We start from the raw sequence: 288,358 nt of genomic DNA, 5'->3' as shown, positions 1-288,358 counted from the left end.
GAAAAAGGTCTAGTGGACAGATGAGATGAAGATTAACTTATATCAGAGTGATGGCAAGAGCAAAGTATAGAGGAGAGAAGGAACTGCCCAAGATCCAAAGTATACCACCTCATCTGTGAAACACGGTGGTGGGGGTGTTATGGCCTGGGCATATATGGCTGTTGAAGGTACTGGCTCACTTATCTTCATTGATGATACAACTGCTTGTAGCATAATGAATCCTGAAGTGTATAGACATATCCTATCTGCTCGTTCAAACAAATGCCTCAAAACACATTGGCCGGCGGTTCATTCTACAGCAAGCCAATGATCCCAAACATACTGCTAAAGCAACAAAGGAGTTTTTCAAAGTCAAAAAATGGTAAATTCTTCAGTGGCCAAGTCAATTACCCGATCTGAACCCAATTGAGCATGCCTTTTATAAACTGAAGAGGACGAGCTCCCAAAACAAGCATAAGCTAAAGATGGCTGTAATACAGGCCTAGCTGAGACCAGCAAAGACACCCAGTAACTGCTGATGTCCATGAATCGCAGACTTCAAACGGTCATTGCATGCAAAGGATATGCAACAAAATACTAAACATGACTACTTTCATTTACATGACATTGCTGTGTTCCAAACATTATGGTGCCCTGAAATGGGGGGGACTATGTATGAACACTGCTGTAATTTCTACATGGTGAAACCAAAATGTATAAAAATGGCCTTTATTAAAATCTGACAAAGTGCACTTTAACCACATGTGATTTTTTTCTATTAGAAATCTCAAATTGTGGAGTACAGAGGCAAATAAATAAATGATGGGTCTTTGTCCCAAACATTATGTAAGTTGGCAACAATAAAGAGAAACATAGAAAAATAGGTGCAGGAGTAGGCCATTCGCCCCTGCGAGACAGCACCGCCATTCAATATGATCATGGCAGATCATCCAAAATCAATATCCCGTTCTTGCTTTCTCCCCATATCCCTTGATTCCATTAGCCGTTAGAGCTATATCTAACTCTCTTGAAAACATCCAGTGAATTGGCCTCCACTGCCTTCTGTGGCAGAGAATTCCACAGATTCACAACTCTCTCACAACTCATCTCAGTCCTAAATGGCTTACCCCTTATTCTTAAACTAAGACCCCTGCCTCTGGACTCCCCCAACATCGGGAACTTTTCATCGGCGATCGTTTCACTGAACGCCTCCACTCAGCCTGTCTTAACCTACCTGATCTCCTGATGGCTCAGCACTTCAACTCCCCTTCCCATTCCCAATCTGATATTTTGCTTGGGTAGTTTACACCCCAGCGGTATGAACATTGACTTCTCTAACTTCAGATAGCCCTTGCTTTCTCTCTCCATCCCCTTCCCCATGCCAGTTCTCCCACTGCTTACTGTCTCCGACTACATTCTATGTTTGTCCCGACCCCTCCCCTGACATCAGTCTGAAGAAGGGTCTCGACCCGAAACATCGCCCATTCCTTCAGAGATGCTGCCTCGCTCACTGAGTTAGTCCAGCATTTTGTGTCTACCTTCGATTTAAACCAGCATCTGCAGTTCTTTCTTGCACATCGGGAACTTTTTCCTGCAAGCCTGTCCAATCCCTTAAGACTTTTATATGTTTCTATACAATCCCTCTCATCTTTATAAATTCCAGTGAATACAAGCCCAGTCGACCCATTCTTTCATCCATATGTCAATCCCGCCATCCTGGGAATTAACCTGGTGAACCTATGCTGCACTCCCACAATAGCAATAATGTCCTTCCTCAAATTAGGAGACCAAAATTACACACAATATTCCAGGTGCGGTCTCACCAGGGCTCTGTATAACCGCAATAGGACCTCCTTGCTCCTAAACTCAAATCCTCTCGCAGTGAAGGCCAACATGCCATTAGCTTTCTTCACTGCCTGCTGTACCTGCATGCTTACTTTCAGTGACTGATGCACAAGCACACCTAGGTCTCATTGCACCTCCCCTTTTCCTAAACTGACACCATTTGGATAATAATCTGCCTTCCTGTTCTTGCCACCAAAGTGGATAACCTCACATTTATCCACATTATACTGCATCTGCCCACAAACACATCTGCTCATCTCACATAAACTATCCAAGTCACCCTGCAGCCTCATAGCATCCTCATCACAGCTCACACTGCCACCCAGCTTTGTGTCATCCGCAAAATTGGAGATGTCACATTTAATTCCATTGTCTAAATCGTTAATATGGGGTCCCAGCACTGAGCCTTGCGGCACCCCACTATTCACTGACTGCCATTCTGAAAAGGACCTGTTAATTCCTACTCTTTGCTTCCTGTCTGCAAACCAGTTCTCTATCCATGTCAATACTCTACCCCCAATACCATGTGCTCTAATTTTGTACACTGTCTTGCGTGGGACCTTGTCAAAGGCTTTTTGAAAGTCCAGATACGTCACATCCACTGGCTCTCCCTTGTCCATTCTACTTGTTACAACCTCAAAAAATTCCAGAAGACTAGTCAAGCATGATTTCCCCTTCATAAATCCATGCTGACTTTGACCGATCCTGTCACTGCTTTCCATATGCACTGCTATAACATCTTTAATAAACGACTCGAGCATCTTCCCCACTACTGATGTAAGGCTAACTGGTCTATAATTCCCCATTTTCTCTCTCCCTCCTTTTTAAAAAAAATGCTGGAAATGTTCAGCAGGTCACATGGCACCGGTGAAGACTTGGATATTCAGAAGAAAGCTCATCTTGAAATGTCAACTTTGTTTCTATTTCCAATGTCGTCACGTGACCCGAGTATTTCCAGCATCTTTGCCTTTCTGCAACTCTGTGTTTGTTTTTGGCCATGTGCATATTTCCTCATTGTTTCAACTAGGTTAAACTTTTTATTTGCATCATTATCTTTTACTTTTTTTAATCTTTACAATTCATGTTAGATATTCCAATACTGCTTCTTAATATTGTGGCATTATTTATTAATCAGAAGTCTTGTTTAGAATGTCTATAGTGCAAGAATAATTATCATATTTCATGTTGTATTGCACGTTTAGAATGGATGTGAATTCTCAATTGATCATCAAAATTCTTGTGCAGTTTCCACCTTGTCTTGGTATTTAATAAACTACTAAGATTAAATGTATTTTGGAAAAGTCTGCAAGGTTTTTGACAATTTGCAATCTCACTTCATCAGTTTAATTTCAGGCAAGTCTTGAACATGATAAACTACCGTATGCTTGTAGGGGCATTTAGCAAGGTTGGGATTAGTATTTTGCGGCCAGTTAATTAATTTTCAAGTGTTCTCCCACGGAAAATGCTGGAAAATGCAGCAGTCATTTTTGCAAGTAGCAAAATTTGAAGCCACATGGTCGGACAAGGTAAAAGACGGCTGGCACAGTGTACGCTAAGTCTTTTAGAGAGCGCGGAGGGGGGGTGGGGAGGGGGGAGAAGGGGGGGGGGGGGGAAGAGAAGGAGTGGAGACACTTTTAAGAAGTCAGACAACTTTTAATAAAGTTTAGCGGGCATATAACATTACGGGTCGGTTTTCCTTGGTTCTGAAAACTCCAATGAGCCAATTAAAATTCCAGGTCAGCAAAGGAGATTGCCTACGGCTGCCCTCGACTGCCTGTAACTACATAGCAACCCCACTCCACTGCACTACGAGTTCAAAAGAACCATACCGACCAATTTTTACTCGACCAAACCGAGGCCGCGAGTTTGCGGGAACTTCTCTCGAGCATGAAGGAGAGTTACAGTGACCTCCTAGGACCATGTGTCGACCATACTGCGAGTTTGAGTCGAGCGCAAACTCTTCTAAACTCGCATATTAGGTCCCCGCTGTGGGACAGACCCTTAATAAACCAAATATTGCTCCTTTTGACGTGGTTGCTGCTCCTACCTTCATGCAAAGTATTGCTTTCTACAGCGGTGAATTGCTTCTGTTCCTTCATCAGTTCCACTAACCCAAATAATGCCTTTGTTATTCTTGGCAAATTCATTGTCTAAGCTGGCTCCAAACCTCTTTTTGACTCCTCCCCACCTCCAGCCGAAATTCAATCCTTGTAGTTTTTGCAAGATCATACTTGCTCTTTGTGGCTCTGCAGTGGAGTTGTGTAAGATGTAGCTGATGGTTCTCTGATTAAAGCGGCCTTTTCACGGGGCGACTTGACGCAAGAGTTAACCAGAGTTTAACATCGTGGGAACCTCGTGCGATAACAGTGCGGCATTCGTGGACCACCGTGGACCACCGTAGCGCTAACGGCAGGTCATCGTGTAACTTGGTCACTCGGGAGAAAATTCAAGAAAGTTTGAATTTCTCCAAGAGTGACTTGTACACTTGTGGTTGAGTATTGCAACATTATATGAATGTAGTGGCCAGTGCGATATCCGTAATAACTCTTGCGGGTACCGTGGGAACTCCTGCGAACGGTGAACCCGGAAGCTGGACAGAGGGAACAGAAGGTGAGTAAAAATTATCTTATGTGGGATTGAATTTAAAAAATAAATAAAAATAAAGATTTGCATCCGCATATGGACATCAACTTATTCATGAGTTATGTTAATGAGATTCAAGAAAATAACTATAATCTTTAAAAGGGACTTTAAAAGGGACTTTACTGAAAGGTTACGCATTTTTATGGTCCGTGAGAAATTTTTCACATGTACTTCTTTGAGAGATACAGGTCGGAGTCCTCGGGTCCAGGGGTCCGGAACGCTACCAATCAATGTTGTACAGAGACCCGTGTAAGGAGTGAACTGTACATGCTGGTTTAAACCGAAGACAGACACAAAAAGCTGGAGTAACTCAGCGAATCAAGCAGCATCTCTGGAGAAAAAAAGCTGATGTTTCGGGACGAGACACATCTTCAGACTCAATTCCGATTAGGCTGTCTGAAGAAGGGTTCCGGTGTTGGGGGAGTCCAGAACCAGGGTCCCAGTTTTACAGTCTACCGTGGGAACTCTTTAACTCAGTAAAGTAAAGTAGCCTTTATTGTCATATCAGCGCACAGGCAGCAGTTGACTGTTGCTCTATTCAGTTTCCCAGGGGGTCGGGACGGGACTGGAGTTGGGAGAGAAAGGTGGGGGAGTCGAGGGAGAGGAGGGGGAGACAGATGGGGGTGTCTTCATTTACTGACGGCGGGTGTCTGTCACTGAAACAGGCAGGTGAGATTTCACATCCACCTTGTGTGTGCCTCTCTCTCTCTCTCCCTCCCTCTTACACAGGCTGAGAGACTCTGCCTCTGTGAGTGTACGTCTCTTTCTCCCCCTCTCCCACACACAGTAAGACCGAGGTACTGTGCTCAGTCCATCTGTGTCTCCCACATACACAGTAAAATATGTCTCCAAATGAGCCAATTCAACCAAGGGAGGATATATATAGTGTGTGAAAAAAAAAGTTACATCATTTGTGTCACGTGTAGTTCACGATGTTCATTCAAGATTTAACGGGAAAGCTCGGGAAAGGGACAAGTCACTCGCACAAATAGCAGAAATGCCGAGTACCGTGGGAACTCTTTATCTACTGCCGTTATATCGTGCGAGACTCGTGCTGGACCACGACCTCTTCACTCTGGTGACATCTTGCGTCAACTCGCCCCGTGAAAAGGCCGCTTAAATCACTAGCGGTGGTTGGATTCACTTGGATTCTCCTTGTCTGAGCAGTAGATATTTTACAATTTCAGCTTCCTGGTGCCAATTAGTGTAGCCCTCGATAAGACATCAGACAGTAACTGCCAATAACTGTACCCAATTAATATTCTATGCCACACTATTAATCACAATTAGTTCAAATAATTTAATGATTCACTGTGCCATACAAACAATTACTTAACTCCAGTTCCATAACTCCCCAAGCCAACGACTTGTGTTCAGATATTATCCACTCCAGATGAACGTGGCTGGGATATGATGCAGCAAGTTATTTTCTGAGTCTCTAACTCGGAGTTTTCATCAACAATTGTTGGTTATGAGTTATTGCTGCTGGAGATCTCATAAGACATCTTTTTATACCTTTCTTGGCATACTTTGCAGACATTTCGTAGTTCCATGTGGCTTTAAATTCAATCCAAATCCGTACAATTATATGTTTAAGAAGGAACTGCAAATGCTGGAAAATTGAAGGTAGACAATAGTCCTGGAGAAAATTCAGCGGGTGTGGCAGCATCTATGGAGCGAAGGAAATGGGCAACGTTTCGGGCCGAAACCCTTCTTCAGACTAACAGTCTGACATTCTGAAGAAGGGTTTCGGCCCGAAACGTTGCTTATTTCCTTCGCTCCATAAATGCTGCCGCACCCGCTGAGTTTCTTAAACACTTTTGTCTACCATACAATTATATGTTTCTTTAACCCTTTTAAACCACTGCTGGCACCGTTCCACAATTGCCTCAGCCATCAATTGTTTTAATTGTAACAGTTTCACAGTGTGCTTTTGTAATTCATCAGACTGTCCCTTTCACAAAGTGTCTGTCCCCAAAGCATCCTTATCTCTTTTGTATGATAGTTCACGGGGCTGGAAAGCTGTCTCAGCTATTCTCATTCTCAATACTGACTAGTTGCCTATAACGTGACCCACCATCACTGTGCTGCTTTGTTCTGTGGCCTGTCCCACTGCGGCGGCCTAATTAGCGAGTTTAGAAGAGTTTGCCCTCGACTCGTACTCGCAACATGGTCTACTCGAGGCCTCAGCTAGGTCGCGGCGTATTTTACTACATGCTGAAAAATGCTCGCGAGTAAAAAAAGGTCGCCATGGAAAAAAATCTATACTTTTTTACTCGTAGGTTTAGTCGAGGTAAGTTGTAGTAGGTCGTAATGCTATCGTAGGTAATCGAAGGTAGTCTAACGTAAAGCTTGTTGAGAAAAAAAGGTTAGTAAACCGACCGGTAATGTTAAATGCCCGCTAAACTTTATTAAAAGTTGGCTGGCTTCTTAAAAGTGTCTCCTTCTCCCCCCTTCCCTTCTCCTTCGCGGGTGTGAATTTCAGATAGCGCTCCCCCGCTTTCCCTGGCCCCCGCCTTTGCGATGTGTGTGTGTGTGCGGTCGGTCGATCGATCCGGCTCACGGTTTCATCGCTGACCGTCGATCCATCTCAAGGTTTTTCAGGCGAGTGCCCTCGAGCTTGAAGGTCGAAGACAGTCGCTGAAAAGTCGAGTTAGTGGGTCAGGCCCTTTACTCGGTGTCCTCCCATACTCGATATATCTACGGCTGCTACATTTCCTTCTCTTTCCCCTCCTTCCCCCATTTTGATCCTCAATGAGCGTGATAAATGGATTGCGTAAGTTATTTAAGCAGATAAATCCAACTGGAAAGGTGCAATTGGAAGTTGTGCTCTAAGTAAAAGATATGCATACATTTGGCCTCTTCTTCTTCCCCCCCTCCCCCCCAACACCCAAAGCCTTCATTACCCCTGTGTTTGAGTTCATGTTGCAATATTTTTGAGCACTTGAGTAAATTGGCAACTTGGAGAAAATCCAACATTGTCAGAGGTAGTTTTTCTGATAACACATTGAAGCAAGATCTTCCACTTTTCCCAAACAGAGCTGTTTCGAATAACTTCATAGAGTCCCATTTTGTCCTACGATTTTCACTCCTCCAAATCTATTTTCTTTTGCATTCAATCTTTAACAAAATAAAATGCATTGAATAAATGTCTAGTTCCTGTCATCTGAAGGCTGAACCAGACTGTTTGCAACGTGATTGTACTCTTTGAGCTTAAAATTAATTTTGAACCTCATCTGCCCAGTTGCTAAAATCTTCTATTTTAATTTCTGCTAACTCATTATTTTCTGCAGGACCCATGGTTATTTCTCCAGATTTGCTTGCATCACCATACTTCTTTCAACTCCCTGTCTGACAGCTGTTAAGTTGAAATCATCCAAAAATATGTTGCCACTGGTCTAAACTTCCTTCTGCTCCTATTCAAATATCACTAGATGGTCACTATCTTGAATTTAGGAATCATATTATTTCTCAATTCTTTCAGTTGTTCTCTCATGTGGTTAATTATTCTAGCCCTTCAGTGGTCATATATACATATGCTGTTCCATCTCTAACCTCTTATTACAGGGCTCTAAACTGCATTTACATCTGACCTTTTTAAGCTCAATAATTTTGACCAACTCTTCCCTATTGCCCTTATAATTGCTTCATTTGCCTGTAAGCTGAAGTTGATGTTTATTAACTGCATATTTTACTTTTGAGAATGCTAGATTAAAACAATGTTATACATACTTTTATCAGGAAGACCTGATACAAGTATATAACATTGAGACATAGATAGGGTGGACAGAACATTTTTTTCCCAGGATGAAATTATCAAATACTAGAGGGCATAGCTTTAAGGAGAGAGGGGCAAAGTTTAAAGATGATGTGCGGGGCAAGTTTTTTGTGTTTTACCTTGAGGGTGGTAGGTACTGAATCTACTGCCTGCTGCTGTAGGTGCCAGCAGGCCTTCTCCCATCCCCACCTGCCCCCCACCCCACACCCCCTCATTCTGTTCGTTCTCGGTGGTTCTCTACCGAGTCCCCCACTGTTCTCAACATCCTCCTCGCTAACAACATCTGTTTCGCTTTTGATCCGTCCTCGCTCACGGCGGCGATGTTCCCGTTGACGGCGGTGGCTCAGGGCTGATTCGGAGTTTGCAGTGGGCGAGCTGGGCAAAAAGGCGGGTCCACTGTCGTCTGTCTGTGGCGAGCAGGTCCTTTGTCGCCGGTTCGTGGTGGGCGATCCTCGGTGAGCTCGTTCTCCGTCGTCGGTCTGTGCCGGCAGGCAGGGCTTGACTCAGTATTTTGGATTCAGATCTGGCATACCCATAGAAGGCAGAAGTAGCAGTGGAAGGTTGTTATTCTGGCTGGAGGTTTGTGACCAGTAGAGTTCCCCAGGGATCTGTGCTGGCCTCTGTTGTTTGTGATATATGTGATTTGGATGTAACTGTAGATAGGTTGGTTAGTAAGTTGCAGATAACGACAAAATTGGTGGAGTTGTGGATAGTGAAGACGACTGTCAAATAATACAGTGGGTTATAGATCAGCTACACATATGGGTAGATAAATGGCAGTTGGATTTATTTTAATTGAAGTATTAAAGAGGCATAGTCAAAATATACTTCCAATGCTGTCTGTACAGAGTTTGTACGTTCTCCACGTGACTTGCGTGGGTTTTCTCAGAGATCTTCGGTTTCCTCCCACATTTGAAGACGTACAGGTATGTAGGTTAATTGGCTTGGTAAATGTAAAACTAATGTCCCTAGTGTGTGTAGGATAGTGTTAATAACAGTGTTAATATACAGGGATCGCTGGTCAGCGTGGACCCGGTGGGCCGAAGGACCTTGTTTTCGCATTGTATCTCTAAACTAAACTAAACTAAACTAATGATTGGCATATTGATTTGGGCATTGCTTTAAAGTGAGAGGAAGGAATGAAAAAGTAAATTTGGGAGCAAGTTGGGGTTTTTTTTTACACACCGAGTGATATCTGGAACTTGCCCCCAAAGTAAGTAGTGAAATCAGATACAATTTCTATGTGTCAGAGACCTTTAAACCAGCACGTAAATAGACATGGCATAGAAGGATGCAGTCCTAATAAGGGCAGATGGGATGTGTAAATGGGCAAAGGGTTGGCATGGACATAATGGACTGAAGGGATAATTTCATTGTTGCATTACTTTGACTTTAAAAGATTATTAACAATAACGGTACTTTGTGTACTGATTTTAAGTAATTCCTTTCTCATTTGCAGGAAGATCAGTAGATGACAATGTCTACCACCAATATTCCTGGAAGTTCAGGATATGCTTTAATTAGTGATAAATCATTTGAATTCTACAAGGATCCTGTGCATTTTTGCGATTGGCAAATTCAGAACTGTGGAAGCAGAATTTTTCAAGCACGTTTCCTGAACAAGCCAACTATATTTGTATGTTCTGTTAAAGGGATGAAAGAATTGCTATGTGGTAAGTATTAAGTTGTCAAGTATCGATAAAGGTTATTACACTAATGGGGCACTTGGCCCGCATTAGAATGTGATTCTTTTCTTTACCATAGTTTGCATACTGATGTATAAATATCATGCAGTATAGTTGACTTGTTTATGAGGATGACATTTTAGGAACATGCACTTCCAATGTGGAGCATTAGGTTCTAGGAGCACCTGTTAGGAAAAATTGATACCCTCTCCATAGCGCTGCATTCATTCAACAGACATTCAATGGAATAGTTTGCATTGTTAATGTGTATTCCACTTGTGAAGTTTACCAATGTGATGGACAGCATGGTGTACCGTTCCAGGTGCAGGATTTCTTTGTTAATTGTTATGAGTTCCTCAGACATGCTGAAATGCAACCTACCAGTCATAGTGAAGCTTTGAACAATTCTCTGACCCTTAGTCCAACTATTATATGAAGAAACACTTAATTTATTTGTGAATTAGAATGAAATCCAAAACCAAATTGCCACATACTCAGTGACTTATCTATTGTTAAGATTTGAGTGTTTCCATAAAAGTTCCCCCTCAGATTCATATTATTCCCCCCCCCCCCCCCCCATTAAACCTACAAATTACTTTGTCAATTGAATGGTGCACAGCTGTCAATATGGAGAGATGGTGCATGAGCACCTGAGTTTAGTAGGTTATCCTTTGGATATGCTGCCAAAGCAGTTGAAATGTGAGTCTGAGTTATTTTGGAAGGACGATTGGATTCAGAGCAAACCACAAACATCCTGAATTGGAAGGATCTGGGTTGTTCATAAAATGTTGCATAGCAATGTTTACCAAACCTGAATATGCAAAGGAGTGGATCACATTTACCCTGATGATAATCCCTTCCTGGTTGCTTTATTTATTTCAAATTTTGTATGGTAATTTAATTATTGAAATCTGTGTTCATTCAAAGCTGAAGCTACTGATGATATAGTTTATATAGGGATATACAGGTTTGTAAATAATCCTGTGGAAATAAAACTGGGTTGCATAAGGGAAATGTAATTTGGTCTCAATCTTTTCCAAAATGAGAAGCATTTTCTAGCATTAATGCAATTTCTTAAAAAAAGAAACAACCAATGCTTGCATACAGTAAAATAACATTTACACAATGGGAAATGTGTTACATACACTGGAAATCTCTATACAATTCCATAGGTATGGATTGTATCCCCATTGTTTTGGTTTTAAAGCCAAAGCTTTAAAATGCATTTTCCGCTGTTCCTTTTTAGAAAGGGATTCATGAAATGCAAAAAGTTATTTGAAATGCAAATTTATAATTCCACGGAATTGTACACTTGGTGGTGGTTATTTGGCCATTGTACCTCTGTCCACTGTTTGAATGAGTAATTCAGTTAATGCATTCTCTGTTTCTTTTTTAACCTAAGCAAAGGATTTTTTTTATCAAAGGATTTTTTTAAACACCATTTCAAAATTACTAGGTTGGCAACCAGTCATTATCAAAGATGCTGCAGGCTTTTTTTTTCTGTCCTCCTTATAGTGAGATACTTGAGACTAATTGCCAAAATGGGCCAATTGTGCACATACCAAGAATAAATGTAGGAACCTCCTGCTTTGTGTGACTTCATTTCAAACTGGGTTTGGCTGATTCAAGCCAGAATATGACGCACTGCTTCTGAGAACAAACAATTTGCATGTCTGCATGACAAGGCAACTTTTAAATGGGTGGATTTATGTTCCATCTCCAGGTCCTCCTTAATAATTTATCTTATTAGGCAGTCCCTTGAGTCCTAGCTGATTCCATTTCAGTTTTCCTGGGCTCTGAGGTGAAACTTGATTCCAATGTGGGAACCACAGACTCTTTCCCAGATGGAACAGGAAGTGCCTCCTAGCGTGGACAAATGGATAGATTAGGTGGTTATGGCTCCTAATCTAACTTTTTGCATTTCATGAATCCCTTTCTAAAAAGGAACAGCTGGATGTCAGGGATTTGCTCCCAGTGCATAGATTCAAGATTCTTAATGGCATCCTGAATGTTCCTGCTCTACTTTGCATAGCCTTCAGCCAGTGATTCCAAGCATCAGTGAAGATGCTGCAAGGAGGCTTTGAGCATATGCTTGAATCTTTTCCTTTTACACCTGATAGTGTCTGCACAATAGAGCTCAGACAATGTCTGTTTTGGGAGTCTAGTATCAGCCATGTGAATGATGTGACCTTTCAAGTGTACCCAACTGAGTCCAGATAGGACCTCGATGCCGGACGATGATTCCTCGATGAGGAATAGATCGGATGACTAGGGGAATCGAGGACCAGAGGACATAGGTTCAAGGTGAAGGGGAAAAGATTTAATAGGAATCCGAGGGGTAACCTTTTTCACACAGAGGGTGGTGAGTGTATGGTTCAAGCTGCCAGAGGTAGTTGAGGCTGGAACTATGCCATAGTTTAAGAAACAGTTGGACAGGTACATGGATAGGACAGGTTTGGAGGGTTATGGACCAAGCACAGACAAGTGGGACTAGGATAGCTGAGACATTGTTGGCCGGTGTGGGCGAGTTGGGCTGAAGGGCCTGTTTCCACACTGTATCACCCTATGACTCTATGACTGGAGCTGTTGGCCCAGGCAAAGACACCAACAACGTTTAAGATAACTTTCTGGTACATTTGGCAGATTTTGCAGGGACTGCATTGGTTGTAACTTTCCAGTGTCTTGAACGGTCCTCATTATGTAGGCCAGGTCCAAGAAATGTTCAATAGGGCAGGGATCTCTGCTGTCCGGTAGACAATGGATTTTTGTGCTACATGAAAGCTTCTTTTTTCAGTCTTCTCATTAATTGTCCAATGACTTTGTAAGCAGAGGCAAGTTTTTTCATTGATGTCTTTTGTGACTGGGTAATATTTGTGGAAAATTGGCAGACATCCATGATGGTCATGTGATGTGTGCATTAAGCTCACTCTTGGTTAATGTGATGCCCAATCAGGAGGTACTTGAATCATTTTCAGTAATGAAATACTGCAAGTGGATGATTTATTGAACAATTCATGTACCTGAATGAAATATGCCATAACTTGCAACTCTTGCTTTTCCAGCTAAGATATCTATATTTGAAAAGGATCCTTCAACAATTATGCATGAGTTGTATGGTGATAATCTAGTCTCAACGAATGGTAAGCTCATTACAAGGATGTCTCTTTTGCAATATCGAGGTGTATGGAGGATACCGAAGGAGAGGTCCACTGCCGGGTGTTCATAGTTTGATGCAGTTTATATGTCACTCTTTTACAGAAAAGGTCAATAACTTTGATCCATCCTACACTCCCTCTATGTGTAAGCTGTATGGAGATATCATCTGCATCACTCATGGTATGTTCTGATATTTGTGTTCAGGAAAGGAGTTGTGATATTGGCATGGAGTTTTGGCACAGAAATTCTGTTGCTGATCAATCAGCAAAATGTGACCGGAATATGTTGGAGACTTGTTTTACACATCAGTTTCCATAAATCCAAACATAAGTTCTCAAATGCTGGCATAGTCAAGCTATATAATTGCTGGGTTTCAGTTATAAATTGAAAATGATCTTTCTCCTGCATAGCCATGGAGATGGATAAGCATGACAGCCATTTGATTGATATAATGCTCATGGTCTAACTTTTGATTTTAATTGAATTAAATCATTAGCTTTAAGATTTAAATTAAATCTGTTAATTTATTTTAATATCTTCCAGTACAGACACTATTGCCCAACATTCTATTGTGCATGCCAGCATTCTGTAAAGCTAAATTTAAGTTATTTTGTGTGTAATTTAAAATTGTTTCTGAAGTAGCAGTAGGAAAAACACATTAATGCTAAAGTTGCATTCATGCTACTGTAGGTGCAGATGGTTTGATGTTCATATTTCACGGATGGATCCATGCACTAAAAAACATTGAACACACAGTATTTAATATTACAATTATGATAATTTAAAGGTAGGAGGCACAGCCAATTTTGCATGTAGAGTCCACGTGCACTGAAGGCACTTTTCAAACTGGTATAGAATTGCATATGGCACAGAACAGGCCATTCGTCCCAACAGCTCCATGCCAGTGTTTATACTCTCTTCAAACCTCCATCCATCTTTCCTAGTGTAACCCTCTTATCTCTTTACTCATGTTTGTCCTGTCTTCTTTCAATCATACACTTCAACCAATGCCTTCAGTAGCAAGTTCCACATTCTTGCCACTTGTTGTTTAAATAAATTTATTCTACATTGCCTTTGGATTATGTGATGAATAGCTTGTAAAATGGCCTCTGGTTACATTCTTCCTTAAAATTGGAAATATGGATTTTTGCCTGCTGAGAGTTTGCCACTTTGGCGAAAAGGTAGAAAACATTGTTTTGCAGAGAATTTTATGAGCGATCTTGAGTGAACAAAGGCACTGCAGCCATTGCAAGTCCTGCTAGAGATTGAGATCAACAAGGTATGTGGGGGAGCCAATCTAATGGAAGATTAAATATTTAAGAAACATTGTGTTCATTTAAAAACAAAAACTACCCATCAATATACTGGTTAGGACGCAAGAATAGAGCATTTGGTTTCCTGTCTTTTTTCTGCAGTCCTCTTGGGTTGAACTTTTCAAAGATTTGTTTCCCTCTGGGTATTTTAACTTTATCTTGAACAACTGGCCCTTTATTTTGAACCAGAACTACTACTTTCAGACGCATCAGCCAAGGGAAGAATTAACATCATCCTTATCCTGTGGAGCTCTGCATGACTTGTATGTTTCGATGAGATTGTCTCTCATTTGCTAGGTAGACAAAAATGCTGGAGAAACTCAGCGGGTGAGGCAGCATCAATGGAACGAAGGACTAGGTGACGTTTTGGGTCGAGACCCTTCTTCAGACTGATGGAGGGGTGGAGCGGGAAGAAGAAAGGAAGAGGCGGAGACGGGCTGTGGGAGAGCTGGGGAGGGGAAGGAGGGAGAAAGCAAGGACTACCTGAAATTGAAGAAATATGAGGTGCTGCTCCTCCAATTTGCGTTGGGACTCACTCTGGCCATGGAGGAGGCCCAGGACAGAAAGGTCGGATTTGGAATGGGAGCGGCAGTTGAAGTGCTGAACCACCGGGAGATCAGGTTGGTTAATGCGGACTGTGCGGAGGTGTTGGACTAAGCGATCGCCAAGCCTACACTTGGTCTCACCGATGTAGAGCAGCGGATGCAATATATGAGGTTGGAGGGCTGCGTCACCTGGAAAGACTGCTTGGGTCCTTGGATGGAGTCAAAGTAAAGCGACAAGTGTAGCATTTCCTGTGGTTGCAAGGGAAAGTACCAGGGGAGGGGGTGGTTTGGGTGGGAAGGGACGAATTGGCCAGGGAGTTACGGAGGGAGCGGTCTCTGCGGAAAGCCGAAAGGGGAGGAGATGGGAAGATGTGGCCAGTGGTGGGATCCCGTTGGAGGTGGCGAAAATGTCGGAGGATTATCTGTTGTATGTGACGGCTGGTAGGGTGGAAAGTGAGAACAAGGGTGACTCTGCCCTTGTTACGAGTGGGGGAGTAGGGACTGAGAGCGGAGCTACGGGATATAGAAGAGACTCTGGTGAGAGCCTCATCTATAGTCGAAGAGGGGAACCCCCGTTCCCTAAAGAATGAGGACATCTCCGATGCCCTGGTTTGGAACATCTCATCATGGGTGCAGATGCGGCGCAGACCCGAAGAATTTGGAGTAGGAGATATGAGTCCTTACAGGAAGCAGGGTGGGAAGAAGTGTAGTCCACATAGCCATGGGAATCAGTGGGTTTGTAGTAGATGTTGGTCAGTAATAGATGTCTCTCATTTGCTAAACGTGGGAGCCTAGTCTAGTCGTCTTGAGGGCAAACCTGCCATCCTAAAAATCAACCCAGTGAACCACATATTTGTCCTTGAGATAAGGTGACGAGCTCTGTACACAACAATGAAGATTTGGTCTTGGGGAGGGTCTTATATTATAGGAGCAGGGCATGTCTACTTTTGCTCAGATCACCCTCTATGATACCAGGAAGTGGCTATTGGATATTGCAAAGGCTACGGGTCCCAGGTGCTGTTCCAGAGGTCTGCCAAGCTATTTTCAACACATTTATAACATGGGCAGTTTTACACATATTTTGGAGATGCCAAAGTTTATACTGTTAATAACATTCCGACACATCCAATCTGACAAACCAATGCCCAAGTGGTCCACCAGCAATCATTCCATCAGCAAAGTGAGAAAAGGCATCATCAACACTATCAAGCTGAACATACTAGTTAATAACTTGCTCACTGATATCCAGTTTGTGTATTGCCAGGACTACTTGGCTCCAGACTTTATCCAGTTTTGTCCAGGTGTGAATGAGCAAAACTAAATCCAGAGCTGAGAGTGACTGCTCTCAGTCTCTCAATTACTTGATGTTCTGCATCAAGGTGGTTTTTGATTGAATATGGCACCAAGCAACCTCAGCAAAACTCACCTCTATCTTGAGGGACTGCTTTGGGGACCTCCAGGTAAAACACTCCGCTGGTCAGAGTCATACATTGCACAAGGTTATAGTTGTTGATCAGTCATTAGCCCCAGGACATCACAGCAGGTGGATCTTCGGGTCAGTCAATCTTGCTATCGTAAGATCAGTGGTGGAGATGTTTGCTGATTGTTGCACATCGTTTAGTTTTATTCGCAATATTTCAGGAAATGAGGCAGCCGATGTTTGTGTGCAGCAAGGTGTATACCAGATTTGGGCATGGACTGGTATGTGGCAAATAACATTTGAGCCACAAATATTAGTTGGCACAGTAACATGACCAGGCAATGACCATCTCTAGTCAGAGAGAGTTTAATCACCAACCTTTGATAGACAATAGGTGCAGGAGTAGGCCATTCGGCCCTTCGAGCTAGCGCCGCCATTCAATGTGATCATGGCTGATCATCCCCAATCATGATCTATGGTACTGCACCACTGAGTCCTACCATCAACATCTTTATAGGTAGACAAAAATGATGGAGAAATTCAACGGGTGAGGCAGCATCTAAGGAGCGAAGGAAATACGCAATGTTTCGGGTCGAGACCCTTCTCTCGACCCCAAACGTTGCCTATTTCCTTCGCTCCTTAGATGCTGCCTCACCCGCTGAGTTTCTCCAGCATTTTTGTCTATCTTCGATTTTCCAGCATCTGCAGTTCCTTCTTAAACATCAACATCTTTATGATCATCATGACCAAAAACGTATGTGAAGCAACCACATAATTATTTCCTCTTACAGAACAGGCCAGCATTTGGGTATCCAGCAGCTAGTGAGTCTTTATCATTGGAGATCTGTACCATTTGCAAAATGCACTGCAGTTGCAAGTCAAGTTTTTTCTAACAACGCTTCCTTGACTAGCAATCTATCAACCTAGAAGGACGAGAATAGCAGGAACATGGAAGCATCAACACCTGGAGATTTTATTCCAACTTGCACACCGTTATAATTTGGAAATATATCACTGATTCCTTATTGTCACTGGATCCAAATCCTAGAACCTCCTCTCTGCCACCATTGTTAAAATGTATGAAGGACTACATTTGTTCAAGAAGATGGCACATCACCATTACCACATGGGTAATAAATGCTGGCCTTGCCAGTGATGCGTTTATCCCAAAAAATGATTGCATAAATAAATTTAATTGTAATAAGGGATTTTGTGCTACTTGCATGTCTAGTTGTTTGCTGTACCTTTATATTGACTTTGTGATTGCTGCTGAAAGATCTAGATATTATTATACTCTAAACGTCTTTTCAAGCACTTGATATTTTAAAAATACTCTTACATTTTTCTGTATTATCATCTGCCCTTCCTTGTCCAAGTCCCTTTCAAATGTTTCAAAATAAAACTAGCACTGTGGGCTGTGAGAATATCAGTAAACTTAAGTATATTATACTTTTTTTTCCACACATTGATTTAGATTATGAATAGCTTTGTTTTCCCACAATGATTCCTATGGCATGCATAGTCACAACCTCCCAATCCCCCAAAACTTTCTTTGTTTATTGCTATTTCTGTCCATTAATTGATCACATCAGTTCTTTAATGCTAAGGAAATGCAAGATACTGCAGTTGCTGGTATCTGGGGTAACAAACAATCTCCCTCACAGTTGCTGTTTGATCTGCTGAGTACCTCCATCAGATTGTTACTTTAAGGATGTCTGACAGTCTAAAAAACAGTCATAGAGTGAAACAGTGTGGAAAAAGGCCCTTCGGCCCAACTTGCCCACACCGGCCAACAATGTCCCAGCTCCACTAGTCCCACTTGCCCGCGCATGGTCCATATCCCTCCAAACCTGTCCTATCCATGTACCTGTTTCTTAATCGATGGGATAGTCCCAGCCTCAACTACCTCGTCTGGCAGCTTGTTCCATGCACCCACCACCCTTTGTGTGAATAAGTTACCCCTCGGATTCCTATTAAATCTTTCCCCTTCACCTTTAACCTATGTCCTCTGGTCTTCGATTCCCCTACTCTGGACAAGAGACTCTACCTGATCTATTCCTCATGATGTTGTACACCTCTATAAGATCTCCCCTCATCGTCCTGCACTCCTACTCAACCTCTCCCTATAGTTCACACCCTGAGGGGTCCCACTCTCTAGTTACCCATTCCCCCCTTGTGTGTTTACAAAATCTTTTGGGATTGTCCTTAATGCTACCTGTCAGACCTACCCCCTGGCCCCTTTTTGCCATTCTGATTTCCTTTTTTAGCATACTCCTTGATACTCCTTGATTCCCAAAACTCCTCCAGGGATGCACTTGATCCCAGCTACCTATACCTGTCCCATGCATTCTTCTTGTTTTTGACTAACATCTCAATTTCCCTCGCCAGTGAAGCTTCCTTACGTTTGCCTGCTTTGCCCTTAACTCTTAACGGGGACGTACACATCCTGAGCTTTCTTCAGTACACTTTTAAAACCATCCCACTTGGTCCATGTTCCTCTCCCCTCTAATAACCTGCTCCAGTCAACTTGAGCGAGACCTTCTCTCCTACCCTCAAAGTTGGCCTTGCCCCAGTTGAGCATTTTAACACGTGGACCCTCTCCGTCCCTATCCATAACTATCTTAAACCTAATCGAACTGTGGTCACTGGTCCCAAAAGGCTCCTCCACACACACTTCATTAACTTGCCCTTCCCAATTTCCCAATACCAGATCCAGCGTTGCCCTCTCACGTGTGGGGGCCTCCCCATACTGCTTAAGAAAACTCTCCTGAACACTATTTAGGAATTGCACCCCATCTAAACCCTTCACGATATGATTTTCCCTGTCTATATTGGGAAAGTTAAAATCCCCTACTACAACAACCTTATTTGACCTGCAGCTGTCTGCAATCTCCTGGCACATTTGTTCTTCTGATTCCTGTTGACATACGGGGGTCTGTAGTACACCCCCAACAAGGTGATCATCCCTTTCCTGTTCCTCAGCTCCACCAATATAGCCTCACTAGGCGAACCATACATAATGTCACTTCTGAACACAGCTGTGACATCCTGCTTAACCAACAATGCAACCCCCCCCCCTCCTCTTTTTCTCACCCCTGTCTCTCCTGAAGCTCCTGTACTCTGGAACATTGAGTTGCCAGTCCTCCCTTAACGTCCCAGTCGCCCGTACCTATCCACGCCCTAAGCTCATCTGCCTTACCTGTCAGGCCCCTTGCATTAAAATATGTGCAGTTTAAACCAACCCTCCTTCCCTGCTCTCCGCCTTTCTGTCCACTAACCTTTCCCACACCAACCTCCATACCAGCTTCTCACGTGACTCTGTCCTGCACGAGATCCCACTCCCCTGCCAATCTAGTTTAAACCCTCCCGTGTAGCATTAGCAAACCTTCGCGCTAGGATGTTTGTCCCTCTCCAGTTTAGGTTACCCTTTTATACTGGTCACCCCTGCCCCGGAAGAGATCACAACGATTCAGAAATCTGAATCCCTGCCCCCTGCACCAACTCCTCAGCCACACATTCATTTCCCCTATCTTCCTATTCTTACCTTCACTAGCACGGGGTACTGGAAGCAATCCTGAGATCACTAACCCGCAGGTCCAGCTTTTCAGTCTTCTACCCAATTCTGTAAATTCTTGTAGTAGAACCTCCTTCCTCTTCCTATATCATTTGTGCCAACATGCACAACAACCTCCGGCTGCTCCCCCTCACTCTTGAGGATGCCGTGCAGCCGCTCCGAGACGTCCTGGACTCTGGCACCAGGGGGGCAACACACCATCCTGGAGTCTCGCCTGCTGCCGCAGAATCTCCTGCCTGCACCTCTGACGATGGAGTCTGCCATCACTACGGCTCTGCCTGACGTCACTCTTCCCCATTGAGCCTCGGCACTAGGGTTGGAATCACAGCCCTGACTACCACACAATCTTGTCGTGTCGTCCGTTCCCAAGAGGGTGCACCTGTTTTCAATAGGTCTCCTGCCCGCCACGTTTACTACTCTTTATCATAGTCACCCACTTTCATTCTTCCTGTATCCTTGGTGTGACAACCTCAATGAAGGTCTTGTCCAGGAAACTCTTGTTTTCCCGGATGGTCCTGAGGTCATCCAGTTGCTGCTCCAGTTCCATAACACGTTCATTCAGGAGCTGCACCTGGACACAATTTCTGCAGGTGTTGTTGTCAGAAGCACCAGCGGTGTCCCTGAGTTCCCACGTCCTGCAGGAAACACACTGTACCAACTTGCCTGCCATTTCTTCAGTGGACAAAAAAAATCACAAATTTCGAATCAAGTGCAGCCTCCTTGCCTCAGCCTCCTCCACAACCAGGGGGCACAGTTTAAGAATAAGGGGTAAGCCATTTAGAATGGAGATGAGGAAACACTTTTTCTCACAGAGAGTTGTGAGTCTGTGGAATTCTCTGCCTCAGAGGGCAGTGGAGGCCGGTTCTCTGGATACTTTCAAGAGAGAGCTAGATAGGGCTCTTTATATCTTTATAGCAGAGTCAGGAGATATAGGGAGAAGGCGGGAACGGGGTCCAGATTGGGGTCCACATTATTAGTTTTTGCAGATTTAATCCTCTTTTATGTTTTTTTGGTACTTTCATACTTATTATTAATAATACAGGTCCACTACCGATTTTCCAGCACCCTTGGTTCCAGAGCATTTCTGGGTTGTCCATTTTGCTGGACCAACAGAGGTCACAGCCTCTAAAAGGAGTCCAACTGTACTGGAACGGCTTGCCTAGGCCGTCGAAGGACTGAGATACCTTCCTGCAAAGTCGGCCTCAGAAGTCGACTATGGGAACAGATCTGTCTGCTCCGGAGGGGCTGGAGTTCCAGAGCCCTGGCCGCAAGGGGCAAATTTGACTTGCCGATTGGCGAATGTCTGGATCTGCCGCTTTTCCTGGCCTAGACACCCCATCCAGGTGGTAGGAATTTCAAGGATGCTCTTGTGAATTTTGTCCATATTAAAGGAGATGCCAGACCATCAGTTGCCGGAATATTGGTGGTGGACCTGTAATGATGTTTGAGATTTTCTGTGTCTTCCATGAAGCTGCCTGTACAAAATTCTGCTGTTATTTTATTTCCTGATAGAAATTTCTGTTTAAGGGTCCCACAATGTCTATGGAACTAATATGCTACAATGCATGGAACTATATTCTGCATTCTATCTTCTGCTTTGCTCTACCTATTGTACTTGACTTTGAATTGATTGTATCTATGTATGGTATATCTGATCTGTCTGGATATCCTGCAAAATAAAGCTTTTCACTGTACCTTGGTACATGACAATAATCCTAAACTTAAACTATCTAATCTTCCTTTTTACATGTTTGTAGAAGCTCTTGTCTGATTTTTTATTTTTTTATTTCTTAAGAGGCTGCGTCAGTGTTTCATTGACCTTTTTCTTATCAGTACCCTGGTCCAGCCTGGGCTTTATTGCTTTATTACTTTGCTTCAATCTATTTTCTTGATGGCTACAGTTGGACCATTTTTCCTGTAGTTTGTTTTAATCTTAAAGGGATATATATTACTGAAAGCTATTCATGAATGGTAGTGGTTGTTTGTTCACTTTATACCATTTTAATGTAATTTTCCAACTTTAGTAATTTGGATCTAAGAAACTAGTTTCTGATTGATTTTTAACATTCTGTGCTGATAGCAGGCTGCTCTCATCGTGCATTCCTCATTGTTGGAAGGACCCAACACAGAAGGCATGGTTAATACACTTGGGGATTAAAATGAGGCTCCCAAGCAAGGTCATAATGAAACCTGGGAGGAAAATGACAAGATACAAGTGACTACTTGGAGCTCCAGAACATTGAATTTTAATTTCCAGTCCAGTTTAGGGTTGTGGAATCACTTGAGGACATCACTGGATGAGTGGACAAAATCTTAGATAGTTCTGAATACAATGAGTTGAAAGTAGACACAAAAAGCTGGAGTAACTCAGCGGGGACAGACAGCATCTCTGGAGAGAAGGAATGGATGACGTTTCAGGTCAAGACCCTTCAGTCGAGAAGAAGAGTCTCGACCCAAAAAGTCACTCATTCCTTCTCTCCAGAGATGCTGCCTATCCTATTGAGTTACTCCAGCTTTTTGTGTCTATCTTTGGTTTAATGTCCATCTGCAGTTCTGTCTTAGACATTGATGCGACATACGCCGCATCTGTTCCCAGGATGAGACGTTCCACACCAGGGCATCGGAAATGTCCTCGTTCTTCAGGGAACGGGGATTCCCCTCCGCCACCATAGATGAGGCTCGCACGAGGGTCTCATCCATACCCCGCAACACTGCTCTCTCTCCCCATCCCCGCACTCGCAACAAGGGCAGAGTCCCCCTAGTCCTCACCTTTCACCCCACCAGCCGGCAAATACAACAAATAATCCTCCGCCATTTCCGCCACCTCCAACGTGACCCCACCACTCGCCACATCTTCCCATCTCCCCCTATGTCTGCCTTCCGCAAAGACCGCTCCCTCCGCAACTCCCTTGTCAATTCTTCCCTTCCCTCCTGTACCACCCCCTCCCCGGGCACTTTCCGTTGCAACCGCAAGAAATGCAACACCTGTCCCTTCACCTCCCCCCTCAACTCCATTCAAGGACCCAAGCAGTCGTTCCAGGTGCGACAAAGGTTCACCTGTATCTCCTCCAACCTCATCTACTGCATCCGCTGCTCTAGATGTCAGCTGATTTACATCGGGGAGACTAAGCGGAGGTTGGGCGATCGTTTCGCCGAACACCTCCGCTCAGTCCGCAATAACCTACCTGAACTCCCGGTGGCTCAGCACTTCAACTCCCCCTCCCATTCCCAATCCGACCTCTCTGTCCTGGGTCTCCTCCATTGCCAGAGTGAGCAACACCGGAAATTGGAGGAACAGCACCTCATATTTCGCCTGGGTTGCTTGCGTCCGGATGGCATGAACGTTGAATTCTCCCAGTTTTGCTAGCCCTTGCTGTCTCCTCCCCTTCCTTAACCCTCGAGCTGTCTCCTCCCATCCCCCCGCCCTCGGGCTCCTCCTCCTCCATTTTTCCTTCCTTCTCCCCCCCCACCCCCCATCAGTCTGAAGAAGGGCTTTGGCCCGAAACGTCGCCTATTTCCTTCGCTCCATAGATGCTGCTGCACCCGCTGAGTTTCTCCAGCATTTTTGTGTACCAGCAGATGTTACTTCCCTTCTTGACAAAAAGGTTGGTTAAATGTTGGTCCAAAAATTTTTAAATAACATTTTCTCCTTCAACTTGCCATTTTACATTGCTGAAGACCCCAACCAATTGTTTTAAGTATATCCAGGAATTATATACACCTGAAAGTTCATTTCCTGTTTTTATCACTTTGTGTAGAAACCATTAACCCTGAAAGTAAATCTTTTTATTAAACTGATTTAGACGGTATCTCCAATTGTTTGAAATGTTACTTTTCGAACAGTGTTCTTGATTCACTCCTATAATTGATTATTTCACCATTGCTTATGAAGCATATGGTGTCTAATTGCAGTACTTCCACGGAGGTGAAATATCATCGCTCTCCAACATGTTCAATGAGTCATGTTGGCCAGCTTGCTATAATTTCTAATAATTTGTTCTGGTCATAGAGTGATACAAGATTGAAAAAGGCACATCAGTCTATCAAACCAGACATTAAGCACTCATTTTTACACAAATTCTATTTTTGCCCATTTTATTCTTCCAACCCCCACCAACTTAGTACAAATTCTGTTACACATCTAAACACCTGGGGCAATTTACACTAACCAACTAGCCCACCTCCTTGCATGTCTTTTGAGATGTGGGAAGAAATGGCAGCCCTGAAGAAAATCCACATGGTCACAGTTAACATGCAACTTCCACACTGGATTGTGTAAGAAGGAACTGCAGATCCCATAGTCTTGTTTTCTAATTGTGTTTGTTGTACTAATTTTTTTCCGATCTTTTTCTTTTCATAGTCTTGTATAATTTATGCACAATTTATGTTTTTGTGTTTGTTGGAGTCGAAGTGCCTGTGATGCACTGTAAGCCACTGTAAGCAAGATGTTTTATTGTATCTGTACCTCAATGGACTTGTGCTTATGACAATAAACTTGACATGGATGTGGGTGAAGGAGGAAAGATGTTACAAAAAAAGCTATGAATGGTTTTTAAACCCTTGTTTAAGTATTCATTCACAACTATATTTGTGTTTATCTATTTCATTAAATTCTGGAACTGCTTATCTGCTGAAGAGTTTCAGTCTCCTGAAGTGATTTAAATCGCTGCTACTTCACATCTAAATGCTTCGCAGCAAATAAAATTTAGCGCATTTCTCTTCTGCATCTTGATCAGAGGAAATCTTGAGTATAAATGCTCTATAAATGCAAAATTTACAAGCTATTCAGTCGGGTAATACCATGAATAAAAATTGAGTAACATTTATTTATGTTGAATATTATCACTTGGGCACCCAAGTCAAAAATTTGAGGGTTAAAACGTAAATATAAGAACAACATGGTATTGATTATATAATGTAGAAACAAAGAACTGCAGATGCTGGTTAATACACAAAAGGCCATAAAATACTGGAGTAACTCAGCAGGTCAGGCAGCATGGATAGGTGATGTTTCTGGTTGAGACCCTTCTTCAGACTGATTAAATACAATGGTCAAGCGAAAAGGAATGAAACCAGAGGCAGCCACAAGAAGTGAACATTTTGTTGCTTGCATCATGGCATCAAAAGATGGTTGTTTGCTTGGAGAGCATTTACATGGCCGCAGGCAATCTGGCAACAAATCTTAAACACAGTTTTCTATAAAAGGGGTAATGCCATCTTAAGTGCTGTGGATGTGCAGATGGACAACTGAGATCCATTAGCAGCCTTTATAAAGGAACACATAATTCTGTGGCTTCATTGCCCAAAAAATAACATCACCGAAATCCACCAGAAACAGATTAAATGCTTGCTGGCTTGTTGAATTCTTGCTGTGAGTAAAGCGGCTGCGGTGTTGGTTGCTTGACACCAAAAAATGTGTGGGAATGTTTTACATTGAATAAAAATGCAATAACAGGCATTGTTTGGCTGAGTGATCTTTGGGGTTTAATCAAAAGGCATGTTCTTTCTTGTTCTATCTTTCAATTTATTTTCCTGTCTAATTCAGCCTTATATGTCGCTGTCCTCTGCTTCAAACACTATCTGGTAGTGCATTCCACATTATTTGCATGTAAAAGGATTTGGGCTTATTTCTCAAGTTGCATATTGATAATTTGCCTTTTAAAAATAACTGGTATTTTCACTGAATAATCTTAGTATTTATTTGGTATTTGAAGACGTGATCTCTTCGGCTTATACAGGTTTTTTAATAGATTTCCCAATGTGCATGTTTTCACCAGAAGGTTTCTCTTGCTGTATTTAGGAGAAGAGGCACAGTTATTGAGACTGTCACTGATGCAGTTATTTAACAACAAAGCGCTTGAAACTCATAAAGATTGTATTAACAGGTAAGTAACTTTGGAGGTTAATTATTCTAGGCTAATTGTGAATGCTTGAGTTACTATCTTAAACTTAGTAACAATTTCAATAACTTTTCCCAAGTTTGAAGTGTGATCCAGCAATAATGCTCTTTGTATTGGTACTGATTTATAACTTGTCACATGAACCAGGATATAGTGAAAAACATTATTTGCATGCAATCCGTCCATCATAAGGTTTGCTGATGATTACACAATGTTAGATTCCACTCGGCAAATGAAATAGTCGATTTCTGAATTAAGCAAGCCATAGACAACATACAGGGATGGACTGAAAAGTGGCAACTAACATTCACACCGCATTGCTACCAGGCAGTCTCAACCTCCAACAATAGAAAATCTACACGTGACACGAGAGGCTGTAGATAGGGGTTCCCAACCTTTTTCATCCCGTGTACCCCTGGCAATATAGCACATAACAATGTTAGCACATAGCACATAACAATATTATTTCACTTATTTATGAACAACTAATGATGAACAGATACCGGTATACCAGAACCAAACACAGTCAGTCAATGAGAGAAAATATGCACAAATCCAGAAACAACAAATTTACACCCTGGGCAGGCATAATTTACCCCCTAAGGTACGTTTACCCCAGTCTGGGAACCCTTGCTATAGACGCTGGAATCTGGAGCCAAAGATTGAAGTTTGTATGTTCTCCCTGTGACCATGTGCTTTTCCTCCTCCCAATGAGTTGCAGGTTTGTAGGTTAATTGGCTTCTGTAAATTGTCCCTAGAGTGTAGGCAGTAGACTAAAACTACACAAACAAACTGCTGGAGGAAAAATAGGGCACTAAATTCTAGAGAAATGCGGCAGATCAGGCGGCATTTCTGGAGAACACAGGCGATATTTTGAGTTGGGACCTTTCTGAGTGAGTATAGTAAGGGGGAGAAAGCTGGAAGAGAGGTGCAAGCGAGTACAAAGGCAGATACAGGTAAGTGGGGGTTTTAACTAATGGATGTTCTCAAATATTTCATTGCCACTTGTGTACAGTCACGTAAGTGTGTCCTATCTACATAGTGAAGCAGTTAGTTACAGTACTTGCCCAGGCTACTCTAAAAACAACTGAGAAGCTGCTACCTGCTAAATCCGGGAACACCTTGCCCAACAGCACTGGAAGAACTGCAACAGCTCAGCACCACCTCCTTGAGGAACTGCCAATAATTGCAGGCAGTTCCCAGATCCTGAAAGTAAATATAACTTTACTAATAAGTAAGTAAATAATACAAAAACAGTTCTACTTCTCTTAAATATTGTACACTCAAAATTCCACATTGCAAGTTAACTGGAATTAGCTCCAAACTTAACCAGGATCTAAATATAACCAACCTTGGCCTTTAAGGCTCTGTTGGCTAACAATTAAAATAGATGGTGTCTCCCTGAGCTGGGTACTCACTGCTGAGATGTGTTCTTCTTTACCAGTAACAGCACTACATTTGGCTTTGCCATCATACATCACAGAAGTGAGGTGTGCCTGCAGGTTAAGCTTGGCACCTGTCTCTGGATCCTTCTAACTTTAAAATGGAATGCCATGGTCATATCCCCATTCCTATTTTTCTAAGATATCTGGATTGTGGAGCAATGGTGGAAATTTGTCTCTGATGCATCATCACATATCAGTGAGATGCTCATTTTCCTGTTCTTGGCTTAGTGGAATCAATGTCCTGGGATTTCAAAGATGTGGAAATATTTAATTGTGTGTAAGTTTTGAGCTTTGCAAGATATATGTTTTCTCAAAATCTGCTGTGGGCACAGATGGGCAACAGTTCTCATCACCACATGGGGCAGTGCCAGGCTGGGGGAAGGTTATGGTATCTTCCACTGACAGGAAAGTCCCTAACCCTAACTCGCCCCCCTTCCAGAGCTGCCCATGGCTGGAGCTGCAGCCGCTTTGGGACCGGCTGCAGGCTCCATACGTGTGGCCCCGCAGCGCGTCCACCTCGGCCAGCATACCCTTCTCGATCATCGTGGTGATGATGGTGGGGAGCAGCACTGCCCTGCACACCGCCCGGCCCGCCTTCAGCACCACCATACGCCGGCTCCGTCAGACGACCCGCACGCTCGCTGCAACACCGGCCTACCGACAGACCGACCGACCCCTCGCAGCATCCACCGGCTGCCTGGCCACTCTCACCATCCACCGGCGGCCCGGCCACTCTCACCATCCACTGGCCGTCCGACCACTGGCAGCACCCACCGGTGGACCGACCACTCTCACCATCGATCAGCGGCCCGGCCACTCTCATGACCCACCGGCGGCCCGGCCCGGCTGACCACTCTCACGACCCACCGGCAGCCCGGCCACTCTCACCACCCACTGGCGGCCCGACCGATCCTCCACAGCATCCATCGGCCTACCGACAAGCCCGACCGACAGATTGACCGACTGACCCTGACCATGACCCTAACCCTAACCCTAGCTCTACATTTGTTATATATCATTTTTATTTAACAGTTCACATCATAACTTTATAAAGATAAATCAAATGAAAAACAAAATTATCAACAAGGTTTGCATTACCTTTATTCCTTGGAAACCTTGCTATTGTTTTGATGTAATAAGCAAAGATCCTATAGCAAGCCAGATAGACCACTCCTTCTAAATGCAATGGGCTGACGTATAGTACGCAACGGAGCGGAATGTGGGCCTTTTCTTTCCATCCATTTCATTAACCCGACCCGACTCGCAGTGTAATCAGTGTTGCGGGGGAACAGTTTGTGTTATTAAATTATAATTCTGATAATGAGGAGAAGATTTTTCCCAAATAACTTTTATATTTACGAGGATGTTTGCGTTACTGGCTTCCGTCTCCGCACTAGTATCCTATGGGATCTTTGGTGCGGATACGGAAGCCGGTTACGGAAATGGGACCGAAAATTACTTATGAATCTGCCCATGACCGTACTACGTCTTTTTCGTCGAGTGATCTATCTTGTTTGCTATAGGATCTTTGGTAATAAGGAGGCAGCCATGATCCCAGGGTCCTTGCTGCCTAGCGACCATAAAACAAAGCACGGGATTGGTCAATTTGCATCCGACCTCAATGTCAAGCGTACATTGATTGGACAATTACTACTCGGAAAATTGGAAGTTTTTGTCATATTTTTTAAAAATGTGCAGGTTTTGTTCTTGACGAGTTTAAGTTTTGATTTATATAATATTTTTACACAATATGTTAAAAATTCAGGTAGTTCCGTGAGTTGGGTCACAAACTTGAACGAAAAAGCTCCTCGGCCCACAGCCTATATTTCTGAGAATATAAGTATTTTGTTTGGAGACTATGACTAGTGAGATGCCACCAGGATTATTATTTGTTCGCAATGATTTAACTGAGGGGACCAAGTGTAATTTATCTAGGCTTGCAACTGATCCCAACATTAGCCGGCAGTGTGAGCTGCAAGAAGAATGCTTGGAGGTTTTGAGAGTGCAGTAACGGGTTAAGCAATGGGTGAGGAAATGTCAGGTGGAATATAATATGCAAACGTGTGAGGTAGAAACATAGCAAAATAGGTGCAGGAGTAGGCCATTCGGTCCTTCGAGCCAGCACCGCCATTCAATATGATCATGGCTGATCATCTAAAATGAGTACTCCGTTCCTGCTTTTTCCCCATATACCTTGATTCCTTTAGCCCTAAGAGCTAAATCTAAATTTCTCTTGAAAACATCCAGTGAATTGGCCTCCTGCCTTATGTGGATAGAATTCCACAGATTCTCAACTCTCTGCATGAAAATGTTTTTCCTCATCTCAGTCCTAAATGGCGCACCCCTTATTCTTAAATTGTGACCCCTGATTCTAGACTTGCCCAACATCCAGAACATTTTTCCTGCATCCAGCCTGTCCAGTCCTTTAAGAATGTTATATGTTTCTATAAGATCCCTCTCATCCTCCTAAATTTCAGTGAATACAAGCCCAGTCGATCCATTCTTTCATCATATGTCAGTCCCGCCATCCCGGGAATTAACCTGGTGAACCTACACTGCACTCCCTCAATAGCAATCATGTCCTTCCTCAAATTAGACCAAAATTGCATACAATACTCCAGGTGTGGTCTCACGAGGGCCCTGTACAACTGCAGTAGAACCTCCTTGCACCTAAGCTCAAATCCTCTTGCAATGAAGGCCAACATGCCATTAGTTTTCTTAACTGCCTGCTGTACCTGACTGATCTACAAGCACACCCCGGTCTCGTTGCACCTCCCCTTTTCCTAATCTGACACCAGTCAGATAATAATCTGCCTTCCTGTTCTTATGACCAAACATTTACCCACATTATACTGCATCTGCCCACTCGCCCAACATATCCAAGTCGCCCTGCAGCCTCATAGCATCCTGATCGCAGCACACACTGCCACCCAACTTTGTGTCATCCGCAAACTTGGAGATGTCACATTTACTTCCCTTAAATCGTTAATATATATAGTAAATAACTGGTCCCAGCACCGAGCCCTGCAGCACCCCACTAGTCACTGCCTGCCAGTCTGAAAAGGACCCGTTAATTCCGACTCTTTGCTTCCTGTCTCCCTGTGTTGAAAGTCCACTAAACAGTGTGCATGTCATATAAGGGACTATGTATATTAGGTGCATAAAAGCGAAAACTATCAACCAAAACCATCCTTCGTCATTCAATTAACAATCCAATGTGGAATGGTTGATGACGGAGTTCATCAAATTTAACTTGGATATCCTTCATTTTAATTGCATCTTAAACTTTTGGTAGCAAAATTTGATAAGGCGTATTGTAATATTTGTTGGTAACTCTTTCAACTTAGTTTTATTTTAAAATGTATATTTTTTGAAATTGTTTTATTTTAAAATGCATCGTTTTATAATGGCATTTGTTTTGTTTAGAGTATGTACAAGGAATCTGAAGGACCTTGCACAAAGGTAAGAGCATAAATTTATTTTTGAGCCAACAATAATTGATAGAATTTAATACAGCGAAGTGTAAGGTGTTGCATTTTGGGACCTCTAATAAGGGCAGGACCCACACAGTGAATGGTACGCCTCTGTGGAGTGTTGTAGAGCAGAGGGATCTAGGAGTGCAGGTGCATGGTTCCCTGAAGGTCGAGTCACAGGTAGATAAGGTGGTCAAAAAGGCTTTTGGCACATTGGCCTTCATCGGTCAGAGTATAGAGTATAGAAGTTGGGAGGTCATGTTGCAGTTGTATAAGACGTTGCTGAGACCGCATTTAGAATATTGTGTTCAGTTCTGGGCACCATGTTATAGGAAAGATATTGTCAAGCTTGAAAGTGTTCAGAGCCGATTAACGAGGATGTTGCCAGGACTAGAGGGTGTGAACTGTAGGGAGAGGTTGAGTAGGCTGGGTCTCTATTCCTTGGAGCACAGGAGGTGCAGGCTTTAGAGACTAAGTGGCTGCGTCCTGCTATTTGTTTGGGATTTTGTGTTTATCAACTAAGTGCACTGCAGTAACTGCAATGTTTAACAGCACTTCCTAAACCTGTAACCTGTACCATGTGAGAAGATAAGGGAAACAAACTCATCGACAACTTTCCCTCCAAGGCAGAGGCCAACTTTGAGATGACAGTGCATCGCCATTCATTTATTGCTTAATCAGATACTTTTATCTAACATATATTTTGTAACCCTTTTGTACTCTACAAAATGTATTTTCCCCCTGGGCCTATTTACAGGCTGGAGACTGAAGCTGGAGATTGCCACAAAAATGTTCCTTGAGCCTCTCTATACATTCTAACGGAAGCTGGACAAAATTATAATGAAAAAACAAAAAAGCACATAGTTCTGGAGTAACTCAGCAGGCCAGGCAGTACTTCTGGAGAACATACTTCGGGACAGGACCTTTTGTCAGACTCATGGGGTGAGAGAGGAGGGACAGGCGAATGATAGATGGATGCAGGTGAGGCAACTGGCTGGACTAAGGCCCAAGCTGAAACGATAGGTGTGAGATAAGGATAGAAGAGTTGCGAATTGTGAAGCTAGAGGAAGGAATGTAGGGGGAGGGGAGGAATGGGTGCATTCCAGATGGGGAACAAGGAAGAGAGGAGGGGGGGAGCGGTGGGGGTTTAGATAAGTTACCTAGAATTTGAGAATTAAATGTTGGGTTGTAAGCCACCCGTGGAATATGAAGTGCAGTTCCTCCAGTTTGTGTGTGCTTTCAATCAGACAATGGAGGAGGCCCAGGAAAGATAGGTCAGTATGGGAAGGGGGTTAAAATGGTTAGCAACCGGACGATCCAGTAAGCCTTGGTAGAGAGAGTGCACGTGTTTGGCGAAACAGTCGCAGGGTCTATTCTTGATCTCGCCAATGTAAAGGAGACTATCGGGAACACCAGATACAGTAGATGAAGTTAGAGGGGATGCACTTGAATCTATGTCTCATCTACATGGACTGCTGTGATCACTGAATGGATGTGAGAGAAGAGAGATATAGGAACATCTATAGGGACAGATGTAGTGGCGCAGAGGTAGAGTTGCTGCCTTACAGTTCCAGAGACCCGGGTTCAATCCTGACTATGGGCGCTGCCTGTACGGAGTTTGTACATTCTCCCTATGTCCGCCTGGGTTTTTCCAGGAGCTCCAGTTTCCTCCCACATTCCAGAGACTTCCTGGTTTGTAGTTTAATTGGTTTAGGTAAAAATTGTAAATTGTTCCTATTGCGTAGGATAGTGCTAGTGTGCGTGAATCGCTAGTCAGTGCAGACTCGGTGGGCCAAAGGGCCTGTTTCCGCGCTGTATCTCTAAACTAAACTAGACAGGAGAAGGTGTAGTTCAGGTAAGTGTGGGTCCCCTGTGACTGAGACACCTGGAAAGGGGAGAATTATGGTAAATTCAACTACAGTTCGGGGTTAGGTTAATGTAGTAGGCAATGGGGTAGAACTCAGTCAGGTAAGTGGCTTCTGAGGTGGAACGGTGAAAAACTGTGGAGGGATGTTAGGCCTGTTGGCCCATGGGATAGTGGACTACTTGTTTAATTTTTACCTCTGCATCTACACTCATATTCATGCTCAGTTTAGAAATAAAACACACAATCAGTGTTCACAGGCTGACCTGCAAAGATTGGTCATTACCCTGATTTACCTTTCATTTTACCACAGTAATTTTTAAATGCGCTGCTTTAATTGAGTTTTGATTTGTTTTTATAAATTTTATTCCATCAGCAAAGAGCCTGTTGCAATTTATGAAATGTTCAAACGATTGGCTACGGAACTCGTACTGGGAATTTTTCTTAGCATCGATGCAGAGGAATCTGCGGCACTCTACAAACAGATTACAGACCTTTCAACACAGCATTGGCATGGTAAGACTTCAATTCAGATTGTTATAGAGTCATACAGCAGCGTTGCATGCCCTTGAGCCCAACTTGACCAAGATGCTCGTCTAAGGAATGGTCCCGTCCTGAAATGTCGTCTGTCCATTGGAGAAAACTGCTTCTTTTCTAAGATTCATGGTCTCGGATCAGTTTTATCTCTTGAGTTTGATTTGCAGTCCCGTGAAAAACATAGTGGCGATTTCTCTGTGTGCATGGGGCTGTCAGTCTGGATTATGTTCTCAACTGTTGAAATGAGATTTTATCTGATAGCTTTTACCCTTTCATAAAAGTGCTACATCTGTGTATTAGGCATTGTAAAATTATGACCACTCATTACTGTCTTTCAGACTAGTAGAATGACCCCTTGCCATTTCTTCAGAACCTTGGAACAACAATAAGGCTGGCTTAGAATTAGCATTGACTCAAATGTCAAGAAACATGCAAGCATGCCTCAGGATCTAATGTGATTCTTCCAAAATGGAAGATTCACATTCAAATCTGCTGGTTTTCCTATTTTAGACCAGACTTTGAACCAGTTGTCTCTTCTTCATCCGTGACAAATTATATTTCCTTCCACAATTTTGAAGCCCCACTTCTGCCACACCATAATTTCTAGTTTCACTTGAAATTCTTTCTCCAAATTAATTATATGCCCAAACACAGCTTGAATAATTTGAGAGGATACAAAGTGCTGGAATAACTCAGCAGGTCAGGCAGCATCTCTGGAAAACATGGGTAGGTGATGTTTTGGGTTCAGACTGATTGAATCACAATCACATTTCACAATTAAATTCATCTTTCGTAGTGGACTCTCTCCCTTGTCATCAAATTAGATGCTTGCAGGATGATGTAGTAGGTAATTCTGCTGCCTCAGCTCCAGCCCTGAAGAGTCTGGACCCATATTGTCATCTATTTATGCTCTGCAGAGATGCTGCCTGATCTGCTGAGTTACTCCAGCAGTTTGTTCTTTTGTGTATTGATCAGCATCTGCCATTCCTTGTTTCTACAATTTGAATCAAATTTATAGAAACATAGAAAATAGGTGCAGGAGTAGGCCATTCGGCCCTTCGAGCCTGCACCGCCATTCGATATGATCATGGCTGATCATCCAACTCAGTATCCCATCCCTGCCTTCTCTCCATACCCCCTGATCCCTTTAGCCACAAGGGCCACATCTAACTCCTTCTTAAATATAGCCAATGAACTGGCCTCAACTACCTTCTGTGGCAGAGAATTCCACAGATTCACCACTCTCTGTGTAAAAAATGGTTTTCTTATCTCGGTCCTAAAAGACTTCCCTCTTATCCTTAAACTGTGACCCCTAGTTCTGGACTTCCCCAACATCGGGAATAATCTTCCTGCATCTAGCCTGTCCAACCCCTTAAGAATTTTGTAAGTCTCTATAAGATCCCCCCTCAATCTTCTAAATAAATGTGAGGTTATCCACTTTGATTATCTTTTCTAATCACATTGCTTAAATATTGCTCCTCTCTGGTTGTTCTACATTTTAGTTATTACAATAGCTTCTCTGTCACTCTACAAGATTCTCATGACTCCAAATTGTATCTGTTCACTTATAACCAGATAAGCCATGTTCAGAACTAATGGCATAATTTCGCAAGCAACGTGATCTTTAAAGTAAAGTCGATGTTCTCCCTCGTCTTCAAATCAGGAGGTTGCACGGTGCTGCAGTGGGTAACTCTGCTGCCTCATAGCTTCAGCATTGAAGATTTGATTCTGACCTTTGGTGCTGTCTTTCTGAAGAACGAACATTCTCTCTTAATTTTGTTTTTTCCTGGCATGCTCCAGTTTCTTCCCACATCCAGGAGACATGGTGATTTGCGGGTTATTTGGTGGCAGTAAATTACCCCCGGTGTAGCTAGTGCTTGAAGAATCAGGGTAGAATTGAGGGGCATGTGAGAGAGAATAGGCTGCAAGAAAATGGAGGCAGATGGAATTGATGTGGTTGTTCTGAGAGGTGGCGTAGATTCTACGGGCCAAATGGCATCCTTCTAACTCTAGGTAGACAAAAAGTAGTTAACTGTGTTTTAATTCACTTGCTGTTTGAGAGTGTTGCTCTGAGCAAATAAGCCACACAATTTTCCCTATTTCACCAAGAAGTACATTTCAAAAGTAATTCATTAACTGCAAGTTGTGCAAGATAACTGTCCCCACTGTATAGGGAGTGGCTAAGAACGTGGGATAACATAGAACTAGTGTGAATGGCTGATAGGTGGGTCGGTGTGGACATGATGGGCTGAAGGGTCTGTTTCCATGGTGTATCTAAAAACTGAAGAAAGTATTTTAAATTATTTCCGCTACCTGTTCAAATAGCTAATCTACAGTTTTTTGCTTTATTTCTTGAAGATTTCTTTGCTGACTAACTGTTTTACATCATATTTGTCTTTTCTGCTTTGAATTCAAATTACTTATTGCGTTGAATGTCTCCCTAAAGTTCTCTTTTTAAATTGAGCACAATGTTGAATGAGATACCATAGAGTTCATTTGACTGCATGAATTCTTGAATCATGTGATGACCACAAGCACAGAAAATAAAGAGACCTTCTGTGAAGAGCCTCTTAATATCGGGGTGCTGTTGTTTATAACTTGTTCTGTTGATCACTTTAATGGATTTGAAGTACATTGAAGCATTTTGCAGAAGGCTGGTGACTGATGTAGATAGCAAGGAATTTCTCCTGTCATTTCTAGAGTTTGAGCAAAAAATTGGTATGAATGCAAGGCATCATTTAGGGCAGCAAAAATATAATCCAAAAACATAATTTGAATTTTAAAATACAAATCATAAGGAGTATGTGCATTTGTAACACAGGCTTAAAGGAATAAATAGATTTAGTTTAAAATGCATCGAGGTGGAGTTGATTAGTGGAGTACACTGGTGTGAAAAAGGTAGTATGTGCTTTGAAATGTTTTGAACAAGGTCAAAATAAATATGACAATTGCAGGAGGTTAGAACCTGATCATACAATCATAGATGTTTGTAGTAATGCTGTGAGGGGCTGTAGACGAGTCAAACGTTGAGCAGATCACATTAAAGTTCCAATAATCTAGCATCCTTGGGGCTTTTGGTTCTGGACTGGACTGTACCATTGGATGTTGTTCTATTAACACTCCATTATAATATTTTAATTCATTTATGTGAAGATGTTATACATTAGTGTGATAAATATTCCAGTGAATTTAAAGGGAGAGTGGGAAATGGTGACCGAGTCATTTAATACTGATTACAGGAAATGGGGCTGACTGAGTTTAAAGGAGCATGGGAAACAGCATCCAGTGGGCCAGACACTGAACCATCGGGAATTCCAGCCATTGGCAGATTGGATGTTGGAGTTATATTGTAGCAGTTTAAATGTTAATCAAAGTTAATCATGTAAAAGTTGGTTGTCTAGTTGATAATGAGTAAGAAAGCCATTGGTAACACTGATACCTCCGAAGGATAGATCGGAGGTGTCAGTGTTACAGTTGAATAAAGGGAACTATGGGGCCATGAGGGAGGAGCTGGCCAAAGTTGACTGGAAAGATACACTAGCAGGGATGACAGTGGAATAAAAGTGGCAGGTATTTCTACAAATAATGCAGAAGATGCAGGATCGGTTCATTCCTAGGAGGAAGAAAGATTCCAAGGGGAGAAAGGGGCGACCATGGCTTGGCGTCAGGGGCAGTATAAAAATTAAAGGGACGACAGGGACAGCATTAAAATTAAAGCGAAGAAGTACAACGTAGCAAATATGAGCGGGAAGCAAGAGGATTGGGTAATGTTTAAAGAACAACAGAAGATAACCAAAAAGACAATACGAGGAGAAAAGATGAGGTACGAAGGTAAGCTAGCCAAGAATATAAAGCAGGATAGTAAAAGCTTCTTTAGGTATGTGAAGAGGAAAAAATTAGTTAAGACCAAAGTTGGACCCTTGAAAACCGAAAAAGATGAGTTTATTATGGGGAACAAAGAAATGGCAGATGAGTTGAACAGGTACTTTGGATCTGTCTTCACTAAGGAGGACACAAACAATCTTCCTGATATAGTAGTGGCCAGAGGATCTGGGGTGACAGAGGAACTGAAGGAAATCCACATTAGGCAGGAAATTGTGTTGGATAGCCTGATGGGACTGAAGGCTGATAAATCCCCAGTGCCTGATGGTCTGCATCCCAGGGTACTTAAGGAAGTGGCTCTAGAAATCGTGGATGCATTGGTGATAATTTTCCAATGCTCTATAGACTCAGGATCAAATCCTGTGGATTGGAGGGTAGCTAATGTTATCCCACTTTTTAAGAAAGGCAGGAGAGAGAAAACAGGGAATTATAGACCAGTTAGCCTGACATCGGTGGTGGGGAAGTTGCTGGAGTCAATTATAAAAGATGAAATAGCCGAACATTTGGATAGCAGTAACAGGATCGGTCCGAGTCAGCATGGATTTACGAAGGGGAAATCATGCTTGACTAATCTTCTGGAATTTTTTGAAGATGCAATTATGAAAATGGACAAGGGAGAGCCAGTGGATGTAGTGAAACCTGGTCTTTCAGAAAGCATTTGATAAGGTCCCACATCGGAGATTAGTGGGCAAAATTAGGGCACATGGTATTGGGGGTAGAGTGCTGACCTGGATAGAGAAGTGGTTGGCAGACAGGAAACAAAGAGTAGGGATTATTGTCCCTTTCAGAATGGCAGGCAGTGACTAGTGGGGTACCGCAAGGCTCGGTGCTGGGACCGCAGCTATTTACAATATACATCATTGATTTGGATGAAGGGATTCAAAGTAACATTAGCAAATTTGCAGATGACACAACGCTGGGTGGCAGTGCGAACTGTGAGGAGGATGCTATGAGAATGCAGGGTGACTTGGACAGGTTGGGGGAGTGGGCAGATGCATGGCAGATGAAGTTTAATGCGGATAAATGTGAGGTTATCCACTTTGGTAGCAAAATCAGGAAGACAGATTACTATCTAAATGGCGTCAAATTAGGAAAAGGGGAAGTGCAACGGGATCTGGGGGTCCTTGTTCATCAGTCTATGAAAGTAAGCATGCAGGTACAGCAGGCAGTGAAGAAAGCGAATGGCATGTTGGCCTTTATAACAAGAGGAATCGAATATAGGAGCAAAGAGGTCCTTCTGCAGTTGTACAGAGCCCTAGTGAGACCACACCTGGAGTATTGTATGCAGTTTTGGTTCCCTAATTTGAGGATGGACATTCTTGCTATTGAGGGAGTACAGCGTAGGTTTACAAGATTAATTCCCGGGATGGCGGGACTGTCATTTGCTGAAAGAATGGAGCAGCTGGGCTTGTACACTCTGGAGTTTAGAAGGATGAGAGGGGATCTCATTGAAACATATAACATTGTTAAGGGTTTGGAAACATGTTCCCGATGTTGGGGGAGTTTAAAAATAAGGAGATAGCCATTTAGAATGGAGACGAGGAAATACTTTTTCTCACAGAGAGTGGTGAGTCTGGAATTCTCTGCCTCGGAGGGCGGTGGAGGCAGGTTCTCCGGATGCTTTCAAGAGAGAGCTAGAGAGGGCTCTTAAAAATAGCGGAGTCAGTGGATATGGGGAGAAGGCAGGAACAGGGTACTGATTGGGGATGATCAGCCATGATCACATTGAATGGCGATGCTGGCTTGAAGGGCTGAAAGACCTACTCCCACACCTATTGTCTATTGACTCGTCGTTTAAGTAGAAATGTGGCAAATTAGATTTAAACAGGGAATAGCACGTAATGCATTTGCGGATGGTGCACAAAAAAGTAAATGCATAGGAAATAGTAACTCACTGAGAAAAGTATTGGAGCATTGTTGGTGTACCTTGAGGTGTGCCTGAAAATAAGTGGATAGATAGATAAGGCACATGGGTTGATCTCCTTAATTGGCTAAAATGTAATTGCAGAGATCTTGTGCTAAAATGCCAGTCAAAAGTGCTGCATCCTGCACACAATTATTCAAATTGCCACTTTAGAGGAAAGATATAACAACATTAAAGAAGGTGCGGAGGAGTTTGCAGGATTTGAGGATATAGACAGAGCTAGTGAAGTTTGGTTCTGTGGAAAAGCTAGCATTAGGTAATTGTCTTTTCAAATCAAGGATGCTGACTAAATATCAATTCAAGATTATGAAATTATAAGATGGGATCTTATCCATCTCTAAAACAATGTCCGTTACAGCACCTGTATGTTGTAGCCTGGTTGGATGAACAAAGCTGTGGGCTAGGCTGCAACTGCTGTCTGGTAAAGCAGAAGGGTCCACGAGCATTGATAGACCGTTGGCCTTCATAACTCGCCCATACGGCCTTTTCCTGACAATTTGGGACAATTAAAAAGCTGTTGGAATATTTTTTTAAATCAAAAGAATATTATTTAAAAACAATTTTTTTTAAGACCTACAAATACATTTAAAATAATTGTTTGACCATAAGTGGGATCTAGGACTTTGTTGCAGCACATTTAAAGCAGAGGGATTGGCTGCAACTTATATCTGGCCCCTTGGCTCGGCACAACTGGACTCAAAGCTGAGTCCGGCGGTAGTGTGGAAGTGCACGTTTTCAGTGTCCTGGGGTGCCACTGACTTTCATTCTGAAGTATGCTGGCAGTGAAGCCAGGAATGATCTGATGCATGAAATGGACCTCACAGGCAGCTTATCTTCAAATCCCAGCAGAAGGATGTGTTGGTCCAATGATTCTGATGTATTTTCATTCCTTGCATGTTATTCAATTAATAGGATTGATCTCCACTCCTGTGAATGTGAAAGTGTCGGGTTGGTCTTCGGGGTTGTCTCAGGCTCTGGAAGCGAAAGAAAAACTGCTTAACATCATCAATGAGCGTCTCCAGACTGTGGATGAAGGGTGAGCCCTGTCAGATAATCTTTTAACAGGATGAGGTAAATGTCCTCCTCATTTGTCTTGAGCTGTGTAGTTGGCACTCGCTGTTCGAAGTAAAAATGAAAAGTCTGCATTGGGAACCAACTCAAACCTGTGAAAACTCTATGCCAGTGAGGCTTGCATTTACATGGTGAATCAGGGGATTTGGCTCTGGTGGTATAACAGTGTATGCCTGTGACTGGCATCACTTCACAGCTACTGTGCAACAGAATTACTGCATCTGAAAGCTTATACTTTCTCATGTCATTTGTTTATATTGTTTAAATACACGACCAATATAAACTGATTTTAAGTCGACTATTCATTGACGCGTTATCTTTAAAGCACCATGATGATAAAACCCGAATACTAGATAGACCGTGGTCGTCTACCAATTCCTATGTTACATTGTTAAATACCATGATGTCTAGTCTCCAATCAAAGGATGCAAGTCCTCATATTTGGAGATAATTTTTTATGATATATATAAATGACCTGGATGTGAATGTGGATGGGTTGGTTAGTAAGTTTTCAGATGATACCGCTGGGAGAAGATTGTCAAAGTATACAGTGGGTTATAGATCAGCTACAGAAATGGGTGGTGAAATCGCAGATCAAGTTTAAATTGAGCAAGTATGAGGTGCTGCCTTTTTGGGAGGCAAAATGTAATGGGGAAAATATACAATTAATGTAATGACTCTTAACAGCAATGATATACAGAGGAATCTTGGCATCTAAGTCCATAACTCTCTGAAAGTAACAATACATTGATAGAATGGTAAAGAAGGCAAATGGTGTGCTTGCCTTCACTGGTTAAGTCATTGAGTATAATAGTCAGGAAGTCATGATGCAGATTTATTCGTTAGGCCACATTTGGAGTAATGTGTGCAGTTCTGGTTGCCCCATTGCAGGAAGGATATGGAGGCTTTGGAAAGGGTTCCAAGGATGTATACCAGAATGATGCCTGGATTAGGGGATATTAGCTGCAGGGAGAGGTTAGGTTGCTTTCTCTGGAGTGCCAGAGGTTAAGGGGAGGCCTGTTAGAAGTATATAAAATTATGAGAGGCATAGATAGGTGAGACAGACAGAACCTTTTTCCCAGGATAGAAATATCAAATGGTAGAGGACATTGCTTTAAGGTGGGAGAGACAAAGTTTATTGGAGATATGTGGGGCAAATGTATTTTACAGAGGGTAGTTAGTGCTTGGATCAAGCTGCCGTAGATGCTGGTGAAGGCAGATACGATAGTGGCATTTAAGAGACTTTTGGATAGGCACATGCCTATGGAGGGAAATGTATTATGTGCAGGCAGATAACAGTTGGTCTTGGCATTATGTTCAGCACAGCCATTGCAGGCTAAAGGGCCTGTTCCTGTGCTGTACTGTTCTATGTTATCTTTATGTTTTTTTGCAACAGTTTAAAAACAAATCTTCTCAGTTGTAAAAGCTCTTCAGGTGAACTTTTTTCAATTACTCTCTATTTGGTAAAGATGTCTCAATGTCTCAATCCGAAATGACAGCTGTAATTTGCACTGTTCCGGATTTGTTCAAAATATCCCTCAAGGCTTTTATAGTTCCGAAGGTCTGATGCCCAGAAGTAAAACTCCAGATGTGGACTGACAGTGGAATCACTCCAACTGAAACATCACTATCTTGCTCAGAACATGGCCATGTAATCCAGTGTTTTCAACAGACATTTAATATTCAGTTCATTACTGGATTGTGGGCATTTATTCTGGGCAGAAATGCTTCAATAAGTATAATGCGCCTTACCACACATTTAAGAATCCATATAAATTCCACTCGAGATCATTCTTAGTTGCATGGATAGATGGCATGTCTGGTCAGGACCCTGCAGACTGAATGTAGTGTGGGGGTGGGCTGGAAGAGAGGTGAAGGCAGGATCAGGACTGGCAAGGGTATTGGTTCTTAAGTATTGGTGAATATGTCTGGATTATCAACTTGTCAATAAACTTGTTTTGTAATTTATAATCAGCTTAATCTCCAAAATAAAGGACGTACCATTTCCAGACAACACCTGTGCAGCACAGCACCTCCTACTCTTTATTTCAGCACTCATTCCTAAGGCCCTTGCATCGCTGTTGACTTCCTTCACAATTGTACTCGCTGGATCAAACAAGGTACCCTCACTATTTATAAGACATGGACTATTGTAGAATAAAATTGACCTTTAGTTGTTATTATTGATCAGAGTGCGCATGCTAATGGAATGTTGGTTTCAGTGTGCTTCCTTCCTCCTTTTGTAGCCTGAACATTTCTTTTGCAGAGTTTAATATTGCAAACTGTTTATTAATGTTTATCCGCCTGTCCCTTCTGCTTTTCTGTGCTACGTTGTACTGTTTCCTCAGATTGCCTCTTTCACAATCCCATAGCTTTGTCTCAGTGGCTTACATGTTGGTGTCATCCCAGAGTTGTCCAGAATTGCCAGATCTAAGAATATATCTGACCAACCAAAAACAAATCTAAACCGGGATTAGGCCTAAAAAGAGATATATAAACACATTCAATAATCATATGCTTGCACGGAGCCTATCACCCCTTATGTATATTTGGGAAGAACATTTTGGAAAGTGTCATGACCTTTAATGAAATCATGACCTTTCATGGGCCCATTTGAAATTTCTTGTATGTTTGACAACCTTCCAGTTTCTGACTTTCCCCCAAAATGCACATTGGAGGCTTCAGAGCAAGCATGAAGGTTTTTGCCACAAGAGGGCCTCGGCAATGTACCAAAGTAGAAATTTATGTTTGCTTCAATGGTTGAAGCTGAATGTAGTTAGACCCAATAGCTCCCCTTTATATTTTTGTTGATGGTGTCTCTAGGGCCTGCAGATGGTCTTGTAACTAATACTACGCATGGTTATCTGTGAGGATATTTTCATTCCATATTTGAACAAAATGTTCTCAATGTTGCATATTGTACATACAGATGTAACTATATAACAGGTACAACTATAACACGATAGTTGCATTCTTGTAAAACCTCGCCCTATAGAAAATTGCATAATAAAAACACTTGTGTCAATGAGGAATAAGGGTTAGGGGCTGGAGAGTTTCAGATTCTTACTTACTTAGCCTTAGTTCCTCCCACACTGTTGAGTGCATTGGGCAGGAAGCTTTTGCCATTCTGTTTGGTCATGTGTGACGTCTTCCACCCTCGATAGGTTAGTGTCCTGGGCTTCCAAATCCTTCTGGAATGTTCGCCTCCATGTGAGTTTTGGTCGGCCTCTTTTCCTTCTTCTGCCAGGTTGCCATGTCATTGCTATCTTAGGTGTACGTTCTGGCATAGAGGGCTGTTGGAAGGACTATGGACTGGAAGAGCTTGACTTTTAGCATCTTGGATATCCCGCCACTAGACCATTTTGGCTGCATTCTTCTGAAGACTGATGCAGCTTTACCAATTCGGGAGTTGATGTTTACTCGAGGAAAATGTTTCAATATGCTGAACATTTTTCCACGACCTAGCTGAGGTGGGAACCTCCCTCGAGCATGAAGGAGAGTTCCAGACACCTCATACGACATCCTAGGACCTTGTGTCCACCATGCTGCGAGTTTCAGTCCAGGACAAACTCTTCTAAACTCGCAGCTTAGATCGCCCAAGTGGGACAGCTTAAGTACTTCATGGGCCACCATTTATAAAACTAATTTGGAGAAGAAGACATCGTAACAATTAGTTTGCATGTGCATGAGGTATGTGGTAAGATCTTGACCATTGTTAAACTTTTCCTAAGTATAGGCATCCCCCATATTATGGTCCTTTCGGTCACGGAAATTCGTCCTTACAGAATTCACAAATCACTACCCAAAAATTTGAGATACGGTATTAAATTTACTTCCATGGAATTTGTATTCTAAAAAAGGAAATATACCCACTTTTTTCTTCAACTAATGTATATTGATACATCCACAGATGGCTTGGCTTTGCGTCAGGGAACTGCACTATACATATGAGTTTCTAGGGACTACTCTTCCCTCCCCCTTCGTTACGCAGGCGTTGCCAGTAAAGGGGAGGGGGAGGTTATGATAGTTGCAGATCCATGGCCTCCTGTAGCACGTTTGAGGAATGTCAGGGTCTTTGAGCATAGTTGAAGTAATTTCAGGATTAGTTTTGATTGTATTCACACTGCAATTGAATCATTTGTGTGTAGTTGTACTTATTCCAGCATTAATGTGGCCTGAAATCTCCTTTAGTCACTTCAACATATAAGGCTAGCATCATTGCAAAGCCAAAAACAATTTCTATAATGTCAAGCTCTGCATGAATTGTTAAAATAAAGCATGAGCCATGAGCACGTGGACAAATCACATTCTACCCTAAACTCTCCGTGCACAACTTATTGAGACCATTGAAATACCAGTATTCCTTGAGGGATAGTAAAGGGAAATTGAAATTTATGGAGAACTTCTTTCAGGAACTTAACTGGAATCTTGATTTGAGCTTTCTAGAATTGTAATTCTTAAACTAAAAATTCAAGATGGATGCTAAAAAGTAGCTTCAACTTTAGTTTAGTTCAGAGATACAGCGCGGAAACATGCCCTTCGGTCCACCTGGTAAGCACTGACCAGAGATCCCCGCAAATTAACACGATCCTGCACACACTGGGGACAATTTTTACATTTACCAAACCAATTAACCTACATACCTGTACGCCTTTGGATGTCTTCAGTTTTTTTTTGTACAATTGAATAAAAGGTATTGAAGTTGACTTGGCCAGTTTGAGGTATTTTGCAAATATGCACCCTACGAAGTTTGAACAATGTACACAAACTTTGAAACAGTAGGGCGTTTTGCAGTCTCCTTGACTATCTTCGGCTACCATTAACAGGTGTTTTGTCTAAGTTCTATTTGTGGCACCATGTTAATGTTCAAAATAGTTGCCATATTCACCTGTCTATTGAAAATTGCTGTACTTCAATTCATCCAGTGTAATATCTTTTTGTGGTATGAAGAGAGCATTTCTTTTTTTTTCCATGACTCACTTCATCACCTTTAACTAGTAGATACTAGTGACAAAATTAGATTTTATTTTTCTTGAATGTGGATCTAAGCGATCTGAAGTCAATAAATACTTAAATTTACCTGAATATTAGTTTTTAAAATGTGAAATTAGGGATGAGTTAGACTAGGCGTGATTAGGTTTTAATCTGCACTGTGAGATTATGCCTGGTCATTAATTTAGGGAATCCATGGCTCAAAAAATAACTTTCTATGAATCAACACAGTATTGACACAACACACCATGTTACAAGTTAGATGCTTTAAGTATCAATATAAGCAGTTCAGCCATCATTATTATGAAAAGATGTATGTGATAACCGAACACATCAAAGTTTAGTACCCTTCTGCAGATCAGTCTCATGGAGTGCAAACGTTGTCACAGTCAGTGCAAATCGCAGGATATAACAACAGAACAAATCATCACCAGGATATATTTTACATTGAAATACTCTGTATCCAGGTCATCACACCCACTAAGATGAGTGATTATTTTACTGCTAAGGCTGATTCCATTGCCTTTTTTAGATTTGTAATGCTTCCACGTTAAGCATTACATTGAAATATTATCTGCATGATTCTGGCTTTAGCTGGGATAATAAAAGTTAAAATATTGAATGTAGCCACCGTATTAAGGATTTACATAAATTAACAGGCTTGTTGCCAAGATGAATGACTGCTGAATGTGTGCTTTGACTGCTGCATGAGAGCTCTGATACCAAACTGGCAGTTGCAACATTGTAATTCATGTTGCAATTTGCACTTGAATTGGGTAATGTTGCAATGCATGCATTGGAGCTTGCTGTATCTAATCCCCAGTGTTTGAGATTATCCATGATGACATAATGAATATTACAATGGGTACCACACCATTTTTATTGTATTTTGACACGGATGCTCAGGATCTCCACTTTAAATCAGGTTCATGTTCGTAAACGTGCACGAGAAAATGAAGCGTACTTGGACCATGTACTACTAGAGGTGGAAAGACTTTGGCCTTCCTTTATTGGTGGACGAAGAGTTGCAAAGCAGGTACAATTATTCTTTGTGTAGCTGAAGTTAAATAGCACTGATGATGGACATAACGGAAACATTTCCATGGAACCTTATACCAATGGGGACCATTCAGCCAATTTTGCTCAGCTGGTTCTTTGAAATAGTCATGTTAGCATTGATATTTGTGTGCTCTTTTACAGTTCTCACACTGTTATTCAACCACTCTACAACCTCAACCCTGCTGTCTCTACAACTTCCCACAATTCTATGTATTTTCATTTTCTTTGCCATATCAGTGGTGGCAATATTTGCTTTATTGCTTGGCCCTAAATTCTGAAACTTTATTTCCAAAACCTCTTTTATGTTGTGCTTCTCTCCTATGCTGTGCTCTTTGATCAGATTTATGGTAATCTGAACTATCTTCTTCATTGACTCATTTTAACAGCTTTTGTCTAATATACCTGTGAACAATCTGGGGAAATGTTACTGTGTTGGTGGTCATTAAGTCTTTACGGGATTATGCTGCATGTTAACTGGCTTCAGCTCTACCTACAGAACAATAATATCAGGGCTGCCAACATTGGGTGAGAGTTGGGAGTGAGAAATTACGAGAGACCAAACCCGAGGGAGCATAGCAACCGGGGGGGGGGGGGGGGTGAATGCAAGGGGGGGTGTCCTCCCTCCCATTGATACAGAGCTGTTGCATATTTCAGCTTGAAATTGTGCAATCTGGTGCATACTATATCAAGTCTTTTAATTTACACTTGAATACAATATTTATGCTTTAAATTGGATTAGCTATGAATAAGGTTAGGCTAAATTAATTCCTAATTCCACAGTGGAGCCAGGCTCTGATCAACAGGTGCAGCACATGAATGATCTTAGTGTATTCATGTATGGAAATCAGATTATAATCAAGCACTTGGCCCATGTTGACCAACCTGGGTCTCACTGCACAACTGGCACTACTGATCCTGACTCCAGTTGCATACCTTCTCTCATTCCTGACCCTGAGTCCAGCCTTACACCTGGCCCTCTATTCTCCCCTGATCATAGCTGCTTACCTGCTTAGGTTCCCAGTGCTGAACACTCCCATTGTCCCAGCTTTGACTGCACACCTAGTACTATTCCAAACCTTGACTCTGGATGCACACTTGGCCTTGCTCCTAGCCCCTCTGCACTGACAATATATCTGGCCCACACATAAAGCCCCATATCTGACCCCCTGGATTTAACCTATTACGTTCAAGTCCACAGGTGCTTATCTAATGCGGTAATATTTTATGGAGCACTTCACGGACCATATAACAAAATTTGCTACATTCATTGGCTTCCTTGTTATCTAACATGCTAGTTACTTTGAAGTCATCAATTGGTTGAACACAATTTCTCATCCATAAAATTATACTCACTCAGCTGTATAAGTATATGTATTCTGTTACCATTTCCTTCATTTTCCGAACAAACTGTCCTGAAGCCATTTTTACCCTCAATATTTTTAGTAACATGCTGTCTTCCTCTCAGCTGGGACTTTTCCGAAATGCAAAGTCCAATAACTATATATTTAAGCAATAATATTCTATTTAATGTGATCTTGAGAGTACGTAATGTTTTCTGTGGTATTCATAACACAACAATGATAAAAAGATCTTTGTTTTGTTTGCACCTACCAACATGCATACATTATTATATTACAGTTAATATGTACCGAGGGCAAATTTTTTTTCCAATGCTCCCCATTCCCAATTACTTTTACATTGAAGTGATTGAAATCCAAGTGATGTTTAAATGGCATAAGAAAAATAAAACCTCCGGAATGGATGATATTCATTATGTGTTGGTTGGAATCAGTATCAGCACAATTACTATATTAAACTTTAAATCTTCAGATGTCCTGGTTCAAGCTAAAACTAAGGACAAATAATAACCTCCTCACACATTGCCCCGCAAGTATCTCTGTCACTACTTTAAAATATGTCCCTTCTTTGAACAAGCTCTTAAACATTGCATCAGAATCAGTTTCCATCTGATTACACTCCTTGAGGATGTTCATCTACGTGTTCAATTAATAAAACAATGAGATTGGGGACATTTCTATTCAACCTGTCAAAGATTTGGGGGGGGGGGGATTAGAAATAGTCAGTGAGGTAAACAAACATAATAGTTGAGTGGCAAATGACGATAATGCTACCTTCCCAATATTTAACTGAAGGAAACAATGTGTTATCAGGGCTGAATGTTGTGACAGACAGCCTGGCACCTTGCATGTCATTTTAATATTACACTTTTCCCATCCCCCTGGATATTCCGGATTAATAAATTAAGGTTTTGTTAACTAATTACAAATTAGGCTAATTACAAATCAGTAACTTTAGCCAACGCCAAAACATGAAGCGCTGAGCATTGGGATCCAGACATCACGGACAACTGGCCTCAGTTCCCCGGTCACATCTGGCAGTGCTCTCCGTCTGAATCGGGGGCCACGGAGTGTTTTTGAAAGTGGGGGGGCTGAGCGCTCACTGACTCCAGCGAGGTCGTGGAGCGACCGAGTCCCACGTTAGGGACTTTTTGAAATTTGATGTATTAAAATCATGTTTTAGTGCATTGTAGAAGTATGATTTCAATGTTTTTTGTTTGAAGTATTTTTAAGAGGTAACTTTTTCTACACAAAGGGTGGTGGGTGTATGGAACAAGCTGCCAGAGGAGGTAGTTGAGGCAGGGACCATCCCAACATTTGACAAACAGTTAAGGGCCTGTCCCACGAGCACGCGACAGCATGCTGCAAGCGCGACCTAGCATGGTCGCTTGAGCCGTATGGCCTCGCGGGGCTGGTCCCACTTCGATCGCCGGAGCCCTATGGAGTTGTGCGGAGCTGGTCCCGACCGCGCGGGGCTCCGAAAACTGACACTGTTCAAAAATTCAGCGCGGCAACGGCCTGCCAGCCCGCAGCCACATTGAGGCCGTACACACCGCCTCGATGGGCGTACGTACCATCTCGATGCCGTATGCACCGTCTCGATGCCGTACGCAGTGTCTTGATGGCGTACGCCTAGCGCGAACTTCCCGCGGACTTCGCTCGAACTTCACGTCAACTCGTACGGGATCACTCGACCTCCGCGCGGCCCCCGCTTCCGGTTTGGTCGCGCTCGCCGCATGCAGTCACATGCTGGTGGGACAGGCCCTGTACGGGGATCACTCGACCTCCGCGCAGCCCCCGCTTCCGCTTGGTCGCGCTTGTCGCATGCTCGCTGGACAGGCCCTTTAGACTGATACATGGATAGGACAGGTTTGGAGGGATATGGACCAAAAGCAGGTAGTGTAGCTGAGACATGATGGCGGGTGAGGGCAAGGTGGGTCGAAGGGCCTGTTTTGACACTGTATCAATCTGACTACATTATACCCCCATGCATGAATGCTTCAAAATCAAGTGGTCGAGTTTTATTGCCATATACTCAAGCATAGAAATATAGAAAATAGGTGCAGGAATTAGCCATTTGACCCTTCAAGCCAGAACTGCCATTCAATATGATTATGGCTGTTCATCTAAAATCAGTACCTCTTTCCTGTTTTTTCACTATATCCCTTGATGTCGTTAGCCCCAAGAGCGAAATGTAACTATCTCTTGAAAACATCCAGTGAATTGGCCTCCCCTGCCTTCTGTGGCAGAGAATTTCACAGATTCACAACTTTCTGCGTGAAGAAAGTTTGTCCTCATCTCAGTCCTAAATGGCCTACCCCGTATTCTTGAACTGTGTGACCCCTGGTTCTGAACTTCCCCAACATCGGGAATATATTTCCTGCAGTTACAGCAAGTGAAAATCTAGCAGGCACGGAGGATGCTTTCTCCAACCACCCCCATTTGAAGGCCACTATCTTCCACCGCCTCTACTCAGTGCTTGGTACCTACTTCCAGCAGCCACTAGTTGTCCTCCAGGTTACCAGGGTGAATTTGGCACAGAGACTCTCACGGCAGCGGCGCAACGTTTCCGATGAATGCCCGGGACTCTTGCTCCATGGCCGGAGCTGCAGCGAGCGACTCGCCAACCCTGCAAACACTTGCCAGCCTCGGCTCCCCGTCCACATCTGCCCCCGCCGCTCCATCCCTCCCTCCGCCCCGGCTTTCCAACACCCATGGCCCATGCAGTTGATATTAGTTTTGAAATTCTCGTTGATTACAGAATTTCTCACGACAGAGCGTGAGAAATTCTGTGATCAGCCGTGAGAGCGTGAGAATTTGGAGAAATGCGTGATTCTCACGCTCATGGCGTGAGAGTTGGCAACTCTGATAATATGGCACTTCCAAGAATTTTAAGCTGATAAACGGTTCTGATGAATCCAAGTTTACTAGGTTTTTTAGGCAGAGGATAAAGTCAATACAAACTTTTTTTACCTTGAGCAAGCTTTTAAATGTTGTTGCCTTTTTCTCCCATTGCCTCTGACAGGACACCACACTCGGTGGCTACACTGTCCCTAATGGGACCCAAGCAATGTTCATTGCATTCGCTATCCATAGAGATCCTGAAGTCTTTGATGATCCTGATGAGTTTCAACCAGAAAGGTGGTCTGGAAGGTATGTACTTTTATTACGTGCGTTAATTTTGATTTTAATTTTTGCAGAACTGTTTTGTTGCAGGAACTTAACATGACAATTTTATGAAATGGTGACACTTGCAAATGATAACAATCTAGGATTAGTAAAAATTGGTCAAGGCTACTGAGGAAATTTACAATGAATTTGATCAGTTAAGAGCAAAAGCGGATTAAATGTGATGGAGATGGGTGCAAAGTGCAACAAATAAGATGTAAAATAGGTGGCACCCTCACTCCTACATTGCCGAAGGTTGATGTTGAGAGATGCAGGAATTTTGCTACATTTAAGGTGAACTTGTCCAAATAATTGCAAAATGGCAATCAACAAATGCTATTGGATTTAGCAGTAGTGGGGAGAGTACAAAGGTTGGCAAGTGATAGTGGGGTACAGGTGGGTGGGGGTGGAAAACAAGAGTTGCCCGTCAGACAGTGTCTGTGGAGACAAATGGACAATTGATGCTTTGGGTCAAGACTCTTCATTCATCTGAAAAGGGGTCAAGGAAAGAGCGTTCACGTCGCGGCCCTGTTTCAACCAATCTTTCCACCACCACGCACAAGAAGCACAAGAAGCGCAAGATAGACACCATTGTGCAGATGCCGAGAAGTGTGTTCAGCTCTGGCTGAACAACTTCTAATCTTGTGTGTGGACTCGATAAGAAGAAGAAGAATTCATCTGAAAGAGTAGGGGGAGGTAGCCGGTGGAGGAGAAGTGGGGCAAGAGCTAGCAATGGATCGGTGGAGACAGGTGAGAAGGAGTGGATTGGCAAATAACAGTTGGGGGGTGGAGGGAAAGGTGGAGATAAACAGGGATTGGGTAGTGATGAGAATAATAGGCTGCAAATTCTGGAGTCTAGTATGAAGGGAACGTTCCGAGTGGAAGTCCATGATGGGGGATGGGTGCAACGGGGAGAATGAGGAGCAGTTGCGGGAGGGGCCAGAGATCCACTGGGAGAAATGTGTGGTTGGTGGGAAGACGAAGTGGAAAGAGAAGGAAATGATATGGAGTTTGGTAGGGTATTGAGGGAAGAAGGAGCTTGAGAGACGATCAGGGTGGATAGGAAGAGAGACATTAGGACAGAGGTGGTGTGGGTTTCCAGAAATTGGAGAATTTGTTGATCATACTATTACGTTGTAGACTACCCAGGTGGAAAATGAGGTGCTGTTCCTCTAGTTTGTATTTAGCCTCATCCTGGCAGTGGAGGAGGTCAAGGGCAGATAGTTTGGTGTGCAAATGGGAAGGGGAGTTAAAATAGCTGGCCACCAAGTGATTCAGATGGCCACTGCGGATAGCATCCTGGTGTCCAGAAAAAGCGGCTGCTCAGTATGATGGACATTCATCAGCATATTAAGATTTTTTTCATTAGGCCTTTTAAAGCTGAAAGCGAACCAAACATCTTTGAGGTGATTTCCAAATGAAAGCAAGATTAAGAAATAGCATCGACTAGATATGTCACTTTAAATCAAAATTTGAAAGGAAACCTTGAATCTGTTCAGACCAGGGAGACGTAAATGTTTTAAGGACAGAAGTAAAATGCTTAAATACAGTGTGTTCAACATCCAGATTGAGTATTTGAAACAAAATTAAACTTGAAATCATTAAGAAGTGTTCAGTCCATCTATTTTTGAGAAGTCATTAGGATTTTTCTGAAGTCATTAGGTTTTTTCAGTATTGAGTTGTACTGGTAAACCTCTATCCGCCAAAAGAACATTGTTGAGTAAGTTAGTTAGGAAAGTGCACAGTAGTTACATTTACTAAAAACAAAGCAGCGCTTAATTTTCAGCAGAAATGGGCTGAACTTTGATATTTTTATTTGTTTTAAATGCCGAAATGAATTTGCAGCCATGTTTTCAGGAAATATCAAAATATTAAGTTTAATATAAACTATATTAATTTATTAACTAATTTATTTCATGGTGTTTTTGAATGACCTATCCATTTGGCTCATCTGGAAAGAGACAAAGCTAGGATCTGTCTCTTGAACAGTGTCATATGATTCCACAAGACACAAATTAAACATTACATGGGGAACCATGAAGTCTTCAGGATATTTGGCAAAGGCTGCCGCTTCCTATCACAAGTGCTATATTTGTAAATAAGCACGCAACTCATGAATAGCTTAATTGTCTCATGAACTCGGAGACACTAGTGAAACTGATACCAGACTCACTAATGCACTCCATTTGACTGACAGCTTCTTCTGACTAATGGCTTCTTCCTTCATTAGTGGGAGATTTTCAGTTCTGTATTTAACTATTTTAAGGTAGACACAAAATGCTGGAGTAACTTAGCGGGACAGGCAGCATCTCTGGAGAGAAGGAATTGGTGATGTTGCGGGTCGAGACCCTTCTTCAGATATGAGCAGCTGAAAGGTTCCCAAAAAACAACTGTTGCATTTATTTTTATTTGACGAACCTCAAAGTGTTAGGACTATTTGCGTAAACTCCAGGTCAATGAGGCTACAACAAATGGTCGGTGCATGCATTGAAAAAGTAGCTTTCATGATGCTTCAAACTGCATCTTGCCCTGACTTTGAAATATAGTCACTGGTTATAGGAAGACTGCAGCCAATTTTTCACTGCTAGATTTTACTACCAGCAGTGAGAGGAATGGTCAGATGATTAGTTGTAGTGATCTTTAAGAGAGAAAAGTTGGCCCAGATCTCCACAGCATTCGAGTGAATAGTTCTAGGGATCTATCATAGTCAACTGAGAGAGCAGACTATATCATTTTAAATCTCATCCAAAAGGTTACATCACTTACAAAAAAAAACACTCCCTTTGAATGCCATTGAGGCAACAGCCTAGATTCTGCTTCAGAGAAACAAGAGTATCTTCTCTTGGTGTAGGTTTACTAGACAAGAAACATGGAGGAGTTAACCAATTTAAAATAAACAGGACAGCTTTGGAGATAGAGGACAAGAATGTGCTACCAATCGCTGCTGTAAGTAGTACTTTCCAGTCTTGTTATTTAGATGATACCAAATACTGTTCCGGTAGCAGATACTTAACCTGAAAGGTTGGATGTCTACCAAGCTGTTTGTTTTGTCTGGGATAGTGTTGAGTTTGCATTTCTTGTCATGTACACTTTCTGGAGTTATGTTTTGCAACTGGTGGAAAAACGTGGAAGAATTGGGATCTGCCCTTTACAATTCCAGACCTGTACTGCAAACTACAGGATTTCTGATCCTGTTGAGTTTAATAGACAATAGACAATAGGTGCAGGAGTGGCGAGCCAGCACTGCCATTCAATGTGATCATGGCTGATCATCCCCAATCAGTACCCCGTTCCTGCCTTCTCTCCATATCCCCTGACTCAGCTATTTATTAGTTAACTAGACCAAGGGCAGACCCGTTGGGTCTGCTCCCCCAACGCAGCCGTTCCCTACCCGTAGCCCCCATGGGAGACGTGGTCCTCCAACTCAAGCGGCTCAGGAATGAGCAGTGCGGCTGTTTTTAAATGGCGTCTTTGAGGCGAGATGCGAGCGCCAGCAGCCGTTATGGTCGCTGGCCAGCAGGAGGCGACAAAATGAGTGAGTGGGGGGGGAGAAGGTTTTAATGAAAAATGTGGACATAAAGATAACGAAATCTAATAAGGAGTGGATAGTTGGAATGGAAAGTGAAATGTCTACCGAAATGGCTGCTTCTATGGGTGAGAAGCCAGTTTATTTTTGAAATATTGGGGGGTGGGGAGAAGGATTTGATTAAAAACGTGTACTTAAACACGACGAAATGTAATGAGGAGCGGATACTTAGAAAGAAAAGCGAAATCTCTACCGAAATGGAAATGATCTTGGAGATTGAGCGTCTGGATTCGGAGTGGCAATGAATCAAAGGAAAAATTCAGCCGGCAGCCGTACATGTAAATGGATCCATTCCGATTGGACATCTGCGAGCATCGGCCATTCCGATTGGACATCTGTGAGTATTGGGCATTGTGACATCACACGATGGAACAAATCAAAAGGCAGAAAGGCAGCCGGACGGCAGGCACAGAGTTTTAATAGTATACTAGACCGTTGGGTCTGTTTCCCTAACGGCGTTTGCGGGGGGGGGGGGGGGAGCTGTGGCATCACACTCACATTAACCACCCCCCAAACACACAGGTGGGGGGAGGGGAGGTGAGAAGAGGGGAGGGAGGGGAGAGGAGGAGGAGGAGGAAACGGGACAGATTTGGGAGGGAAAGGAGAGCGGGGTAGGAGGTGAGAGGGGGATGGGGAGAGAGACGTGGAGGAGGGGGGGAGGAGGGGGGGATGGGGAGGGGGGTGGGGGGAGAGGGGAAGGAGTGGGGAGAGAGGAGAGGGAAGGGGGGAGAGAAGAGAAAGAGTGGGGAGGGAGGAGGAGAGGGGTAGGGGGAGTGATGGAAGAGGGGTAGGGGGAAGGGGGCGGGGGGAGAGAGGGAAGGGGGTGGGGTAGAGAGGGAAGGGGGGTGGGGGAGGGATGAGGAGAGGGGGAGGGAGGGGTAGCGGGAGTGCTGGAAGAGGTACGGGGGAGTGGTGGAAGAGGAACAGAGGGGTGGGGGAGAGGGGAAGGGAAGGGAAGAGAGGGGTGGAGAAGGAAGAGGGGTGGGGTAAGGGGAGAGAAGTGGAAGAGTGGGGAGGGAGGGGTAGGGGGAGTGGTGGAAGAGGGACAGAGCGGTATGGGGGAAGGGGGCGGGGGGCGGGGGGAGAGAGGGAAGGGGGTGGGGGAGAGAGGGATGGGTGGGAGAGGGGTGGGGAGAGGGAAACATAGAAATTAAGTGCAGGAGTAGGCCATTCGGCTCTACGAGCCTGCACCACCATTCAATATGATCATGGCTGATCATCCAACTCAGTATCCTGTACCTGCCTTCTCTCCATACCCCCTGATCCCTTTAGCCACAAGGGCCACATCTAACTCCCTCTTAAGTTCCGATTGGGCATATGTGAACATTGGGCATTGTGACATCACACAATGGAACGTTCACCAGGGGCTGGGGCTCCTGCAAAAGCATATGTAAATGACTCCATTCCGATTGGACATCTGTGAGCATTGGGCATTGTGACATCACACGATGGAACGATCACCAGGGGCTGGTGCTGCTTCTATGGGTGAGAAGCCAGTTTATTTTTGAAATGTTGGGGGGGAGGGGGGGGGGGGGGGGGGGGGGGAGGATTTGATTAAAAACGTGTACTTAAACAGGACGAAATGTAATGGGGAGCGGATACTTAGAAAGAAAAGTGAAATCTCTACCGAAATGGAAAAGATGTCGGCGATTCTGCGTCTGGTTTCGGAGTTGCAGTTAATCAAAGGAAGAAATGCAGCCAGCAGCCGTCCATGTAAATGGATCCATTCCGATTGGACATCTGCGAGCATTGGGCATTGTGATTGGACATCTGCGAGCATTGGGCATTGTGACATCACACGATGGAAACGAATCAAAAGGAAGAAAGGCAGCCGGACGGACGGCAGGCGACAGGCACACAGTTTTATATATTAGATAGATAGATGGATGGATGGATGGATGGATGGATGGATGGATGGATGGATGGATGGATGGATGGATGGATGGATGGATGGATGGATGGATGGATGGATGGATGGATGGATGGATGGATGGATGGATGGATGGATGGATGGATGGATAGATAGTCTGGGTATTAAAGGGCATTTGACTTTGATAATGACGATGAACAGTAAGTGTAGCTGTAGTGTTGGTGAAATGGTCATTGTCTGACACTTGCCGCCAATGTTATGTTCCACTTGCTAGCCTAATGGGGCTGTCCCACTGTACGGGCTAATTCAAGAGTTCTCCCGAGTTTCCCCTGATTCGAAATCTGAGAATTACGTTAATAGCCGCTCGTAGGTACTCGGGGCTCTCGTGGACATTTTTCAACACATTGAAAAATCTTCACGCGTGTTCACGAGCTTACCGCGTTTCCCGAGTACCTGCCGTTAATGTTATGAGCCGTTAAGAGACGTCCCGAGCTCCGACGTACCCGCTACATACATTCTACATGCTTACCACGAGTTTGATTGTTTTTTAAACTCGGGAGAGCTCTTGAATTACCTCGTACAATGGGACAGGCCCCGAGTCTGAATATAGTTTGGGTCTCCACACATGCAGTCATGTGCTGCTTTGTTATTTGAAGACTCATAAATGGAAAAGGAATGTTTATTTAAAAACAATGTAAACACCAGCTTGCTACATTATCTCCCATGGCCCAGTACTTATTTTATTCTCCATATCCCGCAGCTCCGCTCTTGTTCCCCTTCCCCCATTCGTAACAAGGACAGAGCCTCCTTTGTCCTCACCTTCTACCCCATCAGCCATCACATACAGCAGTGGTTCTCAACCTTTTTTCAGTGATGTACCCCCTGTGAAATATTTTTTCAGCCAAGTACCCCCTAACCAGCACAAAAATATAGGCCTACATATATGTTGGCCTATATTTTAAAATCTCACGTACCCCCTGGAGTGCCTTCACGTACCCCCAGGGGTACGCGTACCCCCATTTGAGAACCACTGACATACAGCATATAATCCCCCAACATTTTTGTCTGCTCCAACGGGATCCTACTACTGGCCACATCTTCCCATCTCCACCCCATTCTGCTTTCCGCAGAGACTGTTCCCTCCGCAACTTCCTGGTCAACTCGTCCCTTCCCACCCAAACCACCCCCTCCCCCCCCCCCCCAGGTACTTTCCCCTGCCACGGCAGGAGATGCAACACCTAACTTCAATAGCACTGGCTTTCCCTCTCTCCTTCCCCTCCCCCTTCCCAGTTCACCCACCAGTCTTACTGTCTCCAACTACATTCTATCTCTGTACCGCCTACTCCCCTGACATCAGTCTGAAGAAGGGTCTCGACCTGATACCTCACCCATTCCTTCTCTCCAAAGATGCTGCCTGTCCTGCATTTTGTGCCTACCTTGAACTTATTTTCTTCCTGTACAAATTGGGTAGCAGGATCAGTATTGGCATTTCAAATCCATCCCTATTGGTCTTTGAGGAGTTATGTATGGATGTGGATATAGGGGATCTATAAAATTGACTTTTGCAGCATCAGATTGCTTGATTTTGCTTTAAAACACTTCAGTGGGTTGCAGATCATTTACCAGTGTTGTCATTAACTGCTTCTGGATTTTGAGATAGTGTGTTCAAATTATACTCTGAAGACAAGTATCAAATCTAAGCCAAGCCTTTGTGGCAGTACCAATAGAGAGCTACAGCAACAACTTGCCATTTTTTGCAGGATATGTTCAACTGAGGCCATATGTCCCTTCTGGTATTCATAAATCTTAACTATCTTTGACGTAAGAACAAATGAATTCTCCTGTAGCCATGGCCATTGGTCTATTCATTGCTATTTTCTCCTTTCCATTCCTCGTTTACACCTTAAATATATTAATCAAGTATTTTATTCACATTTTCTTTGTGTCTGTTTATGTAGTTATGCAGCACACGATCTAAGCTCATTGTATAGCCCTGCTTTATATTTTATTATTGTTTTAGACCTGTCTGTGTGTGTGTCTCTCTCTCTCTCTCTCTCTCTCTCTCTCTCTCTGTCTCTGTCTCTGTCTCTCTCTCTCTCTCTCTCTCTCTCTCTCTCTGTCTCTCTCTGTCTCTCTCTCTGTGTCTCTCTGTCTCTCTCTCTGTGTCTCTCTGTCTCTCTCTCTGTGTCTCTCTCTGTGTCTCTCTGTCTGTCTCTCTGTCTGTCTCTCTGTCTCCTTCATACATTGTGTGTAGCTTTAAATGCTGACCACAATATTGTCCACAACACTGATCATCATGATCATCATCCAGCTAGGTGAGCCCATACTCTCACTTGATTCCAATCTTACCTATCCAGGTGAAATTCCTATAAAGCCTTTTCTTCCACTACCCACATTGATATCACCAGTATCCTCCAAGAATGTATGCACCCCCATCCTGATACATACTTCCCTGGTTCCTCCAAGCAATATTAAATCGCTTTGAAATGCACAATGAACTGAATGATGACTAAATATCAATTTCCTACAGAAACATTCATTGTGCAGTGCAAGTGATAATATGTTGTAAAGACTCTGCAGCTTAGTTCCTATGAAACCCAGATCCCAAGACACTATTTACCGTAGATATAAAATTCCAGGCCACAAGTTTCCACTTGGGGTTCCTTCTCGTAACATTAGACCAACAAATGGGCACCTCCACTCTATCCGGGGGAAATATTTGACTGCTTACATATGCAGGAATGAATTACAGATGCTGGTTTAAATCGAAGATAGACACAAAATGCTGGAGTAACTCAGCGGGAAAGGCAGCATCTCTGGAGAGAAGTAATGGGTGACGTTTCAGGTGAAGAGCCTTCTTCAGACTACTTCCATGTTGTCTTTAGACTTTTCTAATCAGTTGCTAAAGTTACAGTGAGAGATCTGGATAACTTGAGTGGAAGTCCATGTGCTTGCTTTTTGTTTTACAGATGCTGCTATAGGCATTTGCTAGATTTCTAGATTGGCAGGCACAAAAAACATCAACAGAGGATGTCGTTCTCCCCACAAAGCCTTGGATAATTATATTTCAGTTCTTGTGATTGAATTACTGGCTATTCAGAGGAAACTGATACAAACGTCAGTATCTGATATCAATGACATTATTTGGACTTCCTTTGACCTGAATGAGAGATACATAAGCAGGCCAACTAATCTCAATACATTGCTCTTTTTAAACAACCTTTTCAATAGGCTGGGCCAACTTCAATAAGGACTTTATAAAATTAAATGTTATGGACAGAAACCCCTTTGTGAAACAAAATTAAACTTCCGTTTACGGCTATTACTTTCAAAATTGTACTTTTTGGGGGGAAATCGGTTTCTAGAAATTAACTTATTGTATGAAGGATGAGAAAGTATTTCAAAGTGTGGATTTTCAGGCTAAATTAGAATATTATAATCCACATGCTTCAAATTGGAGGTAGGAATGGTATGAAATTTTAGCTGTGGTTTTGTGCTTGAGTAGGATGTGACCTTTTGGTCTATGAATTACTGCCTTCAAAAGAAAATTATCCTAATTAAGCAACGGCTAATATCTCGAGTGAGCTGTATGGTGAAGGATTGGTGTCTGCATTGGACCAGGAATGGAAGGGTTGGTTGACTTGGGGAAATTATTGACTTCACCAGGCATAAAAATGTGATTTTTTTACTGAACTTGCCATCCGGATGATTAGACTAAAAATGTGAGTCAGAGCCGCCATGGTAATTTGAAAGTTTGGAATCATTTTTTAAAAAAAGTGGAATATGAAGAATACATGGAATAAAGGATTATTGCATTGGTCACTTGAATTATCGGTATTAGTTTAATATATTTGCATATACTAAGATGCAGTGAATTTTTTATTTGTTTGCTGTCCGGTCAAATCATACTGTACTTTCAATCAGGCCATACACAAACAACAGCTACGGCAAAGAAAAAAAGATACCAGAGTGCAGAATACAGTGTGACATCATTTGTAGCATTACAGTTTCAGGGAAAGTGCAGAGACACAATGAAGTAGTTTGGGAGATTCAGAGCTTAGCTTATGAGAGGACAACTGATAACAACAGGGGAAAAGCTGTTATTGATTCTGATGACATGTGTTTTCAAACTTTTGTACCTTCTGTCCAACGGAAGAAGAGAAAAAAGGGAATGACCAGGGTGTAAATAGTCCTTAATTATAATGGCCACTTTCCCAGGGAAACATGAAGTGCAGATGAAGTCAATGGGGAGGGAAGGCTGGTTTGTGTGATAGCTTGGGCTATGTTCACAACTCTTTGCAATTTCTTGCTATATTGGGTAGAGCTGTTGCCAAATCAAGTTGTGATGTATCCCAATAGTGTGCTTTCTAAAGTGTATCTGTAATTGTTGGTAAGAATTGTTAGAGATGAGGAGAAATTTCTACTCTGCTCAGATTGTTGCAAATTGTAAAAATCTTGTGCTCCAGAATTAGCACAAAATGCAAATTGTATTTTGTGCAAATTCTGGATGGACAGTACATTTGTATTTAATACCAAGGGTAAAGAGATACGGCATTTTTATATCGCACAAGGAGACCACTTAAGCCATTCAATGTAGACCTATCTATTCCGTTATTTCCATTGTTCTTCTCATGAGCCTGTTTAATTCATATTTGAAAACTCTTTTTCCATCATCCTCGCAGACAGTGAGCTTCAGGTCACCATCATTCTGAATTCTTTAATAGTGCATTTTTCTGTCTTTTGCCCTTCAATTTAAGGGAACTTAACTTTGCCCTGGAACTGCTTCTGTTTTTTTGTTGCATCTACTAGAAATTTAACAACCCTTAAAGCATGGTGCTCATCATTGACACAATACACCAGTTGAGACCTAACTAATATTTTTTTTTAATCAGTATTTTATTGAATGTAAATAATAGAATGTGTGCTTTACTAGACAGTCGCTCACCATCAATCTGTAGAAGCATTCCGACCCAAAATGTCCCCCTCACAGATGCTGCCTCCCTCACCTGTTGAGTTCCTCTAGCATGTTGTGCTTTACTCAAGAATTTGCACTATCTTGTGTCTCCAGCATCTCATCTTGTTCTGATACATACAAAGATTTATGCATGTATATACGCAGTACTTTGTTTTCTGCACCCTTATCTGTCTGTTTTAGTTTGCATTGTTTGTTCTATTTTTTCTTGCTAAAGTGTATTGCTTCACACTTCTGTTAAATTCCATGTACCAGGTACCTATGCAGTCTGCCAAGCTGCGTACAGTGCATTCAGAAAGTATTCAGACCCCTTCACTTTTTCCACATTTGGTTATGTTACAGCCTTATTTTAAAATGGATTTAATTCATTTTTATAAATCATCAATCTACACACAATACTCCAGAATGAAGAAGCAAAAACAGGTGTTTAGAAATTTTTTCAAAGTAATTAAAAAGAAATAACTGAAATATCACATTTACATAAGTATTCAGACCCTTTGTCATGTCACTCAAAATTGAGCTTAGGTTCATCCTGTTTCCATTGATTATCCTTGAGATGTTTCTACAACTTGATTGGAGTTCGCCAGTGGTAAATTAAATTGATTGGACATGATTTGGAAAGGCACACACCTGTCTATATAAGGTCCCACAGTTGACAGTGCATGTCAGAGAAAAAACCAAGCCATGAAGACGAAGGAATTGTCTAGACCTCCGAGACAAGATTGTGTCGAGACACAGATCTGGGGAAGGGTATAAAACAATTTCTGCAGCATTGCAGGTCCCAAAGAGCACAGTGGACTCCGTCATTCTAAATGGAAGAACTTTGGAATCACCAGGACTCCTCACAGTGTTGGTCACCCAGCCAAACTGAGCAATCGGGGGAGAAGGGCCTTGGTGAGGGAGGTGACCAAGAACCCAATGGTCACTCTGACAGAGCTCCAGAGTTCCTCTGTGGAGATGGGAGAACCTTCCAGAAGGACAACTACATCTGCAGCACTCCACCAATCAGGCCTTTATGGTAGAGTGGCCAGACGGAAGCCACTCCTCAGTAAAAGGTCTGGTCTGATGAAACCAAGATTGAACTCTTTGGCCTGAATGCCAAGCGTCGCATCTGGAGGAAACCAGGCACTGCTCATCACCTGGCCAATACCATACCTACGGTGAAGAATGGTGGTGGCAGCATCATGCTGTGGGACTGGGAGACTAGTCAGGAGCAAAGTACAGAGAGATCCTTGATATAAATCTGCTCCAGAGCGTTCTGGACCTCAAACTGGGGCAGAGGTTCACCTTCCAACAGCACAACGACCCTCAGCATACAGCTAAGATAACTTAGGAGTGGCTTTGTGACAAGTCTGTGAATGTCCTTGAGTGGCCCAGCCAAAGCCCAGACTTGAACCCGATCAAACATCACTGGAGGGACCTGAAAATAGCTGTGCATTGACGCTCCCCATCTAACCTGATCTAGCTTGAGAGGATCTGTAGAGAAGAATGGGAGAAATTACCCAAATACAGGTGTGCCAAGCTTGTAGCGTCATACCCAAGAAGACGAGGCTGTAATCGCTGCCAAAAGTGCCTCAACAAAGTACTGAATAAAGGGTCTGAATACTTATGTAAATGTAATATTTCAGTTGTTTGTTTTTAATTACTTTGCAAAAATTTCTAAACACCTGTTTCGCTTTTTTATTATGGGGTATTGTGCGTAGATTGATGATTAAAAAAAGAATTTAATCCATTTTAGAATAAGACTGTAACAACAAAATGTGGAAAAAGTGAAGGTCTGAATACTTTCTGAATGCACTGTACATCCTCTATCAGACTGTCTGCCACACACTCAGACATTGCTATCTAGGTTTCAACCACTCTCTGAATGCTGGAAAAAAAAATGTTTATCTTAACTTTTGGTACAGTTTTAGTCTCCTAATCTGAGGAAAGACATTCTTGCCATAGAGGGAGTACAGAGAAGGTTCACCAGACTGATTCCTGGGATGGCAGGACTTTCATATGAAGAAAGACTGGATAGACTTGGCTTGTACACGCTAGAATTTAGAAGATTGAGGGGGGATCTTATAGAAACATACGAAATTCTTAAGGGGTTGGACAGGCTAGATGCAGGAAGATTATTCCCGATGTTGGGGAAGTCCAGAACTAGGGGGTCACAGTTTAAGGATAAGAGGGAAGTCTTTTAGGACCGAGATGAGAAAATCATTTTTTACAGAGAGTGGTGAATCTGTGGAATTCTCTGCCACAGAGGTAGTTGAGGCCAGTTCATTGGCTATATTTAAGAGGGAGTTATATGTGGCCCTTGTGGCTAAAGGGATCAGGGGGTATGGAGAGAAGGCAGGGATGGGTTGGATGATCAGCCATGATCATATTGAATGGCGGTGCAGGCTCGAAGGGCCGAATGGCCTACTCCTGCACCTATTTTCTATGTTTCTATGTCAAGCCTAGGCTTGGACAAATCTGCCCGGGGAAGGTTTCTTCTTAATTACCTTAATCTCTTCATTATTTTAGCCATGGACAGACTCCTTATTCATTCTCACTTCTTCCATTATTCTTTCTACCTCTGAGATACTAGCATTATTCTCTTCCTTGATAAAGGTTAATATAAAATACTCATAGAATATTTTATTGTTCTCTAATTGGACTTGTATTTCCTTTTACCATCTGCTTACTGTTCACATCACAGGATATAAGGATGACTCTAGGGAATCCTTTTGCCAACTAATAATCTATAGTTACTAATTAACTACTTCCAGTTTTTTCCTTTTCCTGTCTTGTATTCCTTTTAACTTCCCTGTCAGCTGCGTATTTAGTATGGTTTGCACCTACATTCACCTTGTGTGCTCAATCAGTAGTTGCATATATTCTGAATGATGTGTATCTGCTTATCTAGATGCAACAATGTATCATTCCTTATTGGGGCTAAATGAATTGGTTTGGTTGAACACATCAACTCTAATCAAATGGATATTGTCCTTGACTGCTCTCTCATTGGCACTCTCAAGCACTGTAATATTTTCCTTAATTAGTACTACCACCATGCCCCACTTTACTCCCCTCTCCTAGCTTTTTTAAAGATCTTGTGTCCAGGAATATTGAATACCTTGCCTTGTTTTATTGACTTGTAATTCAATTAGAGCTTTTACATTGCATTCCCACATTTGCACCTGCTGCTCCCCACCCTCATCATTCTGCGGTGCAATTACACACATTTGTTCTTATCCCATTGTTGTCCTTCTCATAGTCACTCTGAGCCAAAACCAAGTTGAGTTTATCGTCATGTGCATAAGTGCAGGGAGGTACAGGTACAATGAAAATCTTGCTTGCAGCAGCATCACAGGCACGTAAACCCAAACACATAAACACATACATTTTATATAAATTACACACAAACATTCTGCAAGCCAGTGAAGAAAAGACTGTAAAAAAAAAAAAAAAAACACAGGACATTAATGCAAAACTCAATTATGATAAAAGACAAGTCTGCAGTAATGAAAGAGGTGTGTAGTATTCCGTTGTCGATCGACTTTGGGTTGTGCGGATTGGTTCTACAACCTGATAGTTGTAGAAATGTAGCTGTTCCTGAACTTGATGGTGTGGGACCAGGCTTTTGTACCTCCTGTCCAACAGTAGCAGTGAGAAGGGGGCATGGCTCGGATGGTGGGAATCCATGCTAGACGAAGCGCCTCGTGTAAGTGCGTTCGACAGAAGGGAGGGAATGTATCCGTGATGGACTGGGCTGAGTCCAGCATTCTCTGCAGCATTTTGTGTTGCTGTGACTTGGTATGATGCAGCTCGGCAGGATTCTTTCCACGGTGCACCTGTAGAGGTTTGTTCGTGTATTTGGTGACGTGCAGAATCTCTTTAAATAATTTAACTTCCTGCTGCAGTGTTATCTGTTACTCCCACTCCTTTTCCACATTATTCCTCTTCTACTTTTTCCGCCTCTCCTACTGCCTCGCCCAAAAACACAAACTTTCACCGAAGACACACGTGCCAGTTTCTTTAACCCTCTTCCAAAACTGGCACAATGGCTCAAGAATCTGAAGTCCTTTTATACTATGTCCTAAGCCATGTATTAATCTACCTTAGGTACACAAAAATGCTGGAGAAGGGTTTTGGCCCGAAACGTTACCTATCTCCTTCGCTCCATAGATGTTGCTGCACCCGCTGAGTTTCTCCAGCATTTTTGTGTACCTTCAATTTTCCGGCATCTGCAGTTCCCTCTTGAACACTATTAATCTACCTTGTCTTTTTGTCTCTGCATTCATTGATTAGCAATTCTTTGAGTAATTGATTACTGCTTTCAGTCCAGAGGAAGGGCCTTGACCCAAAGCATCAACTGTCCAGTTCTCTCCACAGATGCTGCCTGACACAGCAGGTTTTTTTACTGCCTTCAGTGTCCTGTTTTCTAACTTTTTAATTTAAATTTTAAGTAGCTTGAATTGGTCAAGATTCCAGCATCTGCAGTCTCTTATCTCAGTTCTTGTGCTTCCTATGTTGTGGGTAGTATGTGTACCACAACTTCTGGCTCAAAACTTTCCCAACCTCCCTGCATGAAATACTCCACATCTTCCTTGTGGTGTCTGTCCTTTCCTCTGATACAGGATATGCAACACTGACCATTTTCTCCCCCCACAGATACCTCTTGATCCACTGAATCCTCCAGCAGAAATGTTTGTCTAGCACCCTGAACAAGGAATCCCCTTTTGGTCATTGCATTTCTCTTCACCCCCCTTCCCTCATCCCCCCCACATAAAAACGTATGCAGTCTCTTGTGCCATATTGTAGATTGCAGACTTCACCACCCTCACCAGTCTTTCATACCGAGTATGATTTTGAAGATGGTTTTCTTTTGGGGTGGAAGAACGCACTGGGCAAATTGGAACAACTCTGTGATTTGACATTTTACCTGAATTTCAATTATTTCACATTATGACTGCTATTCATATTGTTTCCATTTAGCAGATGCTGTTTTAATTTTTCTGCTCCCATTTTCCTGTGAACTCAAATGCTTTTTTTTTTTAACAAAATACTCTCAAACGTAATTGCAATGTGTGCAAAGTTAATTACCTACTGATTAGGTGGTTGACATGAAACATTGACCCCTTTTTCTCTCTCCATAAATGCTTCCTGATGTGTATTCCTATCATTTTTTTAAATTCAAAATGTCGTTTGCACCATCTTTGTATACGAGTTAGTAACAGGTTCACGCCCCTTTTCTCGTTTTCTCGTTCTAAACTGTTATCATTTTAAAAAAAAGAAGTAAATCAGCCTTATTAATTCACAACATAAATTGGTGTGCTTTTCTGAGGAAAGCTGCCTTTTATATACAAAGATGAAAATTAGCATCAGTGATCAAGTGGGATTCTACTATTTAAGTGCACAGAATCAATTAATTCTGCTCATCCCAGATTTACAGTAAAGCTTCTCTAATCTTTTTGTTAGGTTGAGCAGATGCTTTGCACAGGAAGTTTGTTGAAGATTGCAGCTTGACTAAGTATGACTCACAAGTGAGTCATAGGTTCCTGGGAGGATAGAGAAATGTGTTGTGCTGATAAATCTTTCCAATATTAGTTAATTCATGAGGAGCGTTCCTTTCTAAATCAACAAGAATAGATAAAACAAGGAACTCTGCAACGAAGTGAGGCCATTTTTCTATTGCGTGAATATTGGTGACGTTGCTGTTGAAGAGACTATGATGAGAATGGAAGTCTTTTTGATTCCATCTTGGTTTTTACTGGGAGGAAAGGCATTTGGAGAAGAGTCTTGGGAATACTGTGAGTAAGAGTACCTGTTCTAGCCTAACACAGGATCCGGCAGCCTGCAGCAAATTATAATTAACTCTGCATAGGAAGTAGAGGAGAGGCATGAAGGTTGCAAGGTGAAAACATGTTACTTAAAGTTGTGGTTTGTCACTCCTGCATGATTCAGAATGTGGAGCATTTCGGACTAGTTGAAGAACATGGGAGACACAATGAACTGCTGATGCTGATTCACAAAAAAAAGACACAAAATGCTGGAGTTACTCAGTGGGTCAGGCAACATCTCTGGAGAACAAGGATAGGTGACATTTTGGGTCAGGATCCTTCTTCAAACTGATTGTAGTGGGGGGGGGGGGAAGCTGGAATAATGAAGTGGGTGGGACAAAGCCAGACAAATGACAGGTGGATACAGGTCGGGGGAGGGTTTATTGGGATATGTGTTGACAAAGGCCAGAGATAGGAAGAAGATAAAAGGCTGAGATGAGGAGAAAAGAGTTGCAAAATGTGAAGTCAGTGTGTATGAGATTATGTATGAGGTGAAGTCATTATGTATGAGAACCCATCATTAATCCTTAGTTTGTCGTCACTGTTGTAATGTAGAAAAGACTGAAACCAATTTGCGCTTAATAAGATGGCGGAGAGAGGGTAAGTAGTTGATCCATTTTCTAGGTGTTGGCTGAGGGATGAATGCTGGCCAGAGACAGCGTGGAGGACCATCACCTCCTCTCATCGTTGGACAGGGCAGGTGGGCCTTTAGTTTAAAGAGCCAAATAATGGTTCCTCTTAAAAAGGTGACATTGGAGGGTCAACTTAAAATATGCAGTCATCTTTCGAGTGATATGGGTGTCTCGGTAAGACTGGCATTTCTGCCTGTTCCTGGCTACCCCAAGTGGATGACAGTAATGCCATTCTAAAGTAATTGTAAAGTAGTTGATACAGAGAACTGACTAGATAGCCCACTTCTGAGAGTAGTTAATCCTCTGCATTAGTATGAAACAGGAATCATTGTTGGTCAACCAAGTTGGAATAGTTTGGTTTTTCGTTGAAGATTACTGGTGAGCCTGTCAGTTTTTAAGATAAATCTAAGTGATCAGTGATCACTATTACTGAAATCATAATTCAAAGGACTGAATTAATCATTGTAATAAAGAAAATATTAAAATCTTATCATGGCAATTTGTTTTGCTGTAAAGAACAAAAAACACTATGATAAATTCAATTCTATTTTGGGCCATTGGCACGTCTCTCTTAGTTCTGGGCAGCAACTGTGTAATTGTAGGTTAAAGTGGTACCTTCATTAGCACCGCCCCAGATTTTACATGACCAAACTCTTACCTGGCAAGGACAAGGCTGTCTTAAATTGCATGATCCAGTGACAGAACTCGGCAGCAATTTTTATTTCCTCCATGGCTCTTACGCATTTCTCAGTTAGCGGTGAGTTGCAAATGATTGTTATGAGTCGAGGGTGTTTATTTGCCATAGGCACCGGGTATGGATCGTAGCATGGTCCGGTCATGGTCCATCAAATTCATGGTGCAGTTTTACAGGCAACGATAATAAATATACAATAACCAAGAGACCATAGTGCAAAAACCACATTATGTTGCGCAAGCATGGTAGTACGAAGTACATTGTGGTTCGGTGGAGTTGTGAACCGTAGTTCAAGACCCTAATAGTTCTTGGGAAGAAGTTGTTCTTGAACCCGGAGGTAACAGTTCTCTGGCTCCTGTTCCTTCTGCACGATGGTAATAGCAAGATGAGAGTGTGGCCAGAGCCGTGTGTGTCTTTGATGATATCAGCTGTTGCCTTGAAACAGCGCTTCCTGTAGAGATCTTCAATGTATAAATTAAGTGTTGTTTGCTGGCAGTCACACGGGATTGAAGATGACGTTTCCATTCTGATGATGTGGGTACTGAGATAGTACATAAAGAAACCACAAACTCTTCCACAAGAGGTGTCTGACGGTATAGTCGTGTGGGTAGCCATGAGGTAGTGCACTCCTTTCATGACATAAACAGGTGGTCATCTGTGGTCATCTGATGCAGGGCCTCAAGTTCTCAATGCCACCCCAAATGTTCCATTTTGAGCAGTCATGGGTCAAAGGATTCCAGGAATTGGTGGGAGAAATTGCACTTAAAGGAATCTTTGAGCATATCCTTAAATTTGTTTCACCGTCCGCTAGGTAATCTGCTCCCATGGTAGAGCTCAGAATAGGATATCTGCTTTAGAGTATAGAATTAGGCCTGTAAATAACATATATTGCCTAACTTAGCAACGGCAAAGTTAGAAAAGGGGTGTCGGACTCAATATGGGGATGTTGGCCTTGGAGAGGACATTGACATTGGTTTGTTATACTTCCATTGTTGACTTTGGTAGCTTGGAACTTTTTTTAAGTGTTGTGATCTACCATGTTTCCTTAACCGTATAAATTATGCCAAATAAGAGACCCTTTAATTGGAATTAAGTACGATCTGCATATAATTTACAAACAAATATTTCACTGCACAAAATACCTCTGCTGCTTCAGGTCCTGTGCTGTATTTCTTGCATTCCCTCTTTCAGTGGATGAGGAGTTTTTGGTTGGTCCAAGTCCCCAATACCTTACCCGGAAACAACTTGCACACTAAATTTCAATGCAAAAACCTGCAAGATGCTGCAGTTTGTGAGTTTGTTTTTGACATTAAATAGTCACTTGAAATGCCATAATATTAGTTGGCCCAAATGCTCACTTTATTGCTGGTTCTTTCTTGGTTTCTATGTTTAGAAATAATGGCAGCCAAGGCACTGTTTGCACATGAGGGTTATGAAGGGTCTTTTGTCAGTTAATTATGGAAAAGCCATTGGCCTTAATGTAAACTGCATTTTCGCTGGGATTGTCTCGTATTCCCTGATATCTGTATCATGACTGAGGGTTGTTCAATGCCTTTTATACTGGCAACAAACTGTTAGAAGTAGCGATTGCTGAAGAATGACTGAATGACTGATCTCACACTGTTAAGTGATACAAGACAGTGTCAATATAATTTTGCCATTTCACTTCCTTGGCAGATTAAAATTGATGGTCCTAGAGCTTAATCAAACTGTACAGGAGTAAGTTGTTGAATAACCAGTCACTTCCTTTACAACTGTAATAAATTACAGGCAGCAGGATGCAATTTGAAACACTTGTTCTAATGAAATATTAATAGTCCTTCTGTTTACGTGCTGCTTAACTAGCTGAACATTTTCATGTTTTCTCTTTTTATTTTGGATTCCTACCATCTACATTTGTTGTTTTGCTTTTGGATACAAATAGCAACTATTCATTAGATTTACAAAATTTCAGCCACTTAATTTTTTCTGCAACTTGTGATGTTTCTGTGATGAAGTATCCATCATCCAGCTTTGTTGAATTGCAGTAGGAGAAGGGCTAGTGTGATGTGTTCATTGTTGTGTAACAAGACATGTGGACGTCACCTGCTATCTTACTGCCAATATTAGTCTTCTCTTTGGAGAAATTACTTCTATAAAACTTGAGACAATATGGTTTCCTAGCCTTGCAAAGGTCACATGGACAAAAAAATCGCTGGATCATCACAAGTTTTATAAAAGCAGAATAATTTCTCCAGTAAAATGCAGTGAGTGTGGTATAGGTCACAATATATACTGTACACCTTATTGCCATGACATACAGTAATAAGATCTTCAAGTATGATTCATGGAACAATTATCCAATTGCCATGGGTATAATAGTATCACATTATATGGTAAGACAGAGATTCTGTCTGCCATCTCTGATATGATAATGCACATTGCTTTATCAAAGGAGCAAGTAATTTAATTCAGTTTATTAAAGTCACGTGTACTGAAGTACTGTGAAAAGCCTTTGCTTGCACGCTATCTAGTCAAATAAATTACTCTCCAATGTTATAACCAATATTAATCCCCCAAACCAATATCTGGTTATTTATGCAATTGTTGTTTGTGAGAGATTAATATAGATATACATGCGTTTTAATACTGATTATCCTTAAAGTATTTCATTAACTGTAAAATAAAAAGTACTAAGATCATGAAGGACTCCATATAAAACTGATTCATTTTATATACCTTGTGTTCTTTCCTACAAATTACTTAGAACAAACGCTTGAATTTTATTCTTGCACATTCCCAAACTAATCTATTGGGTTGGCAAACTAATGTTGAAAGTGAAATTAAGTTATACCAAATCACAGTTAATAATTGTAATCTTATTTTGCAGAAATGCTGGCCAAGAAACGCTCTTATGCTGTTTTGGGAATGGATCTAGAAACTGCATTGGTATTGGCTTAAACAACTTGATACTGAAGGTAATCAGTTTATATAAACTGTTCGTTATATCCATGTGAATCTTTCCACCTCCCATACCTGCCATTTATTGTAAGGATGGGCAGCAAGCTAGTGAGGGGACCAGCTCAAGAGCAGGGCGATGGATAACAGGACAGCGGGCAGTGGAGCTTACTCCTGTGTCAGCGCCGTGATCAAGGGACCAATTGAGGTTACTCGCGCTGACACAAGAGTAACTCCACCGCCCACTGTCCTGTTATCCATCGCCCGCTGACCCGTTCTTGAGCTGGTCCCCTCACTGTCCGGTCTACATTGTAAGACACGGACCGGGCAGTGAATGCCATGCAGTGTCACCCAGCACAGCATGTGAGGCCATGTCCTGCTCCCGGCGACAGTCGGAATTTAAGGATTTGCGGGAAGCGGCTGACATGAGCGAAGCAGGAGAGAGGTGTTCAGACAGAGCACTGCCAGAGGTGAGCGGGCCGGCAGAAAGTGCTGAGGTGGTGGCCGGTTCCGCTGTCCGGTCCCGGCAGCTGCTCGCAGCCACCCGAGCCACTTCCCTCCTCGGGTACAATGCGGTGGCTCCGCGCCCGGAGCGCCACGGCAGCATTGAGTGAGTAAGTTGCTGGCATGATCCCCGACCACCTACTTCTCAACGCTCCTGTCCTCCCCGCAACTTTGACCCTGGCCAGACTCCCCACACGCTGTGAATGGAACTCTCCCCCCCCCAGCAGCGCTGTCCTTTCACAGCTGCTTCCCACTTTACAGCCGCTTCCCATCAGCTGCCAGCAATGAGGGATAGACTTGGCTATCCCTCAGTACAGCAACAGCGTTCTTGATGTTGCTGTACTGAGGGATAGCCAAGTTTATCTTTCTTAACAACCTAACCTTCAGGTAAAAGACACAGGTATATTTTCGTGCCTTGTTTTTGGGTTAAAAAATAGCGTCTTCATTGCCGGGAAATACGGCATTTAAAAACATATAGCTCAAAGAAATTTACTTGCCACATTATTTGTATGTGAAAGAAGAAAGGAAGAGGCGGAGACAGTAGGCTGTGGGAAAACTGGGAAGGGGAGGGGAAAGAAGGAGAAAGCAGGGACTACCTGAAATTGGAAAAGTCAATGTTTATACCGCTGGGGTGTAAACTACCCAAGTGAAATATGAGGTGCTGCTTCTCCAATTTACTGTGGGCCTCACTCTGGCCATGGAGGAGGCCCAGGACAGAAAGGTCGGATTCAGAATGGGAGGGGGAGTTGAAGTGCTGAGCCACCGGGAGATCAGGTTGGTTATTGCGAACCGAGCGGAGGTGTTGGGCGGAGCGATCGCCAAGCCTACGCTTGGTCTCATCGATGTAGAGCAGCTGACACTTAGAGCAGCGGATGCAACAGATGAGGTTGGAGGAGGTGCAGGTGAACCCCTGGAAAGACTGCTTGGGTCCTTGGATGGAGTCAAGGGGGCAGGTAAAGCGACAAGTGTAGCATTTCCTGCGGTTGCAAGGGAAAGTGCCGGGAGAGGGGGTAGTTTGGGTGGGAAGGGACCAGGGAGTTACGGAGGGAGCGGTCTCTGCGGAAAGCCGAAAGGGGAGGAGATGGGAAGATATGGCCAGTGGTGGGATCCCGTTGGAGATGCCAAAAATGTCGGAGGATTATTTGTTGTATGTGATGGCTGGTAGGGTGGAAGGTGAGGACAAGGGGTACTCTGCCCTTGTTACGAGTGGGGGGGGGGGATGGGGAGTGAGAGCAGAGTTACGGGGTATAGAAGAGACCCTGGTGAAAGCCCCATCTATAGTGGAAGAGGGGAACCCCCGTTCCCTAAAGAATGAGGACATCTCCGATAACCTGGTTTGGAAGCCAGTAGAAATTTAAGGTAGCTCTTTTTTCCCAAGAACCCTGTTTTGCTTAAGTCCACCCTCCACCACCTGCAGTTTAAATTCCATTTACAACATTTTTGGAGGACCAGAAAACCAAGAAGCAAGAGTTACTCCAGGGAGTTACTCCAGCTCCAGGGAGTGATTCTGCGTTGATTTTCAGCGGTCGCGGCGAGGTGGCGACCGGACAGCAATGGCGGCCAAATCTCACACAATGCAAAGGGAGGGAGAATGTGCCTGGCGCCGACCAGTAGCCGTGGCAGTGCGCATGTGCAGGGCGGCCGATGATGTGCTGGTCGTGGTTGTGCGCATGTGCAGGGGGAGGATGTGCTGGCCTTGGCAGGGCACATGTGCTGGGCAGCCGAGGGTGTGCTGGCCATGGCGGTGCGCATGTGCTGGAGGATGAGGAGTGGCCGGAGAGCGGAGACTCGGCGACCCGGACATGGATGGCGGGCGGAGACGGAGAGTGACAGAGAGAGAGAGAGATAGAGAGGGGGGCCAAGCCAGGCAAAATGACACGGCTTTTAGGTTGCCCGGGGGAACTTTAGGTGGCCATTGGCACCCGGGCAACAGTTAATTTCGAGCCCTGCTTAAGAATGGTGAATTGCCTTTTAATATATAATTAGGCATTATTTGAAGAATCATTATAAAATTCTATGCAAACCTCAAAGTGTATTTCTTTTCATGTTTTCATGAAGAAATTTATACCACATTTGAAACGGTCAATTACTTTTAGAGGCCTTGTAGCCACAATGACTTTATTTATATTTTCATCATTTTCAAAGATGCCTGATTTACCCCCTAAAGCATTCTATTTATTTTGGGTGGAAACATCTGTTTTTGATCACCAGTTCTCTTTGTTGTAAGGTACTTAATGAGCCTTGATGCAGTAGACATTGTCTTCATTTTATCCACAGTTTGAATTGTTGGTTTATTATCCAAAAATATATCCTCCAGATTTTGTTACATTCCCCTGTTCCTTACAAACTTAAATGTCCATTCATCTTTCTCAAGTGGAGGCAGGCCAGGATGTCATTAAATTGGAAAGGTTGCAGAAAGGATTCACAAAGATGTTACTGATTCTGGAGGGTTTGAGTTATCAGGAGAGGCTGGCATGGCTGGGTTGTTTTCCCTGGAGCTTTAAAGGCTGAATGGTAACCTTATTGAAGTTTATATAATCATGCGCGGGCATAGATAAGATAAATAGTCCCAATCTTTACCCTAGAGGTGTTTTAAGGTGAGAGGACCTGAGGGGCAATTTTTTCTGCACAGATGGTGGAACAAGCAGCCGGAGGAACTGTTAAGTGTGGGTATAATTATGCCATTTAAAGGACATTTGGACAGGTACCTTGATAGGAAAGGTTTGGAAGGATACGGGCAACTTAATCACCAAGGGCCTGTTGCTGTACTGCACAGCTTTGTGACTCTATGAATGGGGAAACTGACTCATTCTCAAGAAGCAGTGTGGACATTTTTAGTTAAAAAAATTATGTCCGGCTTTATTGAAAGGTGGCACAGTTCCAGCAACCCAGGTTCAATCTGAACCTTTGGCATAGTGTGTGTGGACTATGTAATTTCTCCCTGGGACCTCGTAGGTTCCCCTGCTGGCTCTGGTGGGTTGATAGGTTAATTATCCGCAGCAAATTGCTCCTTGTGGGAAGACGATTAGTGGAATCTGGGGTAAGTTTAATGGGAATGAGTGGAAAATAAATTTGGGAATAGTATGAAAAGAGGCTTAATGGCTGGGATGGATTCCATGAGCTAAATGACTTGCTTCAGTGCCCTTTGACCTTAGAGTATAGTGAAGATTAAAGAAAGCTGGTGATGAAGTACTTTGCTCGGTTGGTTATGGTGCATATCAACTCGAGTCAAGAGTGTTTAACGTCCCGAAGCGGAACAATTAAATTTTTGCTTCAGCAGCACTTGCAGCAGCACCACATGCCACCAAAGCCAGGCTTGCGTGCTGATCCCAAGATGGATCTACTATCATATATTAAAATCGCTCCATTCTTTTAAATCTTCATTTCAACAGCAGCTTGCACTAAACATTACACCTTTTTATCCTGTATCAGTACACTTTGGCGTCTTGATTGTAATCATGTATAGTCTTTTCGCTGACTGGATAGCGCGGAACAAAAAGCTTTTCACTTCACCTCAATACAGGTGACAATAATAAACTAAGCAAAACTGAATAGCAGGTTGTGCTGTTAACTCTCAGCTCCAGTGAACTCTAATGCTGTGCGTGAAGTTTGCACATTCTATATTTCATTTTTCTCCCACATCTCAAAGATATACTAGCTGGTTATTTAGCCTTTAAGTTAGTCTGGTTACGGTTGATGGCAGGATAAAGTATGGAGTTTCAAAAATATAAATTCTACATAGAAGCCATTCAAAGCCAATTTTACTATTAGAAAGTCATGTCCATGCAGATGGGCCCACTGTTAAAGGTAGGAACACTAATTTAATCATTAACGCTGCTCAAAGAGATTCCTTTAAATATTTTATTCAATCATCCAAAATCCTCTCACCTAATATTCCCTGTTCACCAGCCTCTTCCTCCTCAGGCAATTCTTTAGCATTAATGGTGATTTGCTTCCACTACTGTTCTGTGGTGGGTAAAGAATCCAATGTGGGATCTGCATACATTGCCACAGATGGGCATGAGGTCCATGGTGAAGTAAAAAACAGAGAATGCTGGACATAGAAGGTTGGGCCGATCTGGGAAGAGAGACAGTCATTGTTTCAGATTTTGCATTCCATCAGAACTGGTGAGGTAGGTGAGTGGAACATATGTGTGTAGATGCACACCTTTATGTATTTTCATTATACTTTGTGTGCTCCTGCCAAAGAGACTTGAGGCTCTCGGTGCCATTGTGAGCACCACTTTTCCATTTTAAGCAATCATGGACCAGGGAGTCCCTGGTAATCTCTTACGGTGATGAACTCAGAGTAGAAAGCTTGTTGTCTGATGTCAGACATGTGACAGTGTGGTCCACCCATAAGAGCTAGCTGAGTGTAATTCTATTATCAATACTGGGAAAGTTGGTGTGGGAGAAGACCCTAACCCTGGTCGCCTTATCCTACCAGTAGACATGGAGGATTTTGCAGCGACCATAACTGTGGTACCTCCATTGCCTGATGGTGCCTGCTGCAGGTAGTCCAAGTGTCTGATGTTTACAGAAGGGCAGATCACAGCTACCAGAAGGGCAATGCGTTGAGGCTATAGTGAATTTCACAAGTGTCTGCTTTATGAGTGCCTCTGTTTCTGACTGGCTTTTGCAACCTGTTTTCATATTCCCTGTAGGTTTACTCGCATTCCCTAATTTCTCCTCCTCAAATAATCCTGCTATATTAAATTCAAATAGTTCCTGGTCCTCGGGTTTACTGCTTTTTTTAGGGCAATTTATATGTCTACTTGGATCTAATACTATCCATAACTTCCCATATTAGCCACAGCTTAATGGTACTTTATTGTCACCTATACCTATGTACAGTGAAATTCCTTTTCTTGCATAGTTCATTGAAAAAATTGTTCTGTACCATCAGACCTAAGTACAATAGTGCAAGACTGGTAGATTATACTGAGCTACCCTTCCCATTTTATTTTTATCAAAGACAGGGATGAAGAATTGTAATCTTTCATCCAAGTGCTGCTTAGATATTTGCCTTTGCTGATCTTCTTTCGACACCTTAAAAGATTCCCCAATCTCAGTATTAGCCAATTCTCACCCATGCCATTGTAATTTTCTTTATTTACTTCCCTGATCTTAGTCCAAGAATCAGCCATGCCAGTTTGCATCTTAATAGAGAATTCTAATATATTATAGTTGCTCCTTCCCCCAAGGAGCCTCGCATGACAAGATTGCTAATTAATCCATTCTCTTTACACAATCCACAGTCGTCACTAGCCTTCTTTCTAGATAGTCCAAATATGTATTCATCCAGAATATCATGTGCACTAGTTATTTCTCCTCCAGTATGATTACGAATTTGGTTAGTCCATTCTATGTGTAGATTAAAGTTGACCATGATTACAGTTGAAGCATACCTTTGTTCTATTGTACCCCTAATGAATAGTTGATCACTGTACACAGTCCCTTTTGCTTAATGTTCATTTAGTCTCTGTCCGTGATGCCTCTGATTTTATTTTGTCCCAGAAATCTTTATTCAGTTCCCCTACCACTCCCGCAGATCCCTGCGATTCCTTCATGCCATTTCTCTCACTGGTGGCTTACTATACATTTTCATTTCTGCTATTATTCATTCATTCGATATGCATTCTTCCTTGATTTTGATCCCAGTTTTTGCAGGTCTGTCATCAATGTCTGCCCTAAGCTTTTGGTTCAGGCCTGCTTACATTACACTACCTATTGAATGTGCCTTTATAACGTGCCTTTTTCTCTCTTTCTAGTTATTAATGTTTGATTAAATGAATAATGAGGTTATAGACAATAGGTGCAGGAGTAGGCCATTCGGCCCTTTGTGCCAGCACCGCCATTCACTGTGATCATGGCTGATCATCCACATTCAGTACCCTGTTCCTGCCTTCTCACCATATCCCCTGACTCCGCTATCTTTAAGAGCTCGATCTAACTCTCACTTGAAAGCATCCAGAGAATTGGCCTCCACTGCCTCTGAGGCAGAGAATTCCACAGATTCACAACTCCTTGCACCTTATTCTTAAACTGTGGCCCCGGTTCTGGACTCCCCCAACATCGGGAACATGTTTCCTGCCTCTAGCATGTCCAATCCCTTAATAATCTTATATGTTCCAATAAGATATCCTCTCATCCTCCTAAATTCCAGAGTATACAAGCCCAGCCGCTCCATTCTATTACAGTCCCGCCATCTCGTGAATTAACCTTGTGAACCTACGCTGCACTCCCTCAATAGCAAGAACTTCCTTCCTCAAATTTGGAGACCAAAACTGCACGCAATACTCCAGGTGTGGTCTCACTAGGGCCCTGTACAACTGCAGAAGGACCTCTTTGCTCCTATACGCCTCTTGTTATGAAGGCCAACATGCTATTAGCTTTCTTTACTGCCTGCTATACCTGCATGCTTACTTTCAGTGAATGATGAACAAGGACCCCCCCCAGATCTTTTTGTCTTTCCAATTTTTCCAACTTGACACAATTCAGATAATAATCTACCCTCCTGTTTTTGCCACCAAGTGGATAACCTCACATTTATCCACATTAAACTGCATCTGCCATGCATCCGCCCACTCACCCAACCTGTCTAAGTCACCCTGCATCCTCCTCACAGGTCGCACTGCCACCCAGCCTTGTGTCATCTGCAAATTTGCTGATGTTACTTTGAATCCCTTCATCTAAATCATTGATGTATATTGTAAATAGCTGCAGTCCCAGCACCGAGCCTTGCAGCACCCCACTATTCACTGCCTGCCTGCCATTCTGAAAGGGACCCATTAATCCCTACTCTTTGTTTCCTGTCTGCCAACCATTTTTCTATCCATATCTGTACCCTACCCCCAATACCATGTGCTCTAATTTTGCCCACTAATCTCCTATGTGGGACCTTATCAAATGCTTTCTGAAAGTCCAGGTACACTACATCCACTTGTCCATTTTCCTAGTTACATCCTCAAGAAATTCCAGAAGATTAGTCAAGCATGACTTCCCCTTTGTAAATCCATGCTGACTCCGGCCGATCCTGTTACTGCTTTCCAAATGTGCCGCTATTTCATCTTTTATAATTGACTCCAGCATCTTCCCCACTACCGATGTAACTGGTCTATATTTCCCTGTTTTCTCTCTCCCGCCTTTCTTAAAAAGTGGGATAACATTAGCTACCCTCCAATCCACAGGAACTGATCCTGAATTTATCGAACATTGGAAAATGATCATCACCAATGCGTCCACGATTTCTAGAGCCACTTCCTTAAGTACCCTGGGATGCAGGCCATCAGGCCCTGGGGGTTTATCAGCCTTAAGTCCCATCAGTCTACCCAACACCATTTCCTGCCTACTGTGAATTTCCTTCAATTTCTCCTTCACCCTAGGTCCTCTGGCCACTAGCACATCAGAGAAATTGATTGTGTCCTCCTTAGTGAAGACGGATCGAAAGTACCTGTTAAACCTGTCCACCATTTCCTTGTTCCCCATAATAAATTCACTTGTTTCAGTCTTCAAGGGTCCAACTTTGGTCTTAACTATATTTTTGCTCTCCACATACCTAAAGAAGCTTTTACTATCCTCCTTTATATTCTTGGCTTGCTTACCTTCGTACCTCATCATTTCTCCCCGTATTGCCTTTTTAGTTATCTTCTGTTGTTCTTTAAAAGATACCCAACCCTCTGGCTTCCCGCCCATCTTTGCTATGTTATACTTCGTCTCTTTTATTTTTATTCTCTCCTTGCCTTCCTTTGTCTGCCAGGGTCGCCCCTTACTCCCTTTGGAATCTTTCTTCATCTTTGGAATGAACTGATCCTACACCTTCTGTATTGTTCCCAGAAATACCTGCCATTGTTGTTCCACAGGATATCCCTGCTAGGGTATCTTTCCAGTCAACATTGGCCAGCTCCTCCCTCATGACTCCATAGTCCCCTTTGTTCATCTGTAATACTGACACTTCTGATTTTTGCTTCTCCCTCTCAAATTATAGATTAAAACTTATCATATTATGGTCACTACACCCTAATGGCTCCTTTACCTCGAGTTCCCTTATACAATCTGGTTCATTGCACAACACTAAATCCAGAATTGCCTTCTCCCTGGTAGGCTCCAGTACAAGCTGCTCTCAGAATCCATTATGGAGACACTCCACAAACTCCCTTTCTTGGGATCCAACACCAACCTGATTTTCCCAGTCTACCTGCATGTTGAAATCTCGACATGCCAATTTTAACTCTTGATTCAACATGCACCCTATATCCAGGCTACTGTTTGGGTCCTGTAGATAACTCCCATTGGGGTCTTTTTACCCTTACAATTTCTTAGTTCTACCCATACTGACTCTACATCTACTGATTCTATGTCACCCCTCGCAAGGGACTGAATTTAATTCCTCACCATCAGAGCAACCCCACCCCCTCTGCCCACCTGTCTGTCTTTTCGATAGGATGTATACCTTTGAATATTCAGTTCCCAGCTCTAGTCCTCTTGTAGTCATGTCTCTGTAATTCCCACAACATCATACTTGCCAATTTCTAACCGAGCCTCAAGCTTGTCCACTTTATTTCTTATACTTTGTGCATTCATATATAATACTTTTAATCCATTACTCCCCACACCCTTCATATCGATTCCTATTTCACTTGGCCTTACTCTCCTATCCCTTCCTGAGCTTTGTATACAACTATCGGCTTCCTTCGATGATGAGTCGACTTGCATTGTAGGTTAGAAAGTTGTGTGTTCAAGTCGTATTTCACTAGCATGATTAAATTAGAAACACTCAAAATGGACACTGCAGGGCAGTACTGAGGGTGCACTACATCAACAGAGGTACCACCGATTAGTTGAGATATTAAACCAAGGCAGTTTCACTTCTTCCCATCTTTCTGATGAGTGCAAAAGATCCCACGGTATTTCAACATAACCAGAGTTACTTGCACCCCTTGTCCTGGCCATTATTATGTTCTTAACTAAAAACACTTCCTCAAAAAAAAAAGCATGTCTGCGTTGCTGTTGCGGGAGCTTACTGTGTCAACTAGGTGTGTCAACTGAGTTGTTGCATTTACTACAGTACACCCATGGATACAGTTTGGGAGTACTGTACTTTATTAATATAAAACACTTTGAGACATACTATGGTTCTGAAAGGTTTATAAATCCAAATAACTGCAGCATTATGGTTTGATGATTATTCATATTCAGTCAGTATAGAACTCGATCATAGGCAACAAGACAATACTTAAATCAAACAACAATGTTTAGTGCTTCAATTTGGAATGGACGAAGGAATTTGGCTACAATATCTCAATGAAACCCAGATCTGAAGGAAATAATAAGTACTTTCATTTTGAAATCAAAAGTCAGCGACTATTTCACTTGATGATTTACACAAGGATAGTTTGATTAACATTTTTTACCCATTTTACTTTGCGTATCATTTCAGGGTGTAGTTTAGACAGTTAAAGAAGAATTAGACCACACAATTTTCCATGCAGCATTTTGTTATGTTATTTGAATGATGGACATTGAATACCAGCCCTAACCTAGTGTCTGTCTGAATTAATAGCATCTTCCAAGGATTCTCTTAAGTTTTCTATCATCCTGTAATATTCCAATTTTATGCATATCTTCCTAGTATCTGTAAAGATTTCAGTTATGTCCTTGCAGGGTTTTAAAATTGTTGGGCATGTCATTCAGGAATTCTTAAAACTTGAGAGTTGATAATTGAAACATGGAAATTAAAACATAGAAGCAAATCATTGATCCCAATGGATCCATGTTGATGGTCATCACAGTACGAAGAATTTGCAATACCAGTTCACAACTCTCCACAAATTCGCTTTCCTCTTTCAATTGCCTAATTAACTTGTTCTTTGAAAGAAGAAATTGAGAGAGAAAAACATTCACTACCCATTGAGAGGGGAGATTTCTGCACCCTTCAGTTTTAAATGACTAGCCCCTAATTTTGGAGTTCTGTCAATTGTTCATGCCTATCCCATGAGTGAAAACATTTCAACATCTACCCTGTTTATAATATATAGCCAAGTATTAATGTGCTTTCACTGCCATTTTTATCTTTAAAAAAAAAAAGGCTAGATAGTTTGGATCCGCATTCCTTAGTTGAGAAAATTGAGGGATGACTTTAATCAAACTAAAATAATTCATAAGGCTTTTATGATTATGATTTTACATATTTGAATAAAGTCACCCCATTCCAATGAATGCAGATTCAGACAGTCTAGCCTCTCTTTTAACATAAAGATGGCGGTGAAGCGCATTAACACTTAGCTGTACTTTAAATAAAACTGGTCAACATTGACTGCGAACTAAATAAGCAGCAAACTTTAAATGGAGTTGTGCTTCTCTTGGACTTTGGTGCAAAGATCTCAGGAGAGCAAATGCTGCATAAATTGCCTCGGGAGCTGGTGCTGGGTACATATTTATATTTTATATTTAAGAATTAGAAGTCAAAGTGTTAATTACTCAAAGATATTAGGAGAAACTGTGTAGAATAGACTGCAGATGCTGGAAAGGAAATATATACCCCCAAAACTTGCACAAAACATTTGATAAGCACATCAATTGTGTGACACATGAAATTCAATAGTGCAAAGGGCTGGGTTGGAAGGAAGAGCATTTGTCTTAAGTAAGCTATGGTTGTTATGAACAAAGTTAAAGCTTGCAAGATATTTGAAGTGAAGGAGAACAGCGACAGCACAGCAGGAGCCAAGTTGATAATTATACTCTGAGGTCAGTCGACTATAAATTAGTCTTTGAAATGAAGCGTAATCAAAGCATTATGATCTGATATTAAGTGGCATCAACAAGGGTACTTCAAGATTTGACAGAATATATGGGTATATAAATAAATTGAATCACTGAAAGGAATATCACAGGAATATTAAAATAGTATTGCTCTTGTTTGCTGTGTTGGTCACTGGCTATTTTTAATTTATTATTTGTCACTGGCCATTTTTAATAAGGATACTAAATAATACTAAATTATTGGTCACTGGCCATTTTTAATAAGAGGGTAAACAATTTTAGTTTCAATAATAATTCCTTCACACAGTCTGTGAACTACATTTTGACAGAAAGGAATACTGTGAATTTACTTTTAGTAAATTAATGCTTTTCTAAATTAATATTCATGGGTAATGGCAGAGGATTAATGGTCTGTATTGCATCTAGGAAATGAAATTGTAGTGTGTCAATTTGGCTCAAGTGGTTCCCATCTTTGAGATAAAGACATGGCATCAAACTCCACTCCTGGGATATAATCAGATATTTGAGGTTAACATTCTGTATTGGGGATGTCTTTTTGAATGAAATATTAAATTAAGCCTTAAAAATTTGATTGGGCAGCACTAATTGCTGAGATAATGTAATCAGAAATCACAAAGTAAAAATCAATTAAAAATAAATAAATGAGGTGCTCTAACTGTCCCCATGTGAGAACAGTACACACACTGAGGTATTTGATGAAAATAATCTGCGAGTGTGATTACATTTATTGGAATCAATACAAACTGCAGCAGATTGAAACAGGCCAACTGCACAGCTGTACAGAATTAACGAACGTTAATTCTCATAAATTTATGAATAGTAATTTGGTACTGTTCATCGGCTTCAAATTCAACAACAGATGGAGTGACTCAAAGTTTGTGCCACATGCTCAAAATAGAATTTTTCTCCTGAAATGATAAATGTTTTCTGATAACTGGCCCCATGTACAGAATAAGTGGTCTAAACAGTAGTCCCAAATTATGGAACAAATGGAAGGTCAAGTATAATATCTTTCACGGTTTTAAATTATCCTCACTATCTCTCTCAAAGAAACATGATAGAAGTCAGCACACCCTGTATGGTTTTCTCAAATGGAGACGGCTAGTGTGCTGCATTAATGTTTTTAAGTATTTGCTTTTTGAAATTTATGACAAAATTATCTCAGTATTAATGCAGCTCATTCACTATTTTAAGGCTTGATTGAATATTTCAATTAAAAAAAAATATCCTCAATATAGTGCTTAAAACAGCAGGAATGTTAGCCTCAAATATCTGAGTCCTCGGAGTGGAGTTTGATGCCATGCCTTTACCTCAAAGATGGGAACATCACCTGAGTCACAACTGACACACGACAATTTCATTTTCCAGATTCAATGCAGACAATTGAGCCTCTGCAATGACCCAGGAATATTAGACAGACATTGTGTTGCTATTGTAATGCTGTTATTGTGGCAGCCAATTTGTGCATAGCTTTGTCCCAAAGAGACCGACATTTTCCTGGATATTTTCTTATCTAAGTGTGCCTTGGTCAAGAAACAGACTTGGTCTTTCTCTTGGTCATTTTTAATTTGACTTATCCCTGACTTTTCTCAGTCTGCAGCAGTGCATTTTATTTTCATAGTTTGTTCTCCACAAAGTGAAAGTTATGACAAGTGCACATCTATTGTAAACTGAGATTTGCTGTATGATGCATGGTGTGAGTCAGATTGGGCACACAAGAATACCCATATAAGCTAAGGTATGTGCCATGTGTAGCACACTCCCTGATCCCTCCCCAAAGTAGGAAGTAGTGTTAAGGCTAAATCAGTTAATTCTTTTAAAGAATTGAAATAAATGCACAAACGTTGAGGACAAAGGTAGCAGGTTGTGAATAATGGGGGAGAAACAACAAACAGCTGGAGGAACTCAGCAGGCCAAGCAGCATCTGTGAAGGCAAAGAGATGGTCAACATTTCAGGCTGAGCCCTGCTTCACGACTGAGGGTGCCGAGGGGATGTTGCCAGTATAACGAGTTGAGATGGAGGAGTGGGGCAGGGGCTGGCAGGTTATAAAGAGAACCAAGCGAGGAGGGGGTGAATGGCAGATGAGGCCAGGTTTTGCAGGTAACGGGTGAAGTTAGGCGATGGCAGCTTGTGATGGGTAGAAAGGGATAAAGAATGGAAAAAGGAGCAGTTGCAGCCTTGGGAAGAGAGGGGATGGTGGAAGTAGAGACTGAAATGTGATAAATGGGAACATGAGACTGCAGATGCAGAAGCTGCCAAGTAAGGGATAAGTGGAACTAGATAAGGGAGGAATGATGGGTAGATGGAACCAGTAGAGCAAGGTGATAGGAGACCGAGTAGGTTTAGTGTGTGGGTGACAGGCAGCTGAAAGTAGGTGGAGGAGAATAAAACTAGGTGATTAGGTGGGTGAAGAATCAAAAGGAGGGAGAAAGATTTACAGGGAGTGTGGATTACCTCAAGTTGAAACATTTAATGTTTTTACCATGGGGTTAGAGGGAACGCAGGAGCAATACGAAGCGCTGCACTTCCAGTTTGTGTTTGGCTTAGCTTTGGAAGTGGGGCAGGGCGAGGACCTGGTATGCGAATGGAAAGGGGGTTGAAATAGATTGTAGTCAGGATAACCATTGCAGACTCTGCAAAAGCAAGTGCTCTGAAAAATAGTCACCCAGTCTACGCTTGGTCTCGCAAATGCAGAGGAGACCACATTGGAGAGATGCACATGAATTTCTGTTCCATTTGGAAGGACTGTTTTGGACCATGGGTTGTGGTGAGAGAGGAAGTGTAGGGACAAGTGTCGCATCTCTTATAGTTGTTGGGGGGAAATGCCAGGAAATGGGAGGGAGGGAGGTTGAGCGGGAAGGAGTAAGCAGACCTTCAAGTCACGAGAGGTTTTCACAGCGGAATGCAGAAAGGAGGCATGGGGAGAGGGGAAGATGCAACAGGTCCTGTGATTGCAATATCCACTCTACATTCTGTCCTGATGCATGGTCTCAACCCAAACATTGACTTTCCCTCTGCCTCCAGCAATGTTGTTCGACCTGCTGAGTTTTTCCAGCAGTTTTCATGGCTCCAGATTCCAGCATCTGCAGTCTCTTGGTCTTCAACGAATAATCAAATCCTAGTACAAAAAATGTATCCCTAATCCTAAAGTAAGTTGTTAATCCTTGTAATTTGTTGTGGATTTTAAGAGATATGATCTCATTTCCTCCCCACCCTATTAATCTATCTTCTCTGTCACAAGCATTTCTTATACTAGCAGAGATTTTAAAAAAAATAAACTCGAGTGACATTGCAATGGAGCTGTAGACACTTGGCATACCTGCCTATCTTTAATGGTTGGTCCACTAACAGTTTATAACCCTACCTAAATCCTCCTGACCACTTTCTGTGGCAGTGGTGGGGAGCTCTTGGGGAACGTTCAGAATAATGTACAGTGAATAGTGACTTTACATTTTCAGTTCCTCTCTCTATATTCTGCCATAAACTCTATAGCAGATTGAAGTAAGCAATAAAAAACAGCTGGTAGACAAAAGTGTTGGAGAAACTCAGCAGGTGCGGCAGCGTCTATGGAGCGAAGGAAATAGGCAAAGTTTCCAGGGCTGAAACCCTTCTTCAGACTGATGTAGGGTGCCCAGGGAGGGGGTGGTACGGGTGTGAAGGGACGAATTGACCAGGGAATTACGGAGGGAGCGGTCTTTGCGGAAAGCAGACAGGGGAGGGGATGGGAAGATGTGGCGAGTGGTGGGGTCACGTTGGAGGTGGCGAAAATGACGGAGGATTATTTTTTGTTTACAACAAATAATGTTGTACTACCCCCTCCCCGGGCACTTTCCCTTGCAACCACAAGAAATGCTACACTTGTCGCTTTACCTCCCCCCTGACTCCATTCAAGGACCCAAGCAGTCGTTCCAGGTGCGACAGAGGTTCACCTGCGTCTCCTCCAAACTCATCTATTGCATCCGCTGCTCTAGATGTCAGCTGATCTACATCGGTGAGACCAAGCGTAGGCTTGGCGATCGCTTCGCCGAACACCTCCGCTCGGTCCGCAATAAGCAACCTGATCTCCCTGTGACTCAGCACCAACTCCCCCTCCCATTCCGAATCTGACCTTTCTGTTCTGGGCCTCCTCCATAGCCAGAGTGAGGACCACCGGAAATTGGAGGAGCAGCACCTCATATTTTGCTTGGGCAGTCTATACCCCAGCGGCATGAACATTGACTTCTCCAATTTCCGGTAGCCCTCACTGTCTCCTCCCCTTCTCAGCTCTCCCTCAGCCCTCTGGCTCCTCCTCTTCCTTTCTTCTTTCCCCCCCCCCCCCACCCTACATCAGTCTGAAGAAGGGGTTTGGCCCGAAACGTTGCCTATTTCCTTCGCTCCATAGATGCTGCCTCACCCGCTAAGTTTCTCCAGCATTTTTGACTATCTTTGATTTTCCAGCATCAGCAGTTCCTTCTCAAACAGTAAAAAACAGCTATTGTGCTGTCTATCTTCCCAGTAGAGATTTCAATGTAGGGAGATGGGAAAAATTGAGAGATATTGTGCAAAGTATGTTTTTAATATTCATTATCAGAATTTGGTCATCATTGGCATTTATTTCCCCTTTTTTCTTGCCGTCGATACAACTGATGGGTATCATAGAGGGCTGTTGTCTGTGATATTTCACAAACCAGCCTTGTATCCACAGTCTGTTTCTTTCCCTTACAGATATACATGAACCACTTGAGTGATTTTATGATCGGTTTCACTGTCACTTTTTAATTTTCCAAATTGAATTTACATTCTTAGATTATGGGATTTGAATTTGTTTCTCTGGTTACTAATCTATACTTGTTACGTGTTTGGCAGGATTGGTGTGTGTTGGATTGGCTTTGTGTCTGTATACTTCAGTAAATATTGCAGCTTTTTGGAGTACATGAAGGATAGGTTTTGCGTTGTTTTGTCACTCTATTGCCACTTCAGTTTGGAGAGAACATTGAAGTGTTTTTTTTGTTTTTTTTAAAGATCCTGACTTAATATTATTGATCAACATGTGATGTATTGAATCCAATAAAGCCAGCTTGAGTTACCTGCCTTTGATGGTGTTTTTAAAATTGTTATAAAGTGCAACAACTAGAGAGTGTCGGCATTTTAAACAAGGGGCCTGAATAAATATCTTAATAGATTTCCCTTAATGTTGCTCATGGAATCTGGAGTGTTGCTTGTGAATATTATTAATGATAATATTTTGCAGTTTACTTATAGAGACCTACTTATAGTAATTTAATCCTTTATGATTGTGGTGTCCACAGTTTGATTATTTGCTCTGGAAACTTTGGTCATTGTTTTGTACACTATGTCAGAACTCAAAAAGCTACCAGTGTTTTAAGATAATTTTTGTTTTGTATTCCCAACTGGTGACATCTAGTGTGTGACAGCTGCAGGTGCTCTGACGTTAATATACTAACTTCAATTTCCCATGACGTCGGACAGGGAGTCAAAGTTGCTTATTTAGACTATGAGCAAAAGGGGACTTTTGACGCTTGAGTGTTGTGCATGCTGGTAATGAGGGGGTGGATGGAGTTGATTGGGAAAGCAGAGAAAGAATGGAAACCAACAAAGAAGGAAGTAGGATGTTATAAGATACGTAGAAATTGGTAAAGGTCAAGTGAAATGAGGATGAGATCAAGACTGGAAGGGAAATGAGTGGGAGGGGTTAGGAGGGCTTGGAAGAGAGATTGGGAAAGGGTTTGGAGGGGATAATGCAAGAGGGGTGAGAAATGTTATCCTGCATAGATGCATCAGCATTGAATATAAATTGGAATAAACAAGTCCTGCACCAATCAAAGGATTGATGAATTTATCTTTTATTTGGAATGGAAGCAGATTGAGATTTTAAGATTGCTTGTATCTATCCTTGCATATTTCATTTTAATTTGTCATTTCTCTTTCTGTTCTGAATTTCTGAAATTGTCTTTGTTTCTTTTTCAAGACGGCCGTTGGTTACTTACTAAATAATTACTGCTGGGAATTGAGCCCTCCCACTCAGTCACTGCGGTACAAATGGCTGCCTGTTACCCGGCCTAGTGAAGACACCAAAATAAAATTCACATTGTGTTCTCACGAACATTAGTGCTCTCCTTCAACTCTTCATTGTCCGGTGCATCAACAAGGATCTGTGTGATCAACAAACTGCAATCCATTGGCAAGAGATGACATTGAGTTTCAATTCTGAGAGATTACCATTGTCCTCGCACTGTCTAAATCGATGTAACACTTGTTTGAAGGAATATAACTATTGTCTTAAAGATCATTTCTACAATAAAGTTATTAAACAGTTTTGTAATACTTGATTTCAGAGTAAATTGTGAATGTTGCAAATAATTTAATTATGTAAGTGTTGTCCTAGGGACTTGCCGAACATTAATACACTGGACATGCGGTTGTACATATTTTTCCAACTAACAGAAAATAATTATTTTGTGGTTTGCAAAGTACTTTAGATGAGAGAGATTATGTTACACACCTCCAATAACTTGACTTTAATTCATCTTCCATTTCTTCATTTCCATCATTAGAAGTTCAGTCTTACACTGCATTCTATAGGTGCATGCATTGGGTGATGGGTTTTTACTATTGGAATCTGAACTCGAATGCCTGCTCACTTTGAGCACAGCCTCCATTGAGTGCACAAAGCTTGAATATTTAACCCTGTCTCAGTTAGTGCCACCACAGCTTCAAACTAGAGAAGATCAGCCAATCTAATCCCGAGCCGTTTATCATTAATTCTCTGTTAATGTTTCCTAGACCTGTGCAATCATGTAGCCTGAAAATGTAGGTACACTTTTGGTTAATCTACTGAAGTAGTTACCTGTTAGTTTTAAGATTTTGAACTCTGTTTAAAAAATATCTGTATATGTGACTTGTTTGGAAATCGCACAGTGGATTCACCTGTAGGGAAAATACATTGCAAAACTAGGGAGAAAAGCAAAAGAATGAGAGTTCTCCTGCACAGATTCAAAGAACTGATGGTTCATGCTCTGTGCTGGATAATTCTATAATTTAACAAACTCCTTCACAACGGATTACGTTTCTCATGCAGCCGTGTTCATATGTGACTCTTGTCCACACCAACTTTTAGAGGTGGCTGTTTTCACAGGTTGTCAAAATGGATTTAGAATGCTGCCAGCAGGTCATGGAGAAGGATGCCTTTGGACAGTCAGGGATGATCACTAAACTAAACTCACATCCTGAAATAATATCAAGCCTGGATATGTGTAGGAAAGAACTGCAGATGCTGGTTTAAATCAAAGGTAGGCACAAAATGCTGGAGTAACTCAGCAGGACAGGCAGCATCTCTGGACATCCCATTCCTTCTTTCCAGAGATGCTGCCTGTCCCGCTGAGTTACTCCAGCATTTTGTGTGTACCTTCAAGCCTGTATATATTGTATTGAACTTTTACGTATTGTACCCAACGGCAGTTATGTACACTTCAAGTAAGGAGAAATAATTCAAGCATCTTAACTAAAGATGTGTGCTCATGGTCGTGATCGGCACCTGAGAACAGTGTTGTAGAGACATAAACTAAAGCACTGGAAAAAGCCATTCGACCCAAGTTGTCCATGTCGACCAAGATGACCCATCCAAGCTTATCCCATTTGCCCATGCCTGGTCCACTTCTCAACCTTTCCTATCCATGTATCTGTCCAAATGTATTTTAAATGTTGTTATTGTACCTGCCTCAATTGCTTCCTCAGGCAGCTCGTTCCATATAATCAACACCCTTTGTGAGAAAGGTTGCCCCTCCGTTCCCTTATTCAGTTTTTCCCCACTCATTTAAACCTATGCCCCGGAGTTCTTGATATACCTACCCTGGGAGAAAAACTCTGCATTCATGGTATCTATCTAGTGTAAAGGATGCCAAAGATTCCACCTTTCAGAGCCCTTGTGTCACAGTTTAACACAGAAGATGCTATGTCACCATATATTTAAGATTAGGCAGTTTTGGTGTCCTGGTCAATATTTATTCCTCAATCAATCTCCCAGTCTGTCATCTATCTCATTCTGTTTGTTGAAACTTGCTGTGCTTAGAAGGGATGACTTCAGAACTGCATGTGGGCTCTTGTACTTGGGACAGCTTAAGGTAGTGAAAGATGTTGTTCTTCAACTGCATATCTCTTGGTTTCGGGATGCACGATAGCAACAATGGGAACACTATTTCCAAGAACTCTTCCAAATCACTTGGTGCAGGCTCAGACATGTTCACATTCCTTTTGTCAGTCTTGGAATTCCCTGCCTCTGCCCTGCCTCTAAATGCCTTTGCCGTTTTAGGACAGCCCTGGATAGGAAATAGCTGCAGGTTTTGTCACTCTTTATCGCCAGCCTGGAGAGAGGCTTTGTGCCTGTGTAAACTCTGTGAACGAGCCATCACTTTAACTGTCCATCTAAGCTCTTTCCTCGTATCCCCACAGATATTCCAAGTGTTAATACTTTAATATTTTGATAAATGTTGATGAACCCTTGTCATCAGGTGGGTTCAACAGCTTCTCCATGACTGCTCCATCAGAGCCCCTCAGTTCTGAAAACCCCTTGTAAAACTTCAGCTGTGTTTTAGCACTGCTGGCTCTGAGCTACCCGCTCACTCGTTAGTCCTAATATTACCAACTAGTTATGTTCTTGGTCCTGGTTAATTTCCCTGATACTGTCAGACCTTTTTATATTTGCTGCCATGTTTGATCCAAATAAACATTGCTGTCATTAGTGATCCAGATTAAACTTCCTGTCAATATTGAGTAGAAAATATTTTTTTATTAAGGCTGAACTCATCAGATAATACTTTACGGTACAGGTAATTCTGCTCAATCGTAACAGTTGCATTCCTTGAAAAGCTTGTATTACAGAAAATAACATTATAAAAACAAATGTGTCAATAGAGAAAAGTGGGGTGAGAGGCCAGTTTCAGGCAGTTTTCTTTCCTTCAGGATATTAAAAAATAGCGGTGTTTTTCATATCTATATGTTTATCTTTTTTAGATACTAAAAGGGCTGATTATTACAATGTTTAATAGTCTCATTTCACAAATGTCAAAGCATTTTCTTGTCGGGTTCAATGGCCACCTGCAGTAAAACTGACAAACTATGTTCTTAAGAGACAATGGTGTCTGATCAATGGGGGGAGGTTACATGGAAGCAGTTTTTTTTCCTTAGACTGTTTTGCGAAATAGCGCTTTTTCTGCTTATTTATTTTCACAATAATCTTTAAGTGGTTCGTCACTTCCCTCTAAGAATCAGGAATGGACCACTTCAGTCTGCATAATGCAAATAGTGAATTCATCAATCACTTAGATTCAGTTCTTAGTATGGAAACACGGGTTCTAACAGTGATTTAGATTCTTAGATCACTGGGATCTGTTTTGGAGTAAGGGGGAACTGTACAAAAGGGACGGATTGCATCTTAACAGGTGGGGGATCAGCATTCTGGCAGGCAGGTTTGCCACTGCTATATGGGTGGTTTTCAACTAAATAAGGGGGGTGGGGTGTCAAATGGGATAGTTGAGGACGGAGTTAAAGGGAAAGAGAGTAATGGGATGGTTAATGACCCCAGAATTAACGGGAAAGGAAGCTCACAAAGGATAGGAGAGTATGGCCAAGTGTAATAGGGATCGATGTGAAAGGTGAGATGCGTAAGGAATTAAATGTATTGTATATGAATGCGCTAAGTATAAGAAGTAAAGTAGATGAGCTTGAGGCTCAGTTAGAGGTTGGTAGATATGACATTGTGAGAATTACTGAGATGTGGCTGCAGGATCGGGCCTGGGAACTTATTATTCCGGGTTATACATCCTATAGAAAGGACAGGCAGGTGGGCAGAGGAGGGGGGGGGGGGGGTAGCTCTGTTGGTGAGGGATGGAATTCAGTCCCTTGCGAGTGAAGACATAGGGACTGACGAGGTAGAGTCTCTGTGGATTGAGTTGAGGAATTGTAAAGGCAAGAAGACACTAATTGGTGTTATCTACAGACCCCCAAATAGTAGCCCGGATGTAGGGTGTAAGTTGCAGCAGGAGTTAAAACTGGCATGTAACAAAGGTAATGCCACTGTGGTGATGGGGGATTTCAATATGCAGGTAGACTGGGAAAATCAGGTTGGTTCAGGACCCCAAGAAAGAGAGTTTGTAGAATGCCTCCGAGATGGATTCTTAGAGCAGCTTGTAATGGAGCCGACCAGAGAATAGGCAATTCTAGATTTAGTGTTGTCCAATTAACCAGATATGATAAGAGAACTCGAGGTAAAGGAACCGCTTGGAGGTAGTGATCATAATATGGGACGACAGATGGCACAATGGGCTAAGTGTTCGGCTGGCAACTGGAAGGTAGCCGGTTCGAATCCCGCTTGGAGTGCATACTGTCGTTGTGTCCTTGGGCAAGACACTTCACCCACCTTTGCCTGTGTGTGAGTGATTGGTGGTGGTCGGAGGGGCCGTAGGCGCAGATTGGCAGCCACGCTTCCGTCAGTCTGCCCCAGGGCAGCTGTGGCTACAGAAGTAGCTTACCACCACCGAGTGTGACTGAGGAGTGAATGAATAATGCGATGTAAAGCGCCTTGAGTATTAGAAAGGCGCTATATAAATCCCATCCATTATTATTATTATTATAATATGATTAGTTTTAATCTGCAATTTGAGAAGGAGAAGGTTAAATCGGAAGTGTCAGTGATGCAGTTGAACAAAGGGGACTATGAAGGCATGAGAGGGGAGCTGGCCTAGGTAGACTGGAAAGGGATCCTAGCAGGAATGACGGTGGAACAGCAATGGCAGGAATTTCTGGGCATAATCCGGAAGACGCAGGATCATTTCATTCCAAAAAGGAAGAAAGATTCTAAGGGGAGTAGGGGGCAACCGTGGCTTACAAGAGAAGTTAGGGATAGTCACAGCAGCGGCTATATTTCCTGAGGTCTCTGCGGAGAGCAAAAGTTTCACAGTCGCTGCTGCTGTCCTTCTACCGGTGCGCCGTGGAAAGTATCCTCTCCTATGGCATCCTGGTGTTGTTTGCTAGCTGCACTGTGGCTGAAAGGAAGGCACTACAGAGAATTATTAAAACAGCACAGAGCATCACAAACGCTCAACTACCCTCCCTGGATGACATTTACAGGGTCCGATGTTTACGCCGGGCTACAAACATCAAACAGGACTCATCCCACCCTGCCAACTACCTTTTCACTCTGCTGCCCTCTGGGAGGCGATACAGGTCTCTGAAGGCCCGCACTTGTAGACTAATTAACAGTTTCTACCCACATGCCATAAAATAACTAAACTCAGATAGACAACACTGCGGGCAACACAACACAATTCTTGGTGCAATATAATGCGCAATATTTTTTTATATTTCTATTCTCTATTTATTAATTTCATTTACGGATCTTGCCGGTATATGAGAGTCAATGGTTGTTTGTGTTTTTGTTCTTTTAATCTTTTATCCCGTGTCTTCTATATATACCACTGAAGGAGATGCAATGAAATTTTGTTGTACAGTTGTGCAATGACAATAAACGTATTATATTTTGATTTGATTTGACATGGGATAGAATAAAACTAAAAGAAAATATGTATTACACAGCAAAGAGTAGCCGGAAGCCAGAGGATTGGGAAACTTTCATAGGACAACAGAAGGAAACAAAACGGGCAATACGGGCTGAAAAGATGAAGTACGAAGGGAAGCTGGCCAGGAATATAAAGAAGGACAGTAAAAGCTTATTTAGATATGTTAAGGGAAAAAGAGTAGCAAAGTCAAATGTGGGTCCCTTGAAAGCAGACACGGGCGAAATTATTATGGGCAACAAGGAAATGGCAGAAGAGTTGAATAGGTACTTCGGATCTGTCTTCACTAAGGAAAACAAACAATCTCCCAGATGTACTGGAGGACAGAGGATCTAAGGGGGTAGAGGAACTGAAATAAATTTTCATTAGGCGAGAAATAGTATTGGGTAGGCTAATGGGACTGAAGGATGATAAATCCCCTGGGTCTGATGGTCTGCATCCCAGGGTCCTCAGGGAGGTGGCTGTCGAATAGTGGATGCATTGGTGATCATTTTCTAATGTTCAATAGATTCAGGATCAGTTCCTGTGGATTGGAGGATAGCTAATGTTATCCCACTTTTCAAGAAAGGAGCGAGAGAGAAAACGGGGAATTACAGACCAGTTAGCCTGACTTCGGTGGTGGGAAAGATGCTGGAGTCAATTATTAAAGAGGTAATAATGGGGCATTTGGATAGCAGTAAAAGGATTAGTCCAAGTCAACATGGATTTATGAAAGGGAAATCATGCTTGACTAATCTTCTGGAATTTTTTGAGGATGTGACAAGTAAAATGGATGAAGGGTGCCAGTGGATGTAGTGTATCTAGACTTTCAACTTACAAAATTCTTAAGGGGTTGGACAGGCTAGATGCAGGGAGATTGTTCCCGATGTTGGGGAAGTCCAGAACAAGGGGTCACAGTTTAAGGATAAGGGGGAAAGCTTTAAGTACTGAGATGAAAACATTTTTCACACAGAGAGTGGTGAATCTCTGGAATTCTCTGCCACAGAAGGTAGTTGAGGCCAGTTCATTGGCTATATTTAAGAGGGAGTTAGATGTGGCCTTTGTGGCTAAAGGGATCAGGGGGTATGGAGAGAAGGCAGGTACAGGATACTGAGTTGGATGATCAGCCATGACCATATCGAATGGCGGTGCAGGCTCGAAGGGCCGAATGGCCTACTCCTGCACCTATTTTCTATGTTCTATGTTTCAATGTTTACACCGGTCACTGAAAGTTGGATTACAGGTACAGCAGGCAGTGAAGAAAGCTAATGGAATGTTGGCCTTCATAACAAGAGGATTTCAGTATAGGACTAAAGAGGTTCTTCTGCAGTTGTATAGGGCTCTGGTGAGACCACATCTGGAGTATTGTGTACAGTTTTGGTCTCCTAATTTGAGGAAGGACATCCTTGTGATTGAGGCAGTGCAGCGTAGGTTCACGAGATTGATCCCTGAGATGACGGGACTGTCATATGAGGAAAGATTGAAAAGACTAGGTTTGTATTCACTGGAGTTTAGAAGGATGAGGGGGATCTTATAGAAACATAAAATTATAAAAGGACTGGACAAGCTAGATGCAGGAAAAATGTTCCCAATGTGGGGCGAGTCCATAACCAGGGACCACAGTCTTAGAATAAAGGGGAGGTCATTTAAGACTGAGGTGAGAAAAAACTTTTTCACCGAGAGAGTTGTCAATTTGTGGAATTCCCTGCCACAGAGGGCAGTGGAGGCCAAGTCACTGGATGGATTTAAGGGAGCGTTAGATCGAGCTCCAGGGGCTAGTGGAGTCAAGGGATATGGGGAGAAGGCAGGCACGGGTTATTGATTGGGGACGATCAGCCATGATCACAATGAATGGCGGTGCTGGCTCGAATGGCCTCCTCCTGCACCTATTTTCTATGTAACTACCTGTATATAAATTCTCAGCTAGAGTAAAATAAATTGGTAAAAATATAATTTTGCAAAATGTGTAAGAATTTGATAAGTTTCAACTTGCCACAAAATCGTAGAACTTGAAACGTGTGATGTAATGAATTGTATGACCCTGACTATGTATAACTTATTAATAATCATGTACTTAATTCTCGTGAAAGACAATACATCTCTTTGAACTCTGTTATCAAAATGACTTTGGAAGTTCATCTGTTCTGTGATCTTACAGCAGTAACTCCCATTTGACGTGAAAGTCCAGGGAAGATGACAAAGTAGCAAAAGAGCTACCTCGGCACCTTGCGGCAGTGATGTGACCGATGACTTTATCACTCGGATGCTAATTACTGTCTTGTTTCCCAACCTCCAAACTTGCACAAAGCTTTTGTATTAAGAGACTTTGTAATATCCTTTGTTACTTAACTCACCACATCACAACCCAGAAACAATTTGGCCTTAATGTGACGTACACACGTTTCAATACTACAACACTGCTGACACAGAAGCTGCTATATTATCACACTGCAAATGAAAGTGCCATCTGTGATAAGGATGATTTAAATTCCAAGACTATATTGGATTCCCTTCATTTCTCAACCATGCTGCCTCCTGTGATTATTCTTAACTAGTGAATGTTTACTTGTCATGCTATAATCCCAGGTTAATGTCCATATTAAGATTCCTTTAAGTATCAACCAGGTTAACTTTCTTGTCAACTCATCTTTCCTACCACATTTCCTAATTCTAGGCTTGACACTTGACTTTCACTGAACTACAGCGGAGCAAATGATGAGAGAAGGGCAGCTGGTTGAAAGATTCTTACTAGTTTTCCATCAATTTGCCCAAAGTCCAAAAGGGAGCCATATAATTCTTATCAAAGTTGCAGATGCCTGAAATCCTCACTAGTGCCTGGTTGAAGCACCATTACCATGGGAAATATCACCATAAAGGCTGTAAGCAGATAGTGCCCTAACATGGCTTTACAGGCTCACAGTGTCAGATACAACTATGTGTGTGAGGCCAGTGATTTTTCTTCCCATGTCCAATCCCTGAAGCACCTGAACCTTGGCTTGTTGAGCTAAACTTGGGGAGAGCCTCACTGTTCTCCCAGAGGAGGCTGGGAGGATTTTCCTTTTCCAAATATTCCTCTGTAAGGTCCAATGGCCAAGTGGAACCCTGAGAAAAGAAGATGCTCACAAATTAGCAATGCATGGGGAAACACGTTTGAGAAAGTAACTTGCCGTTTTGAAGCTTGATGAGTATTCACTCAGAGTTATCAAGCGATAGCATGATCCGATAAGCAACCAGTCACACCTCTGGGTTTACCTGAGCCATTAATTGCCTGAGCTTCATGCACCACAGGGCAGAACAAGCAAGTAGGGGATTTCTCCAGTTGGGGATGTTACTGTAATACTGATCAGGTTCTGCCCTGTAGACAAAAGGCACTAAATGTTACTGTTGAAATGTGCATTCACTGTTGCAAGGCGCAGTAGAACTAGTAAAATTAAAAGATGGTACATGTGAAGCCAATTACTGTGTAGCATGCAAAACTGGGATTATATCGTTTTGTTTCATTTGGAGATACAGCGTGGAAATAGGCCCTTCGGCCCATTGAGTCCATGCCGACCAAAAAATCACCCATACACTAGCTCTATCCTACACACTGGGAACAATTTACAGAAGCCAATTAATTTACAAACCTGCACGTCTTTGGAATGTGGGAGGAAGCCTGAACACTAGGAGGAAACCCACGGGGTCACAAGGAGAACATACAAACTCTGTACAGACAGCACCCGTAGTCAGGATCAAACCTGGGTCTCTGGCAGAAGAGCAGACAAGTTTTGCCACTGTACAGAATGGATGTGAGAGTGTAGGGGAGATTGACCAGAATCTCACCTGGGATGGAATGTTTCATTAATTAGGAGCGACTGGGACAGGCTGGGTCTGTTTTTCTTGGAGCGGAGGAGACTGAAGGATCTGATTGAGGATTACAAAATTGGGAGAAGCATAGAGAGTAATAAACTGTTTCCCATAATAAAAAACAAGGTCTTTATAAACAGAGGGCATAGGTTTAAGGTAAGGAGCAGGAGGATATAGGAAGATTTTTTTCACTTCAACAGTGTTTAAATTTGGAATGCATTACTTGAGAGTATGATGGATGGAGAGACTCCCACAACATTTAGATGAGCACTTGAATCGTCAAAGCATAGAAGTGCCAATATATGGAATTAACAGTGCAGGGTACTGGATGTGGGCAGGGTGGGCCGAACGGTCTGTTTCTATGCTGTATAATAAGCGAGTTCGATATTCTGAAAAATGCAAGGAATCATGGGATTTGTCAAAGGTCAAACGTTATAAATAAAAATCGAACGAAGCACTGTAGATTCAGTGAGTATAGTTTGGTTCCGATTTTTTGTCTTTTTTCAAGTTTGTATTTGTCAGGGGGCAGTTACGAGTGGGAGACCGGGAGGGAGGGGGGGGAGACTGGACAGACTCTCGGCAGCTGCACGCACACAGAACCGCACCTCATCCGCAGCCAGGATCGAACCCGTGTCCCCAGCGCCGCAAGTGCTGCCGAACCACCACTGGACCGTCCCCGGTCCCCCCCCCCCCTCCCCCGACTCGAGTGTCCGGATCGACGAGACACCAGCCTACAGCCAGCGCGGAGAAGCGCCAACCCCAGCTCAACTCCGCCTCTCTCGCCGGGCCAACCGACAGCCCGGACCAATGACACCAGCAAATGATGATTTTAAAAAAAGGCCATAGTTAGCTGTGAGCGAGGTGAAATTGAGTTACAGACAATGAGACTTCAGATGACGACTTTGTAGCTAGTGCAACAACTTGGGTGGGGGAGGGACAGAGAGAGGGGATGCAAGGGTTATTTGAAGTTAGAGAAATCAATATTCATTCCGCAGTTTACAACCCAGCTGTATAAATATTGATTTCTCTAACTTCAAGTAACCCTTGCATCCCCTCTCTCTCCGTCCCTTCTCCACCCAAGGCATCGTACTAGCTTCAAAGTCATCTTGTGGGGTCTCATTGTCTGTAACTTGTTTTCACATAGTTCACAGCTAACAATGGTCTGTTTTCTTTATCATCATTTTTTTTTGCATACCTTTCATTCATTTGTTCTATCTCTATATCAGCGTCTATATCTCTCGTTTACCTTTCCCCTGACCCTCTGTCTGAAGAAGGGTCTCGACCCGAAACATCACCTATTCCTTTTCTCCAGAGATGCTATCTGTAGGTATGTTACAAAACTTACCTTCAGCGGCGCTGCAGTTCTGCCACTGGCTGTGTGCGCGACTTTAACGCCTTTGAGGGGGGGGGTTAAAATGCGTTTTTTCTCCAACCTGTCCTTGATATTTTTTCTCGGAGTGCAAGCTTTTGCTGAAGAATTGTTCCGACGGCCGTTCTGTGATTTTTTGTTTTAATCACCCGACAAGTTCAGCGCTGGAGTAATTTAAATATCAGCTTCTAAAGCCGTCAACGCCGACAACTGGGACGGATTTCACGTACGGGACAGGTAAAGGAAAGCCATTTATTTTATGTATAAACGTGCTTCTTAAGATGCCTTTAATCCACATTTTACGTTGCGAAATGGTGATTTAGGACCCATATAAACCGGCAGTATTTTCCCTGCCGATATGGGGTTTAAATTCACCGCAAACTGCAACGTTCCAAACGATCGCGTTCCTCAAAACACCACTCGCAGGATGATTAAAATTGCCATTAATTTACGGGAATTAAACTTTGAATTCCTTCCATTTGGCCTATAAATCCATGACAATGAGATTTAAAAATCATGTTATATTGTGAATTCTTGTGTGAATGTTATTTGGACACGGGCTCTTTAAAAATGTTAATCTTTTCTTAAGAAATGGATAGATGTTTAGATCTAGTAATTGGATTTTGTAATTAGCTACAATTGGGTAACTAACTAATTATATGCTTTAATTTCAGGTCATCCAAGTAAGATTCGTTCATATTTGTTTCAGAATGCTTCAATCTAAATAACTGAAAATTTCTTTCAGTTCCCTTAATTTTTAAGAAAGTTATGGGCTTTTGACTGTCCTTGATCACGGCTTTTGTGTTAAGTCAATGGAAAAGCAATAGGGAACAAGATGCTAATTTCCGGGTATGAAAATGGCCATAACCTTTTTAATACTGAAGATATGAAAGTGAATTCAGTGTCAAATTAAACTTCTTTTTATGCTTTATCTGATGGGATAAATTGCAGACTTGATTTTTTAAATCTCAAAATTTTGTAACAATGCTAGTCTATGTCTTTGCCATGTAAACTGTCTGCCCCAAATTATTAGTTCCATTCATTCTGAACCAGGGCTCCTTTTGCTCAAGGCTTGACTTTCTTTATTGCGTTCCACCACTGGTAAACAGGAAGCTCATGCCAGTTGTGATAATGAAATTATCCAGTGCCCTTCAGCACTTTATTGGCTCCGCATTAGTCTGGCTATCCATGCAGAATGACCTTTGCAAACAGAAGGACCGGTGACCTAGATAGAATATTCCTTCCTCAGTCTAGGATTACCAGTATTTCCCCGGATACAATTTGCATTGAATTTTGATTATATGTATTTCCTGTTAGCTTTAAAATGCACTGTGCATGAATAAGAGTTGTCTTACATTTGCCCTTTTTTGCAGTGTTGCACATTAGTTTAATAATCTCAATGCCTAATCTTGATCTTTACATTGTAGTTTTCCAACACTGGGGCTGTTGTAGAAACAGAAGAACTAGGTGCAGAAGTTGCCCTTTCGGCCCTTCAAGCCGGCACCACCATTCAATATGATCATGGCTGATCATCTAAATTCAGTACCCCCGTTCCTGTTTTTTCCCCGTAACCCTTGATTCCTTTAGCCCTAAGAGCTAAATCTAACTCTCTCTTGAAAACATCCAGTGAATTGGCCTCCACTGCCTTCTGCGGCAGAGAATTCCACAGATTCACAACTCTCTGGGTGAAAAAGTTTTTCCTCATCTCAGTCCTAAATGGCCTACGCTGTATTCTTAAACTGTGGCCCCTGGTTCTGGACTCCCCCAACATCGGGAACATTTTTCCTGCATCTAACCTGTCCAATACTTTAAGAATTTTATGGTTCTATAAGATCCCCTCTCAACCTTCTAAATTCCAGTGAATACAAGCACATTCGACCCATTCTTTCATCACATGTCAGTCCTGCCATTAACCTGGTGAGCCTACGCTGCACTCCCTCAATAACAATAATGTCCTTCCTCAAATTAGGAGACCAAAACTGCACACATTGCTCCAGGTGTGGTCTCACCAGGGCCCTGTACTTCTGCAGTAGGACTTGCTCCTGAACTCAAATCCTCTTGCAATGAAGGCCAACATGCCATTAATTTCTTCACTGCCTGCTGTAACTGCATGCTTACTTTCAGTGACTGATGAACAAGCACACCCAGGGCTCGTTGCACCTCCCTTTTCCAAATCTGACACCATTCAGATAATAATCTGCCTTCCTGTTCATGTCACCAAAGTGGATAACCTCACAATTGTCCACATTATACTGCATCTGTCATGCATCTGCCCACTCGCCCAACCTACCCAAGTCACTCTGCAGTTTCATAGCATCCTCCTCACAGCTCACACTGCCACCCAGCTTTGTGTCATCCGCAAACTTGGAGATGTTACATTTAATTCCCTCGTCTAAATCGTTAATATATATTGTAAACAACTGGGGTCCTACCACCGAGCCTTGCGGAACCCCACTAGTCACTGCCTGCCATTCTGAAAAGGATCCGTTAATTCCTACTCTTTGCTTCCTGTCTGCCAATCCATGTCAATACCCTACCCCCAATACCAAGTGCTCTAATTTTGCACACTAATCTCTTGTGTGGGACCTTGTCAGAGGCTTTTTGAAAGTCCAGATACACCACATTCTACAGTACATCCTGTTGTGCCGCTGTAGGTGAAAAAGCTCAGCTCCTTTAGACTTTAGAGATACATTGTGGAAACAGACCCCCTCTACCCACCATGGCTGCACTGACCAGTGCACGAGCACTATCCTACACACGAGGAACAATTTACAAAAGCCAATTAACCCACAAACCGGCGAGTCTTTGGAATGTGGGAGGAAACTGGAAACCCCACGTGGTCACAGGGAGAACGTGCAAACTCCATACAGACAACATTCATAGTCAGGATCGAAGCCGGGTCTCTTCCATCCCTCAATCTGCAGAGGGGCAGCAACATGGCGCTACTTTGTCGCCCCTCTGCAGATTGAGGGATGGAATCAAAGGCCTTGTGCAAGTGATTAATTAATCTTAAGAGATGAGCAAACTTTGAGATCACGGGGGTCTCTGCTATATGATTTTTCACTGATAAAGTGCTGTCTCAACCATTTAAGACTGATTCTTAGTTATAAATATCAAGCTACCACATTGCTGTTAGCTCATGACTAGGATTTATTTTGCATTTGCATAAAATTTCCACTCTGAGTATTTGCACGGAATTTCAACAAGCCTGTGATATAAATAATACATAAGTGGAATTAATTGCACTTGATGCTGTTTCATTACATTGATTGCCTAGGTTTGCTGGCATTAGGGCACCTTTGTTGGAACATCTGCCATCCTGTTTACAGCCTGTGGATTACATCTAGTTCCTCTCAATCCATTCATAGGTTCTGTGTCATTTGAACTTCCAGCATTGACATTAGATATTCTGTAGTTTTACCACTGATATGTAAAGTTAAACTGCCCTGCAGTTTGTCAATTGAGTAAAATAATCTCTGTAATTATGTCCCTTTATTTTAAGAAGTGCATCCAGAACCATGTGGTGGCAGTTTTGACTTTGGGCAATAGACTATTTATCAGTCGGCTTCATCAGATCAGCCACCTGTTATGCATCTCTCGGGCAGCACAATGGCACAGCGGTAGAGTTGCTACCTATGAGCGCCACGGACCCGGCTTTGAATATGACTACGGGCACTGTCTGTACGGAGTTTGTACATTCTCCCTGTGACTACATGGGTTTTCTCCGGGTGCTCCGATTCCTCCTACACTCAAAATCATTGTGATTATTGGTAGGGCCAATAGGAGTGGCCAATCTCTGAGTCCAGAGGGGTGGGGTGGAGGGAGGGAGCGGGGGTGGGGGAGTGGTCAAGGGCTCAATACAAGTTGTCTCATTGGTTGGTCAGATGAGTTTAGAGCATGGATCAGTGCTTGGAATTATAATGTTATTGCAATTATGGAAATGTAGTAATGCAAGGGCAGAATTGGCAGCTTTATGTTCTGAGACAGATGTTTCAGGAATGACACAAAAGATGAGGCAGAATCATGCTACTGATGAGAGGCAACGTTATGGCAGTACACAGAGAGGACATCCTGGAGGGTCAAGTGTGTAGAACAGGTGAGGGAGGAAATCACCTTTCTGGGAACATGCATAGGCTCCCGATAATCAATGAGAAATAAAGGAATACATAAACTTGCCAAATTAGTGAAAGGTGTGAAAGTAATATGGTCACAGGAGGGAGGGAGGGAGGACATTAATTTCCCCAATCATGGGATTGCTTCAGAGCAAGAGGCTTAAATGGGACAATATTTCTTAAGTATGTCCATGAAGGTATTTTGAGACAATATAGTCGGAATCATAGAGACTTACAGCATGTTCTCAACCCGTCAATGCCGACCAAGATGACCCATCTAAGCCAATCCCATTTGCCCGCAATTGGCCCCTCTAAACCTATCCTATCCATGTACCTGTACAAGTGTCTTTTAAATGTTGTTATAGTAACTGCCCTTGGCATCTCATTCCATATACCCCCTGCCTTCTGAGTGAAAAGGTTGCCCCTCAGGTCCATATTAAATCTTGTCCCTCTCAACTTAAACTCTTGTTTTTGTTTCCTCTACCCTGGGTAAAAGACTGCATTCACCCTATCTAGTCCCCTCATGATTTTATACACCTCTATAAGATCACCCACATCCTCCTGCGCTCCAAGGAATAAAGTCTTAGCCAGCTCAACCTCTCCCCATACTCAGCCCCTCAAGCCCAACCAGCGTCCTCATAAATCTTCGCTTCATTCTTTCCAGCATAGAACTGCTAGATTTAGGGCAATACTTGAGTTAAATCTTGGATTAAAGTTGAATTGGGGGAAGGCCAATTTCAATAGCACAAGGAAGCAGCTGGAGGAAGTAGTTTGAGAACAGATGCTCACAGGTAAAATGACATGTGAAAAGTAGAGATCTTTTCAAAGGGAGTTGCCACAAGATCTATACCAGCAGGTTCTGGTTACAAAGATAAGAGACAAATATGGCAAGATTAAGGAACTATGGTTATTGAAAGTTTAATCAGGGAAATAAAATGTTGATATAGGCAAATGGGATCGAACAAGTCTCTTGAGGAGTGTTGCCAGTAAGAGAGAATTTAAGAAAAAAATTAGGAGATCTAAAGGGGGCCATGAAATATGCTTATGAAGTTAAATTAAGGAGAATCCCAAAGGTATTCTATTAGTAGAGGCACAAACAACTACAGTTGCTGGTTTACACAAAAAAACATAAAGTGCTGGAGTAAACCAACTTCAATCAGGCAGCATCTCTGGAGGATTTTAATATGTGATGTTTTGGGTTGGGACATGCAAACTGGAGGAAGAGCACCTCCTAGTCTGCTTTGGTAGCTTACAACCTGACGGCAAGAACATTGAATTCTCCAATTTTTAGGTAATCCCCCCCCCTTTATCCCTCCTCCTCTTTTCTCTACACTCCCTACTCGCACCCTAATGTGCCCCCATGTCTCCCATCCTGCTCCCAGTCTTTCCCCCTGCCACTTCCTCCCCTTCCACCTCTTTCCCTCACTCTGGCATATGACACTTTACATTTTGCACTTGTCTCTTTATCTGTCACCATTTTGTCTCATTTTCATCTCGATGTTTTGACCAATCATCTGCCAATCAAAACCCTCCTCACCTGTATCCACCTATCACTTGCCAGGCAATGTTTCCCCTCACCCCCACCTCTTTTCCAGATTTTTATACCCCTCCTACAATCATTCTGCAGAAGGGTTCCTATCCAAAGGGATGGCACGGTGGCGCAGTGGTAGAGTTGCTGCCTTACAGGTTCGATCCCGACTACGGGCGCTGTCTGTACAGAGTTTGTATGTTCTTCCCGTGACCGCGTGGGTTCTTTTCCGTGATCTTTCATTTCCTCCCACACTGCAAAGACATACAAGTATGCAATGTTAATTGCCTTGGTATTAATGTAAATTGTTGCTAGCGTGTGTAGGATAATGTTAATGTGCGGGGGTTGCTGGTTGGTGCGGACTTGGTGAGCCGAAGGGCTGGTTCTGCACTGCATCTCTAAACTAAACTAAACAAAACATAGCCTATCCATGTGCTCCAGAGATGCTGCCTGACCCGTCGAGTTACTCCAGCACTTTGTGTTTTACCTACGATTTTAGCATCCACAATTTCTGTCTCTATTCAACAACCTCAAGTGCACTTCAATACAGGTGTCAGAAAAGCTTCACATCTTCTCACCCTCAGCACTCTGAACTTCAAACACGAGCAAGTAAATTAATATTAACACTGGATGGAACAGAGGAGAAAGGAATAGCTAACAAATGTACTTCAAAAAGAAAAAAAAATAATAGTTTGAATAATATTTACATTAGGATCGTTGGGAATATGATTTACATGCACTGAGCACATCCATCTGCAAGGATTTGAATGTTTGACAGCAAATGGAAAATATTTAAATTGTCTGGTTACGTTCAGGATAGATGGTAATGTGCAAGAAAAATTTGCAGTAAAGATTCAGAAGTGTATGTGTTAGTCTTGCGTAGAAAATGATTCAGGAGATATAATGTGCATTTCTGGCACTGTTTGTGCATCCCTCTCTCATCAGCCTCTAGCCCCTCCACACTCAATGACTCATACAAGAGTGGGCTTTTAAGCTTGCATCAAGTGGATGTGTTCCCTTCTTGCTACATTGCACGAGGCTCAAAACCTGGATGTCAACACTGAATGTCTCCATCACTTTGTTTTTTCTTCAATATGTTGTAAATCTGGAGACCCTCTTACCTTGCTGTGGCATCGGGGGTGATTGAGATAAAAAAAATATTGCAGAATGTGCTGGAAATACTCAGCAAGTCAGGCATCATCTGTGGAAAAGAAAACAAAGTTAACCTTTCAGGTTGAGTATTTCAGCTGGAGTAACTCAGCGGGACAGGCAGCATCTCTGGGGAGAAGGAATGGGTGACGTTTGTTTGATTAAGTAGTGCTGCTGACAAATTCTGACCAAAGATCTCCAGTGTTTTTAATTTTTGTCCCAGATTTCCTGCATCTTACACTATTTCACTTTTCAACCTGGTTCCATGGTTGAATTGGGTCAATCATTTGAATCAACTTTTCACGGTTGTCTCCTGGTAAAATTCTGGTGTGCCACAACTAATCCTGAACCAGATGAGGTGAGAGTGCAATGGGAGTACGTGCAGGTCTTATTGGAAATCTCAACACATTTCTCCGACAGGCACCAAGCACTATTCAATTCAGTGTACACTGCTTGCTGCTTCAGTTATCCTAAACATTGCCAGTTTGCTGTGCTTATTCTAAGCCCACATTGCCGTTGTGCCATTAGTTTAGAGATTAGTTTAGAGATACAGTGCGGAAACAATCCCCGCACATGAACACTATCCTACACACACCAGGGACCATTTACACTTACACCAAGCCAATTAACGTACAAACCTATGTCTTTGGAGTGTGGGAGGAAACCGAAGTTCTCAGAGAAAACCCACGCAGACACAGGAAAAATTCAGCACAGACAGCACCCGTAGTCGGGATCGAACCCGGGTCGCTGGCAGCAACTCTACCGCTGCGCCACCGTGCCTTTGTATACCTCCTTTCCTGTCTGCTATTAAACATGCTTTCTACAGCAGTCAAAGAATTAGCTGCAGGAACACATGGCAACATAGTACACTACAAAATAAAGAATAAAAGCACGTGACGAACCAGGTGTCACCCTTTGACGAGGCGCAATGACTCATACAAGTGGTTGCTATAGCAACCATGCCACAAAATCCCTTCCTCTTTAAATGACAGTGGATGCACACTGAATGAAAAACGATTCTTATGTCAGAGCGTTGCCAGTGAAATTCAGCACCAGAGCTCTGTTATTGGCTAAAGTCAGTGGCTTATCAATAATCCTGTGTTGGTGATCAGTTCCCACACAGGAGCAATCCTTTTTCCTTTCTTCTCCCCGCCACCCCCCATCAGTCTGAAGAAGGGTTTCGGCCCAAAAAGTTGCCTATTTCCTTCGCTTGATGATGCAGAGAAGGTTTACCAGAATCCTGCCTGGATTAGAGAGTTTCAGCTACAGGGAGAGGTTGGATAGACTTGGATTGTTTTCTCAGAGGTTGAGGGGAGACTTGATAGAAGTATATAAAATAATGAGAGGCATAGATAGGGTAGACGGGCAGAATCTTTTTCCCAAATTGGAAATGTGCAATACTAGTGGGTATGGCTAGAAGGTGAGAGGAAGAAAGTTTAATGGACAAAGTTTGTGCTGAACATGATGCTAAATTGCACATTTCCACTCTGAGAAAAAGATTGTGATATATACATATACAGGTTATATACATCTATCAAGTCTCCCCTCAACCTCTGTCATTCCAGAGAAAATAATCCAAGTCTATCGAACCTCTCCCCATATTTGAAACTCTCTAATCCAGGCAACATTCTGATAAACTGATATTCTGATAAACTAAGTCTGAAGAAGGGTTTCAGCCCGAAACGTTGCCTATTTCCTTCGCTCCATAGATGCTGCCGCACCCGTTGAGTTTCTCCACCACTTTTGTCTACCTTCGATTTTCCAGCATCTGCAGTTCCTTCTTAAACATTCTGATAAACCTCCTCTGCATCCTGTCCAAAGCCTCTACATCTTTCCTGTGATGGGACGACCAGAACTGCTTGCAATACTCCAATGCAGCCTAAAAAACTGCAGTCCTATAAAACCTCATCATGACTTCCTGAGCAACAAAGGCTTTCAGCAACAAAATCATGTTAAACAAATCCATCCCCCTTTATCCCAAAGTTTAAAAACAACTGAGCAGATAGTGAATTCTCAAAATCCTGCAACCTGTGTTTGATTAATTCTATGAATGTGGTGGAAGTAATTCTGAGCTGGATAATGTTTGGGATTAATATTGTATTGATGAACCCAAGGAGCATTGTTGGATCAAAGCTGGCAGGATGTGTACTGTATATTCACCATTCCTAATGTTCTTGGCCACAGACAATCTTAGAGGTAAATTCCTTTCTGGATCTAGTAGGAGGGGTAGAATTTCTGTTTGGTTTCCCCCCCACACACCCCCGTCCTCTCCACCCACCCGCCACACCCTCACCATCCACTGCACCTCCAATGTACACAGAAGCTGAACGTAATGCACATGTCAGAATCATCAGTGGGTGCTGTGGGCTGCTTGACTGCTGAACGAACCTACAGGAAGAGATCATTTGTTATCAAGGGAGCAAGCCAACAGCGTCCACAGTAAGGGTGTTAGTGATCAATCAATTGTGATTGTGAAATTGTGAAAAATGATTTGAAATTCAGAAGGAGGAAAATAGTATCCTTTTAAGGTGTGGAGCAATAGATATGTGCCTCTAACTCCTCATGAAAGAAATTAACCTTATACATTTAATTTTTTGTTCAAAAAAAGTATGCATGAACTATTTGGTTGGCAGTGAACGGCAGACTATGGGGATAGGCCGACATAATTTACATCCCACTGGACGCAAACACGATATAAAGGGAATTACTGCATCATGGTAGTTAATTCACAAGTTACAAAACAAAACTAGAAATAATCTGTTACAGTGCAGCATATGAAAGGCTGCCCAGCTAAGACTGTATGCAAAGCCAGAACAATTATAAGACTGCCATGAACATACTGTATCTATTAAAGAATTTAAGAAGAATTTCTCTGCACTGGGTGGGGGAGTATGTGGAACAGGCTGCCACATGAAGTGGTGGATACAGATTGCTTTGACATGTTCAAGGAGAAGCCTGATTCATGCAAGAATATTTCCATTGCTTTCAAGAGCAATGTAAAATAATTTTCAGTTTTGCAATTGCCCACTTACGTGGTTAGAATCATGGAGTCATAGTGTTACATAGAATGGGAACATGGCCTGACCTGTCCTTGCAAACCATGATGCTCCATTTAAGCTAATCTAATTTGCCTGTGTTTAGCCCATTCCATATATTCACCATCCTCTGCGTGAAAAGGTTACCCCTTTAAATCTTTTCCCTCTCACCTTTAACATCTATCTATCTATCTATCTATCTATCTATCTATCTATCTATCTATCTATCTATCTATCTATCTATCTATCTATCTATCTATCTATCTATCTATCTATCTATCTATCTATCTATCTATCTATCTATCTATCTATCTATCTATTTTTTTTAAGAAGGAACTGCAGATGCAGGAAAATCAAAGGTACACAAAAAAGCTGGAGAAACTCAGCGGATGTAGTTTCCTTCGCTCCATAGATGCTGCTGCACCTGCTGAGTTTCTCCAGCTTATCCATCTATCTATCTACCTATCTATCTATCTTTATCTCTTCACATAACTAAAACTGATCTTGTGCTCTTCCGATTTGCGCAGTTTTTCTATTTGCGCAAAAACAGTACGCAATAGTGCTATGATTTTTTGTCAGCTCACTCACCGTTCTCTGTGCCGCGAGTGCAACAAGTTTAGTTCTGATCGGTTGTATATTGTAAAGGGTGTATATTGTAAAGGGAGAGTCGGAGGAGAGGGAAAAGAAGAGGGAGGAGGTGAGGAGGGAGAGTGGGGGAGGAGGGGGAATAGAGGGAGAGGAGGTGGTTAGGGAGGGGAGAGGAATTATGGAGGGAGTGTAGGGGAAAGGAGAGGGAGAGAGAGGTGAGGGAGCTATTGGGGGAGGGGAGGGGAAAGAAGAGGGAAGGTGAAGAGGAGGGGGAGAGAGTGCAGGGGGTGAGGGGAAATGAGCTGCGTGTGTGCAGTTGGGGGCTATGGGTGAGTGGTGGAATATTGCAGGGTGACCAGAACTGAACACAATACTCCAAGTGCAGCCTCACCAATGTCTTATACAAGGATATTAAAGCTACAACTTATATACCAACTTCTCAGACAGATGAAAGCCAATATGCCAAAAGCCTTCTTCACGAACCTACCCACCTGAGATGCCGCATTCAGGGAGCTATGTACTCATAGTCCCTCCACTCCACAACATTCTCCAGTTCACTGTGAAAGTCCTGCCCTGGTTTCACTTCATAAAATGGAATGCCTTCCACGTATCTGAATGAAACCCTCCCTCATCCTAGTTCTCTGACTAGTTTCGCTGTCCTGTGATTACATTTTATTGATTGTATGCCTCGTTGTCACCTTCCCCTCAGCTAACAATGAACCATTCTACATTTTCCTTGATCATCGTCCCCTTTGATCTGTGTTTTCACGCACCCTTCCATATCTCTATGTCTCCCTCTCCCCTGACTCTGTCTGAGGAATGGTCTCGACCCGAAACATCACGCATTAATTCTCTCCAGAGATGCTCTGCTGCCTGTCCCGCTGAGTTACTCCAGCATTTTGTGTCTATTTTAATTTTTCACCTTATCTATGCAGTGGATTACGTGGATTAGTGCCTCCTGATTTGTCACAATCTCATTTTTCTCAAACTCCACCTCTCAGGATTGTATTTATGAATTTGAAGAGTTGCTAATTGTGTGTCCTTGCAAAGAACTGCTACTGCTGTTTGCTAATGGGGAACGTAAGTCACTCCTCACCATCTGGTGCCCTCCATCATGTGTGCTGTTATTGCACTCCTTGGAGCATGATCATATTTCTCATTCCACAGGGCTGGGTCATGCTCAGCAGTAGTTACTTTTATGGGGCAGGATTGTGAGCTGGCAGTATGATTCACCTTCTTCTGTTGTATTAGTGTGTATCTTTACAATTCAGCTTCATACAGTCAACAGACAGCACACAGAGGACAGGAAGCACACTGAATGTGCCTATCTTTAGTCAGAGGGTGGTGAATCTGTGGAAATCATTGCCATAGACGGCTGTGGAGGCCGTCAATGGATATTTTCTTAAGGCGAAGATTGACAGATTCTTGATTAGGAAGGGTGTCGGGGGCTATGGGGTGAAGGCAGGAGAATGGGGTTGAGAGGGAAAGATAAATCAGTCATGATTGAATGGTGGAGTAGACTTGATGGGCCGAATAGCCTAATTCTGCTCCTAGAAATTATGAACTTATTCAGCTGAACAGTTAGACATGCAGAATTCACACTCAGATCACATCTTTGCATGTTAACAGTGCTACCCCTCTCAACATGTATCCAAAGCTTGTACCACCAACTTGCAGTGAGATAGGTCCCCTGACACCTCCTTCTTCATTCCCCCACCCATGAAAACGGAACGTTAGACAGCTCTCTCACCACATAGGTGACCAGCATTGTTTAAAGTTGGAGGAGGATGATGGGTGAGGATTGGGGTTGATGAGGGTTGATGTGATGTATAGCTGCAGAGGGCTGGAAACATTGAAAAGCATTTAATAGCTGCTGTGGTTCAGTAAGGCACTCAGATATTCCAACTGTGCATCCCAGGTAACTGTTTGGTCTCTAGATAGAAAGACATGGATCCTTTGCACTATGGATAACAATCAGAGGATACATTTCATTATTTGCAATAAGAGGATGAGCATTAAAACGGGGCTTGCCAGCAATACACACATCACAAGCAAGTGTGAATCAATACTCTCCAGACAATAATGGGGTGTGGGTGCTGAAAAGGTCACAGCAAAGGACAAGCTGCCCAGACAGAATTACTACACCCTATGTATTGCCATAAGCACTAAACCACTTTGTTAAAATTTGGGATGGATTTATATCAATATGCCACCCCCACTGAAATTACAATATGAACAAACTGAAGTTAATGATATTTCTATCTTACTTCAAATTCTGACGCTTTCAAAGTCTTTGTGGCCATAAAGATAAAGAAGTGAGAGGATGGTGTTTGTCAAGTTTATAACAATAACGAGGAAAACTAGTGGGAAATGATTGAAGAGTTAGAGCCAAATGTATCTCTGAAGGAGTTTAAGAGATTGAGGGGCATACGTACGAAGGAAGAGGGCACAAAGCGACATGAGATAGCTCTGGTAGATGAGGTTAAGGAGAATCCAAAGAGATTTTACGTATATTAAGGAGAAAATGGTAAACAGAGAGAGAATAGGGCACCTGAGAGGTTATCTATGTGTGGATAGGATGTACATGCATTTGGATAGACAGCTGTTGATTAGTGATAGCCAGCATGGTTTTGTATGTAGGACATGGTCGTTTGAACTTGATTGAGTTTTTTTTTGAGGAAGTAACAAGACGATGGATGAGTGCAATGTCGTCGATGTAGTCAACATGGACTTCAGCAAGGCCTGTGATAAGGTTCTTCATGGTAGACTGCTCTGGACAGTTTGATCGCATGAGATTCAGGGAGAGCTACCTAACTAGATACTGAATTGGGCTTGTGGCAGGAAGACTGTTTATCGGACTGGAGGTCTGTGACTAGTGGTGTGCCTTAGGCAGGTATGCTGGGCCATTGCCGTTTCCCCTGACACCTCCTTCTTCATTCCCCCACCCATGAAAAAAGAATCTGCATATTCACCTCATTACCTTTATGATTTTATCCACCTCTCTAAGACCACCCCTCAGCCTTCTGCACTCCAAACAATAAAATCCTAAACTGTCTAACCTCTCCTTTCAGATAATACCATTGATTGCTGGCAACATTCCCACAAATCTTCTCTGCACCTGTTCCAACTAAATACAATACAACAATACAATACAATACAATTTATTTGGCATTTGAACCCAATTGAGGTTCAAACAAAATGTTGTTTCTGCAGTCATACACACAAGAAAGAACCAAGACACAACACAATTTACACAAACATCCATCACAGCGCATCTCCTCCTCGCTGTGATGGAAGGCAAAGACTTATCTCTCGCCTGCACTCCCCATTCCCCTCCCGACATCAGAGTCAAAGCCCCGGCGGGCGATGGTAATTGTCCCGCGGCCATTAACGCCGCGCCGGGTGATGCAAGGCCGCGCTCCGGGTCTTGTTGTTGGAGCCCCCGGCGTGCGCTAGCAAAGTCCCACAGCCATTCCAAGCCGCGCCGGGCAATGATGTAAGGCCCCGCTCCAGGTACTCTTCAACCCCGCAACTCAGGCGGGTGAAGTCGCCGTTGCGGAAGCCCCGAAAAGCGGTCTCCCAGCAGGGACCCGCGGGCTCCCGGTGTCACTGTCCACCAGACCTGCGGTAAGCCTCCGAATCTCCGGGGTCAGGTCGCAGCCGAGCGCCACCACAGCTCCACCCGCTCCGAACTCGGCTAGCTCCACGATGGTGAGTAGGTCCGCAGCTCCGTGACTGGAGCCCTAGGTCGTTCCTGCTGGAGGCCGCTCCATGGTGCTAGGCCCCAACGACAACGGAGACCCGACAGAGAAAAGGTCGGGTTCTCCGTGCAGGGGATAGATTTTAAAAGTTTCCCCCACCCCCCGCCCCCCACACACATACCCACACACATACCCACACACATACCCACACACATACACAAAAAAAAAGAATAAAAACTACAGTGGCCAACTCACTAACAACCAACATCTATAGGATGTGGGAGAAAACCAGAGCACTTGTTTTTCACCCTGTGAGTCAGGAAACTCATGCTAATCACAAGAAGAACATGCAAACTCCACACTATGAGCACTGGAGATCAGGAATGAACTGAGCTGCTGGAACCTTGAGTCAGCAGTGCCAACTGCTCCACCTCGGTGAAGTTAGTAGAGCTACTCAAAACAAGTGGCATGCATAAAATGTTGTAATCTTTACAATTCATTTCTTTGGGACCAGTACATATTTATTTTGGGCATGCTGGTAAAGTCCACACCTATTGCTATCTCTGTATAACTATGAGACTATAGGGGTGAGCTGCCTTCCTCTGAATCACTGCAGTCGACAGGTAAAGGAACATAGCATTTAAATAGCGATATCTGGAATTTTGATCCAATAACAAAGAAGGAGTAATGATATATGTCCAAATCAGGATAATTTGGAGTGGCTTGGAAGAGACACGTCAAGTCAAGACAAGTTTATTCGTCACATACACATACGAGATGTGTAGTGAAATGAAAAGTGGCAATGCTTGCGGATTGTGCAAAAAAACGACAAAACAGAATGGAACAAAATCGCATATTCACGTATTACATATTTGTGGGAGGAAAAAAAAAGAAAAAACAGCAATTTTAAAAAGACACCACACAACAGTAAATCGGTACAGTAAAGTTAGTCCCTGGTGAGATAGGAGTTTACAGTCCTAATGGCCTCTGGGAAGAAACTCCTTCTCATCCTCTCTGTTTTCACAGCATGGCAACGGAGGCGTTTGTGATGTTTGAGATGAGGTGATGTTCCCATGCACCTATTCCCCTTCTCTTTCTTGCCACTGAAGTTGGTAGATATGTGGGATGTTACCAAAGAAGACTCAAGCTAAAAATGAAGAGATGCTGGAGGAACTCAGTGAATCAAGGTTTTAAGGTCAGTTTATTGTGACGTGCCAATTAAGGTGCAGTGAAATATGAGTTACCATACAGCCCTACTAAGTGAAAAGCAACAAGACACACAACAAGACACATAATCGGGCAGCTTCTGTGGAAGAAAACAGACTATCTTTGCTTTGGCTCGAGACTCTTCAGATGAACTGAAGGTAAAAGGGAGTCAATATTTCAGACCGATACCCTTCATCTAGACTGGAGGATTGAGAGAGCAGAGAGCTGTGCATTCAGCAGGGGTAAGGTTGGAGTGGGTGAGGAATGGAGAAGTTCAAGCAATTGATGCCAAGTTGGTAATTAGAAATTAAAAGCTCAAGAAAAGTGAAAGGCCAGAGGGGAGTGCCTCATAGGAACTGGGATTTTGTAGACAGGAAAGGATCATCACTAGGCACTGAGGAATCCTTGCTAAAGAATAGGCATGGAGGCAGAGATAGGAGAAGAGCTTAACATCATGACGGACTCAGAACTCATTGCGGAATGGGAACATGCATACATGTCAGGACAACAGCCTCTTCTTGAACATAAAAAACTAAGGAGCTGATCGTGGACTTTAGGAGGGCACATCATCTGAGGACGTACACACCATTGAGGATAAATGGGGATACTGTGGATAGGGTGAGCTGCTTTAAATACCTGGGAGTCCACATCTCTGAGGATCTGACATGGACATCACACGCTGCAGCACTGGTGAGTAAGGCAAGGCAGCGCCTTTACCACCTCAGGCAATTGAGGAAATTCAGAGTGTCTCCGAGGATCCCCCAGTGCTTCTACTCAGCGGCTGTGGAAAGCATCTTGTCCAGAAATATTACAATCTGGTTTGGGAATTGCTCTGCCCAGGACAAGAAGGCTCTGCAGAGAGTAGTGCGTTCGGCGGAACGCACTATGGGAACTTCACTCGCCCCCCTGCAGGAACTGTACATTAGGAGGTGCAACTCCAGAGCCAATAAAATCATTGGAGACCCCTTCCACCCCTGCAACGGACTGTTCCAGCTGCTACGGTCAGGCAAACGCCTCCGTTGCCATGCTGTGAGAACGGAGAGGTTGAGAAGGAGTTTCTTCCCAGAGGCCATTAGGACTGTAAACTCCTATCTCACCAGGGACTAACTTTACTGTACCACTCTACTGCTTTTTTTTAAATTGCTGTTTTTTTCCCTTTTTCCTTCCGCCCACAATATTTAATATGAAAAAGAATATATGATCCTGTTCCATTCTGTGTGTAGTATGTTTGGTTGTTTGTTTGTTTGTCTTTTTGCACAAAGTCCGCGAGTATTGCCACTTTTCATTTCACTGCACATCTCGTATGTGTATGTGACGAATAAACTTGACTTGACAAAAGTTAAATCAAGTTTATTGTTATATGCACAAGTATGGTGAGGTACAAGTAAATGAAAATCTTGCTTGCTGCAGCATCAGAGGCACATACACAAAAATATAAATTGTACATACATTAGACGTTCATTCTGCAAGACAGTGAAGAGAGAAAGACTGCAAAAAACAAGACATTAGTGCAAAACACAATTAGAAAACAAACACTTGGCAGTGCAAGAAGTCTTCTTATCGAGTCCAGACATAAGATTAGAAATTGTTCAGCCAGAGCTGAACACACTTCTCGGCATCTGCGTACAATGGTGTCTGTCTAGCGCTTCTTGTGCTTCTTGTGCGTGGTGGTGGAAAGATTGGTGAAAACAGGGCCGCGACGTGAACGCTCTTTCCTTGACGCCAGTTCAAGAAGTGATCCATGGTGTTTCGTTGCTGAAAGTTGTGCAAGTCAGTTCAAGAACCTGATGGTTGTAGGAAAGTAACTGTTCCTAAACCTGGTGGTGTAGGACGTCAGGATTTGTACCTCCTTTCTGTCATTTGTAGAGAGAAGAGGGCAAGGACTGCATGGTGAGGACCATTGATAATAGATGCTGCCTTCATGAAGCAGCGACTCATAGTGGGGAGGGCTGCACCCAAGATGGACTGGGCTGAGTCCAACACTCTCTGCAGACTCTTGTGTTTCTGTGCATTGGAATTGCCGGAACAGCCCATGATGCAACCGTTCAGGATGCATTCCACATTTAATATAAAATTGTTAATGTGATGGGTGACATGTTGAATCTTTATAAACTACTAAGTAAAGGCATATAATGCCTTTTCTGAGATTACATCTTAATGCTGGGCCCAGGACAGGTCTTTTGAGATGTTTGCAGCCAAGAATGTTGCCACCTCTCGTTGGTCTGAGCTGTAGGGAGAGGTTAAGTAGGCTGGGACTCTATTGCTTGGAGTGTAGGAGGCTGGGGGGTGATCTTACAGACGTGTATAAATTCATGAGAGGAATAGATCGCGTAAATGCACAGAGTCTCTTGCCCAGAGCAGGGGAATCGGGACCAGAGCACATAGGTTTGAGGTGAAGGAGAAAAGATTTAATAGGAATCTGAGGGATAACATTTTCACACAAAGGGTGGTGGGTGTATGGAACAAGGTTCCAGAGGAGGTAATGGAGGCAGGGACTATCCCAACGTTTAGGAAACAGTTAGTCAGGTACATGGATAGGACGGGTTTGGAGGGATATGGACGAAACGCGGGCAGGTGGGACAAGTGTAACTGGGGCATGCATGTTGGCTGGTGTGGGCAAGTCAGATGAAGGGCCTGTTAGCACAATGCATCACTCTACAATTTGAAGCTACTAACTCTCCACCACCATCCCGCCAATGAAAACTGGCATGTGGTCGCCTGACTTCCTCTTTGTGAAGTCAACGATTGGTTCCTTGGTTCTGTTGATGTTGAGTGAGTGGTGGTGATTCCCGCCCCACACACCAGGTGGTCTATCTCTCTCCTGTACGTTCACTCCTCACCACCCATGACGCAGCCAACAACAGTGGTGTCGTGGGCCTCTGCTGAGGACGGACCACTCAGCATCAGAGGGATTGTGAAGACCAGCAGGGGTTTGGAGCTGGAGCCAGGTGAGGGAGATGAGAGGCAGGCTCTGGGGAAGAGGTTCAGAGCAGTAAGGAGAGGGAGAATGGTTGGGGATGAGACATTAGGTCAGAGGTGGGTGGAGGGAAGGGGTGGTGGGGGTATGGCAGCATAGGAAGAGCAGGAGGAGCCCTGTGCAGAGTTTGGGGCCTCAACCCCAGTTGGGTTCATCAGTGCAGGTCAAGGTGTCTCGATCGGAAATGTTGAGTGCCAATTTGCCTCCACGGATGCTACCTGTCCTGATGAGATCCTCCAACAGTTGTTTTTTTGCTGCAGATTCCAGCATCCACAGTCTCTTGTGCCTGCATTGAAGAAGAGTCAGTGGGTTTTGTAGCCAGTCTGCTGGAGAATGGATGGTGAAGGGGTGGAATTGTCATTTGCTGAGAGAATGGAGCGGCTGGGCTTGTATACTCTGGAATTTAGAAGGATGAGAGGATATCTTATTGAAACATATGAGATTATTAAGGGTTTGGACACGCTAGAGGCAGGAAACATGTTCCCGATGTTGGGTGAGTCCAGAGCCAGGGGCACAGTTTAAGAATAAGGAGTAAGCCATTTAGAATGGAGATGAAGAAACACTTTTTCACACAGAGAGTTGTGAATCGAGGAATCGAGGGCAGTGGAGGCCGGTTCTCTGGATATTTTCAAGAGAGAGCTAGATAGGGCTCTTAAAGATAGTGGAGTCAGGGTATATGGGGGAGAAGGCAGGAATGGGGTACTGATTGTGGATGATCAGCCATGATCACATTGAATGACGGTGCTGGCTCGAAGGGCCGAATGGCCTACTCCTGCACCTATTGTCTATTGTCTATTGATTTGCTGCTGTTACTGTGGACTCTCTGTCCAATGTACGTAGCTTCCTCTGGCGAGGGCATGCCGTGTCAGTGATTGGATTGTATCCATTGGTTGGGACCTCCTGAGAGGAAGCAATAACGTTATAGAGATAACAGTGTTCTATTCTCTCTCCTTTAATCTTTTACTGCAGCAGAAGATTGCATCAACAAATCACACATTATTTTATAGAGAGCACAGCTGTGGTTCTGCGGGGAATTTATTCCTGCAGGACATATTGAACAGCTGAGGCAACATTTCCTCAGAACATCTGAATGCTTATTTTTAGATGTTTTCAACCTTTTCAAATTGTTTTCAGCTACGGTACAGTGTGTTAATTAACAAATATCATTGAATGGTGAGTGAACAGAAGGAACGGTTTCTCCCCACATAGTCAATGCCAACTCCTGGTATAACAACCCATTCAGTCCTATCATCCCGTTCCTTCCCTGAAACCATGCAAGTTGAGTTTCCCAAAAGCCTGTACGGTTTTGGGGAGCAGAATCTCAAGCCTTGGCTATCAAATAGTGAGTTACAAGCAATAACCTTGTTTAAACTATTTTTGAACAACTGCAACAATATGAGCAAGGATAGGGGCAGAGGACAGGAGTCCTTCAGGCTGTAAGAACAAGGAATGGTCTGAGGCATTAGCTGTGTGGCAACAATATACACACTTTGTACAAACAGAAAGGAAAATCTTCATAGCTTATGGACATGGCCTGCTCAGAAAGTACAGTATATTGATATAAACATAAAGACATAGGAAACAGGGGCAGAAGTATGTGATCCAGCCTTTCGATCGGCTCAAGTATTTATGAAGCCCAGAGCTGATCGTCTACTCCCTGCACTGTCCGTATCTCTTGATATTCTGAAATCTAATGATGCTAATTTAATCTACTGATCACATGGTCTAATCCCCCCCCCCCGTGGTGGTGGAAAGATTGGTGAAACGTGGCAACTCTTTGTATACTTTGTGAACTGTATGCAAAACAATGAATTTCACTGTAAATAGGCACATGTGACAACAAAGTTTCATTGAATCATTGAATTATTGAATCATTGAATCGTTGAATCATTAGGTTGACACTGCCATTCATTCATGGCTGATCTATCTTTCCCTCTCAATCCCATTCTCCTGTCTTCTCCCTGTAATCTTTGACGCCCTTACTAATCAAGAACCTATCGATCTCCGCTTTAAAAATATCCAATGTCTTGGCCTCCACAGCTGTCTGTCGCAAAGAATTCCACAGATTCACCACTTTCTGGCTAAAGAAATGTTTCCTCGTCTCCATTTTAAAGGTACGTCCTTTTATTCTGAGGCTGTGCCCTCTGGTTCTAGGATCTCCCATTACGGGAAACATCCTCTCCATGTTCACTCTATCTGGGCCTTTTATTATTCAGTGCGTTTCAGTGAGAGACCCTCTCATCCTTCTAAACTCCAGCATGTACAGGCCCAAAGCCTTCCTAGTTATCCAGCTCGCTTCGGCCTCTGCAAGGTTCTGCTCACATCCTGAGACCCAGCACCAACATCTCCAAGTCTCACATATCTCCTTGTGATCAGGCTTAAATATGGACAATGGTGTTAGTTGGCAATGTATATCTGCTAGCCCACTTTGAGAAATTTAGTTTCAAAGAACGACACACTCATCCTGCACACCCAATAAGGAGCCATGTTTGAAGAGCAGAAAGACCAGACATAACTCAGGCACAGCTCTTTATTGGAACCATAAGGTTGGTGAGTGCAGCTTGGAATAATTGCAACTTCCATCCAGTTAACTTGTCAATTAAAAATGACCTCATAATTTTGGCGTTCAGCAAGGCCACGTTTCAACGTATCCAATTGAAAAGATGGTTAAATGTCAATGAACTGACAAAAATGGTCAGCAAGCATTTTCCGGAGTTAAGAGGCTCACGGCCGTTGCGGTCCGGATCCGCCCCCACTTCTACTCCCAGAGCGGGGCCAAGAAAATTGAAGATAGACACAAAATGCAGGAGTAACTCAGCAGGACCGGCAGCATCTCTGGAGAGAAGCAATGGGTGATGTTTCGGGTCAAGACCCTTCTTTTCAGACTGAAGAAGTCTCGACACGAAACGTCACCCATTGCTTCTTTCCAGAGATGCTGCCGGTGCCGCTGAGTTACTCCAGCTTTGTGTCCATCTTCAAATGACGTCACACGCTCCAGACGGCTGTGCGTACACATGTAATCACGCCCGACCTTCGCGGGACCGTCGCGGCTCAACGCGACCAGGAGGTCACGTAATTTGTTTGCCAAGGACACGCAAGTGGGACAGGCCCTTTAGGAGTAGGGACTTATTCAAAAACCCCAGTAAATTGCAACCTTCCTGGTCAGTATGTTTCTTGAATCAGGAGATATCAAACAGCAGGCTGATTTACATGTTTCTTCTTGTTTATTATCAATGACTTCAATGCAATTAATAATTTTCACTCACTGTTATTCAGCTGATACTGGCTTCCAAAGTCAACTTCTGCTTCCTTTTCAGAAAAGCCCCGACATCTTCCTACTGCAATCGGCAACCAGAACCGTGTCACACTCCCCGCTCCTGTATATCTGGGTACCTGGCAATCACTCCACAAATTAGCTGAGCCAAGAGACATTGGTGTCAGCATCTAGCCAAAATCTTGACCAAAGATTTAAGTTGATGTTTCAGGTTGAAACCTTGCGTCAGGACTGAATGGGAAGAGCAATGACCATATGTAGAAAATATGTAAAATATGTAATGGGGATAGTGATCAGCTGGCTGATTTACATCTCTCTTCATGTTTATTACCAATGATTTCAATGGAATGAATCATTTTGACTCACTGTTGCTCAGGTTGCACTAGCAACCAAAGTAAATTCAGCTTTCTGCCAAAAAAAAATCCTGACAACTGAGAAAGAAAATATATAGTACAGGGAGGGGGTGGGACGGGGATAGGTGGGGATGGTGGGCAGATGGACCAGATGGAAGATGGGAAGGGAGAGAGGATGGGAAAAGTGAATAAAAATAGGAGAAACCCAGGTGGATGGGTGAGTGTGTGTGGAAGTGGAACACCAAAAGTGTGGGGTACTTTAATCAGAAAATTCACTGTTCATATCATTGGGATGAAGCCACCGGAATACAAGATATTTTTCTTCCATTTTGTGTTTGGCCTCTCCGTAACAATGAAAAGAACAGACAGGTTGTTCTAGGAATGGGGAGAAGAGTCAAAATGGTGAGCAATTGGAAGCTTGAGAGGGCCGATGTAGACAGAGTGCAGATGTCCTGCAATACAGAGACCTCGTCTTCCCTCGGTTTCACCAATGCAGAGGTGGATATATACGGTGAGCACCAAATACAGTCGATCAGGTTGGTAGTCGTGCAGGTGAACCTCTGCCTCACCTGGAAGAGCTGTTTCAGCCCCTGGATAGTGGTGATGAAGGAGGAGATGGGACGGGGGAACGGGGAGGGGGTGAGTGTGGAGGGACGAGCGAACCAGTGAGTCGTAAAGAGAGTGGACCCGGTGGAAAGTGGAAAGTGATGAGAGTGGACGATGTGACTGATGGTGGGATCACATTGGGGGCCAGCAGATATGATGGAGATTGATGTTTTGTGTGAAGAGGCTGTTGGGGTGAAAGGTGCGGACCAAGGGAACTCTATCGCTGTTCTATCTGAGTGGAGGGGGGTTGAAAGCAGACTTGTTGGAAATGGGGGAAATACGTGAGGTTTCCATCCACAATGGGAGTGGGGACGCATGCTTCCAGAAGTAGGACAATTCAGGAACCCCAAAAGAGAAGAGCCCATCTTGAGAACAGATACAATAGAAATAGAGAAAAATGTATGGCATTCTGACAGGAGGCAGGGTGGGAGGAGGCATCGTCGATGTACTAGGCTCTGAAGTGGGTTTTTTCACGAATCATATTCTGTTTGGGTTGCTTGCAACCTAATGGAATGAAATTGTATTTTCCAATTTCAGGTAACCCACACCCCCAGAGTTCGCCCACACATACTCACTCACCTGTCCACCTCTGCTTCTTCTCCCAGTCATAATAATAATAAAGCTTTATTTCAGACACAGGTCCATATAACACATCATACAGTATAAGGAGATACAAAAATACATTAAAAATTGCATATTAGCCTATAAAATATACAAGCTATTGCACCAATGCCATCTTAGCCTAGAAGTGAATCTATAGCAGCTTTTCAGAGGGCTGACAAGGGCTTCAATTATGTGGTTCTCTGACTTGTCCAGGCGACACATAAAACTAAACATCAGCTGTCTTAAGAGTGCCTCACAGGTTGGCACTCTAGTGGACACAAACAATTGACTGGCACTATGCCACCTAGGGACACGAAGCAGCAACCTCATTGCATCATTGTATGCTACCTTGAGCCTCTGCATACTCTTTTTCTTATAGTTAGACCACAATTGAGCAGTATATAACGGTGTGATGTAGGTTCTGAACAGGGAACACTTCACAGACTCAGAGCACATAGAAAACTTCCTTATAAGCATGTTAGCTTGAAAATAAAATTTACAGCGCTGTCGGTAGAGGTCTTTGTCATCCGTCCAGTCATCGGATATGACATGACCTAGGTATTTAATTTCCTCACACACAACAAGAGGACAATGTTCTTCTCCAACTGTTCACCTTTTCCACTCCCTCTCCCCCTCCTGGTTGCATTTGCCCATCATCATTTCCCCCCCCCCACCCCCCTCCCCCCCACCTCCCTCTCCCCATACCTATCACTTACCAATCTCTGCTCCACTCTTCCCTCCAACCGCTATATACACTAGCATTTTTCTCCTCAACCCTCTCATTCCTAGTGCAGGGAGTCAACCCAAAACGTACACCCTTTGCCTCTCCAGATGCTGCTTGACCATTGAGTTCTTCTGTTGTTCTGTTTTTATTGTTCCAGTTTCCAACATCTGCTGTTTCTTCCATCTTCCCACAATTTCCATTTCCATTGATCAGTATTTAACAGGAAATGTGTATTGCCACATTCAAACCGACAACATACAGAGCTTTAATGAAATTAATCTTAGGTTATATAGGGTACGTCGAACAATCCTTGTTCGAGGCGTACCATGGCCCTATCCCCGAACTCTACCTCCACTACATCGGCGACTGCATTGGTGCTACCTCCTGCACCCATACAGAACTCACTGACTTCATCCATTTCATCACTAACTTCAATCCGGCACTCAAATACAACTGGCCCATTTCCGACATCTCCCTACCGTTTCTAGACCTCACTATCTCCATCGCAGGTGACAGTCTACTGACTGACATCTACGATAAACCCACTGACTCCCATGGCTATCTGGACTACGCTTCTTCCCACCTTGCTTCCTGCAAGGACTCCATCCCCTACTCCCAATTCCTCCGTCTACGTTGCATCTGCACCCAGGATGAGGTGACCCACACCAGGGCATCGGAGATGTCCTCATTCTTTAGGGAACGGGGGTTCCCCTCTTCTACTATAGATGAGGCTCTCACCAGGGTCTCTTCTATACCCCGTAACTCTGCTCTCACTCCCCATCCCCCCACTCGTAACAAGGGCAGAGTACCCCTTGTCCTCACCTTCCACCCTACCAGCCATCACATACAACAAATAATCCTCCGACATTTTCGCCACCTCCAATGGGATCCAACCACTGGCCACATCTTCCCATATCCTCCCCTTTCGGCTTTCCGCAGAGACCGTTCCCTCCGTAATTCCCTGGTCAATTCGTCCCTTCCCACCCAAACCACCCCCTCTCCTGGCACTTTCCTTTGCAGCTGCAGGAAATGCTACCCTTGTCGTTTTACCTCCCCCCTTGACTCCATCCAAGGACCCAAGCAGTCTTTCCAGGTGTGGCAGAGGTTCACCTGCACCTCCTCCAACCTCATCTATTGCATCCGCCGCTCTAGCTGTCAGCTGCTCTACATCGGTGAGACCAAGCGTAGGCTTGGCGATCGCTTCGCCCAACACGTCCGCTCGGTTCGCAATAACCAACCTGATCTCCCGGTGGCTCAGCACTTCAACTCCCCCTCCCATTCCGAATCTGATCTTTCTGTCCTGGGCTTCCTCCATGGCCAGAGTGAGGCCCACTGTAAATTGGAGGAGCGGCACCTCATATTTCGCTTGGGTAGTTTACACCCCAGCGGCATGAACATTGACTTCTCCAATTTCAGGTAGTCCCTGCTTTCTCCTTCTTCCCCCTCCCCTTCCCAGCTCTCCCACAGCCCACTGTCTCCCTCTCTTCCATTCGTCTTCCCCCCCCCCCCCCCCCCCCCCCCCCCCCCCACCCCCACATCAGGTTGAAGAAGGGTCTCGACCCGAAACGGCACCTACTGTATTTCCTTCGCTCCATAGATGCTGCCTCACCCGCTGAGTTTCTCCAGCATTTTTGTCTACCTCAGGTTATATTCTGGTCTGTTGCAAACGTCACGTTATGTATGGAAAATAAATAGTGAAAAATGTAACATTAAGCATGAATGGTAAAATAAACAAAAGCAAAGTAAGAGGGGATCAGGGTAAATGCAGATGTGCAGTTGGCTAATCTACATTGACTGCAGACATGAACATTATGCCCCTATCCCACTTAGGAAACCTGAACGGACACCTCTGGAGACTTTGCGCCCCACCCAAGGCTTCCGTGCGGTTCCCGGAAGTTTTTGTCAGTCTCCCTAATGGTCGAAAGTGGTTTCCGATTCTTCTATGTTCCGGCGAATATTTCGAAAAAATTCAAAACCGGCCGCGACTAAAAATAGGTTGCCGTTTTAAAAATCGGTAATTTTTTTAGTCGAAGCCTGTTGCGATGCTAGTTGAAGGTGGTTGCCGGAGGTTGCAGGTAGTGGAAGGTAATACCTCCCTGGTGGAATAAAACTGGGTTAAAAAAAAGTCTTACAAAAACCTACGGGAACCGCACGGAAACCTTGGGTGGGGCGCAAAGTCTCCAGAGGTTTCCGTTCAGGTTTCCTAAGTGGGACAGGGGCAGAAGGATTCCATTCCATAAGGAGCAACCCATGTGAGGCATCCTTCCAAGTGAAAGCTTTCATCTACCGTTTGCTGCCCTCATCTATGCTTTGATCTGCCTGGGTCTTGTACACGTGACAATAATAAACCAATTCCAATACCAATACCGCCCATCACTTCCCCATGATGCACTGCACGTGGTTTCCAAGGAGAAGTTGTACATGTTGGGGATGAGTACAAATCCTGTACGGGACATCTTTTCCTCAAGGCATCATAAACATCTGCTGCATGAACAGAGTGGCAGCTGCTTACATCTAATCCCCCAGGACTGTGGTGAATGGGCTTGGATCACAGGCACTGTTATGAATCACTATGAAATAATCCTGGGCCTTTTTTTACACAATTTCAGCAATTGTTTCTTAAAGATACACGTGGTAATATTTATAATCCTTCAGTTACATAAACAATGGCCCTTAACATAAACAATGGACCATGAGAAACAGTCACATAAAAGCCGCAGACTTTATGGAGTGGAAAGAAAGATTTTACAGATCTATCGAGGGCCTGTCAGAACACTGCCCTTCACCATATCTTCCCAATGCTACAATATCCACCCAATCTAATCCCACCTGTCTGTTTCCACATCTTTCAATATCCCATCTAGCCTGGCATCACTCATTTGCTCGCTCCGAAGACCCTTCGACATTCCACTCACTCATACTCCAAGCACTACAAGATATTCTACCCACTCTGACCTCGCTCTCCTGCTCAATTGTTTAATATCCTACACAGTCCAACCTGATGCTTTTGGTGTCGCTTCCTTACAAATTCTTCAAGTTTTGGCAATTAACTGGTTTATTTCTGAAATAATTTACTCAATTTGCCAAGGTCAATTATTTTCCCAGGGACAATCGCACCATAGGAAATATCCAAGCAGATCAACTCTGCTCACTCTAGACAAAATCAGAGTTGCATGCCATAGCATTGTAGAGTTAAAATAAAAAAAATCTTTCTGATAAGAGATTCACTACAACTGATTAAATCTACCTAAATGCAGTTAATAGACAATAGACAATAGGTGCAGGAGTAGGCCATTTGGCCCTTCGAGCCAGCACCGCCATTCAATGTGATCATGGCTGATCATCCCCAATCAGTACCCCGTTCCTGCCTTCTCCCCATATCCTCTGACTCTGCTATTTTTAAGAGACCTATCTAGCTCTCTCTTGAAAGCATCCAGAGAACCTGCCTCCACCACCCTCTGAGGCAGAGAATTCCACAGACTCACCACTCTCTGTGAGAAAAAGTGTTTCCTCGTCTCCGTTCTAAATGGCTTACTCCTTATTCTTAAACTGTGGCCCCTGGTTCTGGATTCCCCCAACATCGGGAACATGTTTCCTGCCTCTAGCATGTCTAAGCTCTTAACAATCTTATATGTTTCAATTAGATACCCTCTCATCCTTCTAAACTCCAGATTGCATCTGAATATTTTTGATGCAACTATCACTGCCAATTGACCTTCCAAGCGCAGAAGAGAAGTTACTGTGACTTTTAAATATATGATTTATGCTGCATTGCTGTTTTATCTTGTTGCCTGCAATAACGTATTTCCTAAAGAATATCACAGTAGCTGTGTCGATAGCCCTGTTTGATTTGTATTACCAATTTGAGGTTGGTTGCATCATTAGTGCATAACTGCCAGTCCGACTGTTGGCCTGAGGTGAAGAATTACATTAGAGAAGAAAGATCCAAGGACATGTGTACCAAGATACAGTGAACGACTTTGTTTAGGGACTGACCTGTGAGCAGATGATATTGTGGCCCACTCAAACATTGGGAAAGGTGAAGTTGGCTACGTAGGGCAAAGTTCTAAGAAAGTTGTGAACTCTTTCAATGATATTAACTGCACCGAAAAAGCAGAGCTTTCTTGGAATGGCCTTTATTACTGAATTCTCAAAACATATTTCATTTTCTGTTTCAAGGTAAGGCTAGACTGGAAACACATGTTCAGTGAGTTTTATGCTATCGTCACAATGATTGGACTGTCTGAGGGATGGTTCTTTCAAACAAATGTTTAAAAATATTCCTTTAAAGCCCTTGTTGGTTCTGCATTGAGAGCTTGGAGGATTTCTTAAGGAATGGCCATTGATGGCACTTTGTGTCTGCCGCCCGTTTTTTTCAACAATGTAGTCGGCAATTCGGAGAACATTGGAGGCTCCAGTCATTGTGACAATAGAATGAAACTCACTGAGCAATTAGGTCTTCCTTTATTCAGTGAAAAATATTCCAGATGGGTTTTTTAAATGATGGTGAATGAAAAATGTGGAAGAAGAGAACAGGCCTACATGTTTAAAAAAAAGAGCTTTCAGAGCACGGGAGCTTCACCTAAGACATTTTGTACAAGAGTCATAGAATCACAGAGCCATAAGGTCATAAGGAATTGGAGTAGAATTAGGTCATTCTGCCCATCAAGTCTACTCCGCCATTGAATCATGGCTGATCTATCTCTCCCTCCTAACCCCATTCCCCTGCCTTCTCCCAATAACCTCTGATGCCTGTACTAATAACATAAGACATTTTGTACAAGAGTCATAGAATCACAGCCATAAGGAATAGGAGTAGAATTAGGCCATTCTGTGATGAATAAATTTGACTTTGACTTTAATCAAGAATCTAACTATCTTGCCTTAAAAATATTCACTGACTTGGCCTTATGAGGCAAACAGTACAAGAACAGGTCCTTTGGCCCAAATCGTCATTGCTAGTCCCATTTGCCTGCATTTGACATAATCCCTCTAAATGTACTGTAACTAGATTCAGCACTTTAAAAATCAGCATTTAAATGTTATGTGTTCACCATCCATTGGGCCCACAAACCTTTTTGACAACTAATAATAATAATAATAATAAATTTTATTTATGGGCGCCTTTCAAGAGTCTCAAGGACACCTTACAAAAAAGAGTAAAAACATGTAAGCGGAATAAAATAAATAGTAAAGACATCACCAGTACACAAATTAAAGACAGAATTCAATCCAAAGACAAAAATCAAAAACACAATATGAAGAGAGAGCAGCGGCAGCTAAAGCGTGCCAGCGTCCACTCCCCCTTCCGGCAGCCATCTTGGACACGGAATAAAATAATCATTTACTAGCACATTGTAACTAGCACATTTAATTGCTCCAATAAATACATCTTTAATGACAGATTGTGTAAAAGGCCTTAAACTGAAAGCTTTTTCAAAATACAAATTTCTCACAAAACAAGGAGACTGGATCAAGGCAGATCTTTCTCCTGCCCTGGGCACCTGAGACCTTGTTGATAGCTGAAGAAATATTGATTACTAATTATATGAAACCAAACCAGCCAGTCCTAAGATTTACACCTCTGTTGGTTACTGTCGTGGGGATTTAAAGAGGATCCGGAAATAAACAGGCTGTTTTCTATATGCTTGATTAACTCTGGCACACTGCCAGCTCTAGTTAAAAATGATTTATTACCAGTTGCTCAGCTTAGTAAAATGCATTGTTGTTCCTCAATGAAGTGAAACTTGTTTGTATGTTTAGTTGCCTCAGTGAAGCAGCAATGATAAGTAAGAAATATAGGAAAGAAACAGGACGATGGGTGTTATTTATATTAGAATATTGAAAGTACAAGCCATCCCCAGGTTATGAATGCCCAATTGATGGACATCCCTACATACGAACAAGCTCCCAGAATATTATTACATTCAAAAGTCCAACATATGTTCATGGGCTTGTTTCAATGCACAGCAGAACTGGTTTATTTTCTCTCTCCTCAACAATGCAACATACAGGTAAATCATCTGTGTACTGTTCACATTGATGCACAGCCCATGCTGTTGTGTGGGAGTGTGGAGGGGATGTTGCACTCCATTGTAAGGACCGGTAAAAAATCTCTTATGACAGTGTTTGGGATTAGTTTTGCCGAGAAATCATTCTTCGGATAAATCAGTATAGAATTTGCTCTTAATCGCTCACATCTGACTAAATGCAGGTGTCAGATGTGAGAGATTGAAAAGATGAGGAAAACCAATGTACGAGAGGAAATATCACCCAGGCAGGAAAAGCACATGTGGACTGAGCAGAAATGTCAGCATTGATTCTCTGGAGAATGGTTTGAATGCTCGACATTCTGTTTCAGAGGCAAACAGCTACTGAGAGACAAGGCTGAATACTGACAGCTAATGTCGATAGATTCTTGAAACTAAATCCTCAGTCACTCCAAATAGACAAATAAATGAAAGAAAACTAAAATTAGATAAATAATTCTCTCTGGATAGGTGAACAAGTTCTGGATTTATTTTTGAAAATTTTCCATGTAGATGAATTTTAAGAAGAAAATGGTTGTAGTATTTTCAATTAATTTCATTTCAACTTTCTTGCCTGCAGAAATTGGTTGCTGTTGCCTGATTCAGTTTTCAGAAATATTTCTCACAAGATGGAAATGCCTATGATTCACCTTATTCTCCCCCGGGCACGTTCCCTTCTCAAGAGTAAAGCAATAGCAAGTCCTGTCACACGCTACAATAAACCAGAAGAAGTCGTGCCATTTCTCCATGCACGGCGCCCCTGCACGCCTCTTGTCAGATAACGGCAGTCAGTTCACCAGCCAGTGCTTCAAAAACTTTGCTCAACGATGGGATTTTCGCCATGTCACTAGGAGTCCTGAATTTCCACAGTCCAACAGACTCGTAGAACCAAACAATTAATGGAGCGCTCACACCTTGCTAACTCTGATGTGTTCTTGGATCTGCTCAGCTTAAGGAACATCACCCGTGACCCAATACTGGGGTCTCCTGCCCAACGCCTGATGTCTCGGCAGACCCATGCTGCCCTGCCCGTGCCCCAGCAACTGCTGCAGCCACAGGTTCGTTCACCACCTGCTGTACAGAAACAACTTCAACTGAAACGCGATGCCCAGAAGCGATTTTTCGATAAGTCCAGCAACCACTTAAACCTCTCTCCAGCGGGCAAGTGGTTCGCCTTCAAACCAACAAGGACTATGACTTTTTCTTCTTCTTTCGTGTGCCGTGCACAGCCTAAAGTTGTTGGACAACTTGTTCTATTTGATCTTCCGTTTGTGCACGTCGAGTTGATTGCATTAGTCGAAACAAGGCGGACCACGTGAAGGTTGCAATCTTCCACCCCAGGCTATGGCTGTTTGGGTTACATTCACTGTCTTTTACCTAGAGTAGGTGTCCAGCAAATCACACATACTCACAGACCTGGTACAACGTTATTTATTGAATAACACATATAACAGACTACAGCATGTTGCTTCTACTGTACAGCAGCATAGACTGACTGCACATGTCGGGTTGTGATAATATGAATAGTGTGGTAGTAGGCGGAGCTTCTGATAATAAAGTACAGGTACTACATTGGTTAGTAAGTAAAGTAACCAATCTACATATTTCCTTGTAGGAATAAAAGTGAAACACATCTAAATTAAAGTGACATATATGAATAAACACATTACTAGGTGCTGACTGATTAATACAGTAACCGAAACACTAATAGCGCATACAGGGAAGTACAGGTGGTTCAAACAAAATCCCCGTATCTAAGGGGAGGCCTACAAACCCATCCCACGTGCATGCCAGACAGAATATGCTTCAGTTGTGAAAAACTTCTTTCTACCACAGCTAAGGTCACTGGCGCATACCTGAAACAAGATACAAACTCTACATTCATGTTGATATCTTGTGCATGACAAATACCTTTGAGAACTTTAGCTATATTTTGTATTTCTTCAAGGTCTTTGTTAGCTAAAATCACTCTCTCACATTTTGCTTGTATGTCTTTACTTACATCGCCACAAACTTTAAGTACAAAGTACAGCAAGTGAAGATGTAAACAACTGAGCAATAGTTGTGCTCTTTGACTTATCCCATGCTTCCGATGTCAAGAAACACTCCTTTGATGGTTGACCTGCCTCCAGTTTACCGATGACCACATGGGCAACATATCTCCCCATAGCATCGGTTGTCTCGTCTATTGAGATCCATATTTTGTTGCGTGCAACTTCATCTCTAATTTTCTGCACAACAATGTTGAAGTTTCTATCAACATAATTTTTCCGTAATATGTTCCTCTGTGTATTTCTCTAAAAAACCTCTGAGAGATTTGTTTTCCAATTTCCACAGTGGAATTCCAGCATCAATTCCAGCTTTGCCCAGATCACTCGAAAACTCAGATTTGCGACTGGAGCCAGCAGTAAATGTTGTGAGGAGACAAGCTTGCTACCTTCAGTTTCTCTGCCGCCGACTTGTGTTTAGCTGTCTGTACATGCTGGGAGATGAAATATTTCTTCTCATGATTCACTGCTTTCTCACATGCTTTGCAAAACAGCACACAGTTTGCTGTAGAGAATATATCAATCCCGTACACTCTCACCAAATCATTTAGTTTTTTACAAGGCGTTGACTAAGTCAAGTCAAGTCAAGTTTATTTGTCACATACACATACGAGATGTGCAGTGAAATGAAAAGTGGCAATGCTCGTGGACTTTGTGCAAAAAGACAAACAAACAAACAAACAAACAACCAAACAAACTATAAACACAATCATAAACACACACATATTCTTTCACATATTAAATGTTGTGGGCGGAAGGAAAAACGTTCAGTAAAGTCAGTCCCTGGTGAGATAGGAGTTTACAGTCCGAATGGCCTCTGGGAAGAAACTCCTTCTCAACCTCTCCGTTCTCACAGCATGGTAAAGGAGGCGTTTGCTTGACCGTAGCAGCTGGAACAGTCCGTTGCAGGGGTGGAAGGGGTCTCCCATGATTTTATTGGCTCTGGAGTTGCACCTCCTGATGTATAGTTCCTGCAGGGGGGCGAGAAATCACAAGCTACAAGAGGAACCCCCCCCCCCCCCCCTTCCCCCCCCCTCCCGCTCATTGGGCAATCGTCAGCTGACCAATGACCTGAACGAGTTCTACTGCAGGTTCGATAAACAGAAACCCTGGTACCCCACACCCCATCCCCAACCAACACTTCATAGACTGCAAAGACTGGACCCTTTCCCACGCACCCCTCTCCAATGACCACTTCACACCCACTTACAGCCGGGTTTCATCCCGGTGGTGTAAATTTTCTTGTAAGTTACGATAAAATGGGAAAAAAAAGGCTGATTTAGGCACTCAATCATCAAAAAGGCATTATCTTCCTGAAATCATCAAAAAAGGCATTATCTTCCTGAAATTATCAAAAAAGGCATGAAAAGGCACATGGCATTTATGGCAAAATCCTGGCTCTAGTGATGAGGATCTAATCCCCTCTAATTGGACGCAACGGTTGATCCTTTGATGCTGGCCTCAGCTCAGTCCAGAGCTCATTCAAGGATGGTTTCAGCAGCAGGTGCTGTCCACTGTGCTGGTCTTCCACTCCACCTGGGATGTCTGCTGTTTGTGGAGATCGGAGCCGCACATGAGAGAAGAGGCGCCATCACAGTGGGTTACAGATGCTCATTTTCATTCAATTGCAGATCCCCAGCTGGTTAGCACAATGGGAGGTGTGATTTGGAGGATGTAATTACATTTGAGAGCGTCAAGCAAGAAGGGCTACAGCAGTTCAAGGAGGAGGCTCAACAATACCTTCTTGAGGTCAATTAAGGATGGATAATAACTGCTGGCCTTATCAGTGGTGCCCAGAATTTGATAAGTAATAATATAAGAAGAAACACTTTAAATGTTATAAAAATAGAAATTGTTGGAAATTCTCAGCAGGCCAGGCCATTTGAGAAACAAAGCAGAGGCAATGTTTCAGGTTGAAGACAATAAATCCAATTTGTTGGGGGGCTTTTTGCATTCCAACAAAAGGGTCTCTGGCCTAAAATGGTAATCTCTTCCCACTGACACAGCGACCCACTGAATATTTCCAGAATTTTCAGTTTCTATTTTAGATTTCCATTATCTGTAGTATTTTGGTTAACATTTTATATGTTGATGTTTTCTTAAATTGTATTTATTGTAGCTTTGGCCTAGCCTATGTTAACCTACAGTATGTCTGGCAGCAGATTAAGTCATTAGAGGACATGCAATCATCTTCTAGTGAACTCCCACGGTTCGTGGAATCGCCTGCACCAAGAATCCAGATCAGAGTAGACGCGTTACAGTTAATTAGTGAAAGGGAAGGTGTACTGTCTGTGGAGCAGGTGTTAAATAACAGGGCAAGGTGGGGTGGGATTGAGAGACATGGGTGATGAAGTCTAAGCAACTGTTTGTGGTGTAGTCCATCTTTACATTTAAACCAACTTTAGTCTGACAATCGACATCAGGAAAACAGAAATTATTCAATTGCCTGTTTTGGGAAATACTTTGTTAACTTCCTCCGCCAGAGATGAGGTGGCAAGGCTGAGTCTCAGACTCTGGGCTTATTACAGGGGCAGACATTTCAGGTGTCCACATTCTGCTCTTGAAGTGGAAATACCATGTGCCCGGGATGCCAGAGGAGTTATCGTCAGGTAAAATCTATGGACAGGTCACTTAGGGAAGGCAAGATCAGGGAGGTGGGAATAAATGTTTCAAGGGCTACTTCAAGTCATCCTTGACATACTTCAGTGTTAATGTTAAGCATGAGGAGGATCACTCCTCACAAAGTTGTAGAAATCCTTAGCTCACCTGGAACAAAGGTTCACGGAGATGAACTACTCGGGCGGGGCAAAAGTGCCTGGAGCATAAATCTAGCAGTGACTAACTCTGCTATGAATCATACAACTTATCTCTTGCTTGGTATACCAACAGTTCAAGGCTTCATTTGGTCTCATCAGTTGTTCACAGAAACCAAACCTGCCAATGATATCACACTGCTCTTGTATTTCAAAGAATGAATAACATTACATCCTACACAGGGCATTTCATCTCATCATCACCAATCAGGCAGGCTGCAGTGATCAAGAAGGAACTGCAGATGCTGGAAAATCGAAGGTGATAGGCAACGTTTCGGGCCGAAACCCTTACTCAGACTGATGGGGGGTGGGGGGAGGCGGGGAGAAGGAAGGAAAAAGGAGGAGGAGGAGCCCGAGGGCTGAGGTAGGGAAGGGGAGGAGACAGCCATATCCAGTGCTTGAATATGAGAGGGAGCCAACAGTGCCTCTAACTCTGAGTATAGTTTTTTCATTGTACCGCTGCTGGCAAATTCATTTCACTTGCACTTTATGTGCAAGTGACGAATAAAACTGATATTGATATTGATATTGAATTTCAGAACTGCAGCAGCCCTGAGTGTACAGTCAGTGTAACTTGTTGTCTCAGATAGGCAGTGTGATTGCTTTAAGGAAACACAGTCCTATTCCCCAGTGCAGCTGGTGCCAGCTATTTTAAACCAACCTTGCAGTAAGGACATCAGATACGCCGGAAGCCCCTTATCTTTATATTCATCTATATGAGGCATAGGTACCAGATGTCAGATGTTTGACCTTCTCTAACTTGGCAAACGGTAATTCAGCACAGAGTGAACCAGCATTTGGTGTCTGCAACACTGAAACGTCATTGCTATCTGGCAATGCTAGATAATATTATCTTATAGATAATGTTAAGGAACATCCAAAGGGATTTTCATTAAGGGAAAGAGGGTAACTAGAGAGAGAATAGTGCCCCTCAGAAACCAAAGTGGTCATCTCTGTGGAGCTGCAGGAGATGGGCAAGGTCTTCAATGAGTAGTTCCCCATTTTTACCCTGGGGAAAGACATGCCGACTGTATTCAGTTTTGGTCACCCTGCTATAGGAAAGATGGAAAGAGTGCAGAGAAGATTTATGAGGATATTGCCATGGACGAGGGCCGTGAGCTACAGTGAGAGGTTGGGCAGGCCAAGACACATCATTCTTTGCAGGGTGATCTTATAAAGTGTATAAGATCATGAGGGGAATTGATAGGATGAATGCACAGAGTCTTTTATCTAGAGTAGGGGAATCAAGAACCAGAGGACACTGGTTTATGGTGAGAGGGGAAAGATTTAATAGGAACCTGAGAGGTAACTTTCTCACACAGAGGGTGATGGGTATATGGAATTAACTGCCACAGGTGGTAGTTGAGGAGGTACTATAACAACGTTTAAAAGACATTTGGACAGGGACATACATAGTTTAGAGGGATATGGGCCAAACACAGGCAGGTGGGACATGTAGATGGGGCTCTCCGTCAGCATGGACAGTTGGGCCGAAGGACCTGTTTCCGTGCTGTATGACCATGACTCTAAATGCTCGAAGAGAAGAAAAATACTTCAAAAAACATTTGTCTGTGCAAGGAGGTGGTCTATCGTGTTCTTTGGATGAGGTAGGATGAGGGTTGTGCACGTTGGTTTCAGAACTTGATGGTTGTAGGAAAGTAACAGTTCCTGAATCTGATGGTGTGGAACTTCTCGTTTCTGTACCAGCTTTTCATGCTTCATGTTGGAGTACTTTACTACTAAATTATTTTTTATTGAATTTCTGTGCATCTGTTGTGTTTAGGTTCATTTTCAAGTTATTAATTTTCATTATTTTAGCGAAACTTTAGAATTTAAACATTACCTGTTCTTTCATCATCTGGTTATAAACCAATGGATGGATGCCATCCTTTATACATCTAATTTCATTTCCATTGATTCTATCTTGCTACATTACTTACAGTGATGCAAAATAAAGTGAGTCTCCAAGCAATCATGTTATAATGGAGGAAATCTGCCGACATTGCACCATTGTAAAGCCAGGGTATCTGAGCTGATGGAACATGGGAGTAAATGCAAATTAGAATTTTCATGCTGGTTCTGCATCAGCCTAAAGCTCAGCAGAATGCCCCCAGTCCCTCGTGTGTTTGCAAATGCTGACTGGTTCCAATTTTATTTCATAGAAGCAAGGAACTGAGTTACTCCAACACAAAGTGCTGGAGTAACTCAGCGGGTCAGGCAGCATCTGTGGAGAACATGGATACGTAGGTGACGTTTCGGGTCGGGACCCTTCTTCAGACTGAGAAGTTTTGATGAAGGGGAGACAGAGGAAGGTGTCTCTTGGAAAATTGCTACCAAAGGGTTTGAGTATGTCTTGAAACCTGTTAAGCAATGAGACTGTTTTTCTGTCCAAATACTTTCAGCTTCTTCATTCACACTCTTCTGCATGAGATGAGGAAGACAGGCTGGCACGGGATCTTTCAAGACAGCTAGTAAGTCTAATAGCCATCATCTTTCAACTTTGAATGATGAAAGGTCTGTTCAGCCTGATGAAATGCCATGGGAGTTTCCAGAGCGCAGCTGGGCTCTGCGTAAAAGTTTATGCATTGACAACTTAACATTGTTTTGTGTCAATGAAAATTTGCTCAAAAAGTGAACTTTTTTTCAAGTGCAATGCAAAATAAATGTGAAAAAACATTCTTAATTTATCCATATTCACACTTAAGGCTGGTATAGTTAAAGTTTGAATAGAAGCAACATCCTCTGAAAGTTTGGCATTTCAAGTGATGGAAGATACAGTCATGCATTAGATTTATTTTTGCTGTATATTGCATTAATACTTTCAACTTTAAATATAGAATTGCAGTATAAATTGTTATTTAAAAGAGGAAGGAGATTACATTTATTTAAAGGTTTATACATAGAATAATAGTGTGTGATGTAGAGCAATAGTTTTTTGAGCAATTTTCACATAACCAACAATTTAATGCCATATAGATGTCAGAGATTGGAGTTTACAATCATTCGTTCACATTACTTCAATGTTGTCCCACTTTCTCATCTACTCCCTACACATCAGAGTCAAGTTCAAAAGGCCAATTAGCCTACAAGGCTTTGGGATGTGGTAGGAAGCAGGCACACCTGGAGGAAATCCACGCTGACATTGAGAACATACAAGCTCCACACAGACAGCACCCAAGGTCAGGATTGAACCCGGGTCTCTGGCGCTATGAGGCAGCAGCTCTACTAACACCACTGTGCCATCCTCATGTATATTCCAATGGGATTTCTGGGTTTGGGGTGGTCAGGCTGTGCTGAGTCAGTCTAACATTGTTGTTTATCTCAGTCAGGGTGATTTGCCAACCATTACATCTTGTGACTTTTTTTTAGTCAGTAGCAATGCATACATAGCAGAGGAAATTATTTCATTCACTTCTCTGCAAATGCCTTAGGTGAAATCAACAAGTTCTGCACGGGGATTTCTATATTTTGTTTAGTTTATTATTAATGCTGTCTCGTGTACTGAGGTACGGTGAAATGCTGGATCTGCATGCAACCAGGTCAAATCATACTGTACATAGAGGATCCTTCCTTGTGCTATCATTGTGCTGGAGCTCCAGCTTGATAGGGAGGGTGCGGGGAGGACCCCTACTCCTGCACCTATTGTCTATTGTCTATTGTGATAGAGTGCTGACAACTTTTCATCTGTACAGTGGTGGATTATAAATTAGGAGACATTGTTAATGTCTGCAACCCTTCCTGGATGCAGCAGGGTACAGTCACTGCCACTGGTCCTGGCACACTTCTGCAACTGCAGCTGCTCCTTCAGTAAAGGGCAGATCTCAGTAACCACAGGGAACCACAGGCTCCACACTTTGTTCCTTGGATATGTGAGGAGAGACTTAACTTGGAGAGCAAGTACCGCTGGCCCTTCTCTCTTTCCCCTCTGCCTCTTCTGGCAGCTGGACCTGATCTTTGGGTCCTCCCCGCACCCTCCCTATCATGCTGGAGCTCCAGCACAATGATAGCACAAGGAAGGATCCTCTATGTACCAGTAACAGCTGCCACACATAACCTTCTGCAAGGATCTCACTTTGCACAATTCCCTGCAACCAACTCAATCGCTGTCAAACCTGCAAGTAACTGAGATTCCCTCCAAATGGGATGTATGAAGGAGTTCTTCCTGCATCTAAGCATTAGGTTCCCCAGTGCTGGCTGGATTGTCTCGACCCAGTTTGACAAGGCTGCTGCCAAGTAACCATGGTGAAAAGATTGATGACACTAATGACCTGCTATTTCTATCATTGCACATACAACATGCTAATGAAGTCAATAATGGGAGCTCTCAAGTTAAGATGAACATTGAAAGCAAATTGGCATCTGTAGCAAGATTATCATGGGGTCCAATTTTGAAAGCCGCTGCCTCCTGGATGACGTTGCAGCTGGTATTCAATTATTTGAGGTTAATATTTTAATGAAGATTCTACTGGTTTCCACTTAAATGTAAACCAGTGGTCACCTGGTGGAAGGCAGATAGATTCCTGTGGAGTTTTACCCTCAATAGCACTAGGGCACTATCTGAGAACAAGAGTAGTGTGTTTCCTTGTGCCTTGGCCTGTGTTGTCTCCATAAACAACAATATTAAGAGCAGGTAATTGGTTGTTAATTTGTACTTATGGGATTTTACTATCCTCTTCCAGTAGCAAAAACAATTACTTCTAAAAAATGAATTGCACCAAAAAAACCTTCTGAGGCGATAAGAATGTGCCTTTAAAAATAGATTTATATTAACTTTAATAAACTTTATTTTGATGGGGACTTGCCAGTGTTTAGTTTATCAGTTTAGTTTAGAAATACAGCATGGAAACAGCCCTTTGGCCCATCGAGTCTGCACCGACCAGCAATCTCCCAGCGCACTAACACTATTCTACACACTAGTGACAATTTTACAACTTACCAAAGCCAATTAACCTGCAAACCTGTACGTCTTTGGAATGTGGGAAGAAAACAGAGTACACGGTCACAGGGATCACATACAAATTCTGTACAGGCATCACCCATAGTCAGGATCAAACCCGGGTCTCTGGCGCATTAAGGCAGCAACTCCATCGATGTGCCACCGTGCTGCCCAGTGGAGGGAGTGAATACGTAGGCTCATTGTTGGGCCTGGAGACATGCTGCTGGGATCCCCTGTACCATCATGTGCATAATCCGAAGCAACTCCTGTCATGTTCTCCTGCTACAACTGGTCACCCTGAGTCTAGACTGTGATCAAGCTTTTGTTTCAATGATACTTGTTTCAAGAGGTGCAGTGATTGGGAAAGGGGGAAAAGAGAAAGATGTTTGCTTCTATACAGAACATTTTCCTGGACCCACTCGTGGTTTGCTGATAGCATTTTAATAGGCAAGGGATTTATTGGATGGAATAGAACAGATTATTCTAGATCTGTGAAAATCTTGAGAATAAACAGAAGATCAACATCCTTGTAATGCGTTTGTTGCATTTACAAAACAAGTGCAAAGTGAATTAAAACACAAAGCCACAACCTTTGTGTTACGGTCTGTTCAGAAAGTTCTTAATCTGCGATATTTTTGAATAATTCCCTCAGACCTTGCTGAAGATCATTCACTGGAACACAATGAAGTGGCAGACCAGAGAAGAGTAATTTCCTAGCATGCAGATTATTGCCTGAGAAGGTAGCATGCTGCAGGAATGCATTATCCACTGGCATAATCCCATGGCTATCCAGATCCACTATAAACCCACTGTCTCCCATGGCTATCTAGACTACTCTTCTTCCCACCCTGCTTCCTGTAAGGACTCCATCCCCTACTCCCAATTCCTCCGTCTACGCCGCATCTCAGATGAGGTGTTCCACACCAGGGCATTGGAAATGTCCTCATTCTTCAGGGAACGGGGTTCCCCTCCCCTACTATAGATGGGGCTCTCACCAAGGTCTCTTCCATAACCCGTAGCACTGCTCCCTCTCCCCCCCCCCCTCACTCGTAACAAGGGCAGAGTCCCCCTAGTCCTCACCTTTCACCTCACTAGCCGTCACATACAACAAATAATCCTCCATCATTTTCGCCACCTCCAACGTGACCCCACCACTCGCCACATCTTCCCATCTCCCCCCCGTCTGCTTCTGCAAAGATCGCTCCCTCTGTAACTTCCTGGTCAATTCTTCCATTCCCTCCCGCACCACCCCCTCCCCGGGCACTTTCCCTTGCAACCGCAAGAGATGCTACACTTGTCGCATTACCTCTCCCCTCGACTCCAGTCAAGGACCCAAGCAGTCGTTCCAGGTGCGACAGAGGTTCACCTGCATCTCCTCCAACCTCATCTATTGCATCCGCTGCTCTAGATGTCAGCTGATCTATATCGGTGAGACCAAGCATAGGCTTGGTGATCGTTTCGCATAACACCTCCGCTCGGTTCACATTAACCAAACTGATCTCCCGGTGGCTCAGCACTTCAACTCCCCCTCCCATTCCAAATCTGACCTTTCTGTCCTGGGCCTCCTCCATGGCCAGAGTGAGCACCACCGGAAATTGGAGGAGCAGCACCTCATATTCCGCTTGGGCAGTTTGCACCCTAGCGGTATAAAAATTGAATTCTCCAATTTCCGGTAGCCCTTGCTGTCTCCTCCCCTTCTCAGCTTTCCCTCAGCCCTCGGGCTACTCCTCTTCCTTTTTCCTTTCTTCTATAATACGATCCATTTGATATTACACTGGCTTAGCCAAGATGGATTCAGATGGTTGCTAGAAAGAGCTTTCATTCCCTCCGTGTAGCACATTGGCTTCAATTCCCAAAGAAAATGTGTGTAGCTGTCCTCTGTCAGACAACATGATATTGTTCCCGACATGATAACGTTCTGAAAGCAAATCATGCAGATACTGAAAATGATTTTAAAAAAAAGGCAAAAACAGATCAGGCAACATCTGTTTAAAGAAAGGTGTGAACACTACTGAGGATGACATTGTTGAATGTATAGACACTGAAAATGTGTAAAGAGTTTTAACACAGTTTTTGTTTTGAATATATTTTTTATTTTGAAAAAAGTTTATTTTTCGAAAAAATATCCCTCCACAGATCCCGCCTGACCCGCTGAGATCCTCAGGATTGTCCTCAAGATTCCAGCATCCTTCAATTTAAAGTACTTCAGTTCTGTTCAGTTCAGTTTACTTTATTGTGACGTGTACCGAGGTACAGCGAAAAGCTTTTGTTGCGTGCTAACCAGTCAGCAGAAAGACTATACTTGGTTATAATCGATCCATTTACAGCGTATTGATACATGATAAGGGATTAATGTTTAGTCAATGTAAAGTCAGTAAGGCACTCTTCAATAAATGTAAGATTAATCCCTCTTAATTAAATTAACTGCTCCAATTTAAAATTATCTATCATATAACCCTTTAATGAGGTATGTTTTTGTAACTGGGGGAAAAGATAGATAGATAGATATAATTTATTGCCACACAACCAGGGTCGGTGGAAATTTAGGTTTAATTACAGAATCCAGTACTGAATGCAGTTTCTGAGCCCCATCAAAGTAAAGTTTTAAAAAACCCATGATAAATAATCATTCAAGATACTGCTTTTGTTAGTATATGAAATTCTCGGTGAGTGAACTTTGTTACCTTCAATTCCATTCAGTGGAAAGGATAAAATCGGCCATGGGACACATCAGGTAGCGATGTTACAATACCTACCTTCAGCGGCGCTGCAGTTCTGCCACTGGCCATGTGCGCGACTTTGGCGCCTTTGAGGGGGGGGGGGGATTAAAATGCCATTTTCTCCTGCCTGTCTGAGATATATTTTCTCGGGATGCTAGCTGATGCAGAAAAATCGTTCCGACTTCCGTTCTCGGAAGTTTTTTTTTAAATCGCTGGACAATTTAATCCCTGGAGTAAAATAAAAAGCTACTTCTAACGCTGTCAACGCCTACAACGGGACGGAACTCATGTAGGGGACAAAACAAAATGTAAGTCGTTTATTTTACATATAAACTTGCTTCTTAGGATGACTTTAATCAAAATTTCCTTGGCGATAATGTGATTTTGGCCACATACGAACCGGCAGTGTTTTTCCTGCCGATATGGGGTTTAAATTCACTGCAACCGATCGATCGCGCTCCACAAAAACCCACTCGCAAGATGATTAAAATGTCCATTAATTTACGGAATTAAACATTAAATTCCTTCCATTTGGCCTATAAATTCATGACAATGAGATTTAAAAATCATGTTATATTGTGTATTCTTGTGTGAATGTTATTTGGACACTTAGGCTATTTAAAAATGTTAACCTTTTCTTAAAAAATGATAGATGTTTAGATCTAGTAATTGAATTTTGTAATTAGCTACAATTAGGTAACTAACTAATTATATGCTTTGATTTCAGGTCATCCAAGCAAGATTGTTTCATATTTGTTTCAGAATGCTTCAATCTATAACTGAAAATTTCATTCAGTTCTCTTAATTTTTAAGAAAGTTAAGGGCTTTAGACTGTCCTCGATCACAGCTTTTGAGTTAAGTCGATGGGAAAGCAATAGGGAACAAGATGCTAATTTCAGAGTATGGAAATGGCCATAACTATTTTTAATACTGAAGATATGAAAGTGAATTAGGTGTCAAATTAAACTTATTTTTATGCTTTATCTGATGGGATAAATTGCAGACTTGATTTTTTAAATCTCAAAATGTTGTAACATTGCTACATCAGGAATGTACTGGCTGCGATCATGTGTCTGGTCCAGTATTCTCTTTAAAACAGCAATAGGTGTTAAAACTCTCTGCAGGACACCAGTTATTCCAATCCACAGAAAGCACTTGTCTAAACAAGTCTAACTCTCAAACATCTCAAGGGTGGGTTTTTTTACCTTTAAATGTCTCCAGCCACCTTTTATTTAAAAAAAAAGGCAATTAAAAGTAGCTGCAAAGGGAAGCAGCTAATCCTTCTGCTGCTGGCTCTTTAGCCCAGGTGACCGATTGACCTACTGTGTGTTACGTTCCTGAATTACGACAGGAAAGCTAACAGCGTAGTTTGAAATGAAGGAGAGGAGCAGGGTCAGACTCAGATGCACACATAAAGGACGCTGAGTGTGGAAGTGCAGGTTGATGAGGCCATGAAGTGACTGCAGACCTTGGGGTGGATGTACATAATTATCCAGAGGTTAACGGCAGGGGGCGTTGATCAAGGACAACAGTGAAGACTTGATTCAGTGACTACTCTCGTGGTCCCTTGCTGTGAGCATATGACTTTAATTGTCAGCTTGACTCAATCAACAGCACTCCTGCCATGAGCAAAAAAAAAGCCTGGAGGAACTCAGCAGGACAGGCACCATATGTGTTGGAAATGGGCAGATGATGATTCTGGTCGGGACCCTTCTTCAGACTGATTTAGTGGGAGGAGAAAGCTAGAAAAGAGAGATGGGGTTGAATGAATAAATGAATGTATGGATGAATACTTTATTGTCACATGTGACAAGTCACAGTGAAATTCTTTGCTTGTGTATGCAAATAGTCGCCACATAAGGGCGGTGACAAAGTTACACAGTATCCGCGTTAGGTCCCCGTTTGTCCCCCCCCCCCTCACGGTGGTGTCCCCACACTGGGTCCTCCTTTGTTCTTCCCTGTGGCAGAGCCTGGCAAGTGACAGGTGGGATCAGGTGAGGGGGGCTGCTGATTGACACATAGGTGAAGTGAGTGACAAAGAGTCGAGATGAATAAGGAGACGTCAAACTCCGATGTCTCATAAGGAAAGAAGATGAGAAGTGAAATGTTAATCCTAAGGAAGGGGTATGGGTGGAAGTGACAAGGAGGAGGAGAAGGGGCGGATGAAAAGCAAATACAGGACTCGGGAATGAGAGATGGGCGAGAAACAGGGAGTAGTGGTGTATTACCTGAAAATGGAGAATTCAATTTCATGACATTGGATTAAGAGCTACACAAGCAGAATCTGAAGTGCTGTTCCTCCAGTTTGCTTGTGGCCTCCCTCTAGCAATGGAGGAGGCCCAGGACAGAAGGTATGTGAATAGGAAGGGGAGTTAAAATTGTTAGCAACTGGGGGATCCAGCAGGCCTTGAGCACAAGTGTTCATCGAGGTGGTCGCTGAGTCTATCCTTGGTCTCACCGATGTAAAGGAGACCACCACGGGAGCATCAAATGCATGTAGCTTCTTACAGTGGCCATGTTCCCTCAAGATGGCAATGGCGGTGGGCAGAGGAAAAGAACGATGGTGGTAGCGGGCTGGGGATTACCTCCATGCCCTCGAAGGTGCACCGGGACGCCCCTAAGGCACTGAGGCTGAGCATTGGCCGTCGGAGGCAAACGACGGCACGTTCATGAGCCAATGTTAAGGAGGCGTCGGAGTGCGCCGCTGAGGGCCCTGAAGCAGCCCAGAGTTCCATTAGTTCGAGCACCGCTCCAAGTGGCCGAGCATGTGGAACAGACGTGGCCTGCAGCAGCATGGAAGAACGGATCAGTGGTGGAGGACATCGATACATTTTTGGCAGGATCAGCCCTGCAACTCTGACTGAGTGCCATCAACGGGCCTCTATGGCCAAGTTAACCCTAAAAAAACAAATTCAAGCTTGCGGGGTACAAGATGGTATTTTACATGTGACAACTCTTGTGTATTGACTCAGTGTGTGTATTATCTTGCACTCTTAGTATGAATTTGCCTAATGTATAGTAGGATTGTCACTGGACTGTATCCAAATAAATCATCTCATTGTACTTATGTACATGTGACAGTCGAGTACCATTGAACCATTGAATAAGTTCTGATTTCATTCCAGCATACCAGCAGACATTCCAGTTCCGTACTGTGGAGTGTTACATTATCAACATGAAACTTCTCTGTTTAGATATTACGGAGGCCATCCACAACTTTATTAATGAATTGTGGAAGATCAAACTTTGATCTGATTCAGATCCAAAGATATTGTTGAAATACAAAAATTGACTTTATGTAATATTACATTACATTATTACTGTTTTCTACTGAGGCCTAAGATGATTCTAAGATCCATGTTATAGAAACATAGATAATAGGTACAGGAGTAGGCCATTCGGCCCTTCGAGCCAGCACCGCCATTCAATATGATCATGGCTGATTATCCAACTCAATACCCTGTACCTGCCTTCTCTCCATACCCCCTGATCCCTTTAGCCACAAGGGCCACATCTAACTCCCTCTTAAATATAGCCAATGAACTGGCCACTGGCCTCAACTACATTCTGTGGCAGAGAATTCCAGAGATTCACCACTCTCTGTGTGAAAAATGTTTTTCTCATCTCAGTCCTAAAAGATTTCCCCCTTATCCTTAAACTGTGATCCCTTGTTCTGGACTTCCCCAACATCGGGAACAATCTTCCTGCATCTAGCCTGTCCAACCGCTTAAGAAATGTGTAAGTTTCTATGAGATCCCCCCTCAATCTTCTAAATTCTAGCGAGTACAAGCCGAGTCTATCCAGTCTTTCTTCATATGAAAGTCCTGACATCCCAGGAATCAGTCTGGTGAACCTTCTCTGTACTCCCTGTAGAGATTATGGCGAGAATGTCCTACCTCAGATTAGGAGACCAAAACTGTACGCAATACTCCAGGTGTGGTCTCACCAAGACCCTGTACAACTGCAGTAGAACCTCCCTGCTCCTATACTCAAATCCTTTTGCTATGAATGCCAACATACCATTCGCTTTCTTCACTGCCTGCTGCACCTGCATGCTTACTTTCAATGACTAGTGTACCATGACACCCAGGTCTCGTTGCATCTCCCCTTTTCCTAATCGGCCACCATTCAGATAATAGTCTACTTTCCTTTTATAGCTGGTCTTTCACCTCAGCATCACATTCTCCTACTTAATCAAAATACTTGTTTCTCTTTACATTCAAAAATGTATTAGTCGGGGAGGTGGGGAGAATTTTCTTGAATATATATCATATCAAATAAGCATATCAGAAATGAAATAAAGGTGGGTGAATGGATATGAAATTCAGTCAACTGATCTAATTCAGGGATGGAATAGGATGATTTCTGTTGCTAATTTCCTTTATTATTACTGTTGCTAATTTCCTTCCAGTGCTGTTTCGTGATGAGCTGATGGTGTTTTGCCCAAAATAGAAATTCTGCCGTTCCCAGGACTCCATTTGATGAGAACAGTAATGGGGCCACTTTGTGAATGAAGCTCAACCAAGGCATGGCCAAGTTAAAAAGGAATGAATAATCGGTGCGACAACACAAAAAGAGATCTGATGGAAATCGGTGGCTGTAAATGTAACTGTGACCACAGAAAATACAGATGTACATTGAAACTCGCTCAGTGTATATGCATTTGTCATTCTGCTGAAACGAACTAATGTGGACAATGAGATTTAGTTAGTCGGGTCCTGGTGTCTGCCCTTGAGGCTCCATTGGGAGTGTACTGCTGCCTCCCCACTGACTAATCACATCCTTCCTGTTTATTTTGAGCTACTGCTGCTCTCTGTTTATAAGTAACTGATGATGCTTGCGGCATGTGTGTAATCAGACAGAGAGACATGTGCTTATGAAGATGTTACAATGCCCTTTCATTACCAAGATCGGTTTAAATTTGGTCGAGTGAACCCATCAATTGATTATAGATGTTGTCATGTTAAATAGTATGGAAGTAATTCCTTCACAGCTCCAGCCCCACAATTCTATGATTGTGGAACTTCGACCAAATCACCCTGAGGACATTTAAAATGTTAAGTAAGTATTGGGCTTTGAGTAGGGAGATGACAAATGTATACTAACACTTAATCGTATTTCTGCATGTCACAATATGAGTAATGTATTTCACCTTTGAAGCAATTGGTGCAACAGCACTGCACATAGACCACACCTCCAATAAACTAAGACACAAAGTACTGAAGTAACTCTTCCTCAGGCAGCATCTCAGGAGAACATTGATAAGTGACGATTCAGGTCAGGGCCCTTCTTCAGACTCTTCTTCTTCTGAAGATGGGTCCTGATCTGAAATGTCACCTATCCATGTTTTCCAGAGATGCTGCCTGACCTGCTGCGTTACTCCAGAACTTTGTGTCTTTTTTTGTAAATCTGCATCTGCAGTTCCTTGTATCTACTCCAATTCCTTGTATGTGAATACTTGGTCAATAAACTTACTTACTTAAACTTACTTACAATAAGTTGCTGTGTTAGGCGACTGTTTTCAGAATAATCCTCCCATTACAAGTAATGCCATGGTGTACATACATGGTAGCTTTTGCAGCTTAAGGATTGTGCCTAAGCCAATATCTTGGACCATTGCATTGCACACAAACAGCGACAAAATTGAACAAACAATATGTGCCAGAGTTTGCCTCTGATTTCTGCCAGAACAATCTCTCAGTTGAAGGCAGGAAGGAAAGAGCCGATCTCACCTTTGACAATGAGAACAAACCATTCAGATACTGAAAGTTGAGGGAGCGATTCTTTACCCCAGCATCACTTCAGCCTGGGTGCCTGAGGCTTCCTTCACTGGTCCGGTGATCTCTCCATTATCTATATTACTAAAAGTCTGATCTTGACCACTTCCTGTTGTTCTGTATATTGATTTTAGAAAAAACGCTGCCACTTACGGCTGTGATATTTGGCCCTCTTTGAGTCCCCCTCCTTTGCGCAGGACAAGAGGATTTTTCCCATTGATGAAAAATAAAAGAGTTATTATTGTTTAAAAAAGTTGAGATTCTTTCCCCTGAAGGCCACGCCCCTTCCGGAGGGACTATAAAATCCGGAAGTGTTGAGTGCCTCAGTCAGTCTCAGCAAGATGGGGGAGCGAGAGGGTCACATCTCTCAGTCTGAGCTGTGAATAACACTGAACACATGTCTACTAAACTGTGATTGGTTTTACTGACCTGTCAGTGCCCTTAATGTGATTTGAAAATATAGTTTGGAAATGCTAAAGCTTTGTTGCCTTTGGTTTGGTAATGCTAAAGCTATGTTACCTTTGGTTTGGAAATGCTAAAGCTGTGTTGCCTTTGGTTTGGAAATGCTAAAGCTGTGTTGCCTTTGGTTTGGAAATGCTAAAACTATGTTGCCTATGGTTTGGAAATGCTAAAACTATGTTGCCTATGGTTTGGAAATGCTAATGCTGTGTTGCCTAATTAAAGTTGCCTAATTAAAGTTGCCTTGCCTAATTAAAGTTGCCTTGCCTAATTAAAGTTGCCTTGCCTAATTAAAGTTGCCTTGCCTAATTAAAGTTGCCTTGCCTAATTGAAGTTGCCTTGCCTTCTATATAATTAAAAGTCTAATCTTGACTACTTCCTGTTTGCGCTTTATATTGATTTTAGAAAAAGCGCTACCATGTACGGCTGTGATTTTTGGCCATCTTGCTCAGAGCCCCCCTCCGCTCATCAGGTGCCAAGGATTTTTCCCATCGATGAAAAATAAAAGGGTTATTAGTGTTTAAAAGATGTTGAGATTCTCTCTCCTGTCAATTACGCCATGAAAGCCACGCCCCTTCTGATGGGAGAGGGACTATAAATCCCAGAAGTGTGGGCATGGCTCAGTCTCTGCAAGATGGAGGAGGGAGCGGTCACGACGCGCTGTCTTTAGTGGCCTTGCACCCTGCTTGAAGTGGTAAGAAACTGCACTTGAATTTGGTGGCCTTGCACCCTGCTTGAAATGGAATTTCAAGGAATAGCCGTGAGTCAACTGCCAGCCCACCAGCCATGAGTGAGTGAGCTGCCAGCACAACAGGCTTGAGTGACTGAGCCTCCAGCCCAAGAATCCATTCGGCCTACAATGTCCATACTAGCCGTCTGAAAACCAGTCCCTTCAGCCCACAACACCCATACTAGCACTCCAGAAAGCCCCCCCCCCCCCCACCCCCCCCACCCCCAACTGGCCACCAATATTGGAATTGGTGGAGAGGTGGAATATTGCGTTGGGATATCCCGTGTGATGCTGGGACCCAACGGGTCCCACTTAGTCTAGTATTTGTAATATTTCACATGCAGTGCAATAATCCAGAATTAGATCTGATGGAATGATAACTTATTTACAATTACTCAAATTACTCATATTTTCATTGAGTCATACAGCATGGAAACAGGCCCTTCGGCCCAACTTGTCCATGCTGACCAAGAAGCTCAAGAACCCAATGCTCGTTCCATTTGCCTTCTTTCTTTCTTGTTGTGTTACATATGTTTTGTCATGGCCTCATATTATTTTGGTAACTAATCCAAAACTGCACAAATGCTTTGGTATTGCATGGTAAATAGATTATCACACATCATCACACATAGTCACACACATGATCCACAGAAGAAATTATTTGATATCATCTCTCCAACAATTTGCTGGAAAAGTAATGATTTGTTGATCTGTGCTGTGACCTTGTCCATATTTACCAAACATCCCAAAAGTGCTGTTGACAAATGGCTTTAATTTAATTCACCTTAATAGAGGGAAGTGAAATCGTCACTGGGTGTGAATCCATCTGGTGTCAGAGGCTGAGGTCAGATGTGAAATTAACTGCAGCAGAAGGAATTTAAGCAGTGAATATCCTGCAAGCATGATGTCTCATGTCTGCCTTCTTGCTCTGACAATCAATGAATACGGTCTTCCTCAGTCATCTCCAGCTGGACTGATGAATGAGAGATGCAATGCTCACTGAGGATAGTAACATTGGAAATTGGTGTTGGAGAGGAGTGTGGTAGGAATAGGAATGAGTGCGACATTGATGTAAGATAGTGGTATTTCAGTGAGTAAGGATATCTGACAGTTTATTAGGGCTAATAATGTAGAAGTATCATTATGTCTATATGATATATCATGATGAAGCTCTATAGGACTTTTGTAAGCCACATTTTGGAGTATAGATGCAGTTTTGATCACCCCATTACAGGAAAGATGTGGAGGATATGAGGAGGATGCAGAGGTTAACCAGAATGCTGCCTGGATTAGAGGGTTTCAACAGCAGGGAGAGGTTGGATTGACTTGAATTGTTTTCTCTGGAACATCCAAGGTTGAAGGGAGACTATAGAATTTTATAAAATTATGAGAGGCATACATAGGGAAGACATTCAGAACCTTTTTGCCATGGTGTAAATGTCCTACACTAGAGGGCATAGCTATAAGGTGAGAGGGGAAAGTTTAATGGTGATGTGCAGGGCAAGTTTTTTGCACAGAGAGTGGTGGGGATCTGGAGCTAGGTTTTTGGTGGCAGATACAATAATGGTATTTAAGAGGCTTTTAGTTGGCACATGGAAGTGCAGGGAATAGAGGGATATGGATCATATACAAACAGATGAGATCCGTTTAACTTGTCACGGCTTAACTTAAATTGTTCAGCCAAACATTGTAGGCCAAAAAGCCCGTTCCTCTGTTATGTACATGTTTTACTGTATATGGTCTAAGTGGATATTATTGGGGATGATGATATAGGAAATCAAATACTTCTGGGGATAATTGACAAAAGAATATTAATGGTGATAATAATAATAGTCAGATATTAATGTATTGATTATAGAAGACAAGGATTAACTGAGGGAATGATATAGTAATGTGTTATAGCTGTAGGTGATGATATTGGTATGAGGTTATTACTGGCCTTCCCAAGGCCTTGTGTTTCACTTGACTGATATTAACACCTGTGCAAAAGTCCACAATAATATTGTGGAATTCTCAATTTCTTCAAAGAGTTTGTGGCCAGGGTAAGAGGGGTCAGAGATGATCTTACCCACTCTCTTCCTGGCCCTTGCAGTGTACAGTTCATCAATGGGGGGAAAGTTGCAGCCAACAACCTTCTCAGCTGATCGAACAATTTGCTGCAGCCTCCGGATGTCGTGCTTGGTGGCTGAGCCAAACCAGACCATGATGGAGAAGGTGAGGACAGACTCTACGATGGCCGTATAGAATTGGACCAACATTGCCTGTGGCAGATTGTGTTTCCTCAGCTGCCGCAGGAAGTACATCGTCTGATGGGCCTTTTTGGAGTCGATGGTGGCCTCCCATTTAAGGTCTTTGAAGATGATGGTTTCAAGGAACTTAAAGGACTCCACAGATGTGATAGTGGTGTTGTTGATGGTGAGTGGGGGGAGGGGAGGGGGAGCTCTCCTAAAGTCTACTATCAATTCCACTGTCTTAAGAGCATTGAACTCCAGGTTGTTACAGGCACCAGGACGCCAGTTGTGTCACTTCCTGTCTGTTGGCAGATTCCTCCCCATCCTGGATCAGTCCAATCAGGGTTGTGTCATCCGCAAACTTAAGAAGCTTGACAGAAGAGTCTGTGGAGGTGCAGTCATTGGTGTACAGAGAGTAGAGGAGAGGGGAGAGTACACAGCCTTGCGGTGCTCCTATGCTGAGGGTCTGCGGGTCCGAGATGTGCTTTCCCAGCCTCACATGCTGCTTCCTGTCTGTCAGGAAGTTGGTGATCCACTGACAGAGGGGTTCAGGCACAGTCAACTGGTAGAGTTTGGAGTGTAGTAGTTCTGGCACAATGGTGTTGAATGCAGATCTACAATCCACAAACAAAATCCTTGCATAGGTCCCCTGGTGGCCAAGGCAGGAGAATAGGGTTTGGAGGGAGAGATAGAATGGCGGAGTAGACTTGATCACATGATTGAATGGCGGAGTAGACTTGATGGGCCAAATTGCCTAATTCTACTCCTATCACATGACCTAATGATTTTATGATAGTCCACATCCTTTACAATTTGCATTCAGCAAAGTAGGTCTACAGAGGACACTGTCTCCATGCACTACATTCACCTCTGGAACACCTGAACAGTAAAAAACCTATTACATGCTCAGGCATAGACAAGGTGACTGTTTCGCTGAACACTTGCGCTTGGTCCACCAACATCTGACTGCTGGATCTCCTGGTTGCTAACCATTTTAATCCACATTCGACCGACTTTTCATTCCCTCACGTTCCGCCAGATCCTTCCCACAGTCCCACTCACAGGGAAAACCAGCAGCAGCCTATTGACCTGCACGTCTTTGGAATGCGAGGGAGGGAAGACAGGAACACCCGGAGGGAACCCATGCATGACATGAAGAAGGTGCAAACTCCACACCGGCAACACTCGAAGTCAGGATTGAACACGGGTCACTGGGGCTGCTCCACTGTGAACCTGCTTCCATCTGCACGGTAACAGATTGCCAATGATTTTAAATCTGTTGCCGGACCCTGGACCACCCATCCCTGGGACTGTTTGCTGGGGCCACCCATCTTTGTGACCGTGACCTGCGGCCAGCCAGTGTGTCTCTGTGTTTACAGCGTGTAACTGAATGAGAGTAACAGTTGAGTGAGGTGCCAGCACAAAGCCACCCCGTGATCAAACGTCATTGGCCATTCAAGGCTGGGAGCGGCGCTCCATTCATAAAATGAGTGGATTAAAGCGGGAGGAGTGGCCAGCGTTCTCCGGGGGTTCACAGCGACGTTGGAGTGCGGGATACGGGCACTGAGCGTGTTGTGTTGTGTTGTGCTGTGCTGTGCTGTGTTGTGTTGTGTTGGTTTACTACTCGGGGCTGTGGGTAGCGGCGGACGGCGGGGCTGGGCCGGGGATGGAGATGTCAGATGTGGAGTGCAGTCAGGTGAAGCGCTTGCTGAGGCAGCACGGCCGCAAATGTCTGCTGTTGGACTGCAGGTCGTTCCTGGCTTACAGCGCCCACCACATCGGCGGCTCGTTCAACGTCCGCTGCAACACCATCGTTAAACGCAGAGCCAAGGGCTCGGTCAGCCTGCAGCACATCATCCCGGCCGAGGAGCAGCGCAGCCTGCTCCAGTCTGGCTTCTACTCCGCCCTCGTTCTGTACGACGAAAGGAGCCAGCGCTTCGAGATGGTCAGACACGACAGCACCGTCAACACGGTCCTGGGCGCGCTGTCCGCGGCCTCCTGCCCGACACAGACCTACTTCCTCTCGGGTAAGGCCGCCCCCGTTCGCCGGGCTTCGCTTCACCCTCCCCGCGTTGGTAGGAGCCGCCACGGCGATGTGAATGCAGGAAATTGACCTGAACTCGCTGTTTTCAAGGGAGAGTTAGATTTAGCTCTTTGGGCTGAAGGAATCGAGGGATATGGGGGGAAATCCGGAACGGGGTCCTGATTTTGGATGATCAGCCATGATCATATTGAATGGCGGTGCTGGATCGAAGGGCCGAATGGCCTAACCCCTACCCCTACACATATTTTCTATGTTTCTATGAATCTTTGGTTGGAGAGCAGCGGGGTCCACTGTAACGTCGGGGTGCATAGCTAGCGGCTCGCATGGTGTTGTTAGTGTGGGTTGAAACTAGATCTACCACTGCATTGTAGACCGCCGCTGCAATATCCGTATTTACCGTTAATAATGTTTATTGGTAATATTAACATTGGTGCCTATGTTAACATTAAAAGAATAGCAATTCGTTCGAGGGTGACAGCATTGGCGCTGATCGGTGGTGCTACGAAGAGTATTGACATCAGCGTTCAGTGATGTGATGTGAGCCCATGTTCGCTGGTGCTGTTAGATTTGTAGCATTTCGCGCAGCCATTCACTCGACAACTGCAACATTTTCACTGAAACTGGCATTGCCTTTCCTTCTACGCGTTCTCTAGTTAACGTTCCTTCGAGTTTGGGTTTGTGAGTTATTTTAAAACGAGGTTGTGCAAGAGAATCTTTCATCAGCGCAGTTACAAATAACGGCGACAATGTCCTTTCTAATACACTGCCGCGCACAAACAGGAAACGTTTTAATCCAATCTGTTGCGAGAAAATGAGAACAAAACGGTAAAAGATAGGGAGCGATCTGCCGGGATAGTAAATCGGTAGTTCTTCTACTTGGGGGATGCGCTGGTGCTCTGCTCTAAGATCTTTGCTGGTGCCGAGGAGGTTACACAGAATGTAATCATGTCAGTGTCGTCCTGGGCACTTGTGCGGGTTGACTGTGAGATGGCTCTCTTGTGCTGGGACCTCTGCCGTGGCCATCGCTGGCTCGCTGTCGCCATTCATGGTCTCTCTCTGCGCTACGAAGCGAGGCATCTGTCCACAGCTCACTCAGGGGCCCGGAACAAACACAACACATCATAACACAACCTCCCCTTCTCACACCACACTGCACATTGCCGCACATCACACCGACATACAAAAGTGAAGAAGGGTCCCGTCCCAATACATGTTCTCCAGAGATGCTGCCTGACCCGCTAAATTACTCCAGCACTTTGTATTTTTTCCTACGAAATTGCTCGCTGGGGTCCTGTTCCATCATCGTATTTGGAGCATTTAATTAATCGCGCTCTGCTCTTCAATCTGCCTTGTGTTTATTCGGTCCATTGTTAAATTACAACAATGTACAAACACATGGTCGGTGGATAAACGCGGTGGCATCAGGCTGTTAATGACCGGCGGTACACAAAATTGCTGGGGAAACTCAGCGGGTGCAGCAGCATCTATGGAGCGAAGGAAATAGGCGACGTTTCGGGCCGAAACCCTTACTGTTAATGACCGGCGACGCGAGGAGACGGCCTCTGTTCAGGAATTGACTGAACGATGTGACAATGCTGCCGCTTGGTTCAGGCTATTTTCACTTTCCGTGCTTACTGAATGTCTACCGTTCAAATCGGTAGCCGCATCCCATCCATTATAATGAATCAACCCAGACATGTCCACAGAATGTGATGTGGTCGTGGGCGAGATAGGGTCGATTGCGGTTCCTTTTAACCTGGTTCCCCGCAGAGAATCGGTCCGCGCCGCCAATGGACAGAGCAAAGGTCAGTTGTCCCATGTGTGGAAAATCATTAAATCCCATCTGGAACCTTTTGTAAAAGTGTATTGACAACAGGGCAGAATCAAGTATTTAACCCACTGTGGCCCCCGCACTCCTCCAGGGTCACTCTGTCCCCTTCCCTGATTGTATTGTTAATTACACTAATACCGCCCGTTTCACCATCTCACATAGCAGCAAGCGTTGCCCTCGTTCATGTGCTTGCCTGCAGAGAGCGCAAACCTGCCTGTTTTGTGACGGTGAGGAACCCATTCTGTTTCCTTCCACAGTGGACAGCAATCCAGCCTGCTTGCATATTCCTCTCCACACACGACGCAGCAAGTCCGCACTCGATCCATGTATGATAGACACAGCTGACATATAGACCAGTAACGTAACAATCGTTCACCCCTCTTCTCTGGCTTTGGTGTTTCTGATCTCTGTGATTGACGCCAGTCCAGTCCCTCTCCAACCTCTGCTTCAGACCCAAACATGCACCTTCCCTGATTTTAACTCTGCATGGTTGCTGATCCTCTCCTCGGCCTCTTGAGCCCAGTGTCCTGAAGGTCACTGGCTCTGAACTTTCTCTCCTCCTCTAAGATGTGTCTTAATAGCTGTTGCGTCCAGTTAGTCTTTGGTCACATCCTTGTGGCTTTGTCAAGTTTTGTTTGTTGAGTCTCCTGTGAACTGTCTTGGGATATCTTTTTTGTGTTAATAGTGCGCACAGAGGTGAAACTAAGCCAGTACAATCTACTAGTAAGAAATTTGCTTTTACCTCTGGTGCTACATAAATTCAGATTGTTATACTATTGCTGGGGTGATCTTGTAGTTTGCTTTCTCTAACCCAACCAGCTTTACTTCTGTCTGAAGAAGGTCTGAAGACGGGTCTCGACCCGAAACGTCACCCATTCCTTCTCTCCAAAGATGCTGTCTGCCCCGCTGAGTTACTCCCGCATTCTGTATCTATGTTCAGTTCAAACCAACATCTGCAGTTCCTTCCTACAGCTTTACGTTTCTCAGGTTAGAATTGAATATTCATTACATTGGATTGTAAACTACCCCAAGAGGAATATGAGCTACTGTTCCTCCAGTTTGTATGTGGCCTCACTGGCAATGGAGGAGGCCCAGGACAGAAAGTATGGGAATGGCAAGCAGAGTTAAAATGGTTAGCAACCGGGTGATCCAGCATGCCTTGGCAGACCGAGAGCAAGTGTTTGGCGAAACAGTTGTAAATGAGGCCACATGGGAGCATTACTCCTCTTCTTTCCTTAGCTGACACCCTTTTGTGTTCTTTTGACCTCTTGTCTTTGTCACTTACTCCACCCGTTTGCTAATCACCCCCCTCCCCTCATCTGCATCGACCTTTCACTTGCCTGGCTTTGCCCACCCCACCTTTTTTTACAGCTTCTCTTCCCTACTCCATCAGTCTGAAGAAGGGTCCCAACCCAAAACATTGTTTGTCCAGTTGCTGCCTGTCCCCTGCGTTTCTCCAGCAAGTTTGCTTTTTGATCAGAGCAATTGCCTGGCCTCTTGCCTGCATAACCTCGACTAGTTCCTCCCTGGGCCGGTACCAAGGTTACCCAGGCAGCTGACAATGTCAGCTGATCGGTTGCCATCTGGATCCCAGGAGCAGATCCTGCCACGTTGTTCTCTTTCAGCTCTGTTCAGTGAAGCAAGAAAGAGATTTTTTAAATCGTATTCTTACATCACTTAAACAGGGCCCTGAGGTTTTCTCATGCTATTCCGATCACTACTCCAACAGCCATCTGCCACTCTGTCTCCTGACATGAATAACCTCATGTTTTCGTAGCTTTTCATGTGTCAGTGAACTTCCTTTCAAAATGAGCATCTGCAATTAGTAGATTCTCTTTCTGAAAGACCCTTTTTAATTTAAATACATTTTATTGAGCCATCAAAAAATGGGTACAGATTATGTTGCCATATCCAAGCTCATTTTTTCCAAATGTACATATCAAAACAGAACATTTGAGTATTATACAAACAATATGGACGGGCATGTTTATAAAAACAACATTAAAAATAAATAAATAAATAATGAGGAGGGGGGGGGGGGGAGGCCCTTTTAATCTATTCGATCAATTCACCATTGTTTTAATCATTTTGTTTTCTTCCATGGTATTGACCTGATTGGACTGAAACCTTTCCCTTGAGGATGTGTTTGGTCATTGATGATTCATTGGATCAACCCAGAGTACTGAAGCTACTCCTTCTCCCAACTGCGCCCACTCATCAGAATTCTGCTTCCTCTTGTCATTCTTTTGCAGTTAAATAAAACTTGTGGAACTGTTCCCAGGTTTTGATATTTACTTCCAGCAATGATGGGTTTTAGAGGAGATAAATACATGATAATCCATAGAACATAGAATAGTTCAGCACAGGAACAGCGTTGTCTGTACTGCATTATCTGTACCGAAGGTGATGCCAAGATAAACTAATCTCCTCTGCTTGTACAAGGTCTATACCTCTCCATGCCATGTACAGTGGCTTAAAGGCTACTATCATATTTGCCTCCACCACCACCTCTGACAGCGTGTTCCAGGCCCCCACCACTCTCTGTGTAACAAAACATGCTTTGCATATCTCCTTTAAATTCTGCCGCTTTTATCCTAAAGACATGCCTTATAGTCTTTGACATTTCCACCCTGGTACAAAGACTGAAGTGCACACAGTGCAGGAGAAACCAATGAACATGATATTAATATGTCGTATTAATATGGTGATATTAACATCTCACCACCAGCCAATGGGAAACAGTCTTAGTAACTGTTTTAAACCCCACTCAATATTCTATTGACATTTTGAATGTTTCCACATTTGTATGCGTTTCCTCATGACATAGCAGGAACCTATTCTGTCCATCAAGTCTATGCTGCCTCACAGAGCAATTCCATAAATCCCATTGCCCTGATCTATTTCCCCATAAACTTTTATCTCTGCCATGCCTATTAATACCACCCCTCCTCCCCCATGATACTCCTAACTCCCCCCTCTTACATTGGGGCCAGATTGCATTGCCACTTAACCAAACAGCCAACACATCTTTGGGATGTGGGGGGAAAACCAGACACTTGGGAGAAACCCATATTGTCACAGGGAGAATGTGTAAACTCCACATGGACAACACCAGAGGTCATGATTGAACTAGGTCAGTGGATCAATGAGAGTCTGCAATCCTACCTTGCTGCCATATGGGGGGGCACCATGCCATCCAATTGACCCAGGTAGAATAAACACAGCACATGGTATAAAACAGGTGTGCTCCATGCTGTTGCTCCTTTATGGTACAGCTATAGACTAATTGTAGGGCCCTTGGGTCGTGTGTTGCTGGGTTAGTTGTTCTAAACTCAGCAAAGTTGATAGAGAGTTGGTAATACTTGATGGCTGGCAGTGGCTGGGACAGAGTTCAGGATCTGATCAAAGCTACAAAGCTCGTGGAAGGATCAGATTTCATGGGCTCGCTAGTTCAAATAATTTTGGGGTGAAATTGGTATTGGGTAATAACATACAACATACGTGAATAAATAAGATTCTGAAGAAGGGTCTCGACCCGAAACGTCACCTATTCCTTCGCTCCATAGATGCTGCCTCACCCGCTGAGCTTCTCCAGCATTTTTGTCTACCTTTGAATAAATAAGCAAATGGTTTTTCTCTTCCCTCGGCTTGGTTTTATTGAAATGAGTGGAAAAAACTAATTTCGAACTGTAGTGATTAATGTTATCAGATCCCTCGAATGCCATCAACTATTGAACTCACTAAATTACAACAACCAGCAGTATTTAATAAAACTTTGCTTCTTCCCTGATACAGGAGGATATGAGAGATTTTCGTCAGAATATCCCGAGTTCTGTGTAAAAGCAAAAAGTCCATCAGGAATCTCAACAGAGTCCATCATCGAGTCATCTGAGACAAGCTCGAGTGCCTGTGGAACTCCACTCCATGACCAGGTAGCACAAGCCTCTCTGTAGCAATTGTCTTCCACGTCACTCTCTCCCCTTCCCAGTTATGCAATGGGATTGGAATTTTTATAATGTCTAAGGTGGCTGTGATATACTTTCTACCAACCAGCTTGTTATTAGCTAGTCCTTGTCTTGATATTCGTGACTGGTTGTTAGTGGTGAAGAGCCATAATTTCATGTTGTTAGGAGACAAAAGAGATACATAATTGGACATGGATACAATCTGTCCCAGCCTCCTCTTACTTACCTGGTCATGTTGCAAGCTTAACTATGGAACTACAATAATGTACCACATTCTCATCGCCTGGACATCCCACCCAATGAAATGCTCTTATAATGGTGAAGATAATTTGATTGAACAAGAAACTGCAAGCATCAATGAATAAAACTAGATCATCTGCTCAGGAACTATTAGGTTTGAACAGGACCTCCTAGTTTTCCTCCGAGTTAAATGTAATGGGAAGATGTAATACAGTTTAATGTCCCAACCGAATGGCAGCACTTTCTCAGTAGCACATTGGAATATAGCCTCAGTCACATGCTCAGATCTCTGTGGATTTGGACCCAGTGAAGTGGATTTCCCACTGAACCAATGCTAACACCTGCACATAGGTTGCAAATGTAGCAGGATTCAGAACACAATGGCTTGATCAAGTCAAGAGAGTTTCTTGTCATGTGTCCCAGATAGGACAATGAAATTCTTGCTTGCTGCAGCACAACAGAATATGTAAACATAATACAGAACATGAGATAAAAGTTCAGTGTGTCTATACACCATAGACCATATACATACACAATAAATAAACAAAGTGCAATAGGCTGTTATTAGTCAGAGTTTGTTTGAAGTTGTGTTTAATAGTCTGATGGCTGTGGGGAATAGGCTGTTCCTGAACCTGGATGTTCCAGAATTCAAGCTCCTGTACCTTCTTCCCGATGGCAACGGAGAGATGAGTGTGTGGCCAGGATGGTGTGGGACTTTGATGATGTTGGCAGCCTTTTTGAGGCAGCGATAGATCCCTTCGATGGTGGGGTGGTCAGAGCTGATGATGAACTGGGCAGTGGTCACAACTTTCTGCATTCTTTTCCACTCTTGGACGTTCAAGTTGCCGAACAAAGCCATGATGCAACCAGTCAGCAGGCTCTCTACTGTGCACCTGTAGAAGTTCGAGAGAGTCCTCCTCGACATACCGACTCTCCGTAATTTTCTCAGGAAGTAGAGGCGCTGATCTGCCTTCTTTATAATTGCATCAGTGTGCTGGGACCAGGAAAGATCTTTGGAAATATGCATGCCCAGGAATTTGAAGTTCTTGGCCCTTTCCACCAAGGTATAAACGGGATTGTAGGTCCCTATCCAACACCTACCAAAGTCCACAATCAGTTCCTTGGTTTTGCTGGTGTTGAGAGCCAGGTTATTGTGCTGGTACCATTTGGTCAATCGGTCGATCTCACTTCTATACTCTGACTCATCACCATCAGTGATTCGTCCCACAACAGTGGTGTCGTCGGCGAACTTGATGATGGAGTTTGCACTATGTCCGGCTACGCAGTCATGAGTATAGAGTGAGTACAGCAGGGGGCTGAGCACGCAGCCTTGAGGTGCTCCCGTGCTGATTGTTATCGAGGATGACACATTTCTACCAATATGGACAGACTGTGGTCTGTGGATGAGGAAGTCGAGGATCCAATTGCAGAGGGATGCACAGAGACCCAGATCTGAGAGCTTGGTGACCAGCTTGGAGGGGATGATGGTATTAAACGCCGAGCTGTAGTCTGTGAATAACAGCCTGACATATGAGTTTTTGGTGTCCAAGCGGTCCAGAGCGGAGTGGAGAGCCAGTGAGATTGCATCCACCGTTGACCTGTTGTGGCGGTAAGTGAACTGCTGTGGGTCGAGGTTCTTGTTGAGGTAGGAGTTGATATGTGCCGTAATCAATCTCTCAAAGCACTTCATCACCACAGACGTTAGTGCCACTGGTCGATAGTCATTGAGGCACATCACCTTGCTCTTCTTGTGCACCGGTATTATTGATGCCCTTTTAAAGCAGGTGGGAACCTCAGACCTCAGAAGTGAGAGGTTGAAAATGTCCACAAAAACTCCAGCCAGTTGGTCCGCACAGATTTATAGAACACGGCCAGGTATACCATCAGGTCCAGATCGCAATGTGAACATCCTCCACTACATTGTGCACACTCATCTCCATACAATGTTCAAATAAATTCTTCCCTATGTAGAATGTCTAGAAAGACTACATATTCAGAATTCTAGGAGCAGAATTGGGCCATTCATCTATTCCACCATGCAATCATGGCTGATATATAATTGTAAGTGAATACCAATTTGACATATTTGCGAGATGATACTGAGGGGTAAACATTGCCTAAATCTGTTGTGATTGCCTAAGTATGGTCCCAGTTACAGGTTGTGTTATTTTATTTTCAGCTTAGGGCAGCTGAATAAACCAATCTAATATATAATGACCTGTTGAGTTCCACCAGCACTTTGTGCTTCGTTAATGCATATTCTACACAGGGAGTCAGATAGCAGCCAGAAGGTGGTGAGCAGCACCACATCAAGGATGATGCTGCAGGAAGAGGTGGGAGGATGGAGGCACTTGGCATGAAGTTGTCACAGTTATCCATGAAGCTGTTGCAATTTTAACAAATTGATTTTGGAACACAAGCATGCAGCCAGAAGTAGCATGAAGCAGGTGAGTAATCCAGGATACTGAGTGTCTTGTACAACAATACTCAGCTGGAACTGTCAGTGATTCAGTGAAGATTAAACAACATTGGTGAGATGATAAATGAGTCATCTGCACTGACCTAAATCACGCAATGAAAATCAAAGCCGGATTAGACACTGAAGATCTCATTAATATTTGATAAAACATTTCTCTAATCATATTTATTGTGAATTAATTTACAAAATTAGTTATTTTATTCACTTCTCATTGTTAGATCGACCAAGAAGGTTGAGTAAATTACTGTTTTTGCTCAAAGCCTCTGGCCTTTAAGATCTTATAACAGCTGCATAAAGGTACAGCCATCAGGCTATTAAACACAACAACGAATAAGCTCTGAGCTCTGAACTGCAAAATACTATATTATTATTTGTTATTTGCACTATATTTGTTATTTATTGAACTTTTTTTTTCTTCTCTCTTCCCCGTTATGTATTATGTTCACATATTCACATATTCTGTTGTGCTGCAGCAAGTAAGAATTTCATTGTCCCATCTGGGACATATGACAATAAAACACTCTTGACTCTTGACTTGACTAATGGTTCAGGGGTTACACATATAAGTCATTCAGATATCTTCCATGAAATGAGGTACAGCCACAACTCACAAGGAGTTGGGTCAATGAGGGCCATCATCGCAACCTATGGCATGTTGCGCAGCGGCTTGTGCTGCTGTTTCACAACTCCTTCACTAGGGTCCCGTTTGTGTGGAGTTTACGCATTCTCCTGATACTGTGGGTTTCATCAGTTCATGGTTAACTGGCTGCTGCAAATTACTCATTAGTGTGAAAGAAAACTTGCAGGACGACAGGGAAATAAAGAGAAGAGGGACCAATTAAATGTCTCTGTTGAGAGCTAGCATGAACATATAGCCACTGTGCAATGGTAGCCAACAAAATCGTGAAGTTAGATCAAGCCAATTTTTTTTTTGTTTAATACTGAATACCTGTTATTGCCATCTATTGTGATCTAATATGGTCATACATGAGGACCCACATTGCTGAGTGCAGAGCTGTGGTGATAGCCTTGCTGCCCAGCTGCATCTGCCAGGAGGCAGGTGCGTGTGCTCAGAGGCTTATTCCTGTGGACTGCAATAACCTGCCCGTATTGTGCCAACCACTGTTAAATGCTGAATTTTACATTTGATTACAGGGTGGTCCAGTGGAAATTCTCCCTTTCCTTTACCTTGGAAGTGCACACCACGCTTCAAAAAGGGACACACTCGATGCCATGGGGATTACAGCTCTCCTTAACGTCTCCTCCAACTGTCCAAACCACTTTGAGGATCATTATCAGTACAAGTGCATTCCAGTGGAGGACAACCAGAAAACAGACATCAGTTTCTGGTTCATGGAAGCAATAGAGTATATCGGTAGGAAGCATTCCTATGTTTCACTATTTATTGTCAATTTTGGTGATTTTTCATCTCTGTTCAATTGTCAGCGATGTAGTGATTGTCATTAAATGTCCTTGCTCCCAAGGTGCCACATTTAATTGTTTCCCAAGTGGAGCTGTTGCTCTCCAGCTTCCTCTTTCCTCCAAGATTACATTTGGTGTTGGCATAGAAACTCAGGCCCATGAGCATTCATTCATAAAGAAAAGAGCAGTCCATATGGCTCTTTTCCAGTCCTCAGTGCCACGGAGTGTTTGATGTACCGTAGAGGGAACTAATCTGTCAGGGATACAATATCATCGGACTTCCTGTACACCTCATTCTGGTGACTCCTACCTAAGGATATGTTAGTTGATGGCCATGACTTTAGCTATTTATTCCCGATGTATTTTTGGTTCCAATCCATTCACCTGCCCTCTGCTTTTTTAATATAAAATTAGTTATTTATAGATATTGTTTATGACACTTTATAAATATTCTTGTTTTGTTTTTGTATGCTGTTTCACACTTGCTTTTGATTCTTTTATTCTGTTCGAAATAAAGAATAAAATAAAATAAAATAAAATAAAATTTATTTTTTTAAATGTCTGCCATTTAAAACAAAAATGAATTGAACATTAAAAGTGAATCTGAAACCAAAGATGATGAGCAAAAAACAGGGGTTAGCCATTCAGTCCATTGGGACTGGTCACCATTCAGTGTTGCACCCAGTCTGCACATTTTTACCATTACACATAGTTGTTCCATTTTATTTAATTGCTTCTACAACACAACCCAACATCTATGATCTATAAGCGGTAGTAGTAGAAAAAACCTTGTTGATGTCTAAACTCAATTTTTTGTTTGGGTAACTTGTATGCAAAGATTTCTTTAGTCACTTACAGTGCCCTCAATAAAGTTTGGCACAAAGACCCATCATTTATTTATTTGCCTCTGTACTCCACAATTTGAGATTTCTAATAGAAAAAAATCACATGTGGTTTAAGTGCACAGTGTCAGATTTTATTAAAGGCCATTTTTACACATTTTGGTTTCACCATGTAGAAATTACAGCTGTGTTAATACAGTCCCCCATTTCAAGGCACCATAATGTTTGGGGCACATGGCTTCACAGGCATTTGTAATTGCTCAGATGTGTTTAATTGCCTCCTTAATGCAGGTATAAGAGAGCTCTCAGCACCTAGTCTTTCCTCCAGTCTTTCCATCACCTTTGGAAACTTTTATTGCTGTTTATCAACATGAGGACCAAAGTTGTGCCAATGAAAGTCAAAGAAGCAACTATGAGACTGAGAAACAAGAATAATACTGCTAGAGACATCAGCCAAACCTTAGGCTTACCAAAATCAACTGTTTGGAACATAATTAAGAAGAAAGAGAGCATTGGTGAGCTTACTAATCACAAAGGGACTGGCAGGCCAAGGAAGACCTCCACAGCTGATGACAGAAGAATTCTCTCTATAATAAAGAAAAATCCCCAAACACCCGTCCGACAGATCAGAAATACTCTTCAGGAGTCAGGTGTGGATTTGACAATGACCACTGCCATGCAAACACTTCATTAACAGAAATACAGAGACTACACTGCAAGATGCAAACCACTGGTTAGCTGCAAAAATAGGATGGCCAGGTTGCTGTTTGCCAATGTACTTAAAAGAGCAACCACAGTTCTGGAAAAAGGTCTTGTGGACAGATGAGATGAAGATTAATTTATATCAGATTGATGGCAAGAGCAAAGTATGGAGGAGAGAAGGAACTGCCCAAGATCCAAAGCATACCACATCATCTGTGAAACATGATGGTGGGGGTGTTATGGTCTGGGCATGTGTGGCTGTAGAAGATACCGGCTCACTTATCTTCATTGATGATACAACTGCTGATGGTAGTAGCATAATGAATTCTGAAGTGTATAGACACATCCTATCTGCTCAAGTTCAAACAAATGCCTCAAAACTCATTGGCCGGTGGTTCATTCTACAGCAAGACAATGATCCCATACAGACTGCTAAAGCAACAAAGGAGTTTTTCAAAGCTAAAAAATGGTTAATTCTTGAGTGGCCAAGTCAATCACCCGATCTGAACCCAATTGAGCATGCCTTTTATATGCTGAGGAGAAAACTGAAGGGGACCATCCACCAAAACAAGCATAAGCTAAAGATGGCTGCAATACAGACCTGGCAGAGCATCACCAGAGAAGACACCCAGCAACTGGTGGTCCATGAATCGCAGACTTCAAGCAGTCATTGCATGCAAAGGATATGCAACAAAACACTAAACATGACTACTTTCATTTACATGACATCGCTGTGTCCCAAACATGATGGTGCCCTGAAATGGGGGGGACTATGTATGAACACTGCTGCAATTTCTACATGGTGAAACCCAAATGTATAAAAATGGCCTTTGTTAAAATCTGACAGTGTGCACTTTAACCATGTGTGATTTTTTTCTATTAGAAATCTCAAATTGTGGAGTACAGAGGCAAATAAATAAATGATGGGTCTTTGTCCCAAACATTATGGAGGGCACTGTACATGTAGCTTAGAGCTAAAATGAACTGCTGTGATAATCGACGATGAGGTTTCATTGAATTCCTTTAATGATTTTCAACATTGAGCTAACCAGTTGTTTTCCTTTTTATTATTCCCTTTTGAAAAAATGGAATCGCTTATGCCATCCATATCGTTAACCCTTGGATAATATAGCAGCAACTATGAAAATCCCAAAATATCTACTGAAGCTTTACTAATTTCCGTTCCCAGCTCCCTGACAGTTTGACATGTAAACCATCTGGCCCAGCAAGCTTGTTGACATTTAAACCATCAAGTGTCTGGCGTTAAATAGAAATGACTTGAGTAAGGGAAGTGGAGATGTTCATAGACACTATGATAGGAATATAAAGATGGTGTCATTTTATTCTGAATAAGATAGGATTTCAACCATTAGATAATGCAAAGAACTCTGTTAGAATCTGTCTGCAGATCCAAATGATGGTGATAACCAATCCTGCACAAAAGACAGTGATTGGGAGCAATTTCACATTTTGCATTGTTTTCAGAAGGAATCGCGGATATGAATATTTAAAAGGAAGCTGTCAAATCATATTACTGGGCAAAATGATTTCTTGTGGGCATCAGGATGGGTAGAGTTTGTCCTCTGATGTGGGTGGGAGTGTGCCACGGTGAGGTGGATTTGTGTTTGGTTTATGCTGGGTGGGATTCATTTGCATTTGGTCTGTGCTAGGATGGGAGGATTTGTGTGTACAGGTACTAAGTGTTTGTGTGTTGGGGTGGAAGATTGCGACCTTCACGTGGTCCGCCCTGTTACGACGAATGCAATCAATCCGGTGTGTACAATCAAATAAGATCAAATAGAACAAGTTGCCCTACAACTTTAGGCTGTGCACGCCATACGCAAGAAGAAGAAGTGTTTGTGTTGGGTTGGGGTTCAACTTGTACTGTTGTGAGATTGGTTTGATCTTCAAGAACATTAATTTTGCCACACTCTACTCAACATATCCACTGCCCTTTTTATTTTCAGATTCTGTCAAAAACGTTGATGGACGAATTCTGGTACATTGCCAGGCTGGGATCTCGAGGTCTGCCACCATCTGCCTTGCCTATTTAATGATGACTAAACGTGTGCGGCTGGAAGAGGCCTTTGAGTTTGTCAAGCAGAGACGAAGCATCATCTCTCCCAACTTTAGCTTCATGGGACAGCTGCTACAGTTTGAAACTCAGATCCTCGCCTCCTCCTGTTCTGTAAAAACTGCCAGTCCGTCGAGGGGTCTCAGGGAGCAGAGTAAATCATCAGCAACTCCAACCTCGCAGTTTGTCTTCAGCTTCCCTGTCTCTGTCAGTGTTCATTCAAACCCCAATAACCTCAACTACTTACCCAACCCGATCACAATGTCGCCCACCTACTAAAGGACGAGAGGCTGAATACACCTAAAAATTCCATTCAACAGAGCATCCAACTGATAGTCTGCTCCACAACCTGACCCTCTCAGTGTAGGGGAATGGACTTGGGTGAACCTTCACTTTTAACATTAATACACCTAGAAATGACACTGGCTAGTTTTACTTCTCGTCACTGAATCGTTCAGACCGTAAGGTTTTCTTTGCAATAAGTCACAATTCACTTTTGAATAATCATGGAGTTTGATTTCCTATTGAAATAGATTTGTCAGTATTTTTATTGCAACAACCGATTAATGCAAGATTCCTTCCCTTCAAGCAAGCTGCCAGCATGGGCCTCCATGGTAAACGTCCAGTAGACATCCCTTCATCAGTGTTAAAACATGCTGGGACTTTATCCTGGTATTGCATGAGAAATTAGAATGTTTGAATCAGATACAAAGCTCACATTGTCGATGTGTAAGACAACCTGCCAATCAATAATTCATGCCAATCTCTTGCCATTTGCCCAACTGGGTAGGCCACATGATGGACAGTTAGCAAATCTTCATCTTTCTTCTTTCTGTATTTTCTTGCTTGGATTTGGCTGGCTTACCCAGAGAATATGGGCCTCATTTTCCAGTTTCTGAATAACAGTGGGGTTCGATCTGTGCACGAATCAATGGGAAGGGGGGGGGGGGAGGGAGAGTTTAAATGCCAGCAATCATTTATTCATATACTTGAATATCTGTTTGTGGAGATCATCATTTTTGTGAAAGCAGTAAAAATATCTAATTTATCCATGTTCTCCCGAGATTTCCCTGACCCATTGAGTTACTCCAGCACTTTCTGTCTGTTTTGGTAAACCAGCATTTGCAGTTCCTTGTGTCTACTGCTGAAAGCCTCATCAAAAGCAGTCCCTTGGGATCGAGGAGGGCTAGCTTCATTCAGGTTCTGTGTAGCCTCTATCTGCCCGCCTGTTGAATCAGGCACTTCCTGTCGAATCTGAGGCAGTTGGTCAGATGACTGGCTCCGAATTCTATTTTTGCTCCCTATGTCTGGACACAAAGTTGTCTGGACCATCTCAAATACTTTTTTTTCCGATGTGTTCAAGAGTCAGGTGATCCCAGACGTCCATTGGGGGCTGTTGCAATTTTTCAGGGAGGTTTTGAGAACATCCTTGAATCTTTTCCTCTGATCCAGGTCATCTTTTCCCCATGAAAGAACTGGAATAGAATCCATAGCGTTACTTAAAGACCAAGAGCAGCTTGGATTTCCCACTTACACAGAGGAGAAATTTTCGTCTGCAAACCAAGCAATAATGGAAAGAAATGATATGTTGCGGTCTGAATGGATGGACTTGTGAGGCATTTCCTCACTGGATCTGCTGGAGGCTCAAATGAGAGGTTGTCCTTTCAGGTAGTTAGTTTCCTTTCTGGTATTCCCACTGGTTCCTGCACCCAGGACATAGAAAACAATCGGCATTGTAACTCAGAAAGGTTCCGACCCGAGATGTCACCTCTGTCCTTTCCCTCCCCAGATGCTGCCTGACCTGCTGAGTTCTTTGGATTTGCTCAAGTTTGCAGCATCTGCAGCTATTTGTGTTGCATTGTAACTCTGTTGAAAACTGAGCTATCTGGTCACAAGGTCCCTCCAGTGTGGAGTGATACAGGAGCAGACAGACATTCGATGTTAGGTGAGGTTAAGGGGCAGCCTTGTCTTGTACTGGTCAACATAACACTGAATTTGCTGGGATTATGGTTGCTGTATTATAATGCACATTATTAAAAATATGTCAGCAATTTTCAGCAAGAAAGTGACTTGCAAAGCACTAAGATTAGTTTAATTTAGAGATACAACATGGCATAAGGCTCTTTGGCCCACTGAGTCCACGCCAACCATCAATCACCCGTTCACAGTAGTTTCATGTTATTCCACTTTCTCATCTACTCCCTCCACACTAGGGGCAATTTACAGAGGTTTAATTAACCTACAAACCCGCACTTCTTTGGGATGTGAGAGGAAACCAAAGGGAGAATGAGCAAACTCCGCACAGACAACACCCGAGGTCAGGATTGAACCCGGGTCTCTAGCACTGTGAGGCAACAGCTTTACCAGCTTTGTCGCCGAACAGATCTTAGATGGTGAGTACTTCTCAGCCATTTGCCCCTTAACAGCGGAATCATGCCATCAAGAAGTTGCTGAATTTGCTTCCTCGTACTCACTGCAGAACATTAGGGATACCTAGTTCATCATGGGGACCATGTTATCAGGGTCACTCAACCTTGGAGGCTATTGCTTTCCATTCTGTTTTCTCCTTTGTCTATTTGTAGGAGAAGTGATATTGGGAAAAACTAGAAAGCGTTTTCATTGATTAAGGAGATTCTGATCCCATCTTTGTACAAAGTTTTATGGACCTTTTGGCCAATAGTAAATCTCAGTTCCAACAATTAGTGGCACAAAAATTGTTGGAGCCAGAAGTTGTGGAAGAAAAACCTATTTCAAGGTTCAAGGTCAGTTTATTGTCACATGTACCAATTTAAAGTACAGTGAAATTCAAACTACCATACAGCCATACTAAAAAAAGCAACAAGACTCACAGGTACATCAAAGTAAACATCAACATCCACCACCGCAGATTCCCCACGTTCCTCACTGTGATGGAAGGCAATAAAATCCAATCTTCTTCCTCTTTTACTGACCATGAAATGACTCACTTCTGCAAGCTCTTACTGAAATAAAATTTCAATCCAAATTTGACGATACTGTTTAGAAGATTGTTTAGAAGCCTTACTTGTCAAGGCCCGAACTTGGTGCCTCATCAAAATGGAGACCAGGTCAGCGAATCAGTACCTGTATTTATAACCTATTTCTACATGTGCTTGATTAGTAAGACTACACACAGAAATAGAGCATCAAAGGTTGGCCCAAATGCAATACACAGAAGTGAATGTCTTGATATTTTCACATGTTTGCAATAAATATTATTTTGAAGATGGATTGAGAAAAAATGTGCAATAACTGGCATGTGAATGTGGTGTGTTACTTTATACTTTGTATATCTATCATTTCATTTGTCATTCTGAAGGTCAGAATCTCTTCCTCAATTATTTGTCATTCAGCTGTTTGTAAAAAAAAGAAATAACAAAGAGATCTTTTCAACTTTTGTTGGTTGTCATGGATGTGTTCACATTCCCTTACTGCTCTTCTGGAGAATGTTGTAATAGGTTACCTTCAAATGCTATGCAAATCGCTCCTGGATGGTTATGGACTTGAAATTTCTGTTCATTAACACGTTATTAGGTAACATTTACTGTAGTAACTATGCCCTGACTTTCTCAAACACTCATTTTCCTATGCAACAGATCTAAGGAAAGTGTGTAGGATCAGCATCAGCGACGATGCAGTGTCTCTTTGGATATCACAAATTGCTTCCACTCCAGTTCTCTGGGAGCTGATGGGTCCATGTTGGATCAGTAGACACTGCCACATAGAGGGTGCAGTTGAGTGGGCAGTGTGGGAGCTAATGCACTTCTTCTGCCTCTTTCATTTGCAGTTCAGGTGCTGCTGAAGATACTTGCAGCAGCTGTGCTCAGCAGGTTGGCAAAGGAAAACTGGCTGTGAAAAGCTTTGTGTAGAAAGGAACATCAGATGCTGGTATATAACGAAGATGGGCACAAAGTGCTGAAGTAACTCAGCAGGTCAAGCAACATCTCTGGAGAAAAAGGATGGAGAACGTTTTGAGTCGGGACTCTTCATCAGTCTGAAAGTATAAGGGAGGGAATCTTAGCTCCCTTTGCGGGATCCTTGAGATATATGACATTGCTTTCCTTGCAGCCGTGTTTCTTATATTTTGGGTCTAGATAGACAGACGAGGCAGTGGTCAGCCCAGCAGTTCCCATTAACGAGCCTGAAGCAGGCCATCCCCACTGGTCATTTGAGTGCTCCCAGTGATTCCTACATATCCTAAAAATGCGAGCGATGGGAGTTTTGAAAAAGGAGAATCATACATAAACTCTTCCAGAAAGGAGATCAGACCTCTGCATTAATAACTGGACTGGCATGCGTTCATGCATCAAGATAATAGGCAAGGAACTAAAAACCGATCCAGATTTCCGGGTCTCTGTGAAATGCTCGACTCAAGCCAATCGACTATTCGCAGATGCATGTGGGCTTTTGCACTGTAGTGAGTGATGACTAAATTGTCCTGCAGCATTTCTGGGTGATTTAATAGGAATGTGAGGGATCATTTTTTCACAAAAGGTGGTGGGTGTATGGGACGAGCTTCCAGAGGAGGTAGTTGAGGCAGGGATTATTGCAACGTTTAAGAAACAATTAGACAGGTACATGTTTGGAGGGATATGGACTGAATGCAGGCAGGTAGGACTAGTATAGGTGGGACATGTTGGTTGGTGTGGGTAAGTAGGGGTGAAGGGCCTGTTCCATGCTGTAAGACTCTGACTCTATATGGGATCTGTGTGAACAGGCCAAGCAACAATTTATCTCCCCTACCACTCTGTATAAAAAGCTCTCACTGAGCTTACACATTGTCTAAATAATGGTATACAAGTTATAAGTTCAGATGCCAGAAATGGTGTTCTCAGTCCCCCTCTACTGTATACTCCTTATACTCTCATGACTGTGCAGCCAAATACCAATCCAACTCAATTTACAAATGTGTAGATGACTACCATAGTAGGCCAGACATCAAATAATGATGAGATTGTGTATAGGAAGGAGATTGAGAACCTTGTAACTTGGTGCCAAGACAACAACTTCTCCCTCAATGTCAGCAAAACAAAGGAGATTGTGATTGACTTCAGGCAGTGAAGCTGTACACATACCCTAGTATACACTGATGGTTGAAAGCTTCCAAGTTCTTCAAGCTTCAAGGAAAAAGCACTGATTGGCTCTAGCCCAAGTGGGAAGAGAGTTAGAAGTGAGTCAGAGGGGGAAAACAGTTAAAACAAAAAAAAAAAGAGGCATAGCACAGGCAGACTTAACTCAGAGCTCCCGTGAACAGCAGCAAAGAGAAGCAGGAAAAAGCACTGATTGGCTCTAGCCTGACTGGGAGGAGAGTCAGAGGGGGAAAACAGTTTAAAACTGAGGAATTTGGTTTGTAAATTGGTAAATTAGGCAATTTATTAGTCAATATAAGCAAGACGGCTCTTAGGGAGCGGCAGTGAGGGAAGTGCCCTGTGAGTAAAGTGTTTGTCTTTGGCTCGAGAGTAAAGTGTGAGTCTTTGGCTCGAGAGTCTTCGGCGGGGAGGCTGAGGAGAGGAGGCTGCGCATAAAGCTCGAGAGGACGGAACGCGGTGAACACATGTCGGGGCAGATACAGTGTGAGGCTTGCAGAATGCAGGAGCCCAGGGACACAGATGGAGCCTCCGGCTGCTACAACTGTGGCAAGTGCGTCCAGCTTCAGATCCTAAAGGACCGTGTTGGGGCACTGGAGAAGCAGCTGGATGACCTCAGGCCCATCCGGAAAAACGAGTTTCCTGGACAGGACCTACAGTGAGGTAGTCACGCCGAGGATACGAGAAGAACCAAGGTGTGTGACAGAGAGAAAGGGTGGAAATCGTGGAGTGCAGAAGACCCAGGTAGCTGTGCCTAATGAAAACAGGTACGCCCTCTTGGGAACTGTCGGGCGAGACGATGTTTCCAGTCCGAGTGGCGGACACGTCGATGGCTCCAATCCTAGAGATGGGACTTGACCGGCAAGACCGACGTCGGGCAGAGCCCTAGTGGTGGGTGACTTCATTGTCCGAGGAGCAGACAGGAGATTCTGTGGCGGCAGACAAGATGCGAGGATGGTCTGTTGCCTCCCTGGTGCCAGGGTTCAGGATGTCACGAGCCAAATTCAGAACATCCTCGAGAGAGAAGGTGAACAGCCGGCAGTAGTTGTGCACGTAGGCACAAACGACATCGGGAAGAAGAGGAAGGAGGTTCTCCAACATGAGCTCAGAGAGTTGGGAAGTAGACTGAAATGCTGGAATTTCAGGGTGGTTATCTCTGGATTGCTCTGGATACCTCGTGCTAGTGAGGACAGGAACAGGGAGATAGGGGATCTGAATGTATGGCTGAGGGGCTGGAGCAGGGAGCAAGGATTTAGATTTATAGACCACTGGGATCTCTTCTGGGGTAGGGGTGACCTGTACAAAAGGGACGGATTACACTAACTGGAAGGGGGACCGACATTCTGGCAGGCAGGTTTGCTAGGGCTACACATGTGGGTTTAAACTAAATAGTGGGGGAGAGGGATTGACAAATTGGGAGTATAAAGATGGAGTTGAAGGGGAAATGGCTACATGAAAAATTACAAAAGATTCTCGAATTAATGGGAAGGAAACCCCAAGAATGGACAACAGAGTAAGGTCAGGGCCAATTGCGAGCGATGTGAGGGGTGGAAGTGAATACGGAGGTCAAAGTGTTGTATATGAATGCGCGAAGTATAAGGAATAAAGTGGACGAGCTTGAGGCTCAGTTAGAAACTGGCATGTATGATGTTGTGGGAATTACTGAGACATGGCTGCAAAAGTACCAGGGCTGGGAACTGAGTATTCAAGGGTATACCTCCTATCGAAAAGACAGACAGGTGGGCAGAGGGGGTGGGGTTGCCCTGTTGGTGAGGAATTAAATTCAGTCCCTTGCAAGGGGTGACATTGAAACAGGAGATGTGGAGTCAGTATGGAGTAGAACTAAGGAATTGTAAGGGTAAAAAGACCCTAATGGGACTTATCTACAGCCCCCCAAACAGTAGCCTGGACATAGAAAATAGGTGGAGGCCATTCAGCCCTTCGATCCAGCACCGCCATTCATTGCGATCATGACATAGGGCGCAAGTTGAATCAGGAGTTAAAATTGGCATGTAGTAAAAGTAATGCTGTGGTTGTTATGGGAGATTTCAACATGTAGGTAGACTGGGAAAATCAGGTTGGTACTGGACCCCAAGAAAAGGACTTTGTAGAGTGCCTTTGTGATGGATTCTTAGAACAGCTTGTATTGGAGCCTACCAGGGAGAAGGCAATTCTGGATTTAGTGTTATGTAATGAACCGGATTTGATAAAGGACCTCGAGGTTAATGAGCCATTAGGAGGCAGTGACCATAACATGGTCAGGTTTAATCTGCAATTGGAGAGGGAGAAGAGTAGATCGGAGGTGTCAGTGTTGCAGTTGAATAAAGGGGACTATGGGGCCATGAGGGAGGAGCTGGCCAAAGTTGACTGGAAAGATACATTAGCAGGGATGACAGTGGAACAAAAATGGCAGGTATTTCTAGGAATAATACAGAAGGTGCAGGATCACCTTCCTCGGAGGAAGAAAGATTCCAAGGGGAGAAAAGGACGACCATGGCTGACAAGGGACGTCAAGGACAGTATATAAATTAAAGCGAAGAAGTATAACGTAGCAAAGATGAGCAGGAAGCAAGAGGATTGGGTAATGTTTAAAGAACAACAGGAGATAACTAAAAATACAATACGGGGAAAAATGATGAGGTGCGAAGGTAAGCTAGCCAAGAATACAAAGCAGGATAGTAAAAGCTTCTTCAGGTATGTGAAGAGGAAAAAATTAGTTAAGATAAAGTTGGACCCTTGAAGACCGAAAAAGGTGAATTTATTATGGAGAACAAGGAAATGGCAGATGAGTTGATCAGGTACTTTGGATCTGTCTTCACTAAGGAGGACACAAACAATCTTCCTGATATAGTAGTGGCCAGAGGATCTGGGTTGACGGCTGATAAATCCCCAGGGCCTGATGGTCTGCATCCCAGGGTACTTAAGGAAGTGGCTCGAGAAATCGTGGATGCATTGGTGATAATTTTCCAATGTTCTGTAGACTCAGGATCAGTTCCTGTGGATTGGAGGGTAGCTAATGTTATCCCACTTTTTAAGAAAGGTGGGAGAGAGAAAACAGGGAATTATACACCAGTTAGCCTGACATCAGTGGTGGGGAAGATGCTGGAGTCAATTATAAAAGATGAGATAGCCGAACATTTGGATAGCAGTAACAGGATCGGTCCGAGTCAGCATTGATTTACGAACGGGAAATCATGCTTGACTAATCTTCTGGAATTTTTTGAAGATGTAACTAGGAAAATGGACAAGGGCGAGCCAGTGGATGTAGTGTACCTGGACTTTCAGAAAGCATTTGATAAGGTCCCACATAGGAGATTAGTGGGCAAAATTAGGGCACATGGTATTGGGGGTAGAGTGCTGACATGGATAGAGAAGTGGTTGGCAGACAGGAAACAAAGAGTAGGGATTAACAGGTCCCTTTCAGAATGGCAGGCAGTGACTAGTGGTGTGCCGCAAGGCTCGGTGCTGGGACCGCAGCTATTTACAATATACATCAATGATTTGGATGAAGGGATTCAAAGTAACATCAGCAAATTTGCAGAAAACTTGACTATTAAAAATAGCAAACAGGAGAATAAAATAATAATGGTTTACAAAAAGATTAAAATATTAATATTTTCTTAAACTATCAAGCTTTTACCATGTGTTGCACTTCCACAACACAAAAGGAGCCAGTTGAGAGAAGCATTGAGATAATACTCAATGCAACCCAGAACAAATTCTATTTAGAGTTGGACTGATCCTTCTGAAAGTTATGCAAGATGGTTCATCAAATGGATTTGATCCTGAACCAATGTTAGTTTGTAAGTTGAAAACCTACACCAGCAGTTGATCTTTTTGTAACCTGTGGGAAAGATTATAAAATCACACATTTCATCAAATTGGCATCACTGCAGTTTATTAAGTTACTTCAGTACCACATACATCACAATTTAGTACATCTTTACAAGTCGAACCTTACACAGGGCTGTACACTCCAAATTATGGAATTAATCAGAAACTGAAACAAAAGGAAAAATATCAAGATTCCAATTACAATAAAAACACCTATTTATACCAATCAAGTTTACAACTTTCCCATCCTTGTTGGTGTAGACATATTCACATTTCCAACATTATTTTCACTGAAATTACTACCAATACATTTACAAACTAAAATACATATGTACAGTCTCCATTTTTATACGTACAATTTCAAGCCACTGGAAAAGTAAATGGCATCTATATCTATATTAAATTACTCAACACCCATTTCAAGTGTTTGCCGGCAAAAAAACATTAGCACCTTGTATTGACAAAATGTGCATATTAAAAATACCATAATTACAAAGTAAAATACAAAACAGAAGGTCACTTGATTTATCAAGTACAATACATAATACATTCTGTAACATATACTGTAAATGGTAATCTAGGAAAGGAATAAAAGGAAAAAACAAATTAATCTAAAGGGGAAGCTGAAATAAGGGAAAATGCATTCAGAATGTAGTTAGTGTGGACAACTCTCTTACGATTAAGAATCAATTATTTTTTGCTTGAATCCTGGCATACTTTAAGTGACTCATATGTCAATTTATCAAAGGGAGCTGAATTATTAAGGCAACTGTCTATAGTTGTCTGTCAGTGTGATATGTTTGGAGCGAATCAAATCGAGAAAGCACCCACAATCCTTGCATGGAATCATCAGTCACATTTTTACATACTGTTCAGATACACATTAAAAGGCTACAAACACCTAATTTGGTTACAACCTAGGAAGACCGTGATGCATTTGATGGGAGGCTATCGTTCTTGTTAGTGTTAAAAACTACCAAAAAAACCCAAATTGGAAAAAAACTCTTGTTAATGAAATTAATTTTCATTCAAAAGATGACTTAGTTTCCAACTGTTCTTCCGTTGTCATTATTTCCCAGTTGGTACATGGTAAAACTATGAGGAGTAATGATCTGTGCCCATTGTTTTGTATATTACAGCATCTGTTGCCCACTCATTGCTATTGACTTGCAGGCAAGCAAACATATTGGTACATGTGCAATTTCGTTACGTCAAGACAAAAGAGAAATGCCAAAACAAGAGAACTTGCTCTAAGACTTGATTATCTATGCAAAATATAAAATTAATGGATATACAAATGCAGCATTAATCTGAATCGTTAAATATAAGAGTAAAATAATTGTGCAAACAAGGTCATCACATCAAAGCTATACTGCAGTCATTTTGCTATAAAGCACACCAAAAGGTAATTATTCATACTTTGGGAATTTAGACAGGCTCAAAAAATTAAAGTTTGCAACGCGCTGTTGACCACACTACAGGCAAGCTTTTCCATGTCTTTTTAAAAAGGCTCATGCGGACTCACTTCCAGAAAAAAAGGGCCACATCTAACAAGCCGGCAAAAGAATGAGTGCTGATAACTTGACAATAAATAAAACAGGATAAAAATTGAAATACAAAATGACATTGTGGCATTTGTAAATAAAGCTGTATTTATTTGCACGGGGCATGATTTGGAAGGATACAATTTACCTTTAGTTGTAAGTGTCAATCCATATTCACAAATTGAGTATTGAAGGCAGCCAGGAAGCTCAATGCAACGGGCAGAGGTATTGCTAGTTAGATGTAACAGCCAGTTTAATGCCAATTATAAAACAAATCCACGTAAAACTAGGTTAAATGGCAAGAACACTGCTGTGAAGTTTGCCATAAAATAAATTTGACTTCAATCACATAGCTTCATGTTTGCAGAATAGAATATATATTTTTGCAATAGTTTGCTGTAATAAGGTTGCAACTCCAAGTCACTTTTCCTAAGATAATTATTCCCGTGTAACATCAGGGCCTTGTGTGTGGTATATATTTACACTCAATGTCATTATTTAAGAAATTGAAGGTCAATCAATTCCACCAGCTCAGTGTACATCTAACTAATAAAACTGATTCATTGATGCTGCCAGGAAGTTGATTTTCAGGAACAATATAACCATATCATCACCATCCTTTGACAGTTCATGTAATTCAAGAATAGGTTAGATACACGTTTGCATTAAATATTAATTATGAATTATGAATAATTCTTAAATTTAACATTTTTCAAATGCATTTACATCAAGTCACATTACCCTCTCCCCCAATTAAGTCACCTTTGGATAGTCAAAATAATTCTTCTTCTTTATAAATAATTTTGATATTTCAGCGCTGCAGACCATCAATGATTCTGTTGTTCAGAAGATGCCACGTTTGTCCACCAGTAACAAAACCAAACAGAGGAATGTGATGTATTTTACAAATGCAATGAATTGTCTACAGGTTGTGATTAATTCAATTACATTTCATGACTCTGAATATTAAGGTAAAGCATTACAAAATGAAATATGCCATTTACAATATGACACTACTCCAAAGTGATTGAAACTATTTAAATGAACAGAACACACCCAGTCAAGGATACGATTAGCATCAGCATATCAGAGACCAGATAACAAGAAGCAAAATACACTAAACGCAGAGTGCAAAACACAAGAAAAACATGGTAACAAGTTTCAACTACCCCAATAACAGTAAATGTCAATTTTGCTGTACACTGCAAGTAGCACACAGTTCAAGGTGCATGTGAACATCAACTCTGACAGATATGAAACCGTCATGGATGGAAAATAAATATGAACTGTACTTTTACCTTCCTTCCCAAGTTGTGATATTCCTCCTTCTCCAAACAAAATCCAAGATTCTCATAGTGCAGTGGGATATTAAATCTAATAATGTACATTCACGGGTAAACAATCAGCCAGACTCAAGTAGCATATAAAATCATAGAATCTGCTACATAATGAGATAATCTGCACACTCACTTGTGTTAACTTTCAGTAAATTATTACATTCTAAATTACCTTTTAGTTTTCTTTAAAGCTACTGAATAAATTCCATTTTTTTTTCTGGGAAACTGTGAGATTATTCTTCAGTGATTACTTTATAGCCTCAGGTTAGAATGTGTATCAGTGCAGTTTTTGGACATCAGTATGGCTCAATTTTGAGATTAATCTTTTTAAAAATGATGGAATTCTATGTAAAACGTTACAGTTTAATGACAGGATTCCAGAGAAATCCTGATTTTGTAGTTGTGGGCTTTGCTATCTTAATAAAGGTGCCAGAACAAAATATAATATAGCTACTCACAACCATTCTCAATACCCAATCAAAGCTCACAGGATATCAGGATTAGCAAAGCTTTATAAAGTGAGCTACATTTTTTCCATTTAAATTTAAAAATCGATAATACTCCTCAACTGGGTTGAAGTAGAAAATATCAAGCCAATTTTTGCTCCAGCATCATTTCAAAGAGGATAATCAAGCAAAAAACAACAAAGTATTAGTCGTCAGCTGATTTCATTCTGTCCACACTGGACATGAGCAAGTGTTGCCACCTGTTGCTGAGTGACAAATCTTACCTATTTAATGGACATCGGCCATTAACCAGATTTGTTTTTAGCTATGGTCAAACGTGTATTTTTCATGTAAATCATATAGAATGTCAAAATTTTAATTCTGGTTATATAAAAGTGCAAAACTTCATTGTTTATCCAAAACATCCAATTTTTACAGCTTGGTAAAGCAAATGCCTACTTGGAAGTCTTACCCATGAAAATTACCTGTCTCAAGAATCCCACTATGTACTTTAACTGACATGCAAGTAAACAGTGTTATGCAACGCAGTGAGCCAAGAGTTCTTGCTTCACTGATTTGGCTGAAGCTGCCTTACCACTGATTTACAGAATATTTTTATTCATTGGCTTTCATGAAGCAACTTAATTTTCTTGTGAAACAGGCCACCTCTGTGGCTCTTTTGGCAGATGTTACAGTGACAAATTTGTTAGATACATTGGCCAGCTAAAATGTAACAACGGTGATAAAACTGATAACACAACTTCAATCGACTATGATTACAACTACTGCGATCAAGCAAAGAAGCCACGCAGAAGTACATTTTAAGCAGTTCTCCGATGCTTCCAATTAACAGCACTCCAAAGGTCCAATTATTTGACAAATAAGATGAGGGGGAAAAAACTTTGTAACTCAAAAATAAGTAACAATTTTTGAAAGGTTGGGACTCAATTATGGAGTTCGGTAGTAATGTAAAGTTAAGGTTCCTTCGAGGGAGAGGAGGAGAATTAGAAACTGAAACACCAGTATAATTTTAAAAATTCTCTCAAATAAATACTGTAACAGTCAGATGGAAAGGCATTCATCACAAGTTCACTTTGGTGCCAAGGTTTGACTTGTACTATGACTTCTGTTCACTTGATGTTATCTGCTTTGATGCACTTTCTGGCTTCAGGATCTGGTATGTGATGAGGTATTCTGGATATGCCTGGATAGGCAAAATAACAAGAACAGTACATAAGCAACTTAAAACCTGATATTTTGTTTAATTCAATCTACATTTTCCAAATATTTTAAAGTCTGCCAGATAAACATTGTTGAAGGACAAAATGTTAAGAATATATAAAACAAACTCTAGAAGCGCCATTTCCTCACTACCTGTTCAAGCCACTTAACTTTGTGATTAGTACATTACATCCAACACCTAAAGAATGGGTGAGCACCATATGTTACTGTGAGCATCTCTAGAGCTGACCAATGGAAGCATGCTCTTCATAGTAAATACCAGCAATCATACTAACAAGTTCTTAGTATTGACCAAGGAGAAATACTAAGAACTTGGTTAAATACTAATTAACCAAGGAGAAATGCTGGCCTGTATACATGGAAAATTCCTTGCTTTAAGATTGCTCTTTGGATGTTTTTAAGACCCACCTGCTTTCGTATACCAGCCCTCTTGAAATAAATGCTAGTATTGAGTTTGCTTTCAAACTGCCGCATAATTGCGAGTTACGTCAAATTATTTCACAAAATGGCTTGATGTCACATGGCTAGTTCATGGAATCAACAATAGCTGCATTGCAGTTTGATGGGTTGGGCAGAGATAATATGAATCTACTTTGTGAAATTAATAAGTGAAATTAAACACTAATTGGATTAGATCAAAATTGTTTAACCCCCACCCCCAAACTTCATAAACTGGGTTAAAGTCAAACAACTTCACAAATTAGTAAGCAGGAATATTAAAGAACCTATTGAAATGGGTTTGTTATGTTAAACATTCTTATGAGGTGGACTGAAGTCAGAAACTATTTCACAAATTGAAAGGAAATCAGATTCAATTATCATCCATAAATTATCACCAGAAAAGAGCAGAGATCACATTGTCATTTTCCGAGAGGTCATATTAAATCTAACAAGGTGGGTTAACATTAAATGAGTTAAGGCTAGGTCACAGGTTCTTACTATTTTATCGTAGGCAGATTTTGTTACACTACTTCAAAAGTTATATCACCTTGTGAGCTGTTATTAAAATCATAACATCTGATATAATTATATATTATCTCACAAGATGGACAGTGGTCACAATAAATCTCCATGAAATAAAATGCAGTTCCATTAGAAACACTCAAGATCAGGTCATAAAATGGATTCACCTTAAATTAGACTACTTCTTGAGTTGGGCAAAAAACATTAAATTAAATATGGTCATAATGAATTTAACAGGAAGAACTTTCAGCTTGCATGATGGTGCTGATCCACTTTTAGTGGGTTTTTATTTGCTAATTTACTTGTTTTACATTCTTCTATAGCTGAAGTGAATTTAATATCCAGATAATTCATCACCTGCTCTCCTCTGTAGATAACATATTCTGCATAAGCAAGCCCATTGACACTAGGTCTTCCAATCACAGAATGATGACCTGGTGGGGCATGAGCCATCTTCATTGCACTGAACTGTAGAAATGACTTCCCAAGTGTTACTCTACAGAAGAGCATGTGTCTGCAATTGAAATAAAGTATTCTTTAGAAACAAATATACAAAAAATGCTACATTTTACATTCAACCACGGAAAATGCATGGTATAAACAAGTCTAAAGTATCCCTTCAGCATTAGACCATATTCGGACATAATGCACATAAAGTATACAATACTTACCTAGTTTGATGTCGTGAGGTTTAGGAAGCCTAAATGAACCCAGATATAATGCTATTTAAAATTTAATCCAAGAAAAAAATTGAGGTAGGTGAGTGATGCACAACTATCTTTAATATAAAATGTCTGGATGGACAGAGGGAGGGGAGGGAGGCAAAAGATCATAAAAACATATTGCCTTTGCTACAAGTCTACTTTCTATGTTAAACTTGACTGAGCACCTGCAGAATTTTGCTGGGTTATACATTACAGGAAGCCAGTTGTCAGAGTTGCCTTCTGATTGAGATAACAGAAGCAGTTAAGTTCCCAGACCACTGGATGAAAGCTTTTGCCCTTTCTGGTTTGCCACAGCAGAGAATGAGTTATAACCATGCCACTAATAAAGATGTCGTATGTTAACTATGCAGAGTTTGAAATCTAGTTAGTGCATTCAATCAAAACAGAAAATGCTGGGAAAAAAAAGCAGGTCCAACAGCAGATGAAAAATGAAAGGGGAAGCTAGAATTTTGGTTATCAGTAGACAAGCAAACTTCTCCATAGGACTAACAAAAGCAGGAATACTCCAGGGCCTTGGGCAGTGTGCATAACATTATGAGAATGGCAATGTGGGGCCCAGGGAGAGCTGGTTAAATGGATACAGAATTAGCTTAGTTGAAGGAAGTGACTAGTGGTGTGCCTCAGGGATCGGTGCTGAACCCATTGCTGTTGTGGCTTATGTCAACGATTTGGATAAGAATGTACAAGGCATGATTAGTAAGTTTGCAGATGACACTAAAGTAGTTGGTATTATACACATTGAAGATGGTTATCAAAAATTACAACAGGAATTGATCAGTTTCTAAGCGTGAGGCATTTCAATTTGGGAAGTCATACCAGGGCACGTCCTTCAGTCAATGTTAGGGGCCTGTGTGGTGTTGCAAAGCAGAAGGATCTAGGAATGCAGATACATAATTCCCTGTGAGTGGCATTACAGGTAGATAGGGTAGTAAAGAAAATTTTGGGACATTGGCTTTCATCAGTCTGGATGTTGAATATAAAAGTAGGGATGTTATCTTACCATTCATTGTACAAGACATTGGTTAGGCCGTATTAGAGTATTGTGCTCTGTTTTCGTCACCCTGCTATAGGAAGTATGTTATTAAGCTGGAAAGAATGCAGAGAAGATTTATGAGGATTGCCCGGACACGAGGGCATGAGCAGTAGGGAAAGATTGGGTAGGACTTTATTCCTTAGAGCGCAGAAGGGTGATCTTATGGAGGTCTATAAAATCATGAGGGGAATAGATAAGGTGCATGCACAGATTATTTTACACAGAGTAGGGGAATCAAGAACCAGAGAACATACGTTTAGTGAGAGGGGCAAGATTTACTAGGAACATGGTGGATACCTTTTACTCTAAGAGCACGGTGAGTATATGGAACAAGCAGATGTGGTGGTTCAGGCAAGTGAGCATTTCAAGTTTAAGTTACATTTATTGGCACATGCACCAATTGGTACAGTGAGATTTGAGTTACCATACAGCCATACAAATAAAAAGAACACAAGCATTTAAAAGACACTTGGACAAGTACATGGATAGGAAACTGATTTATCAAACAAGGAAGAAATCATAAAATAATCTGTTTTTGGTGAAATAGATATCGACTATGACACGAAGCAGCATGTTTAAATATTTTCTCCTCACTAGTTGAATGGTGTACTGAATTATCAGGCACATATTCCATTTCAAATACAGTCAAAGCTGAGACATTTACTGCACCAGTAACATTGTCTTTACCTGTGGCATATGTAACATGACCGATCTTTATGAGTTGGACATCCAGTACCCCCTCCAATGCCGTAGACATACTGATTACTTTTTGAAGAATTCTCCGCAAAGTAAATGCCTGCACCAAACATCCCACCGATATATGCATGCCTTTCATCAAACCCTTTATAAATGATAGCATTGATGAATGGAGAACCTGGAAAGAAAAATCAAAATTCAAATTTGCACAGTATGGATAGAATTATTAAATTCCAAATATTCTCTGGCATTAACAATAAATAATTAAAAAGCTATTTGTCTACATTGTTTATTGCCCATCCTGTAGCTGCCAGTGGTTAAATAACTGAATCAACATTTGAAATATACATAGATGAATGCAAGGAACATTAGCAGGCCATTTGAGCCCAGCCCAGCCCGTCCTTCAACAAAATCAGAGCTGACCAATTTCATTCATATTTTTCTGCTCTGTCCAAATATTCTTTTAAAATCTATGAGCCTTTCACTATTAGTTTTGAAGACAAAAACCAAGCCTCTACACTCCTCCATGGTGGAGAATACAAAAGATTGAAAACCCACTGTGATGACATATTTCCTCTTCTCAAACCATGCTCCTATTTCTGAGACTGTGACTCCTAGTTTCTTGATATCATAGCCAAGGGAAATATTCTCCCTGAATTTTATCTGTCAATCCGATAAGTAATTTGTGCATTCAAATTAGTCACTGCTCATTCTTCTGAACTCATGAGAATACTGGCCTAGCCTAATTGACCTCATAAGGCCCCCCTATCATCGCACTAACTAGTCAGGAGAATCTTTGCTACATTTTTTCCAAAGCAAGAATCAGTTTTTTTTAAGGTCAAATCTCCACACAATATAGCATTTTGTGTCTGCCTTAGATTTAAACCAGCATCTGTGAAAGAGTTAGTACTTTTTCATCTGCAGTGCTATCCTACCCAATGATCTAGATGTGGTCACAGCAATCCCCATATAATCTTACTAAGTCATCTCCAATATAGTGAAATATTACTATTTTTTGACCAAGATGAACAACTTCCTGTGGGGCTTTAAAAAAAACTTACGAAAATTTCTATATACATCTATTGGGACTACTCAATTGGGACTACTCATTTATTATTTTACACATGTCCTCATAGAACTCCAGCAATGTCCAATCCATGAATCCAGTTTAACTCTCCTAAACCTTATTTGCTAACTTTCTTGATGCCAGCTCCCTTATTATAGACCAGCAAATTTTATGAAGCCAAATGCTACATATGAAAATTTGTTGAAGTGGAATGCTTTGAGATGCTCTTATGGGCAGTAGAATTAAAGGCAATGCTTTCACTATTATCTGTTGGACTTTGAAACAAGTAGTTAAATTTACGTTGGTGTGGAATTGGTGCTAATGTCTGGTTTCAGTACTGATTCAGGATGAGAAGCTGCAGCACCATGGGTTCTCCCATGTCAATCAAGAATTACATGGATAACTCATCAGATTTCCTGAGGGGATCTGGCATTTACAAAGAGAAAGTAACCTTATGCCAATAGATTTACACGCAATGCTCATCAATTTAATTCGGAATTTCCTTGAGTGGAGGAGCAGACTAACACAGGGGAAGGGCTTTTTCCAGTACAAAACATTACATCATAAAGACATGTGCAAGAAAATTATTTGAGGACAGATTTTGAAATTTTGTACGGAATCTTGACAGACTAGCTGGAAGCATCATGTTAGGTTAGTCATAATGTAAACTTTTTATCTGGACATTAGAACTCAGATGACAAAATCTATAATCTATTTGGTCTTTTACATTGTCATTCCTTTGCTCATCTATTAATTGAGGGTTTTGACATTAATTGAATGCTAAAGGGAAAATTGTTGAGACCTTTTTATTTCATAACTAATTCTATTACTGACTAAGCAGGAGCTCCTTAATTTAATTTGGGTGGAGAGAGGGGGGGGGGGGGGGGGGAAAAAAGTAAGTTGGACTTCTTCTTTTATACAATTTTACCTATAGAACAGAGTAAGCAAAAAACACAATGGTGAGCACCACGGAACTGTGATTTTCTGTTATACCAAGCATGGAAAGCTTTCTTTACTTTGAGGTTTTCAGAGACTCACCGTGAAAGAGCATCCTTTCATTGTGATGATTATGATTTTCTTCTGCTACCTCCTTCTGTCGGTGAATGAACCGTTCCCGAAGTTTTTTGTTCACAACTTTTTGAATCTGAAAAGTATTTTAAAAATACTTAAACCAAAAATACCAAACAGATTTTCATTTAAACTAGATGACCGAGGTGTGTACCTCACTGTGTAAAGTAATGCTCCATCCCAAATCAGTACTCACTCAGGATGTAATGGAAATGGTCCAAAACTAGAGAGCTAAGATCTTTACTACAATAAAGTAAGTGCCCTGTTCTAATATAATACTTTGGACTATTCAGTCTTGGGATGTGGGTGTCACTAGAAAATATAGCATTTATTGCTTATTTGTTATTGCCCTGAAGGCAGTGGTGCTATACATTAGTTTGGCATCAAGGTAGCTTGGAACAGCTGGAGAAACAAGGAACTGCAGACGCTGGTTTACATAAAAAGACACAAAGTGCTGGTGTAACTCAGCAGGTCAGGCAACATGTCTGGGGAACACAGACTAACAACAGGTGAGGGCACTTCCAGATTGATTGTGGTGGGGGGTTGGGAAATATAGCTGGAAGAGAGACAGGGTTGGATGAAGCCTGGTGATAAGTAGATACGGATTTAAAAAAAAGGGGGGGGGGGGGGGAGGTTGGAGGTTAGTTACCTAAAATTGGAGAATTCAACGCTCACACTATTGAGTTGTAAGCTACCCAAGTGGAATATGAGGTGATGTTCCCCCAGTTTGTATGTGGCCTCACTCTGGTAATGGAGGAGGCCCAAGATGAAGGCCAGGATGGGAATGGGAGTTAAGATGGTTAGCAACTGGGAGATCCAGTAGGTCTTGGTGGACACAGTGCAAGTGTTTGGCAAAATGGTACCAAGCGCAAATTTTCACCAAAGACCTGTGCTCGACTTCAGTAAGGCCATCTCTTTTTTGTTCAGCTGGATGGTAGTTCTGGAGGGCAGTTAAGAAAAGTGACGATTGTAGGGACTTGAGATAGATCTGACTAGACATTAAGGGCAGTTCCTCCCATAAATAACCTAATTGCCGTAAACACCAGTTTGACTTTTACCATAATTCAATAACCTTTTTAATAACCATCAGTTCAAGCCCCATGTGAGCAATAGAATGGAGAACTAAGTGCAATGTTTCTATCACATTGCCTTTTTAAACACTGAAACAATCAGATGATTTCAAGTTGGTATCGGATTGACTGCCGTAACGTAGGTGGGGGATTATAGGAAGGTGATACCCTGCTCCTAAACTTCATAAGAAGTCAAACACTGGAGTACCGTTGGGAAATGGCAGGCAAGTACCTTGCAACAGGTGCAAGGCTTCATGCTCATACACATTTATACGGGAGTATCAAGCTTCTCTGACATTCCCAGAGTGAACTGCCATTTATTCCAGAAGTCTCAGTGGTGTGGGTTTGAGCCAATATCAGAGAAAAGGTATTGATTCTCAGGATGTATGCAGCTCTACATGGGTCAGATCAACATCCCACTGCCAATTAAAGTTTGTTCAAAGGTATGGACATCGCTGGGAAAAATCAGTATTCTTGTTGAAAAAAAACCCCCTCAAAAATGTACATGTGTGAATGAGAAATTTGAAAAAATTGCTGGACATGCACAGCAGGTTAGACAGTACCTACGTAAAATGAAGCAGAATTAATGTTGCGGGTCAAAGACTCTCAGAAATGATTACTTTATTCCGTTGTTTAGTCTCTCCCTGATTGCGTGAACTGTTTGGGCAGATTGGCAATTTCAAAGGATAGTCACAAATTGATCATGTAAGTGGGAGCGGAATTGCATTTAGGCCAGGTCAGAGTAGTTTTCTTTCCCTGAAGGTATTTTGTGACAATGGTCAACAATATATCCCACATGTATTTATTTTTAAATTTACCTTCTACTGGGTTAATGGTCAAGGTCACTAGTCCCCATCCTATCATATCTAAATGCATGAAAGTAACCAATATTGTCTAAGCAATTAGGGAAAAGACCGAAAAAGTCGAGTCTTCATCCCCAGAATTCTGAACTGACTTCAATTAAATTGGAAAGGTTTGGAGGGATTTAGGCCAAACGCAGGCAAATGGGACTAGCTTAGATGGTGCATCTTGATTGGCATGGATGAGTTGGGCTGAAGGGCCTGTTTCTGTGCTGTATGACACTGATTCAAATTTAAAATAATTTTTTGTCGCTATTGGAATTCTCAATAAATCCAAACTCAAATAACTATTGAGTATTAAAATGTTAATTCTTTCTTACCTTAATAATATGATACCTATTAAAAACTCCACCTGCTGTCCCACCATCTCTGTGTTCACGGATTGTACTTTGCATCTAAATGACAATATCTTTGTTAGTTCCCTTTCTGTGTAATAGGACCAGACGTTGAAATCAATATACTTGATACAATGAAAAGATGTCACGAGGACAGAAGGTATGTATTTTGTTTCTTATAAAAACTGCTTCTGTCAGCATCTGAATATCACAGTGTTTCACACTTTTAAATGCTATATTCCATTGATATATTAAACTCTACAAATTTATGTATTAGTTAGTGACAATATTTTACTTCTTCTGTATTTAAATATATTCACCACAAAGATGCCTTTGGAGAACAACATACTGCAAACTACCATTATCAAAAAGGGTTAACACTGACATCATAACTATATGTAGGAAACACTTTAAATGAAAAAATAGAGATCCTATTTACATTGCTTTTACCAGACAGCCCTAAGAGGACAAGAGCTATTTTAATCTGCATGCGTCTCCCAAAAGTTCAATTCAAAATAGGATTGCATAAAATGGCAAAAAAGCTAGTTCTGATTAAATTGTATTCTGTTCACAGATTTAAAATTTGCTTATTATGAGACACAGAGCAAGTCCAAAATTTCTAATAATCTGTAATTTTTAGACATTAAGAACAATTATTGAATGTATTACTGCAGTACCCAATGAATTAATAATTCAACTCCATCTGAAAACACACAGATGTTCAAAACCACTGAATCTATGGCCAAGTAGATATCACCTTAATGGGGAGTACTTTATTTCTATCTAGCCTTTGCTTTCCTCTCTCTATTGGGCCTGGCATCGATTTTTCAGTTGGGCTCTCCTTATTAAAGGTTTCAGCTCGACTTAACTGGATCAGTTTTCCAGTTAAGAGTTCTGAAAACTGAAAATCTACTTCAATTTTGATCTTATTTTCCAGTAACAAAAACCATGCAACTACTTGAAAACTGGAGATCTGAACAGAAGGTCCCAACACAAAATACAACACATTGCTTGAAGTGACATATGAAATTAGATAAAATATGAAAAACAGTTGACAATGAGTAGTTCTTTTAACATAGGACAATGCTTCAGCGCATGATATACTCAGAAAGGCAACGGCCAAAAGACATATTGGGAGAAAAAAAAAAGCATCCGAACAGGACCTCAAGACCTTTCAAAGCACAACATCCCTTTAAAAAAAAAATAAAAGTCCCCTTTGATCAGAAAAACATCCACTTTGGCAAACCAAAGAGATAAAGTACCTCTTCCTCCACAGACTGGTATTCTTTGTCATCGGGTGCAAGATCAATAAGAATGGTTCCCTGGCTGGCGCAATGGAAAGTCAGGTAAGGATTTGCACCTGGAGAGAGGGTAATCAACATTAACGTCTGTCAACAAATTTAATGATCTCAAAGACTGAAGAAGAGGTAGGTTTGTAAGGGGATGATAGTGCCAATGTAAGGGGAGAGCATTGGTGCAAAGTCTTTAAGGATAGAACATTTTGCATGTATAAGGCAATTTCATTAATTTATTCGTAAAGGAGTCGTTGACCCACAATGACATATTATACAAGTAATCATCAGTAGATAAATATTTAAAAGAGCATCAGCAGCCAATTTATTCCATTGAGTATAAAATCACACACAAATAATTAAAAATTGTAGAGGTTAGCTATTGAAACCAACAGACATTAGAAAATATACCTGAAAACAAAAACAAACAGAACAATTGTGCATAGAGCACGTTATTTGGCTACTGGGGTTAAACAACACAGAATTGAGGACGTCCCATCGATTCTGGGAATAACACATTTTTCACAGAATCAATGATTAGAAAATCTCCTGTGTGAGGGTTCTTGAATATTCTGGTGTAAGGAGCTGATTTAATGATTAAAGAGGATGAAAAGGGAGCATTAATACAACTTTCTATAGATTTTATTTATGGTTACATTTAGAAAGGCTTCAATTTCAAAACAAGCCTCAACTCACTCTATTCCAACTACATTCTACAGTATGAATATATTTAGCTTTATCAATTTTGTGTGCTTTAAAACTGTGGCCCATCTTAAAATTCTACAGAATCCATGTTTACAAAGCAAAATAAGGAACACTTTACCTTGCTGTCCCCCAAGCAATCGTTCGACACCCTTTATTAATTTGTGACGGTGCCCATAGGCATTAATTCCAATTTCTTTCAGCTCTTCGTGTCCCATGTCTGCCAGCACATCCAATGTGATCTGAAAATGAAAGATTGTCAAATTCCAGCACCATCCCAATTCTTAAATATATGTGTCAAGCAAAGATTTGCTTTTCACTCACCTGTTCCCTTTCAAATATCTCACGCAGGTGTTCCAAGCCTAGACTTTTAAGGAATTGGTTTATGTTCATATCCAGAACAGTAACAACTGGAAAAACAAATGTTTAATATTTTTTACCTTGCAACGATCAAATGTGACAATGACTGAAATAGCATGTGATAGTACAGCAGCCTCACTGCTTTTTAATGGGTTAAATCTCAATCCTGAGTTCTGTCTGTGTTTGATCACATGGGTTTCCCCGAATGGCTTGGCTTCTTCCCGCATTACAACAATTTTGATAGGTTACTTACCAACTATAGTTTTCTCCTAGTGTAGATGGATGCCGGAGAAGCAGGAGTTTCAGTTTAGTTTATTGTCACATATACTGAGGTAGAGTTAAATGCTTCTGCTGCGTGCCATCCAGTCAGCAGAAAGACAATACATGACCACAATCGAGCCATTCACAGCGTGCAGATACATGACAAGGGAATAAGATTTAGTGTAAGGTAAAGCCAGAAAAGTCCGATCAAGGATAGTCCGAGGGTCACCAATGATGAAGATAGCTGTTTAGCATGGCTCTCTGACTGCGGCAGGATGATTCAGTTGCCTGACAACAGCTGAGAAGAAACTGTCCCCGAATCTCTCGGCGTGCGTCTCCACACCTCTTGCCCGATGGGAGAGGGGTGAAGAGGGAGTGGCCATGACACGACTTGTTCCTGACCAAGCTGCTGGCCTCCCTTCCTGGAGTCAATGGAAGGGAGTTTAAGAGAATGGGAAAGAAGAGGCTCCAGGGAGATAAGTGGGAGAATGAGACTGAAAGGTGTATTCAGAAAGCCAGAATGGACAATAGGCTGAACGGCCTCCATTTGAGTTGTAAAGAAATACGAGATACATATGCCTGGAATTATTCAATATGCCAACACTTCGTAGTTCGCAAGTTTCACACACAGCTAAAAAAGTAAACAAGCATATTATTCATGCTGTTAAGAGTAGCGTTAATTGTGGCTCCTAAACCCCGTGTTTATCCCCCTAACTGGCCATAAGATCTCCAGTGAGATCAACTTTTCAAATAAACCATCTACCATTAACATAACCAATGAAGAATTTCCTGAAGCCCAAGATCAGAGATAATCTGTTCACAAACAACAGCATTAGAAGAATTGTTTCAGTCAGCTTACCTTCACCTTCTTTCCTTTCAGTGCCAGTAGCTCCATCAGCAGCACCCGAGGCACCACCAGCAGCTAATTCTGCAAGTGGGCCACTCAAGTTATCTATACTGCTAGCAGCTGACAAGCAGGAAGGAGTTGACACTGGAGAGATCACTGCTGCACTAACAACAGTTGCCTGAGGTTTATAACAACTGGGGAGAGCTTCTGGTGGCATAGCATCAATGAGCAAGGCTCTAATATCATCAGCCTGAAATTAAAAAAAGGCTCCGGTTCTTAAATGTTAATCACACAATAATCTCACATTTAAAAAGTTAATTTAAGGAACAATGTAAAAACCCATTTAAAAACATACAGTAGCCAAATCTAACGTAGTCTGGCCTTCCTGGTTCTTCATGGTAGGGTCTGCCCCATGAGCTAACAGCAGAGCACATAGCTGTGTTCTTCCTTTCTGTGCTGCTTCATGTAATGGAGTGAAGGCCCACTTATCAGTTGCATTGACACAGGTGTTGTATTTGATTAAAAGTGCTGCAATATCGACATGCTGAAAGAAAAGCAAAATAGAGCTAAAAATATGCAACTTGATTTATATTAAAAAAAAAAGAAAAATATGAATAAGAAAATTGACACCTAAAAATCAACCAAATGCAGTTACTGTGCTGTAATATATATAACAACAATTAAATATCTCATTTTGTTGCTATACTATGATGAACCTAGAAATGCACTGACAAAATCCAGATTTTGTGTTGATAAGGACAGTACAATTACTGGTGTTGGCCATTATTCCATTATTATTTAATGAGATTGACAGAATATAGGATTTACATTAATGTAGAGTTTATTGTGGAGATGTCCATTATTCTCATACTTCTATCTTGCTGTGCTGATTGCAGGAGAAAACAGCAAATAAAACCACATTTTAAATATGAAAGTATGCTATGTACAAAATAAATTTAAACATTTTTGCTTTCAGTGCATCAACACACAACTATTAAATAGTGAACTGTCCTGGTCCTAAAAAAAATCATTTAAATATCCTTGTAAGGAAATTACAAAGTATGGAAAACTTTTCAGCTTTTATTTGTAGTCCAATGTTCATATGGCACTCAAACAGAAAATCAGGTAAATGACTCCTATTCAGCCATCTTGACGAGATTAAAGATGATGAGAATGAGGATCAATTTCAAATGCAACCTTAAAGTTGAAGGTATTTGAAGTGAAAAAGATCTTGCCACAGAGATAAAACTTGTGAAAGCTTTGGGGTCACCTTTGGGAGCCATAGGTGCTCTGCCATCATACACAAATTATTACCCCCTGGTTACATTACACAAAAGTGCTGGAGTAACTCTGTGGGTCAAGCAGCATCTCTGGAGAACATGGATAAGTGATATTTTGTGTTGGGACTCTTCTTCAAACTGATTCTAGTAGGAGGAAGAAAGCTGTAAGTGAGATGGCGGCAGGACAAAAACTGGCACGTGATAGGTGGATACTGGTGAGAAGTTTCGATTGGCAGATTGGTCATTGAATTCTACAAATTTACGTAAATAACCCCTCCTCCCTTCTTCCCTCTCTCTTCCCTGTACCACACCTAGATGTGCATCCATTTTTCCTCCTTCCCTTCTCCCTCGCTCCCTTCCACTAGCTTCACATTTCACATCTCTTCTCTCCTTATCTCATACTTTATCTTTTAATCTCTGGCATTTGTACAAACTTCTGCTAATCAACGCCCCCCCCCCCCTCTCCCCCCTCACCTGCATGAACCTATCACTTGTCAGTCTATGTCCTGCTCTTACTTCTCCCAGGGTTCTCCCACCTACTACAATTAGTCTGAAGAAGAATGCTGACCCAAAACATCACCTAACCATATTCGCCAGAGATGCTGCCTGACCTGCTGACTCTAGGAATCCAGAAAGAGAAACATACTGTAAGTAACCTAGAGAAAAAAAGTAGCAATCTTTTCAAATTTAAAAAACACACAGGCACCAGAATCCTTGGGTTGATTATTAACTCTCCTATTGACAGAAATAGCAATGCTTTTATATTTTAAAATATCCTTGCAAATTACAATAATAATTTTTTAGGACTAGATATTTTTATATGTTGATGGGCTGAAATTAAAATATATTTTGTAAATGGTGCAAGTTCATTAAACTTCAAATGAAGGGCTTACTTGCTGTTTTCTCTATTGTAATCCACACAGGCCACGCACCCCGGTGACACACATGCCTTCCACTTTTATAAACAGTGCATTTATATTGTTTGAATATTAGAATAAATGACTGGTGATAATGCAGCTTCTTACCCCATACGATGCTGCATTGTGAAGGGGAATAAGACCTCCTTTGTCTTGTGCGTTAACATCTGCACCATGCTCCAAAAGATAATCAGCCACCTCAAGGTTATTATAGCCAGCTGTAAAACAAAAGCAAAATAATTAATACAGCAAAAAAAAACAAAAAAAAACTTGCATCCAATTTGATCAGCTTTACTTGAAAACTATACTGCAAAGATATTGCTACATGGCTGGACATAAAATTATAGCAGAATGAATACCATTTCTTTACACACTTTGAACAGAGTTTCCAGTTACAATTCTTCACTTTGTTATAAAAGCCGTCAGATTTATTCATATAACCGTTATGCCTCTATTATTTTCCCTTTGATGGTATAGTTTTCTTCTTTACCCTTTGAAGCATTTTACTAATAGTACCGCTGCATCTGCTTCCATTGCCCTTTCATGCAGTATGTTCCAGATCATATTGATTTCTTGTTCACAAAATTAATTCAATTCCTCTCTGATCGTTTTTAAAATCACCTTTAATCCATTTTTTCTGGTTACTGACCCATTTGTCACCAGAATAGATTACCACTCTTTACTTCAGGAAAACCATTCATTCAACCTATCAAAACACCTCTTTACTTTCTCTATAGTACAGTCAATCCCTCCTCCCTGGTATCATTGTATTAAATCCCTTGTTCACAAAGGATGGCCATCTTTCCGGATGTGTAGTTTCGGAAAATGTGGTCAGAGCCAATTTCCAAGCTCTCTTCCCTCAGTATCATCCCATATAATCTGAGTGACATTTTATTTTGACGATTGCCAATGATCAAGTACCCTACTCCCCCAGGTATACCCCACTAATAATTCTGTGCCTTAATAAACATCCTGATAGCTGTGGAAGTCAAGATATTGTTTTTTTTTAAAGCAGACATTGATATATTTTTGATTAGTAAGGGCATTAAAGGTTACAGGATGGGAGAATTTTTACATTTTCCCATTGTTTACTTCATTAGCCTAATCTTTGCTCATTCGCTCAATTTCCTAAAGGGTTTCGACCCGAAACGTTGCCTATTTCCTTCGCTCCATAGATGCTGCCTCACCCGCTGAGTTTTTCCAGCATTTTTGTCTAGCATCAACTATCTCACTAGCCACAAAATTAAACACTCCTGGGCAAAATCCATCAAAACCCAATGCAGTCAGTTTCGAGCTCCAACAATTTGCTCAGTATCACATAGGTATGTTGCAAAACGTGCCTGAAGCGTCGCTGAAAATCTGTCCCAGCCCGTGTGCGCGATTTTGGCGCCGTTTAGAGGGGGGCGGGTTTAAAACGCGATTTTCCCTAGGCTGTTCAAATCGCGGTTTTTCAGCCTAGTTAATTATTAACGAAAAATCGCTGGAAGATTCCCTCGCTTGAGCTATTATTAGTTTTAAGGGCTTTCTTTACTTGTTATAGTAGGTTAAAAATTAACCTCTAAACCCCCGACCGCCGACAACGGGCCAGATCTCATACAGGGGAAAACAGAAGGTAGGCTGTTTATTTTTACGTTAAATAGGGCTTCTTAAGAACCCTTTATACAAAGTTTAATGTTGCGAGTAGCTAATTTTGGGCCCATTATATCCCGCAGTATTTTTCTGGGCATTTGAGGGCACAAATCTAGCGCAATGTGAACGTTCTAATCCAGCGCGTTCCACAGGAACCCACTAGAAAGCTGATTTAAATGGACATTAATTTACAGCAATTGAACACTAAATTCCTTCCATTTGGCCTATAAATTAATGTAAATGAGATTTAAAAATCATGTTTTATTGTGAATTATTTGTGAATATTATTTGGACACTTAGGCTATTTAAAAATGTTAATCATTTATTAAGAAATGGATAGATGTTTAGATCTAGTAATTGAAGTTTGTAATTAGCTACAATTAGGTAACTAACTAATTATATGCTTTAATTTCAGGTCATCCAAGTAAGATTATTTTATATTTGTTTCAGAATGCTTCAATCTATGATAACTGAAAATTTCATTCAGTTCTCTTAATTTTTAAGAAAGTTATGTGCTTTTGACTGTCCACGATCACAGCTTTTTTGTTATGTCCATAGAAAATCAATAGGGAACAAGATGCTAATTTCCGAGTATGAAAATGGCCATAACTTTTTTAATACTTGAGATATGAAAGTGAATTAGATGTCAAATTAAACTTATTTTTATGCTTTATCTGATGGGATAAATTGCAGACTTGATTTTTAAAATCTCAAAATTTTGTAACATTGCTACATTATATCCCGCAGTATTTTTCTGGGCATTTGAGGGCACAAATCTACCGCAATGTGAACGTTCTAAACCAGCGCGTTCACAGGATCCCACTAGAAAGCTGATTTAAACGGACTTTAATTTACAGCAATTAAACACTAAATTCCTTCCATTTGGCCTATAAATTAATGTAAATGAGATTTAAAAATCATGTTTTATTGTAAATTATTTGTGAATATTATTTGGACACTTAGGCTATTTAAAAATGTTAATCATTTATTAAGAAATGGATAGATGTTTAGATCTAGTAATTGAAGTTTGAAATTAACTACAATTAGGTAACTAACTAATTATATGCTTTAATTTCAGGTCATCCAAGTAAGATTATTTTATTATTGTTTCAGAATGCTTCAATCTATGATAACTGAAAATTTCATTCAGTTCTCTTAATTTTTAAGAAAGTTATGGGCTTTTGACTGTCCACGATCACAGCTTTTTTGTTATGTCCATAGAAAATCAATAGGGAACAAGATGCTAATTTCAGAGTATGAAATGGCCATAACATTTTAAATACTTGAGATATGAAAGTGAATTAGGTGTCAAATTAAACTTATTTTTATGCTTTATCTGATGGGATAAATTGCAGACTTGATTTTTAAAATCTCAAAATTTTGTAACATTGCTATATCACACCTCTTGATTTCCTTTCTTAATTCCAATTTCTGATTTACAACTGTTATTGGGACTCAACTTGCATGTTCTACAAGATGATCAATGCAAATCTCTATTTTTATTATTAATTCCCCATATTTATCTTTATATGGCAAACACTTTCTTTACATTTGTTACTACCTTTATTTTTTTTAGCCACAGATGGTGTATCCTCTTGGAATTTCTCTTTCTTGTTCTGGACCCTTTCTTCACTCCGTGAAGCAGAACGTAAAAAATATGATCACTGTCGCATCTTTACTATGAATCTTATCTTGAAAGTCTTTTTCAGTTCCAATATAACATGCTCTCTAGTTAGCTCCAGAACATGTTCTACTAGGGAACTATCCCAAAGGCATCCAATGAACATTTGTCTACCTTTGCCCATATGATTTTTCTTATCCATACATAGATTAATATCCCCATAAAATCCTATCAACACTTTCTTTATCCTCCATCTTTAACATCCTGATTGAATTATGTTTGAGAAATTAAATAATAGAAATAATGAACAATACATTTGGAAAATGGTAATCACCAACAATTTTACTATGAACATGGATTAGGAAAGAATAAGCTTCAGTGAAATGAGGAAGAATATGATTAAAAATAAATGGATGAGCAATGGCACAATATTTATCTAAGACCTTACCTGCAAGATGTAGTGGCGTTGAGTTCCTTCCTTGGGTATCTCTGCAATTTATGTTCTCAGGGCTACATAACTTCTGGACCCGAGCTAGGCATCCTTTCTTTGCAGCATCAAGCAGAGCAGCATCTCCTCGTAGTAAATCTTGAATATCTGTATCACCCTCTTTCACAAGGTCCAGAGGTGTATTACCATCTCTGTTCTTCTTTGTCGGATCGGCTCCATGCTGAGAAAAAAGTGAATTTCATAACACATTAAGATAAACATTATTTACATTATCTGACTAACTCTTATTTTTGATGGGACCAAGAAACAAAAATCTGAAGTAGTTCATTCAATCACACAATTATTTTTATCATTCAATTAGATCATTGCCAAATCCGTTTCTTAACTCTAGTCTTTAGTGGTTTTAGTCCCTTATGCTAAAATGTAGCTAATAAAAAAAACTATCTATAACTTTTGACACCTTCAGCTGCTCTAGCCTCAAAAGCCTTTTAGAGACAAGAATCACCAAATTCCACTTACATTAGTGTTAGGAACCTGTGAAATAACCTGTGAATGGTCAAGCTTTATTTTTAGGTTTATATTCCATATTTTATGGAGAAATCAAAGTTTTATTTCCTGTCTATACTCTCAACTTCAATATATTTAATGCCTCAAGATCAATATATTTTTCATGAGTTACAGTGACCAAAACGGAATGCAGTACTCTAGATTAAATCTAAACAAAAGTTTAGCTTCTACCCTCTTGCATTTCAGCCCTTAGAGTCATCATCACAGCTGTAAATACAGAGCATAAAACTGAGTCAGTTAAATCCTAAAATATGAGGCAAAGCAGAGATGGGAAATTGAATCCTGACTATCTTGCCAACTGTCTGTCTGTCTTTGTCTCTTTTTGCCATGTTTAGTGTTTTAAAAGTATGTGCTAATGTTCTCTGGTTTGTTTTATGTGAGGGGTGGGGGAGGGGGATGGGCGAAGCTTATTTTCAATCTCTTACCTTGCCGGAGACGCGATTGTTTTCCGGATCGTATCTCCGGTTGCTATGCGCCTAACATCATGGAGCTGATGGCCTTGCTTGAGACTGACTTGAGCCCCACCGCGGGGCCATGAACCTACCATCGGAGCCTGCGATCCCTTGCCTGGGATCGACGCTCCAATCGTGGCATGTGGATTTCAACATCGAGGAGCTTGCAGTCTTGGGTAGAGACTGATGTTGGGAAGCTCCAAAGTCGCAAGAGGTTCGACTAGCACCGGCCTGGGGTCCGATCGCCCAGTGTATGTAAACATTTATTTTGCGTGTCTTGTTGCTTTTTATTGGTATTATTGTATGGCAAATCAAATTCCTCGTATGTTGCAAAACATACTTGGCTAATAAAGTATGATTATGATTATGAAATTTAGACCCGACTATGTGATCATCCTATAGTAACAGCTACTTTAATTTTTATCAACATCAAAATGTCAGTGCAGAGCATTTTACTGCAACATATTCTAACCATATATAAGTTGATTGATTTTCTGTGCCCAACACCAAACATTTATACAAATCTTCAAATTATCATGTACCTTTAAAAGAAGTTTGCAAATTTCATATTTGCCTTTGGCTGCTGCTTCATGTAAAGGTGTGAACTTCCATAGATCAGCCACATTCACTGAGGCACCGTGCCTCACCAGCAGTTCTGCTACTTCATAATGTCCATATGAGCAAGCATTATGCAAGGGGACTAGACCCCTGAAAGACAAATAAATTTTCACCACTGAAAATTGCACAAAATCGCTTCAGTCAAAATTAATGATTCTTTATACTCAATCAATTTGGGCAGTATTGCCAGCTAAAGAGACACATTTTGTAACTCTGCTTGTTCAGGTGACTTGATAAACTATTAATGAGAGTATTTTTTCTTATCTCAAAAGACAAATTGGCTTTTTGCCAATTGGATACGAATCATGTGTGAAACATTACAAGTAAATGGGATGTCACAGCAGGTTAGTTTCTAGTTACATCTTTTCTTGAAGAAAGCAATTAGGATAAGGAATCTTGGCCTATGTTTCCTCTTTCTCTCCATGGACTTCAATGTCAAGACCAGGCCTGAGGACTGGGAGAGGGCTAGACTTGGAGTGCAGAGGAACATGAATCCCTTTCAATAGTTTTCAAGTCTACATAATTCTGAACGCCAAACATATTGATTTTACACTTCCATTTTAAGAGTGAAACAAGCAGACCAAATCTCAAAAGAAAATATGCACAAACCCTTTGTCTTTGGCGTGCACATCAGCGCCATGATGGAGCAGGTACTCTACTACAGCCACCCGATTGTAACCTGCAGCAAAATGTAGTGGGGTGGAGTGTCGTCCTTCCAGATCTCTGCAGTTCACATTCTGGGTTGTGCACAATTGCTTTTAAATAAAGTTAGACATCAGGAAAAGTTATTGACATTTTGTTTAAACATAGAAAATAGGCGCAGGAGTAGGCCATTTGGCCCTTCGAGCCAGCACCTCCATTCAATATCATCTTGGGTGATCATCCAAAATCAGTTTAGAACTTTTATGAAATGTAATTGTATCAATTGAATTGACTTGGAAAATCTAAACAAATGAAAGCAAAGATGCTTGTTGAATTCCAACAACAAATCATGAAGCATGATTTTTTTGTTCCAGGGCTATTCCAGTTATAAAATCCACCAAGCAACACATTCCGAGAATGGAATACTTGCTTTTCCATCAATATCTAATGCTTTACTGGCAATCCGAGGAAAAAGGCTTGTGTCAGCTGAATACACATGGTCTTTGCTGTGCAGCAGACATTGATTTATCCAAACTTCCAATTTTAAGCCACTGGCCTTCATTTCATTCTCCCCTTGCTTGGATATGAGCGAAGCAATGTCTCAATTAAATCTTTTTCATTTGGAGCTAATATGTCACAATATTCAATTTAAAAAGAATGTGCCCAACAGTGGCTAGCATATATATAACAATCTTAAAGTACAAAAATACCCATGACATTTCTCGGTGTTAGAATTTTAACAGCACAATTTAACACACTGGAATTTAGGTTATGAGCCAACTACAATTACGAGGTTAACCTTGAATATACTTACAACACAGTCACTAGAATATTTACCGCATTAAGTCACTCAAATATTATGTTTGTTGGTTAAAAAAAAAAGACAGCGGGTGTCAATATAATGTCAGACTATCATTTTCTGGGAAAATAATACTTAGGTTAGTTGGAACACAGATAAGAACAGGACGGCCTTCTAAACAACACAACCAGACCAAATAAAATATTAAATATACTCCAGGACTGTCCTAATCTGGGATACAAAGGAAGTATTGCAAAACGCATTAGGTAAATCAGAGATGAAGAAAGGACAGGTCTTTACCTAACCAGAGGAAAACATGTTTGGTACTTGTTTGTGGGTGATTTGTTCACAAATAGGGCGAGGGAAATAGAATAATGATTAACAGGGAGCAGTGAATAACCCCACAAATGGGTATTTAAAAGGGTATGGAATATAAGGGGGTAGATTTAAGCAGTGGGCTTTGAAGTTGGTCCTTGCAGGCCTTGACATAACTCCTTGATCAATTTGAGAAAACAACCATAAGATAACAACTACTGACACTGCCAATAATGAACTGTCCTGCTGCTTGGTAGACACATTGATACATCTGTAAAGATAATATTTCAAAGTTGTGTACTTATATTCTGTGGTTTTGGTAGACAGTGCTTGTGGGTCAATAAACTAAATATTCTACAGACCAATTCAAGTAATTTCGAGTCAACTGGAATTTAAAATTTTCAATAGGAGCATCAGCTATTAAAATATGACACAAAGGTACACAAGGTAATTATTACTGGTGACTGGCTGTAAGAGATAGCTTTCACATCTCCTGTAAAAGGACTACCAACTAGAAAGTGTGCAGCAATTCAAGATGGTAGCTCATCGCCACTTTTACAAAGATTAGGGATCCATAACTAGAATGTTGGCCTTGCCAATGATGTTCGCAAATCTGTTTCCCAGGATATGAAGTTTCCATTCATGCATAATAATTTTTTTCTAATGCTGCGCCTTAAAAGGCCAAAGGAGAACTACAAGTTTAATTAGAGAAACCCAAAATCTTATGGCTGGGACAGTTGGAACCAGAGGGGGATACTGGACATGCACAGCTCAAAGGAAATCAGGATAATAAAATTCACCAAAATTGATTTCAAGGATGGCAGGTTTGTCCTTTTAGAAGTAATTAGGCAAACTGGGCCTTAACTCTTCCGGTCTTTGACAAACGACAGGTGATTTTGTTAAAATGTATAAAATTCTTATGGGTTTAACAAAATAGAAACTTCATTAAATGGTATTTCTTTAAGCTGGGTTACGAAGAACAAGGGTGACAGTCTCAATGGGTTAACCATTCAGAAGAATAATTAGAAAAAAATTATTATTCAGATGGCAGAGAATCTCTACAAGAGGGATAAGTTGGTTCAATCAGAGTGTAGAGATTGACAGATTTTTTTTTAAATTAAGGGAAGCAAAGGATAGAGGGCTTGCACAATAAAGTGATTATGAAATAAATCTTCAGCTACATTCTTAACGAATGACAGAGCAAAAGACATATTTTAACGAAATTGACCTTCACTGAACTGAACACCCTGATTCATCCCTTATCTTTTTCCATAATCATTTAGAAGTATAAAATTGTAGTCGCTATCTCCAACATGCACCCCCACTGACCCCCACATTTACTAAGATGAGGTCCAGTAATGGTCAATCCCTGCTCCTGGTTCAACTGCAGCAGCTTTCAGGCTTACACTGTTACTGAAATCAGAACATTCTGTCAGTTGCCATGATTTCAGACATGCAAATTAAACTGGATGTACAATATTATAGTTTCATAATTCACCCTTCAAAGTTTATAAATTGTCTTTCACATTGGTCAAGCATCAAAAAAATCCAATCATAGATTTAGGAATGGGTTAATACATTCAACAAAAACAATATCAGTTTTGAATCACAATATACAAATCTAAATGTCACAAAGTGGGATAATTTAACAATTATTAGCTGACAGGTTACTCTGGTGTTACAACAGCTGATTGGAATAGCATGGAAAAATACAAACTTCTTTGCAAAGTTTCACAAACTTTATGAATGAAGAATGCTGCTGGTAATCAAGTGCCACCATTTTTGCTATGAAGGGAGTTAGACATTGTAATGAGTTACCATACAGCATCTTTATCCCAAACTAGATGCAGAGGGGTTGTATTTGCTAGTACAGGTGCACAACCTTTTATCCGAAGATCCAAATAACGAAAACCTCCGAATAGCGGCCATTTTTTCGGTCCTTGAAGAAAGGTCCTTGAAAACGTTCACAGAGGGCGGCCCGCAGAGGTGACAGCGGAACCTCCGGTCGGTCCTCGAAGAAAGGGGAACTAAATCCCCATTCATAAAAGAGAAGGTGAGGGTATATTGCGCGGGAGGGTTAATAATTGACAATATGCTGCTGCCTGCCCGCTGAGTTAAAAAGTTCCCACGGTCACGATACACAGTGTTTCGTGAGTCTTGCGTGGGAACTTTTTAACTCAGCGGGGCAGGCAGCAGCAGATTGTCGCTCCCTTCAGTTTCACCCCACCTACACCCCTCTGCTTCCCGGCCATGTGTGTGACCCCTTCCCTCCCCTCTCCAGCTCCCCGCCCATTGCACCGGCGCGGGGGCTTTGCACTGTCTTCACGTCGGCGATTGCAGCAGGACCAACGGGACACCGACCCCCAGGCCCACTGCAAGCACGGAGATCCCAGAGACCCACAGCCAGCAGCAGCCCAGCCCCGCTCCAACTCCAGAGGAAAACTGCAAACTGGCCGGAGACGTCAGGACCACCAGAAGCCGTTCCCCGAGCTACGCCCCCTCATCGGGACACCGACCCCCAGGCCCACTGCAAGCACGGAGATCCCAGAGACCCACAGCCAACAGCAGCCCAGCCCAGCCCCGCTCCAACTACAGAGGAACCTGGGTTGCGGATGACGGGGCGCAGCTCGGGGCGTCGTAGGGGCCCATCGGGGAGCGGGTTCCTGTTGGTCTTGACGTCTCCGGCCACCTGCCATCCTCCGAGAACTGTACCGCCCTTGCAGGAGAGTGGGGTTGTTTGCAGTTGCAGAGGGAGGGGGCAAGGGCGGTACAGTTTCCAGTCTCAGCTCCAGTCCAGGGGGGTGGCCGGAGACGTCAGGACCAACGGGACACCGACCCCCAGGCCCACTGCAAGCACGGAGATCCCAGAGACCCACGGCCAGCAGCAACTCCAGCCCAGCCCCGCTCCAACTCCAGAGGAACACGTAGGGGCAGAAGCTGATGGTGTGCAAGGTACGTCTTGTTCTTGGGGTGGCGGATGAGGGGGCGCAGCTCGGGCTGTGGGCAAACTGCTACTTGTCGCCGTAGCGGCCCATTGGGGAGCGGATTCCTCTGGAGTTGGAGGGGGAGGGGGGTATTGTGCTGTTTGATCGCCCCCTGCTATCCCAGGGACAGGGAGACACAGCGGCTTTTTAGACTGGTGGGCAGTCACTTCCAAAGTTCTGCCCACACAGTCAGTACACCTCTCCTACACTGCATTTCATACAAACATTTATTCTGCAAGAAAAAACTACATTGAAGATTCAAACACGCGACCGAGTTTACTGCCGGGATCAAGGCGCAAACTCGCGACCTTGCGGATATGAGCCGAGCACTCTACCACTGAGCCAGCCATTAAAATCTACGCTAAAAAATTTCCATTCCGAAGACCGACAAATTCTGAATTACGAAAAGTGTCTGGTCCCAAGGCTTTCGGATAAAAGGTTGTGCACCTGTATAGCTGGAGGTGATTGTAATACCAGCAAGTGCATAGAATATATTTTTCAACAAACTAGGTTTATCTTCTAACTGCAGTAATACAAAGAAAAGCACAGAATTACTATTCTTTGTCTAGGGAAATACCTTTACAGTTTCCAGGTCTCCGGCCTTTGCAGCCTCCAGGAGTCGATAATCAACATCTGAATTGTGCAATGGAACATTCTCTAAACAAAAAAACATTCGTAGAAATGGTTAATCAAGAGTCGAGCAGAGTATTTAATTGTCAATGAAATCCTTACTTGCTGCACTTTAACAGGCCCATAAATGCAATAACATGCTCATAAATAACAATAAAATATACAATTAATAGCTGTAATTCAAGTTTGTAAGCTCAAAGTCATAGTAGTACAAGGTAACTATAATAGTGCAAAAACCAAAGTTTGTAGTGCGACCACATACATAGTCCATAAAAGATCAGTCGCTGAGGTTAGCTTGTGTATAGTTCATGAGCCTGATGGTTGCTGGGAAAAAGCTGTTCTTGAACCTTGTGGTCATGGTTAAGGCTCCTCTATCTTCTTCCCAATGGTGGTAGCAAAATGAGAGCACAACCAGGGTGATATGGGTCTTTGGTGACAATACTAGCTGCCTTTTTACGGCAGCACTCTGATAGAACCCCTCAATGGTGGGGATTCCAGTACCTCCGATGGACAGGGCAGTATCTATCTCTACATTCTCATTTGTTCGAGGGCGTTCAAGATGCGGAACCAGGCTGTATACTCTTCATCATACACATATAGAGGTTCGATAGAGAATTTGTTGACTAACTGAATCTCCTCAATCTTCTAAGGAAGTCAAGATGTTGATGGGCTTTCTTTGTGATTGCATAGATATGCTGAACCCGGTACAGATCTTCAGAGATATGCACACCCAGGAACTTGGAAGTTGTGGACTATCTTCATACCTAATTTTCTCCTTCTGAAGTCAATCATCAGCTCCTCGGGGTCTTGCTTATGTTGAATGCAAAATCATCCCTTTGAATATGTGTCACACTCAAAACCAAATCATTGCAGTGCACAGCTTTGTATCTCGTTTAGCCCATGAAATTGAAAAAACTGAACAATGTTTCACACACATATATTTGTACAGCACTTCACCACAAACTTGGTAATTAATAAAGTGCAATTACTGCTATTTTGAACACAACAGTAATCTGTACCATATGCTCTCAAAAAAAGGAACTGAAAGGTCTCAATTTATATTGTGGTTCTGGTCAAGAGGATAATGATGGCTTGGACCATGCCCTGCTTTTCTTCAAATAGTTTCAGGCATTTTTTACAGTATATCCTATACTCCAAAAGTCAAACTTAAATTTCATATACCAAATATATGCATTATTTTCTCAGGTGTGCAAAGTGTGACTTATGCTTTGAGACTCGTTAATTTGTGTTTGCAGAGTTTTCACATCAGTGTAACCCAATGATACCAAAATTGGATTATTGTGATTACAGGAAAACGGAAACGGATCGAAATATGCAGTGTCACGTGGAAGTGGCTGTGTACATGAATTCCAGGCAACCAGCTGAACTTTCAGCACGTTCTCAACCTAACAAGTGTACAATGCACTTACCGTTAAGTATCTGTTGCACAGACTCATTCCCCATTTGTGCGGCTGTAAACCCTTGAAGGGACAAAATGGAAGGGTCGCTGCCATAACTTAACAGGAGACGACATGTCTGTAAGTGACCACCGTGTGCTGCTCTGTGCAAAGCTGCTTGACCAAGTGTGTCCAAAGCATTCATCTATAAAAGAGAACACTAGTCACGAGTGATGATAATTCATTCACATCCTTAATGGCATAGAAAAACTTTTAGTTCATCATACCAAAACACAAGTATGGCCTCCGTATTCAGTAACAATATCAATTCTTTCGTTTACAACCTTACAATACAGCCAGCTAGTTTTTTACAGTTTATTGTGCTAGCAAATAATGCTTTATTTCTTTGCAATCGGGGTTATTTTAAGCATTCTTTGTAAATGAGATAAAATCTAACAAATATATAATTCTGCCATGAATAATAATTATAATAAGGTGTAAATTTACTTGATTTCAATGTTGAAGTCCTTCAGAATACACTATATTTTTTGTTTTTAAATCCAGTGTAAAATCGTATACATTATTTTTATTTTTAACTCTGGAGCAACTAAAGGACCACAGGAACAGCATTGAGTTGAGACTAAAGGGCCTGTCCCACTTGGGCGTTATTTGCGCATCACGCAAACGCCGCGCAAAGATTTTGTACATCCCAAAATCCTGGGGCACCGCGCGTCACTGCCTACGTCACCACGCACCATGCGCGCGTAATGCGCACCAAGCACGCATCGCGTACGCGGCACGACGCGTGGATCGTGCGTCGTGACGCGTAAATGATGTTGCGTAAATTATGAATCCAATTTTAGTACATTATGTGATGGCAAACCAAGTGGTGATATAGAGTTTAAAAATTCAACAAGAAAATGTACAGCCTCATCAATGACAGCCATTTTGTCAATAGATTTATATTGTCCGGGAAGCTTTGATAGGTCTGTATCATGGACGGCATTGCACGATGTTTGGCATTAAAATTGCTCCTACTCACAATCACTGGTAATTCAAGTAGCGTTGAGTGACATTTGGGAAAACAGCTTACATCAGATCATCGAGTGCCAGTTTTTCATCTAAATCATTCCAGTTGCATCTTCCCGCTTAATTTCCCCATTTCGAGATTGAGTAAATTTGCTCGCAGATGGGCTTGAACACTGGATTACAGTATCATTGTTCAACATTTTCCCAATATAAGATGATTTATCATAGGCCTGCAATTCATCTTTATTTTTTCATGGGATTAATGGTAACATTTGACAAGAATTTGCAACTAAAACTAAAGTAACACTTCCCATTATTTATTATTTGTGAGCCATTATACATTCATCCCAAACAATGTTTACAACCTTATACATGTTTTTCCTTTGCAGCTTGCCTAATGTCACACATTATGGAGTCTCCACATTCATCACGTTTAAAGGCAGTTTGACAGCAGAAATTTGCGTTTTTCCTCTTAAGCGCTGAAGCAATGTCTGTTGATGCTGAAGCAATTACGTTTTGTATTCACACTTTACCCAAAGTTAGATAAGGAGAGTTTTCCCATTTCACCGAATGCATCCAAAAAAAAGAGGTTATTTTTTCACTGTAAACAGTCTCTGTATTAGTATCTAGGACAATTCTTTGGTACCTCAAAGAACTTGATTCTTTCTCTCGGATATATCCGTTTAACTGGTTTAAATCATAGCTGGCATCCTGCAGAAACTCAGTGTCAATATTTACAGTTTCCCTTTGCAGTTCATCAGGGAGATCAATGGTACTTAGACCACGTAAGTTAGTAAATATTTAATATCTTGAAAATCAAATTTAAATGGGGAAAATCAAAATTAGGTCCCCTTTGGGCCATGGAGGGCCTTCAGTCTTATGCTACAGCTAACATGCTAAATTTCTGATTTCTAGGTTATTTTGTCACTGAGATGTGTGGGATATGGACATTCTATTTCATGTCGAAAGATTAAATTGAACCAGCACTACAATCTTTACACCATCAAACCAAAAATAAATATCAAATTTGTTATTTTATTTACAGGGTTTCAAGATGCTGGAGCTTCAATAAAATGTTTGTAGCATATTTTCACTCCCAATCCAAACTTAGTTGGAGTGAAATGGAATCCTACAATCTGGGTTGGTGTCTCTAGGATAGCAAGCATGAAAAAAAAAAAAGCTGAGATTTACCATCTTGAATAAGGCCACAAAAAGATCTTACTTAACTATCATAGGACTAATAAATGGGTAATGGGGAGGGGAGGGTGAAGAGAAACCAGATGATTGTTACTTTCTACCAAGTATGTTCTAACACCTATTGGAGGGCAACTTGGGGAGAAAAGTGAACATATGAAAGAACTATGCCAAAGTATTATGTTCCCAAATTTAGGCCGAGTGATGTGGTTTCAGCCAGAATGGCCTTATATGCAAAAGAAAATATAGATTGTTGGGAAATTTGCAAGTTTCACAATAAAACTCAAAAATAATTACAAAATAGCATCAAGCAAATAAATACAATAGACAATAGATGCAGGAGTAGGCCATTCGGCCCTTCAAGCCAGCACCGCCAATCAATGTGATCATGGCTGATCATCCCCAATCAGTACCCCGTTCCTGCCTTCTCCCCATATCCCCTGACTCCGTTATTTTTAAGAGCCCTATCTCGCACTCTCTTGAAAGCATCCAGAGAACCTGCCTCCACTGCCCTCTGAGGCAGAGAATTCTACACTCACCACTCACTGGGAGAAAAAATGTTTCCTCGTCTCCGTTCTAAATGGCTTACTCCTTATTCTTAAACTGTGGCCCCTGGTTCTGGACTCCCCCAACATCGGGAACATGTTTCCTGCCTCTAAGCATGTCCAAACCCTTAACAATCTTATATGTTACATTGAGATCCCCTCTCTTCCTTCTAAACTCCAGAGTGTACAAGCCCAGCTGCTCCTTTCTCTCAGCATATGACAGTCCCGCCATCCCGGGAATTAACCTTGTAAACCTACGCTGCACTCCCTCAATAGCAAGAATGTCCTTCCTCAAATTAGGGGACCAAAACTGCACACAATACTCCAGGTGTGGTCTCACTAGGGCTCTGTACAACTGCAGAAGGACCTCTTTACTCCTATATTCGTTTCCTCTTGTTTTCTCTCTCCCGCCTTTCTTAAAAAGTGGGATAACATACACAAATTTGTCCTAAATAGGTTGACTTATTTAGAGGATTTTTGAAAGGGTACCTTGAAAGGAACTTGGTGAAAGCTGGTCATAAATAACATGGGAATGCTGTTATAAAATATTATAATCTATGTTATAGCATACAGATGCTCCCCGATTTACAATGCTTTGACATGATATTTCTAATTTACGATGGTCACGTGACCAAATTGTATTAAATGCGTTTTCGATTTACAATGGGTTTATCGGGACGTAACCGTATCATAGGTCGAGGAGCAACTGTATTAGAACTCTATGGCGATACAATGGCTCAGCGGTAGAGTTGCTGTCTTACAGCGCCAGCGGCCTGGATTCGAAGTCCAGAACCAGGGGCCACAGTTTAAGAATAAGGAATAAGGCATTTAGAACGGAAACGAAGAAACACTTTTTCAAGAGTCCCAAACACATGATCCCATCAAGTCCACTACTCGCTCTGGCCATGACTCAAGGACATACAAGCTTCTTCAAACATTTCTGTCACATCGGTCTCCAAGATGCATTTTAGCCACGTAACAAGCCTTCGAGAGACATGTTCAACTTTATAACACTAACCATCTCTGCCATGTTTCCACTCTAGTGGCCCTTGTAAATCTCATTCATGCTCATCATTCAATGTTGTTGTGGCTAGCCTTCAATCTTCTATACTTCTACAAGTTTGGAGCTCCCCCAAAACTTTGCTGCCCATACCCACACGTGCATCAACTCGTGTCTGCTGTTCTCTGTACCAGTTGATTAACCAGTCATGCAAAGACTTAATTTTAAAATGCTCGACATTTTACAAATTCCTCCAGCATTCATACCTCCCTATCTTTGTAACTCCATCCAATCCTACTTTTTCTGATGTCTTCATGCTCCTCCAGTTCTTCCATTATTTTAGTAATTCCATCATAGGTATCTATGCCTTGGATGCCAAGGTTTGAAGCTCTGAAAACCTCCTTAGAACTGTTCTATCTCTTCTTCCTTCACAAAGTTGCACAATTCTGCTGACACTCCTGTTCTAATTGCCTTTCATGTAGGATGTTAAAAGCACTAAGTGAATGTAAATTGTCATGGATTGCAATAAATTTGGGGAGGTGTGGTTGGATTGAATAGAATGCAAAACAAAGTTGTTCACTGTACCTTAATACACGTGACAGTAGTAAATCTAAACCTAAAGAGAAACATACCTTTGCTCCATGCTTGTGAAGGACTTCCACCACATCATTATGTGCTCTCTCTGCAGCCACGTGTAGTGGTGTAAGAAAACTGCAAGAAATTTAAAATTTTGTGAAGCCTTATACACAAAAGTAAAAAAGCTGTAAATGCCCTAACCTGAAATTGAAATAAATTCTATAGGAAAATTGCCAATATTATCCCGCTGCACAAAAAGGGAGCAAGGCAGAAAAGTGGGAACTATAGGCCAGTTAGTCTGACTTCAGTGGTTGGTAAGGTTTTAAGGATTAGAAAGGATGAGGTTGTGGAGTACTTAGGTTCACGATAAAATAAAGTCAGCATGGCTTTATGAAGGGGTGATCTTGCTTGAAAAATTTGCTGGAATTCTTTGAAGAAGTAAATAGCAGGACAGACAAAAGAAAGTCAGTAGATGTTGTTTACTTAGATTTTCAAAAAGCCTTCGATAAGGTGCGACACGTTAGGCTGCTTAGGAAGATGAGAGCCCACGGTATCAAAGGGCAGATACTAACATGGATAGCAGGTTGGCTGGATGGCAGAAGACAAAGAGTGGCAATAAAGGGGGCTTTTTCTGGCTGGCTGCCAGTGACTAGCGGAGTTCTGCAAGGGTCGGTGCTGGGGCCGCTACTGTTCACGTTGTATATTAATGATTTGGACAAGGGGATTGAAGGCTTTGTGGCAAAGTTTGTGGATGATACAAAAATAGGTGGAGGGGTAGGTAGTGTAGTGAAAGCAGGGACTCCACAGAAGGACTTGGACAGGTTAGGAGAGTGGGCAGAGAAATGGCAGATGGAATATAGTGTAGCAAAGTGTGGAGTCATGCATTTTGGTAGTAGGAATAAAGGTGTAGACTATTTCCATAAATGGGGAGAATCCAGAAATCGGAGGTGCAAAAGGACTTGGGAGTGTTGGTGCAGGATTCCCAAAAATGTTAATCTGCAAGTTGAATCGGTAGTAAAGAAAGCAAACTTAATGCTTATTTCAAGAAGGCTTGTAGACAAAAACAGGGATGTAATGTTGAGGCTCTATAAGGTGCTGATAAGGCCGCATTTGGAATATTGTGATTAATTTTGGACACCATATCTGAGAAAGGCTGCGCTGGCTCTGGAGAGGGTCCAGAGGAGATTTACAAGAATGATCCCAGGAATGAATAGGTTAACCTATGATGAGCGTTTGACGGCACTGGGCCTGTACTCGCTGTACCCAGCGTGACAGAGCCGGGCCGGGCCCGGGGGGGAAGAGTGGAGGAGAGCCAGGCGGCAGCAGCCGTTATCGTCACGCGGGGCACGTGATGAGGTGGCCCTGGCGGCCATTACTCCCTCTGGATCTTTGGTCCGCAGCACAGCGGGAGGCGAAAAAAATGACGGGGGTGGGGGAAGGTGCGCCTTTAATTGAGAGCGGGGGAGGGGGGGCGGTGCCACGAGCAAGGGCATTGTGATGTCCGCAGCTGCCGCAGCGGTTTGATTAAAAAACAGTCCGTTTTGTGAACAACTTTATTAAAAAGCTGGGGAAATAATTGATCAAATTTAGAGAGGAGTCGCTTTCCGAAATCGTAAGTTAAATCGCTACAGAAATATGTAAAAATCTCCGCGAATTTGCGTCTGGTTTTCGAGAAAATACGTTTCACAGGCAAAATGACACACACACACACACACACGAGTTTTAAAAGTATATAGATTTGGCACATTAACTAATGTTGGTTTAACAGTCTAAGACAACAAATCCAATTTCTGAATAACAAAAAAACTTACTCTTTATTTTTTTCATTGACATTCGCTCCTTTCCTCAAAAGCAGTTCGGTTACCTGTTTGCGTTTGGGGTGTTGTGAAGTCACAGCACAATGCTGGAAGGGAATTTGGATATTACATTCCAGATTTAAATAGCTTTGACTAAAAATCAACTTATTTTATTAACACAGAAGTTTAGTACAATGTGTCATATCAGAACCAACTAAGCAAAACAAATCACTTAATGACAACAGGATGAAAAATTACAATAAATTTAATTCAAAGGAGCAAGAAGCCCCAACTGAAAAAGTAAATCACCGCTGAAATAATGTACACATTTGTTAAGTAATATAAATTTGAAATTGTCATTGACTTTCCTGAGCAATACATTTAAGGTTTTTCTCAGAGTTTAAATTTTGTGTTTCACCACTAAAACATTCAGAATATTGAATTATCTGCTGCTTTTTAAAAAAACAAAAAAGTTAATAAAATAAAATTAATATACTGATATTAATTTCTCGCATTTAGCAACAATTCTTTCGGGATTGGGTTCCTACAGAGTATTAAGTGTGCCAAGTAATTCCCAGCAGTAACCTGTAAATTTTTAAAAATTAGATCCAATGAGATCTTTCCATATAGAAACAAATTCCTTTCAAAACTTAAGAGCTGATATCTGCTCTTAATAGGGTTCAATCCCTGAACCCACCAGATTAAGACAACTCTGCTTGGAAATAACAAAATTATTTAGTGGTTGACATGCAGACAGCCTCAGGAGAAACTCTTCCTATTTTGACTTACAAAGGAACAATGCTAAAGTATGCTTTAACATTCCCTCATAGGTTTAACTCTAACACTGATTAAAGCAATATTAAGCTGACAGCAGCTGGTGAATAACAATTGACAAATGCCAGCTAAATAAGGACATGTCCTCTCAAACAGTCTGATGTTAACTTACTCGATCAAGTACCTTTCATCTGGGACTCAGTGGTGTAATGCCGTAATTGACCTAGCCTACACCATTTTCACTATTCCTATTTGTTCGCCTGCTGCCCATTTGAACTGCAAACCCCAGCAAATTCAAATGTTGCTGTATGGAAATTATGGCTGCAACAAAATGGTGCCTCTGGATTTCTGGTCACGCAAGCTGCCAAAAGCAGCCACTCGTTACGCACCTTTCGGGAAACAGCTACTATCTAGTTATTGGGTGCTGGTAAAAACAGAAAGACAGATGGTAACAAGGTCCAAAAGGCTTTCAGAAACCCGACAGCAGAGGTCTATTGTTAAATGGAAATGGACCATTGCTGAAAGCGCTACCAAACAGTCAGTGTTAGCAAACTACAGGAGAAAGTCACAGAAATCCCTCAGTCTGCAGATTGCAAATTGCCCAGAGCCTCCACCTTGCCCCATCCATAGAGGGCATCACTGAGTGATCTGTCCATTGTTCAGCAACATCATGCAGTTAGTTCACAGATGGCTCTGTTGTATGGAGAAACGGACAGCAATGCTGGAAGGGAGCAACTCTAAACCCTGATGCACAGACTATTCCACAGCAGAGCCCCGATGGCTCCAGCCAATATGCACAATTGACTGCAAAACTACTTGAACTGGAAAATTATGACAAAAAAGCTCTATCTACACCAGCTGTTACCAAAGTGTTAAAATGACAATAACATTGCAGAAAAGATGTTAGGGAAAAACCTATCTGAAACCTTGTTTCCTTGTGAGAGTTTCTAAAAGTAAGATTCATTGTTTAAAAATAAGGGATTAGGCATTTGAAGCATTTAGGGAGAATTGTTATCTCAACAGTCAAGTGTATTTGGAACCCTCTTTCCCCCAGAGATTTAAAAAAAAGCAGAAACTTTGAATATTTATAAGATAGAATTTATGCAATAGACAGTGGGAGGATTTAATGTACAACAGTGTGGAAGGTTACCAAGTACAGGAATATGGAACTGAGGTTACAATCATTTCAGCCAAGCCCGTATTCAATTATGGGTCAGGTCAAGAGACAAAGTGGCTGAAAACTGTTTTTTGTAAACCCGATTACCTATAAGACACAGAATCTTAGCGGAAGATGTATATCAGCTGCAAGTTAATAAACAAGCAGCCATTCGTCCGATTCTATACCATTAACATAGAAACATAGAAAATAGGTGCAGGAGTAGGCCCTTCATAGATACATAGAAAATAGGTGCAGGAGTAGGCCATTCAGCCCTTCGAGCCTGCACCGCCATTCAATATGATCATAGCTGATCATCCAACTCAGTATCCTGTACCTGCCTTCTCTCCATACCCCCTGATCCCTTTAGCCACAAGGGCCACATCTAACTCCCTCTTAAATATAGCCAATGAACTGGCCTCAACTACCTTCTGTGGCAGAGAATTCCAGAGATTCACCACTCTCTGTGTGAAAAATGTTTTTCTCATCTCGGTCCTAAAAGATTTCCCCCTTATCCTTAAACTGTGACCCCTTGTTCTGGACTTCCCCAACATCGGGAACAATCTTCCTGCATCTAGCCTGTCCAACCCCTTAAGAATTTTGTAAGTTTCTATAAGATCCCCCCTCAATCTCCTAAATTCTAGCGAGTACAAGCTGAGTCTATCCAGTCTTTCTTCATATGAAAGTCCTGACATCCCAGGAATCAGTCTGGTGAACCTTCTCTGTACTCCCTCTATGGCAAGAATGTCTTTCCTCAGATTAGGAGACCAAAACTGTACGCAATACTCCAGGTGTGGTCTCACCAAGACCCTGTACAACTGCAGTAGAACTTCCCTGCTCCTATACTCAAATCTTTTTGCTATGAATGCTAACATACCATTCGCTTTCTTCACTGCCTGCTGCACCTGCATGCCTACTTTCAATGACCGGTGTACCATGACACCCAGGTCTCGTTGCATCTCCCCTTTTCCTAATCGGCCACCATTCAGATAATAGTCTACCTTTCCTGTTTTTGCCACCAAAGTGGATAACCTCACATTTATCCACATTATACTGCATCTGCCATTAACAGCAAACACTCAGGCTGCTTGGAATATTCATGGGGAAGAAAGATTTTACTGATAAAAATAAAATGTCAGGCATAGAAAAAAGTAATTGAAAAGGATTGTTTAAGAGCTTCAAAGTGGTTGGAATAGAGGGAGATCATTGCCAGCATCCATGGGTTTAGATTTGGCACAGATCAAAATGTACTGGTTACAGAATATTTTACTGCGACGTATTGTAACTCAGGAGCTTAGATAAATAATAACAGTTTATGCAAATAAATGAGTGATCAAGACAGTAAGAATCCGGATAGAATAAATAGCAAAATATTTATGGTACTAGAGTACCAACTTATGGTACTGGAGTTCTAAGCTTAGAAATCCGTAACATTAAAAATGGGAAAACTGGCTATAAAGCAGATGAAAATACAGGTATTATCTTTACTTGACTGCACATTTTTATCCAACCTGAAATAATAGTGAAGCAGAATCTGTAAAAACCTTTAAAGGGAAATAGTTGATATTAGGGAAATACTGTTTTTAAATGGTGAGAGGAAGTTCAGGGTAATAACATAATGGACATTGCAAAATCAAGCATAACAAACACATCAGGATTTCCGAGCATCAAAATTGTGAGGTCATGCATTTTTTCTGAAGCCACTTTAAAGCAAAACAAAGCAATAAATACAGCTTAAATGATTACCAGTGGAGTTTCATGGGTCTGTGGATGCTTGAAATTTATTATCTCTAAAGCAAGACTCTTTTTCACTTTTGCCAAATCTGCTTCCTTTGCAGCTTGCAGTAATGAATGGCCTTTAAATTCATCTGTTTAAAAAAAGAATGCAGTTTTCAGCATTAACTCACCATAATTTTAAAGCCAGAATGGCTTCTTCAAAGACTTTTGTTTAAATGTTGTATTCAACCATTTTAAATATAAGGTACCAGAAATAAGAAAAAATTAAGCTAATGAGACATTTGATATTATGGACTGTGAATACATCACATTCATTGCGAATAGGGTGATCGGTAAGTTACGTTCAAAGGACAATTGACCTTATTTATCTGAGGTTTTGCATGGCCATGATCTGCAGGCTTGTTTACAAATTCAGCTTTTATTGTAATTGCTTGGCTGAACAGGATTTATCATGGTAAATCAATTAAAAGTCAACATTTTGGCTAATCAAATGAGTACATGTGCTGTTAGGTGGGGTTGGTATAGAAAATATTTCAAGGAATTAACATTACCGATCTGAAAGGTAATTTTTAAAAATCGCTGATGGTATCTCAATCAATTGAAAAAGCTATACAGCTTTGCTCAGATGTTTATGCCATCTTACTATAGAGTCAGAGCATGGAAACATGCCCTACGGCCCAACTGCCGGCATTTGGCCCATATCTGTCTAAATTTATCCTCTCCATGTATCTCAAATGTTTATTCAACTTTACCATAGTACCCGCTACAACTACCTCCTCCAGCAGCTCGTTCCATATACCTACGACCCTTTGTGAAAACAAGGTTGCCCCTCAGGTTCCTATTAAATCTTTCCCCACCCTTCAATTTAAACCTATGACCTCTGGCTCTCGATTCCTCTACTCTGGGTAAAAGGTGCATTTAGCCTATCTATCCCACTCATGATCTTGTACACCTCTATATGATCACCCCTCATCCTCCCGCACTCCAAATCCTATGCTGCTCAAACTCTCCCTATAGCTCAAGGCCTCGAGTGCTGGCAACATCCTTGTCAATCATTTCTGCACCATTTCAAGCTTAACAACATTTCCAATAACACAGTGTTTAAGAAGGAACAGAACACAGTGCCCAAAACTGAACACAATACTCTAAATTTGTTTTGTTCAACTGTAATATGACCTCCCAACTTCTATACCCATTATGCTGACTGATGAAGGCCAATGTGCCAAATGCCTTCTTGCCCACCATATTTACTTGTGATGCCACTTTAAAGAAACTAAGTATCTGCACTCCGAGATCCCTCTACTACAGTCCCCAGAGCCCTGCCATTCACTGCGTTGGTCCTGCTTTGCTTTGACTTCCCAAAATGTAATACCTTGAATTTCTCTTTGTGAAACTCCAATAATCATTCCTCAGCCTACCTGCCCAACCGATCAAGATCCCGTGGCAATTTTTGACAACCATCTTCGCTATCTACAATACCACATTTTAGTGACATCTGCAAAATTACTAATAATGCCTTGTACATTCTCATCCAAATCACTCATCATCGAACCGTGAGGCACACCACTAGCCACTGATCTCCAGCTCAAAAAAGAACTTTCCACTATCACCCTATGCTTAATTTCATGAAGCCAATTTTATATCCAGTTAGCTAACTCTCCTTGGATCCCATGCAATCTAAACTTCCAGAGCAGACTACCATGCGGAACCTTGTCAAATGCCTTGCTGTACATGTCTGCTATACATGTCAACCTTAAATCAAAGGCAAGTAATTTGGTTGCAAATCTTTCCTGATTCTACTTTTAAAAATAGTGGTGAAATTGTGTTCCAGAATTCAATGTTGAGATAATTCAGTCATATTTTCCCTTCTTTTGTTTCACTCCCACCAAACCTACCAAATTAAAAATAACAAATACAAATGAACCATCCATTATATCGTGATCCATTTGCTCGAATTTTTATGCTAGAAATATTTAGCATGCAATAAATTAACTGTAGTTAAATTCCTGTGGAGTTTTGATACTTACATGCAAGCCGCTCTTTTAATTCGGGAGTGGGAGCCATATCCATTGCACTCTTGCCATGGCAATTAACTAGGGTGGGGTCTGCACCATGGCTTAATAGTAGCGAACAGACTTCCACTCTGTTCTTTGATGCAGCTTCATGCAGTGGTGTGAATTGCCAGAGATCCATGGCATTTACACAGGCTCCATGCTGAAGGAGAGAAATATTCTAATGACATCCAGAACCTATAATTATTGTACCCAATAGAACATTCAACACCATTTTCTTTGTTTTGTGCTTTAAATAAATTATTGACAATGAAATGTTAGAATCATAGAGTCATACAGAACAGAAACAGACCCCTTGTCCATGCCAACCAAACTGCCCCATCTTAGTCACGTTTGCCCACATTAGCCCCATATTCCTCTTAGCCTTTCCTATCCATGTCCAAATGTTTTTTTAATGTTGTTATTGTACCTGCCTCAACTACTTCCTCTGGCAGCTTGTTCTATATACCCACGGCCTTCTGCATGCAAAAGTCACCCCTCAGGTTCTTATTAAAATTTCCCCCTTACCTTGAAACTATGCCCTGTAGTTCTTTATTACCCTAACCTGGAAAAAGGATTATGTATTTACCCTATCTAATCTCCTCATGATTTTATACACCTCTATAAGATCACTCCTCAGCCTCCTGTGCTCCAAGGAATTAAGTCTTAGGCTTAACCCCAGCCCTCAAGACCTGACAATATCTTCATGAAGCTTCTTTATACAATTTCCAGATTAATGACATATTTCTTATAGCAGTGACCAAAACTGAATACAATATTCAAGTATAGCCTCAACAACGTCTTATACACTGTAACATGTCCCAAATGCTATACATAATACCCTGACTGATAAAGGTTAATGTACCAAAAGTCTTCTTCATCAACCTATCCTACCTGTGATGCAATTTTCAGGAAACTCTGTACATGTACTCCTAGATCCCTTTGCTCTACAACATCTCCCCCCCCCCCCCCCCACACACAAATTGCTCAATGTAAAGGTTGTGCCCTAGTTTCATTGCCCAAAGTGCAACACCTCACTCTTATCCGAATTTTGCTTCATTAGCCATTCTTCAGCCCACTTGCCCAACTGATCAAGATCCCATTATAATTCTTGATAATCATCATCACTGTCTATGATACCACCTATTTTATTGTCATCTTCAAAGTTACTTATCTGCTTTGTATAATCTCATCCATTTGTTGATATAAATGACAAACAGCAATGTTTGGTCGGCATCAACCTGAGGCACATCACTCGTCACAAGCCTCCAGCCCCCCCTTTGCTTCCAACCACAAAGCCAATTCTGCATCCAGTTATAGGTGCAGCCAGAACTTGGAAGTAGCTGAATTTGTACAAGAATACACCAAGCAAACCACATCTTCTGGAATATATTAAAAACAGGAAGCTGGAAAAGCAGCGAATTAGAGAGGAAAAACCTGATAAGGAGGAAGAGCAGGACTTGGAAAAGGAATGAGAAAGCAGAGGATGGTGACATTGATAAAGCAAAGTGGGGAAACGCCATGCTGTCCAGGAAAATGATCAGATATTACACAGAAGGGCGTCAAAAATAGACCACCAAACAATAATAATGAGAACGCAGGGAGAGGGAATAGGAAAGAAAACTTAAGGGAAAAAGAACAAGAATAGGTACAGCAAAGGTGATGCGAGGATGACTGCAGAAAGCAAAGAGTGTTATAATTAGAAATAATTATTAGAGCAAAAGAAGATACAAGAGGGAAATAGCAGATAAGAAAAAGAAAAGAGCTACATAATAAAAATTGTTGTGAACAGTTTTCCAAGGAAAATAAGTACATGTTCAAAAAGATACAGTATAATCACTTGTTAGCACATAGGATGCAAAACCGTTTCAACGTTGGATGAAAATGTGGATGCATTTAAGTTCCTAATGATTAAAATAAAAGGCACATGTAATTTTATAGTACCTAAAGTTAAAAAAATGAACATAAGTATTCTTACCTTCAACAATAATTCAGTGACTTCATAATGACCATATGAACAAGCATTATGAAGAGGTACAAGGCCACTGAGGAGAGAAGACAAGAGTTTAGTCGAGGACTTTACAGATTAAAAGATAGACATTATCTATTAAAGATAAAATATTAATAAAATGTTTAATTTTAGTCAGAGAAACAAAAAACTTCTGGATTTATTCTGTTGCCCAAGGAAATTTTGTATTTTTGTTTGTATCTTCACTGAACCTCATCTCTCTTCTACCAAAGCAGCCACCAAGGGACACTTGGACATCCCACCAAAATCACAACTCATTTGAATCCAATGGAAGGGGGGGGGGGGGTGGGGTGGTTCAAACTAGATTCACGTTCAAACTATAAACAGAAAAACAAAAGATTTTTCTTTTGTCAACAAACATGATGTCCTTCAAATCCAGGTGGCTATCTAAAAACCTCTTAAACGCCACTATCCTATCTACCTCCTTCACCACCATCCCTAGCAGTACATTCCAAGGCACTCACCACCGAGTAAAAAAATAAAAATAATTGGCACTCCCAAATATCTCCTATAAATACTGCTCCCCAGGCCTTAAAGCTATGCGGTCCTTGACATTTCCACCTTGGAAATATTCTATGGAAATAAAAGCAGTTTAACCTATTTCATGGTAATACCTCAATATTACAGCCGTTAAAAAAGTCTGGTGCTGCATCCTTTAAAATTATTAAAAAATGAAATTACACTTCTCCGTCATGTAGGCTCAATTGACACGATGTCGCTTTTTGGGATGGGAGTCTTACAGTATTGCAGTTTTCACTTTCAGTTGACCAGTAAAGAATGGTGTAGCAACTATTGAGCAATTAGCTGGTTAATACTTTGTACAAATTTGTTAGCCATTGGTCCTCAATAGCTCAAAAAAAGCATTGAATGTTACAAAGGTGTTCCCTATCTTTAGCATTTCATGGAAGACCCAACATTTAACTCACCCTTTGTCCTTGGCATGCACATCGGCTCCATGCTGAAGGAGGAGTTGAACAATTCGCACACGGTTGTAACCAGCCGCCAGATGCAGAGGAGTAGACTGGAAGCAATAATCAATAATTTTGAAAATAATTAACATGAAACAAATTTTTTGACTTGAAGTAGCACAATCAATCTAATCGTTAAAAATCAACCATATTTATACAGATAGCTCACAAAAGACATAAATACTTATCATTCATAAAACAATTGTATATAATCCTGTGGGCCAAGCAGTCTTCAATATTTTACCTAAACTACAAGTTCCCTAAAATGAATGAGCATTGAAATGAAAATTAACATTGCCACATAAATGGGAAATACTGTTTACCATTTGCCAAAATTTACAGGGGGAGAACTTTTCCTTGGCACCTTGCTGATAATAGACATATCCGACAGGCATTCTTTTAATAAAACATACGTGTTACAACAGTTGGACCATCTGGCCCACCAGATTAATGCTGTTTCCAAAGATTAACACATGCATGACATGTTGATAGCGTTTAAGGCTAAATTATTAGAATTATTATTAAGTAACTGATACTTAAACGTCTCTCCTGAGTAACTACATTTAAATTTGAAATCTATGTTTGGTGCCAGTTGTGAAAATAATAACATTGAAAATGTTTGCTTTGTAATCATATTGCCTAACAAGCAGCATAATCCACAATTGTCTATTTCAAGGATTAGTGATTCATTAGAAACTTTTTATTCCATTAACAAGATTCCATTTTCAAGCCAATCATACACATGCACATGCAAAAAAATTGAATGCAATTCTGGGCACCACAGCCAAGGATATCATTGTCACAGTACCTGTTCCCTGACTAAAAGATCAGCCAATGCAAACATACAACTTTTGCCTAATAACGAACTGCAAACTCAACCTTTGAGAACAACAAAAATGCCACGGGAAGAACTAGTCAATAAACCTCATCTCACAAAGCTGTGCTAAAGTGATCACCTACCTTGTACAGCCTAGATTTAAAATTGAAAAGTGAATTCATCATCATCTCCTTTCATCATGATTTCAAATCAAGACAAAAGTCAAGACTGTGTGTCATATGCCCTGGATATGAACCAAAACAACAAATTTCTTACACTGCAACTTTACAAGCACATCAGTAACAAAGAATTTATCTTTCACATGAATGGTGCAGGCACTAACATATTAAAAGCCACTACAAAAAGTGTAAACATTATCACAGCTACGATAGTTTTAGAAAAGCCAGTTGCCAAAATTTACAACTGTAGGTACCACTTCCTCCATTATAATCTTTCTTTCACTAATCCAGAACCAAAGCTTTTCAAGAGAGGAAAAAAAACAACCTACTGGAGATGTAAACTGGTGACAATATGTAATAAAACAAATGGGTTTGACAACAAATATTTATTGGATTGGTGATCTAATCGCTGAAAGTAGAAACTAGATTTGTGCATTTTGATATTTCAATGAAAGTCGTCCATTGGGATCCTCAGATATACTGTCTGCAACTTGTCCATTAACATCAACAGACATGCCTGACAAATCTGTACTGATTGGCTCGTGGGATTAGAGACAAAACGCTTATTATAATAGAGTTAAATGTTCCTCTGCTTAATCTCATGCTTTGACGGAATTTAAAAAAATGCATTTATTAATGCGGATTGTATTCATTATTCAAGTTCTAGTGTGTGCATTGATCTTTACAGGAAAATGGGATAAGAATGATAAATTAAGTGAAATTGTTAAGAACTGAATAATTTGAGTTGTTTTATTCTGGCCATTATTTAGAAATGAAACTTCAAATATCATGCATTTTTGTTTCTGCATCATTGCCACACCCCATCATCTTCCGTTTACCCACACAGGCTGGATTGCAGATAGATCCACATTTGGCTTCATGATCAGTTTACAGGAAACGTCTGCAGGGTCCAGCTACAACCAATCAGGAACTGGAAAAGCTCACCGGAGAAAAATACAAGAATCTAAACCACAACAAAATCTTATAGAAGGAAATTTGAATCAAGTTCGAACAGATCTTTAAAATCAGCATCAGTATATATGAATACATGGTAATATAAGGACTGAAAAGGAATCAAGAACTTGACAATTCTTGACTTTAATTTTCCAGAATATGCAGAATGTGAACAATTGGCATAAAATGCAGCTGTTAATGCTTAATACGACACAAACAAATCACTTTTGGCTGATGCAGTGATTCACAGCAGCAATTCATTCATTCCATTGCTAGAGCAACAAAAACGCTCACACTGCATCGTGCATATAAAACACTCGCAAAGTAAATAACAAACAAATCCATTTGACTTGCTTAGGCAGAACTAAAATTTAAAAACTGAAATGTGGCAAACGCTTAAAACCATGCACATTTCTGAACTGAAAATTTGATTTTGCCGTTGATTGATATATCTTTAGTGGAATCCAGTATGCAATGAATTTAGGGAGGAGCAAAAATGATTTACAGCAATTAGTTATGATCTTAAGTATATCACGTTGCTGATAACAGGAAGTGGGCATGATTCGCTAAGTTACAAATAAAAACTCAAGCTTTCAAAAATTACTCAGAAATTAAAAAATAACGTTCCTCAGCGGAAATCTTTAATATCAAGCAAAAAATGTAGGTTTTAAATATTAAAAATACACACGGTCATCTGTTATATTTGGTGAAAATCATTAAAATTGAAGCAATTTATTTACTGCTGATGTTTCTCGAAAGATCAATCTTTACAAATAACCCAAAAGCTTGTGATACCTCAAAGAACATTCAATCCCATATTAGGGCATTGTGGATGAATAACTAAGTAACCAAGTTGTTGGATCTGCATATCAATACCACTTCCTAATTTGTAAAAGACACACTAATCATTGTGTGCCATTGAAGAATACCATTAGTTTTCTTAGAAAGAGACACAAAGTGCTTGAGTAACTCAGTGTGTCAGGCAGTATCTCTGGAGAACATGGATAAGTGATATTTTGGGTTGGGACCTTTCTTCGGGCGCATCCAGAAAAGTCACCAATCCATGTTCTCCAGAGATGCTGTCTGACCTGCTAAGTTACCCCAGCACCGTGTCTTTTTTTGTAAACCAGCATCTGCAGTTCCTTGTTTCTACTTCTATCAATTTTCATAGCATTATTTAATCCAAACACCTGTCACAAACCACCATAATTAAGACAAATTGTCAATAAATGTCAAACTTTGAAAAACTAGGCGAGTCGGAAAATTCAGCTACCCGAAGTAAACTCCGAAAGTAGTTAGAGCTCACTGTCTGATTAAAATACTCATCTGGAGAGTAAATGCTGTAGAGTTTTAAGAGATATGCTTTTTGGTACGTAGTCCCGACATCAATACTGAATATTCAGACACAAAAAACAGAAATAAGGTAATTCCACCGCTAGTCACATCTTCCCACCCTTACCCCATTCCGGTTTCCACAAAGATCACCTCCTCTGCAACGCCTTGGTTCGCTCATCCCTTCCCACACAACCTGCTCGATCCTCAGGTACATTCCCCTGCAAGCTCCGTAGACATAATACTTGTCCCTGAACTGAACTGAACTTTATTTATAGAGCACTTTAAAAACAACCACTGTTGCAACAAAGTGCTGTACATGACTAATCATAAACATAAAACAAAACAATAAAAACATAAAAAGACAGTAAAAACAATAAAAAACAATAATAGAAACACTAAAACAAGAGAAAAGTCTCATGCAGGGGCGAAAGCCAAGGAATAGAAAAGGGTTTTAAGACTAGTTTTGAAAATGGACAGTGAAGGGGCCTGTCTAATGTGCAAAGGTAGAGTGTTCCATAATGTCGGAGCAGCAACAGAGAAGGCTCCCCTCTGAGATTCCGCTTAGACCTCGGTACCTCCAGGACCAGCTGATCAGCTGACCTGAGGCACCGAGCAGGAGCGTAGGGATGAAGCAGCTCAGAGAGGTAAGGCGGGGCGAGACCATTTAAAGTCCCTGCATCTCTTCTCTTACTTCCATCCAGAAACCACAGCAACCCTTCCATATGAGACAAAGATTCAAATGCAGCTTTTCAAATCTCATCTATTGCATTCAGTACTTCCAATGCAGCCTCCTTTACATCGACAAGACGAAAAGTGGACTAAGTGACCATTTTGCCAAACATTTGCACTCTGACTGCCAAAACCTGTAGGATCTCCCAGTTGCTAACTATTTTAACTCACCTTCCAATTAATAAAATGACCTTTGTCTTTGGCCTCCTCCATTGCCAGAGTGAGGCTACACACAAACCTGAGAAACAGTACCTCATAACTTCGCTTGGGTTTATTATCCACCAGTATGAACATTGAATCCTCTAATTTCAAGTAATACCCCTCTTTCCTGTGCCACCCACCCCACATATTTTTCCCATCTCCCAGTCACCCTACTCCCTTTGCCTCCTCTATATGGTCATCTCTCATCCCCAAGTCCGACATTTCCCTTTACTCCCCTCTTTCCCCTCCCCCGTACATTCCAACATTTGACAATGAAATCCTCCTCACCTGCATCTTACTTTCCCGGCTTTGCTCAACCAACCTAATTTTTCCAGCTTTCTTCCACCTACTCCATCAGTGTGAAGACGAGTCCTAACCCAAAACTTGGTCTGTTTATTTCCTCCACAGATGCGCCTGACCTCCTGAGTTCTTTGGGGTTTTCCTTAAGATTCCAGCAGGTGCAGTTTCTTGTGCCTCCAGAAAACTAAAGCCAGCCACAGATACAAGGATGCTGCCAGGACTAGAGGGTCTGAGCTATAGGGAGAGGTTGAGTAGGCTGGGACTCTATTTAGTGGAGTGCAAGAGGATGAGGGGTGATTTTATATGTGTGTGCGCGTGCGTGCGTGTGTCTCTGTGTGTGTGTGTACATTATTTTCCCGACTTTTTTATTAAACTTGTTGACCAATCTGACAGCTGCCCAGCTGCTGACTTTACAATAATGGTGAAATGTTTACATCTTCTGGTAGAAATTTTCCTTATGATTTCAAAAATCCACCCCTCTGTAAATTTGGTGAATTATTTCCCGAGATCTATCTATATTACTAAATGTCTGATCTTGACCGCTTTTGGCTCGCTGTGCTGTGATTTCCGAGAGAACGCCACCACCTATGGCCGTCATTTTTGGCCACCTCGCTCAAAGCCCCCCTCCGCCTTCCGGGCCCGGAGGATTTTTCCCATCGATGAAAAATCAGAGAGATATTAATGTTTTTTTTTAAATCGCCATTCTCTCTGCTGCCCCTGCTGGTGGGAGGGGGGAGGGACTATAAAACCCGGAAGTGGTGTGCCTCTGCAAGATTGAGGAAGCCAGAGGGTCACGTCTCTCTGGAGCTCTGAATAACACTGAACACATGCCTACTCAACTGTGAGTCCCCTTAATGTGGGTTGAAAATGAAAATATGGTTGGTTTGAAGTAAAAAGGCACTGCCTGCAAATGGTTGTTTGGGTGCTTTGGGTTGAAGTTAAAAGGCACTAATGCAAAAGACGGTTTGTGTGCTTTGGGTTGAAGTTAAAAGGCACTACTGCAAATGGTGGTTTGGGTGCTTTGGGTTGAAGTTAAAAGGCACTACTGCAAATGGTGGTTTGGGTGCTTTGGCTTGAAGTTAAAAGGCACTACTGCAAATGGTGGTTTGGATGCTTTGGCTTGAAGTTACAAGGCACTACTTCAAATGGTGGTTTGGGTGCTTTGGCTTGAAGTTAAAAAGCACTACTGCAAATGGTGGTTTGGGTGCTTTGGCTTGAAGTTAAAAGGCACTGCTGCAAATGGTGGTTTGGGTGCTTTGGCTTGACGTTAAAAGGCACTACTGCAAATGGTGGTTTGGGTGCTTTGGCTTGAAGTTAAAAGGCACGACTGCAAGTGGTGGTTTGGGTGCTTTGGCTTGAAGTTAAAAGGCACTACTGCAAATAGTGGTTTGGGTGCTTTGGGTAACTTCCTGTTTGCACTGTATATTAATTTTAGATAAAACGCTACCACTTACGGCTGTGATTTTTGGCCATCTTACTCAGTCCCCCTTCGCTCAGCAGGTGCAGAGGATTCTTCCCATCAATGAAAAATAAAAGTGTTATTAGTGTTTAAAAAATGTTGAGAATCTCTCTCCTGTCAATCACGCCATGAAGGCCACACCTTTTCCTGTGGGAGGGGGAGGGGTTATCAAACCCGGAAGTGTGGGTGTGGCTCAGTCTCTGCATGATGGGGGAGGGAGAGGTCACGACTCTCTCTGAGCTGTGAATCAACTGAACACACTGAATGTCTACTGAACTGTGAGTTTGGTGTTTTGTGTGGTTTTATGGTGGTTTCACCCTGCTTGAAATTGTATGAAACTGCATTTGAATGTGGTGGCCTTGCACCCTGCATGAAATGGTATGAAACTGCATTTGAATGTGGTGGCGTTGCACCCTGCATGAAATGGTATGAAACTGCACTTGAATTTGGTGACCTTGCACCTTGCTTGAAGTGGTATGAAACTGCACTTGAATTTGGTGACTTTGCATCCTGCTTGAAATGGTAGGGAAATGGATTTGAATTTGGTGGCCTTGCACCGTGCTTGAAATGGAATTTCAAGGAATAGCCATGAGTCAACTGCCAGCCTACCAGCCGTGAGTGAGCTGCCAGCACATCAGGCTTGAGGGACTGAGCTGTCACCCCAAGAACCCATACCAGCGCTCCAGAAAGCCCCCCCACTGGCCACCAATATTGGAATTGGTGGAGAGGTGGAATATTGCGTAGGGGGACCAGCCCTTCCGTGTGACAATGGGACCCAACGGGTCCCACTTAGACTAGTATTTACTAAAATGTATCACCAAACTGACATTTAAAAAAAATAAAGGCTTCCCAGCTGCTGACCTCGCAATGCAACCACTCCGTCTCCCCCATCCGATGGTAGAACATGACGGCGGCAGTTATTGTCGCGCGGGGCATTACGCCCTCTGGGAAACCTGAAATTTCTCCGTTGATCGCAGGGACACGGGGAATCGTCACGCGAAAGCTGCCGAGGCTCTCCACACCGCCCGAGGTCGGTCACGTCCGAGCTGCCCGCTCACCGAGTTCAGGAGTTCAGGTCCGCCCTCTCCATCTCTCGCCCTCATCCCCTCCCCATCCTCCTTCCCTCTCCCCCTCCCGCCCTCCCAACGTTCCTCTTCCTCTACCCCCCCCCCCTTTTCTCTCTGCCCTCATTCCCTACCCCCCCCCCCCCTCTAGACGCGCCTGCAAGTTGGGGGCTATGCGTCAGTAGATAGGGCGATTATGGGGTAAAAGGAGCAAATTAATAATATTAATATATTAACAAGGGGGGTAGTTAGCGTGTGTGCGGGGGGGGGGGGGTGGGGTAGTTAGTGTGTGTGTGGGGGTGGTTAATGTGTGTGACGCCGCATGCCACCTCCCCCCCCCCCTCCCTTCAACCGCATGTTGGGAGAACAGACCCAACGGGTCTGCACTCGGTCCAGTTTAAACTATTTTCGGCTTTTTTCCATTCATATTTCTTGATGCGTGAGGAGTGATGTGTCTTTTTTGGTGTAGTAGGTTCATTTTGCTGTCCAGCAGTTCCCAACCACTCCCAGGAGTTTTACATATTATTTACCCTCAAGATGCCTGAAAGAGGGCCAGCAGGTTTAAGCACCAGTTGCAAATGACTACTGTTACCTGTTGCGAGTTATATCATTGAACTATATTTGACATGCATTTAAAAGTGTACATCTCCATTCAAGCTGAACACCAGAAGTTGAAAAGCATTTGCAGTTGTTTGTGTCTCAAACGCAGCTACTGGCCACTCGAGAGATTTGCTTTAGAAACTGACATACTTTAATTCAAGTGCCCGCCCTGCCATGAAGCAGTGAAGGAAATGTTGGAATTCATCTCCACTTACAATAGGGGTTTCCATGGGAAATAGGATTTTGTAATATGGACTGTTTTATAGGAATGCAACAGCCAATAACATAGCCTGTATTTCGAGAAATTCAGAAACAATTCATAGAAAAAAAAAAATATATATCTTGGTATCCTCTACATTTCAGGCCCCCACACTTCAAAGAGTGCAACTGGAATACAAGCATGTGATTGCTGACAAGAGATACAATTGGTATAGAGCTGGTTGGAAAAAGTAAACCAATTCCATATCTATACTTGGAATAGCTTTGTATTTGCCATAAAATCTAAGTATATTTTTGTGAGCTGGAGATGTATACAGTCACATCAACTATCCAATCAATGTAAACGGTTTAAGACAGTTTCTTCTCGCACATTGAATACAACAATACTATTTTAAAAAGTTATAAATTAAGGAACGGGCACTGGACAGAAGCAGACACTCTTCAGTTGTTGAATGACATAGAAAAATACTATGAGACCTAAGAAACAGCAAGCAAAATATCTTTAGAGCTGTGCAACTGTCTAACAGATTTTCAGGAGATCTGCCAAATCACTCAATATTCATGTTTAAACTGGACAGATGGGAGAAGAAAATGTGAGGGTGAAGTGGGGGGGGGGGGGGGGAGAGAGAAATTGCAAGATTACAGAATAAAGGCAAATAAAAGAGATTGAACCTATTTCTTGCAAAGTTTAAAAAACCTCATACTGGCTTTGCCAAATTTCCAGGTTGTATTTTCTATCCAAGGATGATGTTGATTCTGTTCACTGTGGCAAGGATGATCCTTCCTTGGTGAAAGGTTATGAGATATGGACAGGGCTACTTTATGTTGAGCTTGGGGAGCATGCCGAGGTATACGGAAGGTCAGTTAATTTGGGAAGGATGGCCCACAAGGGAATGGGGGGTTGTTGGCAAAGCGGAGACTGCATAGTAGTGTTGTGTATAGTGTCTGAAATGCCTGGGGGTAATAGAGGATCCTCAGGAGGTTAGAATGGGTCAAAGGGCCTGCAAGGACATTGTGTGTCGGGCAGAGGGGTGAGACAGAAAGGCATCAATGTGGAGGCTTTCAAGGGATAGGGTGAGTGGCGCAGGATGCAGCAAAAAAGAGCATTTATTGGGGTGGCATGGGATGGGGCAAAATGTCTGTAGATTTGGTTGACACATACAGGAGTAATTAATAGCTGGGATGGTGATTTTTTAAACCCCAGAGAAAAGCCAGTTAGAAAGCTGCTGGAATTTTCCTAGTCTCCAGATTGTGGATTAAAACTTCAGCGGTATGTGGGGTGATTGTGGAAAGAGATGGACAGAAGCCTACATTGAGACAGTGGGGCTTGAGAAAGAATATTATTGTCACATGCTTGTAGTGAATTAATATTAATACCGCACAGTTGAGGATTTAAGCATAACTACTGCAGCAGTTTCTTACAAATTTTTAGAACATCCCCATAATAATGATGCAACAAGGGTATTATTACATGTAGAAACTCAGAACTATTCATGGGTATTCGCACATATGTAAGACCAGTGCCAAACAAGTTATTGTGTATAAGACCAGTCCACAACAAGAGGTTTGTCTTCCAAAAGAGTTTTCTCTCTCATAAGGTAATTCTTGCCTTTCAAATAATTGCTCCATATGCAGAGTTAAAATTATTTGAGGCATTGTAAAGAAAAAAAAAGCAGCAGATAATTAAATGGCACACAGATATAGTCCAATTCAATTGGAAATAGCCACCAGAATGGAATCACAGGCAAGAATACAGTTTAGGCTATGGGGAAGGGTAAAGTTCAGTGATAATAGATTTGTGACTTTTTGATATTTAACTAAAGTAAACTGTCACCTGTAATGGTTGGATAGCAGATAAACACATTTGCCAGTCACTGGAAGCAAAGTTCAAGATGAGGCATTAGTTAGAAGGCAGAATGATTAAAGAATGGATTTTTCAGAATTAACATTTTGTGGAAACAAATGCATTTAAGGACTGAATTATTTACAACTCTGATGCATTATTCATGGAGTTGGCTCCTTTCCATACTTTCCAAATTTCACCAGGTTATTAATTTGGTTTGTGCGACATATGACCTGAAATTAATTGATGCAGCAAAATCTCTCTGTTTATCTGCAAAAGTTTAAAAAAAGATTTCCAAAGATAAAATGTCAGCATATCTACAAAATTATATCTCCAATAACTCAGTAAATCAACCACGGTAGTCACTGACACGTGCAAGGTTGGAGTCTGCAAATCAGTCTAGGATCCTGCTTTGGATGCCTATTAAGGTTTTGGACTCAGTGACATCATCCATGCATAGGTTGGAAAAGACACCTGTAAAAATGCACCTAGCAATGTTGACTCCAGAAAAATACACAACTCATGAAAAGAGCCAAAGGCATGGAGAACACAAGTCTGATAAAGAAAAACAATATTCCAACTGTAGCCTGACTAATAGTTAAAATATGATTTATTTTTGAAACTAAAACAATTGTTAAAAGTATAGGGCTGAAGAATTTGAAAAAGAATGGGAATTTGGGAGAATCCCCAAAATCTTAGGCAGCATTCATCACAAGTAGCACGACATTGTAATTGCAAAGCAACATTAGAAAAGTATGCCTCAAGTATGCTTTCATCCTTCCACAATGGATGACAGCTACAAAACCTGAACAGTTAAGAGAGCTGTCAAGTGCGAGAATGCACTTTCTTGGTTAAGGGCCTGTCCCACTGTACGAGGTAATTCAAGAGTTCTCCCCGTGTTTTCCCGATTCGAACTCGGAGAATGTCCGTAGCGGGTCCGTAGGAGTTCGTGGATGTCTCGTAGCGGCTCATACAAGTAAAAAGTAACAATTTTTTTCATCACGAGTATTTTTTTACTCGTGGACATTTTTCACGGTGTTGAAAATACGTCACGAGTTTACCGGATTTCCCGAGCACCTACCGTTACTCGTACGAGCCGCTACGAGACATCCACAAACTCCTACGGACCCGCTACGGACATTCTCAGAGTTCGAATCAGGGGAAAACTCGGGAGAACTCTTGAATTATCTCGTACAGTGGGACAGGCCCTTTAGGTGTATGGCCCAGGAAATAACTGATTTTTCATTTGCCATCTAAGTTTAGCATGGAACAAATAATATATTGTCAGAGAAAGATGAAGGTGAAAGAGCAGAGTTGGAAAGAGAATTACAGAAAAATTCTGCGATTAACTCCATTCTGAGACTTTTTTTCCCTTTTGTATGGTATTAGAGAGGGGTTCATCACTAACCAATTGACAAGAAAACAAAATAGGAGCATTTTTACGTCTGAAAGTGATCTGTATCTAAAATTCATGTATGAATTTCTGAGTGCACATTTTCAGTCAATTTCACCAATATTATTATTGTAGTGCCTGCACAAAATATTGCTGAATGCCATTCCTTGATCGTCCAAGCATTATTAGTTGACCTTGTTTTGAACATTTCTTTCCTTCAATAAAGCCTATTCATGATCAAGTTCTGTCACTTTTACTTTTGCAGAGTGAATGACCAGACTTAACAGCATTGATATACAGAGGAATATTGGAGTCCAAGTCCATAGCTGTCTGAAAGTGGCAACACAAGAAGAAAGAGTGGTAAAGAGGTGTATGACATGCTTGCCTTCACGAGTCAGGGCATTGCAAACAAGAGTCTAGAGATCATGTTGCAGCGTTTTACGACTTTGGTTACTCCGTATTTGGAGTACTCCGAATGATTCTGGTCGCCACATTACAGGAAGGATGTGGAGGCTTTGGAGAGGATGTAGAATTGGTTTACCAGAATGCTGCCGAGATTAAAGGATATTAGCTATAAGGAGACGTGTAGGAAGGTACTGCAGATGCTAGTTTAAACCAAAGATAGACATAAAAAGCTGGAGTAACTCAGCAGGTCAGACAGACAGTTATATGTTATATGGTTATATGGAGAAAAGGAATAGGTGACGTTTCTGGCTGAAGAAGGGTCTCAACCCGAAACGTCACCTACTCCTTTTCTCCAGAAATGTTGTCTGACCCGCTGAGTTACTCCTGCTTTTTGTGTCTATCTTAACTATAAGATGATATTGGATTTTTTTCTCTGGCATGTCAGAGGTTGAGGGGAGACTTTAGAATAGTATATAAAATTATGAGAGAAACAGATGAGACAGACGCTCAGAACCTTTTTCCCAGAATGGAAATGCCAAAGGCTGGAGGGCATAGCTTTAAGGTGAGAAAATCAAAAGTTTAAAGTACATGTAATAAAAAGGAACTGCAGATGCAAGTTTATACCAAATATAGTTTAAAACAGTTTAAAAGAGATGTGCAAGTTGTTTTTTTTACACATGGAGAGTAATGAGTGCCTGGAATGTGCTGCCATGGTGATGATGGAGGCAGATAACAGTTGCAAGAAAAAGGTTTTTGGAAAGGCACTAGGATAAACAGGGAATTGAGGGATATGGATTATGTGCAGACAGAGGAGATTCCAGGAATGGCAGAGTAGTGCAGCAACTCTGGTTCTGTACAGTAGATGAATATAAAACAGTAACGCACAGGAACAGGTCCTCTCTCTCTCTCTCTCTCTCTCTCTAGTCACAATGGTGCAGCAACTCTGTGACACCCTTTGATATTTTTGTCTCCCTTTCAGCTTTTATTTGACAATTCAACTTAATAGGATGAGAAAGTATCAATTTTTAGTCATTTCAGCCAACAAAGCACCCATTAGTCATATCAACTAATACAATTCAACATTAAACTGCAGCCTTTGGCAAGTTGACGTGGACATATATAGCCTGTGAATGAAGTGCACTAATTAATCCTCCAGGATGTGTGTTTTTTAAGCATTAACTCCATAATTGCTGTCTTGGTGCTCAAGCGACTCTGCAAACCTCTCTCTACGTTATTGAAAAAAACTATGATGAAATTGGGCCAAATGTTTATCAAGCATTTTCTGCAGTTTTATCTGCACACCCAAGGATTGTCCAAGTTCTCACCTGTTGTATGACAGCTGATCAAAAAAATTGCAGGTGTACACCATTCAAATCAATGGATTAACAGAAACTGTTTGCTTTGCAGCCAGAAATTATGAATAATGCTTGCACAGTTGGCAAAAGTGCAAAAACGTTATACTTTTGATAGTATTTAGTTTTGCCTTCCACCACAGCGAGGAGGTGCCTGGTGAACTCACTGTGGTGGATGTTAATTTGTGTTTATTGTGTGTTTTGTCATTTTTACTATATGTAGGACTGCAAGGCAACAAAATTTCGTTCAGACCGCAAGGACTGAATGACAATAAAGGCTACTTGTTACTTGTTACAAGCATCTTGAAATCTAATATTTTGCACAATACAGACTACAGGTACTAACTATAGCCAGCAAATCATGCTACTTCAGCAAGATATCAGCAACATTAATCACAAATGAACTCGTAATCAGATTTATATATAAATTATAATTAATTTCCAAATTAGGCCAAGTATTTGTAAAGAAAAACCATTGAGATGAAATTAGGAAAGAGAAACAAAAAGGAGGGAATACAGGACTGGCAATACTGCAAGCTGCAATGGTTAAAACTTACATATAATGAGCTATTTGCTTATATGTCCCACATCCACTAAATTATGGATATAAAATTTTTGAACAAATCACAGACCGTATATTTGACACTGCAGTACCAGTAAATAACCATAGTGCATAAGAAGTGTACCATATTTCCATTTCTACATCGTAGACTGATGGGGTGAGGTTCTGCAGTCTGCAATGTCAAAAATGAAAAAAAATTCTTATTTAGTAAAAGAGATCACTATAACCAGTCTGAGCTTAGGTTTTGCCAAAAAAACATTTGCGACAGCAAACTATGTATAATATTCTTAACACAAGATCAATCATCAATTAAAGTGTTAATTGTTCCATTATACCCTTTTTATGAAACCAAATGTATGTAGATACCTCATAACTGCACATAGATGCAACACTTGAAAAACTAACTTTTTGATCTGATGAAGCCTGGGTATTTTCTATTAAAATGAAAAATTATGCAAAAGCTGTTTGATTTACTTCTCTACTGCCTGTTTACATTTTAAATGTATATTTTTATACATCACTTTTCAAGTTTTGGCTTAATACCTGGACAGTGCAATTTTCCCTGCTTTCATGATAAATATGTAAAAACAATACTATAAGTTAAGTAATGTATGAAACCTTCAGCAGACACAACATACAAGGCATGTTCAAACAGCCACTGTCTAGAATACCTAGAATGTCAATTTTCTGTAGTTGGCCGATCACTATTTTGAGACAATATTAACAGGCAGTGTTGAAGTCATGAGCTTGAAAAAAATTAAATTAAATCTCCAAATATTTTTGCACACGGAAATTATTTTTATACCAGCCTTTTCAGAATTACCTTTGGAAATTTTGTATTAAATACTACTTAAGATTCCATCAAGTTAGCAACAAAATACATTCAATGAATACCATTATGGCTGGGCCATTGAATTCTCATGAAAGATCCCACACCTGATGATTTTTATCTTCTAACTTCCTAGTCCATACATTTTATCAAATAAAAACACTGGGTCTTGGGCTGAAAACGTTTTATTCATTTCCTGATATGGGTTGAAACTATTTCAACTGAAACTGCACTCATTTCATCAGGCATTCCACCTGCAACATATATGCCATTGCACTAAATGAATAAAAAATGTTCAAATTAACCTCAGCTCTTGAAGTTAAGCAAATTATAATGTCTCTGACCAGACTAAATCATACACTAATGCAAATACATCCTTGTATGAATTATACAAAATGTAATACTAGTGAAATTAAGGGTTACAAAAGAGTTTACACAATAATCAAATCTAAACTGTATTATGCTCTGAATTGTTGTTGAGTAACTCGGGCATTGCTTCTCACAGCCAGAAAAATACCAACTTTTAAATGTTGTGCTCCCAATCCACTCATGACAACATCCTCCATTAGCTTGGGAATTTAACCTTCTACAGAGTAGAGTCCAGCCATTGGAAGGGTACCAACTGGAGAGGTAGTCTGCTCCTGCTCCTCCACAAAAGTGAAGAAAAATATAATTTTCTTACTATTCTTTGAATGGCTTCCAGTTTGCTGTTGAGGCCTCTTGTTGAACTTGAATGCATGATACATGCACCACCCAAGTTTGCATGCATTTTTCAGACGGTAAAATGTAAGACAAAAGTCGCCACACATCCCTTCAATGTTTAGCCAATGCTGATTTCAGCAGCCAGAATGTTAAATGCTAAGAACCAACATGACACCGATCGTCTGACCAGAAATATGCATATACTAAGTCTACTTTTGTAGTGTAAACTTTGTATAATACATTCCAATTCCTCTCCTGAATCTCCAAACAGCTTTTGCTAAAAGTGGCCCAGGGTGAATACACAAATACCAGAGCCAAGTTTGATGCCACTGATCTAACACAAAAATTAGATGTACTACCAGAAAAATAAAAATATCACTCAGTTTTGTTACTGGGCTACAGTTTGACAGTTTGTACATTTGACAGTGCTGTACTCTGGGAAAACAATATTTACATTAAAACATCTCAAATATTGTGCAATACATATTTCGGCATCCTCTGAATTCAAGGCCTCATGTTGTGTCCGCTATACCGGCAATAAGCATTAGACCAACTAGTACCAATATTTTCACGTGGTATACACATGCTCTCTCTCTCTCTCTCTCTCTCAAGGTGTGCACCTCTTATTCCCACATTTCAAATGACCATAATCTGTATGTTTCACTGAAATCCTAGTGATGACATAAACTTTGGTTAAATGTCCCACCCAGTCTAGGGTGGAATTATTCTAAACGCTATAATTCACTTAACCATTTACTTGCACAAGCCTTTGATAAGTGTGAAGGTCAAAATTAAATGTAGGTCTGACATTTCAACGATTAAGATTTGTGTTCCTGTATTTATGTTTAATTAATAAATTTGGAAAACCATATACGTATTCTTACTTTTCTTCCATCACTGGCATGACAGTTTACATTCAGTGGAGTAAGCAGTGCCATGAGCTTCTCTTCATTACCACTCCTGAAATGAAATAAAAAGCAAATTAAAATAATAATTAGAATTTTATCAATTTTAGCAACTAAAGAGGTGATGTTTTGAAAAATAATGGATCTTGTAAGTAGAGTCAATAAAATAGGACAAAATTAAAAGTTCAAGAAGGAACTGCAAACGCGGGAAAATCGAAGGTAGACAAAAATGCAGGAGAAACTCAGCGGGTGAGGCAGCATTTATGGAGCGAAGGAAATAGGCAACGTTTCGGGTCAAAACCCTTCTTCAGACCCTTCGTCTGAAGAAGGGTTTCGACCCGAAACGTTACCTATTTCCTTCGCTCCATAGATGCTGCCTCACCCGCTAAGTTTCTCCAGCATTTTTGTCTACCCAAAATTAAAAGTTCTCTGACCCTGATCTCAGGAGTTATAGTGATTAATTATAGAAAGGTAGCTGTTGTTCCAAACCTTTGGTCACTAAGTACACTTCAAATTACAGTGCACGAAGTTACACAAAACCCCAAAATTGTGAAACATACTATCATATACCTACTCACTATTCTAGGTCTACAAATTGATTTTTGTTGCTCACTCCTGTGTTTACAATATTATTATCATGTACAAGGAACTATAAATGGTGGAATCTTGAGGAAAGCGTAATGTGCTGGAGTAACTTTGCAGGTCAGGCAGCATTTCTGGAGAACATTGATAGGCGATATTTCAGGCTGAAGAAGGGTCCTGACAAACCTTTGCCTATCCATGGACTCCACAGATGCTGCCCGACCCATTGAGCTATTCCAACACTTTGTATTTCTGGAATTTATGATCAATTTCCCCCTAATTCAAATCTATTTTTTTCCTGCCGGAAAAAGGAGTTAGAGGTATGGCATAGAAATCCACTTCCAAAGTAACCATGAAAAGAGGGATTAAAATGTGATTTAATCATTTAATCAAAAGCTTGACTCTTATAACATGAGCCCAGCATTAGAGTTTCTAATTTCAAATGGGACCATTTAAACGCAAATCTTCATTTATCATTCAGCGTGTATATATTTAATTAGTATATTTTAGAGTTTATTAACTAAAGGCATTTTGGGGCTATAAACTAGTATAAACTTTGATATAAACCAGCATCCGCAGTTCTTTTTTTATTACATTTTGGGGCTGACATGAACAGAAGTAGCAGCAGGTCACTCGCCCCCTTGTGCATTCTCTGCTACTTAAAACTTTTTTTTGCGACTTACATTAAGAGCAAAATACATAGACAATTAACCTGCCAGCACATCTTTGGAGTGTTGGTGGAAATCAGAGCACTAGGCAGAAATTTGAGGTCAGAGAGGATGCACAAACTCCACAGAGTACCCACGATTCACAGTTAAACCTAGGTCTCTAACTGGTCCACTGTGCTACTTGTAAGTTAACCTAAAGGCTCTTTGCATTCTCCATTCAATACAGATTCATGGGCAACTTTGTATCTTCCAGCTTCTATAAATTACTGTCGTCGAATTGATGGAGTCCTGAAATATATCAACCATTGCACCCACCATCTCCACAGCCAGTTCCTTCAAAATCTTGATGCATATTGTCGGGGTTTATTGACTTTCAGTCCTATTAATCACTCAAATACTAATATTTATTGGTGCTAATTTCTTTTAGCTCTTCATTCAATCTTAAAGCCAATGCTCTATTTCAGCAAAATTTTGAGTATTTTCCATGAATGTAACACAATCTTTAATTACTCTACTTAAGATCCATAGCTGAATTTCCCCCTTGGATTATTATGCGTTCAAGGGATATTTATTTGTTGTAAATTAATGTACTCTTTAAATATTAACATTGTTTGCTTACTGCCATATTTTATTGATGATTCTTAATCAACTATTGCTAACTTATGCTTCGTACATTCAGAGTTTGCTTTGTTTAATTTTATGGTCCTGGAGTCAGAAATAATTAAGTTAATTTAACTTTTGTCTAAAATTCTATCATATTATGATCAATCTTCCATAAAGACCACTGAACAACCAGATTATTAACCATTATTCACAGTTAAACCTAGGTCTCTAACTGGTCCACTGTGCTACTTGTAAGTTAACTTAAAGGCTCTTTGCATTCTCCATTCAATACAGATTCATGGGCAACTTTGTATCTGGACAATGTTAGATCTAAAAAGCTTGCTCCTCTTCCCCCACCGCCAAAAAAAATCCTTGTTTCTCAACATCCAGATCTTGAAAACCATATTTTATATACTTCATGAATTACTCCTCCATATTAATGCTGCACATTTTATATGCATATTCAATTAGAGATTTATGTCTGCTATCATTATTGTTTTACCAATATTGCATGTTCTCCAATTTCCAGACTTGTACCATGTGCCATATTACCACTATGCTTTGGAAGTCTACCAACATCTCCCACTAAAGTACTCCACCTCTTGCTTCACCAAATGGATTCTACCTTTTGGTTTTCTGAGCTAGGATTATCTCTCACATCTGCCTATATTGCATCGTTTATTATTGGGTCTACCCCTCTTTCCCATTTTTGCTTATTGCTTGTAAAAGTTAAGGATCCTGGAACATTTAATTCAATCTTGATTATCCTGTTGAAAATACTGCAAGAAATCAGATAAAGAATCCCCAATTTTTATCTTTGTACAATGTCTCCCTGCTTTGACATTAAATGGAAGAAAACCCATGTTAGTAGAAGTATTTTTCTGCAACGTTCTGACTACGTTTATAATATGTCCGTTTTGAGCTCCCACGTAGAAAATGAATTGAGATATCTTCAATCACAAGAATCAAGCTAGCACCTCTTCTGGATTTCTGACCAATCTCCCAGATTACAGGGGAATCATATGTACCAAATTCTAACATTTGCTTAATAACATAGGAAGGCAAAGGCAACCAGTAGAAAAAATAGGATTTGTCTAAGTTTTACTAATTTAAGTCCATGAATAAACAGCAAAGTTACTGGTAAGAGTGACTGCTCAGGAAAGAACAGTCACTACCAAGAGCATCCTAAAGGCTGAATAAGCAGAGATACACAAGTGCTTTTCACAGGAATAGTTCACAGACCTGGCTTTCAGACTTGTGAAATAAAATACATTTTTATTTTCTTAATTTTTGTAGCTTGTAATATTAATTACAGACAGAGAAGTCCTGATTTTAGAATTAGTGAAGTTGTAAGATATTTCTGTTTCAGTGGCCAAACCGAAAATTGATCTGAATGGGAAATGGGACGCTAGGATGTCATTGCCTATTGAAACAATACAGGATAGCAGAAACTATTGTTTGTAAACCATACAATAAAATCTTCCAGACTCCTCCTCCTGGCAATCATTCATGGCTGAAACAGACTGGCTGGATCCTTGGCATCAAATGTGAGCCAGAGATGAATTTTGATAACTACCAAACTATCAAGATTTCCTTCTCCCCTTCCCCCCCTATATTCAGTCACGTTGTTACCCCTTAGCTTGACCAAACCAATCTCTGTGTATGCCCGAACTCAGTTTGTACACATCTCAATTTCAAAAACCTTATTTTTTTCAAACGCCTCCATGGCCTTGCTTCACTATCTTTAAGTCCCTCTGTTGTCACATCCTTCCAAGGGATTTATATTCCCAATCTTTTAAAGGCAGCTGACTTTAATTGCTCCATCATTATTAGGCCTGTCTTCATCTGCAAAATCCCTTCTTATACCATAAAGGAGTGTAGATAGGGTTGATCACAGAAACTATTCCTCGTATCAGACGGATAAAATTAAAGGACTAAATTTAGGGTAAAGTGTAAGAGATTTAGATGAGATATTGAGGAATCCTTTTACACCCATAAAGTGGTGCGTAACTGGAATATTTGGGAGAGCAGTGGAAGCAAAACAGTGACAACATTTAAGATACAATAAGTGAAGTTAAGGTGAAAAGGAATATCAGGAATTCAGTTGATGGAATCCATTACAGAAAATTTGCAATTTCATAAATTTAATTTTTGGTTTGTATGTAAAACCTGGAAAAGACAAAACTGCCTCAAACAGTCTTAAAAAAAATATTTCCTTTTATTCATTAAACATAAACCAAAATTTTCATACAAGCATTATATTAATATACTAAATTAAGAAAATAATTTCTGCCACTTACCTAGCTGCTTCTAGAAGTTCATCCTTCTTGTATTCACCTATGTGATTAAGCAAAATATCTTGTTGGTGCTATGACCAGAAAACCATACTTCCAATCTTCATCCTATTATATTTTAACGGAGTGTATGGGAATAGACAACTATTGCCATCACAACCATAAGGTGGTAATGATAGTAACGCTACATATGTCAACACATGGAGGTGGTCCTCGACCGCAAAAATGCCTAGCACTTGCAGATTCACATGGATTCCCATAAAAACAGCGGTATCAGTAATGCAACGCAGTGATTCCCTTTAGCATTGATCTCTAAGTGCTAAGTGAGAGACCAATGTGAAGTGGCAGACAAAATGTTAGAGCTGTTGCTCTAAATCCCTTAAACCTCTACAGTTTTGCCTAATAACTCTGGAGATCAAGATTTTCTATTTGATTGCTTCTTCCATATTAGCTGTATTGTTGCTCGCATGGTGTTAGTGCAATCAGGGGGGCTGTACATATACATTTTGCAGTGTTTGTCTACATAGCATTTTTGAGAAATGTTTTCATGCCCCAAGTAGGTTTGTTTAATTTATGCAAATTTCCACTGAATGGTACATTTTGACAGTGCCAATTCTGCCATCAGCTAAACATCCATAATAGCATATTGACAGCAAGTTTGTCTTTTTGCAAGTGTGATCTTCATTGAAGATTCAAGCTAAGGAGAATGTACAAAAGATGACCATTCACCGAGTTGGAGATGTAAAAGGAGATATTGATCTAAGATGGGTAAATAAAATTAAGCTAAAAATGTCATTGTTCAGCAGAATTGTTAAATAAGGTAAAATGGCCTTTACTTGTTTCTCTCATTAAATGGCTTTTAAATCAGTTGCAAAATCACATTACCATTTCAAGTCTTAAGACAATTCTGAAAATAGCTTCAGGAATAAACAATAATACGTAATAATTTCACAAGCAGCAGTTCAAGAAACTAATGCTTGCTGCTGATTGTATGTGATATTAAGAACAGAACTTACCTTATTAATTTGTATAAATATGATGAGTACTAAAAATCATCTTTTCAGTAGCATCGCAGTGGGGCAATAGTGGAGGAGGAGAAGACAATGGGAAAACTAAGCTTCTCTTACCTGTTAGTACTGCTTTTGCAGAAGGATCAGACAAGTCTTGAGCAGTTTTCCCATCAGTATTCTTAATGTTGGGGTCAGCTCCGTGTTGCAGAAGAACTACATAAAAAATACAGAAGCAGCATCTCATTTGTCGAACACAAACACTATTTAAAAATTATAACACATTGCATAAAATATAAATTGCAGCAGCATCTTACCACTGTCAATTAAATCAAAAGACAAAATGAGCTAAGACTTTCATAATATAAAACATTCTTACGATACAATGCACTTCCCCAGTTTTCAAAGGAGGTATGCCCAGCAGTAAATATAAATATCAATGCAATACCAATGACAAGCTTCACACTTTGTACAATTTGTCTTTTACTCAGCAATCCAATAAATAACTGCCATTGTAGAATTGCTGATGGAGTGAAATCATTGTACTTGCAAAAACCTCAACACTGACAGCAAGAGATGAATTTATAACATCACATATAATAATCTGATTAAATGGTAATTGACAAACAATAATTAATATGATACAACGCCGAGCAGAGCCATTGTGACGTCATCAGCGAAAAACAGTTGGTTTTGTTTTCAATGTTTTTTTAGATTATTGAACATTTTGATTAATAACTCGAAAAATAAAGCATGAATTTTTCAAATAAGACGATTTCGGAGTCCACGGGATCAATCTCTACCGGAATATGTAAATATTTTACCGTTAGAGCGTCGATTTTTTGAGAAGATGTGATTACACACACACACACATCCAAGATCAGAGTTTTAAGTATATATAAGATAAGATGAGGAACTGCAGATGCTGGCTTACAGAAAAATATACAAAGTGGTGGAGTAACAAAGGGTCAGGATGCATCTCAGGAGAACATGAATAGGACACGTTTTGATTCAGAACCCTTCAGACTTTTTATTTGATGCTTTAAATCCCTTTTTCATTAGAGAAGGCAGCTGCATCAAATTAAATGTTTGCTTTGTTGAACTTCAGCCAACAATATGCAGAAGTGCCCATTTAAAGTGCCAGTTTACTTGTTTTTAAAAGCCATGGTTGTAATTATTATTCAGATAAAACTTTCCCTTGTATTCTTGGGTGAACGAGGTGGGAGAGATGATGGCAAACATGGAAAGAAAAACATCCCGAGGTTAGGGTTGAACCCGGATCTCTGGCTCTGTGAGACAGCAGCACTACCAGTTGCACAACGCTACCACCCTTAAAGATTTTGGCCTAGCTTCTGCTCTTTTTGAAAATGACAAGTGGATATTTTGCACTGACAAAAAATTAGATTATGGGAGCTTATTTTCCTTTCTCATTTCTGGAATGTCTATTAAATAACACTTTCTTGCCATTGCCAGTCCCGAACCATTATAACCATATAACAATTACAGCACGGAAACAGGCCATCTCGGCCCTACAAGTCCGTGCCGAACAATTTTTTTCCCTTAGTCCCACCTGCCTGCACTCATACCATAACCCTCCATTCCCTTCTCATCCATATGCCTATCCAATTTATTCTTAAATGATACCAACGAACCTGCCGCCACCACTTCCACTGGAAGCTCATTCCACACCGCTACCACTCTCTGAGTAAAGAAGTTCCCCCTCATGTTACCCCTAAACTTCTGTCCCTTAATTCTGAAGTCATGTCCTCTTGTTTGAATCTTCCCTATTCTCAAAGGGAAAAGCTTGATCACATCAACTCTGTCTATCCCTCTCATCATTTTAAAGACCTCTATCAAGTCCCCCCTTAACCTTCTGTGCTCCAGAGAATAAAGACCTAACTTATTCAACCTATCTCTGTTATCCATTTTTGTGTCAAATCACTTCACATTATCAATAATTTTGCAAACATAATTACTTACCAATGCAGACATCAATCTTTCCTTTGATTGCTGCCTCGTGCAAAGGAGTATAATTCCAATTGTCTCGAGCATTTGAATCTGCTCCATGACACAGCAGCAAACTGACGACTTCTGCATGACCAAATGAGCAGGCGTTATGGAGTGGGATCAGTCCGCCATCATCACGTGCATGAACATTTGCACCATTTTGTAAGAGGTGTTCTACAACATCCTTTCTTCCAAATCCTGCAACAAGAAAATCAATCTTAATCAACCGTAAACCATTATCATATAATCAAATATTTCAGTTTCACACAAAAATTGCGCAGGGTATTTTTTCCCCCAGAATTTAGCAGTGGATTAACTTACCCCATAATATTCAAACTGATATTTATCAAACTAATCACCTTAACATTTTTGAAAAGATCAAGCCCTTGAGTAAACATAAATAAACAGGAAAAAATATACTGTATTATTTAGGGGTTTCAGAATAATGTTAGCATTAATATTTTTGGGTCTTCTTACCAAAATGTTATTCTTTTTCCAAGGGCAGCTACACAATCATGAAACTAGGAATTCAGCATATACAGTGCCCTCCATAATGTTTGGGACACAGACCTTTAGTTATTTGCCTCTGCACACAATTTGAGATTTGTAATAGAAAATTACATGTGGTCAAAGTACATATTGTCAGATTTTAATAAAGGCCATTTTTATACATTTTGGTTTCACCATGTAGAAATTACAGCAGTGTTTATACATAGTCACCCCAATTCAGGGCACCATAATGTTTGGGACACAGCAATGTAATGTAAATTAAAGTAGTCATGTTTAGTATTTTGTTGCATATCCTTTGCATGCAATGACTGCTTGAAGTCTGTGATTCATGGACATCACCAATTGCTGGGTATCTTCTCTGGTGATGCTCTGCCAGGCCTGTATTGCAGCCATCTTTAGCTTATGCTTGTTTTGGGGACTAGTCCCCTTCAGTTTTCTCTTCAGTGTATAAAAGGCATGCTCAATTGGGTTCCGATCGGGTGATTGACTTGGCCACTCAAGAATTGACCATTTTCTAAGCTTTGAAAAACTCCTTTGGTGCTTTAGCAGTATGTTTGGGACCATTGTCTTGCTGTAGAATGAACCACCGGCCAATGTGTTTTGAGGCATTTGTGCAAAATTGAGCAGATAGGATGTGTCTATACACTGCAGAATTCATTATGCTACTACCATCAGCAGTTGTATCATCAATGAAGATAAGTGAGCCAGTACCTTCAGCAGCCATACATGCCCAGGCCATAACACCCCCACCACCATGTTTCATAGATGATGTGGTATGCTTTGGATCTTGGGCAGTTCCTTCTCTCCTCCATACTTTGCTCTTGCCATCACTCTGATATGTTAATCTTCATCTCATCTGTCAACAAGACCTTTTTCCAGAACTGTGGTTGCACTTTTTAGTACTTCTTGGCAAACTGTAACCCGGCCATCCTATTTTTGCAGCAAACCAGTGGTTTGCATCTCGCAGTGTAGCCTCTGTATTTTTGTTCATGAAGTCTTCTGTGGACAGTAGTCATTGGCAAATCCACATCTGACTCCTGAAGAGTTTCTGATCTGTCGGACAGGTGTTTGGGGATTTTTCTTTATTATAAAGAATTCTGTCATCAGCTGTGGAGGTTTTCCTTGGCCTGCCAATCCCTTTGCGATTAGTAAGTTCACCAGTGCTCTCTTTCTTCTTAATGATGTTCCAAACAGTTGATTTTGGTAAGCCTAAGGTTTGGCTGATGTCTCTAACAGTTTTATTTTTGTTTCTCAGTTTCATAATGGCTTCTTTGACTTTCATTGGGTCCTCATGCTGATAACGGTAATGGAAAGACTGGAGGAAAGACTCGGTGCTGAGAGCTCTCTTATACCTGCATTAAGGAGGCAATTAAACACATCTGAGCAATTACAAACACCTGTGAAGCCATGTGTCCCAAACATTATGGTGCCCTGAAATGGGAGGACGATGTATAAACACAGCTGTTTCTACAATAATTTCTACATGGTGAAACCAAAATGTATTAAAATACTCTTTAATAAAATCTGACAATGTGCAGTTTAACCACATCTGATTTTTTTCTATTACAAATCTCAAATTGTGGAGTACAGAGGCAAATAAATAAATGATGGGTCTTTGTCCCAAACATTATGGAGGGCACTGTATTTTATTCTCCACTAATAATTTATAGGCATTATAAACAGTATTTTACTTAAAGATCCAATCTTAAACAAAAAACACATAGCAATATTCTTCTAACATTATACTGCACGTCGAGTGGTTTATAATTGATGATCTTTAAGAATTATCAGTCTATAACCATGAGGATCTTCATGTTAGATTAAGCACAATTAACAGGAAAATAAGCCACATTGCAGTCATTGTTCCAGTGAATCAAACCTCCTTGGTAGGGAGTGGAAAAGTGACATGAAAGGCATTAATAATTAAATGGTCCTTCACGAGGAAAATGGAAACCATATTCAGCCATCTGCTTCATGACTCAGGCAAAACATCTCAATAGGGCATGCACATCTCCAAACAGATTAGTTTGGAAAACGGCACTTGCTGGTGGACTGAAAAATTGATAAACACAAAACTTTGTCTGATAATCCTGCCGTGCCGTTGGCCTTTCAACGAAACACCAAGGAAGGAGGGTGCCCACCTGATGACCCCAATGAAGTCTTTACCCCTACCCCCACTCATGTTATTAAGGAGTCAATTATAGTAGGGATTGTAATATCTAGTCCTATAAGCTCAACTGCAGGTAGTATCCAAAGCGATAGTTAGGGATTGTGCAACAAGTGATTATAAAATTAATCAATGGTCAGTAAAAGAAAAACTGCTCGTCACACTCCACCACTTTCTCCACACAGCCCTGTAAATCTACAATTGCAACTACCTATGCTATTACCCCTAGCAGTGCACTCTAGATCCTGGGCACTCGCTACAAATAAAAGCTATTCATCCTCTGATTTTGGGTCTCTGGTTTTACATTTGGAACCCTTAGGTGCCATCGGCAGCATTTTTTTTAAATGTAAGTACCATTTGTTAAGGTTTATAAATCAAAGCCCTTGAGTTACGCAGCTTTGGATTGGGAACCTTCAGGGATTTTATTTTCTTGCAGATTTTCAAATCTTACATTTATTTTAAAGCTTTTGGGACCTTTGCTTTAAACTTCAAATAGACATTATGTTCCTCTAGGCTTGCATAATACATAATCTTGCAAATGAAAAAAATATTCTAATTTAAGATGCTTAATTCCAATTGTTAGGAATCATTCTAGGTTATACCATAAGAGAATCTATGGTCAAAGGAGGATCTTTTGTGATACAACAATTCAATGTTACCATTGGAAAATCTGTTCCAGAAGGACAGTAATGATTCATGAAAGCAATTAGAATAGGCAACAAATGCAGGATATCCCAATGATACCCAGATCCAAGAAAATGAATGCATTTTTTAAAATTGGAATAAGGCTCTGCTGCACAATATATGCAGTCACTCACTTAACTTTTTTTCTCTGATACCAGCCGGGCAACCTAGGCCGCTTTTTAGGTTGTCAAATGACAGTTTAGATGTTCATTTAAGACAGCTTGCATGACGTGTGCGATAATGTGCTCGGACGAAGTGCATAGTTACCAGTCGGATTTATGCTCAATGAAGCATTCACATATTATTTCTGCTTCAAATAAAGTCAAATTAAACATATTCTCCAATCAAGACATGATATATACCACAATGACATGCAGCAAAATTATAATACAGTATCTCAACTCTTTTTACACGTTATAATGAATGCAATTTCTATTGTTTCTTTCCGCTTCCAAACAAAAATGCGGTTGGATTATACAGCGTATGATCAACCTGTGCCAATAAATCCTGGACCATGGTAACATATATGCTTAACCATGCACACTACAGATTGATGCAAGCATGTTTTCTGTGAAGGACCGACAATTATCATGAAATGGCCATAACATGAGTCTTTTCCTCTTGAATCTTCAATCATCTGAATCGATCTGTTTGACACCTTTGAAGGTAGACACAGTAACAACATCAAGAGGGGGAAAAATAGATGCATAATATATCCCTTCTGCTCTAGGATTTTGTAATTTAAAAGAAAGAGAATGGAAGTGTACTTCGATTTTCTTTTTCTTGTATCATACTTGTTACTGTATTATTATTATTACCTGACCAGACCTACACCATACTTTTGAATGTACATAGTACCTCTTTTTACTCTTTGTGCCCACTAAGAAAAGTAAATACAGAGCTGTTCAAATCTAAAAATCTATTTAATTGTCATGCAGAGCATCCTCCTCATCAGACTTGTCACTGTCAGGGTGAGGTCCCGAGGCAGATGCTGCAGCTGGGTCTTCTCCCGTGTCAGGCCTCTTTGCTCTCATCCCTCCTGCATGCCACAAGCTGATGGCTGGCCGGGGATCAAAGTCCTTGATGTTACAGGCGTGCAGCATGATGAGGAGCTGGTCCATCACCTGGTCGTCCTGGACGGAACTTCTGATGGTGGTCTTCAGCTGCTTCAGCCGGCTGAAGCCTCACTCAGCCTCAGCTGGTGCCGGTATGGTAAGGACGAGGTCAAGGAGAGTGCAGATGTTAGGTAGCTCTTCTGGTGTGGGACTTCAGGAACACCATGCTATATCATAACAACCCTTTCAGCAACATGGCTGTTACTTGGCACTACACTGGAGCATTAGAGGTAGCTTCAATGCCCACATTTTGGGATGGGTTTCTGATGAAAAAGTGGGGGAGGACTGGTAAGCGAGAGACAGAGACACAGAGACAGGGAGAGACAGAAAGAGCAGAGACCGAGACAGGGGCTGGGGCAGAGGCAGAAGAGCAGAGACAGAGACAGAAAGAGCAGAGACAGAGACAGAAAGAGCAGAGGCAGAGACAGACAGAAAGAGCAGAGACAGAGACAGGGGCAGGGGCAGAGGCAGAAAGAGCAGAGGCAGAGACAGAAAGAGCAGAGGCAGAGGCAGAGACAGAAAGAGCAGAGACAGAGGCAGAAAGCGCAGGGACAGGGACAGCATCTCTGGAGAGAAGGAAAGGGTGACGTTTCGGGTCCAGACCCTTCCTCAGACTGATGTCAGGGGTGTGGTTGGGACAGAGATAGAATGTAGTCGGAGACAGTAAGACTGGTGGGAGAACTGGGAAGGGGGAGGAGATGGAGAGAGGGAAACCAAGGGCTACTTGAAGTTAGAGGTCAATGTTCATACCATTGTTAACCACTAGTTACTCCAGCATTTTGTGTCTACCTTCAATTTAAACCAGACAGTTAGTTAGTTTAAGGGCCTGTCCCACTTGGGCGACATTTTCAGCGAAAGCCTGAAAAGGGGTTGTTGCGTCGTGGTCGGGTTGTGACACATGTAATGACGCGCGGTGTCTCACTGTCGCCCAGGATTTTGGAATGTTCAAAATCCAGGGGCGACATTTGGGTGTCTCATCATGTCGTGCGCCCTGTCACATGCAGACGTATGCTGTCCTGCGGGTGACGCCCGGTTAGGGCTAGGGTTGGGGTTAGAGACCACAAATGGGTTGTAAAATATTCTTCCTTCAATGCATGGATTTTAAAATTAATATATTAAAATTAATACAATAAAATCAATTGTGTAAATGAAAAGATGTCTGAATCGTTCAGTTTTATTTTGTATTGGTCCACATCCAGATCCAATCACCGTCTCTAACTTTTCACAGGGTGGATTCAGTGAGTGTAGACTGAACTCCACTCTCCCCTACTCTCCCCTCCACCCTCCTCCCACCCCCATCCCTCCTTCTCCACTCCCCTCCTATGCTTCTCCCGTCCCCCCCACTTCCTCCTTCCCGCTCCACTCTTCTCCCCCTTCTCCACTCCCCCCCCCTCATATCCCCTTCTCCCATTTTCCAACCCCCCCCCCCCCCCCACGACCCCCATTTGTGGACCCAGCCTGTGACAGCTAGATCCCACTAACAGTACTGCACAAAGTCTACTCCACATCATCTGTTTTAGTAACATTGACTATGGGATAAATGTAGACTTTGGGAACAACACCCCCCCCCCACCCCCTTGTTTCAAAATGGGTGGTGGGGATTTAGACTCAGTGGACGGAGCAGGTGGGTGACACTGGTACATTGACAACATCGCCAGTACCCAGTTGAAAAGCCCGCTGCCTCTGGGGGTTTGGAGAGACCATTGGAAGAGAGATCTGCCTCTGGGACAACTCGTGGCCAACAGTTTAGTTCCCATGCAGAACATTGGGGCCCGTGTCACATTTAGTTCAGAGATAGTGCCCTTCGGCCCACCGAATCCGCACCGACCAGCGATCCCCCTCACACTATCCCACACATACTAGGGACAATTCATACTTAAATACCAAGCCTATCAACCTAGAGTTATGGTTAGGGTTACCTCCCGCACTCCAAAGGCACACAGGTGTGTATAAATTGTCCCTAGCGAGTGTGGGATAGTGTGGGGGGCGTCGGGGAAAATGGGGGGGTGGAGAAGGGAGGGAGAGGGGGAGAAGGGGATGTGAGGGGAGGGGGGTGGAGAGTGGAGAAGGGGAAGAAGAGTGGAGGAAAGGGAAGAAGGGTGGGGGGGGGAAGAAGGAAGGATGGTGGCGGGAGGGGGAAGAGGGGGGTGGAGGGGAGAGGGGAGACCAGTCTACACTTACTGAATCCATCCCTGTGAAAAGTTAGAGACGGTGATTGGATCTGGAAGCGGACCAATACATCTGCAAAACTGAACGATTCAGATCTTTTCATTTTCACAATTGATTTTATTGTATTCATTTTAATATATTAATGTTTAAAATCCATGCATTGAAGGAAGAATATTTTACAGCCCATCTGCGGTCCCTAACCCTAACCCTAGCCCTAGCCCTAGCCCTAACAAACGCCTAACCGGGCATCACCCGCAGGAGAGCATACGTCAGCGTGTATGTCGTGCAACTTGATGGTTTTAAAGGGCGTCAGTCACTGACGCTCCGCAGTCATCGAAAAAAATCGCAAAGTGGGACAGGCTCTTTAAGGGAACAATAACAGAACAATTTGCAGCAGTGTCGAGCGCCAATCCGCTGCCTGAGCAGCTGGTTCACAAACAAGCAGCAACTCCACAGGGCAAGGCAGGGAACAAGGATAAGGCAAGACCTCTCTGAGAAACGCCGGCACAGTTTGCATCAGGCCGTCCGCCGTCCACATCAGCCAAGCTTTCCTTCGCTTGCCAAGCCGGGCAAAATGACACGGCTTTTAGGTTGCCCGGCGGGACTTTGGGTAGCCATTGGCAAACGAGCAACCGTTACTTTAGAGCCCTGTATAATGAACAGCGAATGTTCATTATATGTGTAAATATAAACGAAGGAAGTGCAGGTTAAGAAAATTATGCTTGTCAAATTTCAAACAAGTTAATTTTCACATTATTACTGCACAAAGTTTGCAGGATCACAATCCAAAATGTTTTCAGTTTTGCTCCATTCAGTGTTCTTGCCTATAATATACAACAGGGATTCTACTATTCATTGTTTCAAATAGTGGCACAGCAGTAGAGTCGCTGCCTTACAGCGGCAGAGACCCGGGGGGTTGTCTGTAGTTTGTTCGTTCCGCGGAGGGTTTCTCCAGATGCTTGGGTTTCCTCCTAATAAAGTACCCTAGTCATATTCTCCATTTTTTGTAATACTTTGGGAATCATCTTAACTGGAGAGAAGAAATAAATATTTTCTCGCAGGAAAAAAAATATTCATTTTCCACATACTTGAGCAACAGCAGCTGGTTGTTTTCCTATACAAACAGATTTATTTTTAGTAACACAGTAACATTTGAGTCTCAGGCAAATAACTCAACCCCTACTGTACGTCTAAATCCTAAAGAAGCTGCTGGATTTGTTAACCAACCCTGACAATATGGTTCTGCCAAATTGGTCAAGGAGTAAAATCATTTTCCGATTCACTTGGGCCACAAAGGACTTAACCTCCAAAAATTCAAGCTAACTAGCAAGTAATATCAAAACATACAAATAATATATATTTTTAGAAGCTTTAGCTTATTGTAGGTATGTTGCAAAGCCTACCTGAAGCGTCTTTGAAAATCTGCCGCTGCGGGTGTGTTTAGAGGGGGCGGGTTTAAAACGCGATTTTCTCTAGGCTGTTCAAATCGAAGATGTTCAGCCTAGTTAATTATTAACGAAAAATCGCTGGAAGACCCCGTCGCAAAAGCTATTATTAGTTTTAAAGGCCTCGTATAATAGTTATAGTAGTTTAAAAATCAATCTCTAAACCCGCGACCGCCAGCAACCGCAGGGTCTCATAAAGCAGACAGCTGAAGGTATGCTGTATATTTTTACATTAAAAAGGGCTTTTAAAGATCCCTTTATACAAAGTTTAATATTGCGAGTAGCTCATTTTGGGCCCATTATATCCCGCAGTATTTTTCTCGGCATTTGGGGCACAAATCTACCGCAATGTGAACGTTCTAAACCAGCGCGTTCCACAGTGACCCACTAGAAAGCTGATTTAAATGGGCATTTATTTACAGCAATTGAACACTGAATTCCTTCCATTTGGCCTATAAATTAATGTAAATGAGATTTTAAAATCATGTTTTATTGTGAATTATTTGTGAATATTATTTGGACATTTAGGCTATTTAAAAATGTTAATCATTTATTAAGAAATGGATAGATGTTTAGATCTAGTAATTGAAGTCTGAAATTAGCTACAATTAGGTAACTAACTAATTATATGATTTAATTTCAGGTCATCCAAGTAAGATTATTTTATATTTGTTTCAGAATGCTTCAATCTATGATAACTGAAAATATCATTCAGTTCTCTTAATTTTTAGGAAAGTTATGGGCTTTTGACTGTTCACGATCACAGCTTTTTTGTTATGTCCATAGAAAATCAATAGGGAACAAGATGCTAATTTCCGAGTATGAAAATGGCCATAACTTTTTAAATACTTGAGATATGAAAGTGAATTAGGTGTCAAATTAAACTTCTTTTTATGCTTTATCTGATGGGTTAAATTACAGACTTGACTTTTAAATTCTCAAAATTTTGTAACATTGCTACTTATTGCCAGTCAATTTGTATCTTGACAATGACGAGATGCTTTGGATTCATTATCAGGTGATTCATGATATAATGGCCACAAATGTCATAATTTAAAAAAAACAGCAGCAGTAACTTATTTCATTGTACAAATATTTTGATAGGTTAGCGCTCTTCCACGTATACTTTAAAGAACTTCCAAAATAGCTAATTAGAATCTTACAATGACAACTGCTGCAAACACCAACTTTACAGTGAATGACCTGCAGGCAAGGGTGAAGACAAGACAATCTACTGTTGAAGCTTGTCATTAATGATGGGAAGCATCAGAAAGAGGCAGCTTTAACTGGGATCATGACCAGCTGAACAATTTGGTAGAAATTACCATTTAAAAAAATTGACTTGCAAGAACTTTATGTAGCTACTTCAATATAGAATAGATTTGAGGACTGAATTAAAAGGAAATCCCTTCATTTCCTTCCCTTCCAGATTTCTTCCAATTCCCAAATATTTGGGAAATCCTAAATCAAACAAAGGGTGACCTCTAGGCACTTCCTTAGACCTCTGTCCTACTGCAGCCACTGAGGTTATTTCCCCAACGGCCTCTCTCCTAGCTAACCAACATGCTAACAGCATCACAATCCAGTGGCAGAAGAGACAAATAACAAATTTGGTCTTTGCACACCCTGAGTAACTATATGATACATCAATCTGCACCTTGTTCAACCTAGCCCAATGTATGCAACTCATACAGCTGAATGAAAAGCTGTTTACCAACAAAACTGCTTTTACTAACCATTCTGTATCTCTGAACTAAACATGAATTAGAAAACACAGGCAAGCACAAATATAATAATAATCTGTTTCCACATTTTTATCTTTCATGTTCCGTGCCATCAGGTGATCCTATCTGTATGTCTGAAAAAAAATCACTAGCGTTCCACCTTCATCACTTGGATTAAAAGTGTTTTTCTTTAAATTTGGTTCCATATCTGGATCACTTCACCTCTACACTCATTGGCTTCCATTATCTTTCATTGGTCAAAATGTTTTAGTAAACAAGTTAAAGTGAAGCACAACAAAATCTACTAAACTAAGGATGAAAAGTTTTCAACTAGCACTGCAAGTTAGCCATCAAGAATGGTTATCATATTATATATTTTGATTAAGCCAGTAAACAAATGCATTTCACAATCTCAGGACTAAAAATCATGTCATCATTTCATGTCATGTGGAAACTACAGCTGTAAATTTGTACATTACAAGGTTCTAAGGCAACAATAAAGATTAATAAACATTGTTCGGGACAGAAGACCCCCAGCTCCTCTTGGAATACTGCCTTCGGATCTTTTATGTTCAACTAGAAGCCAAAAAATATTCAGTGTCCGTGGATTTGACATTTATAAATAAAACAAAAGGGAAAAGTGAAAATACATCCATGATTAACTGCAACTATAGTTTGTGCAGTGTATACTTGGAGATTAGTGTGAGGGTATTTAACCTGCAATATTTGCAATTCTGCCCACCTTAAAAGGGATCAATAAAATTAACCATCAGGTTTACTGGTTGCAAATGGTCAACATTTACTGGTTAATAAGAGTGGTTTGACTGGTTCTGATATGAATGACATGACGTGGTAATTTCTCATGAATGCACTTCAAACAACCTGTATCCTAACCAACAACATTCCTCTCAGTCACCTTATTCTTATTGAGCTGCATGGCCTCCCAGACTCTGATTTAAAATGTTCTTACTTGTGGTGAAATCCTTCCTAACTTCCTGTATTTCAACAATTACCTCCCAACCTGAGTTCCAAACCTAACTTCTTTACATCCCAACGTCACTTCATCTGACATTGCTTTCCCAGTCTAATAAAATTTGAAATTTATATATATATATTTTTTTTAATTGTCCTTCCCATTATTCTTCCATCCCATTACTATTTCCCCCCCTTAAAATTCATCACTTCATAGTTCATTAACTAATGAAATTAGTTAACTTCATTAACTAATGGAAGTTAATGGTCACTGCTACTTCCATTACCATATAACCATATAACAATTACAGCACGGAAACAGGCCATCTCGACCCTTCTAGTCCGTGCCGAACACGTATTCTCCCCTAGTCCCATATACCTGCGCTCAGACCATAACCCTCCATTCCTTTCCCGTCCATATAACTATCCAATTTATTTTTAAATGATAAAAACGAACCTGCCTCCACCACCTTCCCTGGAAGCTCATTCCACACAGCCACCACTCTCTGAGTAAAGAAGTTCCCCCTCATGTTACCCCTAAACTTCTGTCCCTTAATTCTCAAGTCATGTCCCCTTGTTTGAATCTTCCCTACTCTCAGTGGGAAAAGCTTATCCACGTCAACTCTGTCTATCCCTCTCATCATTTTAAAGACCTCTATCAAGTCCCCCCTTAACCTTCTGCGCTCCAAAGAATAAAGCCCTAACTTGTTCAACCTTTCTCTGTAACTTAGTTGCTGAAACCCAGGCAACATTCTAGTAAATCTCCTCTGTACTCTCTCTATTTTGTTGACATCCTTCCTATAATTAGGCGACCAAAATTGTACCCCATACTCCAGAATTGGCCTCACCAATGCCTTGTACAATTTTAACATTACATCCCAACTTCTATACTCAATGGTACACAAAATTGCTGGGGAAACTCAGCGGGTGCAGCAGCATCTATGGAGCGAAGGAAATAGGCGACGTTTCGGGCCGAAACCCTTCTTCAGACTGATGGGGGGTGGGGAAAGAAAGAAGGAAAAGGGGAGGAGCCCGAGGGCGGGCGGATGGGAGGGTGGGAGGAGACAGCTAGAGGGTTAAGGAAGGGGAGGAGACAGCACGGGCTAGCCAAATTGGGAGAATTCAATGTTAATGCCATAAGGACGCAAGGACCCCAGACGGAATACGAGGTGCTGTTCCTCCAATTTCCGCTGTTGCTCACTCTGGCAATGGAGGAGACCCAGGACAAAGAGGTCGGATTGGGAATGGGAGGGGGAGTTGAAGTGCTGAGCCACATTCTATACTCAATGCTCTGATTTATAAAGGCCAGCACACCAAAAGCTTTCTTTACCACCCTATCTACATGAGATTCCACTTTCAGGGAACTGTGCACAGTTATTCCCAGATCCCTCTGTTCACCTGCATTCTTCAATTCCCTACCATTAACTCTTATTTTTTGCATTCATTTTTGTTTGATTATATACCATCAAAGCAACAAATTGCCTAAATGCAAACTTATTTTAGTCTTGTAGTCACCTCTTCAATTCGAATGCAAAGTCTAAACATTTTTATATCACTTAATTTGACAGTTGCCCTCTAAATACTGTCAATTTGCCCCAACTCAGTTAGGAACACAAGCACAATAAGGAGTAACAGCTTCATATTGATTGGATCACATTGGCCAATAGATTGTACTTGCAATGGTGATTAGTTCAAGTTCAAGTTACATTAATTGTCACATACACCAATTGGTGCAGTGAAATTTGAGTTACCAGACAGCCACACAAATAAAATAAAATGAACACAACACTGTAGAATTTAACATGAACATCCCCACAGCGGAATCCACTTTTCCCACTGTGAGGGAGTGCAATAAAGTTCAGTCATCTTCCTCTTGTTCACCCGTGGTCGGGGCCTTTGAGCCCTCCGCAGTCGCCGCTACGGCGGCCCGATGTTCAGGCCCTCTCGCCGGGATGATAGGACCACCGGCGTCTGCTACTTCTTACCGGAGACCACGGCTTCCGAAGTCCACAGGCCGAGCTGGGTGGAGCTCCAACACTGACGATCCCTGGCAAAGGATCCCAGGACTCCGCGATGTTAAAGTCAGCGCCGCCCGCTGCTGGAAGCTCCGCAGACCACAGCTCAACGATGTTAAAGTCGGCAGGCCCAACATTCCGGAGCTCCAACACGGCGATCCCCGGTAAGGCATCGCCCGCTCCGCGATGACAATTCAGCGCTGCGCCGCTGCTGAAGTTCTGGCCGGTCTCCGGTAGAAAAGGCCATGCCAATCCAGATGGAGGGCCGCAAGGGGGGTGCGAAGATGCAGCTCGGAGAAAAGACGCATCCTCGACCAGGAAGTGACTGGGAAACCGTTTCCGTTCTCCCTCCCGCCCCCCCCCCCACATAAAAAAGACTAAAAGACCTTCAATAATATACTTATTGACAGACTAAAAATAACAAAAAGGGTGAAAGGGTGGACAGCTGCTGGCGAGGCTGCCACACTCGATGGCACCACTGCTTCCCCAGATATTTGAACTTGACCCAACTCAGCAAGAAGGCTAAAATTACAACAAATTAAAACTACGGAACCTTTCTATAAAGTGTAGGAATGGGTGACGTTTCGGGTCAAGACCGAAGAAGGGTCTCGACCCGAAACGTCACCCATTCCTTCTCTCCAGAGGTACTGCCTGTCCTGCTGAGTTACTCCAGTTCTTTATGTCTATCTTCCGTTTAAACCAGCATCTGCAGTTCCTTCCTACACCTTTCAATAAAGATTGCAGATGCCAAAACCACTCCACAGTTCACCTTTGAATACAGATGCTCTGTGAATTGCTAAATATTTACAAAAATATTTACAATTAAAAATAATAATTGAATACTGAATAATTAATTTTACTTACATTTATGCATGCTAGTGGTCAAAAACAAAATGTTTATTTTTTAAGCAGCACAAAGAATGTTAAAGGTCAGGCTTAAATTAACAAATACATAATTGTTGAGAGATTAAAACACATGAGCAGTAACGCATAGAAGTCACAACTTGTATTGTTGTCTTTTACAATTTCCCCCCACCCAGATTCATAGACAATTTCAGGTCTCACTAAAATAAGAACTGGCGAAATAGTAATAGTAGGGTTAATATTTGTCCTTGGATACTTTCCAGAATAGCAAAATTAAAAGCAAGTACAAGTAGAGGATAAGTTGATCCATGCATGGCTATCCAATGAGCTACAATTTATTGCAAAAAAATGAGGGAAAAAATCAACATCAAGTTTTATTTTAACATGCTGTCTTAAACCGCTGGCATAGTTTCCATTTATATCAGTTTTAGAGGTTTATTTTGTCAAAACCATGGCTAATAAAGCTCCATTGTAACTTGGTGAATAAATGAACAGTAATATTGCAGTGTTATAAAGAATTATGTATTTGCTGCTGGATATCTGTTTAATTTTCCGATTTCAATGTGGTAACCAGGGTGTACAATTAACAGAAAAAAAAAGACAAAGTGTTGGAGCAACTCAGTGGGTTATGCAGTATCTCAGGAGAATGTGATTAGGTGGTGTTTCAATTTAACAGCTCCATTTAAGGAGAGCCACAAAAAAAACACCAGAGAAAACTATTAAAACTTTGTCTGGTGAGATAATTCAATTCTAGACTATTGCATTCACAAAACATGAGCAAAAGGTAGTTTTTAAGCAACAATAATTGGCAAATGTAATTTCTTGAAGTCAGATACATCTACCTGCCAACAATTCAAAAATAGTCTATTGTATTATTCTGAAATGATAAATAACAGAATATTCCAAGTAGAACTATAATCTGCTCCAAATAAGCAGAATGGTTACGATATTTTGAGAAGGTAGCTAGAATCTCCTGATCAATGAATCGCGAAAATGTTCAAAATAATTCCCTGCTGACTGTGTTGGCTTTTTCATTTTGAGTACAAGTAGCTGCCTACATCCAGCAGAGACCATTTCTGAATAAGCTAATTATTGACATTGGGATAAAACAGAACACAAAGCCCACATTTGCAAAATTACTTACTTTGCAATTCCCAGAGAACATTGGTTCAACTCATTCAATGCCAGTTTGATCTACCAGATGTCAATAATCAATGCCATCTTAGACAGCCAAAAATAAGTATGAAAATAGAGTGAGGCTAATCGCAAATTGGGGAACAGCATCTCATATTTGCTTGGGCAGCTTATAAACCAGTGGTATGAATATTGTTTTCTCCAATTTCAAGTAACCCCTCTTCACCCAAGTCGCGCCAGTTTCCCGTTCTCATATAGCAAACAGCTAGCAATGGCCTGTTTCCTTTATCATCGTTACTCAGGGCTCGAAATTAGCAGTTGCCAATGGCAACCCACAGATCCGCGGGGCAACCTAAAATCCATGCCTTTTTGCCCGGCTTGGCAAGCACCCGGGACACCTCTCGTTTAATTCTGAGCGGGCCCCCTCTCTATCTTTCTCTCTCTCTCTCTCTGTCACTCTCTGTGTCTCGAGTCTCCGCTCGATGTCCGTGTCTCGGGTCTCCGCCCGTTCCTCCGCTGGCACAGCCGGTCGCCTTACACATGCGCACAACCACGGCCAGCACCAAAGATCCTATAGCGAGGATCTTTGACCAGCACATCATCGGCCGTGGTTGTGCGCATGTGCCGCCCTGCACATGCGCACTGCCACTGCAACTGGTCAGCGTCGGCCACTTTCTCCCTCCCTTTGCATGGTGGGAGATCTGGCTGCCATTGCTGTCCACTCGCCGCGACCGCTGAAAACCACGCAGACTCACTCGCTGGAGCTGGAGTAACTCCCTGGAGTAACTCTTGCTGCTTGGTTTCCTGGTCCTCCAAAATTATTTGAAATGGAATTTAAACAGAATTTAAACACCACCACCAAACTATGAAAAATAACAGCCTATTGCATTTTATCTGTTTATTTATTGTGTATATATATATATATATATATATATATGGTCTATGGTATATAGACACAGAACAAGAACTAGCTATAAAAATTTCTAAACAGAGGTGGGATAAACATTTGCTATATGTGCACAAATGCTCAATCAATGCAAGACATATCTTAATCCAATTTAAAACTTTACATAGACTATATTACTCAAAAACTAAAATAAGTAACTTTTACCAAATGTCTCCCCCATCTGTGATAAATGTCTATCCCAAGAAGCAACTATAGCGCATTCTTTTGTTTTTTTGTATAAAAATCCAAAAATTTTGGAATTAAATCTTTGAAATTTTTACAAAATTATTTAAAATATAACTGAAACTGAACGCAGAATTGATTATTTTTGGAACAATGGAAGTCAGCCTTGAGCTGACTTCGTTCCAAAAGAGCTTACTTAATTACGGTTTAATAACGGGGAAAAAACTCATACTTAAATTCTGGAAAAACGCCCCAACACCAACGATAAATATATGGATTTCAAATATGTCCGAAATGTTACACTAGGAAAATATGAGACTCCTCCTAGCAGGTAAACCAGACCATTTCCAAAAGATTTGGTCTCCATTTATCGACTTATTACAAGTACAGGGTGCAACATAACTTTGAAAATAAATGGTTTCAGGACCTGGTGAGGGGGGAGTAAAAATACGAAGTAGGTACGTCCCTTTTATCTTTTTTTTCTTCTTTTTTTCACTTTTATATATCTTCAGCTTTCTTTTTCTCTCTTTCTTTTTCTTTGGCTTTCTCCTTACCTCTTTTTCGAGTTTTACGTTTCTAAGGGTCTCCCTTGATCACTCTTTCACGCACTCACTATCCTAGCTAACTCTCTTTACTTTTCTTCTTTTTAAAGTTTAAAATATGAAGTGGTACAGGAAATGTATTATGTTATTTTTGGCTTATATCACTGAACATTGTTTACAGAGTACTATGTTTACATATTCTGTTGTGTACACTACTTCTTATAAATAATAAATTTAAAAAAAATAAAAATGTAATTGCTTCTGGTTGGGTGCCTATAGTAAGGTGAAGACTATTCCATGCTTTAATTGTGCAGAACTCCATGGAACAGCCAGAATCTCTGGATAGAAGAAATTGGGTGACGTTTTGGGTAGAGACCCTTCTTTAGATTTCCTCTGGTTTTAGTGTTTTAGTTTAATTTAAAGATACAGCGTGGAAACAGGCCCTTCGGCCCACCGAGTCCACGCCGACCACCGATTACCCGCACACTAGTTCTATCCCACACATTAGTGACGTAAGTCAAGAGTCAAGATTGTTTTATTCTCTCATGTCCCAATGAAATCCTTACTTGCAGCAGCACAACAGAATATGTAAACATAGTACTCTGTAAACAATGTTATCAACGAGAAAACAAAACAGTGTATATTTATATATGAATATATAACTATACACACACACACACACAACTTCCCTCCTTGGATTAATAAAGTTCTATCGTATAGTATCGTGTGTGTAGGAAAGAACTGCAAATGCTGGCTCAAACTGAAGATAAGACACAAAAAGCTGGAGTAACTCAACACGTCAGACAGAATCTCTGGACAAAAGGAAAATATTAAGTTTTGGGTTGGGTCTGAAAAAGGTTCCTGCACACCTTTGTAATGTGGAAGGAAATAAGAGCACCCGGAGAAAACCCATGCAATCAAAGGGAAAAGGAGCAAACTCCATACAGACAGCACCCATATTCAGGATCAATTCCGGTTCTCTCACAATTTTAGGCAGCAACTTTATGGCCAATGTACTGCACCATATTCTTGAACTGAATTAAAACCTACAGTAGCTGTAAAGGGGGACATAGCATCACTTAGAGATTTAAGACTGAAAATGGATAGTTTCTTTTTTTTAAGTAACCAAAGTTATCAACTTATAATTTTTTTGTGTGCTGGTAAATAAAATATAGTGGCACAGCTGGTGGACTTGCTGCCTCACACGCCAGGGATCTATGGTCGATCCTGTCCTCGGGCACTGTGTTGAATTTGCACATTCTCCCTGCAAGCATGTAGGTTTCATCCCACATCCCAAAGATGCATTGGCTTTGTAGGTTAACTTGTCTCTGTAAAATTGCCCCTAATATGTAGGGAGTGGGTGAGGAAAGTGGGGTAACAGAACTTGTGTGAATGGGGAGAAACTCAGCGGGTAAGGCAGCATCTATGGAGCGAATGAAATAGGCGACGTTTTGGGTCGAGATCCTACTTCACACTGATGTGAGGGTGCAGGGGGTGGGAAGAAGAAAGGAAGAGGCGGGACTACCTGAAATTGGAGGTCAATTTTCACACCGCTGGGGTGTAAACTGCCCAAGCAAAATATGAGGTGCTGCTCCTTCAATTTATGGTGGGCCTCACTCTGGCCATGGAGGAGGCCCAGGATAGAAAAGTCTGATTCGGAATGGGAGGGGAAGTTGAAGTGCTGAGCCACCGGGAGATCAGGTTGGTTAATGCGGACCGAGCGGAGGTATTGGGCAAAGCGATCGCCAAGCCTATGCTTGGTCTCACCGATGTAGAGCAGCTGACACCTAGAGCAGCGGGTGCAACAGATGAGGTTGGAGGAGATGCACGTGGACCTCTGCCGCACCTGGAAAGACTGATTGGGTCCTTGAATGGAGTCAAGGGGGGAGGTAAAGCGACAAGTGTAGCATTTCCTGCAGTTGCAAGGGAAAGTGCCAGGAGAGGGTGTGGTTTGGGTGGGAAAGGACGAAATTACCAGGGAGTTACGGAAGGAGCTGTCTCTGTGGAATGCCGACAGGGGAGCAGATGGAAAGATGTGGCCAACGGTGGGATCCCATTGGTAGACTAAGCTGGAGAAAATCAGCGGGTGAGGCAGCATCTATGGAGCGAAGGAATAGGTGATGTTTAGGGTCGCGACCCTTCTTCAGACTAATGTCGGGGTGGGGAGGGGGGGCAGGAAAAAGAATTAAAGAGCCGGAGACAGTAGGCTGTGGGAAAGTTGGGAATGGGAAGGGAGGAGGGAGAAAGCAAGGACTACCTGAAATTGGAGAAGTCAATGTTCATACCGCTGGGGTGTAAACTACCCAAGCAAAATATGAGGTGCTGTTCCTCCAATTTGCGGTGGGCCTCACTCTGGCCATGGAGGAGGCCCAGGACAGAAAGGTCGGATTCGGAATGGGAGGAGAAGTTGAAGTACTGAGCCACCGGGAGATCAGGTTGGTTATTGCGAACTGAGTGTAGGTGTTGTGCGAAGCGATCGCCAAGCCTGCACTTGGTCTCACCGAGGTTGATCATACGCTGACTAATCCAACCAGAATTTTGTTTGGAAGTGGAAAGAAAGAATAGAAATTGCATTCTTTGCAACGTGTAAAAGGAGATGTGATACTGTATTGTAATTTTGCTGCATGTCATTGTGGTATATATCGGGACGACAGATGGCACAATGGGCTAAGTGTTCGGCTGGCAACCAGAAGGTAGCCGGTTCGAATCCCGCTTGGAGTGCATACTGTCGTTGTGTCCTTGGGCAAGACACTTCACCCACCTTTGCCTGTGTGTGAATGTGTGTGAGTGATTGGTGGTGGTCGGAGGGGCCGTAGGCGCAGAATGGCAGCCACGCTTCCGTCAGTCTGCCCCACGGCAGCTGTGGCTACAGAAGTAGCTTACCACCACCGAGTGTGACTGAGGAGTGAATGAATAATGCGATGTAAAGCGCCTTGAGTATTAGAAAGGCGCTATATAAATCCCATCCATTATTATTATTATATATCATGTCTTGATTGGTGAATAAGTTTAGTTTGTGACTTTATTTGAAGCAGAAATAATATGTGAATGCTTCATTGACCATAATTCTGACTGGTAACTACGCACTTCATCCGAGCACATTATCGCACGTGTCATGCAAGCCGTCTTAAATGACCACCTAAACTGTCATTTGGCAACCTAAAAAGCTACCTAGGTTGCCCGGCTGGCAACAGGGAAAAAAAGTTAAGCGAGAGCCCTGGTTACTTTTTTGTATATATCATGTATAATTGATTTGTTCTATATCTCGCCACCTCACTGTCTATGTCTCTCGTTTTACTTTCCCCTGACTAGTCTGAAGAAGGTCTGGACCCAAAATGTCACCCATTCCTTCTCTCCAGAGATGCTGCCTGTCCCACTGACTTTCTCCAGCATTGTGTCTCGACCATCACAGGACTGTTGTATAATTCCAGACTAAGGCATCCTGGGCACGAGTATTACAACATTACCTTGTTTTAGGCACAAGGCCTTGAAGTGATTGGCTAAAAAAATCCTAGTTTTCCATAGACGTTTTATTTCAGAGCAGGGTCAAAACGCATTGTTCAAAAATATTATTTTTTGTACAAAATGACATTCTTTAACAAAACTATTGGGAAAGTTGAATCCTCAGAAATACCAAGGTGAATAAAACCAGGTCTGCGCAGTCAAAATTAAATTTTACTCTTAACTAATTTTGGTATTAATATGTTTCGTCTTAAATAAGTAACCTTCATGAAGGCATCAAGAATCATTCAATCATCCAGATATCTGTGGAGATGGAAACGCAGACAAGGATTCATCTAAGTTTACCAAAGTAGTGTATTTAGGACAGAAATAAATTAGGTAAATGAAATTTGCAATTGAATTCCCCTATTTAATATGCTAGCTTTAAAAGTACTTTAAAGATTTGACTCCTTGGTTGCCTACTGAATATGAGCATGCTTCATACCACACACTCAGACTTTAGCAGCTGGCAGATGTACACTTAGTATTTAAATCACAATAAAAATGAAGGCAAAGGCATTTTCGATGAAAATGTGTCTTCAATCTAAAAACCGCATATACCTGTAAAAGCTTCCTTTCAGTAAGTCACAGCATGTAGCACATCAGATTTGACAATTACCTCTAATTCAATCAATAGTGTCAAACATAATAGAAATTAGTAAAATGACTGAAACAATTAGTTAAAATACCTTTTCTGAAGCAAATATTAAATTATCCTTTCTCAAAATCATTGATTGGTGGTGATACTTAAAAAAATCATATTAACACTTAATAGAATTTTCACTACAATGGTAATTAACAGTAAGACTGCTTGAAAAAGGATAGGTTTGCAACATTACAGAATAAATTACCATTACTTTCTAGCTGGAGACAGAAACATCATGGGTATAGGTTCAGATGTGCACTGTGACAAAATGAGAATTACATTCCAGAAATAAGTTACAGAATGAAGCTTGGCAATTTCTTAAAGCTATTATTTGTGTCATATTTTAAGATTATGAATCAAGGGATATTGAGGTGGCACATGACTGTTTTAATTATAACTCAAACTACATGAACCTTGCATCTTACCCTTTGATGAACCGCCCACCAATCCATAACAAATACAGAGTGTAACATTATGCTGCAAAACTAGAAAAAGCTTGTTAGCAACTCTTTCCTAAACCTTGCCACAGACATCTACTATTTGGTAAACAGGTACATATTCCTAAATTCCTTTCCCACACAAAAAAATGCACTATTTACCCATATATTCAATTAACCCGTGACTAGTTGCCCTAATAATTCGTTAACCATCCCAACAAAATACTCAAAATTTTGATCCATTGTGACCTCACATATGCTTCATAATGGTCCCGATTGTTTTAAACTGTTGTGTGAATGCAGGACATCAATTAGTATTATTGAAATTTCATAGCGGAAAAAAACACTTTTGATCTACCCATCGCTATTTATTACATTTTGTTCATAGGTCGAAGAGACCTGTTCATTGATTGGTTCCCTACCAATTCAATCCAGCCCAAACACAATTCATTGTAAAAACTCTAGAACTGGTGCAATACTATTGAGTAGTATGTACACCAATAGTTTTCAGTTTTCTATATTATTTGCTTGTTTGCATTTGAATTGTTTCCTCACAATGCCAAGTCCAAGGTGATTACAGGTACAATTAATTACTTGATATAAATAATATCAGCTCCACTCTATCTAAGCACTTTTAGTTCAATTAGTAATAGGGACTGAATAAGTTCATCCAATTTTGTACTGCAATTCCCCTGAATTTCTGGAACCCAACAGGAAATAACATAGAAAATAGCTTCAAACTGCACTCTGCTGAACCAAGAAGAAAAAGTCAATCCTGAATTTTAACGACAATTGAGATAGGAAGATTTAACAGAAATATACAGTTGTTCCAACAATCCTGACAAATGAAAATCTGAAAAAGCTACTGCAGTGGGCAAAGGAGACAACATACCAAATAGTTGATTCCTTTAAAATATTGTATCAAACAGAGGTTTCTTCAAACACGCAATCCACGTGATGTGCAGATTTAGAAACGTAAAATATGTTCGGCCCTTCAAGCATCCTTTGCATTTAATGTAATAACCAATTATACAAACTTAACAGCCTGTCCTACTTTCAACATGTGTTGATTTGGCTTCAACTGCTTTCAGTGATAAGAGAATTCCATGAGTTCACCACCCTCTGGATAAAAAAAAACCTCAGCTCAATCCTAGATGCAATATCTCCTATCCTTAACATGTGATTCCTGACCTGAATTTCCATGCCACTGAGACATTTTTCTTGCACTGTGTCAGTACAGCCATATTAGAATTTTGTAAAATCTAAACTCAAGTGAACATACGTTGAAATGGCCCAATCTCTCTTCACACATCAGTCCTGCCATCCAATGAATTTGTTTGGCGAATCCTCACTATACTTTTGATAGTGAGATTATTCATGTTTATGATTGGAGCAGAATTAGGCAATTCGGCCCATCAAGTCTACTCTGCCATTCAATCATGGCTGATCTATCTCTTCCTCTCAACCCCATTCTCCTGCCTTCTCCCCATAATCTCTGACACCCGTACTAATCAAGAATCTAACTCTGCCTTAAAAATGTCCATTGACTTGGTCTCCACAGCCTTCTGTGGCAATGAATTCCAGATTCACCACTTGCTGACTAAAGAAATTCCTCATCTCCTTCCTAAAGGAACATCCTTTTATTCTGAGGCTATGCCCTCTGGTCCGAGACTCTCCCACTAGTGGAAACATCCTCTCCACAACCACTCTATCCAAACCTTTCACTATTCTTCTTCACTATTTTTCATATAAAAAGGCCCAAACAGCACACAATACCAAAGGTGTGGTCTCACCAAGGCTCTGTAGAATTACAACAGGACAATATTGCTGTTGCACTTCAATCCCCTCAATATCAAGATCAACCAATCATATGCTAGCTTGCCCATTGCCAATGACTTACTTTCCCAAATCACTGTTCACATAATAACTTGCCTTTTTCCATTTCCCCGTTCCCTTCCACCTATATTCCTTCCCCAGGCTTCATATTTTGCACCCTTTCTATCCTTATTCTTTATTCACACTTTGTCTTTTCATTGTTCATAAGTTATGGGAGCAGAATTAGGTCATTCGGCCCATCGTCTACTCCACCATTCAATCATAGCTGATCTATCTTTCCCTCTCAACCCCATCCTCCTGCCTTCTCCCCATAACCTTGGACACCTTTATTAATCAAGAATCTGCCTTAAAAATACCCAATGACTTGGCCTCTTTTGCTGTCTGTGGCAATGAATTCTACAGCTTAACCACTATCTGACTAAAGAAATTCCTCCTCATTCCCTTTCTAAAGGTACGTCCTTTTATTCTGAGGCCGTGCCCCCTGGTCATACACTCTCCAACTAGTGTAAACATTCTCTCCATATCCACTCTATTCAGGTCTTTCACTATTCGGTAAGTTTCAATGAGGTCCCCTCTCTTTCTTCTAAACTCCAGCAAGTTATTTTGGCAGTACTGTCAAACGCTCATCATACGTTAATGCAATCATCCCTAGGATAATTCTCGTAAACTTCCTCTGGACTCTCTCTTGCCAACACCAGCACAGCCTTCCCCAGATATGGGGCCCAAAACTGCTCACAATACTCCAAATACGATCTGACCAGTACCTTATAAAGCCTCAGCATTACACTGACTCTCAGTCTGAAGAACGGTCTCAACCTGAAACGTCACCCATTCCATCTCTCCAGAGATGCTACCAGAGTTACTCCAGCATTTTATGTAAATCGGTTTAAACCAGCATCTGCAGTTCCTTCCTACACAATCAGCATTACATCCCCGTTTTTAAATTCTAGTTTTCTCAAAAAAAAGCTAACATTACATTTGACTTCTTTACTACTGACTCAACTTCCAAACGAACCTTTTGGGGATCTTCTATCCATGCTAGTACCTTCCCCTATAATATCATGGGCTCTCTTCTTCTTCAGCAGCCTCCTGTGCGGCACCTTATCAAAGGCTTTCTGCAAATCCAGGTAAACAACATCCACTGACTTTGCTTTCCTTTTCTCTCCATCCCCTCACTTCAAGTAGCCTTTGCTTTCCCTCTATCGCCATCCCCTCCCACTTCCCAGTTATCCTACCAGTCGTACTGTCTCTGACTTTTATCACTGTATCGCCCACTCCCCTGACATCAGTTTAAAGAAGGGTCTCGACCAGAAACGTCATCCATTCCAGCCTGTCCTGCTGAGTTACTCCAGCATTTTGTATCTATCTTCAATTTAAACCAACATCTGCAGTTCTTTCCGATACATTTTGTCTGCTCCACTAACTCTATTTACATGCTCAAAGAATTCCAACAGATATATAAGACAAGATTTTCCCTTCCCATGCTGAATTCTGCCTAATTTATCATGTGCTTCTAAGTACTCAAAGTACACTCCCGAAAGCTCTCAGTGAACCAATTTGTTTTCCTGCAAGTCAGTGCAGGTCAGTAAACACAGAAGTCCCAAGGGACTTTAGTGCACATTGAGATATGGATCATCTCAATCCTACATCAATGTTGTATTTTTTCTAGATTTAAGAACGCAAAATAGCCCAGGGTGCATACAGCTACTGTTAATCAGTTATTTAATGTATTTTAAAAAAGTAGGTATTGTTAATGTGGTAGATTTGTACATCCCAGCAAATGATTCATCCATGAAACGAAATTTAACATGGAACATAAGGCATCCAGATGTTAATGAATACTGGTTTGTATTTCTGTAACTAAATTTCCTGTTTTGAATTTTTTTTCCAAAATGTATGGTAAAATTTGTATAGTCAGGTCTGTAACCCAGGGTACACAAAATTGCTGGGGAAACTCAGCGGGTGCAGCAGCATCTATGGAGCGAAGGAAATAGGCGACGTTTCGGGCCGAAACCCTTCGTTTCGGCCCGAAACGTCGCCTATTTCCTTCGCTCCATAGATGCTGCTGCACCCGCTGAGTTTCCCCAGCAATTTTGTGTACCTTCGATATTCCAGCATCTGCAGTTCCCTTTTGAACACTGTAACCCAGGGATCCTGTGTACTTAAAATCATGATACTCTACCCATGGAGAAGGCTGGGTCGACAAGATTCCGTTCGTATCTATAATTTCTTCATGTCATTTTGATAATATTGTGCTTTTACATTTGACATTAGCTGGGATGCACATTTCTAGCATTGCTCATGCGCAAGAAACACAATAAAACTACCGGTTGCATCAAAACATTTTTTTTTAAACCTTATCCCGCACCCTGCACTTCTATGAAAATACAACAGGAATCCATGCCGATATGTGATAATGCTACAATGAGGATTTCAGATGTTTAACATCCATTCAGTGAAAGCCGCCCGGGGCCGCTGAGCTTGGCAGCCGTGGTACTGCGAGCCGGGCCCACAACATTTCTTCTCCCATCCCATCGCTAATAAGTTGTTATGGCATCCCGAGGCCTAGGCTCTGCAGACGGTCCCCCGCCCCAGCGACCACAGACTTTGCTCCAACCCCTCGACCCCTGGGAGGGAGTCACACACCTGCAGCGAAGTGTAGCGGAGTCGATTTTCTGCCGGCCATGTCCTTGGCGTTCACATTGCCCGAGTCCACCAGGCGCTTCACCCGCAAAACATCGCCGTTCCTGCAGGCCTCGAACAGCTCTCGGCCCGAGTCACTCACAGGGCCGCCCGCCGTCGTCCCCGTGCCCGGGGGGGTGAGGTGTCCACCAATGAATCCCGGCGAGTCGGGCCTGTCGGTGGTTGGAGCCGCGGTCGCGACCGACGACGGCCCCGGATCCGAGGCGCTGGGAGAAAGCTGACTGCGCCGCGCCGCCATCTTCCCCGTCACTGCAGCAACGCCGGCTGACGTCACCCAGTGGGCGGGAGCGCGCACGCACGGAACGCTCGCTCCCTCCCCGCTCCCTGGGCTGATGGTGCATGGATGGGCGGGTGCATGGGAGTGGTGGATGGGGCTGGTGCATGGGAGTGGTGGATGGGGCTGGTGGTGGTGCAAGGGGGTGGTGGATGGGGCAGGTGGCGCATGGCGGTGGTGGATAGAGCTGGTGCATGGGGGTGGTGAATGGGCTGGTACATGGGAGTGGAGGATGGGGGTGGCCTGGGGTGGTTGATGGGGCTGGTGGCAGGACAGGTGGATGGGGTGGCAGGGATGGGGCCGCCTGGGGTGGTGGCAGGACTGGCGGATAGGGCGGTCTGGGCTTGTAGGTGGGGAGGCAGGGGTGGGGATGGGGCGGCAGGGTTGATGGATAGGGTGACAGGGCTGGTGGATGGTGGCCTGGGCCTCCAGGATTGGTGTATGGCTATCAGGAGCGCCGGAGCTAGTGTATGCCGGCCTGGGGTGGCAGGGCTGGTGGATGGATGGTGGCCTGGGGTGGCAGGACTGGTGGATGGCAGTATTGGTCACCCACATACCGCTCAGGAGTGTCACTCACCCAGGCTAATGCACTTGTGTTCCGCCACTTTACAGAAGTCCGTGATACAGAGAATGACAATAGGATGTAGGTGGCATAATGATTAGGTTTCAGGACGGGCAGTGAGACACATTGGCATAGGAATCAGCCCTTTGAGTTTGAATTCCACCATGACAGTCAGGAGGCGGAAATATATTTTTAAATAGTTGGTGTCTTTAAAATCTGAACGTTGATTAATGCTCTTCAGGAAAAAAACTCTGCAATTTCTTACTGGTTTTGTATTTCCGAGATAAATTAATTATTGTAATGAGTCAACAACATTATAGATGTGAAGGCGAACCATATAAATCTTGCTTTTTGACAACCCCCACTTTTGTAAACCCAGTGATCCACTTCAGTAGGGGTTGCAAAAAGCAAGGTTTATATGGTTCGCCATCACATCTATAATGCTGTTGAGTCATTACAACAATTAATTTCTATCAGCTAGTCTGCAACACATGCAGATGTGAAGTGAGGATAAACAGGGCTTGGGAACCTGCAATATTCAAGCAAATGTCTTAAAGTAATGCTAATTTAGTTATTACGAAAGTCCTTTGGAGCCCATTCCAGCATATATCTGTTTATAAAGAGAGATGATTGCCAAACACTTGAATTTTCAACCCTGCTCCCAAACTCCTCCCCTTGAGGGAAAAAATATATAAGCAGCCAAAGGTAGAGAACACAACAGAGGAGATCATGTCCCAGGGTCCAGGATGTAGAAGCAAAAAAGCACAAATGACCGTGGGCAGGATGATGCCCTGGTGGCTTTTTGTTGGTTAAGGGGGATGTGAACTCAAGAAGGATACTTCTAAAGGGTATTGACAGAATGGATGCTAAGAGGATGTTTCCACTAATCGGGCTGTGTCGTGCACATGGAATAGTTCAGGAATAGGGATTACCCGTTTCAAATGAAGATGAAGAGGAGTTTCTTTTCTCTGGGAATGATAAACCTTTAAAATTCTCTACACCGCAGAACTGTTGAGGCCAAAGTCATTAAATATAATCAAGGTGGATATTAACTTGCCATTGCATTCCAAGGAAGTTAAAGGATTTGAGGTGGAAGAGCAGGAATTGGTGATGAAGCCAAGGTTCGATCAGCCATGATCTTATTTAGTGGTAAAGGCAGGGTCGATGAGGCCTATTGGCTAAATTCTACTCCTGTTTCTTATATTATTGTGGTCTAAATAGGTCACAATACACAGATAGACACAAAATGCTGGAGAAACTCAGTGGGTGAGGCAGCATCTATGGAGAGAAGGAATTGGCGACGTTTCGGGTCAAGACCCTTCTTCAGACTGATGTCAGGGGAGGGGCTAGGAAAAAGAAAGAAAGTAGGCAGAAACAGTGGGAGTAGTGGGAAGACTGGGAAGGGGAGGGGAAGGAGAGAGAGCAATGGCTGCCTGAAGTTAGAGAAGTCAACGTTCATACCGCTGGGGTGTAAATTACCCAAGCGAAAGATGAAGTGCTGTTCTTTCAATTTGCGCTAGGCCTCACTCTAACAATGGAGGAGACCTAGGACAGAGAGGTCAGATTGGGAATGGGAGGGGGTATTGAATTGCTGAGCCACCGGGAGATCAGCTTGGTTAAGACGGACTGAGCGGAGGTGTTCATCGAAACGATCGCCGAGCCTGCGCCTGGTCTCGCCGATGTAGAGAAGTTGAGACCTGGAACATCGGATGCAGTAGATGAGGTTGGAGGAGGTGCAAGTGAACCTCTGCCTCACCTGGAAAGACTGTTTGGGTCCTTGGACGGAGTCGAGGGGGGAGATAAAGTGACAGGTGTTGCATCTTCTGCGGTTGCAGGGGAAAGTACCTGGGGAGGGGGTGGTTTGCGTAGGAAGGGACGGGTTGATCAGGGAGTTACGGAGGGAACGCTCTGCGGAAAGCAGAAAGGAGTGGAGATGGGAAGATGTGGCCAGTAGTGGGATTCCTTTGGAGGTGGCAAAAATGTTGGAGGATTATATGTTGTATGCAACGGCTGACGGGGTGGAAGGTGAGGACAAGGGGGACTCTGTCCTTGTTACGAGAGGAGAGGGGGAGTAAGAGCGGAGCTGCATGATATCGAGGAGACCCTAGTGAGGGCCTCATCTATAAGTTCCCTGTTCCTTAAAGTAGCAATGTTACAAAATTTTGAGATTAAAAAAATCAAGTCTTTAATTTATCCCATCACATAAAGCATAAAAATAAGTTTAATTTGACACCTAATTCACTTTCATATCTTCAGTATTAAAAAAGTTATGGCCATTTTCATACTCGGAAATTGGCATCTTGTTCCCTATTGCTTTTTCATTGACTTAACACAAAAGCTGTGATCGAGAACATTTAAAGGCCGATACCTTTCTTAAAATTTAAGAGAACTGAAAGAAATTTTCAGTTATTATAGATTGAAGCATTCTGAAACAAATATGAAACAATCTTACTTAGATGACTTGAAATTAAAGCATATAAAGTTAGTTACCTAAATGTAGCTAATTACAAAATTCAATTACTAGATCTAAACATCTATCCATTTCTTAAAAATAGATTAACATTTTTAAATAGCCTAAGTGTCCAAATAACATCCACACAATAATTCAGAATATAACATAATTTTTAAATCTCATTGTCATGGGTTTATAGGCCAAATGGAAGGAATTTTATGTTTTTTTTGTTGTTTTTTTTAAATATTTTATTTTATTAGAAGTAAGTACAGTCATATGGCACCAAAGTGCCTAATATATATTTTCATAATACATTTTACAATAAGAAAAAGAAGTTAGATAGTAAAGGATAGAAAGATGTGAAATATATAGTGTGTGAAAAAAGAAAACGAGTAAATGAAGAAAGTTGAGAGAGAAAATAGAGAAAATAAAATAAAATAAAAAAGAAAAGGAGATCATTATTTATAATCTTGACCAACCCTCGTCCAGTCCTGAAACAGTTATTTTTTACAATTGTGTTGCACCATATGATTCCAAAAAAAACGACGAATGGAGACCAACTCGTTATGAATTGGTCTGATTTATCCATTAGGAGGAATCGCATTTCCTCAAGATGAGCGGTGTCCAACATACTTGCAATCCACATTTTAAGCGTTGGTATTGATGTACCCTTCCAAAATTTAAGTATTAATTTTTTTGCTATTATTAAACCATAGTTAAGGAATAGATTTTGAGATGTGTTCAATTTATTCCCATCTTCCATTACACCAAATATAATCGTTTCAGTATTAGGTTCCATTCTTGTCTTGAATAATTTTGTAAATATTTCAAAAATATCATTCTAAAATCTATAAAGTTTTATGCAGGAAACTAAGGAGTGTGTTATAGTTGCCTTTTGGGCTAGACATTTATCACAAGTGGCGGATATATTTGGATAAAATTTGTTCAATCTTGTTTTTGAATAATATAATCTATGTACAATTTTAAATTGAATTAGATTATGTCTTACATTAATTGAACATTTGTGAATATATATCAGGTATTTTTCCCATTTAACCTTTGTAATTTTTATCATTAGTTCCCGTTCCCACTCTTCTCTAAGTACCTCTGTCGATGGTAGGTCTATATTTAGAATACTATTATATAAGTATGATATTAATTTTTGTGAGTCAGCTTCAATATTCATTGCTTCTTCCAAAAAGTCAGGAGTTACTTTTTGATATCCTTGTATATATTTTTTCACAAAATCGCAAATCTGAAGATATTTAAAATATTGGTTGTTTTTCAATTTAAATTTTAATTGTAATTGTTGGAATGATAATAGGTTTCCCATTTCGTACATATCCCCGATCCTTCTAATTCCGAGACTTTCCCATTGGTTATATGTCTTATCAATAAGAGATGGTTTAAATAAAGGGTTATTCGCTATTGGCATTAACAGTGATAGATTTCTTAATTTTAAAGATAATTTTATTTGTTTCCAAATTCTTATTGTACCATATATAATTGGGTTCTTCTTATATATTGCGTTATTCAGTTTTTTTGGGGAGAAGAGGATCGTTCCTATATTACAAGGATGGCAATCCTCCTTCTCCATTTTTATCCATTCTGTCTGTTGGGTAGAATTATCCAACCAATAAATCATATTCTTAATATGCACTGCCCAGTAATAATACATAAAATCCGGAAGTGAAAGTCCCCCGACCTCTTTTGGTTTACATAAGTGTTTTTTTGTGATTCTATGTGATCTATAGTCCCAAATATAATTAGTAATATTAGAGTCTAATTTTTTTTTTAATATTTTGGTATATATACCGGTATAGATTGAAATAGGTATAGTAATTGTGGTAGGAAGATCATTTTTATTGCATTTATTCTACCTAATAATGATAAGGGAAGTGTTTTCCAAAATTTAATCAACGTATTAAGTTTATTTAATAAAGGTATGAAATTAGCGTTGAATAATGCTTTATATTTTCTAGTAATCTGAATACCCAAATATTTAAATTTTTCTGTTGCGATTTTAAAGGGGAACTTCAGTAAGTGTGTAGGTTCTTGAGGTTTTAATGTCATGATTTCACTTTTATTCCAGTTTATTCTATATCTAGAAAAAGACCCAAATTCCTCTATTAAGTTTAATAAATTTGGTATGCTCGTTTGTGACTTTGTAATATATAAAAGTATATCGTCTGCATATAATGAGATTTTATTCTTTGAGTCCCTGGTATTATAGCCCTGAATATTCGGATGAATTCTTATACTTTCATCCAGGGGTTCTATCATAAGGGCAAATAGCAGGGGTGATAGTGCACATCCCTGCCTATTACCCCTTGATAGTTGAAATTTTTGAGATAACATGTTATTAGTTTAAATTCTTGCCATCGGTTTATCATATAATAATTTTACCCATGTTATAAAATTCTCTCCCATATTAAATTTTTGTAGTACTTTATATAAGTATTGCCACTCTACCTGATCAAATGCTTTCTCTGCATCCAAAGAAATAATTGATATATCTTCTTCCTCTACTTTATGCGAGTACATTATATTAAACAGGCGTCTCAGATTATTAAATGAGTATCTTTTAGGTATAAACCCCGTTTGATCAGGGTTTATCAATTTACTAATATATTTGCTTAATCTTCTTGCTAAAATCTTTGCTAAAATTTTCTGATCTGTATTTAAAAGTGATATAGCTCTGTACGAGCCCGGATCTTCTAAATCTTTATCTTTTTTTGGAATAAGCGTAATAGTTGATTCTGTTAGTGTTTCAGGTAGTTTGTTTTCTTTAAAAGCATGGTAGTATAAATTAAATAAATAAGGGGTCGTTATCTCCTGAAATTTTTTATAGAATTCATTATTAAAACCATCTGGTCTTACCATTTTTCAGCGATTTTATTGTTTCACCTATTTCTTTGATTGTAATTTGAGCTCCTAGTTCCTCTTGTTCCAAAAGGTCCAGTATTGGAAGATTACAGTTATCTAGAAAAAAAATTATTTTACTATCTTCTATTTTAATTTTAGATGTATATAAATTTTGGTAAAATTGGGCAAATCTATTATTAATATCTTTAGGTAGTATTAGTAGCATTAGAATTTAATGTTTAATATCTGTAAATTAATGGCCATTTAAATCAGCTTGCGAGTGGGTTTTACTGGAACGGGACCATTTAGAACGTTCAGATGCGGTGAATTTGTACCCCCATATCTGCAGCAAATACACTGCCGATTCTTCGGGGGGGAAAATCACCGTTTCGCAACGTAATATGTGAATTAAATACATCTTAAGCAACACTTTTATACATAAAAATAAACTACTTTCTTTTACCTGGTCCTGCATAAAATCCGTCCCTGTTGTCGGCATTGACGGCTTCAGAAGCTGCTTTTAAAATGACTCCAGCGATTAACTTGTCGGGTGAATTTTTTTTAAAAGCACACAGAACGGCCGTAGGAACGATTCTTTAGCAAAATCTTGCACTCCAACAAATATAATTCAGGACCAGGTCGGGAAAAAACCCCGTTTTAACCCCGCCCCCCCCTCTCAAACGCACCAAAATCGCGCACACGGCCAGTGGCAGAATTACAGAGCCGCTGAAGGTAAGTTTTGTAACATACATACTTAAAGAATGAGGACATCACCAATTCCCTGGTGTGGAAAACCTCGTCGCAGATGCGGCGTAGACGGAGGAATTGGGAGTAGGGGAGTCTTTACATGAAGATGGGTGGGAAGAAGTGTAGTCAAGATAGCTGTGGGAGTCAGTAGGTTTATAGTAGATGTCGGTCAATAGTCTTGTAATGTATTTATACATATTCATGTATATGTTAATTAGTTGGTGTTCAATATAAGCAGGGAATGTTGTGTAATAAATCTTTCTCTCGTGATCCAGGCAATCAGCGTGTAACTTGTTATTCATTTTGCCGTCCGGAATATAACAAAATTGGCAACGAGGATGGGATAGAGTTTGTGAACTCATCCTTTAAATACAGTGCAGGACTGTTTTGCAACATGCAGTATTGTTTAACATTTTAAACAGTAAATACGAAGTTGCGCGCAGTTGTTTGCGAGCTGGACACGATAGGCCGCAGATCCTTCTATGCAGGGGACTGTGGTTTAAAACAGCAGCTGGACAAATCGTCGAGAGTTTGTCAGACTCTGTTGTGTCTACGTGGCAAGATGCCGTCCTTGGGATTGTATAAGATTTTTTTTTGTCGCGTTCCTCAAGCTGAATAGCCTTTGTACAACTAAGTTTTAGGTGAATTGTTATACCAGAACAGACTGGAAATCGGGGTTTTTGACCCGACTTTAAAAAAAAAAGAGAACGACACGATGGCAGCGTCCATGGGCTACATCGGAAACCTTGGCACTTTTGACAAGAGTAGAGAGCCATTCAGCTCCTATATGGAGAGAGCAAACATGATTTTCACGGCAAACAACATAATGGAGATTAGTGGTGAAGGAGAGATAGTGACTGAAACAAATAAGGCCGTTTGCGAACGCATGAAAGCAATTCTGCTCACGGAGATCGGTCCTTAAGTGTACGACACACTCATGAATCTCCTTGCACCCATAAAGGCAAAAGATGCGCCATTCAATGACATTATGAAAAAGTTGGGGGAGCATTTCAACCCAAAGCCTCTGGAAATTGCAGAAAGCTATAAATTTATCACGAGAAACCAGAAGCAGAACGAGTAAATCAATGAGTACATTGGTGCCTTGAAAAACTTAACTTTGAACTGTAACTTTGGAACCTTTCTCGGATGCGCACTACGCGACAGATTTGTTTGTGGTCTAGTGGATGAACAAATTCAGTCCAAACTCATGAACACTCCAGATCTTATATTCGAGAAAGCATGCAAGATGGAGATGGCATCAAAGAATGCTTGCGAGTTTCGTCCACCACGGACTGCAGTGGCCGTTTACAATCACAAGGCAGTGCCTTTGGCCAAACCAAGAGGCGCTAAACCAAAACCAAAGTATGGCAGGGAGCCGAGTTCAGTAAGAGTCTTCACTAAACTGGATTTGTCTCACCCTTACTCCCAACTCAATGTTGACAAGGAAAGTCAGCAGTACTTGACTATCAACACACATAAGTGCTTGTATTCATATACAAAACTGCCCTATGGTGTGAAATCCTCCCTGAATAATTTCCAGTCCGTCATGGACAAAATGTTACAAGGCATTCTGCACTGTGTGTGTGCAACCAGGATGACCTGCTGATATGCACAGAGGGCATGGTAGAACATCTGGAAATCCTTGAGCAAGTTCTCACACGACTGAACTGCCACAATGTCAAACTGCGACAAAGTAAATGTGCATTTGCGCAGTCAGAGGTGGTCTACCTTGGATTCAAAGTAGATGCCAACGGACTTCGCCCTGTGAAGGCGAAAGTTGAAGCAATAGTAAATGCTCCAAAACCCAACAATGTGTCAGAGCTACGCTCATTCCTTGGGATGGTGCAGTTCTATGCACGATTCCTTCCAGATTTAGCAACTGTGCTAAAGCCACTACATCATCTGCTACAAATAGATGTGAAATGGATGTGGGGAAAGGAACAGCAACGTGCATATGACATCTGCAAGGAAAACTTGACAAGTGACAAACTCCTTGTTCACTGCGATACAACACGCGAGATGAAACATGCTTGTGATGCTTCAAGTTATGATATAGGTGCAGTGATCTCCCACATAATGAATGATGGACAGGAAGCCTATTGCTTTTGCATCCTGCACCCTATCACCGAGTGAACGCACTTATGCACAGATAGAAAAGGAAGCACTCAGCATCGTGTTCGGAATCAAGAAATTCCATCAGTTTCTTCTCGGCAGACCATTCACCCTAGTGACTTATCACAAGCCACTACTAGTGATACTTGGTCTCAAGTCAGCTATACCTTCCATGGTGGCATCAAGGATGCAGTGCTGGGCAATTTTGCTGTCCCAGTATGACTACAAGGTGGAGTACAGAAGCTCCAAGTGCAACGCAGTTGCAGATGCATTGTCCCGGTTGCCCCATGAGAACTCTGATGTGGGAAGTGAGAACTCAGTCTACAAACTGCAAGTTGTAGATGAAGACTTTCCAGTGCAACAGAAATTGCAGCAGAAACAGAGAAAGACACTGTGCTGAAGAAGGTCTATGAACAGACATTGAACGGTTGGACTGAAATCAATAGTGCATTGAACTCAGTTCTGAACTCAGAGCTGAAGCCTTTCCATAATTGAAGCCATGAATTATCATGTGAGCAGGGATGCATTAAGTGGGGTTACAGAGTGGTTGTTCCAGAGTCTTTGAGAAACAAAATTATGAATGAACTTCATGCCGAACATCCTGGCATAGTAAGCATGAAGTGAATTGCCAGAAGTTTTGTGTATTGGCCTGGTATTAACAGTGACATCGAGTCACTGGTGAGCAAATGTAGCGTCTGCCAAAATTGCCGGAGTAAACCATCAAATACACCACTGCAACCGTGGTCATGGCCAATTAGACCTTTTCAGAGAGTTCACGTAGATTTTTGTGAAAAGGATAATGATCACTTTCTGGTGCTAGTAGATAGTCATTCCAAATGGATTGAGGTTAAGCATGTGGGGTCAAGCACTACCACCGAGCGTACCATAGATGAGTTGAGATCCATTTTTGCATGCCATAGTTTACTGGAAGAACTTGTTTCTGATAACGGGCCTCAGTTTCGTTCAGAACAGTTCAAAGAGTTCATGCAGCGGAAAGGTGTAAAACACACACTTGTTCCCTCATACCATCCAACCTCCAATGGGTGGCGGAAAGGTCTATTAGAGTTGTTAAAGATGCTCTCAAGAAACAGGTTTTGCAGGGAAGTTCAAAGCTCATTTGGCTAGTTTCTTGCTGAAGTACAGAACCACACAACACAACAACGGGTTACTCACCTGCAGAACTGTTGATGACGAGAAAGCTAAGAATACGCCTAAAGAGCCTGTCCCACTTGGGCATCATTTACGCGACATCATTTCGCGTCACGACGCACGACGCGCGCATCGTGACACGCACATGATGCGCGCGTGGCATGCATTACGCGCGCATGGTGAGGCACGGTGGTGTAGGCAGTGACGCGCGGCCGCGCGCGGCACACCAGGATTTTGGGATTCACAAAACCTTTGCGCACCACCTGCATGACACGCAAATGACGCCCAAGTGGGACAGGCCCTTAAGTGTAGTTCAACCCAATTTGGCCTTGAGAGTTGAGCAAAACCAGATGTCAAAAATGCCATTTTGACTCCCACAAAAAGGAGAGGTACTTCAAGTCAGATAATAATAATAATAATAATAATATATCTTTTATTGTCATTGCACGTCAGTGCAACGAGATTTAGTGTGCAGCTCCACTGATGTCCAAGAAAGGTAAATAAATACAATACATAAATAAGCAAGCTGAATTGATTGACGTGACCATCTGAGGGAGACTGTCCAAAGGGGGTGGGTGGGGGGCACTCATTAGGGCCGGTTCAGAGCCCTAGATGAGCAAGTTCATGTTCTCAGTCCTCCCAACAAGTCCAGTCGAGACAAATGGGAGGTTGGGGAAATAGTGGAAGTGTGTGGAACAAAAAGATACCTAGTTGAAGTTGGAGATAGGATCAAAAGTGTTCACGTTGATCAAATGATTCCAGCCAAAGATAAACCAAAAACTGAGCATGAAGTCCTAATCCCTGAGTTTTTATCTGAAAATGAGTTGGAAGAGACCACTGTGATTGAAACACAAAGTTCAGTTAGTACAGACAAAGAAACAGATTCCTCTCGTCAAAGTCAGGGTACTAAAACAGAGCCAAACAAGCCAACAGTTGAGTCAACACCTAAACCTGTTACACCTGTTACTGTTAGACGATCAGGCAGGATCCGTAAACCAGTAGTCAGATTAGGTTTGTAAGTTAAGTAACTCACTGTATAAGTAAAACAAAAATGTGTAGATATGTAAAATAAATATATTATGTTTCTCATTTAAGATTTTACAAATACTGGTTTAAATCAAGTATCACAACAACTAAATTGTAACTGAATACTTAGATTTAAGACTTTAAAAAAAAGGAGAGCAATGTAATGTATTCATACATTACATGTATATGTTAATGAGTTGGTGTTCAATATAAGCAGGGAATGTTGGGTAATAAATCTCTCTCTCATGATCCAGGCAACCTGCATGTAAGTTGTTATTCATCCTGCCATCCGGAATATAACAAGTCAGTTTCCTGTGATGGAGATGATGATATCTAGAAACGGCAGGGAGATGTCGGAAATGGTCGAAGTGCAGTATGAAAATTAGTGGTGAAGTGGATGAAGTCAGTGAGTTCTGCATGGGTGCAGGAGATAGCACCAATGCAGTCGTCAATGTAGCGGAGGTAGAGTTCGGGGATAGTGCCAGTGTAAGCCAGGAACCGGGATTGCTCGACGTACCCTACAATGAGGCAGGCACAGCTTGGACCCATGCGAGTGCCCATAGCTACGCCTTGGATCTGGAGGAAGTGTGAGGAGTTGAAGGAGAAATTGTTGAGGGTAAGGACCAGCTCTGCTAGGCAGAGGAGAGTATTGATGGGTGGAAATTGGTTGTTTCTGCGGTTGAGGAAGAAATGGAGGGCTTTAAGACCCTCCAGGTGGGGGATGGAGGTGTGGAATGACTGGACATCCATAGTAAAGATGAGGGAGTAGGGGGGCCTGGAAAATGGAAGTAATGTAAGATACAAAGAGCGTGTGAGGTGGCTTGGGCGTAGGTAGGGAAGGATTGGACCAGGGGGGATAGGATGGAGTTGAGGTATGTGGAAATTAATTCGGTAGGGCATGAACAAGCAGAAACAATGGGTCTGCAGGCAGCTTTACTAGTTTGCAATAGCACGCTTCCGCAAGTGTACCGTGGGTGGTTTTTGCAGATTTTTAGTGAAAGGTCATGCATTGTTGAGATGATGACGAAGCCACAAATTATCATGGCCAAAACACAAAGTAATGGAGGAACTCCGCAGGTCGGACATAATCTGTGGAGGGAATGGGCAGATGACATTTTAGATTAGGACCTCCTTTGAATCAGTCGCTTGATCATTCCCTCAACAGATGTCCCTAATCCATTAAATTCCCACAGCACTTTGTGTTTTTACTCAAGATTCCAGCATCTGCAGTGCCTTGTATCTCCAATTATCATAGTCAATTATATGAGATGGCTGATACAAATGGGAAAGGATGGCTCTGGCACTGCACATTGGTGAGGCAGAAATACATTGTGATGCATGGCATCCGTAACTCTAGATAAGGTTTTGCTACAGTATGAGCTACATCATTGACTTGCACAGTGTTAATCTTGGGTTATAAGATTGTATTTGTATTTATTTGGGAGCCAAACCCAGTTATTATTGTCCGGAGATAGGCACAAAATGCTGGAGTAACTTAGCGGGTTAGGCAACATTTCTAGAGAAAAGGATCGGGTCAAGCCACTTCTTCAGATGCATCTTATTGTCTGGGCTTGTTCCTTTTACTCTTAAGCCGCAGCTGAAAGAGGACCTATGTAGACTAGCATAATATGTGGTATTGGTAAAGGCTCAACATGGTGATAGTGTAAACCCTTTGGTTGTGACCCTCAAGCCAGTCATAAGTGTGTGCTTGTGTGGAAACTCCAAGTGACTAACTGAACTGTAGATGAGGAGATTATTTGTGGAATTGGCAAGTTCTCATTGATTTAGCAAGCTGGACTCAGGAAGTCAGAGAGAGTTGACCAATTCAATGCACCAAGGAGTTATAAGCTTACGCCAAGTTATCATAAGGAGTTAAGTTAGTTTTGTTTTGAGATACAGTGTCACCCACCGAGTCCATGCAGACCATCGACCATCAGTAGGCAGGAAGTGCAGGAGTCCCCTGCGGTCATCTCCCTCCTAAACAGGTATACCATTTTGGATACTGTTGAGGGAGATGGCTCATCAGGGGAATGCAGCAGCAGCCAAGTTCATGGCACCGTGGGTGGCTCTGCGGCACATGAGGGGGGGAAAAAGAGTGGAAGGGCAATAGTAATAGGGGATTCAATTGTCAGGGGAATAGATAGGCGTTTCTGCGGCCGCAAACGAGACTCCAGGATGGTATGTTGCCTCCCTGGTGCAAGGGTCAGGGATGTCACTGAATGGCTGCAGAACATTCTGGAGGGGGAGGGTGAACAGCCAGTTGTCGTGGTGCATATTGGCACCAACGATATAGGTAAAAAAAGAGATGAGGTCCTACAAGATGAATTTAGGGAGCTAGGAGATAAACTTAAAAGTAGGACCTCAAAGGTAATAATCTCTGGATTACTACCAGTGCCACGGGCCAGTCAGAGTTGAAATAGGAGGATATTGCAGATGAATACGTGGCTTGAAAAATGGTGCAAGGGGGAGGGATTCAAATTTATAGGGCATTGGAACCAATTCTGGGGGAGGTGGGACCAGTACAAACAGGACGGTCTGCACCTGGGCTGGAATGGAACCAATGTCCTTGGGGGAGTGTTTGCTAGTGCTGTCGGGGAGGATTTAAACTAATGTGGCAGGGGGATGGGTACAAGAGCAGAGAGGCAGGGGGGTGTAAAATGAGGGTAGATGCAATAGGTAGCAAGGTGAAAAGTAAAAGTGGCAGGCAGACAAAACCAGGGCAAAAATCAAAAAGGGCCACTTTTCAACATAATTGTATAAGGGGTAAGAGTGTTGTAAAAACAAGCCTGAAGGCTTTGTGTCTCAATGCAAGGAGTATTCGTAATAAGGTGGATGAGTTGAACGTGCAGATAGCCATTAATGATTATGATATAGTTGGGATCACGGAGACATGGCTCCAGGGTGACCAAGGCTGGGAGCTGAACATCCAGGGATATTCAATATTCAGGAGGGATAGAGAGAAAGGAAAAGGTGGTGGGGTAACGTTGCTGGTTAGAGAGGAGATGAACGCAATGGAAAGGAAGGACATTAGTTTGGAGGATGTGGAATCGGTATGGGTAGAGCTGCGAAGCACTAAGCGGCAGAAAACGCTGGTGGGTGTTGTGTACAGGCCATCTAACAGTAGTAGTGAAGTTGGAGATGGTATCAAACAGGAAATTAGAAATGCGTGCGACTAAGGCAAAACAGTTATAATGGGTGACTTCAATCTACATATAGATTGGGTGAATCAAATTGGCAGGGGTGCTGAGGAAGAGGATTTCTTGGAATGTATGCGGGATAGTTATCTAAATCAACATGTAGAGGAACCAACGAGAGAGCAGGCTATTTTAGACTGGGTATTAAGTAATGAGGAAGGCTTAGTTAGCAAAGGTACACAAAATTGCTGGAGGAACTCAGCGGGTGCAGCAGCATCTATGGAGCGAAGGAAATAGGCGACGTTTCGGGCCGAAACCCTTCTTCAGACTGATGGGGGGTGGGGAAAGAAAGAAGGGAAAAGGGAGGAGGAGGAGCCCGAGGGCGGGCGGATGGGAGGGTGGGTGGAGACAGCTAGAGGGTGAAGGAAGGGGAGGGGACAGCACAGGCTAGCCAAATTGGGGGAATTCAATGTTGATGCCATAAGGGCGCAAGGACCCCAGACGGAATATGAGGTGCTGTTCCTCCAATTTCCGCTGTTGCTCACTCTGGCAATGGAGGAGACCCAGGACAGAGAGGTCGGATTGGGAATGGGAGGGGGAGTTGAAGTGCTGAGCCACCGGGAGGTCAGGTAGGTTAAGGCGGACTGAGCGGAGGTGTTCGGCGAAACGGTCGCCCAACCTACGCTTGGTCTCACCGATGTAAATTAGCTGACATCTAGAGCAGCGGATGCAGTAGATGAGGTTGGAGGAGATACAGGTGAACCTTTGTCGCACCTGGAACGACTGCTTGGAGGAACAGCACCTCATATTCAGTCTGGGGTCCTTGCGCCCTTATGGCATCAACATTGAATTCCCCCAATTTGGCTAGCCTGTGCTGTCCCCTCCCCTTCCTTCACCCTCTAGCTGTCTCCTCCCACCCTCCCATCCGCCCGCCCTCGGGCTCCTCCTCCTCCCTTTTTCCTTCTTTCTTTCCCCACCCCCCATCAGTCTGAAGAAGGGTTTCGGCCCGAAACGTCGCCTATTTCCTTCACTCCATAGATGCTGCTGCACCCGCTGAGTTCCTCCAGCAATTTTGTGTACCTTCGATATTCCAGCATCTGCAGTTCCCTTTTGAAGGCTTAGTTAGCAGTCTTGTTGTACGTGCCCCCTTGGGCAAGAGTGACCATAATATGGTTGAGTTCTTCATTAGGATGGAGAGTGACATTGTTAATTCAGAAACAATGGTTCTGAACTTAAAGAAAGGTAACTTTGAGGGTATGAGGCGTGAATTGGCCAAGATTGACTGGCAATTAATTCTAAAAGGGTTGACGGTGGATATGCAATGGAAGACATTTAAAGACTGCATGGATGAACTACAAAAATTGTTCATCCCAGTTTGGCAAAAGAATAAATCAGGGAAGGTAGTGCATCCGTGGATAACAAGGGAAATCAGGGATAGTATCAAAGCGAAGGATGATGCGTACAAATTAGCCAGAAAAAGCAGCATACCAGAGGACTGGGAGAAATTCAGAGACCAGCAGAGGAGGACAAAGGGCTTAATTAGGAAAGGAAAAATAGATTATGAAAGAAAACTGGCAGGGAACATAAAAACTGACTGCAAAAGTTTTTATAGATATGTGAAAAGAAAGAGATTAGTTAAAACAAATGTAGGTCCCTTGCAGTCAGAAACAGGTGAGTTGATCATGGGGAACAAGGATATGGCGGACCAATTGAATAACTACTTTGGTTCCGTCTTCACTAAGGAAGACATAAATAATCTGCCGGAAATAGCAGGGGACCGCGGGTCAAAGGAGTTGGAGGAATTGACTGAAATCCAGGTTAGTCGGGAAGTGGTGTTGGGTAAATTGAATGGATTAAAGGCCGATAAATCCCCAGGGCCAGATAGGCTGCATCCCAGAGTACTTAAGGAAGTAGCTCCAGAAATAGTGGATGCATTAGTAATAATCTTTCAAAACTCTTTAGATTCTGGAGTAGTTCCTGAGGATTGGCGGGTAGCAAACGTAACCCCACTTTTTAAGAAGGGAGGGAGAGAGAAAATGGGGAATTACAGACCAGTTAGTCTAACATCGGTAGTGGGGAAACTGCTAGAGTCAGTTATTAAAGATGGGATAGCAGCACATTTGGAAAGTGGTGAAATCATTGGACAAAGTCAGCATGGATTTACGAAAGGTAAATCATGTCTGACGAATCTTATAGAATTTTTCGAGGATGTAACTAGTAGCGTGGATAGGGGAGAACCAGTGCATGTGGTATATCTAGACTTCCAGAAGGCTTTCGACAAGGTCCCACATAAGAGATTAGTATACAAACTTAAAGCACACGGCATTGGGGGTTCAGTATTGATGTGGATAGAGAACTGGCTGGCAAACAGGAAGCAAAGAGTAGGAGTAAACGGGTCCTTTTCACAATGGCGGGCAGTGACTAGTGGGGTACCGCAAGGCTCAGTGCTGGGACCCCAGCTATTTACAATATATATTAATGATCTGGATGAGGGAATTGAAGGCAATATCTCCAAGTTTGCGGATGACACTAAGCTGGGGGGCAGTGTTAGCTGTGAGGAGGATGCTAGGAGACTGCAAGGTGACTTGGATAGGCTGGGCGAGTGGGCAAATGTTTGGCAGATGCAGTATAATGTGGATAAATGTGAGGTTATCCATTTTGGTGGCAAGAACAGGAAAGCAGACTATTATCTAAATGGTGGCCGATTAGGAAAAGGGGAGATGCAGCGAGACCTGGGTGTCATGGTACACCAGTCATTGAAAGTAGGCATGCAGGTGCAGCAGGCAGTGAAGAAAGCGAATGGTATGTTAGCTTTCATAGCAAAAGGATTTGAGTATAGGAGCAGGGAGGTTCTACTGCAGTTGTACAGGGTCTTGGTGAGACCACACCTGGAGTATTGCGTACAGTTTTGGTCTCCAAATCTGAGGAAGGACATTATTGCCATAGAGGGAGTGCAGAGAAGGTTCACCAGACCGATTCCTGGGATGTCAGGACTGTCTTATGAAGAAAGACTGGATAGACTTGGTTTATACTCTCTAGAATTTAGGAGATTGAGAGGGGATCTTATAGAAACTTACAAAATTCTTAAGGGGTTGGACAGGCTGGATGCAGGAACATTGTTCCCGATGTTAGGGAAGTCCAGGACAAGGGGTCACAGCTTAAGGATAAGGGGGAAATCCTTTAAAACCAAGATGAGAAAAACCTTTTTCACACAGAGAGTGGTGAATCTCTGGAACTCTCTGCCACAGAGGGTAGTTGAGGCCAGTTCATTTGCTATATTTAAGAGGGAGTTAGATGTGGCCCTTGTGGCTAAGGGGATCAGAGGGTATGGAGAGAAGGCAGGTACGGGATACTGAGTTGGATGATCAGCCATGATCATATTGAATGGCGGTGCAGGTTCGAAGGGCCGAATGGCCTACTCCTGCACCTAATTTCTATGTTTCTATGTTTGTGAAATGCTTCCTGACATCAAACTCTGGGCAGCCTGGTTCTGAATTATTTACTGTTGCAGAGTTTTTTTTTCTGTTTACTGAGACAATAGACTCTTGTTTCTATTTAATGTACAATCTGGATCAAAGCTTTTCTTGATTTGCATGTAAATTCTAAATCTCAGGTCCTCTAAAGTGCCTAACTTTTTTGGTAACATTTTTGGCTTCTCTATTTCTTTGTCATGTACAAATAAGTGAAAGGCTGAGAAGACCCGTGGAAGTGTTGAGGGGGTGCCCTCTTAAAAATAAGAAATTGCATATCTCCTTGCCAAGATCAGACTTTTCATACACTTGGAAGTTGCGAGATGGCAATGAAATGTGTGTCTTTTCACCCAGAGAGTTGTGAATCTGTTGAATTCTCTGCCACAGAAGGCAGTGGAGGCCAAATCACTGGATGTTTTCAAGATAGTCAAATATAGGGCTAATGGAATCAAGGGATATGGGGAGATAGCAGGAACGGGTACTGATTTTCGATGATCATCCATGATTATATTGAATGGCGGTGCTGGCTCAAAGGGCCGAATGGCCTACTCCTGCACCTATGCTCCATGTTTCTACTCTTATCAGATTTGTGAGATTATTTCCCAAGCACAGAGCTTTGGCTTTACCTTTGCTGCCAGCTCATTGGCTGCCAGCTGCCATGTCCTCATTTTCCCTCCTGACTGATTCCTTAAGGACACTCTGACAATTTCTGTACTCTCGGAGTGATTCGCATGATCCTGACGCCAGATATGATATATGCATTATTTTTCTTGACCAAAAACCACATCTCTCGTAGATGCTGGGAAGGTTCGTTTGGGACTGAATCCATAGATGTTGGAAATCGGAAATAAAAGCAGAGAATTCTGGAAAATCGCAGTAGGTCATCAGCATTGCATCGAAAAAGAAACAGCCTCAGCCTGAAAATGTTAATTGATTCTCCTTCCACAAATCCTGTCTGACCTGCTGAATTCTTGCAGCATTTTCTGGTTTTGTTTTTGAAAAGTAGTCACTCTGTTGTTATTTAGGAAATGTAAAAAACAATTTCCACCCAGTAACGTCCCACAGAAAACTATGAGTTTGAATCTGAGATTGCAAATCATTGAAGTGGATGCATTGATCATCGTGTGTTGATTGATGCATTGATATTGACTTAACTACCAAGAATAACTCTTCCTGCTTTTCAAAGTGGTATGATGGGATTCTTTCCATCTAACTGAGAGAACAGGAAGTGCATCAGGCTAACATTTATCCAAAAGAAGATTTTTTTAAAACATGCATTTCACAAAGTAGGCACAAGGAACAGCAGATCCTGGAACCTTGAGCAAAAAATCCAAGTGCTGGAGGAACTCAGGGGGTCAGGCAGCATCTGTGGGGGGAATGGATAGATAACGTTTCGTGTCGGGACCGTTCTTCCGAATCTGAAGAAGGGTCCTGATCCAAAACGGTGTCATGCCTTTCATAAATCTTTCTGATACAATTGAGAGATATTATAATTTATTTTACACATAGTTCATCCATATGAATACAAAACAGAACTAAAAAAATAGCAGTTTTTATCACTGGGATTTGAATCAGAGTGGATCTGACAGGAACGTATTGTATTTAATTCACTTGAACAGCAGAGGGCACCAAATACCCTAAAATATGAAACCATGTTTGTGAAA

The 288,358-nt window shown here is 41.8% G+C and overlaps 3 protein-coding genes and 1 long non-coding RNA gene across 10 annotated transcripts in view; 2 read left to right on the top strand and 2 right to left on the bottom strand.

Moving 5' to 3' along the window:
- Positions 1–88,728, top strand: part of LOC116971085 (beta-amyrin 11-oxidase-like) — a 98,026-nt gene extending 9,298 nt beyond the window's left edge. For 2 of the 6 annotated variants that reach the window (XM_033017911.1, XM_033017910.1), the window contains exons 2-13: positions 9,705–9,918; positions 12,993–13,070; positions 13,189–13,266; positions 25,739–25,823; positions 30,710–30,745; positions 32,997–33,136; positions 39,876–39,999; positions 42,010–42,154; positions 45,952–46,062; positions 50,469–50,596; positions 71,045–71,132; positions 88,368–88,728. In XM_033017911.1, the coding sequence (XP_032873802.1) occupies positions 9,717–9,918; positions 12,993–13,070; positions 13,189–13,266; positions 25,739–25,823; positions 30,710–30,745; positions 32,997–33,136; positions 39,876–39,999; positions 42,010–42,154; positions 45,952–46,062; positions 50,469–50,596; positions 71,045–71,132; positions 88,368–88,508 (1,356 nt within the window). In that variant the 5' untranslated portion in view covers positions 9,705–9,716 and the 3' untranslated portion in view covers positions 88,509–88,728. The remainder of the gene's footprint in view (positions 1–9,704; positions 9,919–12,992; positions 13,071–13,188; positions 13,267–25,738; positions 25,824–30,709; positions 30,746–32,996; positions 33,137–39,875; positions 40,000–42,009; positions 42,155–45,951; positions 46,063–50,468; positions 50,597–71,044; positions 71,133–88,367) is intronic. The other 4 variants (XM_033017915.1, XM_033017913.1, XM_033017912.1 and 1 more) reach the window with 3 other exon arrangements.
- A 63,302-nt stretch (positions 88,729–152,030) lies between these two features.
- LOC116971082 (dual specificity protein phosphatase 4-like) lies at positions 152,031–168,560 on the top strand. The gene is made up of 4 exons (XM_033017909.1): positions 152,031–152,789; positions 158,433–158,569; positions 162,477–162,696; positions 166,255–168,560. The coding sequence occupies exons 1-4, from the start codon at positions 152,429–152,431 to the stop codon at positions 166,638–166,640; spliced, it is 1,104 nt and encodes a 367-aa protein (XP_032873800.1). The 5' UTR covers positions 152,031–152,428; the 3' UTR covers positions 166,641–168,560.
- Positions 157,666–173,390, bottom strand: LOC116971083. Its single transcript, XR_004411397.1, has 3 exons — positions 173,378–173,390; positions 164,916–164,922; positions 157,666–157,766 (listed from the first exon to the last, which is right to left on the bottom strand). It is a non-coding gene; the product is annotated as an uncharacterized LOC116971083 (long non-coding RNA).
- A 1,952-nt stretch (positions 173,391–175,342) lies between these two features.
- tnks (tankyrase) lies at positions 175,343–269,167 on the bottom strand. 2 transcript variants are annotated; one of them, XM_033017907.1, is made up of 28 exons: positions 268,847–269,167; positions 243,284–243,508; positions 241,424–241,519; positions 240,303–240,339; positions 236,129–236,204; positions 233,838–233,885; positions 220,260–220,354; positions 219,283–219,349; positions 217,281–217,467; positions 215,263–215,384; positions 211,602–211,693; positions 209,847–209,925; positions 205,480–205,651; positions 203,997–204,076; positions 199,289–199,434; positions 198,604–198,769; positions 197,043–197,262; positions 193,453–193,562; positions 191,503–191,691; positions 191,160–191,397; positions 190,004–190,089; positions 189,801–189,921; positions 188,948–189,045; positions 187,671–187,745; positions 185,391–185,496; positions 183,278–183,464; positions 181,190–181,346; positions 175,343–179,831 (listed from the first exon to the last, which is right to left on the bottom strand). In XM_033017907.1, the coding sequence occupies exons 1-28, from the start codon at positions 269,139–269,141 to the stop codon at positions 179,745–179,747; spliced, it is 3,657 nt and encodes a 1,218-aa protein (XP_032873798.1). In that variant the 5' UTR covers positions 269,142–269,167; the 3' UTR covers positions 175,343–179,744. The 2 variants fall into 2 exon arrangements, with proteins under 2 accessions (XP_032873798.1, XP_032873799.1); XM_033017908.1 differs by lacking the exon at positions 233,838–233,885.
- Positions 269,168–288,358: the final 19,191 nt, after the last annotated feature.

The sequence above is a fragment of the Amblyraja radiata genome, chromosome 3 (genome assembly GCF_010909765.2).
Source record: "Amblyraja radiata isolate CabotCenter1 chromosome 3, sAmbRad1.1.pri, whole genome shotgun sequence".
Classification (NCBI taxonomy): Eukaryota; Metazoa; Chordata; class Chondrichthyes; order Rajiformes; family Rajidae; genus Amblyraja; species Amblyraja radiata.
This window is presented reverse-complemented; position numbering and strand designations above follow the sequence as displayed.

Bases quoted from the DNA above. Each gene is read 5' to 3' on its own strand.
- LOC116971082 (XM_033017909.1), top strand. From the start codon at position 152,429: ATGGAGATGTCAGATGTGGAGTGCAGTCAGGTGAAGCGCTTGCTGAGG. The intron at 152,790-158,432 runs GTAAGGCCGCCC...TCCCTGATACAG, and splicing joins ACAGACCTACTTCCTCTCGG to GAGGATATGAGAGATTTTCG. The intron at 162,697-166,254 runs GTAGGAAGCATT...TTTTATTTTCAG, and splicing joins GGAAGCAATAGAGTATATCG to ATTCTGTCAAAAACGTTGAT.
- tnks (XM_033017907.1), bottom strand. From the start codon at position 269,141: ATGGCGGCGCGGCGCAGTCAGCTTTCTCCCAGCGCCTCGGATCCGGGG. The intron at 211,694-215,262 runs GTAATCATTTAA...ATTCCCTTCCAG, and splicing joins AGACCCATGAAACTCCACTG to CATTGTGCTGTGACTTCACA. The intron at 209,926-211,601 runs GTAAGTTTTTTT...AATTTCTTGCAG, and splicing joins GTCAATGAAAAAAATAAAGA to TTTTCTTACACCACTACACG.